Source organism: Triplophysa rosa, linkage group LG13 (genome assembly GCF_024868665.1).
Source record: "Triplophysa rosa linkage group LG13, Trosa_1v2, whole genome shotgun sequence".
In the NCBI taxonomy this organism is placed as follows: Eukaryota; Metazoa; Chordata; class Actinopteri; order Cypriniformes; family Nemacheilidae; genus Triplophysa; species Triplophysa rosa.
The window spans coordinates 20,532,439-20,814,105 of record NC_079902.1 but is presented as its reverse complement, the minus strand read 5'-3'; the positions used below and the strand labels follow the sequence as shown (position 1 = coordinate 20,814,105).

At 38.5% G+C, this 281,667-nt stretch overlaps 18 protein-coding genes and 1 long non-coding RNA gene across 30 annotated transcripts; 9 read left to right on the top strand and 10 right to left on the bottom strand.

Annotated features, from left to right (window-relative positions):
* Positions 1-57,483: 57,483 nt before the first annotated feature.
* Positions 57,484-98,474, bottom strand: LOC130563832 (polycomb group RING finger protein 3). Its single transcript, XM_057349617.1, has 10 exons — positions 98,364-98,474; positions 80,713-80,816; positions 79,633-79,750; positions 78,593-78,689; positions 75,589-75,644; positions 74,804-74,914; positions 68,175-68,260; positions 64,474-64,611; positions 63,159-63,239; positions 57,484-62,338 (listed from the first exon to the last, which is right to left on the bottom strand). Exons 2-10 carry the CDS (start codon positions 80,725-80,727, stop codon positions 62,291-62,293), a joined length of 750 nt encoding a protein of 249 aa, XP_057205600.1. The 5' UTR covers positions 80,728-80,816; positions 98,364-98,474; the 3' UTR covers positions 57,484-62,290.
* A 752-nt stretch (positions 98,475-99,226) lies between these two features.
* On the top strand, positions 99,227-105,937 carry slc49a3 (solute carrier family 49 member 3). Of its 2 annotated transcripts, XM_057349089.1 has the most exons (10): positions 99,227-99,700; positions 101,976-102,134; positions 102,616-102,832; positions 102,911-102,987; positions 103,072-103,209; positions 103,357-103,473; positions 103,940-104,092; positions 104,171-104,328; positions 104,417-104,529; positions 104,927-105,937. In XM_057349089.1, the coding sequence occupies exons 1-10, from the start codon at positions 99,539-99,541 to the stop codon at positions 105,091-105,093; spliced, it is 1,461 nt and encodes a 486-aa protein (XP_057205072.1). In that variant the 5' UTR covers positions 99,227-99,538; the 3' UTR covers positions 105,094-105,937. The 2 variants fall into 2 exon arrangements, with proteins under 2 accessions (XP_057205072.1, XP_057205073.1); XM_057349090.1 differs by lacking the exon at positions 99,227-99,700 and having other exon boundaries at positions 102,109-102,224.
* On the bottom strand, positions 104,956-113,978 carry LOC130563512 (nuclear cap-binding protein subunit 1). 3 transcript variants are annotated; one of them, XM_057349087.1, is made up of 24 exons: positions 113,767-113,977; positions 113,315-113,406; positions 113,128-113,228; positions 112,885-113,041; positions 112,697-112,804; positions 112,506-112,627; positions 112,351-112,420; positions 112,051-112,266; positions 111,801-111,898; positions 111,646-111,709; positions 111,438-111,548; positions 111,032-111,096; positions 110,810-110,872; positions 110,644-110,718; positions 110,430-110,533; positions 109,983-110,105; positions 109,632-109,734; positions 109,320-109,413; positions 108,736-108,839; positions 108,538-108,655; positions 107,044-107,187; positions 106,717-106,830; positions 106,480-106,634; positions 104,956-105,068 (listed from the first exon to the last, which is right to left on the bottom strand). In XM_057349087.1, the coding sequence occupies exons 1-23, from the start codon at positions 113,801-113,803 to the stop codon at positions 106,521-106,523; spliced, it is 2,397 nt and encodes a 798-aa protein (XP_057205070.1). In that variant the 5' UTR covers positions 113,804-113,977; the 3' UTR covers positions 104,956-105,068; positions 106,480-106,520. The 3 variants fall into 3 exon arrangements, with proteins under 3 accessions (XP_057205070.1, XP_057205071.1, XP_057205069.1); XM_057349088.1 differs by lacking the exon at positions 104,956-105,068 and having other exon boundaries at positions 106,061-106,634; positions 107,044-107,184; positions 113,767-113,978; XM_057349086.1 differs by lacking the exon at positions 104,956-105,068 and having other exon boundaries at positions 106,063-106,634.
* A 170-nt stretch (positions 113,979-114,148) lies between these two features.
* LOC130563514 (thiosulfate sulfurtransferase/rhodanese-like domain-containing protein 2) lies at positions 114,149-116,666 on the top strand. Its single transcript, XM_057349091.1, has 9 exons — positions 114,149-114,554; positions 114,714-115,003; positions 115,094-115,202; positions 115,285-115,407; positions 115,498-115,603; positions 115,695-115,810; positions 115,902-116,060; positions 116,145-116,283; positions 116,366-116,666. Exons 1-9 carry the CDS (start codon positions 114,423-114,425, stop codon positions 116,596-116,598), a joined length of 1,407 nt encoding a protein of 468 aa, XP_057205074.1. The 5' UTR covers positions 114,149-114,422; the 3' UTR covers positions 116,599-116,666.
* A 120-nt stretch (positions 116,667-116,786) lies between these two features.
* atp6v0e1 (ATPase H+ transporting V0 subunit e1) lies at positions 116,787-118,560 on the bottom strand. Of its 2 annotated transcripts, XM_057349096.1 has the most exons (4): positions 118,244-118,560; positions 117,770-117,817; positions 117,201-117,333; positions 116,787-117,111 (listed from the first exon to the last, which is right to left on the bottom strand). In XM_057349096.1, the coding sequence occupies exons 1-3, from the start codon at positions 118,345-118,347 to the stop codon at positions 117,240-117,242; spliced, it is 246 nt and encodes an 81-aa protein (XP_057205079.1). In that variant the 5' UTR covers positions 118,348-118,560; the 3' UTR covers positions 116,787-117,111; positions 117,201-117,239. The 2 variants fall into 2 exon arrangements, with proteins under 2 accessions (XP_057205079.1, XP_057205077.1); XM_057349094.1 differs by having other exon boundaries at positions 116,787-117,333.
* A 912-nt stretch (positions 118,561-119,472) lies between these two features.
* rpl26 (ribosomal protein L26) lies at positions 119,473-122,625 on the bottom strand. The gene is made up of 4 exons (XM_057349093.1): positions 122,539-122,625; positions 121,789-121,961; positions 120,445-120,585; positions 119,473-119,643 (listed from the first exon to the last, which is right to left on the bottom strand). Exons 2-4 carry the CDS (start codon positions 121,954-121,956, stop codon positions 119,515-119,517), a joined length of 438 nt encoding a protein of 145 aa, XP_057205076.1. The 5' UTR covers positions 121,957-121,961; positions 122,539-122,625; the 3' UTR covers positions 119,473-119,514.
* A 257-nt stretch (positions 122,626-122,882) lies between these two features.
* Positions 122,883-125,545, top strand: LOC130563516 (interleukin-17B-like). Its single transcript, XM_057349092.1, has 3 exons — positions 122,883-123,960; positions 124,054-124,376; positions 124,746-125,545. The coding sequence occupies exons 1-3, from the start codon at positions 123,937-123,939 to the stop codon at positions 124,999-125,001; spliced, it is 603 nt and encodes a 200-aa protein (XP_057205075.1). The 5' UTR covers positions 122,883-123,936; the 3' UTR covers positions 125,002-125,545.
* Positions 125,546-125,726: 181 nt separating this feature from the next.
* Positions 125,727-173,565, top strand: ppp2r2ba (protein phosphatase 2, regulatory subunit B, beta a). 4 transcript variants are annotated; one of them, XM_057349314.1, is made up of 10 exons: positions 125,727-125,799; positions 125,880-125,954; positions 161,056-161,153; positions 162,296-162,461; positions 162,947-163,059; positions 167,235-167,412; positions 167,545-167,709; positions 170,705-170,874; positions 171,659-171,750; positions 171,847-173,565. In XM_057349314.1, the coding sequence occupies exons 1-10, from the start codon at positions 125,793-125,795 to the stop codon at positions 172,124-172,126; spliced, it is 1,344 nt and encodes a 447-aa protein (XP_057205297.1). In that variant the 5' UTR covers positions 125,727-125,792; the 3' UTR covers positions 172,127-173,565. The 4 variants fall into 4 exon arrangements, with proteins under 4 accessions (XP_057205297.1, XP_057205298.1, XP_057205299.1 ...); XM_057349315.1 differs by lacking the exons at positions 125,727-125,799; positions 125,880-125,954 and adding an exon at positions 127,565-127,868; XM_057349316.1 differs by lacking the exons at positions 125,727-125,799; positions 125,880-125,954 and adding an exon at positions 148,627-149,303.
* On the top strand, positions 127,879-129,284 carry LOC130563634 (uncharacterized). The gene is made up of 3 exons (XR_008964141.1): positions 127,879-128,087; positions 128,370-128,530; positions 129,161-129,284. It is a non-coding gene; the product is annotated as an uncharacterized LOC130563634 (long non-coding RNA).
* Positions 173,566-175,190: 1,625 nt separating the features above from the next.
* Positions 175,191-177,105, top strand: gpr151 (G protein-coupled receptor 151). Its single transcript, XM_057349317.1, has one exon. The coding sequence runs from the start codon at positions 175,295-175,297 to the stop codon at positions 176,558-176,560; it is 1,266 nt and encodes a 421-aa protein (XP_057205300.1). The 5' UTR covers positions 175,191-175,294; the 3' UTR covers positions 176,561-177,105.
* Positions 177,106-177,177: 72 nt separating this feature from the next.
* On the bottom strand, positions 177,178-192,394 carry tcerg1a (transcription elongation regulator 1a (CA150)). Of its 3 annotated transcripts, none has more exons than XM_057349305.1 (21): positions 192,331-192,394; positions 191,505-191,706; positions 191,205-191,357; positions 190,732-191,002; positions 190,405-190,641; positions 189,643-189,705; positions 188,829-189,029; positions 187,669-187,805; positions 187,504-187,592; positions 187,217-187,377; positions 186,847-186,925; positions 184,427-184,559; positions 183,205-183,294; positions 181,438-181,556; positions 181,198-181,348; positions 179,567-179,731; positions 179,080-179,262; positions 178,757-178,936; positions 178,586-178,669; positions 178,365-178,465; positions 177,178-178,219 (listed from the first exon to the last, which is right to left on the bottom strand). In XM_057349305.1, exons 1-21 carry the CDS (start codon positions 192,375-192,377, stop codon positions 178,018-178,020), a joined length of 3,048 nt encoding a protein of 1,015 aa, XP_057205288.1. In that variant the 5' UTR covers positions 192,378-192,394; the 3' UTR covers positions 177,178-178,017. The 3 variants fall into 3 exon arrangements, with proteins under 3 accessions (XP_057205288.1, XP_057205291.1, XP_057205290.1); XM_057349308.1 differs by having other exon boundaries at positions 187,669-187,778; XM_057349307.1 differs by lacking the exon at positions 189,643-189,705 and having other exon boundaries at positions 187,669-187,778.
* Positions 192,395-192,707: 313 nt separating this feature from the next.
* exosc3 (exosome component 3) lies at positions 192,708-194,914 on the top strand. The gene is made up of 4 exons (XM_057349322.1): positions 192,708-192,964; positions 193,267-193,416; positions 193,617-193,768; positions 193,908-194,914. Exons 1-4 carry the CDS (start codon positions 192,737-192,739, stop codon positions 194,113-194,115), a joined length of 738 nt encoding a protein of 245 aa, XP_057205305.1. The 5' UTR covers positions 192,708-192,736; the 3' UTR covers positions 194,116-194,914.
* Positions 194,915-211,158: 16,244 nt separating this feature from the next.
* b4galt1l (DP-Gal:betaGlcNAc beta 1,4- galactosyltransferase, polypeptide 1, like) lies at positions 211,159-224,769 on the bottom strand. Its single transcript, XM_057349320.1, has 6 exons — positions 223,589-224,769; positions 221,709-221,944; positions 217,073-217,260; positions 215,136-215,258; positions 213,630-213,734; positions 211,159-212,985 (listed from the first exon to the last, which is right to left on the bottom strand). Exons 1-6 carry the CDS (start codon positions 223,860-223,862, stop codon positions 212,856-212,858), a joined length of 1,056 nt encoding a protein of 351 aa, XP_057205303.1. The 5' UTR covers positions 223,863-224,769; the 3' UTR covers positions 211,159-212,855.
* A 2,978-nt stretch (positions 224,770-227,747) lies between these two features.
* On the top strand, positions 227,748-233,641 carry rest (RE1-silencing transcription factor). Its single transcript, XM_057349309.1, has 4 exons — positions 227,748-227,888; positions 230,152-231,077; positions 231,282-231,365; positions 231,689-233,641. The coding sequence occupies exons 2-4, from the start codon at positions 230,162-230,164 to the stop codon at positions 233,632-233,634; spliced, it is 2,946 nt and encodes a 981-aa protein (XP_057205292.1). The 5' UTR covers positions 227,748-227,888; positions 230,152-230,161; the 3' UTR covers positions 233,635-233,641.
* A 1,702-nt stretch (positions 233,642-235,343) lies between these two features.
* noa1 (nitric oxide associated 1) lies at positions 235,344-238,363 on the bottom strand. The gene is made up of 7 exons (XM_057349312.1): positions 237,042-238,363; positions 236,754-236,918; positions 236,396-236,607; positions 236,178-236,309; positions 235,985-236,101; positions 235,773-235,890; positions 235,344-235,595 (listed from the first exon to the last, which is right to left on the bottom strand). The coding sequence occupies exons 1-7, from the start codon at positions 238,255-238,257 to the stop codon at positions 235,351-235,353; spliced, it is 2,205 nt and encodes a 734-aa protein (XP_057205295.1). The 5' UTR covers positions 238,258-238,363; the 3' UTR covers positions 235,344-235,350.
* A 224-nt stretch (positions 238,364-238,587) lies between these two features.
* polr2b (RNA polymerase II subunit B) lies at positions 238,588-247,571 on the top strand. The gene is made up of 25 exons (XM_057349304.1): positions 238,588-238,698; positions 239,172-239,244; positions 239,421-239,571; positions 239,660-239,772; positions 239,871-240,090; positions 240,183-240,341; positions 240,452-240,616; positions 240,707-240,903; positions 240,985-241,104; positions 241,228-241,414; positions 241,526-241,669; positions 241,757-241,896; positions 242,080-242,191; positions 242,410-242,564; positions 242,641-242,839; positions 242,928-243,096; positions 243,201-243,297; positions 244,532-244,626; positions 244,963-245,213; positions 245,472-245,561; positions 245,778-245,885; positions 246,213-246,326; positions 246,420-246,580; positions 246,824-247,019; positions 247,256-247,571. Exons 1-25 carry the CDS (start codon positions 238,680-238,682, stop codon positions 247,343-247,345), a joined length of 3,525 nt encoding a protein of 1,174 aa, XP_057205287.1. The 5' UTR covers positions 238,588-238,679; the 3' UTR covers positions 247,346-247,571.
* Positions 247,572-247,651: 80 nt separating this feature from the next.
* On the bottom strand, positions 247,652-254,621 carry igfbp7 (insulin-like growth factor binding protein 7). The gene is made up of 5 exons (XM_057349321.1): positions 254,123-254,621; positions 251,531-251,640; positions 250,206-250,313; positions 249,916-250,042; positions 247,652-248,908 (listed from the first exon to the last, which is right to left on the bottom strand). Exons 1-5 carry the CDS (start codon positions 254,529-254,531, stop codon positions 248,886-248,888), a joined length of 777 nt encoding a protein of 258 aa, XP_057205304.1. The 5' UTR covers positions 254,532-254,621; the 3' UTR covers positions 247,652-248,885.
* A 130-nt stretch (positions 254,622-254,751) lies between these two features.
* Positions 254,752-263,584, bottom strand: LOC130563629 (cytochrome c oxidase assembly protein COX18, mitochondrial). Of its 2 annotated transcripts, none has more exons than XM_057349319.1 (7): positions 263,443-263,584; positions 262,583-263,013; positions 260,323-260,423; positions 256,431-256,597; positions 256,182-256,297; positions 255,642-255,749; positions 254,752-255,157 (listed from the first exon to the last, which is right to left on the bottom strand). In XM_057349319.1, exons 2-7 carry the CDS (start codon positions 262,985-262,987, stop codon positions 254,990-254,992), a joined length of 1,065 nt encoding a protein of 354 aa, XP_057205302.1. In that variant the 5' UTR covers positions 262,988-263,013; positions 263,443-263,584; the 3' UTR covers positions 254,752-254,989. The 2 variants fall into 2 exon arrangements, with proteins under 2 accessions (XP_057205302.1, XP_057205301.1); XM_057349318.1 differs by having other exon boundaries at positions 262,583-262,998.
* A 121-nt stretch (positions 263,585-263,705) lies between these two features.
* On the bottom strand, positions 263,706-275,390 carry cpxm1b (carboxypeptidase X (M14 family), member 1b). 2 transcript variants are annotated; one of them, XM_057349310.1, is made up of 13 exons: positions 274,844-275,390; positions 271,202-271,311; positions 270,906-271,045; positions 270,740-270,824; positions 270,127-270,277; positions 269,930-270,018; positions 269,239-269,362; positions 266,531-266,727; positions 266,147-266,326; positions 265,467-265,761; positions 265,166-265,305; positions 264,918-265,020; positions 263,706-264,778 (listed from the first exon to the last, which is right to left on the bottom strand). In XM_057349310.1, the coding sequence occupies exons 1-13, from the start codon at positions 275,346-275,348 to the stop codon at positions 264,468-264,470; spliced, it is 2,430 nt and encodes an 809-aa protein (XP_057205293.1). In that variant the 5' UTR covers positions 275,349-275,390; the 3' UTR covers positions 263,706-264,467. The 2 variants fall into 2 exon arrangements, with proteins under 2 accessions (XP_057205293.1, XP_057205294.1); XM_057349311.1 differs by lacking the exon at positions 274,844-275,390 and adding an exon at positions 272,999-273,179.
* Between the last annotated feature and the right edge of the window lie 6,277 nt (positions 275,391-281,667).

Below are 281,667 nucleotides of genomic sequence, written 5' to 3'. Positions count from 1 at the left end.
AAAAATACCTGAACAATTTGTAAGTTGATATAAATTTGTACATATAACAGTGGCAAAAAGTGATTTCCAGAAAAAAGAATAAACCTATATGTTAACCTATAAGTGTAGGCTATATGTATGGTACAAAATGGACAAAACAACAAACTTTTAAGGCACTTAAGCATTTGGCAAAAAGGAAAACAGCATTTCAGAGAATATGTTTTCGAATTACCAAAGAAAAATGCATAGAAATTAAAAAGCTCATGAAATAAAGCAAACATCGACAGCGGTTTTATCATTTATTAACATTTTGTATATCCTCTGATGTTTTTGATTTCTCTCGTTTTTTTGCCAAGTGTCCTTAAATTTTTCTCAAAGCTGAGCTTCATTTTACAACTGCACAACACTGAAAAGTTTTGTTTCTAAATTTTTAGGAATTGATTTGAATAAAGAGTGAAGTCGATTTTACAAAATTAAACATCGGACAATACTATATCATTTTAATGAAGTTCCAAGTAATCTAGAAAGAAAAGCATGTTTACATATTGCTGAATATATATAAACAACTGTTTACCACACTCCGTTGACCATTTTTCCTGCTTCTCTCCAACACACAAACTCTACTACAGTATATCTCTGGTAGCTTGCTTCATAATTGGGACCAGCGTTCTAATCTCAAACTCAATTCCCATCCATTTTAGACAGCAAACCAATGTGATTATCACACACACACATACAGTAGGTTATTTGATAGGTGACATTTAGAGATAAAATAAAACCTTATAATGTCTTCAAAAAATAGCTCTGTTCATCTTGTTCCCGAAATACCATCTGTTCTTCCAGTTCTAATGAAAGTAAATGGCTTTGGACACAAAAAGGCTTCTCTGTGGCTTTATAAAGAAATCAAAAATCACACGACTCGAGCTCTAGTCAGAGGTGGGTAGAGTAGCCAAAATCTTTACTCAAGAAGTAGAGAAATTGTTACTCAAGTAAAAGTAAAAGTCACTATTTTAAAAATTACTCGAGTAAGAGTAAAAAGTATGCAATGAAAAAACTACTCAAGTATCTAGTTAGTTACTTTGTATCTGATTATATACTATTCATAAAATTATTATTAATTCCAATATTTTAAGATAATTTCATCAATATTTTTAATTATTATTATTATCATAAGCAGATATCTTTGCAATATACACACAGAGACTAAAGAATATAGACAAACACAGAAGAGACAAGCATTTCTGTTCATTTCATGTAGTCCCGATGTCAACGCATACACAACTTATTTAGAATAACAGACCATGTCAAACTAAAGTGAACCTGCAGAGCTTTGCGTTTACAACGCACTTAATTAAACTCAGAGCATTTCCTAAGATGATCTCTAGAACATTTGCAGTGCCCTCTTATATGAAATACAAACTGATGTTAGACTAAACTCATGTTTTATCTTGTTCTGTCACATGTGTGTGTGTGAAAAGCTCTTACTTGTAAACACACAGTAAACATTGAACCACACGCCCATCAACAAGTTTTCTTCCTTCTGTTCTTCAAATGTATATTTCTGCAAGCACGTCTGTGTCTAACAGGTCGCGCTTATGTTGCTGTGTCTGACGAACAGCTCGCGCGGGCGCGCGCATATGGCGGGCATTTATCATTGCTGGCAAACAATATGACGCATTTGCAGTTTTGGGTTGATAGATATAGATTATTATCCACTTCATTCAACGCTCTTTGTGTCCCGCTAGGATGAGCGAGTAACCCGCCGCTTAACACCGTGTCTAATCCGATTCCGGACGCGGCGCGATGCGACGCGGCACACGGCTTGTTCTGATTGTGGCGCCGCATCGCGCCACGTCCGGTGTGGACAAAATCTTTGGGTTCTAATGCGTTCTATTTTCTCGTCATCCGGTGTAGACACGGTGTTATGCTGCGTTCCCACCAGACGCGAATAAAGCGTTACGCGCGCGTGATTTACATGTTAATTCAATACGAAGATGCGATAGGACATCCTGCGGCTCTATTGACGCGGCGCGAATTGAGCGTTTCAGGCGTTTTCGCGCGTAACGCGTGATTCGCGCTTGTTGAAAAATCTGAACTTTGGCGAAAATTTGCGCCGCGTTAACCAATCAGGAGCTTGCTCTAGTAGTGACGTGATTACGACGTAGCGAGCCGAGGAAGAAATCAGAAACAACAATGGAGGACAGTCATCGTCGCTGTATGTGGATACCCGGAGCTGTACGATACATCTTCTTACTTTTACCGAAACAGGAAGAAAAAGGATCTTGCTTGGAAGAAAGTGAGTGAGGAGGTCGGACAATCTGTAAGTCTCAACAAAATCCATGTCAGCCATTTCGCAACGAGACTGGAGCCGCCTGGCAGAAGCCCCTCCCATGACGCGAATTCGCGTCTGTTGTGAAGTGAATTTCACGCGCGAATGAACAAAATTTTCAAGCGTCCAACTACGCGCGAATAGCGCGATTTACCGCGTCTGGTGTGAACGCCCAGTTATAACGACTCAGATCGTGCTGCTAACTGAACATATAATTTGAATTGATTCGTGAACCTATTCAGACGGTTTTGCCCATTGTTCAATTAACGCTTTCAAAAGAATCACTCACTTGGGAATGCCCCAGAAAAATGAAGGAAATGAAGGAACGAAGGAACGTCACGCAATGTAACGAAGTAAAAGTACAGATTTTCTATTAGAAATATACTCAAGTAAGAGTAAAAGTACCCACTTTTAATTTTACTGTAAAAGTACTATATTTTCCAAAACGTTACTCAAGTAAATGTAACGAAGTAAATGTAGTGCGTTACTACCCACCTCTGGCTCTAATTGCATTGCATAGCATATTCCAGTGTATCCATTTACTTTTCGCATTGAAGCATGCATTTCAACAGCAACATGAGTTATTATGTTGGAGAAAGAAATCAAAACCATTAGCATTTACGCTCAAGGGCGGCCTTTTCATTCTCCACCGTGTTCTTAGTCTCTAAACAGCACTCTGCTGGTAGGAGAACCAGGCTTCAATTGGCATCCTGTGGACACGAAAATCCTGAGTCAATTAAATGGTTTCCCTATGAGCCTGTTTTGGAGACCGTGCTACGTCTTACTGGGACAGCTACACATGAAATGTTTCTGAGGTGGTTTTTTGAGGATCCTACGTGAAGTGAATTCAGCATCCTATCTTACCCAAAACAAGGACAGCAGTATGGGAAGACAGATTTATATTATGTGCAAGAGCAAAGTGAACTGTTACACAGCCTATTGACGGATGTGCTATGCATCCAGTTTTTAACGATTTTATGTATCTGTATGTAATAATTCATTTTAAATTCTAATAGATGCCAACCGTGACAAAGTCATGATAAATAATTGTTTAGAATGTCATCTAAGAAAATAATTAAAAAACATTAAGCATTCAACCACATAACCATAATTATATCCGCGTTCATCTCTTCCATAAATCTGCATGTCAGTCAGGACACATCTATTTGCATTGAATAGATCCTGAGATTAGATGTGTAAACGAGGTTGAAGAGCACAGATTGGGGAAGAGTCATATCTCATATTTATCAAATCGGAATGCCATCAGTCTGTGAGAGATTTTTTGGCCCTGGAATTGAGATTCATCCACTGATATATGCTGAATATTTTTTGGCCTTGGGCCACCGTGATTGACAGCTCCAGCGTTAGGTGAAGAGAGCATGTGCCATGGGATGAAGCAATGGTTGGAGCAAAGGCACCACATCTGGGACCTGTGACTTTTAAAAGGAGATGAAAAGATGTCAGAGTCCCGATCCCACATTCTTATAGACACACACACACACACGCACACACACACACACTCACACACAAGCCCCGCCTTTTACTGACAGGCGCCGACACATATAGTAGAATTACGGGCCATTTCATTTCAAAGGTTACCTCTGGAGGTACTTCTCCATTTCAGCATGTTATAAAGAGAGAGATTGAGGGCTATGGAGATTAGAAAAGCTCCGCTGGAGAGACCCCGTGACCTCAATTAGCAAGTCAGTGTCCTAAACTATTTTAACGATACAGAGCAGCGAAGCATGCTCTCAGACGGAAGCCCAGTATCGATTCTGCAAAAACTGTGTATGTCATCAAGAGACATATAAGCCGTAAACAGGATGAGATACCATACTTGCAAACTAGTCACTTTTTGGCGAAATACGCCTTTTTGAATCAAAAATAAGTAATTTATGTGAATCGTGTAAATCCGAAGAGTTTTTTTCCTTGGGGGCGTCTTAAGCCGCGGTCAGACTTGACTTTGAGCATGCGAAGATCGTTCGTACTGTGTATTTTAGGTGTTTAATTAGGACTTGGAGCATTGGGATCGCGAGACGAGGGCAATGTATTTATGAGGGCAATGTATTTATTTTTTATGAAAATCTCAATTTTTTTTTCCTGTAGCTCAAAATTATTGTCATGTGATTAGCTGCTGCTCCATAGGTGTCATGTGGTGCACTTGAAAAACTTGTGCAGGCCAAAAGACTGAAGAAAATGACATGTGCTATTTTATGTTATGTCACACATTTGCTGGTCACGACATTAAGATATAAAGGAGTTGAGCTGCCCTGCATGCACTTTATAGAGTGCCGATAACAAAGCAATGTAGGCTGAAAACATATTTACACAAATCTAAAGTCTAAATACCACAGACCGTTTCCCCCAAACGAATTCCCTCCTTTACTGCACACTGAATTTCTTTGCATTAAGCTCTGCTGGACTGCAAAATTGAACTGCCAAGCACCTATAGCAACGTGATAACCAAGCCTAACACATAGAGTCTCTGTCTCACTCCAAGAGTAAATGAGCTTTTCATGGTTATTAAAACATGCAAGAAGAGAAAAGACGATTTCAAGAGTTGGTGGAGCGTGGCCACTATTCCAGAGGGACCCTTTGATATCTTATTATCTTACTGATTGATGAAACATCTGGGCCACTTAAGTTCAAGTCTTCATGGCCGACACCACCTCCTACGCACGCGTAGTCCACCAGGCCCCTATCAGAATACCAATTACTTATTGTGGACGAGCTAATTGGTTCACATTGAAGATGCCCAGTCCACAGTCTGGAATCTAGATTGAATTTATGCAAAGGAGACGAGGTAAATGAATAAATGGCCTTGAAATGGAAATTCCAAAGTGTTTATGAAGTTTAATGTTGAGAATAATCTTTATTATTGGTGTGGTCTAAGTTCTACAACAAAACACTGTGGACTCTGTCTTCATACTGTATTCCAAGTCTTCTTCCCATAGCTTTGTGTAAGAAACCTAAAATTCCATTTTTATTCACGACAATGCAGTGCCTCGCATTGCCAAATCATCAATAGGTGTGTAGCATGAGAAGTCTAATAAAATCTAGAAAAATAAATCCTGCACACTACTCATCACAACTACTCTGCACACCAGCGTCATCACAAGAAAATGTTCGCAGCACTTCAGTCAATCAGCCATCCGCAGCCGAATCATTTTTGAAGCTTAAAAGCTCTAGTTCCCATTCATTGTAAAAGCATTAAAAAGATCTGCCAGTACAAATGTACTGTATGCTTTTGTGTTCTATGGAAGGAAGCATGTCATATGAGTTTGGAAGAACAAGAGGGTAAGTAAATAATGAGTTTTGGGTGAAGTTTTCCTTTAAAATGAGTTCCAATTACAATGAAAAGCAAGATGTGCTGAACATTGCCAAGGCTACATAGTTCCACGCCGGGGTTAAAACCCTGTTTGCATAGATTCTTAACCGATTTCAATGGTTTTTGATATATACGTGGAGTACAAAAATGCTTCATGATTGTAAGGCATTGATTTGGCTTATTTTCTTGGTTAATAATTGTGGAGACATCAATAATGTAATATATTTTAATGTGATTTTCATCAACTCCCCAAAAACTTAAACGAACGTTTAATACCAGAAGGGATAAACTCAAATTCATAGCATAGAAATTGCTCATAAAAGGAATAGTTCACCCAAAAATAAAATTCTGTCATTATTTACTTGCCCTATTGTCATTTTAAACCTGTATGACTTTCTTCTGAAGAACACAATATTTGGAAGAAAGTTGATAATGTGAAAAGACAACTAGGCTTTCACATCAGACAAGCAAGACATGAGTGCTTCCAGACCATTTGAACTCTGTTTTAGGGGCAGATAGATTTGGGTGTCATCTGCATAACAATGGAAAGACAGACCATGTTTCCTAAAGATGGAACACAAAGGGAGCATATACAGAGAAAAAAGATTAGGAATAGGAAAAAAGAATAGGAATTGGTAACCAAACAATGGCTGTACCCATTGACTTGAATTGGTTAATGAAATAATCTATCTATTAAAAACTAAAACACGTGTAAAGCTAACAAGAAAAGACTTTGAAACCATTTTAACTGTATTTTTAACAAAACAAACTAAAAAAACTGTACACAGCATTTCAATTTAGAAAATTTCTCATGTTGACTTGTCCGCAGCATTTGTAAAGTAGGTCTTCTTAGAGAGCCATCCAATAATGTAATAGAATCAGATTAAGTGGACTGGCTGTTGCCATAACTCTTTACATCACAGAGGTGAGTGAATCCACACCAACAGACTTCATAAATCATTCTGGACTCACCATTTGATCAATACTGTGTTTTCAATAACCACAGCTCAACAGCACCCTTGAGTTTTATATTGCAAAGAAGAATGGATGCTAAAAATAATAAACTAAACAACAAGATAAGCAAAAATAAGTGTCAAGCACAGTGTGACATTACATAAACCTTACTCGCTTTATGGTTTTATGTCATTTTGGAGTCATCATTACTGCATGTTTCCATGTGCAATGGATTTCTTTCCCCTGCGTTATGTTTGTATTCAACGCTTATATCACACGCAGAGAAAGCTATCTAGCAACGTCTTGAAAACAGGCAGATGTGATAAGCATCTTGGCATCCCTTTAGTTTTGCCGAGCCTCGCGGTTTGTGTTCACTTTGAACCCGGGCACAATAAACCACATCACACCTCAAAAGCAGGAGACCTGGTTTGTTTTTCTGTTATTTATTTATTTACTTATTTTCTAACGTCTCCCGGTAATGCAGTGAGTGAATACCATTTTGTACGAAAGGAGCCGCAGACAATGGAAACACTGCTGGTGTTTGCCTCTTTATCTCCTTCATTTAATTGGATTTCTTTGAAAGTTTAGATGAACCTCATGGGGCTCTCATCTCGTTTTGCACCTTCACACTGCTTTTCTGCCTCTCACTGAAGCTGATTAAATCTCGAGTCCTGCTTTAGGGGCCAATCCATGTGTCTCTTGTCAGAGATGGCTTTGATTGATTTGTTATTTCCACAAACACAGAGCCTTTACTAGAGAACCAAGAACATATATCTGTGCTTCTTGGCTTTGTGTTATGTAAAAATGTGCCATAATACCATGATTTTACAAATATCAAATAAAACCATGTATTCTATACATTTTATAATTTTCCTGTTTCCTATTATTTCTTTTGTCCTTATTTCTGCTTGTACATTTTTACCGTAAAGCTGCTTCGCAACAATGCAAAAATGTGAAAAGCGCTAATGAAATAAATACAAACTGAACTTAAGTGTACAACCCAATACACAACATTAAAATGATTCATAGGTTTAATAAAACTAAATCTTTTCATAATACTGCCTGCTTACGTGCCCCGTTGGAAATAAGAAATACAATATGTTTTTTACTTTATTCTAACATTTCGTTTGAAACAACAGTTAAATGTTGTGCAGATTGTCTGAAAAGGTGAATGCTTTGTATTCTTCACACGCGGGGTGTTTCTGCTAACCTGAAAGACAGTCTTACACTATGAATACATTAGGGAATATGAATATTTGCGCACAGATCAAGGCAATAAAAACACATAATGAAATGTAATATAAGATTTAAATGGGTTAAATTTAAGCTGAAGTATAGTCTTCATACACACAAGTCAAGATGTTTGTAAGACAAAGTTCGCATGGCTGTTAAATATTCAACATCTGTAATTAGCTTCATCATAATTAAGTGTCGCGTTTTCATATTTAATTTAATCCTGTTGGGAATAAGATTCATCATCTTTTAATCTTCCTCTTTTTTCGGAGTTGTAACAACTGCAAAACACCAAAGCTATTCATCTTCCATTGATTAGACATGACTGTCCCAGAGCTACACGATCTTTACAAGTGAACTCTTGAGAAGTCATTCTATGAATCATTCTGTCATCATTAGTTCAGTGCTTCTGTCAATTACTCTTTGATCGCAAACTAAAGCTTGTAAAAAATGTAAAAAGGAGATTTTTTTATTATCTACAAATATGATGCTGTCCATCAATAATGATTGTTTATGTAACAGGGGTCTTCCTATTAAGGGGTCCTTGGTCTGAAAATTGTTGATGACCCCTGATGTAAATGCAAAAGTAACACAACATATAATAGCACAATTGCTCAGAATGGTAGATGTTGATGTTCCTTTCAAACTGTTTCTTGTCAACCCACGGCTCTGATATGAGTTGCTTGCCAACAACACTCCATGCACTCTAATTTTCCCACATTCCATCTGTCACTGACATTTCAACATGCCTGTCACATCGAGCTCACTATCGATAAAAATGAGCTCCTTCTCCCGCCTTCGATACCACCAATCCCTTCACCTCTGTTTAAAGTGTCATTGCATTCTGCTACGTAAGAAGCCTGGAAGATGTCAAAGAATAACTACTGACCTTCACTGATACCATAGTCTTAGAGCTGGACTTGAGTTTCTGGTCCATGTTCCAAGCGGAAGCTTGCAATGCTCAGAGGTTGCTGGCTCATAGGTGTTCCTCGTAAAATTGCTTATGAAAAATCAAATAGAAACAAATGAGACATTTGTTAAAGTACAATGAGAGTATAATGTATTTTAACATTGGTCAAATTCATAAAATTATGGGTAGATTTGATAAGAAATGTTCGCGTTCATATTGAAATCTTCAATAGTTCAAGAGATCTAATTTAAATATGTGCAGACATAAAGGTCACCCAGAAGGCAAAGGTTTGTTTAAAATGCAAATCCTCATATAGCATTCATACGGGACCAGCTTAGGGTCATAGCACCATTGCAACTGTGACCGCTCTCGTGTTGCTTTCCCTTTAGAAAACCCCACGGTGGCCATCAGAGTCAGAACATGGTTGAAGAAGCTCTCTAGGGGGCCGACTGAGAGAGGCAGGAAATCCTCAAACACACTATTGTGACAGAAACTCATTTTAAGGCCATGGCAGCTATCTCTTTGAGAATCACTTAGGAGCCAGCTAAAGAGAGAATGCTGAAGCTTCTCACACATGCCCTGAAAGAATGTTCTTCTCTCTCACATTCTCACTTTCTCTCATTCACAAGTTTACAGATTCACGCAAGCTCTTGGCAAGCACTTTCTTACAAACGCAAACATCCTACAAAAACAACCTCATAGAGCATTTTGAAAAGAAGAAAAATCGATATATATGCATTCTACGAAACCCACTGGACGACGAAGTGAAAGTCAATACTAATTTGCAAAGCCTGTGCACTGTATATTGTTATCAAAGCAACAAGAGCATCTAATTGTGTTTTTTCCAACAATTTTAAGCAAAGTTTTTAAAAAAGAGACCAACTCCTCACATCATCACACAATTTAATATTGTTCAACTGGAGATTTTAACTACACATTCAGCCACAGTGGAGCATAAAGCTTGCACAATTGTGTTGCTGTATCTCATTAATGTTGGAGCATCACGCTCCATCGGCTTCCCAGATTTCATTTCTTCCTCCATGCTGGAATACGACAGCTGCCGGGCTCTCGCAAATCACAGGGTGACGTTCTGCCGCTGCATGGGGGCGGAGTGGTCACAAACTAAACCTAAAATAGAAAATAGAAATGTATACAGGTTTGGAACAACTTAAGGGTGAGTAAATGACTGAATTTTCATTTTTGGGTGGAATATCTCTTTTAAAATGTTATCCATCATAAACGAACAAACTACAAACACTTAAGCTGTGTTTCACCATTTGTGCATGACTCTGAAACCCGATTTTACTGAAACCGGCTAGCAGTGTCAGTTCATGTTATGCTACATCTACTTCTATAATACTTGCAAGCCTGTTTAAAACGTACCTTGGGTAATCTTTCTTTGCTATAAAATAATAAAATCCCTCAAATCAGGCTTTTTAACTGAAATTTAGAATTTCTCAGATTTTGTTTAAAGGGTTGCAAATATTGCATAACTCATATAAAGCACATGTAAAATGAAGTTAATATTTTGTTTATCCTCATCAATTTGACACGTTTTTTACACGTTTCCTGGAAGGTTAAAAAAATCCATTAAACGTCAAATGAAACTGCCAAAGGGAATAGCTTTTATTTAAAGGCTCTCAATTAGATGACTGAATGCAAATATTAACTCATTTACACTGTAGGCATTTGTTAGTCACATAGCAGTGTTTAATAGGCCTCTCATGACACAGAATCCTGTGGTTTATTACTGTAACCACAAACTGATCATTGACCTCAGAAGAGCTACATGGACTTCATATCGCATTACAACTCTCTCGCATTTACTCCTAGTGAATATGATTTACATTACAAACGCCATGTGGGTGTCAAAACAGTCAATAAAAGAAGAGAGAGAAGTTATACAAGTCCTAGCTGGTTGAGAATAACCCAAATGCATCAAAATATAGCAGCTCTAAGGGGTCAAACTCTGTTTATTTCTGGAAGCCTGATTCAAGCCTACATTTTCTGCTGTGAGAAAACTGACTTATTTCTTTGACACCAAGATCAAGGCACCGTGAACCCCATCTGAAAGCGAGTTTTCAGCTATTTCTTTCTACAGTTTAGTTGCCTCGTGTCTGTTGATAGTTTTTATAAAACAAAAAAAATCGTTCAGTGGTTCAAAGGGGGAGAACCTTTTTGAAACATTTGCTTTAGATTTCATTTTGAGACTTGTAGTGTTCTTAACCAAAGACAACTTACAGAACTAACAGAGCACATGGCCGAGAAGACCTTGAGAAATCAATTGTAACTGAGGAACTTTAAAAGGTTAAAAAGGAAAATTGTGTTGAACAAAGTTTTTCAATTTTTTTTAACTTCTCCATTCCACTTCATTACGGATTCACTTTACAAGCAAAAAATATTTCAATTAATTTATTCTTGAACAATTACTATTCGTTTGATGGAGACTAAAGAGAACAATACCATACTTACATGTATACATTTGGCAGACATATTTTAAAGTGATTTGCATTCAAGGTTTTTGGTTCCCCAAAGAACCTTTTACAATTTTTTTTGTAATTTAAAGGACATTTTTCCACTACAGTACCTTCTGTGAAACAAATACGTTCTTTGATTGTTAAAGGTTCTTTATTGAATCATTCAGTCAAAAAACGTTCTTCTATGGCATTGAGAATCAGTGTAGACAGTTTTTGTATTACACTGGGAAACAAATGTGATCTTGTCCAAAAGCAGAGCATCATGCTCTACTAGTTAAACTATAAAGGAAAGCCAATTTCTACTAGTGGACATTGATGAAGGAACGTTCATCATTTATTTAGACCCAACAGAATAATTAAAACGGTGTGAAAATTAATGACAGGAATGGCCTTTGGGTGGGATGTAATAATATCTTCTGATGGAAAACCACTCAAAGCTGCTGGTGGGAGGTGAGAAACTTGGATGAAAGTGAACTGAATAAGCACAGTCAAATTAGTAAAAGTGCTGTTGGTGACTCTCTGTGAAAGCTGAGATGACATTTAACGCCAAGTTCCTTGATAATATCATGTGGATTCTTAAAAGTCAAAAGAAAATCAAAGACACATTACACACCTAAGAGTTATAAGCTAAATAATACTGCTGAAAGTGATAAACATTATTATACGTGTTGTCAGTCCAATGAAAAAGACACAAAAATAAAGGCACATCTTTTTCTAAAGTCTGTTTTTATAAGTGTATTACTCTTAGCCTAAGGGGCCCAGGAACCTGTAGACAATTGTTCTTGATTCCAACAGGTCTCAACAAATAGAGGAAAAAGGATTTTTTTCTCTATCATGTGGTATTCAATTAACTCAAGTGTCCTTTTTTCGTAATTTCCGCCTGAATTTGGCATACCCAATTTTAAACAGACCCCATAACCACATACAGTGATATAAAAAATGGAATATTTTTGTGTAATTTCATAGTAAACCACTCGAAATTGCATGTAACACAGCTGAAAGTGCATGTACTGTAACAAGCCAAACTTGGTGTTGAGTTTGCTCGTGGTGTTTTTGCTCGCCTCCCCTGTTACACATTGCCATATCTCAGCATCTGATTCGCCTATTTGGACAAATGAGGGGTCTACATAGAAGTCAGAGTTGAGCTTCTGTTTAATATGTATCTCATGTGGATAGACAGAGGTTTAGATATTTTACTGAATTTTTAACTATCCAAGCTGACGCAGCACATTGATGGGAGACACTGGAAGCGGATATTTAATTTTAAAACCACAAAAAGAGGTAGGAATGGACTTATTTGGTAGAAAACAACCTAACAAAAAAGATTATGTAGCATTTGTGGCTAAGTGTAATGGTTGGATACAGTTATTAGCTTAGATATTTGATTTACAAATATCAATTTCATACATCATAATTCGTTCGACTTGAATTCAATCTGTGGTAAAATATCAATAAATCCAATACTTTTCTGATGTAATTTTGGACCCGCCTGAGTCAGAGTATGTTAAGCAAATGCACAAATCAAGCTAACTTATACAAGTTTGTACGTTTTATTTTTATTTATATGTACATTAGATTGAAATTTAATAGATGACATGATTTACACATTCACATTTACCAAACATAAATAGATAAATCTTTAAATATACATACTCATAATTAGATATATTTAAAGAAAGTGAACAATATTTAAATAATCACTTGTTTGTGTTGAGTTGGTGATCGCTCTATAGGTTTTGAGTCATTAAAACATTGCTAGTCTTTAACGTTATCTGCATACTAATTTTCAGCCTGTGCAGTACTGCTAATGATCATAAATGTACTGTACTGAGCATCTGATGTCATCCATCATTCAGACTGGGCTGTATCCATTAGAGAGGTCAGTAGTGTACTGTTAGAGAATGATGCTGCGTTTCAGCAGTCCGTCTCCCAGGAGCAAACTCTCTCCTCCTTCTGTTGCTCAGGTGTGATGAGCAAAATTACCAGCCAGGCGTTGAGAGCAGTGGATCATGATGGACAGGAAACATTCCGTTCATTTATCACTGCTCTTCCTCCATACCTGAAGATGTGGTCTAAGAAATGCAAGCAAGACGGGTGTTTACTGTACTTAATTTAGGTCTAAAGTGAGATGTTCCTACCTAAAGTACTGTATGTCTCAGAACATGACCAGAAAGACGAGCCTGCCCTTCTAGTCTCACCATCAGAATATTATAGAAAATGCAATTTTGGATGTCAGTGCAGAAATTCATGTAGACTTAGAAACGTAGATAGTTACCTATCATACTCACATGACTTTCAGCTCTCCCTCACGTTCCACACGAACAGCGTCCAGACACCACCATTCCCATAGGAACTCTCTCCGTTTATAGCGTTAACTAATACAACAGAAAGGTCAGACTTAAACAAGAAGTTAAACTTGGCAATTTGTTGAGCTAATTAAGGTTAATAGATGTGTCATGTAGGCACGAGTCCACGGACAGATCCAGCTCGTCTATGCGATTGTTTCTGACTCAATTATGGCCTTTTCACACTTGATATATTTCCTGATCTTGCCAATAATGGAAAAATGAGCAATTAACCAAATAATGACCGCCTCTCAAGAGTGTTCGGCTATAGCCACAATTATCTACTGTGTTTGAAACAAGGACAAGAGATACATGACATGCCCTAGTGTGTACAAGTGTGTGTGTATCAGGCTTGCTATGGAGAAGTATGAAAAAATGTACCCGCGGAAAATCTTACTAAATAGTGTGCTAACAGAATAAAAAAAAAGTTTGTTTGTATGAAAGATAAAAGGTGAAGGGGTGAAAGATAACCGTTGTAAAAACTCTTAGCTTTACAATGGTCAGTGGTCTTATGTGCTCATCAAGTAAATGTCCATGTATGTATTTTTGGCACCAATGGCCGTGATCTGGTGTGACAATGGCTTCAGATAAACCGTGTTCCTCATTCTTTAATTTTATGCATCAGCAGCCTCTGTGAAATGGGATATGCAGACAGTGACGTCATCGGCTGTGATAGATGCTGACAGCTACACCTCAGAGGTGCTGGAAAAATCCATATCAAATACTGATACATGATTCAGCCATATCACACACAATACTTCGTTCTGACTCAAGCTGTGATAATCACAGCTGACTCCTCATCTGTAACCACTGCCAAAACACATATCTTGACGAAAGATGATGCTTCAAAAACAATAAAACATATGGCATTGTTTACTTTCCTTTATGTTTTCCAAACCATTTTCTTCTTCTGTGGAACACTAAAGGAGAATTGTTGCCTTTATGCCTTAGTTAATGGGTTAATGCTACATTAGATTTTTTATTAAAAATTTTAGTCAGGCAAATTTATTTAGTGTAGGACTTTTGATGGAAGACATAGTAGTCCATGGCATTACTTTCTTAGTATTGCTTTAAAAACAGTTCAAGCACAGTCTATGTTTTACAATTAGTAATGCAAATATACATCTAATGAAAATAAATCAATAACATTATGTATTCTATGTATTTCATACTTTTCCTGTTTTCTATCATTTTCCACTTTATTTATATACTTTTTTATGTCTGTACTGTTTGCTCTCAAATATATGCTCTGTAAAGCTACTATGCAACAATAAAATAGAAATACTGTACATTTGAACTAAAATAAATGTAAACTAATGCATGCATGCCACACAGCTATACACAATAAAATAACTGAGAAGCATTTAAAAAAATCTGTTATAATATTTTGTATTTTAGCATAGCTATAAAGTTGCATTGACCGTATCAGAATACAGGCTCACAACAAAGTGTTTTATAAAATATTTGTCTGATTATAAAAGAAAGCACAAGAAATAAGAAAACAAAAACAGCGCCAGGGTTTATAAAGAGAACAACTACTTTACAACCAACCGAAGTAAACAGCAAAGCTAAGTGGTGGTTCACCTGTGAGAAACGAATTTTTGAGGTCAAAAATCTGCTTGTGAGTCACTGGCCGAAAGCGGCAGCTGCAGAAACGTTTCTCTCTCCCTCTTTGCTGACAGACATCTGACCTTTCGCACGTTGACTTGCAAGAGACATGTCAGTTAAAAAGGGAAGAACTACAGGAATGACGCAGGTCCCTCCATCCCTCTTCCCTCTGCTCCTGTCAACAAAGCCTCAGAGATCCAGGGAAACAGGAGGAGAGCGGACAGGTTCTGACACATGGCTCCCGGAGCTATAAGGCATCTTCTATACGTGTGTAGCGCAGCTCCTGTCTGAATCCGCGCGAGCGTGTGTGTAATCGTGCTTGGCGGGTTTGTGGGTGCTGTCAGAGCCCAGCATATTGTGCAACGAGACACTTTTGTGCCGAAGACAGGGCAGGAGATAACACAAGGTTGGGGGTCTTTTCTCAGCACAGGGGTCTGTTCTCAGGCCTGGGGCTTTATGAGTGTACAAACACAGAGCTGACAGTGGGACCGAAATGACTCAGACTCTGCCAACAAGCCGGCTTTAATGAGCGATCCGGTAGCCCTTCTTAGCACCAACACAAATAGAGAAAACTTTCATTTAGCTCCTGATTAGACCCCCTGATTTCCAACAATGTCACGCTGGGAGACTGCAGATAATTGTGGGTCAATCACAGCGAGGAGACATCTAAAAATATAGCTTCACTGCCAGCTTCTCATACTGACATTCGAGCTGAGAGAGTCGTGAAGCGGCTCAGTCCTGGTGCCAGCCGGCGCAGGGAGGCTATAGGAAGAGCTGTGAGTGCCACGGAGATGTCGGGGGATGATTCTTCCCACCAGCAGACGGGAAACGTTGTCCATCTGCTCCTGAAACAGACAGGAACAGTCCTTATGAGATAATGAGTCTGGATCCATAAGAACAGCTCGACTGTGGTCACAGGTGTAAATGAGACCGGGGCTAATTGTCACGTCTCTTCCCACAAGTGAATATTTCTCAGGTTAGTCATTTAAAAAAACGTCTTGTACAAGTCTGTACAATTTCTGTACATGCAAAATCCAAACAGTATTGTGAAACAAAAAAAAGTTAATTGGAATAAAAAATAACTTGCTCTAAATGAAATAAAAAAATACATCAAATAATACCAACAGAAAAAATATCCAACAGATTGTGTTATTAATAAATAGTGTAAATTTAGAGATTTACAGTAAATATAACAAAATAGGAAAATATGCTTATTTATGAAATATCATTTAAACCATCACTTAGTTTTTTTCTTGATTTGTGAAAAATATCAGAATAGAATAAAACACAATGATGATTGTAATATTTGAGTTTTTAGAGAAACAGTGTTTCCTCAGGAACGGTGCAGTGAATTGTGAAATAAAACCCTTTTGAAAGACTTGATTTTTTTTTCGTTTCTAACAAGCAAAACATATTTCTTAAGAGATTTACCCACCACAAAAAGCTTTTTGTGTCATTTCTAATGATAAATCTGTTGTCCTCGCATGCCTCCCATCCCTGTAGCTGACTGAGACTTTCAAACTCCTTCCATTGTGATGTTGACTGAACATTCAGACTTTAATATCTGTAGCAATTTTAGACAACTTTGCATTTGGTCACGTCTGCCTTTTTGGTTTCATGAAAATAAAGAAAAGCCTCCTTCTGGATTTGCATTGGGCTGTCAGACGGCGTTGATGAATGGCAGAGAGAGTGAAAGGCCAGACGGATTTTTGACGCTTCCTCTTCATCTGTGTTCAGACTTTTCCGAAGCTACCAAACAACTCTGACTTCCCAAGTACACGTCAAGCGTTTCAAAGTACACAGGAGCTGCTGAGGAAGATGTTAAACTGTGAAACACGTTGTGGCCTACTTGAGTGGTACTATGAGTGCGATGACAGATTTAGACCAGGAAAAGGATTTATTTATCTGTACAAGGATAAAGACGTTACATCATGTTTAGGATGTGTCACATTTAAGTAACATCGATTCAAATAAACTTTTTTGTTGATATTGACCGGAGAGCTCCCAAATTTGATTTGCCATCTTGAGAACAAGCACTGAAGGCCAACAGGGAAGCACATTCACCATCTATGCGAGAAAAATGTCATTGTGATCATTTGACTTCCTGTCAGGCAAGGACACAACATTATATCTTTATAACGGTCAGAAAGCCCTATTCAATTCCCCTGACCATGCTCAAACTGCAGTCATGAATGACGCCCCAAATCCAGTGTATTATATATCCACTTATTTCTGAAAGAAATAACATTTTGAGATCTTATGTGGCATTTAAGTATCATCTTTGTCTTATATGTTTGCCTGAAATTAAAACAGACATAAATCAGACAACTGTTGACATAAGACTATAAAGAATCATGTGAATCAATGTGGATAGCAAAGTTCAGATAATTTAGTTTTGGAAGATGAGTTCTCATCAAAATTTCAGACTTTTAACTGAAGTCTTTTTCTCAGGTGGGACATCTGAGAAGCAGGAGACTTAAGCACACCTCTGTCTTGCTCTCTTCTTTAATCTCACTGCTGTCAAGGAGAAAAAGAAAATAGACATTAAAGAGAACTAATTTAGGATTTTGTTTCCCACGGGGTGCGTTAAAACCACGCTTGCTTTTCAAATGACTTTCTCACAAGTCGTGTTTTCTCCCTGTCACGCTTCTCATCAGCAAGATGTAGAATGAAGTCTGAAAGTCGGTTTATTTCACAGTCAGTGCTGAGTGGCACAAAGAGGGCATGTAGACACAGATATGAGAGATTGTTCTAGGGAATACATGGAGAGAAGCGTGTCTGAATAGTAATTCTTGCTCCATCAAAGTAATGACAACGTATTGTTTCTACAACAATAAATCCACCCGGGTGAATGCTTTGAAACGTTGCCTCCTTCGATGCTTTCGAGGGCATGCAATCCCATCCACAAATATTTTACAAACAATCATCTCACTCCATTTCTGAGTCTTGTGCAACCAAACAATATTACAAAGGAATAGTTCACCTTCAAAATGAAAATTCAGCAAAATACAAAAGAAGATTTTTTGAAAAATGTTGGTAACCAAAAACTGTTGGTCCCCATTGACTTCTATTGTATGGACCCAAAACCAATGCAAGTCGATGGGGACCAACGGTTTTCTGTTCCCAACATTTTTCAAAATATCTTCGTTTGTGTTCTGTAGAAGAAAGAAAGTCATGTTTGAAATGACAAGAGGGAGAGTAAATACTGACAGAATTTTCATTTTGAAGAAAAACATAATGCCCACTATACCAATATTCTTGCATTAGATCACTAGTAATGCCAATTCACAGTATCACAATATCCAAGCATGACAAATTCACTGTCAAACTTGAAAAGACAGTGTAAAAGTGAAAAGACACCCAAAAATAAAACTTGTCATCATTTACTCACCCTGCATGCCATTGACTTCCATTGTATGGACAAACCCGCCGGGACATTTCTCAAAATATCTTCTTTTGTGTTCCACTGCAGAAAGAGTCACATATTGATTTTGAATGACACAAAATTAACTAATGATTCCTGAATTGTTAGTTTTAAGTGAACAATACATTGAACTGCCAAAATACAATTATTTGTTTTAAATATACAGTAAACACTTCTGAAATGCAGAAAGTAACCACCAAAAACAACCCCAATACTTCATTCAGAACACCATGGTGCTGTGTTTTGATCGGGAATGTATTCATTTCCATTCATTGCAACCTAGAAATATTACAATGTCACTTTAAGAAAAAGCAATATAGTCCCGATTCTTGCATTAGATTGAATAAGATCCAAAATAGCCCGTACATGTCCAGATGTCGACGGAGCTCTGCACATACTTCACTGAGAGCATAATAAAAGTATTCCCACTTCCATGTCGTTCTTCCAGACAAACGACCCAATTTATGAGGCGCACGTTATAGAGTTTCTATGATTAATCAGAGGCTTATGGTTATGAACACAGTTTAATCTTGGGACTTTGAGAGCCGATGGTGGCAAACATCTATAGAGGGCTGAGAAATGGGGCCAGTGGGAGTTTCCTCTCTTTCCGACAAATCGTGAAAGAAATAAAAATCGAGGAAAACCTCTGAAAGCTCACACTGAGCAGGAGAGAAACCGAAAGGCAATGAGCCAGGAATTATTGTCTTTTACCTGGAATAGAATTTCCAAGAAACCATGTGAGCTCTACAATAGAGCTTGTGGAAGCACGGCCAGAAGGCTGAGATAAAAAAACACTGAAGAATAGTTAGATGTTTAAAAACTGTTACCAGATTGTTTACTCTTTGCTACAGATCTAGATCATCTCTCCATTTCAGCGAGCATCTGTATGTTTCTCCAATGCCAGGTAGGTCAATTGCTTCCAATAGTGGCCAACATCAACTCATTCCACAGAAAGCTGCTCTCTTTTTTAATATCTCAGTTCAAGGGCCCTGGGTTTAAACTGAGGTTCTGTTTTAGACAGCGTCCCTCGACAGTTGAGATAGAAGAGCTTTGATGTGCCAGAGCTGTCAACCCTGCCACTCATCTAAAGGCTTTTAACTGAAGTTCAACGAATTCGAGTCAAAGCCACTCGGTCTGAGAGAAGCCCATGAGTGGTGAATTGAGGACTCGGGAAAGACTAAATCTTTATGATTTATTCTTTAACATGCATCCAGCAGGGTTGCCTTGCAAACAATTGGAGAATAATTTCATGACCTAAATTTTATATGAATATTTCAGGGTTGTGGCGCTGGTTGAAGTATCTCTAACCTGACACTTCACATTCGTCACTTGAAATATTCAGTGTGTGGGGTTGTTATATTTTAGGCTGGTCTACACGGTTGGAGACCATTAGTCAGCTTGACTGGTTCTCGTCTGTAATGCATCTCGATGTGCAATGCTGACATTTCTCATTATTGTCAACTTTGTAAGAAACAAAACATCATACTGTAATGTGAAATAAATGACTGTAATGCAAATTCTTATATTGCATGCAATTTTTAAAGTGTATGCTGTACATAGTATTTGTATTTGTAATGAATGTTATTCACACTGATTATGGCACAGACATTTCCCATATAACCTATTTACTGGTTATCTTAAAATGGTCAAACACTTATATGTGGCACTAATAACAAGCATTGTTATTAACAAACAAAAATGTGAAAATGTTTCTAATCATCACATTGAAAACCATGCTAACAATTTGTGACTCATGCTCGATGGACAAAAGGTGTCATTACATCCATGTCATCAGTTAGCTAAGCACGGCAGCAAAGGCTAAATACACCTTTAAAGGTCTTTACACTAAAGTACTTCCAACAAGAGAGAAATGACATTTAAAGCTCAATAATTATGTCAACCCAACAATATAGCATCACTAAACCATGAATAAATTCCCACTATTCATTTTCATATCATCACGCTATCCATAGCTAATTTTAGTGCCTCAAAGGAGGGTAAAAGTAAAAAAGGCTAAGAAGAGAGAAACGGGAAAATAGGAGCATGCCTCTCGCTTCACTAGTTACCCTCAATGACTTGCGCTCACTGTATTGTGTCTTATTGATGTGCTCTCAGAAATTCAGTCCATTATATCTAAACCCTTCGTCTAAATCTCTCTGCCATTAACCTCCATTAAAACCCTAATTTTAACAATTCTCAGCTGCAATAAAATGATCTTCGAAGGTTTTTAATGATCTACAGACAACATTAGCATGAAATCACGACTTTTTTTCTGACACACTTTATTACCATGTATCAGTGCATTATAGTACAAGTTTGCATTACTGTTCATAGAAATGCCGCTTTTCTGAAACCTTGGTAATTGTTAATGTATTTCATTTCATTTCATTTCGGTTACGTGAAAAGGCTCTTCAAAAGTGTGTTTTTCAGTGCATGGGTCACTGGGTCTGGGTGGGGTTCATGATGAGGAAACCAGCAGCTGGCAGTGCTAAAACATCAAAGAGGAGGCTTCTGTAAATGATTCATGCTGCCCTGAGCAGCCGAGTGTTTATGATATAGCCTGGACTGTTTTAAGGATCAAAATAGTTCAAACGAACTGATGCCTGTATGCATTTATTTGTCATAAATAGCTTACTGAAACAAAAAATACGAAATGTTTTAGAATTTTGTGTGTAAAAACTGTGTACAATGACATTATTAACAGTCTTAAATTGTCTTGTTCTCTCCGATATGTTTTGTGTGAACATCTAACCGAAGACAAACTCCATTTCTATTCTTAGGACAGCTGTGAAAGATATCTGTAACCATAGTGACATTGACCAAAGATGGTGATGACAGAAATGATACAAAATGGTACACATTTGCACCTATCTTTGAATATAAAGCTGTTATTTATGAATACTTCATTTATTGATATTAAACAATGTTAATTTCAGCATGTACTAATGTTTTTTTTATAAAAGGTGCAACTATTAACATTAGTTAATGCACAATGAACTAGTACGAACAATTGTATTGCATTAATTAACATGAAAAAGATGAAAAAATGCTGAAAAATATTGACAATCTAGTGCATGTTAGCAATTATGTTAACAGATACAACCTAGTGTTACCTGTTGCATGAAATACACCTGTTATTTGGATATGTTTTTCCCCATTATATTCTGATTGATACCATCAGGAGATGGTAAATGCCTCTGAAAGAAAGGTTAAAAGCGACAAGAGTTTATTAAAAAGACCAAGTATGTCTGTTCAAAGGATTGTCATGCTGAGAGCTACAACAGAGAAAAGCCTCTGAGACCCTCAACATCGCTGTGTTTATATCGCTCGCTGCCTGACACAGCCTAACATCGGGTGAGTGGGTGATGGCCTATCCCAGAATGCACTGCAACAACATGGTTTCAGCATTCCAAGCGAACACTTTCAATCCAAATAACATCAAACTTTTACACGCATTTGTGCCTCAGATAGTTTGCATCAGTTCGCTCTGTCAAATGTTTATCTATGAATGTTTCATAACCAATAACTCGCAGAGAAAATATCTGGCACAGTTGCAATATAGAGAGTGATGCTGGATATTCTTTGAAATGTCAATACTTATTTCTGCACTGTATATCGGCTAAATTTCCTGGGAGCTAAATAATCTCAGATTTACCTTTACTACTGCAGGTATGTACAAATCTTTTGAATTTCAGCTTTCTGCAAAGTCTTCCCAGATTTTTCTCTTACAAAAATAAATAAAACAATATATTCAGACAGTTCTGAGCTACACAGACACATCTCTCAAAATCAACATATATACTGTACCATGTACTGTACTTGTTTTCTGCAGAAGGAGAGATCCAGAGTGAGATCTGACTATCTATATCTGTCTGTATGCCTTTGCCAGGGGCATCAGCGGACGCACAACTGCACTGAACCGTATAACACACTGTGTGCGGCAAACACACTGTCCCTTTTCAGTTTATAACTAATGCACTTTCACTGCAGTACATATGATGCATACAGAACCAGATTCTATTAGATCCCAAGTACATCAAGATTACAGACACCACAGACAGAGAGAGAGAGAGAGAGAGAGAGAGAGAGAGAGAGAGAGAGAGAGAGAGAGAGAGAGAGAGAGAGAGAGAGAGAGAGAGAGAGAGAGAGAGAGAGAGAGGGAAATATATAAACTGCATTTACAATATACAGTATTATATGAAATGGTCATTTTTGGCATTGCAGAAGAGAGTGTCATCAACACAATAAATAGGTAAATAAATAAATAAATAAATTAGGAAGCAAGCAAATAAATAAAAAAAGATCAACAATATTATTATTGTAATATTATTTTTATTTTATGTGATACTACTACTACTACTAAGCTGTATTTCTTCCATTTTCCTGACATTTACCCAAAGATAAGTCTCCCTCTCTTAACACTGTTCCGTAATCTATTATTAGTTAATGTAAAAATAATGAATGTTTTCATGGCAGGGAACATTCCTAATAACTGTCCTGTCAGGCCATATTTTAGAATTATCAATATGGATAGCATCCATGCTTGTCAAATGACACCCCCAAAACATCCTAAATCATAAAACTCAAGTGGTGAATCAAACCCAAGCTTTCTAAATGACCAATGTGGACCACCGAACTCAATCATCCGATCCCCATTTCCATGATCTGACTGCCCTGCTCTCAGTTTGACATTGCCTGGCACTGCGTAGGCTGATGTTCTTATCATTTACAGTCAGCATTGACCCGTGGGCCACGTCCTCCATCCACTGCCTTTGAATATTAGACATCTGTCAACCATTTACTCCACTCACAATCTTCAGAAAAGCTCTGCAGAAGCTCATATCTCCAGTGCTCTGAGCGACAGGTCTCGGGTATAGTCATGAATTCCTCACATCATTGCCGATCTTGATGGAAGAGCTTTTCTGCAGTTTCCATACCAAAATAGTAACCGACGTGCAGCTGTGGAATAGCAGGAGGCGGAATTGTTTTTGGCGGCAATGAAACGTGAGGCTCCGCTGGGTGTTTTCCTCAGGGAGTCTCAGCCATATGTTTACTGATGGGACTGAACCAATTAGGGTGTCACATAAGATTGTTCATCTAGATTGTCACGGTTCTGAGATGGCCGTTTCACGAACCGGTCCCACCACCTGCTGTGATCGTTAAGAGAAATAATGCACCATGAACGCGGTGATGGTCGGAGAACCTCAAGGTTTTCTCAAGTTTTTACCCTGGTTTCTTTTTGAAGCATTTAACAGCAATGAGCTGAGAATTAAACAGTTGGTAATAGGAAAAGACAACAATTGAAAGCACAAAAACTTCATGATTTAACATGACAGGAGGTAGGATGTAAAAAATATATATTTAAAAAGATTAATTTGTCTTATTTTATATTGCTTGTGGGTCCAAAATAGCAAGTCACTGTTTAAAGTACAATTTCATCTGCTTCTTATCTTGAAAATTTCTGTCATCATTTACCCTGTTGTCATTTCTAACTTGCATGAACTTTCTTTTCCCTGCATAACACAATAGAAGATATTTTGAAGAATGTTGGTATAACTGAACAATGGTGGTCCCATACTTCTATTGGATAGACACAAAACCAATGCAAGTCAATGCAAAATATCTTCTTCTGTGTTCTGCACGACACGGGGGTGAGTAAATGATGACAGAATTTTTATTTTGGGTAAATTATCACATTAAGTGATGTCATGGTAATATATTTATTTATACAAATTGTCTTCTGGGAAATATTTATTTTTTTCAAGTCAATTCTTCAAAGGCAGATAATGTTTATCCGCCCTCAAAAACTTCAAAAATAAGTTTGCTTAACATACCTTGATCACTGAGTTCATGTCGTCACACCATGTGGGGCAAGTTGTCACGGGTTGGGGCAAGTTGTCACTGCCATGCCGTTTCAGTAACATTTAAACAATGCTACGCAAAAGCGACTTTTAGAAATATCAAATAATGTTTTTGGCTCACATTAGTTTTCTCAAATAAGGTCATACAGCAATCGCAATCCTTCCATTTTGAGTTCTCATTAGCAGTGCACCTACAATGCCCCAAAAAGCCATCTACAGTAGATAGATTCTGAGACTCAACCCATATGTGCAGTTCAATACTGACATTTGAAATGAATCATGAACTCATATCCTGACTTCCAACAGACACCAATGGCATTTGGACTATCCTACTCTCTTGGGGGGGGGGGGCATGTCATCCATTTACAGTAATAGAGAAGAATCTATCTATGAAACAAATCACTCTTCCCTGTGAACCATATGAAGCTATCAGATGATACATCACTGTCTAAAAATATTAGGCACTAGAGACACCGGGCATGTCTGCTGTTGTCTTTCTGTCAATGCTGCCAAAGAGTTGTGTATCCAGCATTATATCAGCTGTAGGATTTAATATATATCCCTGACAATATCCTGTACTTGGACAGAATCCACCCTAGGTTGTAACCATATCTATTCCCCGCTATATCACATTTGTTTCACTGGCCAGAGGCGCAGCAGCCAACACGATTGATCAGATATTGGGTTCATGCACATGAGATGAAGGCTGTAAGGCAACATTGTCATAGTGACAAATGCACAATAGTAGTAGTGTTTGATAAAGATTTTTTTCTAATACACCAAAAATAATGTAAAATGTCTAAAGATCAGATCACAAAATAAAATGGTAATGCTATTCATTTCAAATGCCCAACTGCCTTTACCAATTTACATTTATCCATTCGCAAATTTACATTAAACTAATGAGAAACTTACATTTAACCAATCACAAACATTCATTTAACCATTCAGAAATGTGCATTTAACCACACACAAACTTACATTTAATAGTCAGAAACTTATATTTAACCAATCGCAAACTTATATTTAACCAATTATAAATTTACATTTAACCAATTACAAACGTATATTTAACCAATTACAAACATATATTTAACCATTCAGACACTTACATTTAAAACTTACAGTATATTTAATCAATCACAAACTTATATTTAACCACTGATCTACTTTGTATATAAACGACGTCATTACACTGAAGCTACTATATGCTACTATACTAGCTATTCTGAAATCTAAATACAGATACAATACAGGCTGTATACGTTCTTTAAGTCATGAAGCCTTATTTCTAAACATTTACATATGTGCCATTACAAGAGTGCGCAATACACACTCACCTTCTAATACATTGATTTCTATATGTCGCTATTCTGCCGAAAATAAACATAAACGTTGGAAAAAAACATCAGAATGTGAACTAAAAACTTATCGCACGCCTAATAAACTGAAAAACTGGTTGTTTTACATCATCATTTTGACTAAGTCAATGGCGCTCTCTGTCAGTTGGGCAAACCATCATTTATAGAGATCAGTGTTTTTGACCAATTACAAACGTATACTTAACCAATAACAAACTTATATTAACCAATTAGAAACTTACCTTTAAACATTCAGACACTTAAATTTAACCAATCAGAAGCATACCTTTTAACCAATAAAAGTTGCAAACAAATGTATTTACTGCGTCAAGCTTTTATTTCCATAGCGTGGATTATTTCGCCAAGCTAAAGTGAATAGAATAACTTTTTTGGGGCACGGTCTTCAAGTAAACACATATTTGTCAAGCACCCCAAGGGGAGTTATTATTCTCAACCGTCCAGCGAAATAATATAAAAACCCAGTCGCCTGGCTTACAGTACTTCATACGCATGCGATATATAAGAATCTAAGATGCAGTATATTAGTCATGGTGACATCATCTGTCTCGAATTAAAAAGACTGATGGAACGCTGGATGCTGTGCCTATGTGGTCAAGCTCCAGACCAGAAGCTGTGTTTTAGTAAAGGCACAAACATCCTCGTTCGTGTGGATGGAGGAGAAGGGAAGCGTGTAAACATGTCATAAATTGATGGTGATCACCGCTGGATGCTCGGTGTTGGTCGCTGATTGCTTTCCTTCTTAAACTCCTGAATCAAAATGTCAGCCAGCTTGATCACGGCGCCCATGCTGAGTGCAATGATAATTAGGACTGCTCAGCTCTGTCTCTCAAAACAAACACAAGCACACAACCTGGCCATCAACCATGAGCCTTGTGCCATGAGGTTAATAAAATCAGAGAGTATGGAGTCTGTAATGTCACTGTAAATAAAACGCTACCCACAGTAGAAGTGTGCACAATATTATAATATCAAATATCATAAAAACATCAAAATAACAACTGCAAAAATTAAACATAATAAAAGAATGATGGGTGACTTTCTGTATGGCAATTTTACAGTTTTACATACTTTAAGAACTTTGGTCTAATTCACAGGACTATGTAGAATTTCTAGAAATTTGTGACGGTTGTGTTTATGGTTGGGGTTAGCGGTGGACCTCCATGCTTACTTTTTTCTAATATTTGCCCCAAAATACTGCACCAATTCACCAATCTCATTACTTGTGTTTTCCTATTGGAATCGGATGTATGTATTTCTGCACACAGTCCTGTAGCCCTGCACACCCAGAAAGCATTCTTCCCTTCTGTGCTTTCGCCATAGATCACGCCGGATGACAGAAACATGACATCATGTCAGGTATAAACATGAAAGGCTTCCTCCAGCAGCACTGCAACCGAAAAAAACCTGCAGGTGTGAAGCGACTACTCGCGGAGAGCCGGCAATGCAAACCTTTCCCTGCATGCACAAGGTCAACGAACAGGATCATCTGATGCCTCTTTGTGGTCTTCGCACCAGGGAGCCACACACGGTCAGAGACATCATTTCATAGCTCAGCATGACTGACTTAGGAGAACCCTGCAAGAAAATCCAAAGCAGAACAAATCTGAAGTCTGTCTGATGTGTCCAGTGGCGTCTTATCTGTCATCTCAAAGATTCTGGAAGCATTATATCGCAAAACATAACATCAGTATACAGCGCAGAGCTTTAGTAGTCTATCTGACAATCATTTTCATCCATTTAACCATCACGGGTAGCATTTATCAGCCGGGATTGTATACCCTTTATAAATGGCCCTGTTGTGAAATCCAATAATGCAGCTACAGCAGAAGTTTGCATTTTGGTTCTGTGTCTTAAATAAGTGGCATTACTTTTAATGTTAATGCTTTGTGGCCATCGCATTGTTTGTTAACTATCAAAATGGTGAAATATCTTAAATTATTTGTGCATAACACAGTTCATATTCAAAATGTAAGCCTTACTGTATATAGTTTGTTGAACACACCACCTCTAATAGGTTTTGAAGTGCTGCAGATTGTAAACTTGCACGGAGGCTGTGCTGATTGCCGAGTCACTGAACAATTTTCACCAAACGTTCATATTCATTGAAAATTTCCACAACAGTAAAGCCGTGAGAAATGTATGACTTATTATGAGATATTGTTTACTAGAATGATCTTGCTTGTTCTATAAACACCATGCACTGTGCTGTGTTTTACCTTTTTTGTGTTTTTCAGTTTTTCTTATTTTCTCCTGTAAAGCGGCTTTGGAACAATGCACATTGTGAAAAGCGCTATATAAATAAAATTGAATTGAAATGACTTGCTAAGGTTACAATAATTAGCATAAACAACATCCATTATGCTATGCTATTCATGTTAAAATCATTTTTAAGTTTGAGGACAACTGTCCAGCAGAATACAGCATGAACGATTTGTTTTCTTAATTTATCAATGAAAAATGTATAGACCACTTTGCAAAACGTAAACAATGCTGGTCAAACGCTGGTCTGGAAGAACTTCCTGTTTTAGCTTTTTAACACAGCACAAAGGTTTGAACAACCAACCGCATTAAATTTATAATCAAATTAAAATGTTAAACAAATACCATTAAGATCTCATTTTAGATGCAATGAAACCAGAAGGGCACTTCTGGACCAGTGTTTACATCTTCCGAAGTGGTCTATAGCATGAATGCACTGTCAATCATCTTTCAAATACATACATGTATATTTTGTAATTTATTTACACCGTAGGTTCCATTTGCTCGAAAACGTTGAGGTGCTGAATTCAATCAGGCTCCACCCCACTGCGCTTTCAAATGCATCTCACTGTTATCAGCTCCTGGGAGCCGAGCAAATGAAGCTCTAATTCAAGCCCTCCGGTCACTATCTCTGGCCACATAAAAGGCATCAGAGCCATTAGAGCAGAAGGGGACATACTGATGGCCTATGATTGTACGTCTCCACTTGATACTGCTCGAGTCAAGCTAAATTATGTAGTTTTTTTTGTTTTTTTTAAATGGATTCTACCGGGCATGAGAGAAAGAACAATTTCAGTGTGCATTCAGCATACATTACATTACATACACCGTAGACACACCTAACCTAAGATACATCGGGTCTGCATCATGAAGGCTTGAAAATATATTTATTATCAAATCACTCTCAGGAAGATGCATGTTAAGAGTGACTCCTGAAAGTGCACTCATGCTGTTGTCGCTATAGATTTGCATTAAGTCGTTATGTAAATATCAATGCATTACTGTTGTAGCATGTTCAGTATGTAGGATACAGAAAGCTGCAGGAATTGCATTTGCAGTGATGCTGAATGCACTTTAAGGAACAGAGCAAAAAATGGCAAGTCCCTTGAACTGATTTTTCTAAATTAAGAATTAAACTGTAAACCAATTCAAACTACATTTATGCAAAACTTACAGACTCCTGGTCACCCCAGAGAGACTCTATTTACAGTATAATGTTTTTAAAAGTATTTTTAGTTACTGAATAATAAAGTGACCATACCCATAGCCTATATAAGTCCATAAGTGTAGAAAAACAAAAATGTGCTTTATAGCTTGATCTGGGATAACAATAATTATAAGAAGAATATTATTGTTATTATTATTATTGAGAGCAATTGTGATTTTAATTGTATGATAAATATAAAAGTAATACTATTATTTATTACTATTATTCATATTAATAAAATGTTTATTCTATAAATTGAAAAAAAAAACATTATTTTAAAGAAAAACACAAATTACAAGTTTAGTCCATGAAAAATGAATGCAAGAAAACAAATAGTGTTTAAGTTTCAAATGGTTTTGAGAATTGACTTGGCTTTACTCAAAGGTCTTAAGAGCAGAAATGGCTGCACAGGTTAAAAGGTGCATACAGCCCTTATGGGTATGAATTGCTTCATCTAGAATAACACAGATTCATCAAAAAAGTTGATAAATAAGAAACATTAGACATCATGTGATTATGATTGACTCTAATGATAAATTACGGCTTGGCATGAGTGATTTCATATACTGCCAATGATGTAAACATATAAAAACACAAGTTTCTTTCTAACTTCACGGTAAGGGCTCACCATAGCTTCAGTGCGCCATCTGTGCCATTGGACACAGTTTCAATTCTCACGACGGCTGCAACTGAATCATACAGCAAACAGCAATTTCACAAGCCGCCCGCGATTTGGAACACAAGAGGCTGTTTGCATGTACGTCAGTCTAATATATTCTGTATTTTTAGAGCTTCTTTTTATTGGTTTCCCAAACCGGTTCATATAAGAATGAGAGCCTGCCAATGCACATCTCGGAGAGAACCGGATTACCAGCGCTCCTCTGCCATCTGTAACCCACACAACAACATTCGATAGCGAGGGTGAAGTTTAATTAATGGAAACCTCTCATGCATAATAGCAAGTGCATTAATCATCTGTTCTGTATTTAATAGCGTTTTCTCGCTTTCTTAAACGCGGCATGGATGGCACAGACAAATGGCATTTTGCAGATAACCTCAAGAGATGGCAAGCACATGGTAGATTAAATATATTACCATTGTTCCTACTCGATGGCAAATCAGACACTGTAGAAAGATTCACATACACACACACTAGGTGAGCACAGATGTGTGTTCCTCCGGGCTGAGGAGTCTGGCCAGATTCAGAGCAATAGGGGGGCTTCTATTATTCAGATACACCTGAGGTCTGTCCCCTGTCAGTTTCTGGAAGAGAAGGAAAGGATAGGAACAGAGGTGAGGTGGCCCCTAAAATATTTGCACATTTAAAAATGAATTTCACTGTATTCAATAACAAAGTCACTTGCCTTAAAGTGATAGTTCACCCGAAAATGAAAATGATGTCATCATTTACTCGCCGTCTTGTAATGTCAAACCTGTATGACTTTCTTTCTTCCGCAGAACACAAAAAAAGATATTTTGAAAAAATGTTGTGTTTTGTTTCCATAAAATATAAGTGAATGGGGTCCGGCGCTGCTCGGTTACCACCTTTCTTCAAAATATCTTCTTTTGTGTTTTGCAGTAGAAAGAAAGTCATACGGGTTTAAATTGACAAGAGGGTCAATAAAATTTTCATTTTTGGGTGGCTATCCCTTTAAGAGTAACCACAGGATCATCACATCAACAGTATCTATTGTTTAAACATTTAAAACATAATAACAAACTTCTTAATGTAAATTATTTAGCTTGAAAAGTGCATAAATCAATATGTGACATGTGAAACACATGCACAATTTTTGTTTATAATGTATTTATACATTTATAAATTTATTAAGGGATGGTTCACCCAAACATGAAAATTCTGTCAATATTTACAACCCTCAGGTTGTTTCAACCCTGTAAATTTCTTTGTTCTCGGTTGAACACAGAGAAAGATATTTGGAAGAATGTTAGTAATTTTCAGTTCTGGGACATCATTGATTACTAAAAAATTAAAATGGTTGTCAAATGTGCCCCAGAACTGTTTGTTTTCCTAAATTCTTCAAAATATCTCATTCTGTGTTCAACAGAACCAAAAATATAAAAAAAATTCTACTATGGTAGTGGACGATGTCCCAGAACTGAAAACCGATAACATTCTTCCAAATATCTTCCTTTGTGTTCAGCAGAACAAAGATATTTATACAGGTTTGAAACAACCGTGTCACAATATACAGGTATTGACAATAATCATGATATTAACAATCAGGATTATTGATATTGTGTTAATACTAATGTACTCATTTGATAATAAACATTCTCTGTATGATTGGCCAAAAAAGAAAAAACTAAAAAAGAAAAAAAATCGATATCGTAGTAATAAATCACAGCAACATGCTAGACGGTGAACTGTGATATTCTCAAGTGTTGCAAAATCATACTTTAAATATGAAATGCTGCTCCTCTGAGATGCCCCTTCGTATAGAGATGGGAAACCTGTCAGATTCCTTAATAACTTCATATGGAACGCCCACAGGACGCAGCCAGCCGCTCCGCTGACCTAGGTCAGCTTCTGCAGTGGAATCCGCTGTCAGGTAATGATTCTAGCGTCCATTCTTCTGTTGTTAAGCAACTGTAACATCTAATTAGACTCATCAGCGAGAGCGCCTGACAGAACACAGACAGCATTATTTTAAGAGGCGAACACAAATAATTATGCATATACCACGCACAGTTCTAGCGCTCATGTCATGTGCTCACTCGAACATGCAGGTGCACAACTGTAATTATTGCATCTAATATTAAAACACAAAATGTACACCACAATTATCAAAGAAACATCATGTATCACATCACTATAAGGTATAAGGTACTTGGAAAAGTAACTCATTCGATTTGGATCTAAAAGTTTTCTCTTAAAACTTTAAAACATTGATTGGCCATAATGTAAAAAAAGAACATTTTAAAAAAGAACATCACTTTAAAATCCAACCACACAGCAACCCTGTGGCAATCATTTGAGTACATTTGAGTACCCTGTGGCAATCATTTTGTTATAAAAGGCACATTGCCTTTTATAACAAAAAATGTGTAAAACATATTTTTTTAATTTTAAAAAGTATGTTTACGTTTTTTACAAAACTAATAATAATAATTTCATAACAACAACACTTATTATTATTATTATTATTTATTTTTAGCATTATCAAAACAATAACAATGTGTATTTTTTACTGTCTTTTTTTGTGTAGCATTAGGGTATATGAGGGATAAAAAAGTACAAAAAAACATATTTGATATACTGTAAACGTAGTTTTTTATATATAATAACAATTAATATATAGTTTGGTTGCATTGTTGTTTCAAATTGGGTTTGGTTGGGTTATTTAAGTCTATAAATAATTTTTATTGTTTATCTGCACTACCCACTGGTCTTTCTACACGAAAGACTTTTTGCGTGCCAAACATTCCCTTGAGATCGGCCCTTCAGCACTTCCTGAACCTCCAGTGGGATCAGTATTCAAGCTGCATACAGATTCAACAAAAAAAAGCTGGATTTCACTATTGTGAAAATAATTAATGTGTGTGGCTTCTGGACATTAAATGTTATTCACCTAAAGAGCATAAGCATCAATTATCCTTCAAAAAATGATTTACAACCTCAAGACAAAGAGTCTACATCAAGAGCAAAACAGCATCACAATCAGCCTTTATTGTTCCTGCCCTTGACAAAAAAAACAGCATTATAATAATAAAAAACACATCGTCTCAGGAGAAGGAGCAATTTGACAGATGGAAAACATAAAAAATACAGAATGAGTGACATGAGCAATTTAAGCGCTTTCCATGAGACCTTCAGAATGAAACGGAGCTTAGGAGCTTATGCCGCCTCTGTTGATGTAATTTCATATCATGGGCAAGTTAAAACAATAGGTATTTACAGCACATACACAAATTTTGATAACCCTTATACTGTAGGTTACAAGCAAACAATGACTATTAAGCAATGAAGCTCTAAAATTAGAGCAACTTGTGGGATGTTTTTTTAAAACAGACCAAATTGTTATGCACCCTGTAAAACCTCACAGCTGTGAAAAAGTACATACATAGATTTGATCTGAAGTATCTGAAAGTATAACAACTGCTTTAACTGAGACATCAAATCTCAGTTGGTGATATAATGACCACTGCTTGATGTTCTATTCCCACATGTCTATAAACATCAGACTGAAACATCAGACTGAAGCATTACTGCAGAAAAGACATTTAAGAGATGAGATGTTGAGCAGCTGTTCATGGAGCTCATGTGACTCTTCCGAGCAATTAATTCCTTACATTTGTATAGTGTTTTTCTCACAGCGCTTTACAAACAGAGTGGAAGAATCTGCTCAAACACACCTGTGTGCAACATAGCAACTGCAGTTGACAGAACGCCCACCACACACCAGCGATGGTGGAGAGAGCGATGGAGCCGACCCGTGCATATGGGGCTGGTATAGTTTATAGATGCCAATGGCAAAATTTTGCCAGTATGCTGGGTTTACATTTTTACTGTGCTCTTCTCAATAAGAACCCTGAGATTTTTGATGACCAGAGGGTCAGGTCCCTTACACTATACGCTACTAGAGAGCTAATGATAAACTTAGCTCATGGTTCAACAATATTTTTTCAGAATTTTATAAAAAACGAATAAAAACAGCTTTTTTTATAGTACTGTACATACAACGTGCTATACGATGTTTAAGGAAACCTTCTCTATGTAAATGAATAAAAATATGTCTAACTTAACAATTAAGAAAGGATTAAGGAAAGCTAAACCTTAAGGGAGAACTTTTTCAAGCACTAAAAATTAAACATTAAATATTCTATTGAACCAGGCTGTTATATTTGTTGGCAGCTCAACCAATATGATTATTCAAATATCATATAGAAAAAAAACACTTCTGCTGTACAAAACGTACATTTTTTGTATTGTAATAAATATTGTGCCACAATTACAAATACACGAATACAACTCGTATATGTGATGCTAAAGCTTTCTATACCATACCAATAGTGGACCAATAGGACCTCGGTCCTTTCTCCTATCCACATACTGTCCAGGCTCAACCCTCCTTAACTTTGGTGCGAAACCAATTATTCAATTCAACACTAAAATTCACACATTTCACTACAAGCTGTTGTTAGAGGCATACCGAGGTGCTGTTTTTTATGAAGCACACACACACCCAAACACTATTCCTCTGGGATTCACTGATTCAACCTAATTCAGCTCCTGCACCAAAGTCTCTCATTAAACCTAATCATATTCTCCGAGCAGGAGCAACACATCTTGATATTTTATTTATTTTTTTTGCATTGCAACTTTTTGTTATTTGTTTCTTTGCCTTGTTTTCCTGTGGACCTCATTAATAAAGGCAACAGTGGGGCCCAAAACTGATTTCTAAACTGGATTCAGTGGACTCTTGAGAAGACGAAAGACTTTGCTTCAGGGTTATTGAGCCCTGGCATCTTCTCTCATTCAGCCTGTTTAGACAGCTCGGCTGTTGGCTTCTCAGCGGGGAAAGCTGGTGGCTTTTGACTTAATTAGGCAGAGTTAGATTTTAGTGTGCTCCAGGCACAACAGCATTACCCTGAGAGTCTCAGGTGAGACAGGTGCGAGTTTTCACACACATTAATAAACATCCTGCTTAAGGTAAGCTAGTCTTTTATGTTTTCATGTACCATTAAGGGACAGAAAAAAAGATCTATATAGCCTATCTACAGTATATGTATATCTAAAAACAGCGTTAGGCATACCTTCACTTTTTGTTACCAATACACTAAAATCACCCACAATGCTGAAAGGAGCAATTCTCGCTCGTGTTTGTGTTTACATAAACAGACTTATTGGCAACATGTAGAGTCAGTTACCTTCCATTAAGTGCTTGTAAACAAAGAGAACAAGGGTTCTGCCCACTACAAAATAGAAAAGTGTTTCATTTCACACAGTGCAGTGGTTAGAGCAGATATATTAGCTTGTGGTAGAGTTTTAATGAGAAATATAAACATTCCCAGTTCATTTATTGCGCTTGTTTTGTCCAACTTTGCAGTGCCACTTCTGCATCACAAGGGATAGAGCTATACGCAAACTATCCCTAAAAATCTGTTTAAAGTCAACCAGCAGCAGTAGTGCCATTTGCGGATTGAAATTTAAGCTTTTAATTTAAACAGAGAGAGAGAGAGAGAGAGATACGGATACGGAGAGATAAAATATATAGTATAACTGATTCTCTGCCAATCAACAAATCCAACTAAAACCAATCCAAATAAGAGGTGGTGACTAGAAATGTCTTGTTCAATCATTCTATTGGTGATAATATCATATTATTATAATATAATAGTAAGAACCACAGCAATGTCAACAGTTGTCACTATAGAGGCCTATATCATGTACTGTGAACTACACGCATGGAGTGGGATCATGACGGAAAAAGTGAAAGTAATTAGTCATGATGAAAATAGTAATGCCTTGGGGTGAAAGCGCCACAGGTCTTTTCATCACCGCAGCTGTGTATTAATAGACTGAACAATGTGCCCTGCTGTTTCTAATGGGGAAACCAGAGAGATGTATTTTACCCTACAAGCATGTTTCTAAACCTTCCAAGACACGTAACATTAATAATAATTAATTGCTTCAATTCCAGCAAAAGAAATTGTTAAATGTATGAGTCAGTACATTTCCATTTAACTCAAAAGTGGCCATGAACTATAAATATATGTGTGTTTGTACACAGGGGCGTGCACCTATTTTTTTTAAGGGGGCACAATGTGCACAACACACAGAAACATGTCCTGTATGTACAAATACATACTTTGTACATTTAAAGCAATGTTATTGAGAACATGTCTTAAGCGTATTCAAAACATCGCACAAACCATCTGATTGTAAAAAAATGATGTACATTTTAAGGTAAAGTCTGGTGTATTTTGAGAACAAATATCTTGTATGCAATTTTGTGCTAGTAGTAAAAGTGTTATTGTTTGCATACACATGAACATAGAGCACAAAAGTAAAAGCAAAAAAAAATTAAGCAATTAGTTACCCTTTGTTAAACTGCCTTTAATACAAATTGTCGGTTATAAAATTCCTTCTATTATGAAACAAAAATATATAATGCAATATATAATATAATATAATAGTATTATTTAATATATTATTTTAACTAATATACCACTCCATGTATTGATTTTATAAATTATTGATAGTTAATTTAGAGGAAAATATATTTTCTTTAAGAGTATTGTCAGTCTTTGCACCATGAACTTGAAGTGTTGATACTGTAACATAAAGGTTATTCACTTTAAACGATGCTACCTGCATGCCAACTGCCGAGAGGTGTGTTTGAGTGTGCAGACTAAACCAACGAGCCATTTAAAAGCATACGAGGCAGCATGTTCTCACAGTAGTTTCTGACATAGGCCTACACGGATCGGTTTGGGCAGCGCCGCTTTAAGTCAAAAACCCATTTCATGGGTCCAGATCTATCTTGCACCAGCGTTTGGTCGCGGGGTCTAAATGAAAGTGGGTGACAAATGCTTTGCCTAAACGATGGCGCATACTAGCGTAGAACGAGCCTGAAAATCGAATGGTTTCGGGAATGCGGGTGCTCCTGATCGCGCGCAGACGCTGATTAGCATCATTAGCCAGCGCTGTTGCTTCTGTAGCCGGATTGATAAATGTTAAGCTCCTGTACGTCATCAAAACGGCGAAAATGTCCAAAAGATGATGAGGGTGCAGCACATAACTGATACAGTTTCTTTCAATACTCGTCTTTTGGATGTTGCATGCAAAACTGACTGTTCAAAAATCTGAGGAGGCACGTGCCCCCTTTCTTTGAATGGGCATGACGCCTCTGTTTGTACATAAAACAAACAAAAAAACAAGTTTTCACGTGTCTTGTCTTGCTGTCAGTCTTTTCACATTGCTGTTGGATGACTTTATGTCACTCCTGAGGTTTGATTTTGTTTAAATTCAACAGACACTGGACTAGAATGGCCACAGAACATCTAGAAATGCTGATTTGAAATCGAAATTTTGGAGGGAAAACCAACTATATAAACTCTGTGGCCTGTGCCAAAATCATTATTATGGCCCCAGTTTAAAAGAATGCATACAGGAATCAATTAGATGTTCACGTGGTCCACAGAGGTCAGCGGGTACAATGCAGGCTTCGTTAGCTGAACCAATCCCTGTTAATAAACGTAATGGAATAGAAAAACACATAATGTATCCTGCATACTCCTTAACTAGCATCTGGAGGTCAGGAAGTCTGGTGTTGATCATCCCTGCACCTCACTACCCATAATCCTTCCACCGGCGGGATTAATTAGCGGTCAGTGTGAATTAGAGGGGGTTTGTGTCTTCATCAGCAATGGTCTGAACGATGGGCTTGATAAGGTTATTAGCTGAAGTCATGGCTCATTATGCAGGCTTTAACACCCACTGACACGCTGGGGCTTCTGGGTAATACGTGCAAAAATGATTTTTATCTATTTCGTTGTGTATGTATTCCCTGGAGTGTGAGAGTAACCCCATATAGCCATTCATGGGGAGTAGATATGATATAGATGGTAGTGGTGTGTTTCTAAAAAAGTAAAGAGAATTCTGAATGATGCATTGGTTAAAAAATGATGATATTGGTTAAATAAAAGTATTTTATTTCCCTTTCTAAATTAAACGAACGGTTACCTTCTAGCATGAAAGCTCTGCCTTGTTTATTCTTGATGCGCTTAGAAAAGGCACTGGAAAAATATTGACATACCCAAATACTCTTTCTCAATAAAAACAACTGATGGGCTATAATGTTAAGAGCTATTTCATAATCTATGCAAAATGTGATGCATTTAAACGGTTAAAACCAAATTTATGTACTATTTATGCACGTTTAGTATAGGAAATATCTGTTGCATTCTTTTTTTAGGTTTGTTAAAAGTAAAGAACAAAATCGAATCCAAATCTAATTATATTAAATCATAACGGATCAGCTCTTTCTAGATCATTTTTAATGAATCATTTTCACCTGTAAGCCAAAACGTTGATTAACGTTTGATGTCTTCTTGGTGTTGTTTAACACATGTCGATGGCAGCTAATTGTTGTAAAATTGTTTACTGCCAATTTTCTAACAGCTAAGGATGTCGAGTGATGCAACAGATGTACAGGAAGCTGGGAAACACCTTTTCAGATTCATTTCAAAGCCCCACAATATCTCACATTTGTTGATAACAATAATGAGCGGATTTGATTTGATTACTGCATCTCATTTTTAGAGAAACAAATCTCTACAGAGTTTACAACAAAAGTTCAAGTTGAACTAACGTGACGCTCTTACTCGAAATTCTTCAACATTCTCAAGCATAAGGAGATCCTGAGTGAGACTTACCACTGGTTCATTTTGTCTACGGCGTTCCCTCTCTGATCCACACAACAGCTGCGGGTGAAGCTGGCACAAACTGTTCTAAGAGAATATGCAATGACATATTTGCATATTCCTAAACATCTTTAAAAGTGAACTCAGTGGCGGTTGTGAATACACATCAAATAATCTGCATGCATTTTCTATTCCGCCCTCAATGGGGTTATTTGTGGAGACGTTTTGGGGCTGTTTTCGCCTGAACATGTTCTCGTCACTGATTTGCTGCAATTTGTACTTTTCGCAGGTGTGAATTCTGCATGAATATCTTTGCATATTTAACTGTGCATATTCATATGTGACACAATTTTCCTGCTTATCATTAAAAATATTTGGTGATCATGGACTTGAGCGTACTTATGAAAACCTCAGCAAACACCCCCAGAAATCTATTATCACACATATAGATTGACTCGATAGTGGGCTTGCTTGTAGAGGCATACTGTACAATCTGAGAGACATTAGTGATTTCTTCATAAATATCAGCCTAGTCTCTCACATTGCAGCACAAAAAAACCTCTTTTCCTCTGAGGTGAAATGAGCTGCCAACCTCCCCCCGATCTGCTGAGACCACCACAACCGCCAGGAAACCGCTGAACGTGCACCTTGACTAATACATAAACATAAGCATCTGCTATATATCTATATATATATATATATATATATATATATACTGTATCCATAATCTCTCTGCTTCTGTTCTGCTTTGTCTATTAATCTAAACTCAGCATTATGCAACATTTATTGTTGGCTCTTGTGACAAAATTGTATGTAATGTTTCCTCATTTGTACGATAAAAGGCTCTACATGAAAAAATGTCAACTGATGCTGTTCCTCTTGCAATTTCAACAAAACCTCAATTACGGTGGCAGCTAAACCTTTACTATCGCAGGACCTAAAATCACATGTGAGATTACATGATAAAGGAACATTCATTGTAATACCTGTTTCATCCCAAACCCTTATACACGGTATGTTTACTGTGCATATTATGCACATTTTCTAAACGCAAGGGATGCCCAGATGACCTAGTTAATTTGTCAAAATGTGCATTACAAGACAAAGCACGGTGTGATACTATATCCCATAATGTAATGTGCTCAATGTAGGAGGTGTTTGGTGTATACTGCACAACAGGCATTAAGAGATTCAATTCTGAGAATAGCCTTTAAGTAATATTTACAGTCAGATCATGGGATGCATGACAGCACAGAAGTATTAAATGACCGGTATAGCTAAATGAAATAACATTGTTTATGTCATGGTTATGTGAGCCAAGCGGGGAGTCGACGTCATCATGTCGATAAATCTCCACGAGTCATTTTTATCTCGGTCACAAAATGCTTTCTTCGTTCATTTAACTTAATGAGCAAATCTTTGGCTGTGCTTCATAACAGCTCTATTTGTTTCCGCATCCTTAAATGTTATTACAAAAAACATTATGCTTACGAGCAACAACTAAACAATGAAATGATGAAACAACTGCAATATTTTGCTTTTCATACACCGTGGTGTAATTTTTAGGCTTTTTATGTAATTATACAGGCGATGTGAGATCAGGATGAAATATTACAGGATTCCCCCACATAACTAATTTTATCTCCATTATATTCCACTGATTCTGATCTGAACACTGGTCTTTAGGATTAAATGCATTGCTTCATTCCTGCATGTTATTGTAAAGACAAAACAAGGTTTGTCCTTCATTATTGTTTCAAAATGAAATAAACAATCTCTCTCTTTCTAACCACCTGTACAGACGATAATTTTACATTTTAAATGTCCAGTTTGTGAAATTTAGCGGCATCTAGTGGTGAGTTTAGGAATTGCAACCAACGGCACACTCCACCCCTCTCTTTCAAAGCACTACGGCGGCCCTCACAGGACAAAGATGTCGTAATGTTTTCGCTTCTTTGCCGGGGGAGATTTTGCCGCATTTTTAAAATGCGCTCTGTAGAGCAGTTTGTCTGTTTAGGGCTACTGTAGAAACATCATGGCGAATTCCATGTAAGGGGACCCGCGGTGTATGGAGAAAGAAAAAGCTCATTCTAAGATAATAAAAACATAACGCTTCATTATGTAAGGTCTTTATACACCTCTGAAGACATAGTTATGTACATTATATTGCATATTGTCAATTAATATCGCACCTTTAATGACAGTACATCTTACAAAAACTGTATCCTGTTTCAAATGCAAGTTAGATTTATGAATGCTGTTTCAGGTTGACTTTATCATGTTTACCATATAAGTCAGAGGAAGAGGGTTAAAGCTGCCCGTCCGCTTTTGAAGTCCTCCACATCCACCTTCATGCCTCTTCATACACATGCTGCTTTTGATCTGCAGAACCGCCATAGATGGAAAAAGAACAGAGACAAACACATTATATGAAGAGTTTGGTTTCAAAATGAGATAACTCGGTTTTTAAAAATGTTCAAAAAGTTTTTTTAAATGTTCAAAAAGTTTTTTTTATTGTACATTCCAATTAATATCAATCAAACCGCAGTTTGTTTGTTTTGATTTAAGCCATAATTACTCCAAAAATACAGCTAACTTACACAATAAAACACAATAAAAACATGATCACTTAATAAAAAACATGATTTTAGATTTTTTTAAAAACAGAGTTATCTCATCTTGGAACCATACTCTTTATATGTAGTTGAGAAAATAGAACAGCTGAAGGAGCCATCTGCCCTACGAGTGGTTGAGGGACACAGAGCGAGAAAGTGGAATGCTGTGAGAAAAAAATAAAAAGGTTGGAGAGCGTAAGAAATTTCCTCAAGAGTTCGCCAGAGAGAGAGAGCGAGTGAGCGAGTGAGTGAGCGAGTGAGTGAGTGAGTGAGTGAGTGAGTGAGTAGTATAAAACTCTAGCAACCACATAGCAACATGCTAAATGACACTTAGAACACCTTAGCAACAGCACAGCACTGCCCTGGTAACCACCCTAACAACAGCACAGTATTGCACTGGTAACCGGCAGCCATATCAGCCTGTAACCCAAGACTGGTTGTCCCTGGAGTTAAGCAGGGTTGAGACTGGTCAGTACCTGGATGGGAGATCTCCTGGAAAAAACTAGGTTGCTGCTGGAAGAGGTGTAGTGAGGCCAGCAGGGGGTGCTCACCCTGTGGTCTGTGTGGGTCCTAATGCCCCAGTACAGTGACGGGGACACTATACTGTAAAAAAGCACCGTCCTTCGGCTGAGATGTTAAACCGATGTCCTGACTCTCTGCGGTCATTAAAAACCCCAGGATGTCCTTCGAATAATAGCAGGGGTGTAACAGGCATCATGGCCAAATTCTCCCATTTGCCTCTATTCATCATGGCTTCCTAATCATCCCCATATGTACTAATTGGCTTCGTACCTCTGTGTCCTCTCCACCAATAAGCTGGTGTGTGGTGGGCGTTCTGGATCAATGTGGCTGCCGTCGCATCATCCAGGTGGATGCTGCACATTGGTGGCGGTTGAGGAGATTCCCCCTTCGATGTGAAGCGCTTTGAGTAACCAGAAAAGCGCTATATAAATGTAATGAATTATTATTATTATTATTATTATTATAACCACCCTACCATGTGACCTTTACATGAGAATGCATTCCTCAAAAAATCTAATTCATGGTACAATCTCTGAAAGCCATTCCTCTTCTCCGAGCAATTTCTTAAGAACTCTTGAGAAGCTCCACTGCACACAAGCATGAAGGACACTTTATGACACCAGCTTTAAAGGAACAAGTTCATCAAATATTTAGGCAGGAGTTTGTGTGAAAGGCTTGTGAAAAGCCATAGCTGTGCTTTATGGCAATAATGCACTGTGCTGGAAATAATTCATTTTAACGGCCACTCGTTTGTGAGGAATCCTTTGCTTGACCTTTAAGTAAACTTTGAGCTTGACCAACACAGCTGAAGGGAACCCAGAAATGAAAGCAATAAAAACTAAATAAAGAATTTAAAAGATCTTATATTGGCTTGAACGCTGACAAAAATGCCATTTATTTCCTTGCGTGAGATCAAAAGAGCCCAAAACAACACTGTATGACGCTGCATATTAGGAGAATAAAACATAGCCTTCAACCAAATAGTTGAACTTGCTGAGCGTTCAAAAATGTCATTGCATACAAATTTTACTCTTCCACATTTATTAGTAACTCTTGCTGAATCTCTTGTGATGTTGTGTTTGCACTGAGAGAAAAACGCTGAGAGAAGAGAGACGGAGAGTTTGAGCTATAGGTGTGTGGGAGGATTGCTGGAGGTGGAGAAATTCTAGGCTTCGAGATCCAAACATCCCACATAAAAAGAAAGTTCAATTACAAAGCTTCAATTCCATATTAAATGGACACAGCAGTCAATAACTTGAGTCTCTGTATTCTCTGAGCTTAGATGTGCGGGGGAGAGAAATGTTCCTGACCGGTGACCACAGGCGTTTAACCAGTTTAATACTATTATTTAAATTTGCGCAGTATGAATCTGCAGACATGTGAAGCCGACCAACCCTCACACAGGCAGCTAGAAACTTTAATGAAATAAGGAGAGGAAAAAGGCAAGTTGGGACAATATTTACAAAGAAAATATCCTCCAGTAGAAACTTTTTGTCAGTAGACTTTTAACAACTACAGCCATAACCACTCCAAGCAAGCATCAATCTTAAGTATCTCTCATCTGAGAGAGATTCCAGTAGTACCAATAGACCAATTTGGAGTCGACGTCACGGTTACGTCACTGCCAGCTGCGCGAACATACTGGTGGCAGAAAAACTGTGGAAACAAAGCAGCAATGAATGAAACGCAAGAGACAATTCCTTCAAAAATGTGTTTTTGTGTTATTGAATGTCAGAATAGGAATGGCAAAAATTATGGTGTTATTTCCTATGGAATACCGTCGTTGAATATGACATTTTAAGCTAAACAAGCCATTAAATGAACAGGCTGGACTGAGGAAATCATCCGGAATACTCGTTTCTCTGTGTTTATTTTATTTAGGTTTTCTATACTGTTTATCACACACAAATGCAAAATAAATGATGTAACGTTAGTTAAAAACTATAATTTAGATGCTTTCTTCCACCAGTTCGGCTCTGCCCACAGAATCGCATCACACTGTTTGCAAACAAAAAATTTGGTCTATAGAGACATTAAAGGGATAGTTCGCCCAAAAAAAAGAAATTTACTCAGCCTCGGATTGTTCCAAACCTGCGTAAAAAATGTTGTTCTGCTAAACACAAAGGAAGATATTTGGAATAAGGTCAGTAACCAAACAGGTCCCATCCCCCCTTTTACTGCCGTAGTAATGAAAATGAATACTATGGGAGTCAATGGGGGATGAGATCTGTTTGGTTACTGGCGTTCTTCCAAATATCTTCTTTCACTAGAAGCAAACCACACACATGATAGAACACTATCATCAGTCACCCAGGAATCCTTTTGGCTTTTATAAATTCTACAACCATACTGCTCTCTATAACATATTACATCATATTCTTTAAATCATTTCATCAGAACTTTTCATAAGGCTGCAGATGTTTTTGCTTGGAGGTGAGAACAAAACTTCAGATGTTGTATGTGATCTTACAGAGGTCATATGGGAATGTTGGGAACGCTGGTAGAATTTGTATTTTAGCAGCATATGCCTTTCTATCTGCGGTGAGTCAAGGACATCAAAGGAGTGAAGTACCAGCATGACACAACATTTATTGATTTATTTGACCTCCAGCCATTGGGTGTGTCCTTAAATGACAGGTGAAAGACTCAGTGGGAAACAGAGAGTGTTTAGAAATCTTCACAATGCATTATACGTTACGCATTATTCTACTATTCAAAATCTTCTTTTTGGGGCACCTTGCAAGTAAAGATGTGGGAAGAATTTATATGCCAATTAAAATTGGATTTATAAGGAGTTAATTTAAAATGCTATGAAACCTGAAAATAAAACAATATTAATTTCTAAAATATATAAGGGTTTTGCATCCTTGCAGGACAATGGGCATTATGTAATGTCATAATAAATACATTTTTAAAGAATAGTTTACTTTTAAAATGAAAATTCTGTCATTACACGCCCTCTTGTTATTTCAAACTTGTATGACTTTTTCTTCTGCAGAGCACAAAAGAAGATATTTTCTTAAATGTTGGTAACAGAAAACCGTTGGTCCCCATTGACTTGCATTGGTTTTGTGTCCATACAATAGAAGTCAATGGGGACCAACGGTTTTTGGTTATCAACATTCTTCAAAATATCTTTAGTGTTTTGCAAAAGAAAAAAATCACACAGGTTTGAGTAAATGATGACAGAATTTTAATTTTGAAGGTATTCCTTTAATATTAAAACTTTTAAAACATTTATTTAGCAAATGTTAACAATTTCCACATTATGTTTTACATGTTTTACTTTAACTGCATTAAGGAAGAAAGTGTAAAAAAACAGCATAACATTTTTAATAATAAATTGAAAAACAATTATATTAATTAAATAAATAAAAGGTTGACAAATCTTCATCAGCTTTATTCGGCCTCATACTTTAATATTTTGTGTTTTATTGTCTAGTTCAGAGAGAAGAGACAGACTGAAATTAAAAGAAAAATTGTAATGGCAGATGTGGTACCTGTAGAAAAGTCCCACGTTTCAAATGAAAAATCCAATTGTCTTATTGGCATGACCTCAATTTATTAATGTAGAATCTATCTTCATGTCAATAGTTTTTGAGATCTTGGTCTTTCCCCACTTAATATGAGCTGTACTTCCACGATTGGAAATAACTGACAAGAGGTTTTAACTAATGGCCCTTAAGTGTCCTGACAGCCCGACTGCATCAGAGGGATTTTGTCTATATGATAATGTTTCATCGTTGCAGATTAATCAGAATGTCCATGAGGGACTTAGAGTTTTTCTTAGAAAATAATTTCATGTTAAATCAAGCCACTGCTGGGTGCTGCTTTGATATATTTTGCTATAAACCCTCTGTGCCTCTGTGTATGGGTTTAATAAACATGAATTCATGTAGAAGTGAGCACGGCATCTCTTAATGAAATATTTGTGAACACATCAAACAGAGAACCCCTTCTCTTTCAGAGTCCTAAACCACCATATTCTAATGTCAAAACACAATGGAAATCAAGGAAAAATACAAAGACATTTATTAACCTGTTTCTTATTAGCATTGGCCTGCTGGTGCCTCTGATGGTCAACTTCAAAGGGGGATTTTCTCAATATTTTGATTCAAGGAAATCAAGATGCTGAACACTCAATGTGCAGTTTGGTGACGTGTATGCTGTGCTTTCGTTTAAATCAATTCATATTTCTTGAGGTGATCAAGTTTTGCTGACTGCTGCTGTGGTTTTATAACAGGATAACAGAAATCATATAATGAGGTAAAAGTATATCTGTATTTAAATCCACTTTTATCTTAAAGTCTTGCTAATCTCAGTTATTATTGCTCATACTTCAATTCAAAACTCATTCTGCACCATTTGTGCTACATGCATAACTGATACTTCACATTGAGAGGTGTTTGAAAACTTGGTATTTTCACTTGCTGGTTGGGCAAGAAAAATTACCTTTACACCTCCCTCCTCAGTATGCAAGTATTAGAATATAAATTGTGTCTGAATGAAGCTGAACATGACCCAACCTGCAACATTCAGTGAAGACGAATTATATAAGACGTCCCATCATCTATACGTTTTCATCGCTTTATCCTTTGTAGGGTCATGAGGAGTGCTGAAGCCTATCCCATCTTAAGCCATAGGAATTTCCCATAATGCATTGGATTTATTTATGCACTTCTGTCAAATTAATAAATAAATTGATCAATTCTGTGCATCACATTTGTGACCCTATAGACCACAAAACCAGTCTTTATGTAGCACGGGTATATTTATGGACAACAACACATTTTATGGGTCAAAATTATAAATTTCAAACTGTCAAAAAGATACCAAAAATCATTAAGTAAAGCTCATGTTCCATGATGATATTTTGTAAATTTCCTACCATTAATACTTCAAAACTCTATTTTTCTGAGTGGATGCAGCAAAATCGCGAACAAAAATGGTCGGAAGCACGTCTACAAACTTGTAAACTGTTGACTGCTCTTTGGGAATTACCCACTCAAGTTTGATATCTATGTAAAGCTTAAAATTTCAGCTTTCGGGTATATCTACTCTCCACAACGTCATTACAGCTGTAAGCCAATAGGGAGCATTAAAACAAACCTGTTTCTTATTAGCAATGGCCTGCCACAGCGCCTCTGATGGACTTTAAAGGCGACTTTCTCAATATTTTGTTTTTTTAACCCTCAGATTTCAACCTTTCAAATATTGGTATCTTGTCCAAATATCTTCCTATCCTAACAAACCATACATCAATGCAAAGCTTATTTATTCAGCTTTTCAATTTCGAAAAATTGACCCTTATGACTGGTTTGGTTGTCCAGGGTCGCATATGCTTAAGCAATAAGCAGTTTGTCACTATTTCAGACACTCCAAATGTTCTTCTAATAAACTCCGTTAGGCAGTGCCACAGTGATTTATAATCCCCCGAAACATGTAATATCATAATCCCAGTTCCACGTTCCACTCGAATAAGTATGAATGATTAAGGCAACTGCACACATCAGGGCAACCTAGAAACTGCCACACTTACTATCCTTCAAAAAAAAGCATTATCGTTTTGAGAAAGGTCTAACCTTTATGTTCTTTCAACTTCATCGGTTCCTCAAGAATACGTTCAGTAGAAGAAACAAAATATTATATTTCTAATCATACAGGTCCAACATCCAACATTATTATTCGACTTCCCTGTAAATCAGAGATGGATGCTACTTGACTGATGCTCACAAAAAGACAAGAGACGGACAGAGAGAGACAACAACTGCAAACTCAGCGTAACGTCTTCACGCTTGAGCGACCGATTTCAGCCTGTCATAATAACTCACTCTCTCCGCAGAAGCAGCCGACGCCGGTGAACTGTATGGAGCGTGGACGCCTGAACAACATGTCCACCATCAGTCAGATCACAGAGAATGTGCTGTAAATGGCAAATGCTCTGCCATTCCATTTCAGAGCGCCGGAGAACAGAGGACGCCTGCTATTTTGTTTCATCTAATTATGTATACATCTGGCAGACGCTTTCATGGAGGTACACATCGAAGCCGTTTGCTTGTGAAGAAAACCAGTGACCTTGGCATTCAACACTTTACCAGCTGACATGAAAACAGCTAAAAGCATTCATTTGCTTACCAGGTTGTAAGGAGCAAAGCTAAAGAAGAAACTAAAAGAACAGAGTAAAGAAAAGAGATTGAAAATGAGTATGAATCAAACCACATGTACTGTATGTGAAGTTATAGAAAGATCTTAGCTGAACCAAATTTGCACTTTGCAACAGAGATATTAAAAAGGGGATCTTTTGCATCTTCCCTGCACAGCTTTAGGGTACTTTCAAATAGAGGATAAAGATGTTGGTTTGATTCGAAACTCTTTTTGACGTTTTGGAGAGACGTAAAGGTAACCTGAATGACCCAAGCTGCCTCTCAAGCACAAAAAAGAATGCAAGAATGCTCCCTTCACTTCGCATTTAGCTGCAAATATATCAATGACACAGCAAACGCTGTCAAGTACAGATGGTACGCTAGTATTCGCTTTGTGTGAATTTCATCATGAAATCATAAGAAAGGATCAGCGTCTCGCAGCAGAAATCTTTCGCTACCCGTTCTACCCTTGATTTACTGGAAAGAAAATAGGCCAGATGCTTTCTGAGCAATAATCTGATCAGAATCTTAAATTGCTGCGCCACAGGCTAAGGAATACAAGCTAGTCTAAAGCCGCGGAAAATATGAGGCACAGAAAATATCCCAGAGGATGATCCATTATAAGGCTGACTGTTTCAGAACATATGACCTGACATGTCAACAATGGTACTTTGCACGGAGACGCAGTTTTTTAAAGTTAATTAACCTCTAATATGTCTGTGACATTTACAAATTATTTACTTTGTACGAGTGTTTATCTGAATGAGCAACAACGATTTACAACACCGAAAGTATTGAATTACATTCCTTCAAGATATAACAGATGGCTTTCACATTTTGAGAAAAAACGCCAGTGGAATACTTGCTGCCTCAATGAAACTGTGTTTGTTTACTGGCCCAAATTCAACTTCAAAGGTCCAGTGTGTCATTTTTTCAGAGGAATTATTCACAGAAATGCAATATAATATACACAACTATGTCTTCAGAAGTGTATAAAGACCTTACATAATGAAGCGTTATGTTATTACTACCTTAGAGCTATTTCTATATACATACATCGTGGGTCCCTGGAATTCAGCATGTTGTTTCTACAGGAGCCCTAAACAGACAAACTGCCCACAGAGTGCGTTTTGTATGTACGTTATCTCCTTCGGCAAAGAAGCGAAAATGTGACGACATCTTAGTTCTGTGTCAGCCACAGTAGGACTTCGAAAGGGATGGGTGGAGTGAGCCGTTGGTTGCAATTCGCAAACTTACCACTAGATGCTGCTAAATGCACTGGACCTTTAAGGATACCTACATTTTTACCACTAGGGATCCTCTGGGTTCCTGACGTTGACACAACATCAGGTTTCAGGTTGACAGAGAAGCAGCAGGTGCCTTTGAGCAGCAACGTTCATCTTCTCCAACAGAGAAGGATGGAATTTTTCGAGGAGGTACCGCCGAAGTAAATTGCTTTAGATCTAAAAAAACAGGGTCAGCAGATGGGGTCACAAACAGAGATCAATAAAAAGTTGTTGAGATCTGAGAAATCGATAGCAGCAAACAGAGGAACATAGTCTTTGCTGATGTCTTCTTTCACAGAGGTCCCGCTTAAAAGACTGGTCTGGAGAAGATTACAAACTTGAAAGTCAATGAACTTGTGTAGTGCAGTATGAAATGAGTTTTAGGTCCCAAAAGGGATTGATTTGTAAGAACAAAGATATAGTATATCCCTCAAAGCTGTGTTGAATGAGCAGTCAATGTTCAGTTGAGTCAATGATATAGAAATAAAACATCATTTACTGTATGTTTAAACATGTCAAAAAATTAAAGGAATACAAAAATATAAAGTACAAAACAGTAACCTGGCCTTTGAAGTAGTAATAGCGGTTCTTACTAACAGTTCATACTAAAGTGATTTTTTAAATTAATATTATTATTAATTCTGGCTATCGAACAATTAATCGCGATTAATCGCATCCAGAATAAAAGTTTGTGTTTACATATTATATGTCTGTGTACTGTGCCTATTAATTTTGTATTTATGAACACATAGACATAGACATATGTATACAGTACATATTTTTAATTACATGTTTATATTATTACATTTAATATAAATATATATATATATATATATATATATATATATAATTACATTTATTTATATTAGCCATTAATTATATATAAATGTTATATAATGTTTATACATTTTTATATTTTAGTTAAATATACACATGTATGTGTATGTTTTTATAAATACAAATTTAATAATCATAGTTCACAGACATGTATTATATAAACACAAACTTTTATTCCAGATGCAATTACTCATTTAACAGCCCAATTATAAATATGAATTAATATCATTATTAACTCAAGTTTATGTTGATTTTTTCTAGCTTTTTTGTTTGTTTGTTTTGAGAAACCTTTACACAGCAAATAATGACAACATTTTATTTTTCTGTGTACAGTCCGTTTAAATTACACTGCAGCTTGTTCTCTCAATGCTTTATATGGCGAATTGAAACACTATTTCCAGAACGTCGCCCCAAGGACACTTGTTTCAGGATGACTAATCACAGGCGGCTCTGATGTCCACTGAGGTATAGATCTCATCGGAAATCCATCAGTGTTGAGGGGTCTGTTCAATGTGAGCCTGATGCTCGTCTCAGGCAGCGCTGACAAAGTTTCCCGAGGGGCTCATCTAGACTCGTGTGTTGATGCATCAGGAGCTCTGCCGAGCACTGATTGCCCAATTTTTCAGCTGAAGAACTATTTTTCCTATTCATTTCCTCTATAGGCAAATATTTTAAGTTTTAAACCTAACAAACCAGCTCCGATATGCTACAGCACTTAAACCACAGTAAAAAAATATTTATGAAACAATGAATTACCCAATTGCACATTACTCAATAAGTGATCAAATATCTAATTTGTGATTGAAGTCATTGTTTACGAGTTTAAAATGTGATTTATCAGACATGCATAACAAAATATGAAAAAATACAAATATATAAATTAAGCATGGAGATTTTGGTTTGGTTGATTTAATGTCAGTTTACGGTCAATGTAAAGTCAGATTGCCCTGATTCCTGCTACCATGGTAACGGCGCCTAATGGATCTTGCGGTTTATAATTAAACACGTTTTTAACCAAAATTTTTGTCTCAAATTGTTCATCTCTAAAAATTAATGTAAAAATTAGATTTAACTTCCGCACACTTGACTGCCTGTTGCACAAAAAAACCCATCAAAACTCGATGGTGGTCAAACATTTGCAGCAGTGTGGCACATCTGCAAACTCACATTATGATAACGCAGCACTTGCAGGTGTTAGCTGACTAACGCATGCCATTTCTGATGACATAGCTGCAGTTCTGGGTCTAACACGCAAGCACAACGTACTAAAAATAAAGGACAAAAGGCTCTTCGCAGCGATGCCATAGAAGAACCATCGTTGGCTCCCCAAAGAACCTTTCGATCAAAGGTTCTTGCAAGAACTATTCTTCCTTTCCATTTCAATAGTTTAAAGAACCATTTTCCACTTCAAAGAACCTTTATGTTTTTGTTAGGTCTAAAAGGTTCTTTATGTAACCATTCAGCCAAAAATGGTTCTTCTATGGCATCGTGAAGCACCTTTATTTTTAAGAGTGTATTGGATAGATACGAGCAGGGAAGAGAACACTGGATTTATCAAGTTGCTCATGGCAACCGAATGAAGCTTATGGCAAACAAATCTACCGAGGGAGAAAACCACATACTGAGATGCAACACTCCATTGCCTTTAGTAAACATGTCTTATTTACACATGATATGGAACATGCCGCACAATTACTCATGCAGTCAACTGTTGTTTTAAAAGTATGTTAAGGTTTATGCTAGATTTTTAACATTTGTATTGCCATACTTTTATTTACATTTAGTCATTTAGCAGACGCTTTTATCCAAAGTGAGGTAAACAATGGAAGCAATTGGAACAACATAAGGACAACAAAAAGCATAAGTGCAATAAAACTGGTCTCACAAAGCCTACCGCAGTATACAGAGCAGAGTTCGTTTTTTTAGAAAAGAGCTATAAGTCAGAACTGTTTGGTCAGGTGCTGACGGAAGAGATGCGTTTTTAGCCAATTCTTAAAGATTTTATAACACATATTCAATTCAATTTTATTTATATAGCGCTTTTCACAATGTGCATTGTTCCAAAGCAGCTTTACAGGAGCAAATAAGAAAAACACAGAAAGGTCAAACACAGCACAGTGCATGGTGTTTATAGACCAAGCAAGATCATTCTAATAAATAATATCTAATAAATAAATAAATAAATGCAGTCTCCCGGTGAGCAAGCCAACACTGCACTGCTGTGGCGAGGAACACAAACTCCAATGATGAATAAATGGAGAAAAAAGCTTATACTTCAATAAGCTTATGCAGCTATAACTTCAAACTGCTGTCATGTGATGTAAGTTTAGCATTAGATACCAAGTATTGTAAATTTAGCATTAATGTGACAGGTAGTCCGTCTTTGCTCTTGGTTGGGGGTGGAATTGTCTGAGCTGGGCCGGTCAGATGGTCGCTTTTCTCTTGGGTGGTGATGGAATTGCCTTGGATGGAGCTGGGATGGTCAGTCAGTCCGCAGGCTCTCGCAGGAGGATGGCACGGGATTTTCCGATGTAGCTGGCGTAATCTCTAGTTGTGGATGGGCATATGACGTTCATCTGGGCCTGGCGGAATCTCTCCCTACCTCGGGATGGGCATCCCGAGGCGAGGGCAGAAAGAGAATAATTAGCTTAGCTGCTGTTCATTAACTATGTATTAAGTGAATGCTTTGCTGAAAAGATGTGTCTTTAATCTAGATTTAAATTGGGAGAGTGTGTCTGACCCTCGAATAGTATCGGGAAGGCTATTCCAGAGTTTAGGTGCTACGTATGAGAAAGCTCCGCCCCCTTTGGTGGATTTAGTTATTCTAGGTGTTATCAAAAGTCCGGTGTTTTGAGATCTTAGAGAGCGTGATGGGTTGTAGTGTGGTAGAAGCTCTGTTATATAGGTAGGGGCTAAACCGTTTAAGGCTTTATAAGTAATTAAAAGAACTTTAAAGTCAATACGATACTTAATGGGTAACCAGTGAAGGGTTGATAACATTGGGGTTATGTGATCGTATTTTCTGGACCTGGTTAGAACTCTGGCAGCTGCATTCTGAACTAACTGCAGTTTGTTTATTGATGATGCAGGACAACCACTAAGTAGTGCATTACAGTAGTCAAGTCTTGAGGTCACAAATGCATGAATAAGCTTCTCTGCATCAGCCACACATAAAATATTTCGCAATTTGGCAAAATTTCTAAGGTGGAAGAAGGCTGTTTTTGTGACATTTGAGATGTGATTTTTAAATGACAGGTTGCTGTCTAATATAACGCCTAGGTCTTTAACTGTATTTGTTGGAGTAACAGTGCAGCCTTCAATTTGCAGGTCATAATCCGAAATATTCTGCTCCTACGTGCCTTTGGTCTGATAAGTAATATTTCTGCTTTATTAGAATTCAAAAGAAGGAAATTACAAGTCATCCAATGTTTTATATCTTCGATGCACTCTGCCAGTTTGGACAGCTGGAAGGAATCATCTGGTCTTGATGAGATATATAGCTGAGTATCATCTGCATAACAGTGGAAGCTAATTCCATGTTTTCTAATAATGTTTCCAAGGGGCAGCATGTATATGGAGAATAGCAAGGGTCCTAAAACCGATCCCTGAGGCAATCCATAATTTACTTGCGTTAGATTTGATGATCCCCCATTTAAATGGATGTCTGTCAAATTGATGCCTGTCTGATAAGTAAGATCTGAACCATTGTAGTGCATGTCCCTGAATACCGGTATAATTGTGTAAGCGATCTAGAAGTATTTTATGGTCTACAGTATCGAACGCAGCACTAAGGTCAAGCAGGACTAGGAGTGAGATGTTACCTTTAAGCAGGTCGTTTGTAATTTTAACGAGCGCAGTTTCATGCGGTCTAAAGCCTGACTGGAATTTTTCGTGTATGTCATTATTTTGTAAGAAAGAGCACAACTGAGTGGACACTACTTTTTCTAGTATTTTAGACAGGTGAGGGAGATTTGAAATCGGTCTATAGTTTCCCAGTTCATTGGGGTCTAAGTTTGGTTTCTTGATAAGAGGCTTAATGACGGCCAGCTTAAAGGGTCCTGGGACATGGCCTAGATTAATTGACGAGTTGATAATGTTATAAATGGGCTCAATTGCAATGGGTAATAACTCTTTTAATAATTTAGTTGGTATGGGGTCTAATAAGCAAGTTGTAGGTTTAGATGTTGCAATAAGTTTAATTAAATCTTCCTGTTTTATAGGTGAAAAACACTTTAGCCTTTCTTTTGGGGCGATGGTTGGTACTAATTTATAGGACAGACTTGGAGGTTGAGTTTTTACTATTTTGTCTCGTATGTTTTCGATTTTCTCTGTAAAAAATTCATGAATTCATTGCTACCAAGGTGCGGCGGAATAACCAGGTCAGGTGATGTCTGTTTATTTGTTAATTTAGCAACTGTACTAAATAAAAACCTTGGATTGTTTTTGTTAGTTTCTATGAGGTTACGGAGGTGCTCAGTCTTTTCTGCTTTTAGTGCCTTTTTATAACAGTTTGCACTCTCTTTCCATGCAAATTTAAAGACCTCTAATTGGGTTTGTTTCCATTTGCGCTCCAGTTTACGTGTTTCTCTTTTAAGGGCGCGAGTGGTGCTATTGTACCATGATGCTGCGTTTTTCTCACTAATCTTTTTTTACTTCATAGTTGCGACAGCTTCTAATGTATTAAGAGAAAATAGTGCCCAATTTGCTGGTCATGTCATCGAGCGATTCTGTATTTATTGGTATGGTTATTAAAGGAGTCAGATCTGGCAAGCTCTTTGTGAAACTATCTTTAGTAGTCGAGGTAATTGTTCTACCCTGTCGATAACGAGTTAAACGGCTGATTTCTGCAGTGCGCTGTGTACATGTTATAAGATAGTGATCAGTGACATCGTCGCTTTGAGGTATAATATCTATATTGGTTAGATCGGCTCCGTGAGATATAATCAAGTCTAGTGTATGATTAAATCGATGAGTCGGTCCATTGATGTGTTGTGTTACTCCAAAAGTCTGTAAACGCCACTGCTAATGCATCATTAGCACCATCTACGTGGATATTAAAGTCTCCGACAATTAGTACTTTATCAACGTTAACCAATAGGAAGTTCGCAAACTCTTTCAGGAAATCAGTGTAGGGACCAGGGGGTCTATACACAGTATAGCCAATGTAAAAGAAAGCAATGTTTTTTTACTTTCATTTGGAACAATTATGTTCAACGCAAGCGCTTCAAATGATTTAAATTTATGCTCTGTTCTCTGAGTTACAGTAAGAAAGTCTCTAAAGATTGTTGCGAAAGATTTTGGTCGTTTATTACATTGTCTTCAGGTATAATCACGATCAGATTTTTTCTCTGAGTTTTGGCTATTTTGTTATTTTGTAGTATTATATATTGTAGGAGGAACACAGTTATAAAGTTTTGACAAATATCATGGTTAAGATCTACTGTAGGGGGATACTTGTACATTTTTTGGTTACTATGGTTTTTCTACACATACCAGAATTAAACTATGGTTACTAAAGTGAAACGGCTAATTCTCAAAAGGTGAGCTGTGCTAGAAATGCAACTTCTGGGGTGTCATGTTATGTCAGCAGTGTATTATTTTGTCACAGCTGTTACTATTGAGCTTTTTATTTCTCTGCTTGGACAAGCCGCACAGCTTTTTGAATAGATCAATTAGTCCTCCGGCTTTGTCATTTTTTAAATAATCACAAAGGACTAAACTTCTCGAGAACCGGTCAAATATAATTTATCCCAAGGACACACATTTAATGCCGTCAACTTAAATCAAATTTAGTCTCATTCTTATACTAATTTCGTACTGAATATTGTGTAATAAGTTGAACTCATTCCAATTTTCAATCCACACACTCCAGGAAACTGCGGAGGGACTTCGACAGTTATACAATCTCTGTGAATGCATAATCACTCAGACTTTGCGAGTTAATAAAAACATATAGCAGTTGACGCATGCAGTAAAAGCTGTCAGAAATGGCACCTCAAAGTCGTGTTCAACCTCTGCTGTCAGTCCAATGAAGTTCTCTGATGGTGTCCTAGAACAATCTGTACGATCCATGACAGCTCCAGCTTCACTCACTTGAATCAGCCCGTCCTATTAAACTCTAAAGGCACAATGTCTGGGCATCCGAGTGCTTTAGAGATGCCAAGAAGCTTCAATTTGCAAAATAGTCCGTTCTAAAAGTGACCCAAGCATTTTTATAGAGTGCACTGCATGAGATCAAACCTGACATCATTTTAATGAAACAGGACATTTATTGAAAACAAGAATGGAAGCAAGGAGCAAATTATTACAATCTTGTGGAAGATTGCAAAGACAAACATTATTTTCTGCATGGAAAAACATGCAGTAATGATTTAAGTACAGCAAGATCGCAATCAGTATTAATGCGGACTTCATAGTTTTAAGCATTACGTTGTATTTATGCAAGCACAATCCATCACTTTGTACAACGAAATCACAAAAAAGACAGCACTGGACAGGCTGTTCCTTATTTCCATATTCACTAGCAATTTTCATTGGCTGAATTCTAACAATCAATGTGCGGTTTACATTAATGATCCTCATATTTACATATTTAGCACTAAATGTTCACAGCTAAAAGAAAAGTTCATTTAGCACTCAATGTAACTGTCACTTTGCTTCGAATACAAATAAAGCAGGAGAAATCAACATCACCCTCCGTTCCTGGTTCTTCATCAGACTGTGGTTTCTGAAATGGTCAAAAGTGAAATGAGAAGAAATGAGGACATTACAGGCTCATTACCTTTCTCTGTCCCACACCAAATCCTCGATGCTGTCGAGCATTTTTCATCTGGAGGCAGTGAGGTTGGTCTCGCCAGAGTTTCTTTAACACGCTGAAAAGGCCTCAGTTTAAGAACGTTCACTTGGGGATTTACAAACAATGAGAAAAGCAAAGCCATTATATTTGGCTGACCTTTTGAGATTTCTGAATGGTTTCATTGAGCACTGCACTGCACCATAACAGCACTGCACCATAACAAATAAGAGAATATAATCCATTGCATTTAATTGCATTTTGAGTATACAATTAAAGTCGCTTTGGATTTTAAATGAATTACCAAAAATGACACGCACTATATGAATTAAACTTCTGTAAGTGTAAACGTTCGGCATCTTGTTTGATTGTTTAGGAATATAATTATGTCATCATTTACTCACCCTGCAAATCACAAAAAAAGATATTCCGAAGAATGCTGTTGGCTCCTATCCACTTGAATTAGTTTTGTGTCCATACAATGGAAATGAATGGGTACCAATGCTGTCCCGTTAGCAACTTCCTTCAAAATAGCTTTTTTGTGTTTTGCGGAAGAAAATCATACAAGTTTTAAATGACCAGAGGGTGAATAAATGACAGAATTTTCATTTTGGGTGAATTTAATTCTCAATGGTGCACCAACCAGAAATTCACAAATGCACAAACATTTAATATTTAATTTAGTCACATAATTGAATCAGAATACAAGCAGAAAGAGACACGTTTTTATAAGGCATTTATTCATGAAATACACACTTTCAAAATTTCAACAAAAGCTTCCATAAAATTGTAAGAAATTCGAGCCCAGTTCGAACAAAACACCTTGGTGTAACTATGGAAACCATGTGCAATAAATAATCATCATGCCAGAAAACAGACAAGAAAAGGACACCATGTCAATGTTTTACTTCTAAAAGAATAAAAAGGAATTAAAAATAAAGAAAACATAAGGAAACCCATGTGTTATGTATGGAGCGTTAGTGTGAAATGAGCCAAGCAGGCACCCGTACAATCAGAGGGATGAGAACTGTATGGACTCTATTTGTGACCTGAGCACCTAACCAACAGAAATAAATCGAATGAAGCTTCCAGAACCATCTGAGAGACACATATTGCACATTTTTCCTTGGAAACGAAACGATCGCTTTGTTTGCACGACCCGATCCGAATGATTTTTCCCGAAAGCAACCCAACGCTGAAATATCATTTTATACACAAAGCGAGGGAAGGATTATATATGGTGAATGACAGAGGAGAGGGATTTTAATGCTTAACTGATAGATTCTCATCATGTTTATATCAAAGCATGTACAAAGATATCAATAAGGCGACAAATCTCGATATTTCAGATCATGACATACAGGCAATGGCAGAACACAAATCTATACAGTAAAAATAAATAACATTTAAGGGGAACATTAGCGAAGCATGAAGATTTATGGCTCATTGAAGATGCCACTATGAAAGTTGATTCCTTAAAAAGTAAAAACATTGTGTATACAGTAAATATCTGCGGTTGACCAGCTTTTCAAATCTGGTGTCCAATACAATACATTTCTTACAGGGATGTTCCAACTGAGAGCAAACAGAGATATCTGGCAACCATCAGACCCATGATCAATGCGACGCAAAACCGATGATTCATGACATCCCCAAAATCAATTCAACTCACAACTGACCAATCAAAGTAACTCCTCAAACAATTCAGCTCGGAACCGACCAATCAAAACTCCTCAATCAACTGAAACCCGGAAATGTGGGGAAGTGACACGCCTCGCAGACAGAAACCCTATTAGAAAGGACGGAGTTTCTTAGCTCGCAGGCCAAACAGTCTGGTTTTACAGTGTCTCACACAGAGCAGATCAGAGTCACTTTTTAAACACAGAGTCCTAATGAGAATATGATGAATTAGAGGTGAGACAACGACTAACAGTTAGAGAGGACGACTGGAGAAAGATGATAACAGAAAAACAGAAAAGGCGCCTTAAAGGGCCGGTGTATGCTTTTTTTAAAGACAATAAATAAGAAGTGCTTTTCAGCTCAGCTGAAACATCACACGATGATAGACGGTCATCGTTTGGTTGAAAAGTCTAATGCTGTAAAATTCACGAATGGGTAAATCACAGAAACATGTTAGGTCACATTTTACCCCAAAATAAAAATATATTTTTTGTTTTTTTATTAAAAAAATTACGCCCATTCCATTTTTTATTAAAATTTTGTGTGCATTTTTTATATTCTCAATGGCGCGTGATTTACTGTAATAAAGTCATTTTATAGCAATACAGTGGTTTTATTAAAAAACATAAATTAAGAGCGGTACAAATACTACAATAATGTATAAATAATTTACATTTGTAATAAAATATAATTATTCATTACAGTAATCAGAATATACTTTGTTCCTCCCATGACAGGTTTGTCAGAATGCAAATAAAAATCATCAGAATGCAAAAAGAAATCACGCAAGTACAATTTCACATTACTTTCTTTTGATTTTGGGGTAAAATAAGCCCGTGTTTACGACAGCGTTTCTGAGATTTACCCAAGGTTTAGACTGATACCATCTCTACTTGTCTCAGTTTCAAATTTCTAAGTCAGTCATGGGGCACCTTTGTCACAGAACCAAACGCTGCCAAAAATCCAGTAAAGGGAAATGGAGACAAGCCTCCAATCTTGGCAAGTTGAGTCTGGACACAGTCCACAGCTTCTAAAGCAGGTCTCCAGTAAGCTCCTTATAGCCTGCCTGTCAAGTGAAGTAGCGTTGATGTCTCAATGCGCAAGCCTGATAACACGGCCAGAGCACTGATCCGTTCCCAATACTGCATAGCAGTGAATCTACCTCTGAACGCACACCTCTTATGCCCAACGAGGCCCTGGGAGAGTAAAACAGTGATTTAAACAATACCAGAGCGGAAACCCTGTCTTCCATCTCCTGGCTCAGGAAACACAGCTTTTATAACTTACACCAAAAAAAGAACAACCTCAAAGAGATTTGTGATGGAGGTTTAACAAGAAAGAACCCACACTTAAAAGTGATGCAAGACAGACCTCTAACCGCTAGTGTTGTTTAGAAAAGAGGATGAGTCTTATGTGCTGCTACGTTTAGACCGATTTCAAAGTTTCCTGGGACAGCAGTAAACAAAACCCCATGAATCACCAAACCAGCTTCCCTCCCGTTTCTGAGAGACAAACCCAAGAGAGCACCAATTACATCAAATAAGCAAGTTATGACAAATACGGGTATTTTAAGACTCGCTCGCGGTCTGCACCATGTTCCGTTTTATTTTTAAAAGGTACAAAACATTAGCACCATTTATTGGCTCAAATAAAATAAATCGAACACCCTGATCTCCCCGAAAGTAAGACCCTTCCAGCATTAGACATTCACACCAAATGCTGGTTTTTGAGAATACACAACAAGAGAAAGGCATTCAATGAAAACCAGCAAAAGCATGTCTGCTAGCTTGTAGAGAGACGTCTGGTTTGGAAATCTAGCATGTGAATGTTTGCTTGACATGAACTTACAGTATTATTTCGATGCAACTCAAGAAACGGGAATGAAGAGATGATGAAATAAAGCAAAACACTACGCAAAAGAAAAAGTGTGATGCTGGGATGCACACTGAGATCATTCACATTATAAGACACTGAGGAAGGGCAGTCCAAACTAGATGAAACATTTCACCGCTGAGTGTTTCTATGCAAGTATGCAATATTATAGAATATATAAAACATCAGTATTTATGGAATAACTCCGAAGTGAACCAGAAAGATTTGGTCAAGCTGGTTTGGCATTTACCCGTGTAAAAGTTGACCGCTTTAATAACTGTTTTCATTAAACGTTCAGAAATTACAAAATGTCGTCAATTAGCGCTTTAAGAAACTTGAAATAATACATTGTGGTTACATATCAGATAAGAGCCCTTTAAAATTTGATCAACTAGAGTTCGTCCATCATTGAATGAGCAGACGTCCGTAATGGAACAAAAATATTACAAACTTCAATAAGGGCTCACGCAATAAAAGAACTAAAGGACAATCCATTTAACATCCAATTTTCACTAACCTAATCGGATAAATTCCTCCGTATCAAATTAGTTCAGGTCAAACGCTTTTCATAGATGCATTCTGCCATACGTACAGCTTGCCATGCAGAATATAAGTGAATTCGGGGGGATAAAGCCTTTGGCACGAAAGATAGCAATAAAGCAAACAGTTGTACATATTCATGGACGGATACATGTGGGTTACATTCATACCCAAAGGAATGGAGATCTGTCAGGGTTTTATCATGTTTGTCTCAATTAAAAAGTGATACATTGCATATATGACGTTGAGGCGGGATTGATGTACATATATATATATATATATATATATGGGCGGTTGGCTGTTAAACTAAGACATTAACATTAAGGATTCGTCATTACACATCCTCGCAAACTGATTCAGAGGAACGGTGATTCAAAGCCCTTCCGCTTTCCAAACCCCATCCAAATGATATCACTGCCACATTAATAATGACATACTTAAAGTCTTGCTATATTAAAGACAACGTGGCTTTTTGCAACATAAAAAGTCTACGCCACCGATAAAAGATTTGCTGATAAGAAATCTGGCTTGAATTCATATGTCCGTATCCACGCGGCCACGTGAATGCGGCCCAAGATAAAGCACTTCTGGAAAAGCACTCTAAACAGTCTCGGTTTCTTTAACACAATCTTATTCCTTCTCTCTGTTAACAACTTTTATATACAATATTGGTAAATAGAACATAAATACTACACATAAATTTGCCTATTCACAATTCCACTCGTAGCGACGGCGAAAAAAATAAAAGAAACTGCTCTGAGATGACACACAGCTTATATAAACCGCCTTTATATAAGCTTAGAAAGGCTCTGCTGCGCTCCCAAGAAGTGTTGGTTGAGACCTGAGAGAGAACGGTCCGTTTGAAACGCTGCGTCTCCTCTGGTTAGCAGTGTATGACGACACTTCCGCGGAGATTGACAGATCCCGAGCACCAATCATTTTGCCCATAGTTGAGGTGGGAGCGAAGTCAAATGGTAGAAAAACGTTTCACTTTTCTCACAGCTCCCTTTTTTTTGTTGTCTTTTTTGTTTTAATGTGTAAACAGAGCACCAATAGGGTCTTGGTTTCACTTCTCTCGTCTATACAAAAGTATAAATATATGCTTTCTCTCAATCTTTCACATATTTAGGACATAGCGGATGAAAGCAGTTGTTCCCGTAAGCTGCCAGTGTCGCGGTAGCTGTGATGCTTTTGTTGTTTGCTGGCTTGTATCTGTGTCGGGGTTTTTGTTTGGTGTGGGCGTTGACCGTCTCTGCATATATAGTGTGTAGCACAGTCCTGGACCACTGGGCCGGAAACAACCAACCTTTTTTGTCCGACTACAGCAAATCCATTTTGGGTCTGTAATGCAGGAGGAGGGGGGATTTCTGGAACGCGGACAAAACACACACATGCATTCAAATAACTAAAAGTCACTGGAATAAATATGAAAGGCATAGAAATTCAAGGGCATCCTTTTTTTTTTTTGCAAATGCCAGGGAAGCATTAGATATGCAACCTTTCAAAAGAACACCGTATGAAAGGCAAATATTTGCTCTTTGCATCGAAATGTCAATTCCTGGGTTTCTGTTATATGAATATGCTCATGGTGAAAAAGATAAATGTAAAATACACTACATGCATGGCTAACAGTATGTGGACAGCGCCTGTGCGTATATATATTTACAAATATATATTATATTTACAGCCACAGGAAAAAATTAAGAGGTTATTCCAAATGTTCATTTCATCAATGTTCATCAGCATTTCTAGATGTACTGTGGCCATTCTGGTCCAGCGTCTGTTAAATTGCAACAAAATCAACCTCAGGAGTGACAAAAAGTCATCCAACAGCAATGTGAAAGACCAGCATGACAACACACATAAAAATTGAGGTTATCACACAAACTTTTCCTAAATACATATTACATAATAGAAATATTACTGTTATATTGCTTAAAAGTGAACTTAAAAATGAACTTGTTTCTTTGCAGTATTTGAGATCGTTCATTTTCTGGAAATAAATGCAAATAGAAACAATATTTTTATTTAAAATTTAGGAGAAATATTGTCATTTACCTAACCACATACCTGTAAATAGTACATTCAGAAAAACTGAAAATAATTTTGAGTCGGTCTCTTAATTTCTTCCGCGGCAGTATACTGTACATACACATATGTTTTTCATAAAAATAAAAAAATCATTACCTTAAATCTCCATCTTGTTACCACAACAAATTTCAACGTATGGTCCTTGCCCAGGATTTCTTCATTGCATAAGATGTCCAGCTGAAAAATGCCGCAAACAAACACACAATTCTTTTAATGAAAAAACAAAACCCCTTTAACATCTTACAGCACCATTAACCAGGTAAATAAACCCTGACAGGGTGATCAGAAACCCAATAAGACGCATTGCCCCACTTATTACACCAGATGAAATAAAAAAATAAAAAAATTGATTCAAGATAAATTATTTTATAATATGAGCAGAAAGAGAGCAATGAGATATAAATCGAGTTCAGCCATGTAGGAAATCGTCTTTCTGCTATAGCAATCAACAGTACAGTTTAACTGTCATTTGACTGCTACAATTGACCAATCAGAATCAAGGATTACGGAATGCGGCGTAAAACAGCCCTAATAAAACCCGACTGTGTGCAAATGCCTCTGAGGACAGTCCAGATTTTATGGTGCTTTATAAAAGTATAAAAGTCCTTCTTTAGTACCCCAAAACCGTACATCCACCAATTCTTTAACCCAAAACAATAGACACAAAACACTCAATGCACAAGAGCAGCCTCAGCCACCCAGAGGTTTATTTGTATCAGTATGAGAAGAGAAACAGCTCTCCACGGACTACCGCACAACGTTTGTGTGTCTAAGCTCGGTGAGAGATGAACGAAGGCGACACTACCACAGCGCCACCTGCTGGAGACTGAGCTCACTGCACTAAACATCTACAGCATTTCTTCAGATGTGTGAGCCAGTGATTCTCGGAATGATGAAACGTTCAATGCCTATTTGGATTTACTTTCGCTTTTCTTTTGGTAAAAAAGACCATTTAGAAATGAATTTAGGTTGTGGAGCCGTGGCAGCAATAACTCTCCGTATGTGCACAGAACAACAGGCGTCTGACAGCTATATCGTGGGGTTTTTTTTTGACGGATACGCGCGACAGGAAGCCCACGCGTTTTTAACACAAAAGGAGTGTCGGAACACCAATAATTAGTCAAGTTTTGTCTTCAGTCGCAGCGCGAGGCAGCGAGATACATGACACAATGAGAATGATATTACAGGCTATTATTTATCTCTGACAACACGACGCGTCGCGGGGAACCGTGACAGCGCGGAGGAGCTTTGATATCTTCTGCGCCCAGTCACACAAGACTGTTAAAAAGGGAAAGACGGGGAGAAACAGGCAACGTGGAGGCAAAGGTCTCTAACAAGTTAACTTCGGCACAAAAAAAAACTACGGCCTAGGGTCTACGGATCTGTAGGTCTGCCGGGGGGTTGTACACACCTCATTGAAAGACGTCAGGTTGAGCTTCTTCGCGATGAACTTCTTGAGGTGGAGAACCGTGGCCTGAGCCGAACAACGAATCCATTTCCGCTTGAGTCCTCTGAGTTTACTGCTGTTACACTCCAGACATATACTCACCTGAAAACACAAGAGTTAGAGAGTGAAACCTGTGTGATGCCACCGCATCACCAAACACACAAACACAATGCAGCAGCAGATGCCAGCGAGCAGTCCACCATCATTCGACACGGAGCCCAGCGTCAAGTCCAGCGTGGTCGCCTCGGGCTGCCCGGCAGGTGCAGCGGGCTTCAGAGAGTCAAGACACATTACGGATTTCATAACTCTCTCTCTCTCTCTCTCTCTCTCTCTCTCTGTCTGTCCTGGTGCAGATAAGTGACTGAAGAGTTCAGTGTGGCACAGCGGCCCATTTGGACCAGCTCTCTCCCACAACACGGTAATAGAGAAAGATGAAGACGACAGCTGCGCCTGCCGGCTAAACGCAAGCCCATTTCAAGGGCAAACGGTGCCAGGAGAGAAGTCAGTGAGCCCGGGCACTGCCACTGTCCTTACAGAAACAGTGGGCAGTAAATGGAGGAGGTGCTAAGTTACAGGCCAGCTATGAAGAGATGTTACACAAACACGGTTGTGTTGTTTAACACACGAAAGTGGTGTGTATGCGTGTGTGTGTGTGTACTCAACCAATTAGACCTTCATATCCCAGAACAACAAGGTGGTCTTTTGCTTTCCTTCCTGAGATGCCACGAGCTGTTGATTATTGTGATTTAAAACCTAATTTTAGAAGGGCAGATATTCTGGTTTGGGATTACTGCAGGCTCGTATCTATCACAAATCGGCTTTATAATTGCTTTGGTTTAGGACATGAGCGATGTGACCAAATGACTATTGTCCCGTGAGTTTTATTATACGATCTCCATATTGGGTCATTCCACACAACTGTATTCTTTTCCCTTAAGTAAAAGTTGTCTTGCTCCAAAAACAACCATAATTTAGTTTCTGCTTGTTTTTGGAGCAAGAAATCGAGTAACTATTACGGTCGATTGAAACTGCAGTGTGAACATGCAATATAATTAAACTTTTTTTTGTTGCTTTTTGGTAGCTTTCGTTGCTCCTTTACTTTAAAATGAGATGGACTGTTATTATTGGGCAACCTCAATGTTTCAAATTGAACCATCATTCCATTGAATCTCATTTATTAGGGTGGCCTAAATTTTATATTTAAAATGTAAATGCATTGACAACATGTTATGGAATCGGACCATGACTCACTAAATCCAAATCAAATGCAATCCGTAACTTTTGCCTCTATATCGCCATCTTTGTGTGAAACGTTGCAGAAAGGTGTAAGATTTTTTACATACTTTGGGCCAGATTTACTAAACTAGGAAACTCCTACAAATGCATATGCAATAAGGTCAGTAGCAAAAACAGCTGTATTTAGTAAATACAGACAGTAGTTTTTTACACCAAAAGAGGCGTTTGCGCTGTCGTCAACTGTTAGTAAATCTGATTGAAGTTAAAAAATGTCAATGCCATCTCTTGCGAAATCCGCCCCAACAGCTCAAATTATAAATCATTAAAAGCTTGGCGTTGTGAATCGGGGGAAATATAAGGGGACCGTTTTGAACCGGATTATGTATTTGTTCATTTCTAACCAAAAAAGTTAAACTATAGATTTCTTATTACACCATAATGGGAGGTTCAGATTTTCAAAGCCATAACGTTTTAATTGAAGCCAGATTAAGTTAATTTTACCCAGATAATCTCTTGGTAAACATATCTGTGTAGCATATAACGTCATTAATTCACTTCAGTTTCCCGCGTCCTGCACATGCAGTATTTTGGCGTCATCTCTCCACCCAAGGTCACTATGCATGAGTTCCACCAACACACACATTAGCCAAACTGTTTGTCATCCAAGCATAGCCGAGCAAATACTGCTAAAATTTTTATTCAGTTTTTACATTATATATGAGGCCAAAGCGCCTGTCTCAGCTTTGCGACAGCTGGCCACACACACAATCCCTCCTCGTTCCCTTGCAAGCCAATTGATAAGACCACAGGAGATCGCCACACACGCGGTGAAATCTTTATCGATTTGCAACAACACTTACACTTACACACACACACACACACACACACTAATCCTTTTCAAAACTACCATACTTTGTTTTTTATATCTTGAAATATCAATCTCTTTTTCGCTCATGCACGCGCGCTGCCCTGGGGGTGGGCACCGTACAGTATATTTATATTACAGCAAGGATACATTACGTATAGTTATTGTTGCTGAAAATACTACGACAAATGGTACATTTCTGGATAATCCAACAAATGATGTACATTGATTTGATTTACTTCCTTTATATTTGGTGCTCGGACGCAAAGTAAAAAGATTATTCATAAAACATAAGACTGGCAGCATCACTTTGGTTAAAGAGTGCATATTACGAGATCGTGTAAATGACATTTCATGCAGTGTGTAATGTTGCATTGTGTGAATGTAAGCAGTCTACCAAGTTGTAAAGCCGAAGGTGAGTGAATAAAGTTATTGGCTTGGAAAAAAGGGAGTCGACTCTGAATCACGCAAACGAGTCGTGCCCTAGTCCGATTCGCGAACCGTCACGGATTTACGTCCTACGTTTTGCTAGGACTGCCCGCGAAAACTTCACTCTTCTCCCCCAAACACCGTAGCTCGTGAGCCTCATTCGCGGTAGACCAATCACAGCAGACTAGACCATCTGACCAATCAGATCAGAGTAGGCCGGCGGAAAGGAGTGGATTAGACGGATGATTCGCCGAACGAATCATATGAGAGTCAGTCAAGAAGTAAGGTAAGAAAAACTGCCCATTATAACAAAAAATAGTGTTTACATCTTGTATGTACATAAACTTTCCTGTAGCTCAGTGGTAAGAGCATGGCGCTAACAACGCCAAGGTCGTGGGTTCGATCCCAGGGGATTGCACATACTTAGAAACAAAATGTATAGGATAATGCAATGTAAGTCGCTTTGGATAAAAGCATCTGCCAAATGCATAAATGTAAATAAACTTGTTGTTGGACACTACATAAACCAAAATAGGACCTTAAAAACCAAGGAATATTTACTCTTTAAAAATGAAAGACTACAAACAGTGAAACTAACATTATTAAACAAATAATGTATATTATCTCCACAAGGATAACATACAATGCAATAGTACGAAAACTGAATTTTCTATTGTTGTAACCAGCTGCAAAGTTCCTCTGCAACCATAAACAACTAAAGGGACACCAAACAAGTTTCTTTATCTCTCATGTGTAAATAAGACACAACATTTCTACCGGTTAACTAATGTTGCAGCTTATATACGTATCATCATACCGAGCAGCCCAACACTTCACTGGGATCAGATCCTGTTTAATGAAGTGAATCTGTATTCCAAACACACAAGCACTGAAATACTGCAAGACATTACAACAGCCCTACAATCCTCTCTTACATTATTAAGAAGCGTCTAGAGGACGGAAAGAATACAAATTCAACAATATATGAGTCTGTATACTGTATATAAAAGTGCAGGTACACAGGAACAAGCGAGGCATATAGGCATATGTTTGGAATGAAATACTGCCATTCTTCACAGTATAATACCGTATGTACAGTATATTGCAACAATTTTTTTTAAAGAATTCATTTGACCTGCTCATCGCTGCGATGGTAATCATTGTCTTCTTCTGCCTTCTCATCTCCTGCCTCCTTGGACGGATCGTTTGTTTTCAGGTCACCTGGTGAAGCAAAAGAGCAAAAATGTTGAAGAGAATGGATTTTAGGCAACACATCCTACCATTCAAACGTTTAGTGTACTGTACACTTACTCATTCTTTATATTTTTCCACAATTTAGTATGGTAATAGTTAAACTCATCAAAATAAAATAATTATTAATATTAATATTCTGGGCTCTTAGAAGCTGTTTTTTATTATTTCGTCTATACATTCATTTAAAAGTCATATTTAGTTCCTACTGAAGAAAATGAAGAGGTTGGCACAACTATATATTTTATTTAAAACATTTGATCACACACACTTAGATCATGAAATGGGTAGTGTACTAACAACTAACCCAACCTTTAATCAATCTTTAATTATAATTATATTAAGTGTAATTCAGTACTTCTCAGACCTTAAACTACAGCCGCGGACAAAATTAAGAGACCATTTCAAATGTTTTGTTTCAAATCAGCATTTGTAGATGTATTGTGGCCATTCCAGTCCAGTGTCTGTTGAATTTCAATAAAATCAAACCAACAGCAATGTGAAAGACTACAGCATGGCAAGACACACAAAAACTGTGATATCACATGAAAAAATAATATTTGAACTTGGTTTTCTTTGCCGTATTTGAGGTCTGAAAAAATACAGAGCATCCTTTCTGTTAGTTTGACCTGTTTCTCCAGTTTTCATTTTCTGCAAATAAATGCAAATAGAAACAATAATTCTATTCAAAATTTGGTAAAAAAATATTGTTAGTAGTTCACAGAACGAAACAAAAATGATTATTTTACCTAAACACATAATAGTAAATTCAGAAAAACTGAAATGGTGCTTTAAAATGGTCTCTTAATTCTTTCCGCGGCTGTATGTCCCTTGTTACTTTATGGTATATGGGAGACTTTCATTATATACAGTAGTAATCAGAAACATTCATCAAACCTTTCCAAAAAAGTAATTATCTCAACCTGCTTCCCCACACAAACAATCTCACACCTCATGAATAGAACTGGATTCATTTAATTCTCATCCTCTTAATGCGAACACACCACACCTCAGATGAGAAAACCAGGGCTCTCATTACATATTTATACAGGACTAAAAATACTCTACTAATATAAACAGGGATTTACATTGCAATTAGTTTTCAAAGTAAAATTAGATTTTAAAATCCTACAAGGAATATTCTACATTGAATACAGAGTAACCTCTATGGGCAAATCTGTGGGATCCTAGCAAATCTATAAAGCTATCACAACAGCCCCATGCTCACACATGGAGAGATTGAATATGTAATGTACAGTGTTATAAATAATACACAAGCATACTGATTATGCTTTAATAAAAAGGGCAAGAGCTGACTATTTAAAACGATTACTTCTGGTGCTGGACGCCCACCCTCATGGAAGGGATAGTTCACCCAAAAATGAAAATTCTGTCACGAATTACTTATTCTCTAGTTATTCCAACACCGTGTCCTAACCAAACGCGATGTGACGCCGCGACACGCGATAAAAGGTATTTTTCCATGTTAACCAGAGGTTTTGTCCTAACCATGTCATACCTGTATAAACTAAGAAAGATATTTGGAAGAATGTTAGCAATTTTCAATTCTGTGACATCATTGACTGCCATATAGGAAAAATTCAATGGTAGTTAAAGGTGCCCCAGAACTGTTTGTGTTCCTAAATTCTTTAGAATATCTCACTTTGTGTTCAACAGAACAAAAAAAGATCCAATATTTTTTCCTACTATGGTAGTGTATGTCACAGAACTGAAAATTGTTACAATTCTTACAAATATCTTTCTTTGTGTTTAACAGACCAAAGTAATTTATACGGACATGACATGAGGGTGAGCAAATGATGACAGAATTTTCATTTTTGGGTGAACTATCACTTTAAGAATGACAAAACAGTTTTCGGAGTTGTATTAATATCATCTGAGGGTGAGTAACTGATGACAGAATTTTCATTTTTCACTGAACTATCTCTTTAAGCCTTAAGCTTCAGCTGTTATAGAGATTGGCTGTTCCCAGGACCCTCTCAGAACACATCTAACGATAGTTAAAATGTTCCCCGGCTGGAAATAAGTTCACGGAGTCTGAGCTAATCTGAGGCAAGCAGACTGTGAAGGTGAGGAGAAAGTGGGATTTCCAGCTAAATAAGTCTTTCGTTTGGGTGGTTAATGGGCAGAAAGCTGTCCGAGGTCGAGGTGGCAACAGGGACGAGCTCAGGTAGCAATTGTACCATACTTTCCAGATGGCTAACTTCTGTTTTCAGCCTGGAAACAGTCAATGTGATGGGATTTAAGAAGGACGCTCAGGTGTGCTACCATAGCAGATTTAGTTGGGACTAAAGGCCTTTTAAAATGATTGTTTCAGTACAAACTGTTGGTAATACCAGGGCTCTAGAGTGCGACCTTATTTCTCAATGGTGCGACTAAGAAAAATCTGAGGTCGCACCGGTGCGACCAGCCGTTCGAGGGAGAAAAAGTCTCCGCGACTCTGAAAGTCTTCCTGTGATTCAACAACAGACACACATTAGGCCCATATCGTGGTCTAAACCACGTGTGGTTTAGTGAAGGGCGGACCCCCCTCTGATTGGCCGTGGTCCAGATTTTCCTGTATGTGTGTGTACCAGAGGTCGCGTTAAACGAAAATTCTCTGTCATTGACATATTTTTTTTTACCAGTGACGGAAAAATCTGAAGGCCGTCCGTCCGTCATTTTGACGGATTACAATGAGGGCAATTTGTAACTCCCCGTTTCCCTTCATTAGAGCGTACGTGATATGCTCGCGAAGGGACGTGCGTGTTTTCACCCGTCATTGTTACTGACTAGACATAATGATGCGATCTGGGAAAACCCGTCGGATGTCGCGCTGGGACGCCTATCAAAGTAAACCACATAACATGAAGAATGAAGGAGTATCAATGCACATTTCCCGCCAGTCCTGTGTAAACTACGGCATGCAAAGTTTTTTAAACAATGTTTTCGTGAGATGACAAAACTCCCGGTGCTGCAGACGGGGAGCTATCCGATCGCAAAACATACAAGGGATGATCAGAAGTCCAGACACTATGCACATGATAAACAACGTAAAACTTGCTTCACTGCTTATTAGTTGTTATCCGTAATGTTTGCTAGTTTCCTTGTGTAGTGAATGATAATGGCAGAGCTCTCGTTCTTTAAGTGTGCCCTGCACCATTTTCCTTACTTTCGTTTTATTCAAACGGTTTTGTACAGTATTTTTATAGACTTTAACACTGGGAAATGTTTTTTTATTAAATTGTTATTAGAGTAAGTCTTTTACCACTGTAAAGTGACTTTTACTTGTGATACTGGACTGTTGTGCTTTTATTTTCATCACTTAACTTTAAACCCGTTTTCCTCCAAATTCCATTCCTGAAAATCCTAGCGTTTCAGCCGACCTCAGCCATAACTTTTGTTACATACACAAGGTATGAGCAAAATAAAAGCTGATTTGGAAAGGGCTTGAATATGGTATCAAAAACTGTAATATATAAATTTGCACCATGTGTTGGGTTTTCCCAGATCGAATCATATATGAACATAAACATTAAAACATTAAATATATAGATGAATATAAACAACAACGGCTTTATTGGGCATTCAGTTATATTAAAATACAACAAGTTCCGACGCAAGTACAGCGTGATGACGTCACAAACATACTAATTACCACCTAACGCCACCTTGCACCATAGTGATGGGTAAAAATAGATTATGACGGATTTTTTACGAGCCTGTCAGTCACAATGACGGACAATAAAAAAGTCTAGCGCAACCTCTGGTGTGTACGTGTGAAAATGCGTGTGCTGCAGTCAGACAGAGAGGGGAGGAGCCTATAGGCCCGTCAGTTAAACAGAGTGGATGTATGAGAGAAGATGAAAAGAACGATTGACAACTTTTTTGTGAATAATGTTAAGTTAAGGCCTGATCCGTCCGAAAATCATAAGCAATGCTCTGACACGGAGCCATTAACCTCCCAGGTTATGCCAAGCCCTGGTCCATTTATCTTAAGATGTTTTAAGTTTCAGTTCAGTGAAGCACTTTAAGCACCAACACTTTTTCAGTAAGTTACCTTTCTTGTAGAATTGTGCTTCAAATAAAGAACTTTATGTTGACCAGATTGTTAGTTAATCATTTACAATGTCAAGTCAATTTTGCCTTTATGGACAGCGATTTAAAAAAAAGTGAACTGGTAAAACTGCGGTGTTAAATGCGATGCGGTCGAAAATTTGGGTGCACCTAACTTAGGCGCACCAGTGCAACCAGTGCAAAAAGTTAGTCTAGAGCCCTGAATACTCAGACCCATATAGGTATTCCACAAACATAATAACAACATGAATTATAACACAAATGATTCTGTTTAAAATACGCATTATAATGGTTTATATTATTATGTGATGCCTGCTAAAACTGTGCATGGCAACCAAGAACTTTTAGGACCTGGAGGATTTTTGACACAAAGATTTATCGTCCAAAACAACCCAACTACAGTACTATCTAAACTGTTATTGCTCATAGAGGTAACAGACACTATTATGAACCATGTAAACGTTTGCTCAAGATCATTTGTGTACCATTAAAATGACATAAGGTAACTACTGTCTAGTAAAACATGGAAAAATCTTTAGATTTTTAGATCTTTTCTATTTAACTTCATCAAAGCGCTTTTTAAGTAGATTGCATAACTATGATTTGTTATATCCGCCTGTTTCATGCTCTTTTAGATCTATGTAGTACAAGTTATAAATAAAAAGCCATCGTGCTTTGAAGGATACGAAGTCATTAATGGGTTAACTCAGCAAAGGAGAGAGTGACTGACTTGTGATGCGATTGCTTTTCTCTCACACATACGCAATATAAGCATTTAACATGATGTCTATGTAGTTTAACGTGTTTTTTCCAGAAGGTTATGATGACAGTGGGTTTCAGACAGCGTAATGCGAATGTTTTCCACTCCTTCATATGCAATATAAGCATAACATTTAAGATATACTTGTATTATAAATCCTTTAAATGTGCCGTTGTGGTTTTGGCCAAAAAAATCCTCCTGGCAAAAGTGTTTTTGAAAGTCATGGCGACTGTTAAAAACACATTAGACACCACCTACATGGTCTAAAGGTTAAAGTGTTACTTTTTCCTGTCAATCCAGGTGGATTTTGTCCGTAAAGAATATGCACTGTTGCTTTAATTGAGCGTGAGCAGCGCAGCAAAAACAGACTCGGCGGCGAAATGACCGCTGCGCTTCTGCCTACGCGCCGCTTCTGCTCCGCGAGCACGCGCTGCTTACGAGTGCGTTACGAATGCTCTCATCTGTTAACATGAGCGCTGGAAAACATTTGCGCTGCTTACACACTGCTGACGCGTGCTGTGTGAAAGCAGCGTTAGACAGCCGTTGTACACATTTACACCTCCCCGAATTCATTTTCCCACGGTGAACAACAAATCAGTGAGCCACTTATCAAAGGCACCCAGCCTTCACGCAGAAACACAAATGACTGACAGCTCTATTCAAAAGACCAACATGCTGCAGTCCACAGATGCGTTTCTCTGTGTGCGCCCAGAACACCAAACGATCACTTGTCAACCAGTCAGGGTTCAAAATGGATTCTAGAAGCTTTTCTCGAGCCATTTCCTGTCTGCATACGATTACCTGTTTCCAGAGCAATAGAGCACCGCAGAGATGACGCATTTTTGCATGCAAAATCCGGAAGCGAGTTAGCATTTTAACATTTCCGGTTCCATCGCCCCCAAGTCAATGAGTCTTTTGAACGGGTTTTCGGTTAAACGCCTAAACTACTAGTGTAGTCTGTTTATAGCCTCGTGTTGGCTTTTTACTTCTGCAGATTGTATTTAGACTTTAAAAATAGCAATTATTGTCTTTGTTTGTCAAGATTATCTTGATAAACCTTTGTTAATCACAGAGCTTATTTTTTGCGATCTTCCAAAAGTCTATGGGAAAAATGCATGGGCTTTCGTCAGAGGGAACCCTTGTGGCGGGTTGGCCTACAAAAATACATCATCCCTGCATCAGTCTATTAGATTCCTTTGCTTTTAGGGGGTTTTCCTCTCACATTTGCAATCTGCTATTAGTTTTCTGTGTGTCTTGAGATATTACATGCTTCTCTTTCTCCTGTTATTCTTAAAATTTCTCCTGCTTCGGTCTGATGGGTTTGTGATGGGTTTGAGCACTAAGCGGTTTGAACTACAGACTTGCTGATACAAGGAGGTACAATAAAAAAAACAGTGCAAACAATTGCAAAGTACTGCTAACTTGAAAAATTACAGTATTACAAAATTGAGAATTTAAAAGAAGAGATCTTCAGATTATTTAGGAAAGCAAACAGAATGTAAAACATTCAGACATTTCACAAAATGACCACTTTAATGGTCCTAAAACTAAGCTTCACTTTCTTTACGAAAAAAAAAATCGTATATGTTTTTTTATTTTGGGTTGAAATCTTAATTATTTTCCTTTACTGTAATATAACTGGATTTTCCCACATGGTGAAGAAAGTTGAGACATACCATTACGCTGAGTGTCGGGGTGGATTTTTGTGTTGCACAGTTCTCCTTTAATGTCTCCAGGCACCTCCATGCCTAACTTCTGATAGAATTCTCTCTGTTTCTTCATCTCGGCTGCACAGGAGAGAACAATAAGTGTGAAATATGACAGAAACCAATTATATGCTTACAAAATGACATTTTGTCAGATTAAGGGCAATTAAGATTTACCCACAAAAACCAATGTTATAATATGTGACCCTGGAGTCTTAAGTAGCACAGGAACATTTTAGGTAACAGCCAAAAATACATTGTATGGGTCTAAATTATCGATTTTTCTTTTAAGCCAAAAATCATTAGGATATTAAGTAAAAATCATGTTCCATGAAGATATTTTGTAAATAAATATATAAAAACTTTATTTTTGTGAGTGGATGCCCTGCTTTTCTCAATATTTTGATTTTTTCGCACCCTCCGATTCCAGAGTTTTATGGTCATATCCTAACAACCCATACATCAGTAGAAAGCTTAATTATTCAGCTTTCAGACAATGTAAAAATCTCAATTTAAAAAAAATTGACCCATAAGACTGGTTTTGTTGTCCAGGGTCACATATTGTGTTAATTTGCTTAATTGTTTCAATATTATTAACTTAATAAAATCATTTTTAAGAAACAAAATCCATTGCATCTTCAATCATTAATGATTACATCAGAACATTACGCTGACGTGGTTATCTATCTATATGCATATTTTTCTTACTGATGAAGAATATAAAAAGAAGAAAACCACATAAAAAAACCACAAACCTTCCTGGAGGCCCGGCACCAATTTATACACAATATCTTGCATTGTTCGGTCATGTCTGAGGGAGAGAAAGACACAATGCACATGATTACAGCAAGTAACAGCTGAGGGAAAAGTGCCAAAAATATACCAAGAAAATTGTGCTTATCATTTGCATTCAGTATGAATGTTTTCTCATAACTGTGACGGATAATGATCATACAGTGTAGCCGTCTCTATAAGCTGAGACTCTGAATTCTCCCATGACTGACGGCTCTCCCAGACTGTTGATGAGAACTCCGAGGTAAAAACCTATTAAGCGTGTGTTGACATGTTCATCCGAGGCTCCGTTTCCATGCCACAAAACACATAAGTGGAAGCCCGGAGCGGCCAACAGCATCACAGGCACCAGCTCTGAGATTATTAACACATCCTGTTGTGCTAGTTCTACTTTCAAGGACAAGGACAATCAAATCGGAAAGCTAAAAATAGACTCTATAACATTATACAATAAAACGTGTATAACAATTTAAAGATTAATGTCATGCCTCGATTTTTTATCATTTTAATCAGATCACTATATCGAAATTTAGATATCGCAAATGTGCATATCACAATGGCCTGGAATGAACTAATTATTTTAATATTTAAAAACGTTATTAGTAGAGAGACTAACACGCAAATGCCTGTAGATGCACATGTAAAAGATGATCAATGATCAGAAATAATGTAAAATATACAGTACAGCCGTGAAAAAAAATTAAGAGACCCTTCCAAATTTTCATTTCAAATCAGCATTTATAGATGTATCGTGGTCATTCCAGTCCAGCGTTTGTTCAATTTCAACAAAATCAAACCTCAGGAGTGACATAGTCATCCAACAGCAATGTGAAAGACTGACAGCATGAAAAGACACATGAAAACTATGATAAAATCAAGATTACCACATAAAAATAATAACTACGTGTATAAATATTACTATTGTATTGCTTAAAAGTGAATATAAACTTCTTTATTTGCGGTATTTGAGGTCTGAAAAAATACAGAGCATCTATTCTGTAACTTTGACCTGTTTCTCTAGTTTTCATTTTCTGCAAATAAATTCAAATAGAAAAATCGTTGTAGTTGTTCACAGAATGAAACAAAAACAATACCTATGAAGTACATGAAACACATACCTATAAATAGTAAATTCAGAAAAAAAGTTTTTGAATTTTGAAATGGTCTCTTAATTTTTTTCGCAGCTGTATTTACACACACGACTACAGTATACACTGTATATTTGCATTACAATGATAAAAAATGTAAAGACATTGTGCTTAAGGTTAAATATAATCCAGACTGTCTTCAGAACATTTTGCCAAATACACCTATAGTTCACTACAGGTCACATCTTCCTAATAGCTCCTAATGAGAAAGATCAGTATGAAACTGATCTCAGATCTGCACTCGTGCCACTTTGAGAATACAGGCCACGTTCTGTGTCAGAGTCCAGCTCTCTGTTAGTCGATCTGCTCTCTAAGCGCGAGATGATGAGAGAGCTCATGGCCGGAAGGCAGCGCGGCACCTGTGTCCCTGGTGCTTAGCCAGAGCCCCCACCTGTTCCCAAATCCCAGCAGCCCGGCGGGGAAGGTAGAGGTCCAATTAACCGCCAGCGCGCTTCTGCAGAGGGGGCCAGAAGGCCTGGTGGTGACGGGGTAACTGGCATTTAGCTGGATTATCAACAAAACCTCCGTTTCGTTTGTGTGTGGGGTGGGTGTACGATTACGAGACGGATGAAAATCAATGATCTGCCACTATAACACAGATGAATCCGTTTTTTTATTCACAATCAATCGTAAATTCCACCGTGTTAAACTAAGGTCAGATGAATCATGCAGGGAGGGAGTCGCGACAGTCTGACCCCCGAACCTTTATGATGTGCGATCCTCTCGTACCCCACACCCCGCGAGGCTATCATCTCTCCGCACGGCCGGAGCGTCTCTTTTTCTGCACTGTTGAAAATGAGGGGAAGCGCAGGGACCGTGGTGAATATTTAATGCCTTCGGAAATTGTTTCTCATCAGTGCGCAACTTCAAGCTTCTATGCGGTTAAATGACAATTATGAAAGAGTTGGCATCCGGCCCAGAGCACCAGTAAATCCATCAGACACAGAAGTAGGGATACTCCAGGGCCAGATGGACGGCCAACCCCGATGTTTACACTCACCTACACACTGAGCACATCTGTGTGCGTTTCTTTTTAGCGCACATTTACTAGCAAATAAAAATAAAAGAGCAAATATTAATATTCTTTACTTTTCTCCACAATTCTCTAAGTTCAAGTAGGTTTTCAGATTTCATATTTGACCCAAACATGGGTTAAAACAATCAATAGTTCACCCCAAAATGAAAATTCTGTCATCATTTACTTCTTGTCATTTCAAACCTGTATGACTTTCTTCTGCAAAACACAAAAGAAGATATTTTGAAGAATGTCGGTAACCAAAAACCATTGGTCCCCATTCACTTCTATTGTATGGACACAAAACCAATGCAAGTCAACATTCTTCAAAATATTTTCTTTTGCGTTCTGCAGAATAAGAAAGTAATGCAGGTTTGAAATGATAGGAGTATGAGTAAATGCTGAAAACATTTTTATTTTGGGGTGAAATATCTCTTTAAGCCCTCCTTGGCACTCTACCCCGTCTCATGGTCCACTGTAAAACTCTCTTATTCACCAACTGCTTATCACAGAAAACAGACATTGTCCATCATAAGATAACATCAAGATGCAGAACCAGGGCTGCAGAGAACTCATCGGGTCCCATCAGTAGATGTTTAAGTAGGCTGAGGAACAATCCACCCTGGACATCAATAATTCACCCATAAACAAAGAGAGAAGGAGGAAGCCAATCCGCCCTCAAATACCCAAAGGGATGCACAACATGCTATAAACACACACAGACACACGTACAGCAGTCAGAGATATTACGACTCATGAATGTGCGCTGGTACTCGCATCGATTGTGACCTGTGTGTGTCTTACCCGATGTACTGCAGTGGATGACTCTGATGAATAACAATCCGACACGTGGGACATGTGTTGTTCTCCTCCAGGTATTTCACCAGACAGCTCCTGCAAACTGCACACACAGAGAAATGTGAATACGCTTTACATTAGATTCAATTTGATATGTATGAGATCAAAAGAACAACGGTGATTAATTCATGACATGTGATATTGTAATAATACGTCGACTCGAAACTAGAGGCTAAATAAAAGTGAAATGACATCAAATGTTTCCAAAAAGGAATTTTATCAAAGCACTTAAGCCAAAAGTGAGACAAGGCTGCCATCTAGTGTTCACTTCAGTCACTGCAACTTTGATTCTGTTTCACTGTAGGAACTGCGTTACAAAAGCTTTTGGAAAAAAGGGCTTTCTTAAAAACGTCATACAGGACCGGCACTGTTACTACGATTCTGGCACAATTATTTCCAACACCTAAAACAGTCGGGACTCAACAAACAAATCTTGATATATGTTGTAATCTCGAACAGTAGTCTGGTTTCTGCTCTCTCAGTGGTTGCTTCTCACATAATAATTCAACTCAAATTAATATTTCATGTCCCTTCATTTATTTATTTAGTAAGAAGCGGCTGGATAATGTACGGACAGCTGGTCATTATCGCACATGAAAGCCCTTTCAGGGTGAAACAAAACTGTATCCTGAGGACTTCATAATGACTGGCTGACTGTACATTAATGCTTATATCGCTGCTGTCCTTCTGAAAGCTTCTGAATGTCCAAATTCGCTGTTTTTCAGGAAATGGAAAAAACACTGTACTTTTGAAATGATTAAATACTGTGTTGTAAAAGTTGACAAGCACTTTTAAATACCTTTTATGGGTTAGATATTTGCCAAACCAAGTGACAAACATAAAGGGTGACTAATAATAAGGATGATTTATGGCAAAAATAAGAATCACGAAATATGGAGATGCAAGGTTTTAGAAGGACAGCAGCGATATACACGGTAGTCTTAAAAAGGAAATAATTTAGTCAATGCTGGTTTAAAGACACTTACAGGTGTGTAAGCACTCGGTGACCGTTGTGGCGTCGATCAGGTACCCCTCACACAGACGGCAGGTAATGTGGGCGTTGATGTCCCACAGTTTTATCTTTCTGGTTAACATATCGGGGTTCTGGATGAGAAAAAAGATAGAGAGAGATTAAGATGCTTTTATTCATTTAACTTCATGGAAAACCAAGCTGGAGCAAAATAGGTTACATATTCTCATGATAATAGAGGGATTTCTCATACAGGCATCTTCTTCGAAGAATAAAAACTACCATTTTACACAATTCATTTAAAAGTAAAATTTACATTTATGCATTATTTTCTCAGTATGCGTGTACCCTAGGAATCAAACCAATGACCTTCATGCTAAAGCAACGCTCTTACAACTGAACTACAGAATTTTGCAACTCGGCCATAAGGAAGGAACTTGAACTCAAGTATGTCAGCGAGATAATGTTAAAGAAACGTTGAAAAAAAACGTTGTTTGAAATTAAAGAACAAGAGGATGTTTACTTAATCTTAGCTTTGTGTTAAAGTTAATAACATGTCAACAAGACATTGTTTTGTTTGACTAGCACCACGTCTCTGTTTGTCTAAAGACTAGGAGTGTTGTTTATTTTGGGATACACCCATGTGAAGCAGCCAGACTGTATTGACCAGACAGTTTTATCCATCACAACACAAACCATGTCAGGACACAAGCACGTTCAATACCGATGAAACCGATTATTCACAACACTCCAGCAGGCTACAACTGAGAGAAAAAAATTACATCTACACAGATTCAATATTTGTGTTTAGGTGTTGAAATTTTTTTATTTTTTGGGGGATTTATAGAAAGCACTTCTGTTCTGTTATTGGTGAACCAAGTTAATCTAAATATAGAGGTATGGAGAAATAGATTGAGATACAGCTCACTTTTCCTTAATACATTGTGTCAACATTTTTGTATACATGCGATTTAAAATTGTTTGCAGAATGGGAGATGCTAAAATATTTTATATCCGCAATATTTGTTTTAAACACAGAATATAGTCATTGATACAGAATATAGTCAATTACACAGACCGGACGTGATGCGCTTACCCCTATTGCCGCCATGTGTCTACTGCTGAGGGTCTGGCAGCCAGGCTTCTTTTGGGAGACACGGGGTGGCGTTAACTCTGCATCCTGTGCTCCACTTTACACAGCTGTAAGAAACACAGACATTTATTTATACACAGTCAAGTACATTTATACACAAAATATGTACAGGGATGAGAATATTTCCCTCACTCTCTTTCTGTAAATATTTTCCATTCCAAGCCAAAAAGACAAACAGTGTTTCTGAGATAATTGCGTGCTGAGCAAATTATTCACATGCATTCATACTCAAAAGAAAAAAGTTTCAACAACAATAATTTCAATCAATCAATATTGATATCGGCAATTCCATGCAAATGTCAACCTTAAGATAAAAATCAAGTTTTTACCATAAGGTTTTCAGCATTCAGTATTTGGTGGTTTAAATACACATGTGAGGTCTCCGTGTTTTTAAAGCACTTTTTTGTTTCGTCTGTCACATCCATAACTATTATGCGCTCTATGAAGAGCTATCCCTTCTCCATGTGTTGGGTATTATTGCTTCTGGTTTGTGCATTTTGATTCACAGAAATCCTAAAAAGTTTGTTGTCTTTCAGAAAAGTGCATCCTTTTTCACTTGAGCATTTTTCTGCCGATGAACGAAAATATTTTGACAACCAATTAAACGCCATTTCAATATAAAAGTGTCTGCATTTAAAATGTGAAATATACAAAAGACGTAATATATTGTTATCTGATGTTAATGCGAATAAAGTTATCCTGGGTTATCATTTGGGATGCACGATATAAAAAATTGAACCGATACCGATAACCGATTATTAAGTCCTTCTAATGGCCAATTCCGATACAGATAGCAATAACCAATAAGTTAATATCTTTATATCATCATTTTCATATTTTCTGCAGTTTGTGCACCCAGTAGAATAGAATTTCCAAGATGTACTGATGAAAAAAGTGCATGCTGAACAAAAGTAAAGTGCATCCTCAAAAGCACATAGGTAGGGCCCTGTGAAATCAGTTAAATTTTTTCCCAAATTCTGTTTTTTTCCATTTTTATTTATCTGGATTCTGTGTTTTCTGTCTTTTACTATACAATAGTAATATATTTGCCCACATGACAAAATGGTTCAGTATATTGCCTAGTATTCACTTCTAAACTATATTATAAAACCTATAATAGAAAAAGTAGATACTTTGAACCATACAGGGAAAAAATCCATAAAAATATGGTATGATGTACAACTAAGTTAATAAACCAGTATTTTACCAGTACATTTTCTTTTTTTCTTTTGTTTTTAGGTCTACTTAAATTTAAGCACTATTTTTAGTAAAGTAACATTTTTTAAGTATAAGTACTATTTTTTTTTTTCGAGCACATTTACTTCAATTAACTAAAGTAAATAATATACACAGAGGTAGATTTTTTTTTTAAAAAGGGGGGATGGTGTGGTAAAATGTGGGTGTGTTATAACTTTTTAAAGTTAACCAGACTTCTATTTTGACAGGTCGCCACAAAGGGTGTTTGACTGTAGCTTTTTTCAAATGAAACACTGTGCGTACCAAACGGGATATATCGCCCTCCAAAGGGCCCTTCGGAAAGGGGACACCACATAAAACATCGCTCCAAATAAAAAGAAAATGACGTTGTTTTTATTGCTCATTTTGCAAAGTGAATTTTAAACTGACACGTTAAGAGATACGATTGCGTTTTTTCCCGGTAGAGTTTACACATCAAGAGCTTCACACTTCGAAGGGAGTAGGGCATAGGGCTGTCACGATTATGACATTTAGCTGACGATTAATTGTCTATTAAATAATTGTGATTATGGCGATTAATTGTTTGTTTAAAGGCTTTGACAATTATCGATTAATTACAATTAATTTAGTCACTGCATAAAATATAGATACATTAAGAAATGTGAAAATTCTGTAAATAACTACTAACATTCCCTATAGAGTGAACTTAACAGTAAAGAAAAAAAACTGACTGCGAAATAGAATGCAGGGACAGTGAAATACTGATGCAGTTCATGTGTTCATGTCCTCATATCGTGAGCTCCCCGAGCATCACGTGTTCATTACACGGAACCACGCCACTCTTTCACTCACAGACAGGCAAAACACTGTAACAAGCAGGTTATCTGATTTAATTTATTTATCGGAGCAATAAAAATGACGTCATTATTACTCATATCGGGCAATAATTTATCTGTCCGATAAAAATCGTGCATCCCTAGTTATCATTCTTGATGTGAGCAAGTTTTAAAAAGCCTCAACACTACAGCGCGAGACCGTGAGAAAAATACAGTGAAATGCATTGAAATAGCCAAAAACATCTGTCTGGTTCTGCACAATTTAAAAGAAACAGCACAGATAGGACAGCTCTGCACCCAAAACATGATTTATCTGTCATTACATTTACAAAATGACCAAGATGCCCATCCCTACCTCAACACAAAAGTGGCAGCGGCCTTAACTTTAATTGGCGGGCACCTCTGCATATGCCTACACATGCGTGTCTAGCCCGCTTGAGTCCAGACAGAGAGACGACTATGGGCAGCATGGGAGTTTCTGTCTGTTCACTAGCCTGTGAAATTAGTACACATACAGACACTTCTTCTCCACAGAGACCAATGTAGGTCATGTAAGGATAAGTGTGCCATATGAATAACAGCAGTCGGTCTAACAGGTAAACATTAACTAGGTAACTGGACTTGTTGAATGGCACATGAAATTCATTTGCATTTCTGGTTGGCAATTAGGTTGCAAAAAGTTCTTAATCTACCATGATTTCATTCATTCCCGTTCACGCTTATAGCAAAGGTAAAGACACAAAACAAAATGAGGCAGGAATGAAATAAAGACGGCTAGATGCCCATATGTGCATCAAGGTATAGTAGTAGGTTGTAACAGTACATGATATAATCAATCCAAGATTCAGTTTTTTTATATCCTGCTTAACTCAGAAAGTACCATTTTAGGAAAATAAAATGGGTTGCAAATCCTGTTTTATGTTAACATATGGCACAAAAATGCTGCTGAATGTTTTCGCATACACTCCAGACACACATTCCTTTAGCGTACATAAAACACTTCAGTTCACAAACTAATCTGCTTAAACAAATCAACAATTTAATCTACCATTGTAAAGGCGACGACTTCCCCTCTTTCTGTGGTATTTTAGTGGTATAAGATAGGGCTGTGACGAGATCCGACTGGTCTCGCGAGAAAACAATTTCTTTACGCAATTGGCATGATGGAGTGCTGGGCTCGAAAATTGCGACCATTTTGGTCGCATATGCTCCCTATATTTATCCTGTGCGACCTCAAAATATAATTGGGAGCATTTGTGTGAGTGCACATTTTGTTGCGGTACGCCTTGTTTTCATTACTGTACAGAACTCACTAAAAACTGCACAAAGTATGTGCGTGCTGTGAGCTACAGTGACCAGCCGGTCATAAACAACGTGATTTTCCATCCCACGGTGCTACTTTCCCACCGTTTTCAATGTAAACACGCGCTAGAGGGACGGGTTTCAACGTTCATGTGCGTCTGCAGCGCCTAGTGCATATTGCACTAGTGTTTATGGTAGGGTTGTTCCGATACCGATACTAGTATCAGAAATTCCACCGATACCACATAAAATTCTGGTATCGGTATCGGCGAGTACTTGAATCCATGTACCGATCCGATACCAATTTCTTAAACAGGACCTAGTTATGCCCGCTAGCTTTGCTTAACGCTGCAAATGGCAAGGCTTCTTCGCTGCTCAGAATGCAAACACAGAAAGTTGTGCTGTGAAGAAGAAATTAAAACGTGCTAGGGACATGCACGAATATTTGATACGCAATAATTATTAGAAAATGAAAATGCTATTAGAATATGTTTATTTTTCATTTTAAAAAAACTGCATCACCACAGGTTTAGAATTGTCTTGTCTTATTTAACGCTTCTTCACTTCATCTGTAATGACTTTATAATGTACAGAAAATAAAAAAAATAATTTGCATGTGTCCTAAATCTTTCTACAGTCAGATCGCAAGCTAGTTATTTTTATTTTAAGTTCACACAGCGCGGCCTGACGGATCGCGTGTTATGCTCAGCTCACATCGCATCACCAAAAATGTTTTAAAAACTGGTGAGCCACAGAATTCGTTAACATTACATTACTTACATATAAGTTGGTATAAAAATACCAACGTAATATTAAATGATTCGATGATTAATTTATTTATTACCATAACTTGTTCGGAGCGGTTGTTTGTTCGTTAGAAATATGTTGGGCTAACTAATGCTGATTTCAATAACTTTAAACATTAAAATGTACATTTCACTGCAACTAATGTTAATAAATTTGGCCTTAGCATAAAGACTAGTACCTTTCTCCATACCTAAAACCTGCATTTTCCTCCTAAGAACTTCAGGGTCGTCGCCTTCAAGTTATAGCCTGTAAATAAATTTGCACGGGTGTTTGTTTTAAAACGCGTTGAAATTCTTTAGTTAGGCTTAGTTGAATTTACTTATTGATGTAAATTAGGGCTGAAACGATTCCTCGAGTAACTCGAGTTATTCGAATATAAAAAATCATCGAGGCAATTTTTGTTGCCTCGAAGCCTCGTTTAATCCATTTAACTACAGTACACACGGAGCACTGCGTTTCCCCACGGACCGTTATTACTGACGCACAGCCCGCTAAACTCTGTTCATGTTACAGGGCTCTCAAGTCTCATGCAAATGCATTCACCGTGAGACACGCGCGTTTTAGTATGTTCACACGCTCACACGTATTTCTCATGCTGATAAATAACTGATAGCTTATAGGGCTGTGACGGTTGCCGTTAGGGCTGAACGATTAATCGAAATCGAATCGCAATCGCGATGTGAGACGTTGCGATTTGCTAATCGCAAGAGGCTGCGATGTGGAAGCGATGTGAAAAATAGGAAACGCGTCTGTTCCAAGCCTGCTTTGAGTGGCATTCTTGCTAACCAACTGAGTGAGCGCATCTCCTTTATGTCTAATCAGCACTGCCCCAGCCAACTGCATAAACGTCCGTCATTAAAAAAACAAACATACAGAAGGCAGGAGAGAGACAGTGTGTGTTATTATGGCATCTGCAGAGTCAGATCGATCATATTAGGCAAATAAATACTAAAGAACCGTCCAATTCAGAAGACCGCACACACAACCTGTGTCATACTCGCGCGACTCTTCCCCGCGTTGTGCGTCTCGCGGACGAGCCGTTTAAACTTGACGCGCACACACAGCCTGTCATACTCGCGCTTCTCTGCCCCGCGTTGCGCGGACGAGCCGTTTAAACTTGACGCGCATACACAGCCTGTTTCGTAATGACGTTTATAGTAGCCTACTTGAGTCCGGCTCGGGCATCTGGCAATATGGACGAGGCTTGACGCACGCGCGCACCCTGTGTAAACTCACGCCTAGCTCCGCGTTTCAAACAAATGTAAATTCTATCTAACTGTTTTGCTAATTTCACTTGGATGAAATTAAACATTCAGCACATTTTTTACTTGTTTTAAAAAATCCCACATACTTAAAAAATAATAAATCAGCCTATGTAAACTATGAACTATTTTAATAATTCACTAACACAATAGAAAATGTTATGGATTTAAGGGTTACAATGGGAGTTGTATTTGTTTTAATGGAAACTATAATAGTGTACACTGGTATGTGGATTCTATTGGTGTGATGTAATCTGGAAGTTGGGAACCAATTGAACAACAGTAAGCCCTATTTGAATAATGCCCAAAGCACACTACAAAAATTAATTTTGTAATGGTTTTAATGGAAACAATTAAATGTTTTTTTTTGCTGTTTTCTTTCAGGGTAACTATACCCATACTGTGCTCCACACAACAATATTGAATTGAAGCTTGAATTAGAAAAGTTAAAATCGCAAATCAAATCGCAATCGCAATGTCTGTCAAAAATATCGCAATTAGATATTTTCCCCAAATCGCACAGCCCTAGTTGCCATAACAACCGCACCACCGCGATGGTAAAGTGCCATGACGGTGGTGAACTGCCACCGGCGGTAGTGCACGTCACTCTGACAGTTGCGACAACGATTGCTAGTTGTAGCCTTTCAGTTGTGGATGGTTTTATTTAAAAGATTTTACATTAACAGAAATTATTGGCATACGTTTCCGTTGGTGCGTTCGAGCGCGGGCCTGCACGGCAAAACCCAGGTTATTCTGCGGGTTTTGCAATGGCTCTTGTTGTGAAATGAACAGATACGTAAAATCAAAACTGGCTATGACCCGCTTGCTTAGTGTCGGAGCGCGCGCAGGTTTTGCCGCGGTTGCGGAGAGACATCTCTTCATTTGCGCTCCTGTGCACATCTTCTGAACGCGCATTTAGTGCAGCTGTACACATTTTAATCTGGACAATGTCAACAAGTAAGTTTCACATCAACGAGTCGGAAAAAGTAAAGTTTTTATGCAATCTGAATAGGAAAGCCAATGTAGGTTTAAACAGTTTGTTTCAAATGGAATTGTTAAGGACTGTAAGGGTTAATACGCCACTGACTGAAGTTACTGCAACAAGAGCTTTTTTATTTAGTATTTAGCTTTCTTATATCATTTAAGTTTTCATTATTTACTGATGTTTATTTAAATGTTTTATATGCTGTAGTGTGCGTTTCACTGATGGATTTGCGCGTTAAACATTGACGGATGTTTCATCCTCATTTATTTCAGATATCATATTTCAATTATTTAACAATTTCAAGTATTTAAATAAGGTCTATATTTCTCTTCCACTCGTCATGTGGTTGCTACACGCAAATATAATAATATAAATATTATTTATATAAATAATATATATTTCTCAACCACCGCACCACGCGGTCGATTTGTCTATTACCACCGTGGTGGTAAAAAAACTGCCACCGTCACAGCCCTAATAGCTTATTGAAATGGTGAACTGATATTTTACTTAGTTTTAGTCTATTTTACGAGTGAAACTTGTTTTCCGGCTGCATTGAGTCCATCAAACTAGATGCGGACTAGTGGACACCGAATCCTGTTAGTTACACATTTCATCTGTCTGGTCTGCGTGTCTGAGTGAATGAACTGCACAGTTTAACGTGCTACACGCGTGATGCTCATGAATTTGTCTGCGTCTGCGCTGAATGAGGACATGAACTTCACCTCCAGAGTTGCGCTGAGAGTTTATTTCACAAACATGTTATTGTTTGAGTGAAGAAACAGACATACTAAAAAATAAGCATCTGACAACCTGCAAAAATAAAAGTCATAGGCTATTGTTTGAAATTATTATTTCCATTTTTATTCATGTTTCTTATTTATATATTTGTATTATATTGCATTTTGAATTTAATATGGCAATGGAATGTACTAAATGGGTTTAGTTTTCACAGATATTTACACTGCGTTCCAAATTATTATGCAAATTGGATTTAAGTGTCGTAAACATTTAATTTTATATTGTTCAATTAAACTTATGGATGGTATTGTGTCTCAGTGCTCTTTGGATCACTGAAATCAATCTCAGACACCTGTGATAAGTAGTTTGCCAGGTGAGCCCAATTAAAGGAAAACTACTTAAGAAGGACGTTCCACATTATTAAGCAGGCCACAGGTTTCAAGCAATATGGGAAAGAAAAAGGATCTGTCTGCTGCCGAAAAGCGTCAAATAGTGCAATGTCTTGGACAAGGTATGAAAACATTAGATATTTCACGAAAACTTAAGCGAGATCATCGTACTGTGAAGAGATTTGTGGCTGATTCAGAGCACAGAAGGGTTCGTGCAGATAAAGGCAGAATGAGGAAGGTTTCTTCCAGACAAATTCATCGGATTAAGAGAGCAGCTGCAAAAATGCCATTGCAAAGCAGCAAACAGGTATTTGAAGCTGCTGGTGCCTCGGGAGTCCCGAAAACCTCAAGGTGTAGGATCCTCCAGATGCTTGCAGTTGTGCATAAACCTACTATTCGGCCACCCCTAACCAATGCTCACAAGCAGAAACGGTTGCAGTGGGCCCACACATACATGAAGACTAATTTTCAAACAGTCTTGTTTACTGATGAGTGCCGTGCAACCCTGGATGGTCCAGATGGATGGAGTAGTGGATGGTTGGTGGATGGCCACCATGTCCCAACAAGGCTGCGACGTCAGCAAGGAGGTGGCGGAGTCATGTTTTGGGCTGGAATCATGGGGAGACAGCTGGTGGGCCCCTTTAGGGTCCCTGAAGGTGTGAAAATGAACTCTGCAAGGTATGTAGAGTTTCTGACTGAGCACTTTCTTCCATGGTACAAAAAGAAGAACCATGCCTTCCGTAGCAAAATCATCTTCATGCATGACAATGCACCATCTCATGCTGCAAAGAATACCTCTGTGTCATTGGCTGCTATGGGCATAAAAGGAGAGAAACTCATGGTGTGGCCACCATCCTCCCCTGACCTCAACCCTATTGAGAACCTTTGGAGCATCCTCAAGCGAAAGATCTATGATGGTGGGAGGCAGTTAGCATCAAAACAGCAGCTCTGGGAGGCTATTCTGACATCCTGCAAAGAAATTCAATCAGAAACTATCCAAAAACTCACAAGTTCAATGGATGCAAGAATTGTGAAGGTGATATCAAAGAAGGGGTCCTATGTTAACATGTAACTTGCCCTGTTAGGATGTTTTTGATTGAAATAGCTTTTGATTTCAGTAAATATGACCTCCTAATGCTAGAATAGATGTAAAATGTGTTTCATAAAGTACAAGTTGATTTTATAATGCATACATTTTTGTATTTCGTGTTAAGGCGAATAAAATACTATTTTTCCCTATATATTTCAACATTGAGGATTTCTTTAAAAAAAAGTCCAAAAATCTGGTCTCGTTCTCGTGAACCCAGTCTCGTGTCTCGTCTCGTGGGATAAGTGTCTTGTCACACCCCTATGAGAGCAGACCGAAATCTCTTGACAATACAGGAAACCTATCTCCACCCGCAATGGAGCAGAGCAGTGTCTCAGAGGGTTATAAAATAACACACCACCAATATTCAGACGGTTACCACACAGACAAGAGGGTTTTTTGTTTCCCTGTACTAACATTCGATTTCTCCATGAAACTGATATGAACACTAATTGAATTTGGTTTTATGTTCGTTTGAAGCAGAAACAGCTGGGGAGTTTGTAAAGAAATGTGAGGTCAATGGGGCACCATGTTGCTAGGACATTCTTCAAAATATCTTCTTTTGTGTTCTGCAGAAGTAAAAAAGTCATACATGACCAGCTAGTGCAATGCTACCAGCTGAGCTAGAGGAACTTCTCGAACACATCTGTGTATGAAATTCAAGGTCTTCAAAAAAAAAGTCAAAGAATCAAAGATTTCACTCCAAGCATTCCTTCAGCTTTTTGAGAAACCAAAAACCTTGTCCAGCAAAAACACAGGGTGGTGTGACAACAGAAATACCCTCCACATTTTAAGGCCAGACAGAGGCTAGAGGTCACAGACAATGTCCTCTTCACTGACCTCAAGAAAAGGCGTCTCATCCTGCTGAGGTGAATGTAGTTTTATAACAGAAATACCATAGAGGAACTCCTACAGTAATACCTCCCGGCCTGTTTCTCACACATTTGGTGCTACAAAGGACCTGCTGTTATTCGCCAGCGCCTATATTGAAGTGCTCTGGTAGACTGCCGTGCACACAGACACGAGCAGCTGTATGAAGCTCTCTGTGAGGAGCTAATGAGAGGCTGCAGTATAACAGATTTACTAAGCTGAGCAGTTTTGTCTCAGTAAAAATGGGTTTGTGTGCGACCGCAACGCTTAAATGAACACAGCCCGGCAATCCGCCAAAAATAGTGGTTTACACTTGTAACAAATGGTCCTTTATGGTTTGGCACACAAAAACAGCATCAGTTGAAGGGAAGAAAGGTCTATTTGAGAAGCTGCGAGTGACTACGGCAGCAGCTACAACGCTGGACTGTGGTTGAACAATTGAGATTTACTGATGTCATTCAGCAACCTGATAATACTGCTTACTGCTTTTCAAGAGCACCCGGCCCAATGAATTATTAAACGACAGATTCAATAAAACTTTACAGAAAAAGTATCATGGTACCACAGTTGGACTACCAAATGCTACCATAATCATACAGGAGGCATATATTTACATCTATGATGTGACGCTATAAAGAATACCATGCTATTACCATGATACAAAAAATCTGAAAATATATTAAAAAAAACTTTGTTAAAAAAGTACAAGCACTAAGCATCTAGTTTAAGCCTAATTCAACACTGTCCTCTACAAAAATGTCACCCTACAATCTATGAGAAACGGCTTCTGAAATTAGAAAAAAAGTAGGGCGGGGCTTTATTTTGCCCCTCCCTTTTTGAGTGGTTTGTTGTAAGTGGGGCCTGGAGGGGAGGGCTAAAAATGCCTGGCCATTGGACAGTCAGTATAGTCCTACCTCTTTTTTGTTGCTGACGTCATGTGGTGAAGAGTTGTTGTTGAGAGGGGGAGAGGAGCTTAATGTTTTTGATTAAAGATTACAAGTGCAAATTAATAAAAAATAATAATGGTGAGCACGGATAAATCATTTATAATAATCACTGCAACACTGTGTAAAACACTTAGAATTTTTTGCATTTGCAGTTTGATTGCATTGTGACTTTAAGTGCAAGATGATGCACAAGAAAACTCGCTTGCTCCGAAGCGTGCACAAGGAAAGCTGAGTCTCAGACATGGCGCAAATATTGAGTTGTCTTTGAAGCGCTTAAACGGACAAATTCACACACGAAGTAGGTCAACATGCCCCTCTTGTCGAGTATCTTAACAAACATAGTAGGTTATTACCGTAAGTAATTTGAACCGTTACACCCCTAGTGCATATGATATAAAACAATTCTTTGAAGTAATGTAAACTAAGTCTTGAAGAAGTCTTGTAACGGTACTGTTTAGCGCATTGACAAAATGTTTATATGCTCTCCTACTTGTAAGTCGCTTTGGATAAAAGCATCTGCCAAATGAATAAATGTAAATGTAATGTCTTGCATCATAAATCCCTGCTTTTCAACCACTAGACTACTCTGGTCTTCAACGGGCACGTTTTCACAAACCAATACATTCAGGTGGACTAAATCGAATCATACTTCTCTTGTGAAACTATGTTTCACTTAACAGGGCTCTAGACTAACTTTTTGCACTGGTTGCACAGGTGTGCCTAACTTTTTTCTTAGGTGCACCAGCACAAAAGTTAGGTGCACCCAAATTTTCGACCGCATCACATTTAACACCGCAGTTTTACCAGTTCACTTTTTTTTTTCAAGTTTAAAAGGCAAAATTGACTTGACATTGAAAATGATTAACTAACAATCTGGTCAACATAAAGTTCTTTATTTGAAGCACAATTCTACAATAAAGGTAACTTACTGAAAAAGTGTTGGTGCTTAAAGTGCTTCAGTGAACTGAAATTCAAACTTAAAACATCTTAAGATAAATGGACCAGGGCTTGACATAACCTGGGAGGTTAATGGCTCCGTGTCAGAGCATTGCTTATGATTTTTGGACGGATCAGGCCTTAATTTAACATTATTCACGAAAAAGTTGTCAATCGTTCTTTTCATCTTCTCTCATACATCCACTCTGTTTAACTGACGGGCCTATAGGCTCCTCCCCTCTCTGTCTGACTGCAGCACACGCATTTTCATACTTACACACCAGAGGTTGCGCTAGACTTTTTTATTGTCCGTCATTGTGACTGACAGGCTCGTAAAAAATCCGTCATAATCTATTTTTACCCGTCACTATGGTGCAAGGTGGCGTTAGGTGGTAATTAATATGTTCGTGACGTCATCACGCTGTACTTGCGTCGGAACTTGATGTATTTTAATATAACTGAATGCCCAATAAAGCCGTTGTTGTTTATATTCATCTATATATTTAATGTTTTAATGTTTCTGTTCATATATGATTCGATCTGGGAAAACCCAACACATGGTGCAAATTTATATATTACAGTTTTTGATACCATATTCAAGCCCTTTCCAAATCAGCTTTTATTTTGCTCATACCTTGTGTATGTAACAAAAGTTATGGCTGAGGTCGGCTGAAGCGCTAGGATTTTCAGGAATGGAATTTGGAGGAAAACGGGTTTAAAGTTAAGTGATGAAAATAAAAGCACAACAGTCCAGTATCACAAGTAAAAGTCACTTTACAGTGGTAAAAGATTTACTCTAATAACAATTTAATAAAAAAACATTTCCCAGTGTTGAAGTCTATAAAAATACTGTACAAAACCGTTTGAATAAAACGAAAGTAAGGAAAATGGTGCGGGCACACTTAAAGAACGAGAGCTCTGCCATTATCATTCACTACACAAGGAAACTAGCAAACATTACGGACAACAACTAATAAGCAGTGAAGCAAGTTTTACGTTGTTTATCATGTGCATAGTGTCTGGACTTCTGATCATCCCTTGTATGTTTTGCGATCGGATAACTCCGGTGCTGCAGACGGGGAGCTCTGTCATCTCACGAAAACATTGTATAAAAAACTTTGCATGCCGTAGTTTACACAGGACTGGCGGGAAATGTGCATTGATACTCCTTCATTCTTCATGTTATGTGGTTTACTTTGATAGGCGTCCCAGCGCGACATCCGACGGGTTTTCCCAGATCGCATCATTATGTCTAGTCAGTAACAATGACGGGTGAAAACACGCACGTCCCTTCGCGAGCATATCACGTACGCTCTAATGAAGGGAAACGGGGAGTTACAAATTGCCCTCATTGTAATCCGTCAAAATGACGGACGGACGGCCTTCAGATTTTTCCGTCACTGGTAAAAAAATCTGTCAATGACAGAGAATTTTCGTTTAACGCGACCTCTGGTACACACACATACAGGAAAATCTGGACCACGGCCAATCAGAGGGGGGTCCGCCCTTCACTATCTCTGATTGGTTTAGACCACGACATGGGCCTAATGTGTGTCTGTTGTTGAATCACAGGAAGACTTTCAGAGTCGCGGAGACTTTTTTCTCCCTCGAACGGCTGGTCGCACCGGTGCGACCTCAGATTTTTCTTAGTCGCACCATTGAGAAATAAGGTCGCACTCTAGAGCCCTGACTTAAACAGGACATTTATTTAATACGCTATGCACAATTACAGTATGTAGCTAAAAGGGGTGCATTGTAAATGGTGCTGTGGGCCAGGTTTCAACTTTTTATATCCATTTTAGAGCAGAACGTTTGTTAATAATGATGATTCACACACAAAGCATCATTAAATGAATGATTCTTATTGGCTGATCAATATAGTTAATAGATCATTTTTAAAAACAGCACAGCAGTTAAGTAGTTCTAGGTTTGTTAACATAAATACAGTCAGTCATGTTTTTTGAAAACTTTCATCTAGAACTTTAAGTGACATTTGGCTTATCAAATAAGAAGCAGACAAAAGCCACTGGTCAAAAAATGATAAACTTTTAATTGAAATTACTAATATCTATAAAAAAAACAACTGAATGACAATTCTGGAAATGAACGTACAGTATGTGAACACCTGCTTCCCATTGTGATTGCATTACCACCATGAGGTGTGAAGTAATTGTTTTGTCAATTATTCCTTACTTAGCAGATACTTTCCCACCCAAGGTTATCTGATCTTGCTGCACAGTTACTTCAGGGTGACCTTTGGCTGACTGACTAAGATCTTTAATCACAACAATACCATCACCCTAAAATTAATAGGTTGATCAGGCGAGAAGTCATGACTTTATTAGAAACCTCCAATCAATTCTAGCTGTTAAAAAGGCATACACTGTTGACATGTCCAAGACCCTTGCCTGTCTTTTGGCTACAATAGTTAAATTTGTGGATCTGCAATCATAACAGACACGCAGTCACTCTTTGTCTGAAGGTTGTCTTCTTGAGATAACATAGACAAAAACGATCCTAGTGAGGTGATGACTCCTGTGTCATTCAGACTACAGCCTTTATCCTGAATGACCGAAAACATCATATACTGAACTTTGAGCCAATATTATAAGTCATGTCCTCTAACTACTAGAGTGAAGTTTTGTAAACAGCAAGACATAAGAGCTAGGAAGACTCAAGATTGTGCTTTTCACAAATAAAGTAAGACTTGGAATATAGAAAAAAAAGATGAGAATGGGGCGGTTTCCCGGACAAGAATTATCTTAAACCAGGACTAGGCCTTGGTTAAATTAGGATATTTAAGTCATTTTTAAAAACATACTTTACCAAAAAAAACATTACTGTGTGCATCTCGAGACAAAACAATCACACTGATATATTTTAAGATATGTCAGTATAAATTGTTTTCGATCAAGAGACACCTCTTACATTTAAGTTAGTCTGGAACTAGTCTTAAAGGAGTATTTCACTATAAAATTAAAATTTCATGATAATTCAATCATATTTATGTTTAAAAACTATATAATTTTTTTGTTTTCTTGGAAAATGACTAATCGTTTCACTAGATAACACATTCATCGGCTGGTGTCGTGTAGTGCCTTTTGAAGCTGTGATGAAACTGAAATTTGGACCTTAACCAACAGCCCCCCGTTGAAGTCCATATACGATGCATCACTATTGCTTTGTTAGAGATGTGTAACCTAACGTTACGTCTCTAACCAAATTCACAGAAGGCTCCAACTAAGTTTACTACGCAAACTGCTATCCAATCAAAGCAGTGGGCGTTTACAAGTCTTCAATGCGGCATGCCCATTGAGCCGGCCTCATAACCCGGGTAGAAAATACTTTTACATTGATGCATTTGGCAGACGCTTTTATCCAAAGCGACTTACATTGCATAATAGTATACATTTTGTTTCTAAGTATGTGCAATCCCCTGGGATCGAACCCACGACCTTGGCGTTGCTATAGTGCCATGCTCTCACTGGGCTACAGGAAAATAGCCTATTACTTATTGATTTTGATGTTTTTTAATGTAAAAACCACGCAAGCATCACAAGTAGACCTCAGACAACAATATAAAACAATAAAAAGGCCTGTTCATGACACCTTTAAGCCCTGTCCGGGAAACTGCACCAATAAAATTACTTGTATGTATTTGGTTACTTTTGGAACTTTGAATCTATCACCGTTGAACATCCAAACTTTTTTTTTGCTCTCCACTGAAGAAAGGTTTGAAATCACACACACAAGTAATTTACTAAAAAAAGAACACCAAAGGGCCTCTGATTACTAAAGTATATCTTTTTTTAAAGAAAATCTAAACCATAAGGAAATCCGTCAAAACATCCCAGCTCTCTGAAAACTGTAAATAGCACACACATCACAAATTCTGACTTGACCCAAATATACACAAGTGGCTCTCAAAGTGTACAAGTACAAACTCATTCACTAAAACCCTGCATGCTTACATAAAAGGAACAGAAACCGCAGAACACAACTACAAATCTTAACACAATCAGACACATATTGTATAAACCAGTGTGGCATTTCTCAACACTATTAACAATTATTATTGTTAAAAAAGATTTTGTTATGAAATCATACCGATTGAGTAAATAAATTAGGGTTATCCAAAACACTTAAATAAGCACATGGTCATCTTAAACTGGCCTAAAAACACCTACATTCTTTGTTAGAAACGTATCCACATATCAAATGAGTGTTGATCCCTTACATTATAAAGAATTAAGCCTCTTAAGAGTCAGGTGATTAAAGTAGCATGAAATTTGACAAATTTGACAGAAAAACCTTCATCTACTCTACCCTAAAACATCTCTTCCATCTCGGGCCTTTTAGATTCACACTTCAACATAATTCGAAGCGTAAAACCTGATCCTCTGGAAAACCTGCTCACATTTCATGGGCTCAATTTTAAATGAATTTGTTTAATGTGAAATCACTTTCCATCAACTGGAATAACTGCCTGCATAGCTTAATGCCATGCCACAGGTTTGACCTGTTTTACGACTCGCATTTCTGGGTTTGCACTAAAAACACGGACGAAAGCATTGTTTTCACTGAAAACCATTTGACTGCTGCTGGGGCGTTAGCAGGACTGCGCAATCGCCACAGGCCACATGTTCAAGCCAGTGTAACAAAAGACATATTAAAGTTTTATAAACTGCAAATAAACACGCCGAAGACCAGACGTGTCATGACGACATGCACAGACTTCACACAGTTCTGACAAAAGGCATGACACTGACTAAGAGATTAATCATGTTTTAATGAAATACCATCTGAATGTTTGACTCACGAGTTATGCATACTATGATTACACCAAGTGTATAATACTAATAAATACTAAGACAAAAACTGGTCAAGAACTTTTATCAAGTCACATTTTAGTCAAAAACCAAGACTTCAAATTTAGTTATGACCACTTTTTGCCATTGTGACAATTTGTTATAACATTAAAGCACATTGCTTCCTAATTTCTCATTAATTCACTTCTGTTGGAATTCCCATAATACAGTAGAACAGAAATTTTCTGTTTTATTACAAGACATGTGCCGTTTACTTTTATGTTGGCCCTTTACTGTTCGATGTATTTGTCAACATTCATTCAATAGTGTAAACATTAACCTACATCATGAAGATGGTGTCATTACAATACCACCATTAGAACAAATTGTATAAATAAAAAAATATAATAAACCACTGCACAGAAAAGCTGAAGACGTGTCATCCGTCAACACAGTTTATAGAATGCCGGGCCATGCAATGCTGCTGCAACTTCACCGATTATTTTCGTGAATTCCTGGGGCATATTTTGGCATAGACCAGATCAATGTGCATGCCAAACAATGTCCAGACCTGACAACTCAATATGCACATCATGTAGCGGCAGCAGTCCCAATGGGAGACAAGGGGGACACATCCCCCCTCAACTTCAAATGATCAAACATCACAACATTCTAATCAATAAAGTTAAGAAAATCTCCTGTTGGTCCCCACATGTTAATATTTGGGACCCGGCTATCACACCTTCAAACACTCATTTTAGCATTTGGCACATGCTTTTATCCAAAGTGACTTACAATACAGACGGAAAGAATCTATAGGCTAAATAACTGTCTCATGAACCAATAACTGCATTAAAATCTAATGAATGTTTCTATGCAGGACTTGTTGGCTCCTCTTGCTCCAGAAGTGTGGGGTGCAGGTTTGCACATGCTTACAGACACCCAATAACCCTCTGGGCTTTAACTTTTTCTCTGGCCCTGGTTTCATTTTAGACTGCATGCAAACCTTTCAGCCAATCTAACTTTAACTTTGAAAACCCAGATGAGCTGAGGATGATGATGACGGACAGGAAGCCTTCATGAACCTTCCAAGCAGGATGAACCGAGCTGACCCACACAGACACAAGCGTGCATGCTTATAAACTCAAGCTACACCAAATTACACTTTTTGTCTTCTTGGTACAAATATGACTCGGGTTAGGAGCTGCAGGGCCCTGCATCGACATACACACACACTTCTATACGCATACACACATACAGCACGACCGCGCATATAACAGCACGTATAGCCATGCAGAGCTGCCATCAAGCGGAAAAAAACACATCGAAAATAAATGAAAACTCCCCGCTCGCCGCCCGAAATAAAGGTCGGAAGACGTATACATGCAATGTTGTGCTGAAAAGGGTTGAAGTTTAAATGAACAAACCTGTTTGTGGCCACAGCGGTCCGCTGGATATTGGGTTGAATCCGAGTTAAATCCACTATCAGTAAAACAAAGAGGCGAAAATGTCCGGCTAGTGCCGAAACAGGCCGAAACATCAGAGTGAAGCAGCTGCTGCGCATGCGCAGATCGTATGGCTGGGAGGAGGGGTGAATGGGAGTGGAGATTAGAGAAGCATAGCGAGTTTATTTGATGTGTTTCGTTCGTATCCTCACGTTGTACAGTTTAAAATGTTATCAATAAACAACGGTTATTGACCGTTATTCAACGTGAAAACGTTCCAAAAGTTACAGCGAGCATGTGTGCATAAACAGTTTATTCTGATCGGGTTAAAAATAAAAGCTGCAATCGAAATCCGAATAAATAAAATATTTTCAATGGACTTTTGAATTTGTTAAAATGTTCTCTTTTTGTTATAGCGGTCATTGCATTTATTCTGTAGATGAGTAACGTTAGAGATACAATCATATTTAATGCTAGTTATAAGCCTATTGATATCAAATGTATTTCATTGCAAAAAATAGATTTAACTAGATTTTCGTTATGCTTTCGCATTATTCCTGATATCTGGCTATTAATAAAAAAAGTTGAGGCTTCTACCAGATAGCTGTTAAAAGTTATATTGTCAATATTGCGTCACATGTAGACATACAGGTCAGATACAGAGTCGTATAGTCCTGCAACGGATCAATAGTCTGACTGACCTGAAGACAATGATGTAATTGAATGTTATTTTCGACATAGAAAAGGACGGATTTCAGTGAAAGCCTTTACCTGATGCCTCCCACAGAGGTCGAGTTTGACGACTGGCGCTATGACACTTCAGTCACGGGTTTAGGGGCGTGGCTATTTGATCCTGGAATGGATGAATGTTTTTGACCCAGCCAGCATAAAAACTTCACCGGCAAACGCGGAACTAAAACCAAAACCATGTTTCTTATAAGCAAACCAGCTGTTGAATTTATAAACGCTCACTTCTTCGGAAACTTTTGACACTAGAAAAGGGAAAGTTATTTGTGTGGAAGTGGCTTGGCGGGATTGTTTTTCAACAACCAATGGATACAAATTTCAAAACTATCCTAAGATTTCATAAGGATTTTAAAACTCGTTTATAATGCGATCTTGTGCCGCTCGTCTGGTTGTGTTTGGGTTTTGGCATCATGGATGATGGATCGTCGGAGACCGAAGCTCTCATCGGGAGCAGGACTGAAGGTGTTCGGTCTCACCTGAACGGTGGAATCATTGCTGCTGATTTAAAAGTTTATAAAAGGAGATGGTTCATCTTATTTGTACTCTGCCTACTAAATTGCTCCAATGCTGTGGTATGTTATCACTCAATTTTTTTTTTTAAGTTTTATTTATCCAAAACGTTGAGAACGTGAATGAAATGTCACACACCAAAAAACAATAAAAACCACCACAGACAGAAATTCTAATGGATTTTATGTTTATAATGGGAATTGTTTTTAATTCTTTCATTGTTTCAGAAGGTCCAAACACACTATGTAAAGAAATTTTGTAATCATTTTAATAGTAAACATCTAATGGTTCATGATGTATTTGTAATAGAAACCATCTCACGACAACTAGGAACTGTTTGTCCTTCCAGTAGGGATGAAAGCACTCTTTTAGCCAATCAAAAACAAGGAGGCGTGTCTCAGCCAATGGCGTGATATTAAGGCGGGACTTGACGGGTGTTTTGGAAATTTTATAAAAAAGGTTTTTTTTTAAAAAAAGGTGTAACTAAACTAACTTATAACCTTAACACATTTCAAACAGAAATCCACAGCTATATAAGTTTAGAATAAGAGAAATGTGGTAATGGAAAATAAAAAATTGATTCCCAGAACACACAAATGAAGAGAAAATAAATATACATAAAAATATAACGTACGAGCACTATAAGTCACTTTAAAGCCTTTGACAAATTCAAAATATAAACAGGTAAAATGCTGTACGAGTCAACAACCGAGTTTGCATTAATTTAACCATTTTGGTATTTCAAGTATATTTATATTTTCTTTTAAATTTACAGTTTAATTACCCTAAAAAGAGATATTAGTGATATATTTATAAATATATTATATTTATATATTTTTTGATCAATTATATTTCTACTGTAGTCTTTCTTCTTGCCCCATTTATCATATGTTAAATTGAAATTACACAGGAAATGGTCACACTTGCTATGATGATTTTTGGTCCACTAGGACCATCCGCCCCCCGGGTTATACCGGGGTCGTCTTAATAGCCCAGCTGTAGTAGGCCATGGATACATCCCCCTGAGGCTATTATCTCTGTAGAAGGCGTGTGCCATAAAGGGGCATGTCAATCTTAATTACACCCGGTGACTCCCAAGGGACATGTCACTTCCACAGACACCATTGTATGAGTGTTACACAGCCAAGACGTCCAAAGCTGTTCATCTGAAATTCGAGATTTGTACATCGTGTCTTGGCACACTTTGGTAAAGCTCAGCAGATGGTGTAATTTAAGGCAGCAATTTGGATCTTATTTAAAGATTACAATCTTGAGGAAGTCTGATAACGGCCTCAACATACAGATGTGATTTGAATAAAGTTTTTCTACTCTTTAAAAATAATTTTTCTAAAGTACAGTCGGTATTGACCGTACTTTAGTACTTTGTGCAGGATTTTAGCTTTTGCCCACAAAACCATCTGATGTTACACAAAGGATTTTTGCACAGACGGGATCTATGCAATTGAATTAATGCTATTCCATGTGCCAGTAACTCATGCGGCATGAAATGATTGTATTGTGTTCCAGGATCAGCTGACTGTCTTCTGCCACACTCCTGCACATCAACGTTCAAACAAATAAATGCGTTTATACAGCACTATGAATGAACAATCAGATTTACTCTGTTATTCATTGTCATCTTTAAAGCCAAAATGTTCCTCTATTCTTGTTCTTGTAACTATAAGTAATCAAAGTACGGTTGGATTGCATAAAATTGTGAACACTGGCTTTGTGGTGCTATGAAAACATTGGCCTCTTTGTTTTAGCATCCATATCACCACTAACAAACAATGCCAATGGCTCAACCAGTGTGCTTTGGACAACACATTTTGACACTTTGAAATGGCACTTATTTGGCAAATCACACAAGTCAGATAGTTTGACTTTCATTGAGTGAAATTATGACATCCATTCTTGAAGTGATAGTTTACCCAAACATTCATCGTTTTCTTCATGTCGTTTCAAACCTGTATGACTTTCTTTCTTCTGCAGAACACAAAAGATATTTTTAAGAACGTTCGTGACCAAATAACATTGGCCCCCATTGATTTCCATTGTATGGACTCAAAACCACTGAGACATTTCTCAAAATATCTTCTTTTGTGTTCCACAGAAGAAAGAGTCATATGCAGATTTTGAATGACATGCGAGTGAATACATGATGACTGAATTTGTTTTTAGCTCATGTGAGGGACTCATCTGACATGTGGTTTAGTTCAACAGCTAAATTTAAGGAACTGAGACTTTGACCTTCTTGTCACATGAACAATCTGCTTCGCTGTCATGCACTTTTTCTTTTTTTGAAGACTGATATTGATTTGTCTGATGTGTCCACAGCTCTGGCTGACCTTCGCACCTGTGGCCGACCAGTCAGCACAATACCTGAGGGTCTCCTTGGATCTGGTCAACTGGCTGTCTCTCGTCTATATGGTGGTGGCCATTTTCTTCAGCTTCATCACAACATGGATGTTAGACACACTCGGCCTGCGCTTCTCGGTACACAGAGATGGATCAATGTCTACAATGAGACACTGAAGCTGACCTAAACTCTAAATGCTGTTTACCATCTCTTCTAGAAATGAAAGTGTAATACGTTTTTATATTAAAGGGATAGTTCTCTCACAAATTAAACTTCTTACATCATTTTCTCATCTCATGTCATTCCAAACCTGTAGGATTTTCTAGGATTTTTTTTGAAGAATGTCGGTAACCAAACGTCACAGACCCTCATTGACTAACATCGTATGAAAACAAAACTAGTTAACCACTGAGACATTTCTCAAAATATTTTTTGTGTTACAGGTTTTGAATGACATGATGAGGGAATTTTACTTTTTGGTTGACATATCCCTTAAGAGTATGACTTACATTACACTACAAATGCCATTTCCCCACTTTTGATCAAGAAGTCAGAGAGGACAACCAGTCAAAACCAAGAAGCCAAAAATGTATGTGCTCTCTCCCTCTTCTCAAACAGCTTATCCTGGGCTCTTGGCTTAACATGTTGGGCAGTATCCTGCGTGTTGTTGGTATCCTGAGTGGGATCCCGCAATGGGCCGTGTTCCCTATGGTGATGGGGGGCCAGACGCTATGTGCGCTCGCCCAGACTCTCATTATCTTCTCCCCCACCAAACTGGCAGCACTGTGGTTTCCAGATGATCAGAGGGCCACGGCAAACATGATCGCCTCAATGGGTAACATATTTACAAACAGCTCATATTTTATTGTAGTGTGCACAGATCACACAAATATTCCTCTCCTTTGTTTTCCAGCAAATCCTCTTGGGCTGCTTTTTGCGAATATCTTCTCTCCCATGATAATTCATTACACCAATAATCTTCTTATGCTGGTAAGACAGTTGTTCTCGAAAGAATTTCAGTTCTGGCACGAGCTACATCTAACTGTTGTGTCGTCTCTCTCTCTCTGTGTGTAGCTTATTATATATGCTATACCTGCCACCATAGCCTGTTTCCTAGCAACAGTGGGAATTCGTGAACGCGTCCCCCCGACACCCCCCTCTGCCAGCGTGGTGACCTCCAGCACTGAACCTTTTCTACAGGGCATAAAACTGGTGCCAGATATATATTTGAGAAACTTTTGAAACACTTAAAGCACTTTGGGTTATTGTTGTCTGTCATTGTTTTTTTACTGCTGTCTGTTAGGCTTTGGTTTCATTCTTTCTCTGTTTCACTGCCGTCTGTCACTCATTCATCTACAGCTACTGAAAAACAAAGCATACATGATCCTGCTGGTGTGTTTCGGGTCAGGAATAGGAATATTCACGTGTTTTTCTACGCTGCTGGAGCAGATACTTTGTGTAAAGGGCTACTCGAATGTAAGAACCCAACACAAGGGCACAGAATTATTTCAGACACAAACCTACGTTTTCTTTCAAATGAATCCCGTCTTTTTTTGAATGCCAAACGTGAATGACAAATTTTGACAAGCCTTGTCTGGAAGTTTTTACTTTTAAAAAGTCTCAGTTCTATTGTATATAGTTCACTTAAAAATATAAATTCTGTCACGATTTATTCACCCCCATGTTATTCAAAACCAGTACATGACTCTTTTTTTCTTTGGAACACAAAAGAAGATATTTTGAGAAATGTCTAAGTGGATTTGTGAACTCAATGGGGGTTTGGTTATCAAAATGTCTTCATTTGTGTTCTGTAGAAGAAAAAAAGTCATTCAGATTTACAATTACATCAGGGTGAGTTAATCATGAAAGGATTTTCATTTTTAGGTGAACTATCCCTCGATGAATGGATGCTTTATTTCCATATTTATTTTTAATATGACAGGACTTCGCAGGACTATGTGGTGCTTGTTCTATTGTATTTGGCATTGCGGGTGCTGGCATTCTGGGCCTGTATGTGGACAAGACAAAACAGTTTACAGAAGTCACTAAAATCAACATGTGCTTGACGTCGCTGGGCTGCTCCGCTTTCGCTGTGGTGAGTGAATGAACGTGATTTTATTTCTCTCTATTTGAGATCTGCTCCAGAAGTCATGGAGTTGTTTTTGTCCCTCAGGTTTCCCAGCTCAAGGACATGAAGGTCGCCATCGGTGCTGCGTGTGCGTGGTTCGGCCTGTTCGGGTTCTCCGTGTATCCCGTCGCCATGGAGCTGGGAGTCGAGTGTTCGTACCCTGTGGGTGAAGCAACATCCTCTGGATTGATCTTCATATCTGGGTAACTTTAAAGACTTAAAGATATTCATTTTTCTTATTGCATATGTTGCACAACTTTGTTAATAGACGTATTGTCAATGTTTATTTAGACAGATTCAGTCCGTCATCTATATGGTGCTTCTTCAAGCTCTGACCAAACCATTGGCAGATTCTACAGCATCTGTATGTGTTACTGGAGGAGAGGCCGATCTGAGCTGGACAGGTGAGTGTTGCATCAAACCTTCTCGAATGAACTATTGAGGTCACATGACTAAATTAATCTTCGAATTATTGTTCATGCTTAGTTTTATATTTCTAAAAGAGCACTACACATACTACATAGAATGCCCGTATTCCAGCATAGGTAAATTTGCTCCATTTATCATTTTTTAACATATTTTGCATCATCTGTATGGTAAATGAATCTTGTGTGGGTAGGGAACGTGTCAAATAACACCTCCAAATGAATCCAACCTTCCTGCTTTTCCTGGATGTCTGTTATAAGACGTGCCTCGATGAGTTAATGATAGAGCCGGGCTGAGCTCCAGGCATTCATTGTCTCGCTCTCTCTCTCTCTATTCCATCCCCATCTTGTGCTTTCTACTGAAACACATTCGTAGTGCCAGTACTGGTGATGGCAGGCCTGTGTGCTGTGGGCACCTGCTGCTTTGTGCTCTTTTTCCACACGGATTACCGGAGACTGAGAGCAGAAGCCGCGGCCTCACCACAGAATGTGACGGACCAGACAAGAGGAGACGACACCTGGGCAAATAGCACAGGCGCTTAGAGATTCACCAGGAAGCAAAACCAAGCATTACATTGTTTACATAAATGATTAACTAGAACTTTACCTCTTTTTTTTGGCATTGAAAATATGTGCCTTTAATGCAATTAAGTTTATTCATGCTTTGTGGTTTAACCTCAAAAGCATTACTACCATGATGCCATGAGATTAATAACATTGTTACTTAAAGGTGAATTTTGACTATTGTCAATTGCACACATTTAAAACAAGTTTCTGACATTACAGTTAAGAGGTACATTATGATGTGTAGTTTACCATTTCACACCAAATGGTACAAAGTTCTTTCATTAGTTTTATGGCATTTAAATTTAGTATTTCATTGCTTTTTTTTTTAGAAATGAAGTGGTTGTAGTTTTGGTACCCGTTTCTTACATTTTATTTATAGTACAGTTGATTTTATGAAACTAATGATAGAGAATGGGGTTCAAAAGTGCATCAAATTTAAACTAAGTTTTAGTATTTTAAATTTAAAATGAAGTCATAGCATGAATGAAAAATTTATACAATTTTATATTATTTTTGGTGGTGCCATTTGCTAAAAAAGACAAATTTACTAGCTTCTTTAGAAAGCTCTCAAATGGATTCGGGGTCTATGAACCCCACTGTATTGAAATGCAATAAAATACTACCATGCTGCTTTAGAAATAGAAAAATGGGTTACAAACATCAGCTGCGTAGGGGTTGTATTTTCTTGCAAATGCTCAAACACTGGCCATTAGAAATGAAATCAGCTGAGAATCACACTAAGCCAGAATGTATGATCACACTTCTGACCTTTCTGTTCACATTAGAGCCGAGAGCCAAATCTCACTCAGTAAACTTGGCTTTTGTAAAATTTTCCTAGTTTGTAATTATTATACCATAAAATATACGAAGTATATTTTACGGTCCACATGACCTGCATAACATGATGGAGGTGTTTTAAAACAAGAGACAAACAATGTTTTGGTTGGTTGTTTTTTTAAAAGAGGAAGACATTTCATCATCCAAAACTTGGTATTACAGTGGCATAAGAGCTTAATGTTCTCTACAGAGGCACACCATCCAAATTACAGACTCATTATCATTGTAACACAATCTGATTTAATCACTTCTCCTTCAAAATGACAAAATGCATAAAACTTCTACAGAGGAGTTTTATATCAAGGGTGCTGAAGTAAAATAAAGCTCTTCCGTACTGTTTTCTAAACATCGGGCGTTTTAAAAGACTGATACTTTCCACAAGAAATGGCCAATGACAATGATTTAAAAAAGAAAAAAAGACACTACACATACATATTACATGCCCTAAAAAGGTGTGATATCATTCAATATACAACTATTAGAGGAAAAAGGCCATCTCCAAAATTCCTGGTGGACGCTGCTAACCTTGAAAGAGTACATGAACCACAGTGATGCATTGTGGGAGCTCAGAGTTGCAGAGCGCAAAACTGCTGGTACACAGCCAGGATGTGATGGTCAAGCTCAGCCGTGAAAAGCAGGTTCTCCAAGGTGCCCACGTACTGCTGGATGATCACGTGATGCTGCGAAAAACAATGAAAGACATGAACAAAAAGCTTATATGGGACCACAACGCACACAAACAGGCATGCGGATGAGAGATACCATGAGGAAGATCTGCTGTAGCCTCTCGATGCAGTTCTTGTACCAGGGGGTGTTGATGTCGATGCTGCTGGTCTCGCAGCGAACCAGGTGTTCCGTCAGTAACATAATAAAGCGCTGATGGAGAGAGACGGAGAGATAAAAACGGCTCTTTTGTGCTATGAGCTCCAGGCACTTTGTGCGTGTGCTCAAATATTATAATGGAACGGAGACGTTTGAAAAGCATGTTTATTGTCTTCTGACAAACAGGAACTAGTTGAACAAGAAGTGATGACACAAAAATACTAACAAGCATTTATGTCAGCTAGATGTGAAATGAAGCGCACGCACCTGGAAAATAACAAGGAAGAGGTTCTTCTGTTCACTCTGGGCCGACTCCACTTTCTCCTGGAGCTTCTCGATCTGCTCCTCTAACTGACCTTCCTCATCCTCACTGTTCTTCTCCATGTCCTCTTCATCGCCACTGTCCCGCTGCTGGGAAGAGAAAAAGACTTCATATTAATCTTTATATCAGTCACCCAGCAAAGCTTTTGAAGAGACAACATTCACTCTAATAGAAATTAGAAAACATTTTAAACCAGCTGAGCACATGCTACTGAGATGAATGGGAATGCTTAAAGGGACCGTTTACCCAAAAATGGAAATTCTGTCTTCATTTACTAATCCTAAATGAAGCCACCATTGACTACCATAGTAGGGAAAATTCTTTGTTCTGTTGAACACAAAAGAAGATATTTTGAAGAATGTAGGAAAGCAAACAGTTTTGGGGCACTTTTGACTACCATTGTAATTTTTCCTACTATGGTAGTCAATGGTGACCATCAACTGTTTGGTTACAAGCATTCTTCCAAATATCATTCTCTGTGTTCATCAGAGCAAAAACATTTTTTATAGATTTGAAACAACTCGACGGTGAGTAAATGACAGAATGTACATTTTTGGGTGAACGATTCCTTCTCAGGCATGTGATCAGCCAAGGACAAAAAAGGAAGACCGCACGCACCCTCGCCCAACCCCAATCCCCCCCAAAATAGTCTTTAATGTTACTAATTAAATGTTACGTGATTAGAAACAGGAAACTGTTTGGCAAAAATATATATTTTTTACTTAGCAACACAAAAACAAACTATTATAATTTTCCAATTCCATCTATTCTTGACTGCTTCCCCCTGTCAATAAGGCGTGGGAAATGTCCTATTGGGTACTTCAACTGTGCTGAAATAGTTGGATTATAACACCTAGTCCTATTAAGCGAATCAAATGTTTATTAGTTTAACAGTCACCTAAACAATATTTAATAAAATAGGTTGATGGTTTGTGCAAATATCTTGCTAATGTCAAATATGATATATGACAATAAGATGGCATTTACAAATGGCCCTTGAGTAGTTCATACTAGGCCTACTTTAAATTTTATTGTAATTAACAATAATTGGACAAAAAGTAAAGAATATTGTGGCCTCAAGAGACTTCCATAAAAATGACACCACACACATTTTTGAGTACCAAAACAGCCGTTTGGCTTCTATTAGTCTGTTTGGACTCTCTGGAAATAAAGATAACTCCCAAAATGATGTTCTTCTGAATGAAGCGGTCGCTCAGCATTTATAACAAGCGTGTGCATGACGTAGAGAGCGTAGAAAGGATCCTGTTGGCCAGCTGTATGAATCCAATCCCGCCACGAATTAAAATAAATCGAATGTATGCAATTTACGCGGGTGATCCCAGCGAGGTCAAAAAATACGGAAATCCGTATTTATACGAAAAAAAATCACATCCCTGATTCTGCGTGAACAGAGCACACAAGATCAGTTCCTCTTTTACCTTTTTGTTTTGTTGCTTTTCCAGCTTCTCTTTCGCCTCGTCTAACTCTTTCTGGATCTTCTGCACATGCTTGTTCATCTTCCGGATGGTTGAATGAAGAATCTCCCACACGTAAAACCTGCACAGCCCCGACAAACAAGACTCAATACAGCTGATGTCATCTCACCAGTGCAGTCAATAGTGTGCGAGTGCGTTTACCTGGTGAAATCCTGAGCCATATCAGTAGAGAAGATCCAATTGGCCACGGTCGCACAGTCCACGATCTGAGTCCGAATCAACTTGTCCACCAGCACAGCGGTCATCTTAGCACAAAGAGAAAGTTTAAAGCAACATGTTAGAAAAAGCATGATTTTAAAAAATCTAAATTCAATATTCTACCAACAGAAATAATAAAAGGACTTAAAAAATTAAAAAAACATTTTCAAAATGAAAATTCTGTCATTTACTCAATCTCAAGTTGTTGTTTTGCTGAACACAAAGATATTTAGAATGTTTGTAATCAAATAGTTCTGGGGCAGTATTGACCATCACAGTAGGGAAAAAAATACTATGGGAGTCAATAGTGCCCCAGCACTGTTTGGTTACAAACATTTTTCAAAATATCTTCTTTTGTTTTCAACAGAACAAAGACATTTATACAGGTTTGGAACTGGAGTGTGATTAAATGATGACAGAATTTTCATTTTTGGGTGAACTATCCCTTTACATGAGCCAAAACATACCCACTAGAATACTTAAAAACAACAGTATTAGTGTTGTACGATGAGCATGAATGAGATCACCTGAGGATGGTTTTTCCAGAAGTCATACAGGACCCTGAGGATGTGCAGTTTCCCCTCATCGCTCTCCGTAAGGTTCTTCAGGACCTCATGGAACCTGAGAAAGAGACAAAGAACAGAGTTACATTTATCACTGCTCACCATTTTAAAAAACGCCAAAGCACCTGTGCCATAAACAAGTACGAACTAGACTTTAATGTTTTCTTCAGTGATGTGCGATCTAAACACAAGAATCACTTTTAGTAGCAGAGACCGTTTATGGGCTGAGAGGAGGCTGCTGGCAGGTCTGTGTGGGCTTTGGCTGGTGATACTCACTTGGCCAGAGCACTGAAGGAATGACTGAAGGACTTGGCGGCCAAATGAAGCAATGTCTGCAGGAAAACCTCAATCTTCAGAGGGTTGAAACTCTCGCCCTCATCTGGACAGAGAGAAGAACTGCACTTAGATATGGCTGTCATACCTTAGGATCTGTTACAATATCTCTGTTAAAAATATTCGCTTGAATGCCATAGTATATTTATGTATTGATTTATTTGCTGTCTATGGCATTGATACAAGGTACCGAAAGCTGGTATTAATCTAAAAAATGTATTCAATTGTGGATATTGATCCAACACTATGTTACAAGACTGTGGTTTGAAAATAACTATCTCCAGGCTGACTCACCATCATCATCTTCCTGGTTGGGATTGGGCACATCTTTTAATATGGTAAGAATCTCCTCATTTGACGCTCGGTTTTTGATAGCGTTACCCACTGTTGTTGACTCTGCAAATCCTGGCAATGAACCTGTCAAAGACATTATAAAAGAAATGATATTAACACTTTATATTTAATATCAACATTAGTCCGTTTACACCAATAATATCACAGCCTCAAGGGATAGCTTACAGGTAGTCAAATACAGATTTCGAATGACATGACGATAAATAAATGTTGAGAATTGAAATGTCAATTTCTTATGTTGAGGTGAACCGTTCCTTTAACCCTTTTTCTTTTGGATAATTTTATGTGTTGATGTCTGATGTCAATTCCTAGAGTGAAGCTTGAGTTTGAACGCTTGCAAGTCATATCTTCAAATGCACTTAGATGTGTACAGGTGTTAGAACATACCGCTGGTCTCATCTCCATATTTATAATGACACAAGGGCTCGGCGGGGATCAGAGCGGAGAAACCAGAAGGAACAATGTCCACTATCCGCTGATGGTAAGACAACCTGCAGATTTATAATTGAGGAATAACACATTAGCACAAAAAGCATATCGGCAGCTTTCCTGAAAACCTAACAGATAAACAGATTTTAAATGCAATGTGCATGATATGTACCTCATACACTTCTCCAAAACCTCTTTAACAAACTTGGGTTTGGGCTTTTCAAGGTCCTGAGTCAAGCAGTCCGCCCTGAAAACAGTTCAATACTTTAATGCAACAGATATCCTAACAGAGTTTACGTGTCCGCAACACTCAAGATCATCATAAATGACTGTCTTACCAGTCATCCCAGCTCCATCTGAACTGGAAGTTACTTAAATGATGCGAGAACCAGTTGATGAGTCTGAAACGCAGAAAAATTCACTACATAAGAAACATTCAAATGGGTCATAAAACTTTAAATACTCTCAGGGATTTTAAAGACAACTTTAGCCGAGAATGTTCATTTTTAATGTAACATACAAATGTGTACATTTTATGTGTAAACTGACCGATCACTCACCGGTCTATACAAACAGTGTTCATTGTGTCTAGTCTCATATACATCATTTCTGTGGCTTGAGCGAGCTGAAAAAACACAGATTTAAGAAAAACTACAAGAGCAGGAGACACTCATTGCATGAGGGAATATTCCACTAAAATCGATAATACGAAGACAAAGCATTTGCATACATCACTATAGGACCTCCTTTTATTACATTTAGCAGAAGGACGGCACTTCATGAATCTCCCTAATAAAATAACCAAAAAAACCTTCTAAACGCAATGTCTTATTTTCCTTAACCTGTAGTTAATATCAGTCTTATACTACTACTAAAACATATATGGCCACCATTATTTCACAAAAGCACCGTAAAACAGAATCGCACACAAATGCATTTGTCGCTTTCTCTCGGTGTAAAGGATACGACTTGCGGTAAAGAGCCCGGCTGCAGTTTACAGAGCTCGATGAGTAATGCGGTGTACATGACGTCGATGTGAGGCGGAGCAGGCAGCTGGAATAACTCGCCAAATATCACCTACACAAATATACAACATTACACCAGCAAATAACTTTAGTAAACGTATTCGTGCACTACAAGGCAGTTTCTACCTCAGCAATGCATCGTTACTTACCTCCACAATGTGGTAGTTAAGAGGTATCTTGTTTTTGCCAGGGTAACTGAGCAACTGGGCAGCACTTTAAAGAGAACAAGAACTTGTTGAAAATAGAGGCGACAAAACCAGAGGCATCAAAACAACGATGTTTTCAGCATGTGCAGAGGACTGACCAGGTCTTCCTCTCTCTCCAGTGAGAGTTGATAATACAGTGCAGATTCTCCTCAATGACAAAGCGCTCGACCGAATGACTGCCTGGCATAACCGGCCCCTAAATCACACAGACACAACTATCAGTAACAAAACCACCGTGTTCTACATTGTTTTCATCTAAATATTTTGTTACACATGCAAACACACGTCACAGCATCCTTGTAACGTTACATTACACCAGCCCTCAAATATCAAGAGCTAGCCCCGTACCTCTGGGGCATCCGTGTAATCGAACATGCGAAAGACGACGCGGGGCATGGGGTAAACGGCATCATCCGAGTGGGCCGGAGGGGTGAAGGGGGGCAGGTTGTGCTGCAGGGCTTCACACAGCACGCTGTCAAATGCGATATATGGCCGCAGGATGTGACGCTCCTGCCAGCGGTCCTTCTTTAGCTTCTGCACCTGAGCCCAGATACAGTCTAGATACTAGAGAAGAAAAAAATAAGAATGAATCAAATCTAAGTTAAATAGTAGACGATCTTGATTATAGTTCCTGGGTGTGATTCTCACCTCTTCCTGAGGGTGGGGCTTTTCTGCAGTCCACACCTGCAGCATGGGAACATGAATCTTTTGTCGCCGCCTGTAATAAAATGTATATCATTATTCTTCTAAACTACCAGCTTCATTTGATTTGTCAAACTACGTCTACTTGAATCGGAACCTACTTCAGGTATCCCTCGATTTGGTTGAGCAAGCGATCCATTTCTACGTCCTTTTTCTCGTACAGCTCCTTGCCAACCCAAGGAAGGTTGGACAGCACAGCGTATACATACCAGTCAGACCGCACCTGTACAGACACATTCTTTAGCTTCACATTATCTATAAAAAAGTGGGTGGGCCAAGGGGGCAAGCATACCTGTGGAATGTCCTCTTCCTGTGTAACACTGACAAAGTTCTCGAACATAGCAACCATTGAGGGAGCTGCAATGACGTGACAGTTTACCAGGTCGCTTAGGAAACGCACCTGAAGACATATAAAAGATGAACATTTAAAATAAGTGGAAATAATGTACATACACGCACTAAATGCAAAATAACACATACCAGGTAAACAGCCTCAGTGTACAGGTTTGACTTTAGTGTCTCTTTAAGCTGTCGAATCATGGCCTCCACAAACTCGCCTCCAAAGTTGTAGTTGCGAGCGTTAAGAAGACCCACCAGCGTGGTGTACACCGACAACTTCTCAGGCAAAAGCCTTGCACTGTTGTACAAAAACAAAATGTGTCAGATATGCTACTGGTCCTTAATGCCTACCCATGAAAGCAGCAGGGAATATTGTTTGCTTACACAGAACATAAGATGCGCAAGATTTTGCTTTTATAATTTGGGAGATCAGCTTCCAGGACACCAGCAAGACCTTCCAGATTACTCTCTAAGGAGGATGTACTCTGGAAACAGACACATAAAAATGCTCAGTTACATCTGAAATTAGTTCCAAATATTTTATAAAAGATGGAGGGGCATGAGATCATACCTTTTCTCCCACACGGCATATCAGAGACTCCAGACGGTCCTCAATCTCAATCGGTTCTGATGTTCTCCTCCGTTTGTGAGGCTGGGAACCTTCTGTAGTGAAAAGTCAAGAATAAGAATTATAAGTGAACTACGTAGTAAAGTAGTGCGCAGACAGGGAATGTAATGTGATATTTAAAGTTTTCAGCCTAGATACAACATAAACAGTTCAACTGGCATCAAACTGGTAAACATAAATGCATTATGTAGATTTAAATGCAGAAGCAGAGTTTGTAGTGAACATACATACATGATGCTGCAATATTACACAGTTATATATTTTGCAGTGCAAAAAATAAACAAAACAAGACGACATCGTACATTGAGCTATCGTATAAAAATCGTGCACAAAAATAACCAAATGGCATAAACACATCTCTGACAGCGTGCATGCTAACACGCTAACACACTCACCATCATTATTATCATCGCTGTGCCTTCGCCTAGACATTTCTGGAATGCGCAACACAAACTCTTAAATTAGTCAAGAAAACTCTCAATATATATACACTTTAATTGAATTGTTTCGATCCACGGAATAGCTTTCAGTAAAGCACAAAGCTTTGAATGGCAACAGCAACTAGCCACACTAGAAAAATAAAAGCGGTTGATTTAAGGAGAACACTTCCGGCGTAACTGTTGCGTCACCGGAAACGAGTGCTCCTGCGTCTCATTTGTATTCGACTTCACTTGGCGCTGCGCAGATTGATCGGCGTATGACACCAAAGTATCGCGAGAGAGATTTTAATGGGCCATGTTTCCGACTCGCTCTCGCGATATTTTAAGGCATTCGCTGATCGGTCTGCGCAGCGCTGCATACAAGCCAAGACGCGTTTATCTTCCGCGACCGCGAGCATGGGTACTTGTTTAATTCCCTTTAGTAACGCGTGTGTTCAGTTTTATATTATTAGGCGTACTTATTGATTATAAGTCACGCGTTCGTCGAGGTAAATTGCGCGGAAAGAGGGCTTTACGTGATACATTTTAGCCTGAATGCTTGTTTTTACATTGTGTAGTTTCGTCTGATAGACAGTTGTCGGAAATCAATGTGATCATTTATTTTGATTATAATGGCTTGTGACAGCTTCAGAGAAAGCGTGCTTGTTCATTTAGATGTCGAGTGTTTTGCTCCAGAGGTCCATAAGGAACACAAACCAGACTTTTCAACAACAAGGAAACTGTATTCCTATATCAAGAAGAGGGTGAGTATCAACAATAGAAATTCTAATGGATAAGGTTGGTATGGGAATTTACTGGTTTTAGTTGAAACTGGGGTTACAATGACTATAATATCTATGCCAGTTACAATTTGTTTTAGTGATGTGATACACATTGATTAGTGTATTTCCCCTGACGTGTAGACATTTGCAACATTTGTGGCATCCAAGAAGGTCACAGCATCTTGTGAAAACACCTCGGCGCTCCTTTGGCACTGCTGTGGGGAGTCATTTGAAGAATATTCAGCAATACACAAGCATGTTGCCAATGATCATGCCAGTGAAATTTACCAGCTTACCGTAGAGACCCTGGACATGATGCTTCACCAGACTGGTAGCGATGTCTCTGTGCAAGAATCTGTTAGAGATGAAACAACAGATGTGTCATCCTGGATCCCTGATACAAGCAACATCTCAGAGGATGATCTTATCAAGTAGGTGCATTGCATGAAGCTGTAAGAATGCAAAAGTAATGGTTTGCTTATATGAAGATGGGGGTTTTTAATGAAGTTGATTTGTTTTAGGGGCCCAGGTGAAGTTCTGCTGTATTACTGCTACTGTGACGTAAAAGATCCCAAACTTATTTGCCAGTGGCAGAAAGAGCTTTGCTCAAAACTTCACCTGACAGGCAAGGTAGCTTACTTCAAATCCTTAACAAAGCGAACAAATATTCTAATAATATTCTTAATATAATGACTTGAGCTCTTTCTTCCAGATTCGAGTGGCTACTGAGGGCATCAATGGAACTGTTGGCGGTACCAAAACAGCCACTGAACTTTATGCCAAGGCAACGCTGTCACATCCAAACTTTAAAATAATGCAAGCACAGGATTTTAAGGTAACCACTGATCTACACTGTTCAACGTGACGCTTACTGTTTGTGTGCAAAAAAAGTCTAAACTAATGTGAACGTTTCCTTTTTCCTTAGAAAAGTGATGGAGGTTCAGAGTGCTTTTCCGATCTCAGGGTTGGTGTCTACAAAGAAATTGTTCCTATGGGTGTGGATCCAGATATCATCTCGTACAGATTAGCTGGTAAGAATCTTACACATTCCATCTATAGTACAAACGTGGTTGTTTATATATTTAGATGAGAAGTATTTTATGCACATTTTGTACTTTAAAGGAACACATTTGGACCCGGGACAATTTCATAAAGAAGTGAAGGCCCTCTTGGAAAACAGATCCTCGTGTAGTGACACAGTACTGCTAGACTGTAGAAACTTCTACGAGAGCAAAATTGTAAGTGTCTCTGTTTGAAGTTTTGCAAGTTAAACAAATACAATGAGTCAGTACTGTAATACTGTGAATCTCATAACGTGTCTGTTCTCAGGGTCAGTTCAGTCACTGTTTGGCCCCTGACATCAGGAAATTCAGCTACTTCCCAGACTACGTAGATGAGAATTTAGATCTTTTTAGGGACAAAAAGGTTCTGATGTACTGTACAGGGGGCATCCGCTGTGAGCGAGGGTCTGCTTATCTCAGATCAAAAGTAAGTCTGAATGAAAATCTTTGCACGTGTAAAGGCTTAAAAACTCAATGCCACTCTCAAAAATTGTTTTCTTCAAATCCCCAGAATGTATGTAAGGAGGTGTACCAGCTGAAGGGAGGCATTCACAAATACCTTGAGCACTTCCCTGACGGTTTCTACCATGGAAAACTCTTTGTTTTTGATGAACGTTATGCAATCGCTTTTAACCAGGATGTCATCTCCGGTGTGTACTGCAAGCTTCTTGTAGTAATACATAATTCAAAACCATAATTCTCAAACGTAGTATGCATGTCTCCATTCCCCAGAGTGCAGATATTGTGGTTGCCCATGGGATCAATATCAGCTGTGCTCCACAGTCTTCTGCTGCCAGCTGGTGCTCTCTTGCACCACCTGCAGAGAAAGCGGTTTGACGGCCTGTTGCCCTGCGTGCCAAGCCAAAGAGCAAAAACACAGCATTGACTCCCCTGATGGATCTCCTCATAAAGAGGAATGTGAATGCACGATTGCACGACTCAGAATCCCCAAAGACACGTTATGACGAATTCAAACTCAATAGGATGATCAGATCATGATTTGAAATTTTTTTCAAATGGCCTAAGGTTGGCGTTTTTAAGAAATGTGTGAAATTCGGCCTTAATGTTTACCATTTGAATCCAAATAACTTTGACTATGAAAGTGCTTTTAGAAATGTGTACAAGTGTTGCCAAAATATGATGCAAAAATACATTTGCTCCCTTTTTAATGATTTTATTGGACATCATACATGGACAAAATAACTACTACTTTCTTTTGTATAACATAATCAGGTTATTTAACAAACTATACACAACACAAAAGCAATGTATAATACAAACAAAACAAAGGCAACGTTTTATTGCATATTGTTTCCATTAAAAATAAATCAAATAAATATATAAACACAGATCTTATTACACAACAATCGTCATTCTTAGATTAAGAGAACAGCATGTAAAGCTTCAACTGAAAGGATCTTTCACAAAAGGCATTGGTGAGATGTTTTCTGTTTTGGCAATGTACATGCTTCCAGCATCTATTCGGGGTCAACAACAAAAAAAATGAATTAACAAAACGTTGTGTGTAGGTACGATGTATATGTGGTATAAGCCATGATCCATTTACATGGTTTATGACGTTTGCAAAGTATTCCAATGATGGATCTTATGGCCAGTGATGGTAAAGGTACCAGATGGTATCATTATTCAGTGATGGTCCAAGCAGTGGATTGAGCTGTGCAAGAATGGCAATCAGCCAGCTACAACACAACCAAGAACAAAAAGTGAAAAACAATCACAAGCAAGTGCTGTAGAGTCTTCAATAGATAAAGTGGTCAAATAAAAGGCTGTTTGCTGTCCCCTAGTGGCGGGTCGAGAACATAACTATCACATTTCTTCAAAATACTAAATAATTCACATCAAAGTGGGACAACAGTACAATCTATTTGTAAGGTCTAACACGTCATAGAAATATAAAAGTAAAAAATGTAATGTAGTGTAAAAGCTCAGGGGAACATGAACTAAAATAACTGGGATCAGTGTTGGTTTTATTTCTAATCAATAATGTTGGAGTTGCCCAAAGGCAATGTCTGACTTTCAGCTGTTACAGAACAGAACATTTGATATGTTTTACCACATTCAAATAGTTTTTTTCACAATATAGCTATAATTGAGACAATTTAAATGTGTACTTACAATAGGTAGCAACACACAGCAGTTAATACCAGCATGGTCACAATGACTCTGAAAGACATAAACCATAAGGTTAACATCTAATATTTATTTTACACTTGAACTAATTGAAAATAAGTAAAACGATTTTTTTTACAAAACGTAACATAACTAGTACGATAGGCCACTTAGCACAGACTATCACATGACCCTGTCATCGAGATCACATTGCGATAGAAATATATATGAGAACGTAATTAATAAGTGAAATAATAGGCTAACGTAAATTTGTTCTCTATTAGCATGCAAGTCACATCTCAAAACTTTGATCAAACTGTTTACTTCCTCAAAGTCTCGACGAAAAAAAATATGGCGAATGTCCATTAAAAACTTGACTATCTAAAAATGTTATAATACTTAAAATCCCAAAACTTTCATTAGTCAACCGTGTTCAATGCCGTTCATGAAACTTTTAAGGAAATGCTAATGTTTACTCACCCTCGATTCGGTCCTTTGGGAATAAACCACGGAATAACTCCACCAACAAGACCCCAAAACACAGTCATGACCGATACGGCGATCACAAAAGTTGTGCTCGCCATGATATATCTATATTTATTGTGTTATTAAACCTATTTTCCTTAAAACTACCAGACTTCTGACTGCTCTCGCGCTCTCAACTGGTGTGGTGTGGAGACTTATCACGTGACCCAGCTGGCACATGACTGATGTCTCACTACTTCCTCCGCTTGAAAAGATATGAACAAACCAGACTATACTTCTTAAATAATCTTCTTTTGATAATACAGACCCTACTGGTTTCAAGGTCTTGATCATATTTAATCTACAGTGGAGTCACATGAGACCTTTCCCCAACATTAATGAATTAAAATGTCACCCTGCGTTAGTAAAAACCAATTAGAGCAGCTTTGTATCAATTGTTTAGCGGCTGCTGTTTTACCTCAACATATAAACAAAGATAAATACATTAGTTTAATGATCGGCCATGCGGAATAGTTTTGAACTTTGAAAAGTTCCCTTAACGAGCCTTCTTTAAGCAAGGTATTGCTTAAACTGTGATTTTCACTTATGTGCAATCAGGATATTTGAAGACACGGAAAACATTGCTTTCTTTTGCATTAGAGGTAATGCAAGAAATAGTCAAAGACAGACAGTACAAAGAGCACATCAAAGTAGGGGATAAACAATTGCTTCTGCCTTTGTAAGGTAACCTGTGGTTAAAAACAAATACACTTGGTTACCCACTATAATCAACTCACATGGGGAGAATAGCATCCCATGTTTGGCAAAATTAAAAACAGGGTAATTAATGAACAGCCGATAAATAGATTGATGGTCTCTAGGAAATAGTCACCCTACATTTACTGTATTCTACTGTATTGTTACCCAATCAAGGCAATATGGGACCCTGTTTGTGAAATCCAGGATAAAGTCTCAAACTAAATGTGAAGCATCAAAGTTTCAAACATTAATTTCACTATATCAATATCTGACATCTTTGACATGGACTTGATCATTAAAGACATCAATGTTATTTTTACATAATGTTCTTGACATTATGTAGGTCCGTTTTATGTAGAAAACAGTAAATCACAAAAAATCGACTTCAGCTGGGTTTTACAGGAAGGGTCACGCATGTATAACTGGCTGCACAACTGAGCTTAGATCCAGAATCCAAAGTCAAAACACAAACACAAACAAAAATGTCAGGTTTTATACAGTCTTTTATTGTTAGCAAAAGAATCATTTCACTCCTGCATTTTCTCAATAGTCTCCTCCTTGTATTTGCCCTTCTCCTTGCCGTCCTGTCGGGACTTGGCCTTGCGCTCAAGGATCCTCTTGCGATCCTTGTCGAGCTTTAGTCTGGTGATCACCACCTAGAGAAAATAAGATTTTGATTTAATACAACGCAGAAGGCACAACATACTCTAATGTACATGAACCACTATAGGAAAAGTCATACGTTCATAAAACATTAAATAAAACAAAAGTAATTTTCTGTTAAACCACAAGCTATTAAAAAGGCCTAAGGTGATCTTCATATTAGCTTTGACAATACCAAACAGTCAGGATGCAAATGTTTCAATAGAATACAGGCAAACTTTTCTATAGGACCAGGGAACACAGTTTCTAATATAAATTGTTGTGTCAAAGATTATGAACATAAAATAATGGCCCTTTAAGCCTTGCATTTGCAAACAGCCTGACAATTTCTCCAAAATCACAATACAAAAACTGTAACAGCACATTTAGATTACGTGATTTAACAATATTACCAGTAGAAATTTAGTAACGTTAGTTACCTGAATTACACTGAACAAAAATTGTTACCAGGAGCCTGAGTATGCAGCCTAATGTCACTTAAATTGAAAAACGTGTAGTATTTGCTAAAACCTATCCATTTATCAAGGTAGGTACAAAACTCAGCTCAGCAAATAATACGCATATTAACATTTTCACAATAGTGTAATTAGTAAAATTAAAATATTCTGGTGCCTTTTCCTAAAAAATTGAATCAATAGTGTCAATCTCGTATCATTAAACTAGTTGGAAGATCAACCAGATCACTGCTCTCTAAATAACTAGTTCCACCACTATTCAAAACCTTAGTGAGCCATTCTTCAAAAATCATATTAGCGCAAGTTTTGGAACTAAGGAAAACATCAGAGATGTCGTACCTTGCTGGGGTGGAGGCCAACATGGACTGTGGTGCCATTAGCCTTCTCACGCTGTACACGCTCGATGTAGATCACATACTTCTTCCTATAGACCTGCACAACTTTGCCAATCTGCTGGCCTTTGTAGTGTCCCCGGACAACCTGGCAGAGAAAGCAAAAGCAAGAGAAATTACAAAATGAATCTGTGATGTAAAAACGTTAAGTTCAACTTTAAAGATCAAAATATGCTGTAAGATTGCTCAACACGCGTTAACATGCAAAATCAATGATACTTATCTACACAATGTCAGTTTTGCAAGTTGTTCCTTCTTTCTGAGATTTTTTACATCTTTGTAAGCATGTACACGGCTCAAACAAATTAAGGGAACACTTAGTCATCACAAAGTCAGTTAACCTTCAGGAATATCAATCAACCCGGTAAGGAAGCATAAGTGATTGTGAACCATTTTTACTTTTTTGGTGCAAATAAAAGTGACAACAGGTACACTGGAGAGGCAACAGCAAGGGTGGTCTGGGGAGGACCATCCACAGGGGCTCCAGTTGCTATGAAGTATCGGGATGAAATCATCAGAACTATTGTCAGAACTCATGTTGGTGCAGTCCAGAGCCCTACTGGTGCATGATAATGCCCGACCTCATGTGGCCGGAGTCTGAAGGCAGTTTCTGGACGATGAAGGCATTGATGCCATTGACTGGCCCTCACGTTCCCCACACCTAAATCCAGTTGAGAACCTCTGGGATCTCACGTACCCGAAGCCATCAAGTAGCACCATAGACTGTCCAGAATCTCACTTATGCTTTGATCCAGGTCTAGAAGGAGATCCCCAGGACACCATGTGCCATCTCATCAGGAGTATGCCCAGACATTGCTGGGAGTTCATACGGCACGTGGGGCCATGCACATTACTGACTAACATTATGAGTTACTGTGGTGAAATTCAAACAAGTTGAATGAGCCAGTATTATCAATCGTTTAAAGTGATTTTACTGAAATTCCTGCCCTGAAAGCATTTGTGATTTTGGCTTTCAATGACCATCGTCACATTATTTTGTTCTCACAACATTACGCAAAGTATTCAAGTGAAGAGTTTTAACCTGGATATTTCGTTCATTGAGATCTAATATAGTGTGATTTAAGTGTTCCCTTAATTTGTGCAGTGTATATTTTGAATCAACCAAGAACGTTTTTCTCACCATAATGGTAAATATGACCAAAGGCTTTTGTCAAAGGTTCACATGTACAAACACTTCATGACAGGTAGACAACCAGTTATATTAAACAGCTCAGTAGAAATGTGAATGACAATCATGAGTATGTACAACTTGAGTTGGGAATGTCCTTACCTGGACTTCGTCGTCCTTACGGATGGGCATTGATCTCACGTTGTACTTCTGTCGGAGCTCTTTGGACAGAGGGGAGGACATGATTTTCCTGCGGATGTGTGATGGGGCATTGAAGTGCCTCTTGCGGTTCTTGCGACGGGAGGACGTCACTAGCTTGTTGAGCTTCATAATGGCTGCGAGTTAAATGAAAGCGAGCATGTTAGTTATGCCCATCTTGTCATGCCTTGCAGTAATGCCAAAAACTTCGTGTACTTGTCAGATGGTAAACTCTTCACTTCAGCTCAAACAAAAATTTAGATTTTTAACTATGACATGTAGTGTGTTGATTTAAGTAATACAACGTCTGTCATACTAATGATCTCAAACGCCACACGTTTTGTATTGCGCTCCACGTTCAATGTTATTCCCGCACAGCCGTCTTCATAATAAACCTTTCAATGCGACAAGCAACACAATAATTGAACCTACTAGTTTTAAAACTACTCCGTTTTATTTCTCGAAACCAATGTGCTTGGGTGAAAACAGAAGTAAGGATATTTACACGGGGCAGAGAAGCGCTCCTGAGGCAGCCACCGGCTAAATTTATGCTACTAAATCTGTCCATTTGTTGGCTTGTGAAGACAAAATAACACACCTAAATGGATTATAGTGATATTGTATAACGATAATGGGCGTTTTAAACTTTGCAGACGTGAAAACCGAAAGGATGGAAACGGATAGATGTAAAACGCTTTAGCAATCTTGGCTTACCCTGCCGACTTGTCGTTATGGCCGCCGGAAAAGAGACTCGAGAACTACTTCCGCCAAAATTAGTTCAAGACCAACTCTCGCGAGATCTACAGACAAGTGGGATTTCATAGTGCCCGCGTTGACCTACTGCTGCACGAGTTGGTCATGAAACTAAAAAACCACGTTGTAAAATATATGAAAAGCATATAACATGCAATAAACTTGATCCGAGTGTTTTGCAGATATGGTTGAAAAATGTGCACTCGCTTAAAGTATTTAATTAGAGTTAATGCTGACTTTTATTTATTTCCAAAAATAAAAGTATATTGTAAAAAATTTGAAATGTAAAGACCGCTTATATGTATTATAGCCTATATTATACCTATTTTGGATACCCTCTTAAAAATAAGTTTCACAGGTGCTTTGGCGAAAATAAAAATACATGAGACTTCTTTTTTCGAAAGGTGAAACAAAACAAGAGAGAAGGCAACTCTGAGGTCAATTCACTTTATTGGTCTTACATAATTGTCTGTAAATTGAAAAAACTGTTTTTATCCAACACAATATTCAGCATCCATTTTTGGCGTTTATCCAACCGGCCTTTAAAATAGCTAAACATAGTTTGCCACAACTGTTCTCTTTGAAAATCAAGGTCTATTAAACTGCCCTGACATGTCACAGCGGCAGGTGTTCATTTGCACAACTCAATGGCATCTATTGTGAAAATGAATATGGCATTGAATGAGCCACATCAGGGGGAAAAAACATGGATTGACCAAATCTCTAGCAGCAGACACTGTTCTTTTGGGTTGCAGTTCCAAAGAGTGTTCTTTGCTTCACAGAATGGTTCTAAGGCGCATAAAGCTCTGTCTGGTCGTTTGTTCTCTCTCTCTCTCTCTTTGAGACTGAAGAATAAAGGGTCTTTTCACTTAATACCACTGAATGGGCATGCATAAAAATAACAAAGGTACAAAGCTCCAAACAGAAATATTTCTCAGGACTTGAGAGTTCGGCGAAATTTCCTGAAATTCTGTTGAAAACATCTCATGCACCTGTAAATTTGTAACATTATACACTGGCTCCTAACTAATGCTTGTTCAGACAGCAGCATTTGAACTTAAAACTATAGTTGTCAGATGATGAAGCTGAAGATCTCTCTCTCTCTCTCTCTCTCTCTCTCTCTCTCTCTCTCTCTATCTATCTATCGGACATGAAAGAGAGTTACAAATGAATAGACTTACATATATATTGTTCTGTATGGCCCCACCTTGAACTGTTCGGTTCAGGTGTGTCCCTGTAGGCTACTGTGTCAGTGTGAGGCGTGACACTGCAGCATGACTAATCTCATGCTCAAACGCTTTCAGTACAAACTTATGGCAAGAAGACCACTGTGACAGCTTATTGCGTTCTCACTGAAACATGGGAAACATGTGGAAACATAAGGTGAGCTCTGAAGAAAAATGCATGCTTCCTTCCTTGGGCAGTCTATTTTATTTTAAGAAATAACATTAACTTCATGTTGCTCATGCTTTACAGGTAGTCATGGTGCTGATGGTGGGGAACATGTTAGTGTCTGTGGAAACGGAACAGACCAGAAAAGAAGCGAAGTCTCGCAGACGCAAACTAGAATCGCATCCTCGACGGATAGCCTCATCTGTCAAAATTTCCCCGGATCCACTGATGACAGGTGCAGAATCAGGGGTGGGGATACCCAGGGCTGTTGAAATGGACTTTGACAAGAGCATCGAAGACATGGTGTCCCAAGTCAGAAACAATCCAAACTGGTCCATAAACACGTGCGTGGTGGATCGCAAACTTTGGATGTCCAACAGTCGCAGCCTCTCACCATGGTCTTACAGGTGAGTGAACCATGCACCTGCGTAGGCAATTGCACTAAATCTATGTATCTGATCATTTTAATGCTTTTCATTGAACTCTTACATTATATAAGGAGACCCTGTGCCAGTTTAAATACTTATTACAAATATCATTGATTAACTATTCATTTTAATGGATTTTTAAGACATATTTATAAAGTCATCCATAGAAGTGACGATGCTTATGCACGCTAGTATTGTGAAAGATTATACACATCGTAAGATTTGACGTCTTCACGCATGCAAAACCTGGTAAAGTTGGTTAAAGGTAACATAATGCGCGCTCTTGTGTTGTGCGCGCGCGTTTAGATGACTCTCTTACCTCACACGCTGATGGCTTTCTTGTTACAGAATAAATCACGACGAGAAGCGTAAACCCGTGGACATCCCCGAGGCCGTGTGCTCGTGCGTGGGATGCATCAACCCTTTCACCATGCAAGAGGATCGCACCATGACCAGCGCTCTCATTTACACCAAAATCCCTGTGCGCAGAATGCTGTGCCACCGGCCGGCCAGGAAACCGAATAATAAGAAGAAGAAATGCACGCCCCGGTACAGGACGGTCGTGGAGAGCATCGCTGTGGGGTGCACGTGCATCGTTGGGTAGCTGAGTGGGACGCTGAATCTGTTTTTAATCTGCAATGGGTTTATACTTTGTATTAATGCTGCAAAAGAATGGTGATGCTTATTGTGAATATATTTTTATTTGACAAACCCTGCTGAAAAAATAGATAGAACAATTACAGACATTATAACGGATGTAGTGGTTATTATGGCAATTGTATTGGTTTTGAATGAAACTATGGTCTCTTGGTTTGATTGGTGGGATGTTATCTGGCGGATGGGAACCAATAACACCATTAAACACGTTGTTGTAATGGTTTTATTTGTTAACAGCTCATAATGGTATTTAGAAGAGAATTTCCACTGTTGTTGTATTTTTCAGCAGGGTAAATGCATTGGTATAGCTAGCTTTGTGAAAACAAATGTTTCATTTTTTTTTAGAAGCAATAATGTCCTTTATGCAGTGCTGTATATATTTCATGATTTAAATGATTACGAAATTGCTTTTTTATCTTGATATTATTATGGCCTAAGAGCGTGCGTAATTTGTTTTGTAATATCACAAGATTGAATAAAATATTTTTTCATTGATCAAACAACATTGCTTACGATCATCCTTTTAAACAAACATCACGTATTCATTTAGTTACGATTTTGCATGTTGGTCTCTTGGCGCCACCAGCTGGACAATAACAGCTGGTAAACACGAACGGGTGAAACTTTCTCTCGTTGACACTGCTCACGGTGAGTGATGAAGAGGAAGTCAAACCCCAGTCTCTCAACCAGTAACCGAATCATACTGGTACAGCACAGAGGCACGGTTAACTGCGCATCATGCCCGGTATGTTAACCTTTGCATATGAGATAAATATTCGTCAGCTGAAAGGTTACCATTCTAACCATTAAATCTTGTTTGGAAAGGACGAGGTGTCCCACATGAACGAAACTGGTGTTTTGTCCAGGTGAAGGGTCCAGCCGGGGTGAACTCAACAGAAGGTAGGAGCTGACATACTTTCAGATGCACACATGCCAAAATATAACCTCGATTTTTTTCAATATATTTATACTGTCAGTAGGATAAGATTTCTCTCATTCATATTGTCGACTCCTAATATATTAATACTACCGGTGGCCACTTTTTGATCTTTCAAACAGTATAATAAAAATAATAAGAGAAAATGCTTTTTGACAAGCATTTTATCTGAAGGTAAAGCAGAAACAGGCAACTCATAATCTATCATCATCTTGAGCATTAAATATAATTATAATTAGCCATAAAATGTTTCAACAGTGTCCATCCAGTAACGTTTCTGTGTAGGTGTTTGTTGGTGCATCAGTGTGTACTAATACACAATTATAGAGTGTTAAACTTTTAATTCAACTATTCATTCATATAACACTGGTTAACTGTTGATACATACTGTTGACACATTAAGTATTAATGCCGCAACATAAAAAATACTGGAAAATCTGTAGAGCTGCAGGCGACCTCCATTTCAGCGTGTCTTCTTCAATATATCCAGGTCTGTTCATCTATATTTAGAAGCTCATAAATATTCATTGAGGTTTTAGTGCTTTCTTAAAAAAAGAAGCCAGCGTGATATCCCTCCCAACAGTGAGTCAGACAGTGTGTGTCAGAAAGTGTAGGAGGAGAGAGAGAGAGATGCTGGGTGAGAATGAACTCTTTGATATTTTGATACCCTGGGGACCAGCACAGATGGCACCTGTACTGAGAGGCGGCGGTCACTCTTGCTGACATATCAGCATGTGACTTCCTTCACAAAATATCAAACTTGATGCTTCCAGTCTGAGTTGCATTTGTAAAAAAGTGACATTTGTTTCTTAAGGTCAGACAGAGAGAAATTATAGAGATTATAGAAGAGTAAACATTCATTTGGGAATCATTTAGGGAAGCAAGAGTTGTAATGAATTTTAATAAAAAGGAAAATGAAACTACACATATGTGGTTTAAGTTTGACATGATACGCCCAAGAACAGCTGTAGTTTGAGGTGGGGTTTGGTGCTAAATCAACAAGTCTTCAACAAAGTTGTCTTGCTCAGAGTCAGCACAGGCATTACGACACTATTTTCTGTAAACCTGCATGAAACAATATGTAGGCTGAAATTACTTTTTATTGCACTATTTTATTGCACTGATGTAGAATGCTTCAGCCTTACATCAAGCATTTCAATGTATGTACAAATTGCGCATAAGACAAACTTGAAACTATGCTTGTACACATGACAACCACAAGATGGCGCCATTAGGTAACTTTCAATTTAGCAGCAAAAAAGTTTGGTCACTTTGCTAAGCAAGAATGTGATTTTTATGTCATAGCCTACATCGCGCACATCTAAACAAATCTCTGTGGTCATCTTATAGATCTTTACGCAGTTTTTCCTTGACTAATCCTCAAACTATGACAAAAAAATGTATACTAGGAAAATATTATAATGTAAAAATTAAAACGTAGGCTAATTAAAATGCACACGTAATAACCCAGAAATGATCAAAACACTTCAAAATTAGGCCAAACGGGATAAAAATGTAATGGTGTAACTGCCCCCATCGCTGTACTTTCCCATTTTTCGCTGCCCCTCCCAACCGATGCTCGAGAACACAGCTCAACCCTCCGTCCTTCTGGGAGAAAAACATGATAAACTGTGAGGATGCACAGCACGTCGTTTTGGCAGATGTATGAAAACTGTTTAGGATGCTGCCCTGACTCCAAAAACATCCAGGGACCACCCTTTTTCGGTCCCGATCTGCTGTGATCTCCAGCGCGGATGGTTGGAAAGGAGCCTCCCAGAGGAACACAGACGGAAGAAAGATGAAATGTTTTTCCCGGTACCTGCCTTACCTCTTCCGACCTCCGAGCACCCTCCTCTCCTCGAGCTGTCACACGGAAGGTAGGACTGACAGTCAAACAAACAGCTTGATAAGGATTGGTCTTGTGGGCTGGGGATCACAGTGATGCTGTGTAATGACAACTTTGGAAGTGATGGGGAATCTACCCAGCTGGCACACGACCGACCTTCAACGTTGATATTTGGTTGAAATTATGTACGTTCATGGTTCAACGTTTATCCAACATTGAAACAATGTTTAATGCTAAATGGTTGTAAAAGGTCAGTAAAATACTTATAAATCAACGTTGAAAATTCAGCAAGGTCTGCACCAATAATCAACATAATATGTTTAACATACAAAAATGAATTTGTCCAGTATGAATGTTTTCTGTGATAATTTTACATGAATGTGGATACTTAAAACACTTAACATTTAAATCATTAAGTTAAATTTAAAAAAATAACTGACTTTTTTATACTGTTTTTTTTGGGGGGGGGCGGAGTTGCCCATCCAAAATCATGAATATTTTTATAGCATATTTTTATCATGATACAAGTTAGATGCACTCTCTCACACAACAACTGGATTAAAGAAAAGGGATAATCTCGCGAGATTCCAGACTGGACTGCAGAGTCAACTCGTCTCGTGCTAGGGCTCTGGTTTCGCGCGGGTAGTCAGAAGCATGAACGGTCTCAGCGGAAAGAAAACACACATTTCTAAGGTAAGCAAAACTTACTGGTCTTGATGTGTAGGCTAGCTATTGGTCTACTATTTGTATTACTTCGTTATGTTTTTTTTTTTCATTTTTTGAGTGTAATTTCGATCCTTTATTTGCCGTGCTATTGTAATACGAGTGTGTCTCGAGCTTCCCGCCGAAATTCAAATTGTACTAGCCACTGTGTTGCTAACGTAAGGACTTCAGGGGTTGTTTTATTGACTTTCACTTTAAAATATTTTTGCTTAAATGATTATTGGTGAACCAATATATACCTGCAGTTTTTTTTTTGCCACCAACCATTCTCACTATACCAATGTGTAATTTACATGTTTGAAAAATAGCATTTCAATAATCGCGTTACTTACAGGGTTTAGTCTGTCATGTATGTAAGATGCAATGCAAATATGAAAGGAAACAAAGTTTCGCATCGACAATAGGAGGAGAGTGCTGTACACACTGCCCTACTGTTGATCTGGCATTAATCAGGAAATGTTGTGGTTTTTAAATTATGACTAATAAAATGAATAATAAAGGCTTGGAAAATAATTGGCAGTAATAACACAGGATTCATATGTGGGCTCAAATGTACAGCATTTATGACGATGACTTAACTTCTGATTTTTTTTCCTTTAGATGCTGTCATCAACACTCACAACACAACCCAATCAAATATTCAAGGAGTTATATCCAGATATTTGAAATATGCACCAGAAAGGATGGGTGGTGGTGGCCGTAAGAAAGCAATAAAAAATGTTTAACAAGTTATTGCAACAATTGTTTAAGTTTTTCTTTATACAGCATAAAATGTTCTAAAAAAATTTGATTTGTTTTTCTATTCCATTTTGGCATCTTAAAAAAGGGTTTTCATGTATTCTTGGAACATCCAGTGTCTTTCCTGCCATTTTGAAACTATACTGTTTGAAAGATTTTTTTAATAGAAAGATCAAATAGCTGCTTTTCCTTTGTTTGTTAAGAATCATGCCATAAAGTTTTTCTCATTCATATTCAGATTACCCTTTGAGGTCATTTTATATTGTAATTATGCTCAACAAGTTGAATGCTAACAATTGCATTGATAATACTTTTCAGTAATTCACTCAGTATTCCAGTTTACCATATTTTTGTGCACAAGTTGTAATAATAGCATTCAGAATGGTTATACTATTCGTATATGTTGATCCAGTTGCGACCTAGAAAATAATGTATATCTGTAGTTGATTTAAGGTTTAAAGGAAGACGTTAAAACAATGTTGCGATTTCAACGTTGATTCAATTTTCAAAATCGACACTTAACTCAACGTTAATTAAACGTTAATGGTTTATACCTAAATTCACCCATGTTGAAACCTGAGACGTTTAAACAACGTCAGGATTTCAACGTTGTTTCAATTTTCAAAATCAAAACAAAATCCAACGGTCATTCAACGTTGACCCATGACGTTGATTCAACAGTAACTCAACGTTGAAATGCCAGCTGGGTAGAGATGAGCTACACAGGTCACTTTGGGTGTTCTGAAGTCCTAGTCATATATGGTCAAGCACTAGGTGCAAGACAGTGGCATATATTTTTGTCCTTTTATATATACAGTAGTATACATATTTTTACATCTAAATCTAAAATGTATGATATTTAGATATTAAAGATAAAAAAAAAAAAAGTGTTTAAAGTTGTTTTAATAATACAAATCATTGATGAATTGAGTGAAAAAATACTTAGCATTTACTAAATTTAGCATTTTAACATATTGTTCTTCTGTTGTAATGACATCATGCACTTGAGCTGGCATGAACTTCACAAGTTTGTGCAAAACCTGATGATGCATGCTTTCCCAGCATGACCTGAAAACGCTCCAAAGGGCGTCTTGAGTAAATTAGTGGAAACAAGAAAAACTTGACCTTTTGTATTAAAAATGTAACTTATTGTACAATGGGAAAAACATGATCAATATCACAAATTTGTTTACATTTAATAAGTGTCAGGATAGCGTAGAACTTTTTTTTAAATGTTCAAAATTAAAATAATGAAAATGTAATATGGTCTTTATTTTGGACTATTTTGTGTAAACAGATGTACATGTAGGCCTATAAAATCTTGTTGTTGTTTTTTTGGAGTTAAATACTCTTTATAGTTAAAGGATCTTCTGGATAATGGTGTAATGACCATTGTTGAATCTCTATAAAAGAAACATATGAATTGATGCTATCCTAAGCTCCCCCTTATGCTTTTATGGCTGTACAGAACTGCTGTAGATTTAAAGGGGTCGTATGACACGGCTAAAATGAATATTATGGTTTGTTTTAGATGTAATGCAATGTGTATACACGATTTAAGGTTCAAAAACGCTGTATTTTCCACACACCGTGCATGTTTGTATCTCCTCTTTGCCCCGCCTCTCTGAAACGCACAGATTTTTTACAAAGCTCATGGCTCTGAAAAGCGAGGTGTGCTATGATTGGCCAGTTAACCAGTGCGTAGTGATTGGTGGAATACTGCAAGCGTGTGACGGAACTGTAACGCCTCTTATCATATTTGGAACATCAGGTTCCTCTTCAATTGTACTGACAGGTACGCCCACCTTACTTGCGTATACATTTGGGCGGTCTTAGTCAAATCATACCACGAACTGACGTAGATTTGTGGGGGTGTGGTTACACGAGGCGTTTCAGGCAGGTCTGGGTGAGCATTCGCTTTTAGATAGAATGCATTTTTTGTTTCGACACTTTCATTTTTGAAATTTTACGTGTCTAATACATGCATGGGCAACTTATAACACACCAAAGACACAGATAAACACGTATTCGCGCCATATGACCCCTTTAATATTGTGGGGTTTTGCAATGTCAAACAGAAAAATAAAACATCCTGCATTCATTTGTCTAGCAGAAGTTGTGTTTGGTCCAAGAAACATTCTCATGAGCAATTGTAAGTGTGTGAGTTTTATGTACCGGTCAGAGTGCCCTACATCTTCTTTATAACACTGTCGAAAAGCACAGCTTGTCGACCATAAAAGTGTGCTTTATTTAAGCTTGTCCTCTGCTGTTTACTATTCTTCTTGAAAATGTGACCCTCTATGCTTATAAAAAACATTATTCATGGATTATCTCCATCAATAAACATGTTTTTATTGATTTGTTCTGTGAGAGAATAACAAGAGACCCAGAGTCAGTGTGAATCAACACAAGCCCATCCTGAAATGGTAAATTATTGAGTATTTGTATTTTGTGGAGATCACAGTCACATAAGGGTAGGAAATCAAAATGGTTCTCAGCTTTGCAGTTGTACTTTTACATTTATGCATTTGGCAGACGCTTTTATCCAAAGCGACTTACATTGCATTCTATTATACATTTTTATCTGAGTATGTGCAATCCCTGGGATCGAACCCATGACATTGGCGTTGCTAGCACCACTGAGCTACAGGAACACGACACTGATAAATGTGATACTGTATTGGCCTTATCCAAAGAACAATTTGGTTTTATGTACATGTTCAGGTCTCCCACCCTGATATAAAGATTAAAAGTTGTCTGTGTCGTCAGAGATGTGGCATATTGGGTAGTGCATGTGCTCATGACACATAAGAAGCCATTGTGCATCTGCCCTGCGTCATGTCCCATTCTGCCTCTGTCCCAGCTTTCCTGTTTCTTCTGTATTTTTATACACAATAGTAGGCAAAAAAACATAACAAAAAGATGTAGGAACCTGCTGTGTCCAAGGTCACAAAAATGCTGGCATGTTCATTGTAGTAGATGATGCAAAAAAATGAAAATATCTCAATTAAAACAGTTTGGATGTGAAACATACTCATATTCTGGTAACACTGCGATAAGATCGTATTTGTAAACATTAGTTAATGAATTAGCTAACTTGGTTTTAAGTAGCACATACTTAGAAATGAATGTACAGTATAATATAATGCAATGTAAGTAGCTTTGGATAAAAGCGTATGCCAAATGCATAAAATGTAAATGTAAACATGACGTAACAATGCACGAGCATTTATAAATGTTTGTTAATGCCAAAACAATTGTTTGTTTTAGCTCATGGTGCATTGACCAGTGTTAACAGATCAAACTTTTAATAAAAAAAGATTTAGTAAATCCTGAAATTAACATAAACTAAGATTAATAAATGCTGTGTGATGTATTATGCATGTTAACAAATACAACCTTATTGTAAAGTGTTACCCATATTCTGATCAAATGCACAAAATAAAAGTTGAATGACAAGTCGATCGTGAGTAAGCTGGCTATCAGATATCTTTGTTTAGAGTGGTGATCATGAACAAATTTATAGGAAAGCTTTACTGTTACACCAGCACATGAATTATTCATTGCTGGCTCACTTTGTTGGCTGTCTGGTCCAAGCGTCTGATGTAGAAGGCCTTTCCCTCCTGGTCATTTAAAACAGTCATAATAACAAAGACAGTCGTTATTGTCCCGACACGAGCAATGACGCGACTGGACAGCTGACACAGTTTGAAAGATGCTGATCGGCATCAAAGCTCAGCTGTTGCCATCAGCAACCGTGCGGGAAACAGAGCACACGGGTCTGAGTTGGTGCAGTAGAGGTCAATGATGGTCATTTTGAGCATCAAGGTGATGCAGAGATGTTATGGGTCTCGAAACAGGCTATTGAATCTCATCAGGTTAATGAAGTGCCATTAGGCTCTTTGAACATACAGTGAATGGCGAGAATGAAAGCTGAATTAAGCTGACAGGTACAGTACACCCAGCTTGTGTTTTTAGCATTCAATATCCCATCGTTGATTTTCGTGGTTTAGAGTTTGTTTAGACAAATGGATGGTTTGTCACTGTATGTAGTGTTTCATGGTGTGTTATAGTGTGTGTTTGGGGGAGGTATGGATCAAAAAACGGATGGATTAACTGTAAAATACTGATGATTTACAATTTGTCCTTTGCTTGTGGCAGGAGAAAACACACGCTCGCACACACACACACACACAAGCACACACACACAAGCACAAACACACACTTCTTATCTTAGTGGGACTTCCAGTTTATTTCTTTTCTTTTTGTACTGAGCTTTTAATGCTTTCCTTCCCCTAAAACTATTGCTCAAAAAAACGTGTTGGCTTATTACTTTTCATTTTCTTTTATACATTATTTATTATGTTTATTAAATAGTTTTCCTTGCAGAGATATTTAGTCCCAACAAAACCACACTCACAGAGTTTAAAAACACTGTTTGTAAGCCACTGTTGTTGAAAATTATAGACCAGCTGTGTGTGTGTGTGTGTGTGTGTGTGTGTGTGTGTGCGCGCGTGAGTGTGTGCTGGTAATAATCACTGTGTGGGGACCTAGGGGACATTTTTTTAGTGTTTTAGGTCCCCATGAGGGAAAACAGCTTATAAATCATACAGAATGATATTTATTGAAAATTAAAAACTGCAGAAAGGTTTGTGTGATTATTAGGTTTAGGTGTTGGGTTAGGGGATCGAATATATCATAAGTCTGATATAAAATCAATGGAAGTCCCCATAAAACATTGAAACCAGCGTGTGTGTGCATTTGTGGTGAGAGCTATAAAGTAGATGTAAGAGCCGTGATAGGTTAACTGGAGGGATGAGAGACACCAGACAGACAGACATATTAGACTCTAGACACATTACATAGTGAACAGAAAGATGAGCTTGATTTCTTAAAGTGCCTACGTAACCTCTTACTGAACAGATTGTCAGATAGAGAGGCAGTGTGCGTGTATGCCCAGAAGAAAATGTTATTACTCGGAAGTTGCTCTTCTATAATTGAGGAGACCTAATGGAGTTCTTAGTTATTTGCATTTATCTATCAACTCTGAGATGTTTCTTCTTTTCGTTGTTTGAATATTTACGATCATGCCATTTGTTCATTCGGTCATCTTTTTGTTGTTGTTCGTTCTTTTGCTCGTACGTAAATATTTACGTGAGTAAATAAAGAAGCACGTTCAACAGCATATTAGCTTTGCTGTGGAGTCGAAGTTGGTATTCAGAATTTCACACAAAAACAAATGTTGATACTGTACAAACCCTACAGTGAGAGTATAGAGTTATGAAATGAATATGAAGAGCCCATCAGCACATCTTGGATAAATTGGCGTGAAATGTTTGAGGTCATATTTAAATGTGACTTTGGTGGCAGACTTTGGTATATTTGGTAAATCTGAGCACAGGTTGAGACATTGTTGCAATCTCTTTTTACGTAAACTCTTAAAATGACACATACAAGATTACCGGGGTCTTCTCTCAAGAGAACCATGTGTAAATCAAAGCAAATTTAGCAAAATGTCAATTTGCTCCTAATTTAATCCCATTGCTGCTAGAAGAAATCATTACGATTATGACTATAAGATTATAGCAGGATCTTATTTGTGATTTTACTTTCCTATGGGTGAATGTCATTGACAAATATGAGAGAGGTACTAACCAGACACCCCAGGGAGATTCTGACTGACCCATGGCCTCATGGGAAATGTGGTAAATTTGAGCTATGAGTCCCATGAGAACAGACTGATCTATTCCACAGATCTCTTTAGCTTTTGTTCATGCCTTTTGCTATCTCTTTTTGTCTCTCGTTTCTTGTATTTGCCTCCTGTCTGTATACAATGGCCCCAAAGTAGTTTGACACTTTAAAACATCTTGAAAATCTAGCATTATTCCATCAGATTATCACAAAAAGAAGAGTTTCACAAAAAAAAAACATTTGTTTGGATTTAAATGATAATACTGTTTAAAATTAGAGCACATATGTCGCAAAAAATCTGTTCATCAGATAATAATGGAACATGTCCAAAGTTAATTGTACATTACATAACCATTGAAGTGCCTTTGATACCAGCTGACTAAAATCCAAAGAAAGGTGAAGTTAAAATTCAGAGGAAAGTTCTAATATCATCATTTCTTTGATAATGCCACTTTATCCGATATGTTGTTATGTAATGCAATAACATTCGTTTTTATTTTTAAGTGCGCTTTAGATGTCCAAATATGTTCTGGGAAAACTGAATCATGTTCACAATTTTTGGCAAAGAGGTTAAAAGCACCAGGTGTTTCTGCATACACACATAACATACATTCACACTTTGTCTAAATCCTGCATCAGTTTCTCATCTAAAGCACTGGATGCATTAGTCTTTCCGTCCACTCATTCAGTGAGAGACGAGAAATCACAGCGGCACAAATCCTGCTTTGTGTTCCCAGACTCAGAGCAAGTCAGCTGATTCAAATCTGTGCAGAGAGTCCAGACAGAGAGAGCGAGAGCGAGAGAGAGAGAGAGAGAGAGAGAGAGGAGCTCAATGCATATCACATATATCTATGTTCAACCCTCAGACATTTTTGGGCACTGTAGCTGTGCAGCATTCAGTGATAAGAACTTCTATTGTGTTTGTGATATTCTGCACATTCAGGAAAGTCAGCAGAGGGGAAGTGCAGCTTTAAAAGGAAACCTGCTGGATCAATTACCTTTTTTCTCCTCTGGCACATGACTAAGCAGACACAGAAACATGGGCCAAATGAATCAGCAGTCTTTCTATACACTTCCTCCTCACATGCTCTTCTTCCCTCTGTGCGTTGGATTCACACATGCCTGCAGTCCTTTACGTGCACGCATTTCTCCTGCTCTTTATATTTAGTTTCGAGGGAAAGAGGGAGCCAGCGGTACAGACGCCAGCATTTGCTTTAATTATTGATGTAAGATGAGAGTGCATGTGTAAATTGTGTCTTGGCAAAAGGCTGTGTGTGCATCTGTGCAAGTAGGCCATCTATAAGTGTGTTATGAAAATAAACACACTCCCTCCTCCATAAAAGTATTTATACTCAGAATGACCTTACAGAAATACCTTTTGCTAAAAGTTCAATGCAAGTTCTCGGCGAGGCACCAGACCCATCGCCTCTGATCACCAGGCAGTTCGTGGAAAGTAGCGTTTTCTAAACTCCCACGTTGTATGGAGTGACAGACTTATATTTTAGAGAAATCTCTCACACGCGCCTTGGCTCGTGTAAAGGTATTTTCTATACTTTTAGTCAAGGTTTCTTGCACTAGAGACAATTGCAATTTCAAATTTCATGTCATTTTCACGTTCATGTCGCTACTCTGCCTTTAAAGTGAACGTTCACCCAAAAATGAAAATTCTGTCATCATTTACTCATCCTCTTGTCATTGCAAACCCGTATGACTTTCTTTCTTCTGCAGAACCTAGAAGAAGATATTTTGAAGAATGCGTTTAACCGGCACCCATTCACTTACATTGGTTTTGTGTCCATACAGTATTTACATTCAATCATTTAGCAGACGCTTTTATCCAAAGCCATTTACAAAGTAGGGGAAAACAATAGAAGCAATTTGTGCAACAAAAGAACAACAATGTATAGGTGCAGTAAAACTGGTCTCAGTTAGCCTAGCCAGTAGAAGTGAAAGGGTGCCGGCACTGTTCGGCCTTCAGAATATCTACAAAATAACATCAACGCATTGATCAAAGCTGTGCATTCAAGGCATTACAGTGGGTCAGGCTTGTCCAAACAGATGTTATAGCATGAACAAATGTGTTGCATGTTTGAAATGTCGTACATTCAGAGAGTTGTTCCGACATCTGCTCTTTCATGTCCAATTAATTGGACTAATTGAGCGATAAAATGCGAAACCCATCGACCTCCATCAGCTCTTTTTATCTAACAAATTTGATGCTAATGACCTCTGGACTGAAGAGCCCTGAATAGATCACATGGGTGTTGATGAGAGACTCTTTGGTTCTTTCTCTGCTCGAGGTGTGTGAGTCATAGCTGGGCTGCGAGCCTAACACACAGGAGCACACTCCAGGGACGGAAACGCATGCAGTAACAAATGATTGACAGGCGCATGCAGAAAGTCAGAAAAGGAGGTTTGGTTGCAGTTTCTGCTTCTTGAGAAAAAATGGCTCCGGAAAAGGAGGAAACCAAGCTTTTATAAATAGCGCTACTGTAGTACGAGTGGTGGAGGATGGGGCTATTAATGATCATAGGATCATTCGAGTCCTGAGGAACACATTCAACTGATAAAAATATATTTCACGCAAGAATTTGACTAATGTTGTAAGCTGGGATGTAAAATAAATGCCATAAAAGTATAGAATTTATTCTCTTTAAAAGGGTGATATAATGACTTTGAGAACTAAAAGTTTATTATAAAACTGAAAAATTAAGATCTCGTTATTATCTCAATCATTTTTTCTTAGACATCAATGAGATTAAATGGAGAGCAAATGTACACTTTTGTCCTTTTGTTTTGAGAAAAACATCCAGAAATCTCACAAATGTCTCCATTAGAGTTTCAGAATGTCATCAATGTCACAAACTGAGCTCAGATTTGTCAAGTGAAAATCTTAATGTGAAACGTTTTCCATCAAATGTTCCCAAATCCTTTACTTCTCCCATCTACATTCATTTTACACCTCCATAATATTCATGTATTGCAACAGTTGCCTCATTTGTTTCTATTTTTATTTTTGTTGGAAACGCTACAAAATCATTGATTATGACCCATAAAAATGTATTTCCCTCCTGTGAATGAATGACAAAATGAAGGTTGTTTGTTTGGACTGACGGTACACACACGTGACCACCAGACTGCTTTGATTTTGAACCCGTTTCTCGGCTCACGTCATTTCACTCGTATTAATCGGTTTCAGGAATGCATCATCACGTTTATGAGGTCACGTTTGTCCTTTTAAAGATTATACCCGGAAAAAGTCAATGTTTGTGTTTGGATAGGGGAATCTGGATTTGAGAAGACCCAGAACAGAGGTGACAAACTCTATCGCTGTGACTTTCTTCCAGCAACTTGGATTAGGAATTTGAGGATTGCCTCAAGTGATCTATGGGATTAGAAAGAAATGCACGTCTGGGTCACGCACATTGAGTTCAAAAAGCATAAAATATTAACACATTTGCAGATGTATCTGAGCAGAATTAGTGACGTTATTTGTCTAATCGACTACTGCTGTTTCCATGAAGGTGCTGTCATTTTGTGACAGGAATATGTTCAATAATAGAAGTAAACAATATGATGAGGATTGCATTTTTTATTATGTTTTTAAAAGCAAAGAGGTTTAGAAAAGGGAAAGTAATAAATGTATGCCCAAAGCTCTTTCCATAAGGTATTTATTCTCTATACGCTTCTGTGGTTTCCTTTGGCACATTTTATAATAATGTTACAAAAGTTTGACTAAAAACTAAAACTCGAGTATATAAGAAATATTTTATTAGTCTGCAGTGGCAGTCTGTGATGAGGATGCCAGAAGGAAATGTGTGTTTAAACTCAAAAGCAACTTAAAACAGCATTCACGTGCCATTTTATTTGCTGCGTTGTTAAGATTTTAGCTAGCAGAAGCCTAAAATAATATCTAAATAGCATTTAACATTAACCAATGTCAGATGAACAGCCGCTTTATAGGACAAGCAAGTTATCACCCTCTGATAAAAGACAATAATGTTTTTCTTTGGAATAACACACAACGATAAATCTCACACAAAAGACTAGAAACACGCATTAAGATTGTAAATCAAGTCTATTTGGATTTCAGGTTGACTTTAAGAGGTGAGACTATTTCTGTCCACACACACAAAGTCACAGCTAATGGGCACTTTACCTCTTGTAAGCTCAACAACACGACATATCCGCTGTAGCCTGCGCTTTTTCCTCAGATTAATACCCCAGATCTTTAAAACAGTACTGGAGCACTTCTTCTGTCATGATATCTGTTGAAGGTATCTCATTTTCAGGTAATTACCTTTCGCATTCGGTTTCAGTTCAGACAGGTAATTGGACTGAAGTATCTGAGCTCGAGGACAAAAAAGCCTTTTAGAGTTCAGTTCTTTTTCAAAGAGCCAATGTCAGCCTCAAAGCCGAAGATAGTTTCAGAATGTGTGCAGGAAGTCTGTATGGCTAATGTATGGAAATTGTAAATGAATTATTTGAACTTTTATTCATTACAGTCAAAACCACCATTAAGAAAATGGCAACTAGGCATTTAAAGAGAATCTAGAAATCCAGAATCAATACATGCAGCTTTTTAAAGGACAAAAGAATAACTGTTGCCATAAAATTATTTCTTCTTCTTACAAAACCTGGAAACAGACAATAAATTGAAGAACTGAATACTCCCTCTCTAATGCAAAAAGGTACCTATTGAAAATGAGAACTTGATATGAGACACATTAACTCATGGCTGCCCACATATGACATTTATTATTCAAAAGCTTTAAATAAAAGCCATTTCTCACTTCGCACGTGAAACGGAAGCTTACATAAAAGTCTTAAAGGCACGAAAACTAGATTATAATTGCTTCATAAGTCATAAATTACGAGCCATCGGTGTAGTCTTATGATCTGAAGGTGTGATGAGTCAAGAGGGGGAACCTGCAGGACTTGTTTTCAGGAGAATTTCCAAGGGGAAACGTTATAGACTTTTATCAATAAAACAGGATGTCTCATTGTTTCCTCTTAAGTTCGCAGGGCATCTCCAGCACAGACAGAGTTTTTTGATGTCGTAACTTGGCCTTGTTGAAGTTTAACGTGGAACAGTTGGACCCTCGGGGCTGCAAACAGTCCCAAAGCAGAGCATTGATCCGGCCCCGTTTCCTCTGGAAAGCTCCGGGCAGAGATGGGTGAAATGGGGGCACTGTCATTGGATTTAAAATGATTTATAACGGATGAATTACAGTCCAGCATGCTTATGCTTGTCTGTGAATACGTGCATATGTATATGTGGGAACGTGTGTGTTCCACGGGAGAAAGAAAGAGAGAGAGAAGGACGATTTGTGTGGGCTCGGGGGTTGTTGGACAGCGAGACAATGAGCGTGTCGGTTTGTTTTTGCAAGAAAAACATTTGCACAAGCAGGAAGGAAGGATATGACCGTCTATGGGCGTGTGACGGGTGTTATGAACCTCTCTCTCTCCCCATGGAAAATCACAGACGAGATCTCTTTGATATCATTTTTTCTCCTAGACAACAATGAGGTTACATGCCGAACAAATTGAGACTTTTACTCTCCGAGATACCAAAGGCTGCAGTTCAAAGATTTCAGACAACCCTCGAAAAATCAAATTGTGGCATGAAGGATTTTTAAAAGTATCTGAGTATCTATGATAATGCTTCAATGTCCTGAGCTATGGATAAAAAACTCGAAATCTTCAAGGCATGTCTTCCTCTGTGTGTTTACATTTACATTTAGTCATTTAGCAGACGCTTTTATCCAAAGCGACTTACAAATGAGGTAAACACTGTGGAGATGCCTTAATAAACAAAATGTTTTAAAAAAATCTAACATCTAAAAATCTATAAGGGTTATGGTTGTGTTTACATTTAAAGTTAGGACATAGAAAATTTCACTCTCTGCATAATACAATAGACATCAATGGAAAGTCCCCACCAGAGAACATGTTTGCTTGTAACTCACGTGTAGGCCGGTAGATTGACCTTTGACTCAAATGGTGTAAGACTAACAGCAGGCCATGGAGTAAATATAGAAACACACTTTAAACTCCATATGTCTGCACTTTCAATGAAGTGAGTCCTAATGTATTCTGTGTTCTAGCGCTCTCTGTTGGACAATTTAGAGCACTGCTTACATTTCTATTTCCAATGACACAGAATGTAGCTGCTCTACAAAAATCTACCACGGTACTACCATTTTAATTACCATGATAATACCATATCTTTTTGAATATATGCCATGACATTTGTTTGGACACGTATGGTTATCCCATGGTATTTGTAAAGCATTAAAACTTAAAGGAATACTTTGAATTTTCCTTTTTGGGTGAAGTATCCCTTTAAACATAGTGAATACCATTGTACATAAATACACTTCATTTTAATACTATGTTATATAGTAAGTGACATGGTATTACAATCTGTTGGAATCATTGTAGCGCTACATTACGTTGTTGTAATTCTCAAGCCAGCAGATGGCGCTGTGGCATTATATAACTTATCTAAATCTGGTTGAAATCATTTCTCAAATCGTTTTAAAGGTCATACCTTTTTCCTATTTTAAATTTGAATTGTATTTTATCTCATGTGTGCTTCCCTATTTATTTTATTTTCACTGTTTTTCATCTCTCCCTCATACTGAAAGTTAACAAAGTATTTATTCATTTACAATATTGCCAAAGTCTACTTACAGTATATGACACACAGAATAAAAAAGTATATTTTTAAATTTCTGACCCAGTCTGTGAAATATACTGTTTTCTACATAAAATCATCTTACATAATGTAAAGAACTTTCTGTGAAAATATAACCTTGATATCTGTAATTATGAGTAAAAACCACACGGCGTCAAAGAATGAAATCAGAGTAAAATAAATGACTGAAATCAAATGTTATTGCTCTTTATTACTTGAGCCTGGTTTTACCAAATAAAATGTGAGTAAAACTTGTAGTCACAATACTGTATTGTTCTGGGTTGTTGCCAGGGTGTTGCTATCCGATTTCTAAGATGTTCTGAGGGGATAACGTGCATTGACACGTAGTTGCTAGGGTGTCTTTAATAAAAAAATCAAAGATTTTAATATACACTCTTAAAAATAAAGCAATGCTTCACGATGCCATAAAAGAACGTTTTTTGTCTAAAACCTTTGACTGAATGGTTCTTTGTGGAACCAAAAATGGTTCTTCTATGGCATCGCTGTCAAGAAGCTTTTAAGCACCTTTATTTTTCAGTGTAAACTCATATTTAAAAGAAATCGAAACAAATGTTTTCTCTCAGACGCACCTCAGACAGGACTGTCACTGTACAAGTGTCTATGATTGCCACATGGCTATGACCATATGTCAGCAGCCCATCCTCTCAGCCAGACTTGCTTCCACTGGAGCACTTATATCCGCTTCATGCTCTGCTGTCACAGGAACCTTAATGTCACAACTATAATGAATTACCCATCAAAACCATACAGCCATATAACACAGAGCAGACGATTGGGTCATTGTACTGATGCAACCTTTACATTAATCAATAATTCAATAATGCTTGCCTTGATGAAAGGACACATAAAGTTATTGTAATTATAATTTAAACAGTCATTTCATCATGAAAGAGCAAATATACTGTATGTGTATGCAATATAATATTGATGTAAAAATATATAACCCTATATTCATGTGACTAGCCTTGATCTTGCCTTGGAATAGTTTACCCCAAAATAATTTTTTAGCAAACCTGTATGACGTTCTTTCTTTTGCAGAACACAAAAGAAGATATTTTGAGGAACGTTGGTAACCAAACAACACCGACCTCCATTGACTTCCGTTGTATGGACGCAAAACCTCTGAGACATTCTTCAGAATATCTTCTTTTGTGTTTCACACAAAAAGAGACATACAGGTGAACCCACATGAGGGTAGATAAATGATGAGAGAATTTATATTTTTGGATGAACTATTGCTTTTCTGCTACATTTCCTAAACTCTGTCACCGTTATAGATATCCTTTTATACCACAACCGTATTGAGCTTAGCTGTCAGTGCTCTCCAGGTTTAATGGTTCTGTCATCACAATATAAAAGGTTAACCCCAGATCCATCCCAGAGTGCAGTAAAAAACGAGTAAGACGTGGGTCTCACACCGCCCCTGGGCACCGGAGCGTGATGGGGGAAGGGGGTGTGAAAGCGAGAGAGTACGAGATTCAAAGAAACACTGCGAAAGAGAAAACAGAGTGATCGGAGAAGACAGGCAGAGGAAAAACAGAGCTGGTGGCCTGTGTTGGGTCCTCCGTGGACAGCTTGGCATCCCCGCGGGGTAAGACTGTGATCGGCCCTGGCAGCTGCTCAGCCAAATGGGATTGTCCTGTGGATTAAGGGTCTGTGTTGGGGCAGAGGAGAGGGGAGGGGCCAGGAAGAGAGGGGAGGGGCTCCGGGGTTAGGTTAGGTTGTGTAAAAAACACCTTTTACTCTAGTGGGGCTTGTTAGGGCTCTGGCTGAGCATCATTGTAGAGCCAGACTCAAGAGATCTACATCCCAGACTCTCTCCCTCTCTGCTAAAATATTCATCATTGGAGTAGAGTTATTCCAGTCATGCCAGACAGAAAACCCTAGAGAGCGACTGGAAACATGAAGAGATGCTTTTTATACCGTAATTGGCTGAGCGTAAAATGCTTCTCGTTGGTATAGAATAGAGGCGCTGGGTGATTGTGCAGCTATTGTGGATAATTACTACAAGCCACAACTGAATGATTGTATATAATTACTATAATGGTACAAATTAGCCATCATGCCGGCATGTAAAAGAAATATCTGACCTACTCAAAGCTTGAAATTTTTGCTTTTGTATTTATTTTCCAGCGACACAAACTGGCCTGTTTTAATGGTCACTACGGACCAATTAAAAGTCTAGATGACAGTAGGGTAGACAGGTGACAGGTGAATCTGACTCCTGAAATGAGAAGCAAGGATGCTTGTATCGGCCTGTAGCTGTGTTACAATATTCTCGTTTTAAACCAGCTTCTGAAAGTACATTTGCTAGTACACATCGTCTCATGTGATCTGGGTGATCCTTTTTTCAATATAATTACAAACCACTATGTGAACACTGCTCCAGGTAGACTCTTTTCAACATTCATTCTTGCCTGAGCAATTAACCTTTATGTTAGGAATAACGCGAGCCGTGCTAGAACTGAATTAAAACAGCTATGGTTCAAATAATGACGTTTAGGATTTTTAATGATCCAATTATACTGACAGCTGTTAGCTGCATAGCTATGTTTTGTTCTATAAGCAGTTTCCTAGCAACCGTTATGATGGTAAAGGATTGAACAGCTACGCTTTTTTCCGCACAATCAAAACTGGGAGCGCTTTGAAAGGCAGACTGAATGTATTTGATGGATTCTTACTGTAATTCACAGTAATACACTGCCTTGGAAATGAGGTGAAGTGTGTGTGTGTGTTACTGGGACACGGAGACGCAGAATATTTGCACATCTTTTGAGATCAGCACACACTCACACACACACTTGTTTGTATTTGCTCTTTCTCATTTCTCACCAGCGTGGTCTCCCTTTCTCTTTTGTTAAAGGGATAGCTCGCGATTTTTCCATCGTTTACTCACCCTAATGTCATACCAAACACGTATATGACTTTCTTTCTCTTGCAGAATAGGTATTTTAAAGAATGCTGGTTACCAAACAAATTGACCCCCATTGACTTCCACTCTATAATCACAAAACCACAGAGACGTTTCACAAAAAAGAAAATCACAGAAAAAAGAGGACCAATAAAATATGACATAAATGCAATTTTTGAGCCAACTATCCCTTTAATTCATACATTTATTTTTTCATTCTTTCTCTCACTGTTTATATATTACCAATATTACTATTGCCTATTTCAACAAACCACTGAAAGATTATACAGTATATAAATAAACTCCGGATCAATTCATTAGCATATAAACGTGTTTTTGCTTTTGTTTTTATCAGCATAATCTGTACTTATTACCAAAAGTGCTTACAAAAAGTGACAGTTTCGTGAATTTAGAGTTTGGAATGAATGCCAAATAAGTTTTTTTTAAATTCAGCACATTTGATTTGCTATAAAAAATGGCAAATTATAATAGAACACTTTTTTTATTATAAATTGGCAGCTAATACAAGCTTACAGGTGGGTATTTTTAGCCAGTTAGCAACCCCCTAACAATACCTTAGCAACCCCATAGCAATGTGCTAAAAATCATTCAACGCACCCTAGAAACCTTACGAGAAAGCATTATTGGAAAGCACTGATCACATTTTCTTCATCAAACATAAATCTTGTCTTTTTCCTTCTACTCAATTAATTATAATGTATTTATGTATAAGAGTATTGATGAATTCACCGTAATGATCTAGACAGCATGCATGCACGTCTTTGCATCGGTGTGTTTTACGCAGTGATGGAGTGAGATCTTCAATCTTTTAATTGGAATGACTTCACATTTAAACTGGCTCGACTAAGGAGCTTGCCTCTGGGCTGAGTTTGAAGCGCTCAGCCAAAACTATGCATCCATCTGCCTGTCTCTCCCAACCCCCCTTCTCTCGCTCGCTCGCTCTCTCACCCTACCTCCTCCACTTTCCATCTAGATATAATCAGATGATATAACTGTTTCAAATGAAGAAAATTACGACACTCTGTGTAAAAAAATTGGTTCATACTTCACATATGGTATGCTCATGAATTGCTCTATTGAAAGTAGCACACTTTGGATACGAAGGTCTTATCGAGTCAGCTGCTCTTAAAAGGATTTCTCCTCCCAGTAATTATTGGTAAGTCACTATCAGTAGGCCATCAACAGACAGACGTATTAAATAAATCATTAACAATAAAACGTCAGACCAAGTGTTTTTTATCAATTAACAGAAAAGTCATTTGATTTCGGGCGAACTATTGATTCGGTACAAATAATCATAGCACACTAAAAATCATTTCTCCAGGGCACATCATTGAGGATTAGGGATCAATAGTGATGTATTGATTAACCATTGTGAAATTACCACGGCTTTGCTCTGTTAAGGCTTTAGTGACCGGTCTGAAGTGATATAGGCAGTCAGTGACTGGCGTCCTCAGGCCAACACAATTACTGCACAACACAATGAGTAATTGACCATGAATATATCACAGCATTGTAATTATCTTCATGTTTTGTGTTAGCCTTGATGCACACCACTGAATGGGCTAAACTGCAAGAGAAATGCCCTGTTTTAAATAGGTATTCATACATATAACGCTACAGGTTTTTCAAAGGGTCAGTGGTTTTGGTATTTCTTGAGCTTACCATATTTGATGATTTGATTTGTTGTGGTACGTAGGGACAAATTGTGTTCTTGCTTACAGAGTGCATGGTAGGAGAGATAAATATGAACGGTCTCAGATGGCCCTACAGAGACGTGAACAGACAAGCCGGTATCAGAGCTCTTATTTAAAGAGACAGTCCCCCCAAAAATGACAATATTTCAATCTTTTTTTCAGTTGAAGACAACAGGAGGAATCTGCTAAAACATTTACACTGCTTTCTTTATTTACATTTATTCATTTAGCAGACACTTTTACTGTATTTTTTATTGATTTGACATCTTCATAAAATATAGTTGACCTAAATGCATGTATTGTATATTCTAACAATAATAAAACTGTGGCGCTATATGATTAGACCGTGTAAGCAAATATTTGTGAGGGAGCGGCACTGGTTTTCGTCATGATTGTTTCTAGTAAATAATAATTTATTCATCAGCTGTAAATCTCAGGGTAAGATGTAAATATACTGTCAAAGATACTACTATACAATGATTTTTATCGATTGAAGTGTCTAATCCATAACAGTGACTGTAAAATGTGCATTTTAGGTATGAGGGTGGCGTATTTTGAGTTGTGGTGCTAACATAGGATAAAATAGAAAAATAGAATATGGATTTGTAATGACATGTGATAAATAATGGCACTAATGTCATTTTGTGGGTTAACATCCTCTGTGCGTGTGTACTATAGAAGGATGGAGAGGCACAGAAGCAGGACTTTAATTAAAGCACCACCATTGATCTTAAAGCAGACTGCTGATGTAGCTGGCAGTGTTTAGCTTTCACTTTAATTATTCTGTGAAAACAGTCTGCCTCTCTCTTCTTCTGTTCTCTTCTGAAGCTGTCTCCCTCCCTCTCAATCTCTTTTTTTATTAATGCCCCTCTGCATCTTCTCTCGCCCTCTCTCACTTCAAGACTGACAGACAGCTTCTCTCCCTGTTGATCTTTAAAAGATGCCAACTGGAATTTGTCATAACCCCATCCTCCCCCTCCCATGACAGAAAATCATTGATTTTGTCACCCTGTTGGAATAATGATAAGGATTGTTGTCAGGGGAGAGGACCGGCATGCAGGGTTGAGCTTAGATGCTTTGGATACATTCAGCGGGGTGGAAAGGTTTGAAAATCTCATGGAAACAGGTGCAGTGCAATATGCCCGATTACAGCTTGCCCAGAGATGATGCACATATGCAATCTAATGGAAACTAATGGGCAATTAGGTGGAAAATGGCATGTGATGGTGGACTGTATTTGTGAAATTGTATGAAAAGGCCTATAGGCAAATAGATTTAATCTCTAAATTGGCTTTTGGAATTAATTGCCTGATGCATTTAAAGGAGCTGCACATTATATTTATCCTCCTACTATTTAAGTTTTGAATTTCAAAGCAGTATTAGAAACTTGCTTCAGAGAGATTAAAGCAGAAACATATGCTGAAGATATGAGAGAATGGGAATGGCAGGGGAAAGTCCCCGCAGAGTTTGATATTAAAATCAGCATGTAAATCAAATTTATCCAAAACGAACGCGCCAAAGGCAAGCCTCTAATCGAGTTTATCATCGTCTGGTCTGCGATTTACCAGCACGCTTAAGGAAGAGAGTCCCCTGGAGAGATCTGACTTCAATTCAGCCTGACAGATCCCCTGTACACACTTATCACTTATCCAAATTAAGTGTATTGTTTTCACATTTCAGAATGAGCAAAATTAGCATTTTCTGATGGAAAGAGCAGTTTTTGTAACATTTTAGCCTCTGCGTAAATACAATGCGCCATGAGAGCAGCGTATCTGTCATGACACTTACAGTAGCTTATGTCCTGTTTGTGTTCATGAAAATCAATGCGTAAAACAGGACGTGTGTAAAAGAAACTATATATTGCAAAATATACCATACAATACAATACAAATTGTAAACGAACTAAATTCTTAACAATTCAAGTCAAGTAGAGAATGTCATTCCAAAAGTTTAAAACCATTGAGTTTATCTAAATAGCACACCCAAAAATAAAATGAACCATACAACAAAGCATTAATGAGTAATAATTAAACTCGAACGTGCAGTCTTCATTACAATTATTCATTTGGCAGAATAAATGTAATGAAGACTGCACGTTCGAGTTTAATTATTTAAATGAAAGCGAGATGATTGTCTTGCATACAAACCCAAGTTGTCAACGTGCTACCAATAAAACAGTATGCATATGGCGTAAAACGAGTGCCAAGTGCCAACTATCGTCTTTCATGTCATTTGTTCCATAGTGGTCAGATTGATATGCTTCGTGTTGGAGCGCGTTGTCATTTCAGCACTGGACAGCGTCGTTGTGAACGCGAGGTGTGCGCGCTCACACAGCACAGCGGGACTCTACTCTCTTACTAGAACTTTCAGAACACTGTAATCCTATGCAAATGTGGTTTTAGTAAGGAACCAGACGGCATCTCTTTAGCAGCATACCGAAATCGAGCGAGAAGCTTGGAGAGGCTCTTGACGCATAACCCCGCCCCCTCGGCTCAGAAGGTGGAAATCCCTGCCCTAGTTTTAAATCCTCACTTTACCACATTCAGCGCACCTCGTTTACCAGGGCCCATCTACACGGGACAATTTTACACATTTAAACCGTCCGTTCTGCATTCAACCGCTCCAAAAAGGACATCTTTTCAGCGCGTTGACCAGTGCACCTGTTAGCGTCCCCACGCGTAAAATACGACTTGGTGAGACATCTCTATCGTCGCTTTGCATCCATAAGTCTGAGGTGAACGGACGCGATCCGCCGGTAAGCATCACATTATCAGTCACGTACACGAGAGGAGCGACCGGTGTCATGATGGACCCGCGAGCCGCCTGCTGATGTTCGGGGTCCAGGATGGATTCATGCGTGTCTACTTTAAGATTCTCATACAACGGTATCATAAATGGAGGAGGAGAGTGACTGTCGCAAAATTAACAACAGCTTCCTGCGAGACCACAACTATGCAACTGAAGGTATGTGGAGAAATGAAATTGAATTCGATTCTCTGTGATATGAATGACGGTGGGGGTGGGTGATACGCGAAGTGGGTTTCTGTTGCAGACCCCTCCTGTAGCCTATATTAACGTGATGTATAGGGACTGTGCGTTAGTGGATGTTGGTTTACTGCTAATTCGCATTAATAGGTCTTGGATTTATTTTATGTAGTGTCTACAGTATATTAGTTTTTCTTTCCTTTTTTATGTTTCCAACATAGCTTGGACTAAAATATGTTTTATGGGCAATTTATGACTATATATAGAGCTTCATTTCTCTCTGCTCTGTTTTAAGGTGTTACTATGGGGCTGTGGCCATTGATGAATGACGTGTAAGATGACTCAGATATGACTGGCATAACAGAACACAGCAGAATTGAGCTGTTTAACAGCACTGCAAGAGGGTTGTTGCAGTGGAGGGTGTGTCTGAGAAAGGCTTTATAAATAATATAATCTACATCTGACACTTTAAAACTGTCAGTATGAGCTGGAATGAAAGCAGTGACTTACAGATAGGCTTTCTGTTTGACATCATCATCGAAAGTTAAAGATACAAGGAAGTTTTAATAAGGTATCCTTGCAATGTATAACTTAAAAATGTGCACCTATAATATGACTGATAAATTAATGCAGTGCCAGTTTCAGGTCAGTCACCCTCTGTCATGTTTAGAGCATAAGGCTGCATCAGAAGCTGGGTCTCGGATCATCCCCCAGCGCTGGGCATCTTCATGGGCAGTGATTAATGGTTGTGGGAGGTTTTGCAAAACAGATTCGATGAGTGAAATCAATTCCGAATGCCCCGGGTTTTTCTGCTTTATGATCTGTCTTGCCCACCCGGTTTCTTTGTAAATCAGACACACAGTAGCGCTGGAGCGTTTCCTCACACAGACACACACTCAGTAACCCACGCAGCTTCTTTTACTGGCAAACTTATTGGCACTCTCTCTCAGCTAAGCAAATTAATGGCACATGTGTGGTCTCAAAGGAGAGGTAAAGGAGACTATTAGACACAGATTTTGCATTATGAATGTTTGCTCTCAATATGTTTAATTATTTTTATTAATATTGGTATGATCTAGAGATGCGCCGATAGTAAATTTCTCCACCGATACCGATCATTCAGAGTGATATCTGCCGATACTGATAGTTTGGTGGTTAAAATAGCTCGCATGAACTAAATTCTGAAAATTAAATTAATATTTCTTAGCTTTCTGAATGTTATTCATTCATATAATGACTATTAATTTTGAACATCAAATTCATAACATTTTCCTGTTCTCTTTTGATTGACAGGATATATCGGCCCTGATCATCGGCTGTTTTTATATACAGTATATATCGGTGCATCTCTAGTATAGACGGTTTCATCTTAACAACATAAACAAACGTTACTGCACATACATGCGCACTTTTGTGACCCCAACTTAACTTCCGGTACACATTCACAAACAATAGAGTGCCTGTAGATTATTTCTGATAACAATCAAAAGAAACCGAGTTACTTGGCTAAATTTGTCTCTCCAATATTTTGAATTTAGACTCCGATACCAAGCTCAACCGCTAGATGTCAATATACCATGCGGTTAGTTTAAATGTGACCAAACTACAGGACCCAACAAATTGTTTATTTAATAAAATGAACAGACCACAAATCGTTTATTTAATACAACTATTATACAGTAAAATAATAATACGAATTAATATGAACATAAATTAGATACAATTTAAATAGTTATACTATTAGACACTAGCCAAACACAAACCGGAAGTGGGGTCAGGAATGCGCACGTCCGATGAAACGGTCTATAATCTGTATAAATTTGCCTTCATGGCTGATGTTCAAGCGAGCTGAAATATAATATATGGCCCAATTACACAGATTCGAAGATGAAGCTTTAGAATTTAGAAGTATAGGTTCAAACAAGGATGTAACCAAATATCCTTTTGACTGGGAGGTGGAGGGGCAAAAACAACCTTTCGATCACATTGCTTTATATTTCTACCACAAAGAGAGTCTGTTTTCTCAAAGTGCTGCACACTTATCTGAGTGCTACAATCTTGAGTGCCTTAGATTCTAGAATAAATGGATGTGTCAATCGCCCCGCCCCCTCGCCGCTCTGCGCATACCCATACTGGCTTGGTCATGTGATGCCACAGATGATGTTGGTATTTCCCCCACTGCAGACATGTTTAAAGGTGTAATTGAGGTCCAGGGTTACTCTCTTTCTCTCTCTCTCTCTCTCTCTCTCTCCTTCCCTCAGGCTGTATAGGCTGCACACATAGACCGAGTTTAATAACACATCACTATAACCCTCCTGTGTGTTTCTTTCTATAGACACACACAGAAATCGAGCGTGCTAGTAATTCTCCACTGGGATTACTTACACTACAGTGTAATATGTGTTGATGCACATGCGTTTGTATACGCACAGGTAATTGCTGTTTTATGGAGCATTCCAGGCAGTTTGATTTTGATAATTGTGAACAGTCTTTTCTGTAACAACCCGTGCTATCTGCCCTATGACCCGGGAACGTGACCCACCAGAAGACCTCTTCTCTCCCCCAATTTGTCTAATTCACTAAAGTGGCATTGCCTTTGTAATTGGATTTTCCTGGGTAACGCTGTAGTCCCAGTAGTGGTTTGTTGGGTCCCAAACCTAATAAAGCATTGACAGAAAGGGTGAGAGAAGGGCGATATTGAACACCCCGTTCGCTCTTCTCTACGGTAAAGAGGAATATCGAATTATGCTATTGGGGGTTCATAAAGACCTTTTAGGTATAGAGTTAATATTTCATAAATGCAATGTAAATGCTGGGATTTATGCTTAGCTGACTCGGATATTAGTTTTTTAATAGCTGCTCGGTATATTACGTATTTCGAAACGATATCCAGGGGAGTCGTGCTCGCTCACACTCGGGGAACATTCGGAGCGTAATTCTACTGGATTTCATTTGCGTGGGGAATCCTTGCTTTCCGCATCTCTCGTGTGGCAAAACACATGCAACGTTTCTTTTAAATGGAACAACTGCGTAGAAATAAATGAAATTGTGTTTCATCAGCAGGGTGACAGCATAAATAGCTGAAGGATGGATGCGGCCATGCTGGGATGGGAAAAAGAGATTTTGCTTTTGCCTTCATTTGGGTTGCATGGGTTTAATTGAGCAGAACGCTCCCCCTGCATGCTTGCGCATGAGTCCGATCCAGCACCCACGCTACACAACACACTAATGAACGAGAATACATCCTGAAACACTGACAACATCATCAATCGCTCCAGGCTCGCAGAGTAGCTGAAACTCGCAGTAAAAGAGAAGGAGCGAGAGAGAAAATATAGCCTGGCAGAGAGAAGCCTATGCAGTATTGCGGTCTGCACTGCAGGGACCGAAGCCAACAGAACTTATTCTGGATGGACAGTAATGGCCTCACGGTTCTGCACAGGCAGCTGGCCCAGACACAGTTACATTACTGCTTATGTAGGCACTATACAGCAGGATACTGCGGAATATCCTCAAACTAATGTACCTCAAACTAAAATTGAAAAGTGTCATCTTTTACTTGCCTCTTATGTTCTGTAGAACACAAGGGATAATTTACTGCTGCGTTTTTTCTTTTTGATAAACGTGCAATGAAAGTGATTAGTGACTGACACTGCTTTTTGTGTTTTATGGAAGAAAGCCAGATTTGACACAACGTGTGTCAATGAGTAAATTAATTATAAAAGAACCATCCCTTTAAGGTTACCTCATTCTTGAGCAATCTTGTCTCAGCTTAATGTAGTCTAACCTCACCACAATCTTACCTCACTCTTACCTCACTACAATAAAATCTGACCTCATACAATATTATTCATAAAATTGTACAATATTTCATCAACTAGGGATGTAAAAGGGAGAATGCTTGTAACCAAACGGTTCTTGGCCACCATTGACTACCATAGCAGGAAAATTGCTTTTTAAATGTCTTTGTTCTGTTGAACTCAAAAAGATATTTTGAAGACTATTTCCTACTATGGTAGTCAATGGTGACCAAGAACTGTTTGGTTACAAGCATTCGTCCAAATACCTTTATCTGTGTTTATCAGAACAAAGACAATTATACAGATTTGGAACGACTCGAGGGTGAGTAAATGGAGACAGAATTTTTATCTGTGGGTGAACTGTCCCTTTAAGAAGTAATAATAATGACTTTTTGTCCCTCCTGACCCATTCCTAACCTTAAAACAGTCTTACCACATTACAATAATGAATACAATTGTGGTGGAAATCAGTATTGTGGACTCAGTATACATCTGCCCTTCCTCACAAGCATCAAGGGAATAAAATGCCATTTACAGAATAAAAACATGGTCATTCTTAAATAAACAGGGGAAAGAAGCCTATTTTCTTTTAGATGGGTAACCATATCTTCATCTTGACATTGTACCATACTTTCCCAAGCTATATACCTCTCTGCGGTTAGCATGTAATGGTTTTGTTTAAAAGAGCTCTGGCGTTTCTCAGAGTAGCCCAGCGGGGATGACCCTGCAACACTCACCCGAGCAACACAATTTACACCCCCATGCGCTGACATCGGGGATAATGACATGCGCTGCCCCGCATGGGCCTGATGGTCTTATTCAGTAGAGAAAGAGGGTGACAGACAGACAGAGAGACAGACAGACTGCATCAGCAGAGACTGCCAACACAAACGGCCCCAGGCTACATTTTAAGACTTTAATCATAAAGAGAAATATCTCTGAAACCCAAAGGGCCCCATTTATAATTCAGAGGGAAACAGTGAGGCACTAATGTTGATCCCCAGCGTCAGACTGAGTGCAAGAGCGGGACAAACAGAGAGGGGCCGGTTTAAACATTTAACTGCTGTCAAACTCCGATTGAGGTTTTTATTGAGCGATGTAGTCAGTGACACACGAGCGCAAATGTAAACAAAAAATGACTTATTTTAAGCCTTGGAAAGGTTCAGATCAGGCTATTCCACAGTAGGAACATTACTGTAGCTCCAAAACGTAGTTTTTCCTAAATAGGCAGCTATCTTATAAGGCAATATTCTAACTGAAAGGAATCTCATAAGGAACTGATTTCAAATGCTCTACCACACAAATACCTCTCTTTAGTTAACACGTACAGCAGGTTCTACTCCAATTGATTCCTGTTGCTGATTTCATGAAGTGGTACACTGAAAAATATACAAAGAGAACACAGAAATATTGGGTCAGAACGTATTGATCAATGTAATGATCATTTGGACAAAATAGACATTTCTTTACTATCTAAAGGTTAAAAGAATGTGTGATGCTGAATATTTATCCAAAGTGGATCATCATAAAGGCAACAAAAGGACGTTCCTTCTTTTTGCATTATTACATTCAGTATCAATATTAGACGACACCATCTGTAAATGAGTTAAAGGAATAGTTCACTCGTCATTATTTACACGCCCTCCTGTCATTTCAAACCTGTATGACTTTCTTTCTTCTTTAGAACACGAAAGAAGATGTTTCAAAAAATGTCGGTAACAGAAAACCGTTGGTCCTCATTGACTTGCATTGTTTTGTGGCCATACAATAGAAGTCAATGGGGACCAACGCTTTTTGGTTACAAACATTTTCCAAAGTATCTTCTCTTTTTTTCAGAAGAAAGAAAATCACACAGGTTCAAAATGACAACAGGGTGAGTAAACGATGACAGAATTGTCATTTTGAAGATATTCCTTTAATATACCCACACGCTGTATTTCACTTTACTTGTGTTCTCTGTGGCGTCCCACTTCAGTTCACCACATCTGTTGTTAAATTATGTATCTGTTAATGACGTATGAAATTCAACCCCGTTTCAGAAGTTCAGCCCCCTACATGCGTACCCCCTTCCGGTTCTCTCTCAAACACACACACAACCAACACAGACTCGCCCTCCCCGTCCGTCCCCCAGAGACCCGCACCACCTCTCCCTTCCATTTCCACGGGGCATTTTTCCAAGAAATAAGGTTAATTAGCTTTTTTTGGTCTCCGTCTCTCTCTCTCTGCTGTGGCGGGTGGAGGCACTGTTCTGAATGTGTAAAGGAGAGTCACGGGCGTTGTTGTCGATCAGCAGGTGGTCAAGCTTATTATAACCAGCTCAAATCAAGCCCGTGTCTGGTGAAATTGGTCCCGACTTTTCTCATTATGTAGCTGGCTGAAGGCAAGCCGTTATTCCATTGCCATTGAAACAGCCAGACATCGACAAGTCGATGGAGTCATCAGTCGATACAATCCAGGCACGTTAACAAAATGCGGTGTGCTGCATGTGGTTATGTTTGCTGTCCTAGCTGTAAAGTATAGATTCGACGATCGATACGATTTGATTTTCATGGTCAAGGAATGAAAAAGAAAAGACAGAACATCACGAACTTACTGAGTTGGCTTTGACATTAATTCGGCATTGGTAAATCTACGCCAAACTGGTTGCACAAGACAGTTTGTACAGAATAACGTATAGTTGAAGCATTCTTGCTTTTGGCCAGCAATTAGATTTAAATAACTAAGTGCATGGAGAGTGAATATGGGGAATTATCTTGACAAAGATCCATAGAAATTTAATTATAAAGACAGATCTGTGCGCACTTGACTAGTTTTTCGATTTATTTTGTGGGAAAAATCTACTTAATAAATTAGTGTGCATACATTACAAGGACAGTTAACCCAAAAAGCAAAATTCTGTCTTTATTTGCTCAGCGTCATGTCACTCCAAACCTTTCATAAACCTATACAATATATACCACAAACTATAATATATCCATTCGTTAACTTATACAATTTTGCATTGCGTTTTGCATCTAACATCTTCTGTATAAAGTAAGTCATATGGGTTTGGAAGAACACAGGGATAACCAAATTACATATTTTTGGGGTGAGTTCACCCCTTAAATCCATTTTATACAACTTGACTGTTGACCACAGTTTGGTTACGTTTAAGGGTGACCTACGCAAACACGCATTCTGAACAGCCGTTTACGAGCAAAGAATAGAGACGCTAAGGCAGCTGTAATCTTCTTTTCACGCTGATCCTTTGAGTCGCTGAGCTCAGCAAAAGAGCTTTAATCTCCAACAGCAGTGAACGTGTAACAGTGCATTGCAACACAGTCCTCAATCAGGTCCTGTGATAATGGCAGATTTGATGCAGACTAAGGCTTCGACTCATTTCATTTTGCCTTAATTTAAATATTGATTTTTTTTCGGTTTTGAAAATGATTAGATGTTCTTTAGCTTCGATAGACTCAGACTGACCTACTTTTGCCTGAACCAGCCGCTTTTGTGTGTGGCAGACAGCTGTGCTATGCAGAAACCTTAGCTAGATCTTTATTTTAGGGGGTTGGCAGTAGATTTAAAACCAATTTAAATCAAGCAAATCTGAGTATGACACTGTGTTACAGTTGGAGATAACAGTAGTACATTACAGAATGGAATACTTGCATAGTGTATCGCCTACTATGTCTGTAAAAGCATGAAACAGTATGCATTATGCATATGAGGTCTACTTATGACGTTCGCGTGGTTTTTACGTTCAAAACCATCCAAATAAATAAGTAATAGGTTATTTTCTACCCCGGTTTTGAGGCCAGCTCGAAAACGATCGGTTTGAATGGGCGTTCCGCCATGAAGGCTTGGAAGTAAACGCCCACTGCTTTGATTGGATAGCAGTTTGCGTAGTAAACTTAGTTGGAGCCTACTGTGAATTTGGTTAGAGACGTAACGTTAGGTTACACATTAGCACCATTCGCAGTTTCGCACGGTATTAGTATTATCTGGAGACCTCCTGTGATTTATAAATTACCTCCCCACATCTGTATTTCATGTGACGCATTCGCACGGGATAAGTGAAGCCTCTGATTTACTCAAATTTACTGACTTATTTCCCGGATGTGATGGCAAGGCTTTGCGTATAGTTTGTATGGCTTAGGTTACACATTCGCCCTATTCGCACAGGATTAGTATTATCTTAGTATTTGCTCGGGTTAAAATTGTGCTTGTTAAGTCATATTACGTGACTACAGAAATTGCACATGTGCATCATATAGACACAGCATACAGCAAAAATAATATGACTAGTATGGAAGCTGATATTTTTGGTATTTCCCATGATGCCTCACTGTTGGGGAAGCCATGATCATACATGTTGAAGAGCTGTCGGGACTGCTGGGATTAGACAAGGTTGGCACGGTAACCCACTTTATGGTGTGTGAGTAATGAGAGCGGCTGCAAATTACAGCTCGAGAGGAGTCGGTTCTTTCCCAGCAGCACTCTGCTATATAAGACCCTGACCTTTGACCCTGCTGTTGCAGACATGGCTGCCCGCAGGATTTATTGACTGCACAATGTAATACACTGCTGACATTATTTGTCATAGGCAGCTAAGCATAAAGACATTCAAAACAACCGTCAACCCCATCAGACATTACAAATTAAAAATGTGTCTAGGTCAAACTTTACACTACAAACAAAATGTATAGGGCTTAAAATGTATGTATAAGTAAACATGTACTGTAGGGTTTCTTTCCTCATAAAATAGCCACCTATTACTCCTTACCATTTTTAAAGAGTATTAAAAGAATAATTCACGCCAAAATAAAATTTGTGGCATCATTTAAAACCTGTGCATGACACAAAAATAAGAAATTTCGAGAAATGTCTCCGTGGTTTTGTGTCTGTCCATACAATAGAAGTCAATGAGGGCCAACGTTGTTTGCTTACCAACATTCCTTAAATGACCTTTTTTTGCATTCTGCAGAAGAAGAAAGTCATACAGGCATGACATGAGGGTGAGTAAATGATCAAGGAATCTATCAATCCCTTTGATGACCCGTGCCATGTGTTTTTGAGGTGAATTGTGACATGTTAAACAGGAATTTCAATTTTAAACTACGTAGTCTTTTCCTGGATGCTTCCTTGTCAAACAGTAACACACAAAAGCACACTGGTTTACAGGGCCTTGAGTCAAAGGATGCTTTAATTGTGGGGCACCCCTCTCTCTCTTCGTCCTCTCTTTCTCTGCTTTGCTATTTATTCTAAGCGCAAGATGAAGAATAACATGTCTGTAATTGAGCAAACTCATTAAACCATTGCCATCAGTTTTCTTCATGTCGCGACTGCAGCGTGCTAATGTGTTTATAATGAGATAGGCTCGTGTTATTGTTGAGCGTTGTCATGCGTTATCATACGCAAGTATTTTGGTGCATCCAAGGGCCGCTGTGCAAACCTGTCTCATCACCTTATTACAAGATTCGATGAATGCTTTATTGAATCTTTATGGCCTGCTTACTGTTCAGAATGATTACAATTTTACTTTGTGTGTGGCTGTAATTGTCTTAACATCAAGTCCCCACCTCCCTTAAAAATTGTCTGACTGGAGGTTTCTCTCTTCCTGTGCACATTTCAGACAAGAATCACTCCGATCAGTGGAAGCTAAGAGAATCTGTGCTTTTTATAGGGAGGGCATGACAGATCTTCATGCCATCTATTGACTAGGGTAATGCATCAGATATCTAGCAGCGCCCCGTGCAAGCCTGCAAGAACCACCCCCCCCCCCTCCGTGTCCTAATCCTCTCATTTGGACTCCTCCATCATCATCATTTAGAGGAGGGCGTGATTTTTCTTGCGCCTCACCCAACTCCAACCCTCCACAACCATTCTGTTGTTACTACAGAATGATTTTTTTTAAGTAAAAGGATCATTTTAGGTTTTAATATTCAATTAGGTATACATTAAATATGAAATAATAATAACAAATTACATATAAGGACCCTATGTATACATGTATATATGTCTAAGATACAATAGTACAAAGGTGATGAAAGCACATGAGCCCATATTAGCCCATAACTTTTTATATCGTAATATTTTTCATAGATTCATTGTCTCTCCTGTGACCATATTTCAGTATTCTGTGCTCATGTTAAAAATAGATGCCATGCGAGCTCTCCCTCCTCTCTCGCTCTCAGTGTGCCATTGACTGGCGTCAGACGGTGTAGACCATGCATTCAGGCTGTTGAACACAGCCAGCAAGGTCTTTCAGTCAAATGTAGCACAACAGCAATGGAAAGGGTTTCCATGGTAACCACTTCCTCCCGTTTTCAATTCAGCCAAGCAAAAATCCATTGAGAGCGTGTGGGTTCTTAAAAAAAAAGAAACGCTCCTTCCTACTTGTTACATCTCTGCCCCTCCATCTTTCATAAGCAGACGCTAGAGACGGTGAAAGCATGCTTCCAATTTTCTTTTGTGTTTGTAAACGTCTCTGTTTTTCAATGACCTACAAAATGCCTTTTTGATGATAGTGCTCCTGATTCGCCCGAGCAAATTACGTAGAAAGCTTCGCCCTGTGAATCAAATGCATCTTTTTGAGGAAGATAAAAGGAGATTTCTTAAAGGTAGGAGATCCTCCTACAGTCAGAACTCAATGAGATGAGATTTTGTGATTTCAGTGTTGATGGCTGTTGCTCATTTTATATGCCAAGAGGAATAGACAATTCTTTGAGAATTGCTGTGCATGCCTTTTCTGTACACAACACAAGAAACAATCTTTCTGGAGCATAATTTATTAGATGTCTCCTCCTAATCCTCCCGTACGTAAATTGTGTGTCAGTTTCTGTCTTCAGCAGGGAATTTAGGGTTGAACATGAAGGATGTTTGTGTATTTTTGTCTCGGTTTATAATAAATGGAGGACCAGCATTGTCTTGTCAGATGAGGGGAGCGATTGCTCTCTCTAGAGGAAGAATTCTGAACAGTTTATGCTTCAGGAACGACGATGTTCATTTTATCTGCTGAATTACTCAGAACAATAAGTACAAAAAAGATGTGCACAATTCTTTACTTTGAGCCAGTACAAGAGTTTATCATTGCATAAAATATTTCATCTTTCAATACATAAAGTTATCCCCCAAAATCATTCCTTGATGCATTTGTAAGAACAAAACTACAGTCCTTTCTCTGTATTGTTTCACAAATGGGAGGAACTGAAGCGTTGCACCTTTCATCTGCTTTCATTTCTGGTAGTTTATATGCATTCAGAGAAGCATTCACTAATGCTAATCGCTGTAGATAATAGCCTTAGTTTGAATACTGTTGCAAATAATATAATTGATGTAGCTTAGTTTTGTAGCGTACGCTTCTGTACTTATTCCACACCATATTCTTGTGGATTGTTATTAATATTAGACTAATATTAGACCTAAAATAACAAACAAAACTTTCTTAAGAGTGTTCAACTTCAATTTTAAGTGCATGTACAGCATGCAATGTCATTTTGGACTTTCAGATGATCAACTTGTGATGGCGTTGTTGTATACTTTTTTATATACATTGATCTGATGCACTTTCTGGGGTACTTGATTCTGATTGGTCAATTGCATTATTCTGTGATGATCAATCATTCCTGCATACAAACTACTAAATAATATAATTCACATTTGTCCCCAGGCACCTGACTTCCTAGTTGTGCAAGTTTCATGTTTTACTTTGCAGTCTATTCTTTGTCATATAATAAAGTTAAATCGACTTCAATCAATATTTCATATCCTTATTTATTTAATAAGTAGCTTTGAAAAAGCAGGATGATGTAAATCATTCATCTCAAAATAAACCCTTTTGGGTGTGATACAAGACCCTGTCATGGTTTAGTTTGCGATAATGACAGCTAATAGTACATTATCCCTAACATGCAGTGTTAATCTTTGTAACGCTTTTCTTGTTTTGTGTGCAGCTGATATCATCTCTACTGTGGAGTTCAACTCGACAGGAGAGCTCCTGGCCACTGGAGACAAAGGAGGAAGAGTGGTGGTTTTCCAAAGGGAACAAGAGGTAGGAAGACGATCATGAAACGTTTCCTAAACGCTCATTCATGTAGACAGCATGTTGACAGCAAGTCAATAGAATCTGTACTGCCTTTACCATGTGATCAAAAACACCGCAAAAGCCTCACCCTGTAATTTAACTTCCTGTGGCTTTTAACAAGATTCAATGGGCACACAACCATAATACAGGTGAGGCCGTAGAAGAAACAGGCACCTGATATACCCCAAGTTTAATATCATGCACATGCTCAAACATGAAGCTTCTTTAGCTGATAAAACAGATCCAGTTGCACACGGGCACGCCTGCTTTCTTACAATACCCACACTGAGGGATGTCCTCTCTTATCCCTCTGTTTACTTTAATTTAACTGCTCGAACGCTTTTCATAATTATATATTTTAATGGTTCCCACCGTGAGCACTTCCTTATTTTATGCTGCCATTGATTACAAATGCATTCATGTAACAGACCAACTGTGACCAGCAAAATCTAGATCCTTAAAGGTCCAGTGTGTCATTTTTTGGAGGATCTATTGGCAGAAATGCAATATAATATTCATAACTATGTCTTCAGAGGTAAAGACCTTATACAATGAAGTGTTATGTTTTTGTTACCTCACGTAGAATGAGCTAATTCTATCTACATAGAATTTGCCATATTGGTTCTACTGTAGCCCTAAATGGACAAACAGAGCGCGTTGCATAAATACATATTAATATTAATAATATAAAATAATACATTATTAAAGTAGAAGTTCACCTTCCAAATGAAAATTCTGTCGTCACGACTTTCTTCTGCAGAACACAAAAGAAGATATTTTGAAGAATGTTGTTAATAGCCCCCCATTCACTTGCATTGGTTACAATTGAAGTGAATGGGGGGTTGTGCTGTTCTGTTAGCGACATTTTTCAAAATATCTTCTTTTGTGTTGTGCAGAAGAAAGAAAGTCATACAGGTTTGAAATGACAAGAGGGCGTGTAAATGATGACAGTATTACTACTCCTTTAACAGTTTGTTTTCTAAATGTTTGCTGTGTCACACCATGGGACACATGTAAGGTATCTGTCAACTACCCATATACTGGTAACTAGCTGTGTATGCCGGAATATACAATTTAGATTTGACAGATTTCTCTTCTTCCTTCCACAGAGCAAGAACCAGCCTCACAGACGTGGTGAATACAATGTTTACAGCACGTTTCAGAGCCACGAGCCAGAGTTTGACTACCTGAAGAGCTTAGAAATCGAAGAGAAGATCAATAAGATACGCTGGCTGCCTCAGCAGAACGCTGCGTACTTTTTGCTTTCCACAAATGGTAAGTACATGCTTGAGCGCTCGGTGTAAAAAGCGTATAATTAATAATGTTTTAGGGTCAGCTGCTTGTGCATGTATTCTTTGTTATCTGCAGTCAAATACGGTAACCTCACCCTTTTTGCACCGATATACCTTTCCAAAAAGGCTTCAAGGCCAACAAAACATATCAGACCACAATATTGAGCTGTATCATTACGACTAGCACCTCAATGATATCTAGAAATTAATATACAAAAGGCGCTTTCTATTTAAAAACCGAAGAACTGTGAAGTCTGTTTTCTTTATGACATCATACATCTTTACATGTTCAGATGGTATGGCAGTGGTTTACATTCTCTGTCGGTGCTGGATCTTTTCCAACGGTGTGCCAGATTGTGTGCCACAGATTGCAAAATCTCCCACTGCCTATCTTTTTCTTTTCTATTATCGCTCTCAAATTCTTTTTATGTCTCTGGTTTGTTAAGTTTGATGTGTTTTTGTTTGCAGATAAAACTGTTAAACTGTGGAAGATCAGCGAAAGGGACAAGAGACCTGAAGGATATAATCTGAAAGATGAAGACGGGAGAATCAGAGACCCAGGCACCATCACCACATTACGGGTCAGTGCCCTTCTCTCTATCAAAATCTAATTTACATCAGTCATGTACAACGAAAATGAGCAAAATGTTTAATGTGAATGTTATACTAAAAATAAACATATACTGATCCTCTGTTTAACATGTTTGGTACTCTAAAGACCAACAAATTTCCAGAATCAAAAGAACGAAACTAAATACAGTATATCTTGCAATAATTGACCAAATGTAAATTAAACCTATAAAGTCCCGAAATGTTTTTACAATGTTGCATCCAGTGTTGGATAAATTACTCTGAAAAAGGAATTAATTACTAGTTACTAATTACATATTCAACAGTGTATTTAGATTACTGTACAAATTACTCTCTCCAAAAAGTATTTAATTACTTATTACTAATTACTTTCTATATCCTACATCAACCTTGATTAGAATTGATTCAAGGATAGACGTGAAACGGCTTATTTAATTCATTCAAATAAATAATAGATAACGACATAAATTATTCTTATTAACCAACGAAAGTATTCAAATGTGAGAAGGATACATTACAGCATACATTTTAAAGTTAGACTTATAATTTTGATGTCATTTCCACTATTGAATATATTACACAGTATTTAGTTTAATTACATCAGAAGTAACTGTAATTAAATTACAGAAAAAACAAGAGTAATCCCTTACTTTACATTTTCAAGGGGGAAGTAATTAAATTACAGTAACTAATTACTTAGTAACTAGTTACACCCAAAACTGGTTGCATCTTATTCTTGGTTAGGTGAGCTTTCATTATGCGAGTCACTTGAGTAAACTGGTCACAGTGCACATGACGTTATGGTCGTTCATTCAGCGCACATTTACCTGAACAGATTCGATATACTACATAGCTGTCGTTATATTCATTTATCATTTGAGCTGTTAAGTTTTTACCCGGAGAACCTTCCAAGAAGGCAAATTTTAATTTTTAATCTGGCCGAGAGCACATCGTTCATGTTAGGTGATTGTCGTGTTCATAAGAACCGAACTAACGTTAGCTTACAAACAGTGCAGTGCTAGTGTCATATACAATAACGGTCAAGTCAATACATGTTTTATGGGCAAGCGTAAACGTGCATCATACGTTTGGTTTTTACAAATAATTGGATTCACATTGCATTCACATGGCAGTCGTGGCCTAATGGTTAGAGAGTTGGACTCGTGACCAGAAGGTTGCCGATTCGATTCTCAGGGCCGGCGGGTAACGACTGAGGTGCCCTTGAGCAAGGCACCTTACCCTTACCTGCTCCCCGGGCGCTGCAGTGATAGCTGCCCACTGCTCTGGATGTATGTGTGTTCATGACTTGCTGTGCGTGTGTTCACTACTCTCTGGATGGGTTAAATGCAGAGGTCACATTTTGGGTATGGGTCACCATACCTGACAAATAGGTCACTTTCACTTTTTCATTCTCTGTCACTCCTGCACGGCTACACCACACTAAAAACCGTAGAGACTTCCCGTACGTTTCCACAGCAGCACAAGAAATACGCCCATCACTGCTCACAACGCCAGAGCGCTAACTTTGCCTCTGCACATGCGCAACGCAGTCATTTAAAAATGCACGTCAACAAGCGGCCCTATGAAGATAAACTCGCAAACTAAGTATCCAACGCTGGCAAATCGCACTGTATTGCCAATACATAATTTTGGCAAGTACGTACTTTTGTTCTCCTTACTAGCATTTACATTAAATAGCCTACAGACAGACTGTGTGTAAAATTGACCTAAACACTGTCTAATACCAAACCAAATATTGTAACCCTTGCGATTTTTTTGTATTAAAGGGGTCATATGGCACGAATATGTGTTTTTCTGTGTCTTTGGTATTGCCCATGCATGTATTAGACATGTAAAATTGCAAAAATGAAAGTGTCAGAACAAAAGATGCATTCTATCTAAAAACAAATGCTCACCCAGACCTGCCTGAAACGCCTCGTGTAACCACACCCCCACAAAACTACGTCAGTTCGTGGTATGATTTGACTAAGACCGCCCAAATGTATACGCAAGTAAGGTGGGCGTACCTGTCAGTACAATTGCTTTGGGACCTGATGTTCCAAATATGTTAAGAGGCGTTACATTTCTGTCACACACTTGCAGTATTCGACCAATCACTACGCACTGGTTAACTGGCCAATCATAGCACACCTCGCTTTTCAGAGCCATGAGCTTTGTAAAAAATCTGCACGTTTCAGAGAGGCGGGGCAAAGAGGAGATACAAACATGCATATGGTATGTGGAAAATACAGCGTTTTTTAACCTTAAATCATGTATTTACACTGCATTACATCTAAAACAAATGATAATATTCATTTTAGCCGTGTCATATGACCCCTTTAAAAAAAATGTTTTGTGTGTGTGTGCATTGATCGCTACTGTAGCCTATGGTTATTGACGCAAAACCATGATTTGTGTATTTGTGGTTACAATGATTTAACTGTAGTAACCATTCTATTATTTTGTGACATTACACCTTTAAAGTGTTATTTTCTACAAAGTGATTTAATGATTTTAATATTAATTTCCTATTAGGGAAATAAACCACGAGACGTTCCTGCTGCTGGCTCACATTCTCACACAAAAATCTCATTCACCATGTTCAGCACCAGCGCAGTCAAACGGCGAGCTGTCAGCGACCAAAAAGCATTTGTTCATAATCAAACAACAAAGACAAAGAGAGATGATAATGTGATGTGAAGGGGCTCCATCATTCCTCCCTCTCGTCTCTCTCGTTCTCCACTCGTCTCCCCAAATTGAATACAGATACAAAGAGGGCGCGACTCCGAGTATCCATTAACGTGTGGTGCGATGTCTGTTTTATGCTTCACGGCCTAATGGATTAAAGCACTCCACTCCTCCACCATTGTCTGTCCGGGCAGAAGATTAGCCTGACACCGGGGTGATGGTAGGGAGCGGGCGGCAATCCCATTTGGACCGTGAAATGTATGTGCGTTGGAGATGCGGAGACAGATTTATCACAGATCTCCAGTTGAGGAGGGAGGAGGGGGATGAACAGGGATGATACACGCATGTCAGGTGTTCTGGCAGTGGTCTTTGCCAGCACTGTGATCTTAGTCTTGTCTCAGTATGTGATCGTACCCCTAAGGTCTGTGGCGGACTGGTTTCTGCTGCCCGTGTCCTGACATGATGCTTCTGTAGATGCGACCACTGTGCCATTTAAAGCAAGCAGATACCTGACCTTTTATAACAATACACTTCATCAAAATGTATTCCTGACCTACTAAAGCTGTCTGGTCAAATAGCACAGAAAGAAAGAAAAGAAAGGTCTTGCCAGATTTCACTGTTGTTTTAGAGCTGTGCCGAGCTGAGGATGATTTGAATGCATCTCGCATGAGGCAGAGGTGCTTCTGTCATGTGGTAATGACCGACTTTCTTTTGGAAGCACATGCTGCTTCTAAACATCAGCGTTAGGTCAGAGTTAAACGGGTACAGCGTCTGCACTGCAATTAGGACCTGCAGCTGCTCAGCGGGATGTGCGGTACAGTGAATTCGCTGGATGGTCCAGTTCATAAAATGCCAAACCCACATCAAGCGGTTTCATAATGGTCATTAGCCCCGGATGGGATGTTGGTGCCAAATATAGAGCATTAAAAAGGTTTTTTAACAATTTTTAATTTGTTATGGCAATTAGCAGGACCCTGAATGGTTTAACAGTTTTCTTCGATTTTTTATCAAAGGTGAATTAAAGGAGCAGTGTGCAATTTTTTGGAGGAACTATTGACAGAAATGCAATTTAATATACATAGCTGTGTCTTGTGAGGTGTATAAAGACCTTACATAATGAAGCGTTACGTTTTTATTACCTTAGAATGAGTTTTTTATCTGCATACAGCACGAGTCCCCTTACATGGAATTCACCATGGTGTTTCTAAAGTAGCCCTAAACGGACAAACTGCCCTACAGAGCGCGTTTTCGTAAATACGTTCCCTCACTTCAAAAACGTGACGACAGCTTAGTGTCAGCGACTGCAGTGCTTCGAAAAGGAGTGGGGAGGGGTGGAGAGAGCCTTTGGTTGCAATTCGCAACCTCACCGCTAGATGCCGCTAAATTTCATACACTGGACCTTTAAGGCAGTGTTTTTTTTGTATTTATCTTTTGAGGCTGTTTCAGCTCATTTGGACTATTTTTCATCTTCTCTCAGGTGCCAGTATTGCGGCCCATGGACCTCATGGTTGAGGCAACACCTAGAAGAGTGTTTTCAAACGCACACACGTACCACATCAACTCCATTTCTGTGAACAGCGACTATGAAACCTTCATGTCTACAGATGACCTAAGGATCAACCTGTGGAACCTGGAGATCACCAACAGAAGCTTCAGTATCCTTTGACCACATCATAGACCAACTCAAGGACAGTCTAAAGTCAATGATTCTTGGCTATTATTTATGATCCCTTGATTGTGATACGACTAAACTGGTTAAGGAGGTTTCCTTAGCTGTTTCTCCTCAGATATTGTAGATATAAAGCCAACAAACATGGAGGAGCTGACGGAGGTGATCACAGCAGCGGAGTTTCACCCTCACCAGTGTAACACGTTTGTCTACAGTAGCAGTAAAGGATCTATACGTCTGTGTGACATGAGGGCCTCTGCACTTTGCGACAACCATTCAAAATGTAAGATAAAATAATGTCTGCATTAAAAGTGGCTCTTTTTTAGCTCAGGAAATACAATGGCGGTATTCTGAAGTTACAGTATGTTTTATGTTCTTATAATTATGTTATATTGGGGTATCGCCTTTGTCTCAGATGCACAGTAAGTCTACAAATAGAAGAAACAAATATGAGATTAATAGGTTTTTCCTGAAAAGCGGAATACATAAGCAAAAGTCTCAATTTGCTATCCATTAAATTTCATGTTAAGAGAAAGAGTATGAAAGATATCTCATCTATACTCTTTTCGCAAGGTTGTAAAAGGGTATATTTTCATATACAGCTGTGGAAAAAAATATCTTTAGTTTTTCTAAATTGACTATTTATAGGTAAAATTTTGTTTCATTCTGTGAAATACTAACAATATTTCTCACAAATCCAAAAAAGATATATATCGTTTCTATTTGCATTTATTTGCAGAAAATGAAAACTGGAGAAACAGGTGAAAATAACAGAAAAGATGCTCTGTATTTCATTCAGACCTCAAATACTGCAAAGAAAACAAGTTCCTATTCACTTTTAAGCAACACAACAGTACTATTTATACATGTATTTAGGAAAAGCTCATCTCTATTTTTATCACAGTTTTCACGTGTCTTGTCATGCTGTCAGTCTTTCTCATTGCTGTTGGATGACTTTATGTCACTCCTGAGGTTGGATTTTGTTGAAATTCAACAGACACTGGACTGGAATGGCCACAATACATCTAGAAATGCTGCTTAAATGAAAATGTGGAATGGTCTCTTAATGTTTACATTCATTTCGTCCCATAGGAAACGAATCACAAATATCTCAATTGTTTCACAGCAATGAGATTAAATGAAAAGCAAAAAACTGTGCTCCAATTTGCCGAGTTTAAAAAGGTCATAGGAATATATGAAAGTTTTTATAAGAGAAAACAAATCAAAGACAACTAAAGCAACCGAAGTCTGCTGTTTATCTGACATAATCGTTATACTTAGAGTGCATATCGCATCACACCAACATCATATCTAAAAACATTTCATATTTAAGAGACAGTCGAGCAGAACTCCATTGTCCCCAGAGAACGCAAGCTCCACGTACCGCATGACAGGGATTAGCCTCTTTTCCACCTAGGGCGAGGGCGGTGGAGGTGAGGATTATGCAAATGTTTAATATGATTGCGTCTCCTAGGGCTTAACTGGCTAATTTCATTTGAGGATTGGACTCAATGTTGGCTGATGAACCTGTACTGTCTGTACACAGTCGCAGACCTCTTGGCTGCACACGGCTGAACTGATAACCACAAACTGACACATTTCCATTTCCAAAGTAGTAGCAACTCGGTTCTCCTCTGCGGTCCATTAAAGATGAGAGTCGTCCATGTGCATTTCATGATCAGACTGCATGCATTGACATTTAAGCTCGGCATAAAAATCAATGCTTGAGGGCGGATATCGTTTTCTCACCGCTGCAGGAATTCTGTCATTTCCTTAGTTTTATTGAACGTGTTCGCTGGTCCGTGCATTTGCATCCTGTTGAATCCAGCATTTACATTTTGCTGCTGAATTTTAAACACGGGCAGATTTGCTAGAGGGGTGTCTTTGAGAGCTACGGCTTTAGCTGTCTTGGTTTGTATTTCCAGCCACATGCTGTCGGAAGTTATACACACATCTGTCCGGTTTTTTTCTTGTACGCGAGGCCACAGCAGGCAGATATGCCAGTTTGCCTCAGGAAAGACGACTTGTGTGTCTTCCCTATGTGTGTGTGTCGGATTGGGTGCAGATGTGGGTTTTCTTCTTTCCACCCCTACTAATAAATCTCCTGGCATCCCTGAGAATATTCCTAAAAATCAATCTATGATGTAAGACGGGGGAGGCTTACCAAGCTCAGCAGGGCTCTGAGCAGCACTGGGCCGTGGCGGAGTGAGTGGCTTCTCATATGGCTCCCCGACGGACTCATTAGCCCTCAGTGAATGACACACAGCAAGACTGCAGGTGGACAGGCTCACGATGACATGACAAACACCTGCAGTCCAACAGTGCCCAAACAACCCGCTTGCATTGATCCGTCACCTTTCCCTCTGCTTACATTCTTGCTGCAGAGATGCCTGCGGACACATCACAGGCTAATCCGCAACTGAATCAACAACAACAGGGAATAACCGATAACGGATCATAAATATCTGTTTCTCTGCCCTGACAGGTGTATTATTTCCCTGGTGTGTTGGGTTCATTTGTTACGTACTGGGCGGTGAATACTAAAACTGATTCGGAAAAACTTTCTCCGGAAGTTTGTCGGCTCAACATCAAGATCAACATGACCATTTAAACAGAATTTTTAACAAAAAAGGTGCTTGCTGTGTAAGGTTTGAAGAGTTTTGCCCAGCAGGAAAATCTCAGAGGTTGTTCTTTCACGGCTCAGGAGATTTGTTGGAGTTCTCGGTTGTGTTTTATTTACGTTTCAACTTGGTGTCATAACGTTTCTCATAAAACTGCTTAGGAGTAAGAAAAACATACGAGACATGTGGGATGTGATCTGGATTTGGGTAAATTTGATGAGAAATGTTTCATATTAAAATCTTCAATAATATTGAATATTGACAAATCTTAGTTCAGTTTGATATATTTTTGAGATCTCTTCTGAAACTTATGGAGACATTTCAAAGATTTCTGGGTCTTTTTCAGTACAAACATCTGAGACACAGGAGACTTTTAATGAAAGATTAAAGTTCCATTTCATAGACATATTAATGTCTATGAAAAATAATTGAGATATTACAGAGATGATGCGATTATCTTTATTATGGGTGGTGACATTAGCCAAAACGCAAAGTAATTTCAAGAGACAAAGCAACATTTTTGTTTATTTGGAGCAACATACATGCACTGAATTATTGATATGGTCAATTTTGATTTATTTAATGAGCAATCATTTAAAAAAAGGCTATGAATCTAACATCTCTTTCTAAAATGGATTTCTCTTTATGCACGTATAGTTTTTGAGGAGCCAGAAGATCCAAGCAATCGCTCCTTTTTCTCTGAAATCATCTCTTCCATCTCTGACGTGAAGTTCAGCCACAGCGGGCGCTACCTGATGACACGTGACTACCTGACAGTGAAGGTCTGGGATCTCAACATGGAGAGCAAACCATTAGAGACCTATCAGGTAAAACATTTGGCGATTTAAAAAAAACCCTACATTTCACAAACGCAACACTGCAAAAAATGACTTTCTTACTTAGTCTTTTTTTCCAGTAAAAATGTCTACAAATTCTTAAAATCAAGATGCATTTACTTGATGAGCAAAATGACCTAAGAAAATAAGTCTTTTTTATTAAAAAAAATGAAATTTCAGTGAATTTGTGCTTAAAACAAGCAAAAAAAATCTGCCAATGGGGTAAGAAAAATAATCTTGAATTAAGGTTTACCTTTTTCTTAGTCACTCAATTCAAGATTATTTTTCTTACCCCACTGGCAGATTTTTTGCTTGTTTTAAGCACAAATTCACTGAAATTTCATTTTTTTAAATAAAAACAAGACTTATTTTCTTAGGTCAGTTTGCTCATCAAGAAAATCCTTCTCGATTCAAGAATGTTTAGACATTTTTACCGGAAAACAAGAAAAAAAGATTTAGTAAGAAAGTAATTTTTTGCAGTGAAAGCATTATAACTAAGCCAGATTTTTGTTGTCTTTTGTTTGTTTTAGTCCATGTCTGTTTGCTTTAAAGACATCTACAGTATATGCTATTGTAAAAGTTAATATTAAGGTATTATTGAATTAGGGTGAGGGGTTACTGTAGGATTCGTGCCTTGGCAGACTGAAGGGCACCTTTCACCTGTAGGCCAAAAAAAATGAAAATATGCTTGTCAAGGTCTGAAAATAACAAGTAAATTATTAAATTCATCTAAATTAATTCATTCACCTAATCTTGTCACTATTTTATCCACCAGGTGCACGACTATTTAAGAAGTAAGCTCTGCTCGCTGTATGAAAACGATTGCATCTTCGACAAATTCGAATGCGTTTGGAACGGATCTGACAGGTCAGTTTTACACACCTACAATATTAACTATTAACCGATGCTGTAGATATCTGTTGCGATATTAAATATTACGCATATTTCATCTTCTCTGTCCAGTGTGATCATGACCGGTTCCTACAACAATTTCTTCCGAATGTTCGACCGTAATACAAAGCGCGACGTGACGCTGGAGGCGTCTCGGGAGAACAGCAAACCTCGGGCCATCCTGAAACCCCGCAAGGTGTGTGTGGGAGGAAAGCGCCGCAAAGACGAGATCAGTGTGGACAGCCTGGACTTCAGCAAGAAAATTCTCCACACCGCCTGGCATCCCTACGAGAACATCATCGCCGTAGCAGCCACCAATAACCTTTATATATTCCAGGATAAGGTCAACTAGGCCGTCTCGTCTGTCCCACCTTCAGATGTGCATCAAGATGTGCAGCGCTGCTGTATATCGAAGAGTATGCCAGTGTTGGTTTTGTAGGCAAATGAGAGGAAGGAAGACATTTATGATGTAGGGTGACAAATATGCTGAGTAAAACGGCAAACGTTGTGCACAGGTGCTGCCAGATTTTCATGAACAAGAGCCGCCATGCCCTGCACAATCCCTCTTGCTATTACGTATTAGAATTTCCTCGAATTCTTCCTGACACCTTTGTTTATTTATTGTATTTATTCATTTCTGTGCTAAAAGGAAATGCTTGACTGAGTACAGATGTGCATCGAGGCAAATGATGTGAACTTTAGCTTCTTTTATAAGGCAGGAAAATAGAAACGTGAGCAGTGGACGAGACATACCTTCACTGACTTTTCTTCCGTTTATTTCACAGACTCTTTCACGGACATCCTGGCATCTGAAACAGAGAGGTGCCTTTATTTCAAACATGTTGGGTGTTCATTTATTGCTTAACTCAAAGCCCTTCTGATTTCTGCCAAAATGGCAATGATGGACTGATCTTTATTTGACTAGGACTATGTCTCTGCGTCGATCAAAACACAAACAATCTACGGATGGAATCACAGCGACTTGATTGGTCCTCTTGAATGGAGCGCTTAAGTAAAAGTCAATTTCATTGGTCAAAAAAGTCACGTTTAGTCATTTTATGTTGTCGTCTTGTTTTGATGTAAACATTAATAAGCTGTGGTGCCTTCTTTTCGTATGTGGGTACTGAGGGGCGGTCGGGTGGGTTTTGGAAGGGTGGCATTTGGGTCGTGAAGTGTGAATGTTTTTACAAGAAATGTGAAGAACAGCTTTGTGTAAGCCGGGAAAAGAATTGCGACGTGGTGTTTGAGTACGCAGAAATGAAGTACTTGAATTTTTCATGATATTCTCTATACGTTATCTCAGTATGCTCATGACTTTACAGTATACCATTGTTTTGAATTCTTCAGTGCTGTGCCGGGTGAAAAGTATTATTGCATGCAACATGACATCAACAGTGAGCCAATGAATGAAGAAAGCTGTTCTGTACCTACAAACAAACATGTATACAGTAACATCAGATACCATCATTTTTATTCAAACAAACCGGTTTTCTTTTTGTCTGAGACTGTTAGGACGTTGTCCTCATTCAGCTGTGTCATTTTGGCCTGAGGATGACTGGAATACCGGTATCATGATGTAGCCTATACATGACAAACGTGAAGGTTAAATGATATCAGGGAATTTTATGTACAAATGAACCAGTAATATTCTCCTCTGAAGAAAAAAACACTTCAGTTGAATTCTTAATGAATCAAAGTTTTATAGCTCAGAATGTATCTACATGCAATTATTTGCCATGCAGTCTTTATGCTTAATGGAATTCGTTGAAATAAAAAGAAGACGAAAATGAAGTTGAGATTGAAACTTGGTCTATTTTTTCGTACATTTTTCTTCAGTTTACCAGTCAGAGCGGGAGTTAAGCAATGGCGCCCTCTTGTGGCGGTTTCACCGACAGACTAGCTGGGTTGACGTTCAAGTATCGCGAGAGAGAAAGCGCTGCTCTTGCATCGCTCTCGCGGGACTTTGATGTCATTATGCGATCAGTCTGCAAGCGCCGCAAGAAGTCGTTGCAGTTTTTGGTATGCAAACCTGTTTATTGTTGGTATTTCAATAACATTGATTTAGATTTAGGGGTTAAACGTTTTATAGATAGTTAACATTTTTTCTAGGAGGTTAGACACTATTTCTTTTTATGTTTTTTGCTCTTTTAAAGAAATTTATTCCAGCAGAGTGACAAATTACTTTTTCGTTTTGTCGCCCAGTTAATATGAAATAATAATATATGCATTCATAATAGGAAAATTAAACAATGATTAGAATAATGATGCTTAAGCATCAGCTTGAATCTTCATAATTACCCTCATCAAAACCTTAAGAAAGAGAACAATTTGTCTGTATTGTGATTACAAAATGAATTCAATAATGCGGAATAAATAGCTGGATTATTTAAGTAGGCTACATGAAAGGTTTGGGCTGAAAACATTGTTTGGATGTCGTTATGGAGTATTATAACAGGGACTATGAGCCGTGGAACGTCACAATAGCTAACCAAAAGATCAATATGATTTCTGGGAAGACAACTTTATTAAATCTAAACAATTTAGTTTGAACGCTCGGAATGATTGTAATAAATCCTCAGTCAATATAAGATACAACATCTTTTTATATTGCATGGTATGCTAGTTGAAATAGTAGACAGGATATAATTTCAGGAAATTGAGGTCTTGCAGTGTGACATGCGATGTCTTAAACTATTTTAAACATTCTTTATAATTTTGTATGACGTCATATTACTTTTCACCAATGTTTATTTGTCACACTGCAGAATCATTCAAACGTATTTAAATACATATACATATGAAATAAATGAACATGTTTAATGCCCAAGCAAGTTGTGCATGTCTCCTGAAGTCTTTCCCTTTTTTAATAAATAAACAAATAAATAATAAAACCTAAAGGAAGTTAAAAGAGTATCTCGTGCGTTTCCGTGGGTGCGATATCCACCCTATGTCCCTATATATTCATATACATTTGAACCATTTTGATGTCAATTAAATTGCTACATGAACTATTAATCTGTTACGGTAGGCTATATATTGCGAAATAATGCGAGTAATTTAAAAAATATGAAATCTGTTATAAAGCGTCTCTCACTTCGAGAAACAATGTGTTGTGGAGCCAAATTAAATCCCTCATCAAAATTCATAAACCTTCTCCATATTTCCATTTGCAATCATCTCTCCTTTGTCTCAGACAGGAAATAAAGAAATCCATCATTTCCAGGACAATAGAGGAAATAAGTTTTCCTCTACTGGAGTCCACAGTGTAGCAGTCGGAGCTTATTACCCGAATTCATTTTAATTGGCCTCGGGAGTATGAAATTAAACTGTGTGTCAGCTGGAGACGGCCCCTGTCAATCAAAGCATCCTTTATAACGCGCTCCGCTTACGCGCTTTGGCATTTTGGAGAGCCGCGCGGTCGAGAGCGCACGGACTGATTCATCCCAGATTGCGCGGAAGTTTATTTCAATTATTCTTGAGAAAGTATCTTCTTCCGCACATACTGCTGAGTTCCGTGGAAATGGATAAATTACCGAGTACGAACATAAGCGCCGGGAACAGCACCGTGGATAGGCGCTCGTTTCTGGAGCGCAGTGGATATCAGCACCTTGATCAAGAAGACCTGAGGGTTTTGATTCCGGTCGTGCTGGGAATCATTTGCGTCCTTGGTTTTACCGGGAATGTAACGGCTATAGGAGTCCTGATAACCAACGCGCGTAAAGGGAAGCTGTCTATAGTAAATGCGCTTATCCTCAACCTGATGCTGGCTGATGGTTTGGTCCTGGCGTTTGCCGTTCCTTTCAAAGCTGCCGCATATTCTCGTGCCACCTGGACGCTGGGTTTGTTTGTCTGCAAGACCTGTGACTGGTTCCTGCACTCCTGCATGGCTGCAAAGAGCTTCACCGTTGCCATCATGGCCAAAGCTTGCTACAGGTATGTCAGTAACCCCACCAAGCAGGTATCAATCAGGTTGAAGACCATCTTGGTTGTGCTGCTCTTCGCTTGGCTTCTAGCGTGTGTGGTTCCCATACCCCAGTGGCTCTTTGCAACCCTTCAAAGAGAAGCAGGTGGAGTGATTTGTCTGCAGTCTGTGCCATCTGACGCCCATGATTTTATGTCAGTGTACGTGAAGGCGTACCCCCTTGTGGCCTATTGCACACCATTGAGCTTCGCCTTACTTTACTTCTGGAAGGCTTACGGACGGTGCCAACGCAGGTCAAGTAAGACCCAGAACCTGCGGACGCAGATCAGATCTCGCAAACTGACCCTCATGCTGTTCAGCCTCACCGTAGCCATGGCCATCTTGTGGCTCCCTCAGTGGGTGTCCTGGGTGTGGATGCGGCACGCATTTGAGACTGATGGCATTTTTCCTCCGGTCATCTTCACTCTGTCCGCACAGCTTCTCATGTTCTCCATCTCCCTGGTCAATCCTCTAATCGTTTTGGCCCTTTCCGAGGAGTTCAGAGAGGGTTACATAGATCTGTGGCGTAGGCTTACCCTCCGCAAGCAACCGGCAAAACACAAGCCAGGACCACACACCCCATCCGCCCCAAAATCACCCACCCCGAGACCTGAGAGATCAGCCCACCTGCCTCCCCATCGGTCTGAGCAAACACCCGAGAAAGAAACAAACCAGAGTGCAGGAGAAGAAAGTCCAAGCAACAAGGATGGAATAGTTCTCCAAGATGTGGAGCAGTTTTGGCACGAGAGGGAATCTGGCTCCCAGTCGCACGAAAATGACCCTGTGCCCTGGGAACACCAAGACCCCAGAGAAGGAAAACAGTAAAAGACTCCTGTCCATGGCACTACAACGGTTATAATCCTCTTTTTTTCAACACAAAGAGAAAAAAAATCTGACCTCACTTGAATTGAACACCTTACAAAATCATAAATGAGTTATGGTTTGCATTGTTTGGTTTTCTATTGTGATTTGTATGTTTCTGTGTTTATCTCTTCTCCAAAAGAGAAAACTGGTTTGGTATCATTTATTAAATGGTTTGGTAGCATTTATTACAAGTGCTTATATATAGAAATGACTTCGTATTATTTGTATTGTATGATGTTGCTTGAAAATTCAATTGTATGTATTATATATTACTATGGGTAGAGATACTAGTAAAAAACAGTGTTGACATCTTGTGTACAGGTTCAACATGACAAATGCCAAAAATCTGTGTATATCCATCACCTGCCTATAGTGTTTTTTCTTTATGTTTGAAGGCCTGTTTCGAGCAAATTCAGAATGTAAGATCAATGTCTTTGGAATTAAAACACATTCTAAGAATAAATATTTAGAAAGTGGATTTGTGTAAAATAATAAATTTTAATACATTACTGACAGTAGAGTTGTGTTTTTTTGTCATCTCTTTTAAATTCAACAAAAGAAATACTGGCACAGAAGTGTAAAAAATGGGTTGCTTTTATTCAAGTTCAGCTGTACATAAAGCAAGTCCAAAAAACACGATTTTTTTTAAGAAACATCTGAACAGTTAAATTAAACTGTCTGGCCAGGTGACATGGTCCCCTGCCAGTGCGGTCGTAACACATTGTAAACAAGCTAATGAATACATCCGTACATATTCAGCATCTAGAAACATTGTACAATCCGTTAAAATAACAAATGCACAGAGAGGCTTTCATCCTTCTTTCATCCTCCCTGTGGGTGACCAAATAAATCTTCAAGAAACCGGGAGGATCCCCCAATTTCAACAAATCACAGTTTCTAAAAACAGGAAATAGATCTTGTGATGGGTAAACAAAAACACTGTCAGGTGAGGACCAGGCTGACAGGAGGGAAAACAAACGGGAGGTCAGACCTTTCAGGACATCACCAGGCTCTTCCATCATCTAATGCTGCCCAACCCTTCCGACTGGACGGATGAAATGTGTTCTTAATACTCTGTGGCCACAAACCTTTCAAGTTGATAAAAAAAATACTTACTTGGTATCTTATGTTCACCATGTTTGGTTATTCCACATGTCTGAGTTAGGTGTGTTACAGATGAAACGGATGTCATCTGGGCCAGGAGTGTATGAATAGTGAACGAAACAAGTCTAAGTAGTGATTTCAGGATCAGTTTATCCCATCCAAACCATCGCTCTGAGGTATACAGCCCTGCTTGCTCTAGAGTCCTTCTGGACTGTAGCGATCAATCCTGCGGTTTCTGGGAGTCCATAATGTGATTTGTGGATTTGGGGGGTGCAGAGGAATGAAGAAATGATCTGGGAGGAGTGCGCACGTTATCACTTGGTGGAGCGTCGGGCAGGTTCAAAGGCGGTGGGAGGGGGAGGCGGTCCCCTGCGGTCCAGCTCTTCCACATATGACATCATGAGTTTGTGCCTTTCTTCTGGCACGCACTCCAGAATCAGATACCTTTTATCCTTCTGCAGGATCTTCTCAATGTCCGACAAGTGCTGATCTGACTCCTGCATCAACTTACGTGATCTACAAACAACAAAAAGGACACTGAAATTAGTCATACATAATGGACCCCCCCTCCATAATAATGGTTTACTAATGTGTACAATACATTTGTATAGACCATAAATATAATGATTTCTGAAAAGACTGGTGATGTAAAGAGTCTCACTTGTAGGTGATAAACCTGGTCTCCTTCAGCAGTGTTCTGAAGTCTGCTTTGGCCGTGATATACTTGTCTTTGATATAGTCATCAAACTCTCTCTGGCGTTTCTATAGTGACGGCAAAGAGGTGAACATTAGGAACAAATCCTAATTATAACAGAAACATTAGCCTTCTACAATAGAGAGAGTGACACGTCTTTTTGAATAAACAGGCAAAGCGTTCTTTACCCTGTCACTGCCGGAGAACTTAATGCATCTTGGATCTTCTTTAATGAGCTTCTTCACTTCTTTCCATGTCGACATTAAGGAGATCTAACGTCGAGAAAAGATTTAAAGTCAGTTACGTCGGAGATACATTAAGAAACGTGACTCATGTAACAGTATAAAACTCCTGCGTACCGATGTCGTCTCGTCCAAAAGTTGGCGAAAATGCTCCTTTTTCTTTTTGGCGAGAGCCTCGATGTGCTCATTGAAGAGCCTCTCTTTTTCATCTCGCTCTAAGAGAGAGGAAGACTCCCAGCGATGGTCCTTCCTCAGGACCCGACGCGTCTCCGACCAGTTGGCGTCTGATGATTTCACCTGTCACATTCACAATACAACAAACTCAATAATCACACATTAAATGATGAATAAACCATAAATATTTCATAAATAATAGATCTCGCATATTTAGCATTGCGGTGAGAGTAAACGAGCAATAACAGGTCTGTGTGTTTGTTTACCATATCAGACAAGAGTGCTTTAAAATGCTGGATGGCCTCCTCTCTCTTGTGCTGCTCTCGCTCCCGATCGATCTCTTTGGTCTGTTCTGAGCGAAACCTCTGCACCGCCCGCTCTCTCTCCCTCAGGCTGGCCTCGATCCGGGCCTGCTTCTCCAGTTCCTTCTCTTTCTCCGAGTTTGGGTTCTGCAGGGTATCAAGACTGAACTTTAGAAACAACTGATCACAGACAACCACATATTCAACTGGTAAAGACAACACCAATGCAAAGGGTTCGATTACTAGGCAATATACAACCCTGTAAAATATATACCATATGTATACATGTAAAAGGAAGTCTACCATTTTTACTGTCCCTGCTACAAATGATAAATTACCATTGCAAGTCACTTCAAAAAAGTGTCTGCCAAATGCATTGATGATTTCTACACATTCCTCTGGGGTTTGTCTATAAACATCACTGGATTGGTGTTGAGAAGCTTGTTTTAACCTTCGCAAGCCGCTCTACGTAGTTCTTGAAGAGCTCCTCTCGGACTGCTGAAGTCTCCACAGCTTTATAGCGAGGGTCGGTTTCCATCTTTTCCTTTACTTTGCTCCAGCGCTGCTGACCATCCACATGATAATCTGACAGAAGTTCATAGAAGTCCTGCTTGACCTAAGCAAATGCGAAAAAACACAGCAACATTAAATTTCAGGTGCCATAGAGAATCTGATAGAAGATCTGAACTGGCAACTAAAGGTGCGAACCGAAAAACCATCGTGAGCCAGGCAGTTAAAACCAGGTGAGTTAAAGTCCCTGTGAACCGGAAGTTGCGATCGTTTTTACTTCCGTATTCTGACACATTTCCGAGTGAAAAGGAATTTCAAAGATGAAAATTAGTGGGCGTGGCTTGCGTTTTCCCTGTGAATTGATTGGATGTGTAAAAACAGCCGTTGCATTTTGAAATGAAAGGGGAGGACAGTTGAAGGGGAGGAGATAACGGATGCTCCACCTAAGCCGTCTAGTTTACGTCATTTGAGATGGATAGTCATTACAGGGTAAAAGTGCATTTTCAGATTTTAACGGAAGATTATGAGGGTACATCAATTTTAACAAGAAAATGACCCACATTGATAAACTATTTATTATAAACGCTGTAATATTTCATGACAAAATAAGAATTGTCATTTTTTATTTCATTGGGACTTTAAGGCTATTTTTTCCAAATCAAATAGTTGAAATTCTTCTATTTTTCCAAATTAAATTCTTATAAATGAATTTAATCATAAAGGTTTAACTAATTAACTGCTATATTGCTATAGTTATTTAAAAACTAGTCAGTGTTAACACTGGCCATTGCAAAGCTCAAAAAAAGCAACACCTGATCAGTGTTAATTAATACATTTTGATAACTATAGAATGAGACAGGTATCCTCCGGCATACCCCACCTGGTGAACACTCCCTCTTAACCTATGCCCCCCCCGCACAGGTGACATTTCACTGGCATTAATGTTTGATGGCTGACCTTTAGCTGCCAAAGGCAATCAGCCCCGACTCTCTACACTTAACCCCAGCCACCGAGACAGTGAATGTTTGGACCAAACTCCAGGACACATTACAGCTCATCAATTTACACACAGACAGTCTCTCTCTCTCTCTCTCTCTCTCTCTCTCTCTCCTGTTTGTGTATTTGACTGTGCAGATATGCATTGCATGAAAATAAATCTGCAAAATATTGTGAGAATGACCAAAAGATATTGTCTAATGATGAATGGGTGGTCTTAAGTTTTGTGTGTGTTCCTACGGAGCATTTTGTGTTTTTACCGTCTCAAATGCCAGGTAAAAAAAATGGTTCAAGATTGACAGCTCAGCTAAAGGTGGAATAAGATGTTTGCAAGTGGTTGAATGACCCAGAACAAATACAAAGGGGGCAGTGCTGTGGTGTTATCTTTTATGTCTTAAATCTACCAATAATCAATGTGGTAGATAAAAGATAAAGTAAAAAAAAAACACTTTTTTTCTGTAATGTAGCAAATACTGTCGTTTTGAATTCTGCCAAGTTAAATAAGGCAAGTTCAACTCTTTTCTGATACAGATTTTTGGTTTGGGGTTTCAGTATTTACCGTAAATGAGCTCTCACCTTGTCTCCCCGGTTCTTTGAGTTCTCCTTTTCCTTCTTTCTGAGGGTCGTCATAAACTCGATAAAAATGGCTTCTCTGTCTTTCATCTTCTCGACTCCCTTAAAGCGTGAATCCCTTGCGTGTTTGGAAGCAAACTCACTAAATGTTGTTCTGAAAGGTAACAAAGTGATTTAAGCAAAGATCTGTTTTACACACGACAAATAAAACTGTTGATTGTATTAAAATGAGATCCATCTCACCTGGCGCTGAGTTTAGCTTCCTCCATCATTTTCCTGAAGTCGTCTTTCACCTGCATGATTTTATTCTTCTTCTCCTTTCGTTCCTCCTCAGCACGAGTCTTCACATACTGATCAAACACCTGCAGAGGGGACAGCAAGACACGTGATTAAATGAGACAGGACCGTGAGATGAGTGGGTTACAGTACATACAGTAAATATGAAGATCAATCCCAGGCTCTGTCTTAAACTATAGTATGCAAACTACTTAGACATTTTAGGCACACTTCTTAACCTTGCTGGCAAAGATAAACTCTTTAAATGCTTTGCACTGAGCTTAAGAAAAAACCAAGATGGCAAGTCAGTAATTAAATGGTACTGACAAGCATCAATAAAAACATTGACAATTAAAATATTTTACGAAAAATTTGTGCACACCATGTACTTTTTGCATAAATAATTATTAATTATTCTCTTTATTAGCCAATAAATCACACTTAAAATACCCTAAACTACCATATTCGTGGCCATTAGAGTAAAACAACAGTATGAAAGGGCGCTGTATTTACAATCTTATATGTGTAGTACTAACATTTTTTTTTTTCATTTTGACACATCTAATTTGAATATTGCGCTGCATCAGACGTTATTTTGGATTCCATCACCTGTAAAACAACACATTTCTAGAACTTTATTCATGATTTTCCAGCGTTTTACACTGGATTTTAAATGCATTTCAAATGATCTTGTGTGAATCTCTATATTGGGTCATTCTCACAAAACCACTGAAACATCATGGGAGTAAAGATTTTAATTATAAAACATACAATTCGGTAACACAAAAAATATCATAATAAAGATAATTGCGTTCTCTACCTTGGACAAAACACAATTTTGACATAGGAATTCATTATTTATGTATTTTATTGCTTTTCCTGCTGAAATTCTCATAAGCGTAACGCGTCCCGATTTGTCTGAGTGCATTATACTAAATTAAATTAATATTAAAACATTCTGAAGAAAACAATTGGATGTTTTACTAGATGTTCTTAAATGACAAAAAATAACAACAAAAAGATGATTGACAGAAAATTCATGTATAATAAAAATGAAGAAATAGTGTCCATGACTGATATTCTCATCCTCTGTAACATTTTTAAACACACAAATATATTTACATTATGTATGTAATGTAATGATTTTATTGTAAGGAAACATCCACCAGAACCTTTCAAATGGCTAACAAGTTAACAGATTACTTTATATTTTTATAGTTTAAAAAAATCCAAAATATTCTCTTGTCACCCTGTGTACATTCTCATTACCAATACAGGTAGTTTTCAGCATTAAAAATGTATAATTTTCTATTAAAATAATTAATTAATGTCTTATGTACGATTAATAAAAACTTGCTCAGGCATCATGGATTAGAACTTTCAAATGGTTATGGTAATTAGAACTTTAAAGGACTTTTGTCCAACCAAATGTTTAAAATTGTGTTAACAGTCAGTAAAAGTTTTGAAATGTATGCCTTTAAACACGTCATACCTTGTTTTAAATGAATATAAAAGGAAATTTGTTGATACAAGTGCTTTTAAGAAAATCATGTTTGACATCTTGAAACCAAGATTTTATAAGAATCACCCATTTGTGTGACCACTTATGGAGTTTTACATGGTGCCCCATGTACAGTGTCTAAGGGCCCTTCACTCACTCAAATGACATTGAAACAAACAGGACAGCTAAATAATCATATACGTATATAGACAGCTAAATAAATACACATGTACCTGTTTCCTCTCTTTGGGATTCAGCAGCAGATATCGAGGATCAAAAACAATCTTATGGAGCTCCTTTTCCCAGGTAGAGAACGCCGATACCTTGGTAAAAAAAACAGAGACACAGAGGTGAAAAAATGAGTCGTGGAATCATATCAACCCCCCCTCTATTAATTAGGGCCATTATAATGAGGAGAGTGTTCGATAGGTGAGCCCCTCTGAGCGTGTTCCCCTCCTGCGGCGCTAGAGTCTTTTCATCCTGCATCCCACCATCCCTAATGAATGACACACACTCGACAGGTGGTCCACAGCTTCCTTCTCCCTGCCTCCAACCCTCTTTCTTTTCCCACAACGCTAATTGGCGCAACAAGAGGGGTGTAATTATATGGGGGGCGATCGGCAGCTCTTCTGCGATGGCTGTATGTGCAGCTGTACGACGAAGATGAGGAGGAGGGAAAAGGATCTCGCCTTGATGATGAGACCCTTTGACTGTAAACGTGCCTTTCATCTTTGGCACAGGACGATGAAGCAAAGGGCAAATACCTCTTGAAGAGATCTCTGTCACATACGCGACACGTGCCATTATTTATATTTCATAGTAGAAACATCAAATCTGTTGCCAAGGGGAGGTGGAAGATGTCTCTGATCACCTGAAAATGTCAGGTGAGTATTTTAATGAGGACCGAAGCTTAAAAACAAACGACGGGTTTAACCTTTCAGACCAGAAAATAAATAAATATCTCGCCCCGCAGGAATCACGCCCAGCCAAATCGCTTGGTAGTTGTCCGCTGTTTGGTTAATGAAGATGTGGCCGTACAAACACATAGATTGAACGCACATCTTACATTTAAGAAGAGGAATAGAGTATGGAAATTAAGTAGTGAAAAAAATATTTTTTAAAGTACCCATCATTACACCTCTGCACGTTATTGGCGTTCTCTTAAGTTTACGAGGTGCATTCTGGGATACTTTTTAAACTGTATTGGAGTTGACATGTACTTGCTATGCTGGGCAATTCACTATCTGGTCTAGATTATTAAATAAAAAAATAGGGGTATTGTATGTGTTGGAAATTGACAATTTATATTTGTCTACAGAACTTCAAGAATTTAAGCCTTCAGATCAAACTATTTTTAAGATCAACATAACCGTATAAATGAGCAGAAATGTCCCCATTCGAGTCATCTGCTTCTGTTTGTATGTAATATATATACAGTACGTATTTGTGTTTTACCCCTCGTTCAAGCAGCATGTCTTTAAACTGATTCATCCGGGCCTCCTGAGGAACCACGGCTCTCTCTCGTGCTGCCTTTAGCTCCGCCTCCATCGCCGCCTCCTTCTCTGTGTCAACATCCTTCTCCTCTATTCTGATGCAAACAAACAAACACAAACAACCAATCAGCAGGAGGTATGAGATAAGGTCACTTCACTTCACGCTTTTAAGTGCCGCTTCTTTTTACATGAATACTCAAGATCAATCAGATGTCAAAATTAACATGAACTCATCAACATACACATCTGGTCTTATTGTAGATGATTAATCACTGCACATTATTTAAAATGACAAAAATGGCTTGTCTTTGTAAAAGACCCCCCCAAAATTCTGTCATTTACTCACCCTCGAGTCGTTCCAAATCTGTATAAATGTCTTTGTTCTGACGAACACAGAGAAAGATATTTGTAAGAATGCTTGTAACCAAAAAATTCTAGGCCACCACTGACTACCATATAGTAGGAAAAATGACAATGGTAGTGAAAAGTTCCCTAGAGCTGTTTACTTTAGTACATTCATCAAAATATCTTCTTTTGTGTGATAGAACAAAGAATTTTATAAAGCAAATTTTCCAACTATGGTAGTCAATGGTGGCCAATAACTGTTTGGTTACAAGCATTACTCCAAATATCTTTCTCTGTGTTCATCAGAACAAAGAAATTTATACAGATTTGGAACAACTTGAGGGTGAGTAAATGATGACAGAATTTTCATTTTTGGGCAAACTGTTACTTTAACCAATAGTCATATAGTGATTTAGGTATAGACCATTTCATCTGACATGCGCGCGCCTGACCCCCAGTTAACTTCCGGTTTGTGTTTGGCTATATAACTATTTATATTTTGTGTCATTTATGTTCATATTAATTTGTATTATTATTTTACTGTATAAAAATTGTATTAAATAAACAATTTGTTAAAATTTGTTGTATGTTCATTTTATTAAAGGTGTCATTCCCAGCGATCCCATTTTTCAACCTTTAGTTAGTGTGTAATGTTGCTACTAAGCGCATAAATAATACCTGCAAAAGTATAAAGCTCAAAGTTCAATGCCAAGCGAGATATTGTCTCGCTTGGCAGAATTCACTTTTCAAGTACTACAGAGAACGGCTGGAATCGGACTACATGATGTCACTATTCCGAGTGTTTTTAGTAACCTCCACACAAGAGAATACGCCAAAAAAGGGGTGAGGCCTTCCTTGGAGTAGTGTTCGATCAGAGATTGTAAACATTTGACTGAGCTGCGCAATTAATGACTTTCACTTTCATCACAGTCCTACAGCTGGTAATAAGAAATCAACTACGCACATTCTAAGATAACCAACCAACGGTCAAATAACAGCTTCCATGACTTTAACATCGGCTGTGAAAGCTGTTCTGTGTAATACACTGATATTGTGTGTGTGTGCGCATACCTCTAAAACACTTCTAAGAAACGTCCTTTGAAGTTCTGCTTGCAAATGTCTCCTAGTCAATCTGCTTGTTTTATAATCCAACTCGGGTCCAATATAAAAATGCAAAACTAATGCTTCTGTTATTAGTGTTAATTAATATAACCGGTCTGACCCAATCGGTCCGGTGTCATTTCCCTCGCCATAGTAGGAAAAAAATTGCGATCTCTAACAAAGATTGACGTTTGCACATGCACTAGCAGACCTCCGTTACACTTCGATCGATCCACATGTGTTTAACTGATGAAGTGAAGTTGATGCCATTGTTACTGTTTATTGCTAAAAGCCAAAGCTTATGAATACACGTGCACTGAGAGGGGGACCGACCAATCACAACAGCCTGAGAAGCGGAAGCTCGCTGATATGGTATGGGTGGGACATCTTCACACACACGCTCTAAGCGGGGAACCAATCACGACAGACCTGGACAGCTTTACCAATCAGAGCGTTTCGGAAGGAGGGACTTTATATAGACCGGAAGAAATCCAGTCGTTTTGTGAGAAGAGGGACAGCGGTGAACAATAGTGAAATATAAAACGTTTTTTTGAAATTAGAAACATGAACATCCATTGTTAAACACCCCAAAAACATAATCAAAGCCTCAAAAACAGCAAAAGAATGCCTCCTTTAAATAAAGAATTTGTTAAATGGGTCCTGTAGTTCGGTCGCATTTAAACAAACCGTACGGTACATTGACATGTAGCGGTTGAGCTTGGTATCGCAGTCTAAATTAAAAATACTAGAAAGGCAAGTTTAGCCAAGTAACGGTTCTTTTCGGTTTATTTTGATTGTTATTAGGAATAATCTACAGGCACTCTATTGTTTGTGAATGTGTAGTTGGGTTCACAAAAGTGCGCATGCGCAGTAACGTTTGTTTATGTTGTTAAGATGAAACTGTCTTTTGTAATTAAATATTGGTAAAATTCTCACTTTCTTCTCTTGGTCTTGCTGGGTTCATCATCTATTATGTCTTCAGCTAAAGTTGATTCAGGCTCCTCCTTAGCCAGCACTGTGTCCCAGGAAACACACAAACATGCGAAAGAAGGTTTAGACGGATTGTTGAAATAAATTTGACATGAACAGAAAACGGTTCATGCTCACAGCTGACACACGGGTCAACCAAACTGAGATTTCTGCCATTTAGACTGCAGCACAATACAACAGAGACAGATTTCAAAATCCATCCTATAAAACCACCAGTTATTTTCAGTAGAACTTTATAACATTAAACAGTGTAATGCAAGACCTAAGCAAGGTCACAGGAGATAAAGCAACATACTTCTATGGAGATGACCTTTACCCGGTTTGTGGCTGTTGTCCAGGCCTCTTTTGTGTGGTGGTTCCTGAATGGCTTTATCGACATCGGCACGACCCACCAGCTCCTCCGGCCGCTCCCACATGGACAGACGTGAGGTGGGGTTATAGTAAAAGACCCGCTCGTCGCCTGTCCACACCACACACCTATAACACACAAACAAATTCAAAACACGTGAAAGGTTACAGTACATGCGTGAGTCCATTATCTGCACTCTGGGGAAAAACTGTGTGAAGTCATTAGGTTACGAAAATAAACGACTAGTTGCCTACCATGGTGTGCCAGGGATGGGTGTTGTAGCCACAGGTTTTGCTTTTACCGCTGCTTTCTGTTGATCTGTCATCTCGACCTCTTTCAGCTCCTAAGAATAAGACACAGATGAGGTCTGAGCTTTCTTTTCAATTTCAAAAATTCTAAAATCTAAGCATGTTTCTAACCTCTCTTTGTTCTTTTGGAGGGTCGATTTTTGAGCTTCCATCCTCCATGTCCATGAGTTCAGCCTCGATCATATCCACAGTTAGGTTCTTGATCTTCTCACTTTCTTTTTCTGTTACGGAAACATGGAGATGAACGTCTGTAAGATTTGACAAAAGATTTTTTTGTTCATTGTTTAAATACATAGGTTCATGCATCGTCATCGTCATTGTTAAATTTCATTTCATTTCATTTCATTATTTATTTCTAAAGCACATTTAAAAACAACCAGGGTTGGCCAAAGTGCTGTACAGATCAGGAAGCTCAAATAAAAAAGAAAATCCTTAACAATCTATAAGATAACATAAATGAAAGAAGATAAATAAGTAAATAATACAATACAATAATTATGATACAATACAATAATTAGACTAATACATTAAAGACCCACATTAAGAAAATGGGTTTTCAGTTTCGATTTAAAAGAGGAGAGTGATGACACCAATCGGATCGATATCGGGAGGCTGTTCCAGAGTTTGGGGCCCGCTATTGCGAAAGCGCGGTCCCCACGATGTTTTAACCTCGATCTATCAACAGAAAGCACTCTAAGATTGCCGGATCTAAGTGCCCTGGATGGATTATGACAACGTATAAGGTCATAATTCATAAGGTAAATTTACAGCTTATACATGGTGTAGACTTATATCATGTATCACCCGAAATCATGTATTCATTTTTAAGTTATTATCAAAATTGCATTAATCATATTAAAGCAGCACTGTAGAACTTTTGCTCATGGGTTCCCCCATGTGGATGATAACTGCAATTGTCTGTTACAAGTGTCGTAAATAATGTCGCTGTATAAGCTTCCCTGTGGGCAGCGCAATACACTTGAATTTGTTTACTAAGCTGATGGAACCGGCGAATGCAGAAATGTGGTTTGGAAACCATATCGCACACGAGACTGTATGTAACGACCCGAACACAAAACTTACAGTGTGTTTTTAGCCGCTAGGAGGCTGCTCAGGTAGCTGTTCTACCATTGAAATAATTTTTGAGATATTTTATTTCATGGTCGAAAAAACTACAAATTGTTGCTTTAATTCAATTGGAACATGCGAGCCTTATCTATAATTGCAGGGGACAACCTCACAACTCCAGTCCTCACAAGGATATCTCTAACCTGTCTTTTTGAGCTCCTCAGGTTTGTCCCAGGTGGTCTCCTGCGTGTGTCTGTTAAAATAGTAGAACTTTCCCTCCGGCGTTCTGAACTCAACCCAGTCCGATGTACCCATACCTCCAGGCAATCCTGAGGGTCTGGCTGCCATCGCCATATGAGGGGGCATCATGGGAACTAAGGGTGGTGCCATGCCAGGGAGCATACCTTGATATTACACACACAAAATCAGAATCTGTTCAAAACATGTCACTTTTCTTAGCCACAATCAGAACCCAAGAAAAATATCTGCAGTGTAGATAAATATAACTAAAAAGAAATATGTGATGTCAGAGTTGCTACTTATACAAACAGTTTAGTACAGGTTTAGTACAGCAAAATGGTCAACTTTAATAAAGGATTACAAAAAAAAGGTCAAGACATGTATTAAATGTGAAAATAGTACGACGTCACATGCAAATGAGAGTACCACAATATCACAGGAAAGAGACACAAGGGATGAATACAATCGAACAACAAACCACGACAACACTAGTGTTATCTGAATTTCTACAGCTGTTTTTAATCTAGGTTGCTGCCTAGAACTCCACTGTAAATGTTTTTGACAGCCTCAAATGTTTTGCTTGCTCTAACGTTATTCATCAAAACTGTTTAGTCAAAACGCGACATGATGCTGTTAAAAGACACAGTTAACATCATATTAAACTTTAATTTGTATGGTGAAAACAGAGGGGCGTCTAATTTTAAGTGATTGATTGTAGTTAAAAAAGCATAAAGATGCACAACAGTTACTAACATGCCATAATGGGGAGGGAATTACCGTTTTTGGTAGGAGAGATAGTCTTTACATAGGGACAGCTTACTATCTGCATCATTGCTACACCTGAAAGAGCGTACAAGCAAGCACAGAGTGTTGGAAAAGAGACAAAGCCACTTTCACACATGAAACCTGTTAAACGGCAGTAAAATTGATGAAGTCCTTTTAGCATCCGTCCAATTTGACGACCTTTCTTTCCACAACGTAGATCAGCAACCCACATTTCAGATGCAGTGGAGTACCTCTGAATGTAAAACCACATGATGTTAAATAAACAGAAAAGGATGCATGTGTGAAAGTGTCGACTACTGCATCTGGGTGTAATACATGATGAAAATGCAAGTTTAGGAATATTCTACACTGCTAACTGATCTAAGAACCCTTTGTGTTTGATTTAATAATATCTGCCTTTGTTGCTTGGCAACAAGTGCACATGAAAATGGCAGATCACTGCCATCTATAGAACACGGAACGTCACTTAGTCTGAATTCATAATTACTTTTAACATAATAAAGCCTTCTCTTTCGAACCTCCTGCCAATTGATGATTTCAAGAGGTTAGTTCACAGTCATTCAAAGAACAGAAAGGGAAAAAAATATATCTTTCGAGTCTCTTGTCAAACTACACACATGCTCTGACCGAGGAAAAAGACAAAAAGACAAGGATTTATAACCAGACCAGGGAACAGAGGCGTGAAAGGCAGTGGCATTCAAAGACCGCTAGCAGAGCAGAAGAACGTGTAACGGGTTCGTAGGTCAAACCTACCGGGAAGTGGAATAGGCATGCCGGGCAAAGGCACTCTGAAGGGGGGCACCATGACAGGAGGGAATCCCGGCATTGGAGCTGCTTGCTGTGGCACAGTGTGGGGCAATGCCATAGGCAGGGGCGGCGGTCCTGTCGTCATGGCGACCGTAACCGTTGGGGGATTGACAGCTGCTAATTGGGCTGGCAGGGCAGTGGGGGTTGTGGTCACAACAGCCGACATTTCCACGACCTCTGGGACTTTGGGGCAAACAATTGGGTGAGACATAAAAATTAGGACAAATTTTCACCCATTGAAGACTGAAAAATTCAATGATATTCGGAACGTACCTGATCCAGGTGTCGGGAGGAGGGGCAAGGCTGCAGTGATGCTGGGGGAAGGGGCGGAGCTTATGGGGGTGTGAGAGCTATGCGAGGTTGTGGTGCTGCTGAGAGAAGCTGGGATGCCGGGAGATGGGCCGGGCCCGGTGTTAGCAGCGCCAGCTGCGGCTGCAGCCACCTGACTCAGCATTAGCGGACCCAGCTCGGCCTGCTGGATCACCTTCACACCTTCAGGCTTCGTCCAGGCTGACTCCCGTGTACGTGCGTTATAATAATACACCTGAAAGAAGAATTTATAAGGTATCACCTAACCCGCACTAAAAATGGGAGTGTATGATAAAATGCGTAAAAATGCTCTAACATGTTAATTTAATAACAATAATAACGTGCACTGATTAAAGATTTCAATAAATCATTGAGATAATCAATGTATTACATAATCATTGTAAGATGCCTTGACTGAACGATTCCTTCTGCCATACCTTTCCTTCTGGACTCTTGTTCTCCACCCAGATCTCCTCTGTCGAGGTCAGGGAAGGTGGAGCAGGAGAGGCTGCAGGAGGAATTCCTGGTGGGAAAATCATGCCAGGCGGAGGTGGCATGGATGCTCCTGGCGGGGGCATGAATGGTGCTCTCTTTCAAAACAAACAAGAAAGATTATAATGAAAATACAACCAAACACCATTACGGCAGGAATGTTTCATCATTGTTTTTCAATTTGCACAAAGTTGTGAAATTTTGCATTTACATGTTAAACATTCAAAACAAATGGCTATCCATACCTGTAAAGGTGGGGCACCCATGGGTGGGGGAACACTGGGATCAAAAGGAATTCGTCCAAAGGGAGGTTGGGCTGGGGGTGGAGGACCCCTCATCATGGCAAAAGGAGGCACGGGGGTGCTCAGTAACGGTTGTCTGCGGGAGGCGGGGTTAGCAGGAGGAGGAGCAGCGGTTGGGAACCGTAGTGCTGGCTGCTGAGCCATGCTGTTGGGTAAACAAATATTTATTTACCAAACAATATCTGTACACCATAGCTGCAGCACAAAACACATCCTGCTAAAAAGCTACAAATTCTAATTATAAACCGCGAGCTGTTTGCCATTAAAACCATGCTAAAGTTCCTTCGTGTCGTTTTTTATTCCATAAGAATTTAATAGCGTCCCATTGGTTCCCACCACCCGGATAACGTTCCATCAATAGAACACATTACCATTAGAGATCATTATGTTTTCCATTAAAACCAATACAATTCCTGTTTTTCCTATTGTTTTTAGCAGCGCAGCTCGTTTTACTCCTTTCCACTAAACTCCCATAAAATCGTGCGATTTCATAAAGGCTTACATACAGAAATACGTGCATTTATTTCCCAAGCTAATTTCTAGCAGCTGTACTGATTGAAATAAAAATATCTACAAAAAGAACCATTCAGTCATATGCTGTTATTGTGCCTATGTTGTCAACGAACTAACCGACCAGACCAGGCTTAAAAACGCGGAAACCAGTGAACTGGTAAAAGCGTCCCAGTGCATTATTAAAGAAACCCCAAAGTGCACATATAACTGCTCGTTGGTTTTACCCGAAATGCGAAATATAGCGTAAAATCAGTACCTGTTAGCGGCAAGGCCAATGCTTTCTGTATCTGTGTGCTCCGCCATCACTGAAAAACAATAAAAGTCCTACTTCCGGTCTAGGGATGTTCAAATTTCTCCTTCTACCAGGAATTCTGCTTAAAATAAGCTTATATTCCCCAATATTTAACATTAAAAATATTATGAATACTGTTTTGTTCTTTTAACGTAAAAATGCAATAAAATATTAGGTAATGTGTATGTAAAATATAATATATTTTATATAGAATATAAATGTATATTTAGTATTACACTTGACTTTATTCGCATCTTTTTTTAAAAGATATTTCATTGTTTATGTTTAGCCTCTATTTTGGATAAAATAACTTCCTTTTTTTGATACCGGAAGTACACAAACACGCAAGGCGCTCACGTTGGATTTTGTCATGGACACCGTACATGCTCGTTTCAAAGATAAAATCGGCGAGGTGCTTTTACCTGGCGATGTGTTCTCATTAAGTGTTCCAGAAGGTGGAGACTGTATTATCAAACGTGAAAAAATAATATGCGGTCCGGGGCTTCGGAGAAATGGCGAGGAAGTTCAAGTGTGTAAAAGTGGAATTCTTCGCCATAAACAAGCAAACCTGTACTGGATAGACTCTCAACAGAGACGGGTGAGAGACTACAGCAAATCTCCCTCTTCATCCGCTCTTGCACAGTTAATGTTTCAGACATGTTCATGGTTTATCTGGAATTACCAGAGAACTTCAGTACAACTTTGTGTATACAAACTATGTAATATGTCAGTTAATTATTTATTCACATTGCGCTGCCTCTATTTATTGTCAACTTTTCAAAACATTTTGTGTGTCACCCCCTAGCATCTATAAATACATACATGGCATCTATAAATGTCGATTTTAACATGTAAGTAATGAAGCTTATTCTGTTATTTCCAATACAATTCTTCGCACAGTACATTCCAACAAAGGGTGAAAGTGTCATTGGTATTGTGACGGCAAAGTCTGGAGATATCTACAAAGTGGATGTTGGAGGAAGTGAGCAGGCATCCCTTTCGTATTTGGCATTTGAGGGAGCTACAAAGAGAAACAGACCTAATGTGCAGGTACTTTCGACAGCTTTATCAAGCCCCATAGCTTAAATGTATTTTATAGATACTTTCAAAGTTGTTACATTTACCCAAACCATTCTGTTTGTGTCTCTGTATCTCGTTTATTCCTTCTTCTTCAATGTTTTCCCACATTCTATTTGTGCTATTTTGTGTTTACAAAACAAAAAATAATTAAACTGTATATTTGAATTTAGGTGGGGGATTTGGTGTATGGCCAGTTCACAATTGCAAACAAAGATATGGAGCCTGAGTTGGTGTGTATAGACAGCTGTGGCAGAGCCAATGGGATGGGGGTGTTTGGAGCTGATGGGCTGCTTTTTAAAGTCTCATTGGGTTTAGTGCGCAGGTTTGTGTCCACAGCCCAACATATCATAGAATCATGTAATACAGAGTTTAACATTTGCAAGCATATTTAAACATCTATACTTTCTCTAGCTTTTAAAATAGCTTCACAGCTAAAATGCACACGTTCTCTTATTCCTCAGACTTCTGGCTCCTCAGAGTGAAATCGTGAAGGATCTGGAAAAGATTTTCCCCCTTGAGACGGTTGTTGGGCTGAATGGAAGAGTGTGGGTGAAAGCAAAGACTGTTCAGCAAACGCTGATAGTGGCCAATCTTCTGGAGACCTGTGAGAACATGACCTCCCAACAGAGACAGACACTATTCAAGAAAGTGGCAGAAGGCTCCTTCTAGTGGACACATCAAATACCAACCAGTGCAACCAGACCTGATAAAAAGGACATCATCAAATGTGCATGTACATTTTTTTTTCTTTGGAGTCTGAGCAAGAAACTTGGAATTGTTTGTTTGGGCTGATGCACCATTGAAGTGGCCCCTTGGTCTTGTACTAAAAAATTGTACATGGAATATGTTGCCTTTGTTTTTAACAGCACATGTTTTGTATTCCTGAAAAGTAAATTCAGTTCCTCTGAATTTGTTTGTTATATAAATCTGTTCTGACACTTCACTGTTTACTTAAACATCATCCATATAATGCACTAAATGTGGATAAAATGTAAATGTTTGCTAAACATTAGACAGATTTGAAGTGGTTTTATATTCTGTATCCAAAAGGGGGCGTCTTTTCCCTAATTGTTTCAGCGTTCTTGCTGTTTTGTAGACGTCGTTCTATTACTGTTAGTTGCAGGAAATGACGTATGATATTTGGATAAGGGAATGCCGTGATTTAAATCAGCACATTTTATATCCTCTTTCTGGGAAATACTTAATTCTCACGTGATGAACATTGTTCTTTAGCAAGACAACCGTGTCAATTCAGTCATAAATTGTGAAAAGGTCAAACTGGTAAAACTCAATTCAATTTTATTTATATAGCGCTTTTCACAATGTGCATTGTTCCAAAGCAGCTTTACAGGAGCAAATAAGAAAAACACAGAAAGGTCAAACACAGCACAGTGCATGGTGTTTATAGACCAAGCAAGATCATTCTAATAAATAATATCTAATAAATAAACTATCCTAAACTGGTTTTGCTGGGATTATTTAGGATTAGCAACCTGGTGAGGCTATTCTGTTTGCCGGATTCCCAGTCTGTTGTTTTTTCAGATGGTTAGATTAGGAGCACCAGTATTGGCATGTTTGGAGAGCAGTCAGGGAGTTTTCTATAGATACGCTGACTCCACCAGAATGAGGAGGGGGAGTATTCATCTTTGCCCTGTCATGTTATAACAAAGGTCTTTGGTACACGGGTAGCCAGAGCTAAAGAAATATCCCACCTCTGTCACTGCTTATCCAGTAATTTACAGGCTTTCCTCACTGGATCAAATGACTTGGTTTCCTTGCTGGCTTTCGGGAGCTGTTAGACACAGTTGAAATTATTTAAGTGTATTATTATGATTTAATTATATATAATCAAATTAAATTAGAACTACTTAACAGTTATTTATCCTTTGCAGAGTTATACCGTAAATTAAGTTTGGGCCACATAATGTTTGTTTATGTTGTTGCTGCTGAAACAGTCCATACCACTTCGAAGGAGAAAAATCCTTATTGGGGTCCTTATCACCTTGTCTAGATTTATTTTGTGAGATTAAACATCTGCATTGTCATACAAGTGGCAGAATCAAGGATTTCAGAATGCCACTTATAAATTTTGATGAGTTTGCATTTACATTTTGATTTACTGGACCGAATGCAAACCCTTAGTATACATTGCCATATGCAGTGATTCTCTGTCCAAGTGAGCAGTTTGTTATACTGAAAAAAAAATGAAATCACTGATTGGTATGCAAACAAGCTAGCAAAGCAATACTAGAGGCATGGGAGACATGAGCTAATCAAAAAAGTGTGTTTGAGATCTAATAAAATCTGCCTTACGTGAAACTACGAAGCCAGCACTAATATAAAAGCAAACAGCCTGAAGATCTTGTATTAGTATAATTAGCCGGTTACAGCAATTAGTTTAGATATCCTATGCCACAAGCACCTTGAAAGCAGAACAAGTTTAACAGCTTCCTTGCGAGGCTGTGCAGGCCAGCAGCTAAACCTTGATTTTAAAAGTGGGTCCAAGATGGATGATCTCCAACCTGTTTGGACAAGCGTTCTTTTCAAAGAATAAACGAGCATGTTCTCACATCTCCACTGAGAAACACATACCTTCCATGCTGCTACACGTGTGGCTGTAGGCTGATGGGCAGAAAGTACAATGAAAGGAAACATGCCAAACAAGAAAGTTAAATAGTACCTTCTGCTTCGCCTTGGGTGAAAGTAAAACCTTTCGAAACGCTTGGTGTGTGGTTTTCGCTGTAATTCATTTATTATTGCGACAGGTGAAATAAAATTTGTGTCAATGAAACCCAGAGACAAACATTTAAATAAAGAACTAAATTGTAGTTTAGTTTATTCTGTCAGTCATTGCATGATTTCAACACTGACATTCACTTCCACCTTCAAGTGGAAAATTCTGTCATTATTTACATGCCCTCTTGTCATTTCAAACCTTTATATTTTACTTTCTTCTGCAGAACACAAAAGAAGATATTTAGAAAAATCTTGGTAACAGAAAACCATTGGTCCCAATTGACTTGGGGGTATGGTTTTGTGTCCATACAATAGAAGTCAATGGGGACCAACGTTTTTTGGTTACTAACATTGTTCAAAATATCATCTTTTGTGTTTTGCAGAAGAAAGAAAATCACGCAAGTTTAAATTGACAACATGGTGAGTAAATGATGACAGAATTTTTAGTTTGAAGGTAAACTTTCGTTTATTTGCATCAACATAACATTTTAATAATAAGTGCCACATGAGACTTCTGTTAGTAAAATGAGACAGTTGAGTCAATGCATTGAATCACAACTTAAAATGATTAACATAAATAAAAAAACTTTTAGATATATCAACATCTTTTAAGAAGTTGCTCAGCCCTCACTGGTATATAACACAATACATATGGAATACTCTTCACGTTCATTGTATGTAAAGTAGCAGCTTGGCTAATCATTTTAATGCTCCACGGAAAAGAAACATCATGGTTTTGAATTGCACAATATTAAGCGATGACATAATTCTTATTTTACCCTATTCAAAATCTGCTCCCATTCTGGCACATTGAATAGTAAATGGCACATATAATATTCTAGGGGAAAAGTTACGTGAAAGACTGCAAACATTTTCACATCTCCTCCAGCTGCCTGCCACCGTCTCCTGCGTCTGCATATTCTATGAATGTGCATTTAATGTTTCTCCAGGGTCTTGAGTCCATGAGCGGCAATGAATCACTGACTGTGCGTCCAGTGCCAGAAAAAATAATCCCTGCCGAGAAGAGAGTCTTAGTGGACCGCTGTCGCACAAGCTGAGAAAACTCTGCTAAAGCTTTGATAACAAACACAGGCTTGACACCGATGACTCTGTTGTTTTAGTGGATACAACGGCTTCATTCCTGTCCATAACATATAAATTAGATGCACTGTCGTGTTCTGAATATTTGCCCACTTCGTCTTTATCTTCTTTATGAAACCACCGTATGAAAACATTCATATGCATTCGTTCATTTTAGGCAACTTTATCTGTTAAAAGTGACTTACATTGCATTCAAGGTTATCAGTTTTTGTGTTCACCGAGAATCAAACCCATGTCCTTGAAGCTGGTGGCACAACTTTATTTTCTATTGAAATGTTTCCCTGATAACAGCAGCAAATGTCATACGGTTAAAGGGATAATTCACCCAAAAATAAAAATTCTTCTATCATTTATTCATCCTCATGTCATTTCAAACCTATGACTTTCTTTCTTTTGTAAAACAGATAGGAAGATATTTTCAAAGATGTTGGTAACCGAACAACATTAGCACCCACTGACTTCCATATGGGCACAAAACCACTGAAACATTTCTCAAAATATCTTCTTTTGTGTTTCATCTACAGGTTTTTAACGACATGAGGGGGAAAATGATGTCAGATTTTTTGGAGTGAACTATCCCTTTGAGATTACTGTGGCAATATTGAAACCTCAAATATTGCCACATGAAAACCATTAAGGCCAACCAATGGTTTTAAAATTGCATGCGATCTGACTTCTTAAAGTAAAAATTGGACTCCTTGAATGCATCAGAATGATTATTGCATGTATAGTAATGGAAGGGTCCAATATGAAATGATTAAGTTGCTTACAACCCTTCAAGTAGCCTCCAATTCCTCCAAGGGTGCAAAACTGCCGTTGGGAATTCATCACAGCGTGTGTGTTTCTCAATACGGTCTATTAAAGCCAGAAGACTGTTGTCACTGTCTCAACATCCTCTCTCTGCTCTCCTGAGCTGATGTCATGTTCTGTACTAGTCCTGGACGTTTGCCTGCACAGACCTGCAGCTGTCCGGCCTCTGTTCTATACCCAATACTTCTACACACAGATCTTTCTTCTTCTCGTCCTCCTCGCCTCCCCGCTTGCCAGAGTCTTCCACGTTCATCTGTAAAGCTCCCCTAAAACACAAGCAGATGTTTCTCAACAAGCTGGATGCATCTCTGCTTCTCATTAGTCTTATAAGCTTGGCTGGATCACCGTGTGTTTGGCCTCTAATTTTACAGCTTTGCCAAACACTGGAGATGGAAACGTGTCCATGGGAAACACAGGCTGATGTGGAGTGTTTGCTTGATAACAGTAATCACAACCCCTAGAGTTCTTATTTCAGTACGGTGGCATATTATTACCTGGAGCCTGTGGTTATGTCCTTAAATGACGAAGGAGAAACTGACTTATCTTACAACAGACCAGAAGTTCTGGTTTGTTTTCCCATTCTGGAAAAAACACCGTCTGAGCTAAGCAGCTTTGGTTGGTCTGCCAGGAAACTTTACCAGCTTACCGAGCATTTGCCAGTAACTGACAACTAAATTTACTGAATTTTGGGATAAAATATTCGGGTCTCCTTTCACTATGTTCCATAAGATGAAAGTACATTTATGAACATACAATGAAAATTAATAGATACAAAGTCATATTTTTTTCATTATTTTGAATATTTTTTTTACATTTCCTACAGTATGTTGAGTGTATGATGATGTTTTTAGGTAGTTCTAAAAAATGAAATGTAGACCTAGGAACTAAACCAGTTTCATTAATTTCTTAGAAATTCTATTTTTATGCCACTTCCTCAAAGGTCTGTATTGTGCACTGGTCCAAACCAGTTTTATTTTCATCAGGGTTTAAAAAGGATAAAAATATAATTTGAAGAGGCTATAAATATATATATTTAAAAATATTTTTTTTTCTTTCTTCTTAAGGTACATCTGACCTAAGACTTTGTGAATGATCCATCAATGCACTCTAAACTGAGCCATACTGAACCAGTCCTTAAGATCAAGCACTACATCTTTTCCTGATCAATACAATATATAGTAAAAATAAATGCACTTATACCGAGTTTATCGACGAGATTGCGGTATTGGTTTGGGTTTTATCCTTCCTGTTCTCTTAGTAGGTGGTATATAGACTTCCTGTGTCAGCAGCTGCAGTCTTCCCGCTCCAGAGCTTTGATTCGTGCAGTGAGGATACTACGACCCTCCAACGGAAAGACAGCTCTCTTTTCTGCTTCTACCTGTAAAACAAAACGGAGAGCTAAAATCACAGCCGCCAGGAAAGTTTCTAAACTCATTAGCCAGAGATTGTGGGTTAGAAACCAAACCCGTCTTCTCAGGGCCGGATTATCCAATGGGCATTATGGGCACACGCCCAGGGGCCCATGCGCGCTTGGGGCCCAGGCAAGAGAAAACATTTTCACATAACAGCGTTTACGCCATATTCATTCTGCCGTGCGCTTCTCTCTCCCGCGCACACGGAGGTGCACACACAAAACAGTGTTTCTAAATTAGGAAGTCTGTCTTTTGATTTAATCGGATTTTGTTTAGAAGAAGCGCATAGCGACAAATCTAGCGACTTCTTGGATAAACCTTAGCTTTCATTCAGTGGGAAAATATCGCCAGTGCTGCCCCGCGAGCGCAAGGTCTCCCTTTCCCGGCAGGAAGAAGCAGCACCATACGACAGGTAACTCGTCAATAAAATGAGTACAAAACAGCATTTCCAACAACCTGTCACTAGCCGGGTTTCCATCCAAAGTTGCCAATTTAGCTTATGCGCAAAATTGGAATATCGCATAAAACATTTGCGAATAAGCACCGTTTCCATCCAACTAGTCACTTCCTAATAAACTGGCACTAAATATCAGTAAGAAAAGTAAGAGAAGCCACTGAATATAATAGTTTTCATATATAATAATACTTGCGCAAACAGACGATTAGAAAACACAATAAATGCGGTGCTTTTGTGGATGTCTGCTGTTCGGGAAACACAGTCGTGACAGTTCTAAGAGGCAATTACAGAATACTTTGACGACTTTGCTCAGGCGTTTAAGAATGACCATCACAACATTTCTGATGCTGTGTAACAAGATCAGTACTCTGGTTAGTCAGGTTACACCGGCCGTCTCATAGTGCAGTTACGTGACTTTTTGGAGGAATTTATTCGGCAAATGCGTTTCCATCTCCTATTATTCGCATTAACAATTTTTCGCAAAAATGAAAAACCACCTCAAGCGATCTTAAAAACTTTTTTGCGAATTAAGGGTTTTTAATTCGAAATTTGGCGTTTCCATCACTCGTGTCTGATGCGAAACTTCAAAATACGAATAAAACCAGAGTGATGGAAACCCGCTTACTGTTATCGACTGTTTGGATATATAAATATGAACAAAGTTCGTCGGTAAATATGCACATGGTTACTATGAGGCTGTGTGAAAGAACAAATAGTCGAAATCACCGCTTTTTATTCTAAGTTGTTAGATGATGTCGCGTCATGAACTGACAACAGAAACTGAAAATATGTCAATGAGAATGATTTTATTGTTGTAAATATAATGAGTTGATATACCCTCGTGGCTGTCTTAAATCTTAAAAGATTAGAGGTTTTTTTACATTTGGTGGTGTTTCCTTGCCAATTGTGAATTATTTTATATTGATATAATGTTGATCAGTAACTGCCTTTATCTAATAATGAAGGCTAAATATTGGTAATCCACAGTGCTTTTACATACATCGCAAAATTTTTTTTAAAAAAATATTTTTTATTATATATATGCTAAATAATACTTATAATACTTGTTAATGTCGTTTACTGTAACACATTACACGCTTACATAACGTGAGTCGAGAGGTGCTTGTTACACAAATAAAGTTTAACAAATGGACAAATTACTCTTGTAGTATAATCATTGACAAAGACTGCCCTGCCCGTTTAGTCTTTGAAAAAATGAAGATGGAAATATTTTAGAATTGCATTTAAGAATATTTTTAAAAACTTTCTGTAATTTATCTGAAGAAAGTTCTTATATTTTCTCTTAAGAACAGTTTTGTGAATCTGGCATGTTTCTGTTGAATTATGGAAGAATCTGATAGAACTGAATTAAAAGGTTGAGGTGGTAGTGTGTGCTTGAATATGCCAGTGAGTTACAGTATGCAGGGAAAGGTCTTAATATTGTTGTTGCTGGTCCAGGAAAGCCTTGTTGCAATCTTGTTGTAAATCCTGTATGATGGGGGATGTGTACAGGTGTTGATATTGTCCTTCAGGTTGTGATCATAGTTTGTAACTTGTCAATGTAATCCTGTAATCCTGAAACATAGAGGTGTTTCATACGCATAGTACCCTAGGCTAATTTAAAACTTTATTGTGCGCATGTGCGTGTATGGGGGGGTCCATAACACACTTGTGCCCAGGGGCCTCTGAGTTCTTAATCCGGGCCTGGTCTTTCTTCTTGACATAATCCACAAAATCAGTCTTTGGTTTTCTTGTCGCCTCTAAATTATGAAAACAAAGAAATTTGAGCCTTGAAAATGGCTGTGGTTACCATTCACTTACTAACGCTATATTTTTATGTTATAAAATGACTTCTCATTTTCAGGTGAACTGAACACAGAAGTGTTCGCACATAAAGTGATGTAAAATGTACATCATTGTTTGGATTATGGAAATGGCTCAATTTGTGACAGGTTAAGAGGATGGGTAAACAATCAGAGGGCTTCGGTAGTAAAACCAAAGGTGAAAGCCACATCTAAAAAGCAGTGGTGGAAAGTAACGAATTACAAATACTCAAATTACTGTAATTGACTAGTTTTTTTCAGGAATTGCACTTTTTTAAGTAGTTTAAAAACCGTGTACTTTTACTTTTACTTGAGTACATTTTTAGTGCTGTATCGGTACTTTTACTGCGCTATTTTTCCTCACATTGTCGTCGCTACTTTATGTTTAATTTTCATGTGTTGTCTAAGGAGAATAATCAGCCCCGTCATGTGACCCCGTCCACTCAAATCGCGCATAGAAATCTTGCGTCACACAGATTTCAAGACATCTGCCGCCAATTTAGTTTAATCATGGAAGAGGACGAACGTGTGCGGCAGGCAGGGCGCGTATTAAACGGCGGTTTTGCGCAATTGAAAGTCACTGCGGGAAAGCGACACAATACGAAGGCTCGTCCGACATATGGAGAAATATTGAGTTCCTGTATCACTCCGTTCGCCAAGTTTAATCCAAACGGCTTTATCATGAGGTAAAATTGTCCATCGCTCTCCAAAGTCTCTACATCAAGTGCTCTCCCTTACAAGTGAGCAGAGTCGGTGTTCTGCCAATTTATGCTACCCTATCAAATTTTGCTACCTCCATACAAAACAGGACTAACCCCTCCCCCAACCCAATCACAACACGAGGGTAGCACAAATTTATGGGTAGCATAAATTGGCAGAACATCGGCGCCAGACCACGACTAACGGGGGGCAAGTGGCTGCCAGTGGGAGGGCACACAATCAGCATCATTAATACAAAAAAGTAAAAACTAAGTTACCACATTTGTGCAAGGGCACACTTGCAACTCGTGTAGGTAGGATGCTATTTTCCGTACAAGTGAACAAGAATAACACAAATTAAACTATATTAGCACACACAGTCACAGCAAAAACAACAGGTTGACAAATCTAACCTATGCTGTAATATAATGCTCCTTCGCACCAAGGCTTGCTAAAAGTAATGAAACACGTAAGTTACCTTTTAAAAAAGCTGAAGGCGCCAAGTGCGAACATTAAACCTCCTTAAAACTGTGTCCTTCCATTCGGTTGTAAATTTTCCTTTTCCAAAGCTGAACTAACTGAGCCTTCCGTTTGTGAAGCATCGAGCGACTGTAACTTTGCTAATTGCTAGCGGCTTCCCTCCACACCTATACAGTACATACATTAATACGCTGCGTAATGACGCATCATCACAACAACCAGACTAGATTAATCTTTACAAAGTAAACACGTAGGCTAGGCTACCGTTTTCATTTCCACTTTGTTTAAAGTTCTTTAAACGTTAAAACTTTTTATTAATTATTTTCAGTATGTATTACATGAATTTAAAACTGTGTCGTGGGGGGTGGGGGGGTCATGGCCCGCGAGTGCCTCCCCTTGGCGCCGGCCCTGTAAGTGAGTAGGGAACATATGCGATTGGAACGCATGCAAAGCAGTTTCGCAAACTGCATTACCAGTGGCGGTTCTAGACTACTGTAACTGGGGGAGCCAGGCAGGGGCCACTTATGCTTTTAGGGGGCACACTAACACATCATGATTAATTTTCAGTCATTTTTCACTGTCATGTATTACTGTTTTCTCTAAGTAAACTAATAAGCTAATAAAACAAGTTCAGCTCAAATTAATGTTCCATGGTCATTTATTTCACAACACATTGTAAAAATAACAATGACAACAATAATAATATTTAGGCACTTTTCTGCATCTTAAATGTACATGCATAAATGAAAAACTACCCACAACAAGATATCCAAAAATCGACTTAAGCAGTCATCTTCTTAACATGAGTCACATTATCAGGTATTTCCTTTACACAAAGAAAAAAAACATGAATTTCAAAATTTTCACATGTGATATATGTGGTTTTGGCACACTTTCATGTGAATGCCATGTTAACTAAATACTCATGTAAAAACTCATGTTTTTGTGCATTGTCAGTTGTGCATTGTTTTATTGTCGTATACCTTATGCCCCTGAAGCAACCTACTGAACACACAGAGTAGCTCACAGTATCAGTGGTATAAAGGAGTAGTTCACTTCAAAATTTGCCCCCATTGACTTTCCATAGTAATTTTTATTCCTACTATGGAAAGTCAATGGGGGCAAATTTTGCAGTGAGCAACTCCTTTAAGAGCTTTATATGTTTAGCACATGTATGTTTAGTTTAGATATAATCCTGTATGATCATTTAGCCTAATTATCCTCATTAGCCCCCTAGGCCTATATGTATTTATGAGCAGTGTTCTTTTATTTTGTATATTCCCTTTACCAGTTTTAGCAGCAATTTACCAGTAAATAGTAAGGTTCTTGTAAATAGTCAAGTGTAGAACCCATGTTTTTGTTGGATTTATTACCATTTTTATTACCATAATTTAACTACAAACATAAACTATAGCTAGTATAATGAGACTATGGTATTTTTAGTTGCAGTGGTCTTACTAAAGATTATTAATTGGAGTATGGTTCCTATATATAGAAAATGGTAAATTTGTGGATACTGTGGTTTTACTGCAAATACCATCCCTGCTGAAAAAAACAATGAATTTTTGAATTAGAATGAGATTTTTAAATTAAATTCCTCTTTGTAGTGTGTTTTGGGTTTTATTCCAATAGGATTTACCATCCCACCAATAGAATCCATCACGTACAAGTAGACAAGTATCCATAGTACAATTCCCATTATAACCATTAAATCCATTACATTTTATGTTGTATTTTGGGCAGGGTTCTATAGTTTTTATTTCAACAGGAATACTTAAACTATAGTTACTTCAGTAAAAACATCATTCATTTTCCAAATCGCTTTAAATGATATAGCAGCAGATCAGAAGTTAACACGCACGTGTAGCTCAAGGTGTATGCGATGCTTATTTACCGTTTAGCCGTTATGCCGATCATTTTCATGACAATGTTTCAACGATCTTTGACTGATCGTAACCCACAGATGATTACACCACACTTTAACATGTGCCTTTTTCGTCTTTTATTGTTCTATTTGCCTTTTTAGAGCGCTATCAACAATGTAGCAGCGCCTACGTTTACATTAGTTTAGCGGGGAAGATCCCAGAGTTGCCAGATTTGCGTAAAAAAATCTGCCAAATGGCCATTCAAAGCTTGCCGGAAAACCGCGAGCTTAGAAAAACTGAAATACTTGGCAACAGTAAAAGGTCCTGGCAGATCGCAAGCCAGATAAATTGCGCACACAGGAAACCCCGCTGCATAGAAACCATTTTCTACTTTTGGACCTTTTTATAAATGTAGTGGAGTAAAAAGTATGTTATTTGTCTTTCAAATGTAGTGAAGTTAAAGTACAAGTACTCAGAAAAAATAATACTCAAGTAAAGTACAGATACTCAAAAAGTGTACAGTACTTAGGTCAATTTACTTCGTTACTGTCCACCTCTGCTGCTCTGCTAATTCCTTGGGAATGACAGACCATTTATTTTAATTATAAGGCAAAAGTGCATTTTATCAAACATTCACCCCAATAAATGTAAGTTGCATTTGATCTCATTTCATTAACAAATCAAATTTCTTTAGTGTGTTACACATTCTCTGGCAGCAGCTGATTCTTTGTATAGGCACGAGTCACGACTGCTTTATATGTAGATTTAACATGCGCAACACCGGAAAATATAGGTCAGTATTTTAATATGATGTGTAATGATATGCATTTTCGTTATATTTTTACAAAATATTTCCATTACCTGTATGATGTAGACGTAATCTTGCTGAAGGCGCACAGACTCGACATTGTTTGCATCTTGCTTGCGTAATCTTCCTTTTGGCACACAAGCATCGTTACTCGCAGGACAAACTGTGCATTGCACCAGAAATTGCTCGGTTGTGGTAAAAATTCCAGAAACGATTCCAGATTTAGGGGGCCTCCTCTGCCCCCCCTACAACCGTCCCTGTGCATTACCAGTTATAATGTTGTAAATAACGTTCAGTTTCTTGCACAGTTCGATTCGCTTAAATAAGACGTCATTAATACATCGAAAGAAACTCCAGGAATTACTTTTATGTTGCCTCTATCTGTATTTTGAACTTTTAAAGACATGAACCATGAAAAACCATGGACCACAACTCCAGGTAAAAATATTTATTGTTCTATCTAAGAAATAATGTCACATACATCTTGGATGGCTTGAGGTTGAGTAATTGATCAGCCAGCTCCTCTACAGATATGACTGTTAATGCTAATCCAATGCAGTATAGGTTACAAATGTTTAGCATTTTTTGCATGCAGTATTTGGGGCTCTTATTTATTAATTTCTGCATTGTGGGGCCTAGTACACATGATTGAAGTGTTGGAAGTGCATAAAGGGTTTTAACTGGAAATCTGAGCTCATGATAGACAGACAGACGGACAGACAGAACAACACATTGAATGTTTTTTTTGTCTGAGTTGTATCCATTATATGTTATATGCTTTATCAGTAAGGTAAAGATGTGTTTTGTTAAAGTAGCTATTTTCTATATAAATCTTCAAATTTGATTATTAATAATTATTCTTAATTCATTAAATAACACCACCTAAAAAGTAACGAGTAACTAGTACTCAGAGTAGTTTTTGAGAAGAGTAATTTTTACTTTTACTCAATTTTTTAACACCAGTACTTTTACTTGTAATTGTGTACAATTTCAGCAATGTAACAGTACTTATACTTAAGTACAAATTTCCAGTACTCTTTTTTACCCCTGCTGAAAAGGTCGTGGTAGGAGGCTATCACATGCATGAAAGATCATTAATGCAAATGTTTATCCTCAAAATAAACTGCACCACAGAACCATTTACAAGTTATTTATGTAAATAGGTTTCTATTTCTATAGAGAAACAAGGGTTTTCTTCTTTTCAACATTTCATTGGTTAATGGAAGGAATACGACAATGCTCAGAAAACCTTTAACCCTAAAGACTCAATATTATTATATCCACTGTGACTTTAAGTGCTTTATTTGTACTGTAGTTAAAGGTGCCTATGAAGTTGGAAAAAATCTTATATACAGAAATGACGTGTGACGGAAATGAACGCCTCTTACCATATTTGGAACATCAGGTCCCAAAGCAATTGTACTGACAGGTACGCCCATCTTACTTGCGTATACATTTGGGCGGTCTTAGTCATATCATACCACGAACTGATGTAGATTTGTGGGGGTGTGGTTACACGAGGCGTTTCAGGCAGGTCTGGGTGAGCATTTACTTTTAGATAGAATGCATCTTTTGTTCCGACAAATTCATTTTTGCAATTTTACGTGTCTAATACATGCATGGGCAACTTATAACACTCCAAAGACACAGAAAAACACGTATTCGTGCCATATGACCCCTTTAAACTAAAATAAATATAAAAGTAATTATTTTTAAGAATAAGTATTATTTTAGCCTGTTCTTATGTATTCCTCAGTAAAACGAAATTGTACACTAGTTGTGCACTCCAAGTTTAATACTATTACACTTAAAAGTATACTTAAAATTAAACTAAAAAGAAGGCCAGTGTAGTGGGTCAGGTTATGTGTAGGAAATACTTACAAGTAAACTATACTTACTACATTAAAGTACAGTTAAAATATTTGCACTTGAACACTTGAAGTGTTTTTAGTTTTTGAAAAGCAATGTTGACATTACCTGACTGATTTTCCTACGGCTCAAACATCCTTGTTAAACCTGTTTTTTTGGAACAGATTTCATAGAGGACATGTGGGTCTCAGTGGCCTTTGTATTTTAAAGGTGCCGTGAATTAAAATCACAATTTTAACGTGAGCTTTTGTTATATAAGAGGGAATCGTAATCACGCGAACATCATGTCAGAACTGAACACGCCTTTGTTACGGAGATTGCATCTGTTATTGACACCAGGCCCAGCGAACGCCAGGTTCTGGAATGCACCATATCTATGACGACATTGATAGGTTGAACCCCACCTCCAAAAGATAAATATCAACCACTACTTCTATAGCCCCGCCCACTGGTTCGCGCATGACAGAACCAGTGGCGCGGAACCATATAGAGCCAGCAATCAATAAACAAACATGTCGTTAAAGATAGCTAAATATTGTGCCATGGTTATGGAAGAACACAGTCGCTGCATAACCTTCCTTCGGATTCCGATATTAGGAATGCGGGGTTAAAGTTTATTTTTAAAGACGTTCCAGCTTACGTGGGAAAACATGGAGCGTTTGTTCAAGGCACAGATCGAATTAAAAAGCAGTGCTGTCAGTGCCGTCAATATTGGATCCGATAGGAATGGCGCAGCAATCTTATGTGAGTAAAACATATTTGTCACTATTGCTTTGTTAGAGATCGCTTGATATGCACTGATAGCCAGTGTTGGGTAAGTTACTCTGAAAAAGTAATTAGTTACTAGTTACTAATTACATATTCAATAGTGTAATTAGATTACAGTACAAATTACTCTCTCCAACAAGTATTTAGTTACTTATTACTAATTACTTTCTATGTCCTATATCAACATTGATTAGTTAAGTGATTCAAGGATAGACATGAAACGGCTTATTTAATTCATTCAAATAAATCATATAAACTACATAAAGTACTCTTATTAACTGACCAAAATATTACAAATGTGAGAATTCTACATTAAAGCGTGGATTCTATAGTTAGACTTTGAATTTTGATGTTAATTCCACTATTGCACACACATACAGTATATTACACAAAGTATTTAGTTTAATTACATCAGAAGTAACTGTAATTACAGAAAAAATAAGAGTAATCCCTTACTTTACTTTTTCAAGGGGAAATTAAACTACAGTAACTAATTACACCCAATTCCACCCAACACTGCTGATAGCATTACCTGGGGACCTCTAGTCATTTGTAATAATTGTCGGCATCTCTGTGATTTGGTGGGCTCATATCATTTTTCAAGGTTTTATCCACCGTTTGCGAATAATGGAGGCTGTTTTGAAGTGTTTTGGTATTATTTCGGGTGCTGGGTGATATCCACAAGTTACCGGGAGTCTCAAGTTTGTTTATTTATCATGGAAACTCTCATGAGCGGCCATTTATCATTAAACACAATACAACTATAGGCTATACAAACTATACGCAAAGCATCACATCCGGGAAATAAGTCAGTAAATTTGAGTAAAATCATCCTGTGCGAATGCGTCACATGAAATACTGATGTGGGGAAGTAATTTATATATCACACATAATGCTAATCTCGTGCTAATGTGTAACCTAACGTTACGTCTCTAACCAAATTCACAGAAGGCTCCAATTAAGTTTACTACGCAAACTGCTATCCAATCATAGCAGTGGGCGTTTACTTCCAAGCCTTCATTGCGGAACGCCCATTCAAACCGAGCATTTGCAGATCTGGCCTCAAAACCCGGGTAGAAAATAGCCTATTACTTATTGATTTTGATGATTTTTAATGTAAAAACCACGCGAACGTCATAAGTAGACCTCGTACAACAGTATAAAACAATAAACAACACCACGTCATCGCACCTTTAATATATGACAGCTGTGTTTCCTGCAACAGGGATTCAAGGTCACAGGAAAAAGAAATTCTTGCTCACGGTCTGTTTACATCAGCATTAATGCAGATCATGTTAACACATTGCCAGCTAGAGTATATTATATGACATGAACTTGATTCTTACATTTTAAACTATTGCTTAAAAAGAAAAAATAATGCAAAATGCAGGCTATAAGTACTTTTTACTTAATGTTATGAATCTGTCTGTCATAAATTATGGTGTAACTTTAGACACACTACCAGTCTACAGATTGCATAAACTTAAAGGAATAGTTAACGTTCAAATTAAAATTTCATAATTCAGTTCTGGAAATGTCATGTTCATCATCTGTACAGTCGTGTAGAGCCTTTTGAAGCTGCGATGAAACTGAAATTTGGACCTTAACCAACAGCTCCAAGTGTACTAGGAGGTGAACCCTAGAAAGCTTTACTCATAAGCCTCAATCTGTTTTGGACAGAAGAAATAAAGACACGGACGGCTTGTAAGACGTGTGGGTGAGTGAATTATCATGAAAATGTAATTTTAAAGTGAATTATTCCTTTAAGTGAATTAACATTTCTCATATACATGTTTTATCGTATTAAAGGGAGAGTTCATCCAAAAATAAAAATCATTTACTCACCTCACAAACGACTCATGTCATTGCAAACCTTTATGGCTTTCTTTGCATAACACAAAAGAAGATATTTTAAAGAATGTTGGTAACCAAACACCTTGTCTTCCATTGTATGGACATAAAAAACAAAAAGTCATCTCAAAATCTTTTGTGTTACACATATACAGATGATGAACATGACATTTCCAGAATAGTTTGTTTAGGATTAAACATTCAGTCTTTTTCAAATACTGATCTTTTTCAAAGCCAGTCATTTATGACCAATGTTTGAGCTACGTGTCATCAGTATACGTCATGTATTCAAACATTGGGTGAATTCACCATTGTACAGCTCCGATTACAAATAACTTGGTATTTATTTCACAAAAGCTATCATATCAATCATATGTTTACAGTCATCAACATACAATCACACCTCATCTGTGCCTCTCTATATGGAGAAGTGTTGCGTTTTTCATAGAAATGACATTCTACATAAGCAAACAGATGCATGTGAAACAAAAGGGGACAGCGTTATTTTTCTCGAGTTTCATGAGGAAGCAGCAGGTTTGTAAAGCAAGGTGAACTCTTGACAAATATTTTAACCAAGCAAGATGTGTTCCCGAAAAATGCTGTCAAAAACACATTCCTACCTTTGTAAGAGTGTACAAGCTCCTCACTGAGCCCAACCCTCAAATCTTTTTCTAATACGGATGTTTATTCACGATCATATCTCATCTAGTCTTCAATGACTACGCTCTTACAGTATTTCCACTCCCTTCTTATAACATGACATGCAAAGCAGCGTGTAATTCATCTACATCATTTAAACAGGAATGGTATCCCATGGATACACTCCACCACCAATAATCCTCGCACGACGTCCCATCACAGAGTAAACATTAATGCCAGCAGCAGTAAATGACATTCTCATTGATAACAGATCACGTTCACATGTAACAAAAGCAAAAAATATGTGATCTAATTCAAGGGCAGAAAGTACAGATAACACTAGGTTTACGTCAGATAAAAAAAAACCTATAAACTATAAATAGGAATGAAAAACTAAGGTCTGATCACGTTTATTAGGTAAGGGTTAACTTGGTTTGCGTGCATGGAAAATTACAAAGACCTGAGCAGGTCTTCAGTTTCGGTTAACAGGCCGTAGAATATGATGTCTGAGCTCGGGTGACCATCTCATATTTCACAACACAGTTAAGAGCCAAAGCAAATCAAACACAATTGAATTCATTCTGATTGGGTTCATCACATTACATTTACGTAACATAGGAACAAAAGTGTCAAAATTGGAAGAAAAAAAACCAGAAGACGAAAGAGACGATAAAGAAATGAATGGAGACCAATACAACAAAACGTATGTTGACCAATAAAAATATTAAACTTAAAAAACGTAGTTATGTGCTGGCTCTAAAACAAAGACCATTGTCCAAAGAGATTTAAACCTCGCTTTAACTGACCTATAAGAAAAAGCAGAAAAGGCCAAAAACTACTTGTCTAAGCATTTTGGTTTGACTTGAGCCGCTAATCTCTTCTGTCTGCAAGGTTGTGCCGTATGGAGAGGTAGTTTTCTTTCCTAGTGCAAGAGTTTTTATAAGGCATGAGAGAGCTTAAGCTGGAAAGAAAATCTATGGGCCTTTTGGGGTGGTCCGCACGGAGGGGAAAAAATCCCTCACATTTGGCTGTACGACTTAAACATTCAGTACGTTGCGTACGGATGAGCCGCCGTCTAGAAAAGCGCTTGAGCAAACAGCTGACATTCACTTGCTTCAAGCCCAATGCATTTTTGGTTGCAGGTTTGAAAAACAAACATTATACACGAAAGGAAAAAAATACATAATCAACAAAGGCACCCAAAGTTGTCAATGGCTTCATTTCGACAGTACAGTAGACAGCTTGTATATATTTGTGTCCTTATGCAACCCCTGAAGGTTTCATTGTGCAATAAAGGACTGAAATCAAAAACATTTGATTTGATTTCCCTCCAAAAACCCAAATGTAACACCTCAATATTAAGAGCATAAACAGAAGAGAAAAATCGACTTATTTAAGATGTATGGCTGCCACTTTAGAGCTCCAGCAGAGAGGATTATTGACCCATTATGCATCAAGCACACGGAGGAAGAAAAACCCAAAACCAGTACATTCAGACATCTCATCTCTAACAAAACAGACGTCATTTAAAAGGCTCCGTAAGTCCCAAATACTTGGTACAGCAATGGAAAAAATCTATAATATCAAAAAGAACAGAAGTCCGGATGCCAGTTGGTATGCTGTATGCCTAGACCATCCACAGCTCGAAGTTTTATTGCATTGCTTACCTTTCAGATCAACATAATCAATTGATCAAATATTCTCACCTAGCATGATTTCAGAACAACAAACAATATCACACACAGCATCTCACAATCTTCACTTGTCCCGAAACGGGAACATTTTCATCACTTTGCTTAAAATCAAGTGGCTCAAGAGGTCTTTTCTTTCAACAGACGTGTCTTAACAAGTTCGATCCATCAGTTAAACCTTAAAGTCTCTATTTTTCTGCTGAACATTTTTGACACTCTGGGTAAAAAAGGTTTAGATCCCCGTTTTCACCATCACATGTGCAAAGATGGCAAAACAATTCAAAGCACTGAAGTCTTAAGAAAACTAGAATCCACTTTGAAACTCGTCTCTGATAAGGCACATTAGGTTTTCTACAGCCAGTGTTGCTGCTTTGCGCAGTGTTAGGTCTAAATGCAGAAATCACAGTTTCCCAACATCCACTGTGATTTTGGTGAACAGCTGGTCCTTTTCCACTTTAACAACTTCATATGTTAATGAATTGATCCCGTCTTTTGCCATTGTATCCCTTGTGTGAGCTATCCGGTCAAACCTGCGACAGAAAACAACTAAATTACCAGAGGGTCTACAAATAACCTCTTAAAAATAACATTTATTAACGTTGTTTAAGGAACAGTTTACCCGAAAATACAAATTCTATCTTCATTTACTCACCCTCAAGTTGTTCCAAATCTGTATACATTTCTTTGCTTTGACAGAGAAAGATATTTGGAAGAATGCTTGTTACCAAACAGTTCTTGGCCACCATTGACTACCATACAGTAGTTGGAAAAACTGCTTTGTAAATGTTCTGTTGAATACAAAAGAAGATATTTTGAAGAATGCAAAGCAAACAGTTCTGGGGCACTTTTGACTACCACTGTAATTCCTATGGTAGTCAATGGTGGCCAAGAACTGTTTGGTTACAATCATTCTTTTAAATATTCTTTTCTCTGTTCATCAGAACAAAAATAAATTTACACAGATTTGGCATAACTAGAGGCTGACTTGTCCCTTTAACCATTATAACGAAGCAGGGACTTCGTTTTTCATCATTTAAAATGAACAGATGTAACACAAAGTTCTGTCTTTCTATAAATCACACAATTCTATGGCTGCAATGTGGAAACTGTGATGTAACTTGCCCTTGGAGCTTATCGGAGCGCTTAAACATTTACTAAAAGCTCTGAACTGTACCTCTGAGGATTGGGGTCGTTTTGTTTGTCTCTCTCATGACGGATCATTCTGCACCTGCCAATCATGCCGTCAGGTCTTGATATCGACATCCCTTTAGAGCTGATCCTGTTAAAACAGAGTTCATTTCAGATCCAGTTTACATGTACGTAAAGCAAACACAAATGACACATGTGATTTAAAGGTCACATGCTCAGCAGGATGGCAGTTGGAGGGCAGGAAGTGCCTCTTCCTGTACAGTACAATGCTGGTGGTGTTATTACTAAAAAGGGAAGCACTGTACCCTTCTTAACAAGCAGATTTCATATTTTTTAGAAGAAATTGCGTGTGCCTATAAATTAAGTTACTCATAAATATGGTCTGTTCAAATCCCTAACCCTATGCTTTCTTTCGGAAGCATCACTAATAAATACACACAGTCTTTCATCATTTACTCATCATAATGTCCTTTCAAACCTGTATGACTTTCTTTCTTCTGCAAAACACAAAATGTTTTAAAGAACGTTGGTAACCAAACAACATTGACCCCCATTGACCTCCAATGTACAGACACAACACCCTCAAGGCATGTCTCAAACTCTCTACTTTTGTATTTTACAGAAGAACGAGGCATATACAGGTTTTGAATGCTATGAGGGGTGAATAAATGATGATAGAATGAATATTTTTAGGTAACCAATCCCTTTAACATATGTGCATACTAAGCCTTGGTGCATACAGATTCACTGTCGGGCTCTTCTGTACCCTTCTCCAACTAAAACTGGCAATGGCCAGAAATAAACTAGAATTAGAAGTGAAACATGTAAAACAAGATTCAAAGAAGAACGTTTTCTTCTTTCAATGTTGCACATTAGCAACAACATGCATTAAAAAGCTACCAACTCCTGTCTGAGGGCATTGGGCAACCACCCTTCTCCTAATGTTTATGCTAATGATAAGGTTTATCTGCCCTCTCTGCTGGTGACAGAATGCTTTTTATCACTCTGCTGTCAGGAACACAAAAACCAGATAGGAAAAACAAACACTGTTCCTGAAACCAGAAATTGTGCTGGCTACTTCAGTAATCATTTCAAACGGATAGTTCACCCGAACATGAAAATTCTGTCATCATTTACTCATTCCAAACCTGTATGACTTTCTTTCTTCTGCAGAACACAACAGAAGATATTTTGAAGAACGTTGGTAAGCAAAACAGCACTGACCCACATGGACTTCCATTGTATGAACAAAAAACCACTGAGAAATATCACAAAATATCTTCTTACAGAAGAGTCACACACAGCTTTTAAATGTCATGACGGTGACTACAGGACGAGAGACTTTATTTTCATGTAACCTATGCCTTTAAGCATGTACTACGAAGCTATATGTCATGCTTCTCATTGTGCAATGCTATGCTGACACCACAGCAACAGGATGTGTGACTCGGGTCCCTCAGCATTTTTTACATTTCCGGCTTATTGGGCCAGAGTTTTCCTGGCTCGACTTGAAGCTAAAAAGGGTTTAAACCTGTTAAAAATGTCGTCATCTTCTCCTCCCCATCCCCAGTAGTTGTTTGGAAAGCCGTTGATCTTAAGATACTGGTCTTTGCTGAGAGACGACACACCACCGAAGTACTGCGTGTACGGTAACCTGTCGAGGACAGAAAGAGAGATTCAAGACTCAGGGGTACTGTTGCGCATTGCGAGACGGTTGCTATAGTCGCTGTTGATGCAAATGCAGCTCGATGTTACTCTGCGGGGAAACGGCTGTGTTTCAGTGATGAGAATTGGCAGGGACGTGATTGTGAATCTACAAACATCTGCTGCCTCAGAGTTTGAGGTTGATGCCCTGCGTAGTGTAATATACTTACAACCTAAGAGATATCAATGACAAAGGACTTGCATTTTGTATGTCTGGGTGAAATTTTGAGATGAGTGTTTTTAAATGTTACAACGTTGATGTGCATTCAGATTAATGCAAACCAACGGCGTGAGAAGAAAACAACAGATGTTGAATTCAAGTCCAGGAGGACGACTACGCAAAACAGCATGCAAAAATCACACTCCTCGCATACTCCGATTCAACCAAAGACCTTTCTGATACATTTCGCCATTTTTCACATACAGTATATTTTACATATTTGACCATGATTCACATATTGTTTCCTTCTTTTCCTACAGATTTGCTTTTACATAACCACCTGTAAAGAAATGCTGTCTCTGTTAGAAATGAATGAGTAAACGGAGTATTCTGCATCAGGTTCCGGTTTTCCTTGACTTTCATCCGCACAGTGAAATGACAAAATATACAAAATGACTTCCAGATGCTTTCAAAGTTCTCTGGGAAAAAACAGCCGCTCAGCTACAGCAGGCCACGCTAACAGCGCTGAATATTGTTACGGCCTTATAAAAGACTGCCAACATGTGTTACAAAAGAACAACTGCTTCAGTGTGTGGTGCTTTACAATCATTTCCTCATTACACACCGTAAATCCAAAAGCGAACATGCATCATGCTTCAAAGCGCTGTTTAACCAGGACTGCGTGCGCATGCTCGTGGCAGCGTTTGAAGCATGTGCTGGAGGCATGAGGTCTTACAAGCTACAGTTTCACTCCAGACCACTGTGGTTTCAACGGGCTCTAATCTGACACACGTGTCATTAAAATGTTCCAATGTAAAACTAACTACTGTAATAATTCGTCAGTTAGTGCCCTTCTTTCCAATGGACTTACATTCTTATTACAGGGAAATATATAGAATTATAAAAAATATTGTCCATGTCGAAAGCACTGCAGTTTACATTTTTTGGGGGGCTACAAATGGCTGACTAATAGATGTTATTAGATACGATTCTTAACTTTTGCCTCAATCACCACATCTGTTTGAAACTTAAAATCACACGTTGCTTTATGCCTTATGTAACTTGTGTCGTTATATAAGGGGAAAGGAGACATATTCTGAAAAATTCACTTTTATAAGGTGTTTGAACACTAATATGTGCCCTAGCCTAGGAAAGTAAAAATCCACTCGGTGAAACTGAAGCCATTCTTAGTGTTTATTGCTAAGAGCTAAAGCTAAAGGTATGGGAAGGTGGGACATTCTCCACTGAAGTTCTGAGCGCTTGACAAATCACAACAGATTGGGTCAGCTTGACCAATCAGAGCGTGTTGGAAGGAGGGACTTGATAGAAACCGGAAAAAATCTGGTCGTTTTGTGAGAGACTGCGGTGAAGAATAAAGGTAAAATATGTTAAAAATAAAGCGTTTTTTCACAAACTAGGAGTGAACTCATGTACACTGCAACACAATAAAGATCTCGAAACACCGTGAATTATGTCACCTTTAAATTACATCAAACTCATGATCTTACATCTCTCAAAATCTTACCCGAGAGCTCAGTTTATAAACAACCATTATGGGGCGGTGGCTCATTAGACGAGACACAAGTAAAAAATAAATGAAATACCTGAAGCTGAACTTGTCCATCGACACAGACAGATGCCTGGGTTGATTGAAGCACTTGTAGATGTTGCGGTCATCCATGGGAATAAGGTCAACATCGCTGAAGACAAAACAGTCATAGTCATACTCTTTCATGGCCTCCTTGTAACCAATGTTGAGGAGTTTGGCACGGTTGAACGCCGCATCACCATCCTGCCAATAAGAAGAGAGGAGAACTTGAATAAAAGGTCAGCAGAAGACACTCAGCTGCAAATTCTGCATGTTATGATTGCAAAAAATATATGCAAAGGGTTAATAATTCACAAAAAATAAATTATGCTCTGAAATAAGATAAGATATCAGAGCATAGTTTATTTTTTGGTGAATCATTAACCCTCATAAAGTTTCTGAATTACAAACATTTTTACAGTTAAGGCCTGTTCACACTTCATTCCTACAATAATTCTTAAGTTACTGTCTTAAAAAAATGCATTCTTCATATTTTATTTTGGTGTGTTTTCTTTTAGAACGTAAAGCTGCTTTGAACTTTAAAAAAATTAATTGAAGGGAAAAAGTACACAAAATAATGAGGAAAAACATGACAATTCTTACAGTCTCACACAGTTTGAAGAAAATCCCATAGGAAATATTAATTTTACTGTAGTATCAATAACAGGCTACTCTGGTATTTAGTTAGTAACTTTTGAAGATTTTTTGTGTTCAGCAGAACACAAACAAAGTTTCACATTTCAAAGCGACGCATCTCAGACAGTCATCCATATCTTAACGCTGGATCTGGGACTTTGGCTCATGGTTAATAGATGTTGTTCCTGTCTGAGGCCCACCTGTCCCTAATCTAAAGAGCATTACTGCAGCACTTGAGCTTGTGCAATGAAATTTAATGACAGCGGAACCTCAGGGGGGCCGAGCAATCTGTTAACCCCCCGCACACCCCACAGACAGTAGCCATGCAGTGCTTTATAACACAGGAAACCCCAACAAACTGAGGTGTGCTTGTTCTAGCAGAGTGGAGGACATCCACGATTGATGTGGAAGATGTGGCCTTACAGCGGGGTTAAAAGAACCAGATCATTTGTTCTCCAGCGAGCTTTTCAGTGGACATAATGTGCTGGTTTCACATGTCAACGCCAAGATCTGATCATCAAACTGTTGGGTCTCGCCGGAGGATTCCAAAGACTGAAGAAGAGATTTTGACTCTTGAGGAATCAAAACACAAAGACGTGAAAGTGAAAAGCTTCATTGTTCAGATAGGGTTGATTTACGTGGCAGAAACAGATGCACGTTTTTGAAAGGCTAGGGCCTGTTTTTTTTCCAGAAAAAAAAAAATACACAGCTAGTTTGCAAAATAAACAATCAATCAATTAAAAATTAAAATTATATAAAGAAGGAAATAAACTCAAAACTTTAGTCACAAGTTTAGATTAGATAAAGTCCTCAAATAATACTTTTGCAACAGGAAATGTAGCTATTTTTGGCACCGGAGTTGCCATCCATGGGAAAATAATACAAGAGAGTGAGAAAACTAAAGAAGGAAATGACAGACCAAACAGATAATCCAACGTTACCATTTGTCAGATGCAGCCAGCGAAGCGGACCATGATTGGCCAGAAAAAGAGCAAGCAGACGTCTCACCTTTTCCCAAGAGCAAGGCCCTCTGACGTGCATAAAAGGGGTTCGGTTTGGACAGGGTGAGGGAAAGGAATGTAAGATGAAAGGGAGGAAAAAATAAATGCAAGGTGCAAAGAAAAGAAGAGGGTGACAGAGAGAAAAACCAAGAGAAAAATTAGAAAGAACAATTAGGCAACACTTTAGAAAACAATCAGGTCCTCAAGAGCCTCCTGATGACCACATGAGGATGTTTTTCATCCAAACTCACACATAATGATACACAATAGTCTTGTCTTTCGTTTAAACGATTCACAAAGCACTGAAATAGATCAAGCAGAACTGTCTCTCCGTCTCACCTCTATCATGGGAGGTTACTGAATTACTACAGTAAACCTCCCACATTGTCATAAAGAATTCTTCGTTCTTTTCTAAGAGAACGCCCAACAGCATACAGCTGCTTTCTTTACAACAGTCAGGGGAACTACTGTGTAATGTTTAACGTATCCTGGTTTCTAACTGCATTTAGGTGAGAAACAATTTAATAACAGCTTGAGCTGTGCGGTATATAGCTGTATATAGCCTACTTGTGAAACACTGGCAAAAAGTAGTAAAGCAGCAAGAAAAAACACAATACTGCGGTAAATTTGGCTCATTCATTAAAATGTACGATTTCTAAAATGATTGTTCATTTAAATCAGAAAGCTAAAGAAGACTGCATTAGATATCCTGTGACAAGATAATATGAGCCCACAGGTAAATGAGGTCAGTAAATAATAAATGAGATGAAACAAATGTCATAAAACTTTAGTGTTCCAGGGAAATACTGCAGAACACTTCACACCAACTATTTCAAGTTTTGTGTATTTGAGTTCCCTGTTGTTGTATCATTAATAAACTTAATCAGTCAATTAAACCCAACTCTCAACTAATTGATCAACAGGAACAAGGCAAACAAAGATGGAATCTTATAAAAAATATTGGAAAAGTTTCTGGAAATTTTAAATATGTTAGAAGAGGTTTTGTCAGCCTTTTTAATGTTATAGTCGTGAAAAGGCTCCAGTTACCAAACACCTCATCACACCAGTTTTACACTTGAGAGAACAAAAGAAGTACGCAATGTAAACTAAAGAAGCGCTGATTGTTCCAATTGACCGCTTGAAAGGGAACCATTCATTACATTTCGCAAACACAACAAGCATTTATATTTGCCCACAGGTTAGGTGTATCTTTGGGCATGGTGTGAAAGACCAACAGGATAGGCCAGAGTTTATACTTGCATTCAATCAGTCTTCTTCAATCTCTCTAGTGGAAAACGTATGCCTATTAAAGGATTGCTTTACCCAAAAACTGAAAGACATGTCTCATTTACTCGTTATTGTAATTTCAAACACTCTACGACTAATGCACCGGTCACTCTTTGTCCACAATTACAACGGCAAATGGACTTTCGGACTTTCAAACTTTAAGCTGCAAAAGCACCAAATAAGCATGATATACAATAACAGTCTATATGACTTGTGCACCATATTTTAATCTTTAGGGAAATTAAATGCATCGAGTCATTATTTACTGTAAATCTGTTGACGTGTGTTCCTCACAAGTACCATTCGAGCTTACATGACTCGAAGTACAATGGACAAAACGTGTCGAGCACTTTTAGGATACATTTATAGTGCTTTTGTCATTTTAGACCAGCTCTAGTCTTTATATCCTTTCATGATATAGAAAAGACTGGACAGGATCTTCTGTTTCACAGGAGTAAGCCATATAAAAAAAAGACATGAGAGTAGTGTTGTCAAAAGTACCGGTACTTCGGGTCCAAGTCGGTACCTAAAAATAAAAAAGTTGTCGGTACCTAATGTTCACAAGACCCGGTAGTACCGACGTACCGGGTCAACCGGGTACTGATGCTCTGTCTGACAGGTTGTCAGTCGGAAACTTTTCATAGACGCAACAAGACGTGATGAGCGGATAAGCGCGGCTCCGATCCACAAGAGATGCGCACAGAAATACTTCAGATTAGTCATATCACGAAGAAAACAAACAGAGTTTTGTGGTGAAACGAGGAAGCATCCGGATTTAAGTTAACAAGATCAAGCGGTAAGTTTCAAATTATGTTCGCGTTTGCATTATGAATGTTGTAGCATATGTTAAGTTAAAGGTTACGTCAAAATAAACATCCCTGTTTGCGTGTTAATTTGTTAGCGCCAATGCTAATCCAGTCAAGTGTCCTTATTAACCATTTAATGCTTTTATAACTGTAATGGAGTAAAATAAATGGGAGGACAGGATGGGGTTTACAGTACCTATTTTATTTAGGCCTATCATACTAACTGTATGACTAGCAATGTGTATGTCTTGGATGGATAACTCTATTAGGTTTAAAAAGCCACATTTAAACTAAAGAAAAATATATCTGTTGCATTTATTATTTTAATATACAGTTACCTTAATGTAAGTAATCTTGTGTAAATGCAGTATTAAAAACTGAGGTTTGTTGTAATATTGCATATGCATGTTTGTTCAGTCAGTTGACTTACTGAAGTTTATTCTATTTGTCTTCTACAGCAGCAGACTGAGGAGGATGTTCATCAGCATGAGAGACCCCAGTGAGCACACAACAGTTTCAGCAACAATGAACTTATACTTCATGTATACAAAATCGCATTGCTTTCTATACATTTATATTAACAATGAGCTTTATTAATAAAATTGTGTTTCAATTAGCATGTACTGGTGTTTAGCTTTGGTACCGAAATTGGTACCGAGAACCGTGGAATTTTACTGGTATTGGTACCGACTACTGAAATTTTGGTACCGTGACAACACTACATGAGAGTAAATTATTTCAAAACTTTTCAATTTTGGGTGGCCTGCTGTTTCTTTGAAATGCTCAAACAAACCTCTGACTCACAGACATCATTCTGCACCGGAGGCCTTTGGACCTGTGTAATGGCAAGTCAAGCATTTGACAGCTTCAAAGGGTCAAAGACCGCTACAATCCGTTTTACTGCGCTAGTGGAAATACCAACCTGATTGATGATATAAACGCCGTAATCTAGTTGCTGGCGCTGTAGGATGGGGTGCAGGTAATAAAGCCAGAACTTTAGGTGCTCGTCCCGGTTTCTGAAGGGGATGATCATGGCCACTTTCTGCTGGGCGATGCAGTCTTTGGGTTTGAACCGCCCGCCCGGCTGCAGCACTTGATTCTCACTTCTCACGAGATCCAAGGTGACAGGGTCAGAAAACTCAATCCGGAGCGGACCCACTATTAAGACAAAAACACAATGGATGTACTTTAGAAACATGGAGATAAGCGTCAACAAATATACATTCTGTGTGTCTCTGTTTTAATGACATAAACGCTTATTAACCAGTATTTTGTCAATTAGAGATTTTTAGCATCAGTGGATGAAGTTTCCCATAAGGAACAATCTGAGATGATTTTTGTTTGATATCTTGGGTTTGATTCTTCTAGACATCAATGAGATTGAATGAAGAAGATATCTCAACAATGTCATAGATTTGCCAAGTCTGAACTAATGTCAATATTATTTAATTTTTTTTATTTGAACTCAAACATTTCTCAACAAATTTACCCAAATCCAGATTATTATACCCGTTTTAAAAGTTCCATACTAGTATTTTACAACAGTCTCGTTTGTTTCTGTTTTAGAGTATTTCTCCTAAACAATTTGGATAAAAATCTGAGACCCAGTTGATACTTTAATGAAACAACTGAGAACTCAAATCTCCTGAGCTATGAAGGAACAACTTCTGAGCAATAACATCTCCCTTTAGGTTCCCCAGTGTTTGTTCCCAAAGCTAACAACAACCTTGTCAATGAATAACATCTATGAGTTTTACATGCCAATGTGCATTCTAATGTGTTTGTTTAATTTTGTGTGCAGTGCACCACTGAAAACCTCACAATGCTCTTAACCTCAAATATATCAATTTACCCATCTCATTATTATTCATCACGCCTGAGAAGTCTGTATCTAATTACATTATCACACTACAACAGCAGCAGTATAACACCAACTGACAGAAGAGAATAATGGCGGGACGGAATGAGTGTGTAACGCAACACTTCAAGACCGTTTGCAAAACAGGGGTCTAAAGATTCGGACACGTCAACAATAAATCACCAACAGCAGATAAAGTGAATTCGACAAAGGCACTTACGCAAGGGATCAGCCGAACTGTCAACAAATGTTACACAGAGGGGTAAACGTTAACACGCACAGCTGCACAAACATGCCTTTGTTTTTGGAATATGGTTAGAGAAAACACAAAGTGACAGGTCACATCATTTATTTCTTCGGAAACACAACGCTGTGCTCAAGATGTAAAATGTTGACGTATTAAAATGAGCCAGTTTTATTTACATGTATTCAAAGCACTTTACAATGCATTTTCGTGTGTTCCTGGCAAACAAACTCATAATTTATGTGTTGCTAATGCAATGCAATACCAATGAAGCTACAGGAACATTTCCCACAGAAATGAAAGTTTGGTCAACATTTACTCACAGTCATGTTACAAACCCAAATGACTTTTTATCTTTTGTAAGACAAAATGGTGGGTTGACAGCTTCAGTCCCCATTCACTTTCATTGTATAGAAAAATGAGGTGTCAAAATTCTTTAGTGTTCACATTTTCATTTAGGGGTTACTATCACTTTAAGCATAATGTGCCACTAACAAAAAAGTCCCATTTACTTTTATTGTATAAAAAAAGAGAAGTATCCAAATTTTGCAATATTCAAAACAGAGTTTTACATTTTGTGGAACTATCATTTACAGCATGATTTGTTAATGCAAGTTATTATGAAGACAGCATTACAGCTCAATACCAATCATCTTAAATTTGACCTTGAGCTTTTTAAACAGGTTTCCAATGTTCTTACCCAGTCGAGGTGGATTGTCAGGACATGTTACCAGCTTCTTCTCAGTCTCTGTCACATTAGAAACAGATGGTGGTGTGGGCTCCTCTGTGGAGACCCTCTGCTCGGTCAGTTTTCTGTGGATCCGTGGGGTTTGCTGGTTTTGCACGAAGGTTTGACTTGAATCTGAGTTTCTAACGTAATAGATCACAGTGACAAAAATGTGCAGGAAACAAAGAAGCACCACCAGAGAACAAGTCCTGTGTAGAAGACTAAAATTCAAAGATGAATCGCGCATTGTGTTTAGTGAAACTCTGTAACGTTATTAAAGAAACAAAGTCGCATTAAGTGTTACAACATGAATCAGCCAATTCCTGTGCCATATGTCATAGGCTTTCTGGTAACATCTTAACAACGACCTCACTTAATAACAAGGCGAGACCCTGTCATGTGTTGATTTTAACTGTTAATACGTTTAGTATGAACTCGTTTAGATTTTATGTCAACATTAACATCTCAAATGAGGTCATAACAGTTTAAATTATTCATCAGCTTCACTTAGTTCCCGAGTAGTTAACTTGCATGTGATCCGCTATATTTGTTTCATTTTTCCGTGAGCTAAAACCTTTGTAAAACTAAAACTATGCAAAAAAAATCGTTTATACGCTAACGTTACTACGAAGTTCTGGATCACGATGAACGTTTCAACGTGTAGTACGCGGAAAAGCAAATCCGTTATAAAGTTTACTACAGCAGCCTCGTAACGACACAAAAGCAATACTTTCAAATCCAAATCAACTTTCAAAAAAAAAAATATATAGCCACAAATCTCTGATTTTGTGTAGATCGTTTCGTAATGATCCGAGATAGTTTATCGGAGTTGTCGATAAGTTTCCAGTTTATCGGAGGTGTCGATAAGTTTCCGGGTAACGTTAGCTTCCCGTCAGCCGAGAAGCCAGTCCTCAATGATCAGCGCTGGAGAGAGGGCTCTCACTAAATCCTTGGTGTTTCGAGTCAGATCCGTGGGCGTGGCTTGTTGGTTTTGACTAAATCTTTGGTAACCCACACCCTAACCTTACTCTAACCATCTAAACTACCTATGATTGTTAAAATTGACGAAAAAACACATTTGCGTGATGACGTCAGACTCAAAACACCAAGGATTTAGCGACAGCTGTCGGTACACGATCCGGATGCCTGCACGATCCGTTCTGCGCATGCGCATAATGACGTAGTAAAACCGTCACGGTTTCCCTACACTATTGGTATCAAGCATACGATGAAACACTTGACGGCTAGACGGCACAACTGGCGGCATATTTTTGTAGGCTACATTGTGTTTTTCATTTAACAGTTCACGACGGGTCTATTTTGATGTTTTAAAATGTAGCTTACGCTATGCATTACGATGTGTTTACGTGGTTGCCAATCCAAAATAATAAAGGAGTTGTTACATGAACATACACGATTTTGGTTACATGTGGAATAAAGTCTGAGTCTTGAGAGTCTGTCACTGCAAACCTTCAGTTTCCTCCATACTCCCCTTTGCGACTCATTGCTGCATGGCATTAGGCCTACTTAACTTGCTGTGTTTCGATCTGAGGTCAGTAGTATTGTCAAAGACGGTTTTTATTAAAAGCTGCTAATATTAGTTAACTTTAAATCGACTCATTTTGTATTAGTATGGGTCTATATATATAGGCTAATATATCTATCTATATAATCTAAATGAGGAATAATCCCTTCAATGGTGTTTACAGAACACAATAAGGAACATAATATGCATTTCTGCCTAGACTATCTGCACTTACATGAAGAAAGAACTACAAACAAGTCTGGGGAAACGTTACAGAGTATTTCAACGCATAGTGTGCACACAGAAGTGACATGAGACCAGAGGTGGACAGTAGTGAAAGTCGCGGTACAAAGGTGCTCAAGCGTGGAACAGATCGTGCAGTGTCGTCGCGAAACAGAATTATCTACTACGTCATTATGCGCATGCGCGGACGGATCGTGCAGGCATCCCGGAGAGAGTCGAGCCTCGAGCGCCGACTGTGTGTGCGCGCAAGTCGCTGATCTGTATAAACTCTGCACGCCGATCACGCAACGATTATGATTTGCGGATCAGTGATAACCCCTCCCCCAACCCAAACACAACACGAGGGTAGCGCAAATTTATGGGTAGCATAAATTGGCAGAACACCGGCGTCATCATAGGAAACCAGCCACAGTGAGAAGAAATTAAAGTATTGCAAAATAATATAGTACAGTTAAACACGAATGGCCAAAACAAATTATTTATGGATTTCAAAGTTATATAGACATGTCTTTTAATTAATTTATTTATTTGGAAGACGCTTTATCCAATGGATATTTTTGAAATAAATATGCGTTTGGATATAAATAAAGTAATAAAGTAATTAATTAAAATAGGTTTTAAATTATTTTGAGTGTCAGAGAGACTATGGCCGTGAAAAGTAACTATAGCCCATTTCGTATTTCATAACAGAGACGAATTGAAATAGAGAGAGAAAAGAAACGTGTGGTCACATTTCCAAGGCGAGTGGTACATGGTTTTTCTGTAGATCTTGAGCGCGGCCTTTTGGTTACAAAGAAATTTTCCTAGAACAAATTATGTTCTACAAAGTAAATACACTAAACTGTTGCCCCCCAGTGGACCGTAGCGGTATTGCAGTAATTCGTCACCTAAACCAAATACAAATGTTATGCTGAATGTTATAGCAATAGATTCGTGAACTGACTATGTAACGTCTCATACACACATTTATATATACATAGTATGCAGTGATATAGATTTACAAAATATATAACATATTTGTATATCATCTTACTTTTATCAGAATGTAATTTGCAAATGTTATATATAGAACAGATAATTAATAAGAAATCCCTTCTAATTGTTTATAAATAATAATGAATTTCTGTAAGGACCATCTACTTCATAATATATTTATTTGCATTCTATTATGTTATTTTTACTACCTAGACAAATTAAAAAACAAACAAACTAAATAAGGAGGCCATATGGGACATTTGGTATGTTTTTGGGGGCCTTACCTTTTTGAAGTTTAAGAAGCTTGATGTTACTTTTAGAAACAAAGAGCAGAATACTTAACGATCATTAATTTTTCAGGCCTTAGCATGTATTTTCCTCAGTGCAAAGCAGGAAGTCCATAATGACTCCAGCATGAATGACCATAGTAAAGGTTCTCTGTAAAGGGTTACGGACATCAATTACCGTTGGTGCTGTTTCATCTTTAGGAGAGGTATTATCTTTAACTACAAGACAGACAGACATCTGCCTGATTGCATCTAAACTCTTTATATCTTAATATAAAAAGGCCTTCAAACAAATTTAACAGTTAAAATGATGAAATCTACTTTTTAGGCAATTCATACGTTTCTGTGGTTTGTGAAAACATAAAAACTATGAAAACATCTGTTAAATAATTAATTTTTAAAGTTAAAATGAACTTAATAGTTCAAGCGACACATATTTAAAACATCCAAATTATTTAATTCACTTGCCCAAGTTAGTCAAAGAAGCTTTGCTTAGTATGCAGGAAGTTTGCAGAATATGTGTCTGCCCAGCACTTGTGTTGGTTCTTTTAGATCAGCTATCTAATATCTTTCTGTGGAAATGTTGTTTCTTTAGGGTAAATACCCATAGACCCAAGTTGTTTATAATTTGCGTTGTTGTTTTTCAAATATATGAAAATGCCACCAAGTAGGCCTATTTAACCTACTGAAAACCATAAGAGTGTCGCAATTTGACTTATAAATAATGTTATTGTATTTTATTTCTAAGATTGTATTCCTTTTTTATTGAACAAGTTTTTGCAATAAAAATGTAAAAATATGAAGTCAATATATTTAAAGGAAGAGTTTAACATTTAATGTTTCCAATTTGGCAGGCGTGGTTTCAGAAATCAACAAAAATTTAGCACGTTGGCCCACGCTGCTGCTTGTAAACTACGTATTGTTTAGCCACATTCAGAATGTCGACACGACATCTAGCAGTCCGTGTTATATTTGATTCGTGTATTTGTTACATTATTAAGCACAAGAGCGCTCTTCACACTTAAATGGTCGACGTAAACACACAATAGTAAACTTTGAGAGCGCGAGAACAAGAACGAGCCTTGCGCTGACGTCACTCCTCCCCCGCGAGCGCTGCGCGAGAGCGATGTGTTGGAATGCGTGACTCTCGCACACTTCGTCGATCGACTTGAGAGTTTGGAAATAACTTTGCCCGAACCTTATTTTCACAACAAAATCGCCAAACTGCGGGTGAACACGAACGGTAAGTTCACGGGCTTGATTCCGTCGGGTTTCGGCGTGATCGGGGTGTGGTTTTGTGTTGTGTTTTTGGTGTGCATGGGCCCATCTAAGTTTGAGTGGAGTGAAAATGGAGGGTTGCATTGAAAGGGAGAGGCGCTGTCCAGGGCTGATCTGTGCTTGTGCATTTCAGCATGGAGTGAGATCAGATCAGATCAGGACCACGGCTAACTCACACGCTAAGCAAAGAATCACTTCAGGCAAAAAGTGGACATAAAACAAAAGAAAAGAAAAAAGCACGACGTTTTTAAATCAATTATGTTGCTTAAAAAGTGAAACTTTGTTATGTTGTCGTGTGGTTTGTGTTGTTGCGTGCAGTTTCCGGAAAGCAGTTTTACACATTGGTAGAAGCTTCGAAATTGTACTTTTTAGGGCAGATTTGACTAGAAAATAGTTTTTTATGTCACATAGTGTGGCCGAACATTTCATTTTAAATGCGAACGATGTCGTATTTGTGTGTTTTACTTAAGATTTTGTCAGATTGGAAATCACCTAACTTTTTGTGAGGTGACTTACACGCCTTCTCTTGATTTTCTACACGTTTAACTCGATGTAGTTTTCAAAACTGTGTTTTGATATGTTTTTAATAATACGCATGTAGCGAGATAAACTCGCTCTTGGTCTGCTTCAGATGACTCGTGTTTGGAGCTGTCCAACAAGGTCAAAGTTGTTCACTTCTTTCGGCAACTTTGAAATAATCAAGCGGTGTCGTTAAATCACACAAAGTTTGTTTGTGCTTTTGGCACACATGTTTGGGGCTTTGTGGATGAAAATGCATTAATCTCAACAAACTCTAGTGCTGAACAGCTTCAGTTCTCTGCTAGTTTTCTTCTTCCTCCACTCACTGGCTGAAGTTGGTGCTGTTTTAAAATGGCCGAACATACATTTCTGAGCTTGCAAAACTGAGTCCATGCTCTGCTTTTTTGTGGGCAGACATACTTATTTTATTAGAACAGATGAATTTAAACTGTGTTTTAAGAGTTTTTATGCAAACAAAATACACTTTTTATTTGGATCGTAAAATGTTTATATACGGATGTTGCTGTATATTTTTACATATGTTTATGTTTAATTTATCATAAAAAATAAAAATAGAATTTGAAACAATGTTTAGTAAAAAGTTTCACCATTATTTTATTGATTAGTGTTGTTTTTCTTTAATGGACAAATTGTCATTTTGTTTAACTTATTTTATGTTAACTTTTACTCAATTCTCTGTAAATACTAGTCTATACAGAAATATAAACTATGCTTTTTGAAAAGAATGTCTTGAAAATAATGAAATAATTAAAATAATGTCTTGGCATTTTGTCAACATGTTTAATGTTAGTTCACGTGTAGTTAGTTAGACTGCATCTTCATGCCTGCAAAATTGAATCATGGTTTGAGTAACATTGCGTTTTATACAAGCACATATCATTTATTTGATGTAAAAAGATTGGCTTAGATTTTAGTGTTTGGAAGTATAAAACTGAATCGACACTTTTCCTAAAGATATGTAGAAAAAGCAAGAATTGATCACAGAACAACTCAGTTCAAACACTTGTAAAATGATGTTTGATTAGATCAGTCAACCAAATACAAGTCACATGACAGAGCAGCCATGTGTGACCCTGCCTGTAAAACACAGCTAAAGTCATATTTTTGTGATTTACTGTTTTCTGCATAAAATCAGCCTACAAGATCATTCTGTGAAAATATAACATTGATATCTTTAATATTGACTAAGTAAAGCCATGTCAAAGAATGAAATCATAGTAAAATCAATGGTTGAAATCAAACTTTGATGCTTGTTTTCTCAAAATTAGATTATGAGACTTTAGCCTGATTTCACAGGCAATATCGAATAAATTCTGTTTAATTTATTTTATCAGATATTATAAACAAAAAGTCATAACTTTTTTACTAGGGGTGTGAAGAGATGCTTATCCCACGAGACGAGACACGAGACTGGGTTCACGAGAATGAGACGAGATTTTTAGACTTTTTAAAATAAGTCCTCAATGATGAAATATATAGGGAAACTATTCACGTTTTATTCCATGACATAAAACACACCAATTATAACCCGCTTGTGATTTTTTTAAAGACTTATTGTCTTTTTTAAAGACTTATTGTCCAGTCGGATCTCGCGAGACCTCGTGCCACCCCTAACATTTACACTTTAAATTGCAGTTTACACTTTTAAGATGAACTTTATTAATATAACGTTTCTGTTTAATTTTCAGCTGGTTGAGCATGTCTGCTCAAACAGTCTATCCCTCTACAGCTGTTATGTTCATGCCTGGTGTTGGCATTCCTCTGCCAGAGGTGAGCCATGACCTTCCCGAGCTTTCTCAGAACGAAGTGGCCGCCCCTCAGCTAGTGATGCTGGCTAATGTGGTGATATCGTCTGAAACATCTCCCTCAGACTGCAATGCAGAAGAGAAGCAAATGTTTGAACTCAAGACTGTTGGCAGCAGCAACTACTCTGACAGCGACGAAGAGGGTGTCGTCAGATACAGCCTTGACAATGAGATGTCCGAGGCCAGTTACCCGGAACAGGCCACCCGAGTTGAGCCAGAGGTGACGGAAAGAGCGCCGGATTGTGATGAGATGGAAATAGCGGAGGACCTCTCTGAAAAAACCTCATCAGAATCCCCTACAGCAGAAAAACGTAAGCGCAACCCGGTCGTCGTCTTCGAATCCAGCAAAAAGAAGAAACCCTTCTTTTGTAAACCCTGTCAATACCAGGCCGAGAACGAAGAGGACTTCATTCACCACATTGGCATTCACAGTGCCAAGAAAATTATTGCAGTAAACAGGGCGGCTGATTCAGACGATGACCTGGGCAGCGAATCCGGACAACCTCAGACACCCAACGCGGAGAACAGTGAAAGTCTAAGTAACTCCAAAGGTGTGATACGCTGCGAGCGCTGCGGATACAACACCAACCGCTACGATCACTATATGGCTCATCTTAAACATCATACCAAAGAGGGAGAAGATCAGAGAGTTTTCAAGTGCACCATTTGCGCTTACACCACCATCAGTCAATACCACTGGAAAAAACATCTGAGGAATCACTTTCCCAGCAAGCTTTTCACGTGCAACCAATGCTCTTATTTTTCGGATCGCAAAAATAACTACATACAACACATCCGGACCCACACTGGTATGTTTGAAATAAAATTGTACAATTTATTTACGTTGTTAGTCCAAAAATGCAAAATCTTTCTTGATGTACATCCTTATTATGTATTATGAACCGATGATTTTCTTTCTCTTCAGTTTTTTTGGACAAATAATCAATCGAAAGCTTTTTTGTGTTTTTCTCACTTTTCATAGCTAATATGAATGTTTGCTTTTTATTTTCCAGGTGAGCGTCCATTTCAGTGCATATACTGTGAATATTCGAGTTCACAAAAAACTCACCTTACTAGACACATGAGAACCCATTCAGGTAAGTTTATTCAGTCTTTCTTTTTAATTTAGTGAAATTTGTACAGCATGGTTCGATTTGATGTTAGCTTACAACTCTCTTTTCATCTTGTCAATGATGTTTCTCTTTTCTTTGCACTCCATGGAGCCAGATGGCTCCGGATAAAATGGTACATGGTTTGTGGTATACAGAGTGAATTACAATGTGATTCTGTATTGTGATGCGTCCGCTCGTATTTTATCTGTCTCCCCGCATGAGATTTGCATCTGTGTTCCTTTTAAAATGTCAATATAAAAAGTTGATTGTTCAGCCTTGACCTTCTCCTTTTGCTCTTTTTACAATAGGTGAGAGGCCTTTCAAATGTGACAGCTGCAGTTACCTGGCAGCCAACCAGCATGAAGTGACCCGCCATGCCAGACAGGTCCACAATGGACCCAAACCCCTGAGCTGCCCTTACTGCCAGTATAAGACAGCAGACCGTAGCAACTTTAAAAAGCACGTCGAGCTTCACGTCAACCCTCGCCAGTTTCTTTGCCCGGTGTGCAAGTACGCCGCATCCAAGAAGTGCAACCTGCAGTACCACATCAAGTCAAGACACCCAGGATATTCTGATATTTCATTGGATGTGTCAAAGGTGAGGCTGCGTGTCAAAAGAACAGACGGCGATGACCTGCCCACAAACACCGACGACAAGGTTGCAGATGAGATTGGAGAAGGAGGAAATGATGGAGAACAAGCAGGAGAATTGGATGACATTGAATCAGGCCCTATCAACCTCTCCATTAAGAAACCAAGTAAGTCTACATCTGCTCCAGAGAATGAACTGATGGAGCGGACTAGAACGAAAAACACTGATATCAGTGGTAAAGAAAAACCTGGAAAGCCAATCCAACAACCCAACGAGAAAACAGAAGAGAAAAAGTCAGCGCCGAAAAGAGATGGAAAGGAGAAAAACAAGAAGGACAAACGAAAGACTTCTGGAAAAGTTACAGACGTCACAACCACACAACCAGAGGTATGCATGAACAAAAAAGAGAAAGCGATAAAAAAGATTGAGAAGAAATCCAAATCTTTGGCGAAGGTTGCAAAGGGTCGTCCTAAGAAAGAGAAACCTTTAAAGGAGGCAGCGAAAGAAGCAACTGCAAAACATCAAACTTCTGTTGCAGAGTTGCAAAGATTGTATTTGGACAAAGAAAGAGTCGAAAAAGACCTAGATAAAAAACAAAAAGAAAAGGAGGAAAGAAAGAGGCTAGAGAAGGAAAACAACTCGCAGAACGAGACTGTAAATGAGATGGTAAAGGAGAACGAGAGTGCAAAGAATTGCAGGAAACCTCAAAGCAAGAAGCCATGCAAGAAGCAAACAAAATTAGCAAAGGTAAACACTGTTAAAGACACGCAGAGTACAGAGGCGATCCAAGACGTCAGGACTAAACCAGCAAAAAGAAAAGCAGAGGCCATGGATGTATTAGAGGCTTCAGTACAGAACTGTCCTTCCAAGCAGGTCAAGAGCAAGAAGAAAGATACAACCAAGCCATCGCCATCATCCAGTACTCCAGTGACAAATCGCACCATACCTGAGATTCTTAAGGACATGATGAGCAAAAGCAAGAACAAGAGTCCAGACAAACCTGAGATGCATGTCTTGGAGCCCAAAAATACTTGTGACAGTAATGAGGAACCAGAGAAGTCAAGCACCCCACAAACTGAAAAGACATCTATGACTGAACCGCTCAAAGTACTTGATGGACCAGACCAGCAAACGCCAACAAAGGTGACCTGCCAAGAAGAGGTAGTTGACATGACCAATTCTGTTAAGAACCAACCCACACATCAAACTCCAGAAGGCAAGACCTTATCCAATGACATTTCAGAGGTGGACAGCGGAAATGAGATGCCATCGCCTACTGACAGCGAGACTTGCCCAGGGTTCAGCCAACAGCAAGCTGTTGTCACGCCAACCCTTGAACTTCCAGGTCCACCCGGACACAAATCCACTTATGCGGAGGACGATGAGGGTATCCATAGTAACGACGGGGGAAGTGACATCAGTGACAGTGCCTCTGAAGGAAGCTACGACTCTGGTCTCAACGGATTAGCGGCCGCCACAGAAGGTGGAGACAAACTTCCAGAGACTCCTACGGAGGAGCTTCCTTCTCCCAGCAAACTGCTCAGTCACACATGTATCTTCTGTGACCGTACCTTCTCCATGGAGGTGGACTACCGTCGCCACCTGAACCGCCATCTTGTGAATGTGTATTACTTGGAGGGGACGGCTCAGGGTGACAAGTAAAGGGGTGCTTTCATTTGGACATCTCTTGTGTCAGTTTATGAGCAGACTTTTTCAATGCCTTCTATGGATGATTTTTAGTGTTTAGCTTGACATGACTTGATTTCATACCACAGTATTCATTCATTTAGCGTATGAAGTCTTTTGTAAACATGGTAGATCACATTCTGCTTTTTTACCTAAAACTATACGCATTGTCTTTTGGATCACATACAGCGGAATCTGATGTATTTTATGACGAAATAAGCATCTACGTTTTTTCCCGCATTTATTGTCACACTACTTGGAAGCAACCAAACGGAGAAAGGCAGTACACGTTTACCCGCCATCCCTGCAAAGATATGCGCTCAGACAGACCCAGGTGGTCCAGCCATGAATAGGCCGGATGATAAAAGGGCTTTCACAGTCTTTGTGTTGTTCCACTCAAGTGGAGCAGCTCCATCACTGGTCAGAAAGACAAAGTGTGTGTTTAAAGCTGGCTTATGTCATTGCATTCTCTGTTTCTTTGTTCCCTTTTACAGATTTAAGAGCACTTGACAACTAACCATAAATGCACCTTTGAGATTTCATTTCAACAAAGTTTTGTAAAGTGTTTGTCATGCTTGTAAGAGTAGCAGGGTTTTCCTTTTTCACTGTATATTTGCTTTCAAAGACTTTTGTTTGCGGTTCGCCTGTAAGACGAACTGTATCATCATCTGAGTTTGTAGGGTTTTTTTCTTTTAAATTTCATGCTAAATCCAAAGATTTTGTTGCCTTGTATATATTTTTTCCTTCTTTTTTTTGGGCTCTCCACAGCCTCAGACAATCACATTTTTTTGTATTATTTTGTTTCTGAAATGTAGATCTCATTTATTTTACTCCAGATAGAAAAAGTAGTTTCCCTCCTGTCCAGACCATATAACATTCCCTTAAACCTATTAAATGATTATATGCATCAAAATGTTATCGGTCCAAAGTTTATCAGATCAGACCTTTTTTTTTGTGTGTGTGTGTGTGTGTGAATGTGTGCTGTTTCCCTCATGTCTGTCAATGTCCCCCATGTTATTCTCTGTAAAAAAAGATATTTAAAAAAATTAAACACTGTAAGAGAGAACTTAGAATAATTTGCCTTTAGTGCATTCAGTGCAATATTGGATTTTGTGTGTTACCAAAGCAAGATGTAGTTACAGATCTGTAGGAGCAGAATCATAGGCCTCGCAAGTGCCCCTAAAAACTGCACTTGAACGGTTTGATACTTTATCACTGTAACAGGTGTCTTTTCACTTTTTGTTTTTCATTATTTTCCACTTTTTTGTAGAGTAGGTTTTCATCACAACTCAAATTTTGAGTCATTTACATGTCACCGTATTCAACTGTCATATTAATTTCTTGTTGAAAGTAGTCAAATTATATTAGATAAAATGAATAATATCATCCCCTTGATTTGACCGGGTAATGATTAAATTTGGCTTTTTATAGAAATTTATTATGACCTGTCATGTGTTAAGCAGAAAATAAAAAGGAAAACTCTTGCCACAAGTTTGTGTTTGTTACCTTTTTAATGAAATAATATATAAAATATGCATACCCATTGAATTTTATAATCAATATACACGTTTTAAGTGTTGCAGTATAAAAAATTAGATTACTACAACTGTGTAGTACACAAGTATTGATACATTTCTCATGTTGTCATTGTTTCCTTTCAAGACCTCAATACTAAAAATATTACAAATGTATTTAAGTTTTATTGTTAGATTTTTTTGTTCTAACTTTCAGTCTCTCAGCTGCTTTTGCAGAAAGGCCGGCATCCACCAGCACTTGTGGCTGTTTGGTCTTATAGCCAGGAGTCTTTTTGATTCGTTCTCCTTTCAGATTGACAATGTGGGGCAGTAAAGGCGGGGTGCGCAGACACAGTCCTGCCCCCTCTGGGGCGTGAGTTCTCAGCAACAGTTGTCCTTCAGCTGCAGTCACGGCAACCCAGCCTGAAAGACATAACAGAATTTAAACTAAGTCTCGCATTAAAACATTCATTAGTGTAGAAATTTCATTATGGCAGATGAGTGGCCAAAAGACTCATTTGGTCTAGACCCGTGGTCTCCAAAATAGCCTAAATTTAAATGTTTACTTTTCTAATTTAATTTTTTTCATTAATTTTTTACCCGCAGATGAAAGTTTGATGTCAGTAATAGCTGTGTCACATCCCTGCCCCAGGAGTTCAAAGTCTTGAGGAATAAGTGGTGGAAATTCTTTCATGCGCTCCTCACCACCTGATGGGACCTGGTCAAAAAACACTGTAGCATCAAAACTTGATCTATGACCACTGATGTGTTTTCAGGGTATATAGTCTTGACAGTGTGATGTTTGAACATACTGCAAGAAGGACATTCCCAGCATGTTTCTTGTAGATTGCGTCAGCCTTTTCCAAACTGGTGATGTGAACTGGAACACGAGATGATGCCACAACTGTTAACCAGCATGAGTTTTCCCCCTAATAAGAATAACATTAAAATCTCACCTGGAGCAGATATACAGTAAACATTCTCATAAATCAAACTGTATCTCACCTCCAAATAATCGATGCGTACCAAAGCTCCCAAAAATAAGACCATACCGGGCTTCATTACAAACGTTCTTGGTGTAATGGCCTGAGTAGGTACCACCAACTTCACTTCCTGCTCGTTCAACAGGCTGAGAATCTGTACATAACGTGTCGTGTTTGTAAAGCATGATTAACATTTCATTTAAATAGAAATAGGTTCAAATGTTTAATAAGGATTCTCACGTCACATTCTTTCATTATGCCTGGGGTGTCATAGAACCAATGAGCATCTTTAATTTCATTGTAGGTGAGTTCTGTGTCTGTGGTGGCATCTTGGGACACATTCTGTATGTTGTCTTCCTCTGGATCTTCTCCAAAGCTCAGGCTGTCAGGATCAAACTCGACAAGGGTTTTCTTGTGAGACTGATCTGTTCTGAACGTCCTCCCAATGTGACCTAAAACAAACCAATTTGAACCAAAGTGTCCCATTTAAAAGCATGCATATTCTAGAGCTTAGGGCACATGCACATTGTCATTTTCTGTTCTCTTTTCAATTATTTTTTTATAAAAGTGTCATAAAAAATAAATCTTGCAAACTCGCCGACCAAGTATCCCCGCTTGCTAAACTGTTTGATTCTCTTCAGTTCCTGTGGGCTCATGTCTGCCTCTGTCAGAAGAGACGCCTGTTTAAGTCTCTCTGCCCTTCTGTGCATACGGTAGCGGGTTGGGTTGATGATGGGAAACTTCAGGAGGTTTAACGTTGTTCCTAGAGTTAAAGGAAGAATGGGTGTTTTTTGTCGACCAGTGAAGTTATACATTTGAAGAGGTCAGTCATTCAAGAATGCAGAATATTTAGTAGGACATTTTTGTTGAACGCAATATATCTCACCAGGCCATGGAGATATGGTAGCTTTATGGATCACATCTGAAGCTCTGGATTTGCAATAATCAGACTCCAACAGCGTATTAAACAGTGTGGATTTCCCAGCATTAGCAGTCCCAACTAAATACACATCACCCTTGTACCTCCAGGTGGACTGCAGTCTCGAAATCAGGGTTTCTATCCCATAACCTGTTTTGGCACTAATAAGGTGGATGTCTTTAGGATCTTTGATAGAAATGCCCATGCTGGCACAGTAGGCCCCCAGCTGTCGTCTGATGCGCTGCATGTAATTCTCTGCATCTCCAGGCAGCAGGTCTATTTTATTTCCTAAAATCATAATGCGTTTGTTAGTCCCAACCAGCTCGGGAAGGTCCGGGATTATGGAGTCCGGAACATCAAGAAGATCCACAATCAACACCACCAAAGCCTTTTCAGATTTAATCCTCCCTACAACCGCTCTGTACTCCTCTTTGGACATGGTGATGTTTAAAGCCTTCTGGTGGTGGTTGATCAAGAAGCAGCGCTGGCAAATGGCCTTCTTCAGTTTATCTTCCTCCGTAAGGGCTTTGAACTTCTCGCTTGGCAGGTAACCTGGCATGTCAGGGTCAGCGCAGTGCATGAGAGCACCACATCCAGAGCAACATGTGTCACTGACGGGCATCTCCACATCAGGGGTACCATAAATCTTCTGATGCTTTTTGATTCTCTTTGATTTAGTATGTACCTCCAGAGGGAATCCTTCATCGTGAAACTCAATACACGAGTCTTCCTCCACTTTGGACTCTTTTAAACGGTTCAGTTGTATTTCCACTCCTCTACGGTTTATGTCTGGTTTAGTCGTCTTATGAATTTTTAGTTTAGCAGTTGGCTCAGGTAATTGTAGATGATCAGGCAGGTCATCATCTTTATTGTCCACTGGTTCAACAAAGTCCAGAAACACAAAATCCTCTTCTCTATGTGGTTCCACGAATGTGTACAGATCTGAGTTGATCTTATTCTGAGGATGACCTGCTGCTGTCATCCGAGGTCCCTTTTCAGTGCTGTAACATCTTGGATTTGAAACCACACTTCTGGATAATCTGCACTTCAGATCTGCTGACCACGGTCGTGGTAACATCTCCATCTCTTGACATCTTGACAGCTGCAGTCTCGAGACTGAAGCATGATTTAAGCACGTACGAGAGTAGAATTTAAAGATCGATGATCCCCAAAACTTGTACATTGTTACAGCAATTACAATTTGTGCTCCAAAACGCGTTACATCCCTACATACACTACAACCTTGAAAAACAACGAACCCACGTGAGAAAGAAAACAGCGGCGCTCGCCATACTATCAAAACGTCACCGGAAGTCGATCTTCATTCTGTTTAAATGAACTTTCGTGAAACACATCTTTACTTTATAAACAATTTTAAACACACATTTGTTCATTGAATAATGATATCGTAGAAGCATTTGAGTCATAAATGCATAGATAAATGTATATAAAATAAAATTATGTGGCTGGCCCGGAAGTGACGCAGAACTCTGACGCCGCTGTGTCTTTCTAAGCGGTTCAGACATAAAGCGCCGTTCAGCGGGGCGCACGGCACAAATAATACTCTGTTTAATCAGAAAAAAAGGATATTAATCTATAAACAACATGTATGACCAAGACGAGGGTATGTGTGCAGAATTGTACGTCAAGGGTTGTTTGGGTCTGTTGGTGTTTGTTTAATACAACGTGCGTTTTTAGAATAGATCTGTTACCATCGTTAACACTGCGTATTTCGCTAAAAGGCGGTTAGCTTTGTTGCTATTTAGCAAGCTGTGCACAACAATTCAACTTTTGTTGTTATTGTTTATGAATTGTATTGCCATTCTTTTCAGGTTGGTAGTGAAAACTTTAATGTTTGCAATATATGTTCGGACGTGTAAGCAGTATTGTTTCAGCATACTTTTACTGGCCAACTGTACAATTGTTGTGATCCAAAGTCTTTGTAATGTGATCTTATTTTGGTTAAATGCTTTAAAGACTAAATAACAGACATAAGGTATTATATGCATACTCGCAATTTTTGTGTTGATTTCTTTTGGTTGAGAATCTATATTCTCAGATAAATCTAATTCATATCTGTGATATGTTCTGCTGTAGATATCCAGTATGATGAAGATGATGATGAAATCACCCCCGATCTGTGGCAGGAGGCCTGTTGGATTGTTATCAGGTAATGTAAACAAGGATTGGATATAAAGTGTATAAAAATATATATCTGACCATTGTATTGGTGCTGAAGTTGACACGAGTTCAGATGCTTCCCTCAGTCAGTAAATATCAAATCAACGTGATGAAACTAACTTACCTTGCTTTGCTTGTTTCTTGCTGGCATGCTTCTCCTTCCAGCTCATATTTTGATGAGAAAGGTTTGGTGCGACAGCAGCTGGACTCATTCGATGAGTTCATCCAGATGTCTGTGCAGAGGATCGTTGAAGATGCTCCGCCCATCGATCTGCAGGCTGAGGCCCAGCACACAACTGGAGAGGTGGAGGAGCCGGTGAGTGTCTTCAGACGCTTAATTCATGTGCTTGTGAATGATCACTTCTAAAGCAATTTGTTTAATCCGGTTGCATTCACATTTGTAGCCCCGATACCTGCTGAAGTTTGAGCAGATCTACTTGTCCAAACCCACTCACTGGGAAAGAGATGGTGCTCCCTCACCTATGATGCCAAATGAGGCCAGACTGCGTAATCTTACGTGAGTTGATGCTCTTCAATGAACGGGATCCCAATTTTCTTCATGTCATAACCACTTTGTTGTCATGTGAATCTTTACACTTATTCTGTGGACTGCAGGTATTCCGCTCCCCTGTATGTGGACATCACAAAAACAATCATAAAGGACGGAGAAGAGCAACAACAGACACAACATCAGAAAACCTTTATTGGCAAAATTCCCATCATGCTCCGTTCTACATACTGTCTGCTGAGCGGCCTGACAGATCGAGATCTCTGTGAGTTGAATGAGTGCCCACTGGACCCAGGAGGCTACTTCATCATCAACGGTTCAGAGAAGGTCCGCTTTTTTTCAAAACTCAAAAAAATGTCATCCATGCAACTACTTTCCTGGTTAGGACTTTTTTAAAGATTTTTTTTGTCTATGTCTAGGTCCTGATCGCACAAGAAAAAATGGCCACTAACACAGTGTATGTGTTTGCTAAGAAAGACTCCAAGTATGCTTATACTGGAGAGTGCAGGTCGTGTCTGGAGAACTCATCCAGACCCACCAGCACCATCTGGGTTAGCATGATGGCCCGTGGAGGACAGGTCAGTTCCTAAGCATTCGAATCGGTCATAATGCATGCACACTTGCATTCACAAACGCTGTTTCTCAGTTTAATGAATCTTACAATAATATCTCATTCTACTGTTTCCAGGGAGTAAAGAAAAGTGCCATTGGCCAAAGGATTGTCTCCACTTTGCCGTATATCCGGCAAGAAGTGCCCATCATCATCGTGTTCCGAGCTTTGGGCTTTGTGTCTGATAGAGACATTCTGGAACACATCATCTATGACTTTGATGACCCCGAGATGATGGAGATGGTATTGAAGGCTCTATTTGTTTAGTGTCCAAAACTGACATTAAGGCCATAACATTTCTATGCTAATTCAAACACGTGATTCTCCTCGCAGGTAAAACCATCTTTAGACGAGGCCTTTGTGATTCAGGAACAAAACGTAGCTCTGAACTTTATTGGCTCCAGAGGTGCCAAACCTGGTGTCACCAAAGAGAGAAGAATCAAATATGCTAAAGAGGTTTTGCAGAAAGAGGTGCTGCCACACGTTGGTGTCTCAGATTTCTGCGAGACCAAAAAGGCATATTTCCTAGGGTAAATGATGTTTGTTTATACATCTGTATATTTAGTGTTCTTTGTAACAAGCAAATACTGATATTTTCTCTCTTTTTTCAGTTACATGGTTCACAGACTGCTATTGGCTGCTCTGGGCAGGCGAGAGCTGGATGACCGAGATCACTATGGCAACAAGAGGCTTGATCTTGCTGGTCCTCTGCTCGCGTTTCTTTTCAGAGGGTAAGACCACTAAAATGAATGGCTACAAATGCCTGAATCAGATATTGGTCGGGACCTGTTGATGCTTTAAAATGACATCATCTCTCGAAAGCCTCATTAAATTTGCACGTCTCTTTTTCTCAGGATGTTCAAGAACTTACTGAAGGAGATCAGGATATACGCACAGAAGTTTATTGATCGGGGGAAGGACTTTAATCTTGAGCTGGCCATTAAGACTCGCATCATTTCTGATGGCCTTAAGTACTCGCTTGCCACAGGCAACTGGGGGGATGTGAAGAAAGCCCATCAGGCCAGAGCAGGTGTATCTCAGGTGATAACTCCATGTACATGGATTGGGCCTTTACATTCTTAAACATGTTCACAATCCAGATTTCTTACATGATCGCACAACTAAACATGGTAATGTAATGTTGTTTTACAGGTGTTGAATAGGTTGACATTTGCATCCACTTTATCTCACCTGCGTCGTGTAAACTCCCCTATCGGACGAGACGGCAAGCTGGCCAAACCCAGACAGCTCCACAACACACTGTGGGGTATGGTGTGCCCTGCTGAGACCCCAGAGGTAGGACCACTATAAATCTGAACTAGGATACACAAAACTTAGAATTTGACCAGAAGTGCTTGAAGTGTTACTTGTGTTTTGTTTCAGGGTCATGCTGTAGGTTTGGTAAAGAATCTAGCGCTCATGGCCTACATCTCTGTGGGATCTCAACCCTCTCCTATCCTGGAGTTCTTGGAGGAGTGGAGTATGGAGAACCTGGAGGAGATCTCGCCCGCTGCTATTGCAGAGTGAGTATCGTGGGGGCTCTGTAGGGGGCACCACCACACCAGAAATCAACTTTTGCAATCAAAAATGTTTTTGTTTACAAAGTGCACTTTGTGCTCTATTTGAATTGATCTATTTGAAGTCATTGTGATTTGTTCTTAAAAACCAACAACTTATACAGTGCAAATGTATGTTAATTCTCTCAGTGCAACTAAGATCTTTGTGAACGGCTGTTGGGTGGGCATTCATAAAGACCCCGAGCAACTGATGAACACTCTACGAAAACTGAGGAGACAGATGGACATCATTGTGTCCGAGGTGTGACATCACATATCCCTTCAGAAGTAAAAATATACTTGTATGAATGGGATAGTTGAGGATTGAAAAATCTCAATTTTAATACGTTAATGTCTCCCAATTAAATTGTTACATCTTTGCTCTTATGGAATGGTGGCACTATACCTTTATATTACGCTATTATTCAGTGGTACTTTTAACTCTGTGCTGGTTGTAATTGTGCTGTTGTTGTGCTCTAGGTGTCCATGATCAGAGATATCCGTGAAAGAGAGATCAGGATCTACACCGACGCTGGTAGGATCTGCCGTCCGCTTCTTATTGTGGAGAAACAGAAACTGCTTCTGAAGAGGCGACACATTGACCAGCTCAAGGAGAGAGAATATAATAACTACAGGTACAGATGTGTGACTATTTTTTCAGACTTCATACAGTATTTTAGAGTTCCATCATAATAACGGATCTTTGCACAGTTGGCAGGACCTGGTTGCCAGCGGTGTGGTGGAATATATCGACACCCTGGAGGAGGAGACTGTGATGTTGGCCATGACCCCTGATGACCTTCAGGAGAAGGGCGTGGCTTATTGCTCCACCTACACACATTGTGAGATCCACCCGTCCATGATTCTGGGAGTCTGTGCGTCCATCATTCCCTTCCCTGATCACAACCAGGTACCAGCCCACATGACATGAACGTGACATCTTTTTTGTTTGGTCTGGAGTTTATGGTTGCTTATTCATCTCCTATCAACTTTGTCAGTCTCCCAGAAACACGTACCAGTCTGCTATGGGTAAACAAGCCATGGGAGTGTACATCACCAACTTTCACGTGCGTATGGACACCCTGGCCCACGTGCTGTACTACCCCCAGAAACCTCTGGTCACCACACGGTCCATGGAGTATCTGCGCTTCAGAGAGCTGCCGGCAGGTCTGACATCACACTGATACTCACACTTTACACAAACCAAGTTACAACATGCATTGTGGGCTATAAATACTTGGGAAACAGTGATGTGAATGTTTTCTTTAAAGGCATCAATTCGATTGTGGCTATTGCTTCATATACTGGATACAACCAGGAAGATTCTGTCATCATGAACCGTTCTGCCGTGGATCGTGGATTCTTTAGGTATCTGCTCTTCTGCATAGACATTTATTCACAGACAGTGTTGCAAATGTTTAAGGGCTGTGCGCGATTGATCGCGATGACCAATAAATCATGCTGAAATCGAGCTGGCTCGATTATGCAAGGCATCGATATTTTTTTATGCGTAGCTTGTCCGTGAAGCGCGGCTCTGGGATCAGTAGGAAATGCTGCTCGATATAAAAGCAGTGCGAGTTTGAGTCGCTTATAACGTGCATTTGAAAAAGCAACAACGTCAAACATGATCATTATAAATATACTTTATTATCATGAAAATACCTGAGGAGGCTTGAGGATCAGTGATAAAAAACATGTCCATAGGCCTTTCCTAGAACTACGGCTGCGTCCGAAATCGCCTACTTCCTTCCATACTATATCATGGAGTCATGAATAGTATGTCCGAAACCTCAGTATGCAAAAAACAGTAGGCGTGAAATACCCGGATGGTCTACTACTTCCGCCGAGATTCGTGAGTGTGGATCGGATGGACACTTCTCTATCCCATGATGCCACGGGAGCTGAGCAACGGTCAAATTTCAAAAGTAGATCAAATAAATATAGCGGAAAACTTTTAAGGCAGACGTCCGTTACTAATGTAAGTGTCAATAAATTAATTTCTCGTGACTAAATTATGTTTTTATCAACTCTCACGTGTAGGTTGTTGTTAATATGTCATAGGTCAAAGAGCATACGGGTCACATGACCATAAAACACGGCGGACGCAGTATGTCCGAAATGTATTCATATTACTCATACTATATAGAACATTTGTACTGTTTTGACGGCCGATATGTATTTACTTATTCAAATTCAGTACGTAGTGTCACAGTATGCGATTTCGGACGCAGCCTACGTGTGTTATGGTCTTCTTCTGCAGTGCGTATTTGGAGTTTCTGCACGAGAGCGCCCTCTGGCTTTTGGGTGCAGCAGCATTTTCCCGTACTTCACTCACAAGCCGTGCATAAATCACGTGATATATATTTCGGTTAATCGTGCACAGCCCTATTAAAGACTATAATAAAACATTTGATCATTTTCATGTTTTCATATATGCATATACTTGTATTTCTATATTATTTTGTTGTTTCTTTGTCAATATGTTTCATGTACAGCTGCTTTGCAACCATGCAAATAAAAAAAAGTGCTATAGAAATAAACTTCACATTCCTGTTGGATTTTAATCTGAATAATGTTTTGAATAAACCGTCTCTGATTTCAGGTCTGTGTTCTACCGCTCTTATAAAGAACAGGAATCGAAGAAAGGCTTTGACCAGGAAGAGATCTTTGAGAAGCCCACCAGAGAGACCTGTCAAGGTGACACATTGTCCTAACTAACCAAACGTGACGTTTTTGTCATCCACTGAAACTAAAATACCGCTGGAATTACAAATCACAGCCAAGCAGTACGTATGTGATGTTTAAAATACATCTACTGTATGTGGAGCACAATAGGAACCGAGCAAGCAGCAAATGTTCTTGCTGTGTGGTAAGATGACTCTCACGGCTTGTTAGAACCAAGTCAGATCGACATTGAAGAATGAAGCTTTGTTGTGTTTATCGTGCTCAGCTAGCGTTCCGTTGAAATCTTTTATGAAAAAGTGCATTGTGAGGTTTATCAGTCAGGTTAGGTTCATCTCTCCTGTTTTTCAGGCATGCGACACGCCATCTATGAGAAGCTGGATGACGATGGTTTGATCGCTCCCGGCGTACGTGTATCCGGCGAGGACGTCATCATCGGCAAAACCGTGACTCTTCCTGAGAACGACGACGAGCTGGACAGCACCAACCGCCGCTACACTAAGAGAGACTGCAGCACTTTCCTGCGCACCAGTGAGACCGGCATCGTCGACCAAGTCATGGTCACTCTAAACCAGGAGGGCTACAAGTTCTGCAAAATCAGAGTGGGTAGTGATTTGGTTATGAATAAGGTTTAATTTGAATTTCTTAATGTGGTTTTATTGTACGGCTACGGGAAGCATGAGATTTTGATCGGTCAGTCGCAACATTCTGAGATCTGGTTTACACTTAAACTCACTCGCAAGCGAATCTTCACGTAGCTTTAACTTTGTTTACATCCTTCGAGGTCATGAATGTTAACAAGCGCTGATGGAGTTGTTTATAAATACTGTACGCAAAAGCATTTGTGTTATTTTCAACAGGTGCGTTCGGTCCGTATTCCGCAAATCGGAGACAAGTTTGCCAGTCGTCACGGTCAGAAGGGTACCTGTGGTATCCAATACAGACAAGAGGTAAGAAACATAATTCTAAAACCTATTTCAAGAGTCTGTCTTCACTCGTGAGTGTGTAGGCTAGCTTTGTTTAGACTAGCGTGCGGTTGAAGGTCTCCACACAGGATGTGTCTCCAAAACATCTGACAGCTGTGAGACCCGCAGTGCAGGGACTGTAAACAGTTTCCATCAAACCCAAGTGCCGATGTCTGACCTGAACCGTAAATGTGTTCTTAGGACATGCCCTTCACATGTGAAGGAATCACTCCTGACATCATCATCAATCCTCACGCCATCCCGTCCAGAATGACAGTCGGCCATTTGATCGAGTGTCTGCAGGGGAAGGTAATTCGGTTTTCTGATCCTTATACTGTGTATTGTGCTCGTCTTTCTGTTTTGTTGTTTGTTTGTGACTGTTGTATACTTTTGGGACATCTGTTAATGCTATAAAAAAAGAGGATGCAAAACGTTTCCAGCTGAGTCACGTTGACATGTTTGGACACGTTGACATCAAAAGGTCATGCTAGTTTAGATATATTTGTAAACGCATCTTTTTCACCACATTTTGGCCTTGCGTCCTTTAATGTTTTTGTGAAGTGAAACCTGAGCACGTTTTGGAAAACATGGAAACCACGAGTGTCAGAGTGCTGAACTCTTCTCTGTTTTGCGCAGGTTTCTGCTAACAAAGGAGAGATTGGTGATGCCACGCCGTTCAACGATGCTGTGAACGTACAAAAAGTCTCTAACCTGTTGTCAGAATACGGCTACCATCTGAGAGGAAATGAGGTGAAGAATTTGTCTTCTGTATTCTACAAAAATGACATGGCCTGGGTGAACTAGTCTCGCAATATGAAGTGTGTCGGCTCTTGTTTCTCGTAGGTTTTGTATAACGGTTTCACTGGTCGTAAGCTCACCTCTCAGATCTTCATTGGGCCCACATACTACCAGCGTCTGAAGCACATGGTGGACGATAAGATCCACTCAAGAGCCCGTGGGCCGGTCCAGATTCTCAACAGACAGCCCATGGAGGGAAGATCACGGTGAGATGGGGCCTTTCCAGGGTTTGTCTAAAATACCAGACAAAGCAGGATCTCATGGCCACATAATATCAAAATGTTATATTATAAGCATTTAGGTTGACACTACAAATCTCGTACAAAGTAGTTCTAAGATCAAATGAAATGCTTACAAATTAATAAAGAAAAAGAAATTAAAATGAGGTCACTTCTCATCTTGTGATCACTGCCATCTTTAAACCCATGTGTTTGATTGTTTTTATGCAGTGACGGTGGGCTGCGTTTTGGAGAGATGGAACGTGATTGTCAGATCGCTCACGGTGCAGCTCAGTTTTTGAAGGAAAGGCTTTTTGAGGCATCTGACCCGTACCAGGTCCACGTCTGCAACCTGTGCGGCATCATGGCCATCGCCAACACTCGCACACACACCTATGAGTGCAGGGGCTGTCGCAATAAAACACAGGTGAGCAGCTGCTGATAGATGTGACATCGGGCATAATTTAAAAGTGAATTCCTGCTGGATGTAGGCATGTGACAAGCCAGTTTTATGCAATACAAAGGATGGTTTGACATATCTTTTAGAAAGTACAAAACATCCTTGTATTTAAACTGTACGTGCACAACATCTTGACTCTCTGAGTGCCTTTTTAAACGATACTTGAGTCAGGAAGTGACCTGTTTTCTGCTCTGCTCTTTCAGATTTCTCTGGTCAGGATGCCGTATGCCTGTAAGCTCTTGTTCCAGGAGCTGATGTCCATGAGCATTGCCCCACGAATGATGACTAGCTAAACGCCCACACACATGAATCATGGGAAACAGGAAATCGGAGGCATAAGGCATATCGTAAGGAAAATGATTTTGAATGGAACCCTACAGCACTTCCTGTTTGCTGGGCTTGTGTATTTTTTATATTTTGTTGACTCTCCATGTTATTGTTCTGGAAAAGCGATGTTTTGCTTTTTCTCGAAATAAAATAAAGCTTTTTTAAAAAAAGTTAAAAGTGGTTTTCCTGTATGTGAAAGGTTGTTACTTTTGTTTTCATCTGCACAAAAGAAGCAAAGCTCTTAACAAAATTGTAGGCAACAAAGACTACACTACTCTCAAAGTATGTTTTATTCATTAATGATACACAAATCAGAAATGTATAAACAAATGCATTAGATGCTCAGACTTTTATAGGACGTTTACTACAACCATAATGGTTAAAGAGCTGTAAGTGCACTGGCAAAATACAATCCATATTCTGTTAACTATTTGTAATGTGAATGTGTCATTGCATTACATTTTTACAGCTGAAACATCATCTTGAATAAATCCGCTGTATATCGTTTGTATGTTTTACATGACGATTCCTTGACATTCAGATTAAGTAGATTAAGGCATTTTGTTTTGACTGAGCTCTGGGGGAAATTCTTAAACATTGTTCACAAAAACAGTCAACGCTCAAAATGTTTTCCATTTAGCACCATAGATGCCAACTGCAATAAAGTACAAAGGAATGACTACAATATTTGTATCAAACACAAAAACACTTATCTTGGAAATGACTGCAGAAGAGAAGCAAAACGTGCATGTGATAAGTGGTGATGAGATACCCGAGTACCTCAAACGCAGCATGAACGAATTTGTGTTGCCTGAATGTTTGTATGGCGATATGTGCTCACGTGCATCTGTGTGTGCATCTCTGAAGTGACTTTGATGGTGCTCTTGATTGGCGCTTTACAGTATAGAAGTTGTTCTGTGGGCAGACAGACTGCAGCGGTAAAAAATATGAATGAAGACGGTGAAATGTCAGGGTCTGGTTTTTGTGTGCCTGAACAACTTCTATAGAATAAAGTGCCCATGTGTGATTTAGTGTGTGTGTGTGTGTGTGTTCATGTTTGTATATCCCGGTGGGGACCTAAACCTGAATACACACAAACACATGGGGACTCGTGTCACTGTGGGGACCAAAATTGAGGTCCCCAGGGGCAAAAAAGCTAATAAATTGTACAGAACAATATTTTTTACAAATCTAAAAATGCAAAAAGTGTTCTATGATCTTTAGGTTTAGGGATAGGGTTAGGGATAGGGGATAGAATATACAGTTTGTACAGTATAAAAAACATTACGCCTATGGACTGTCCCCACGGGGATAGTCAACCAAAGCCTGTGTGTGTGTGTGTGTGTGCGTGTGTGTGTGTGTGTGTGTGTGTGTTTGTGTGTTCAGTGCTTAAAATGGTATGTGCTTGTCTGCATGCTTATTGTGTAGGTAAACAACAGCGAGTTGCAGTTTTCCGATCTCCTGATACAGCCGAACTCCCACCAGAAGCCATGAAACCGAGACCCCTTACAGTTCCTCATCTTTCACCACTGCAAACAAACACAGGAGGCACCAATGACAATGATGTCTTACGTTCTATCTGTTACACAGAAATAAGGTTCAGAAATAAAAACTGTATATAAAACAAAGGAGACATACACCAGTGTTTTCTTTTATTTTCTCTTACACTATTTACTAATGTTTATCTATGAATTTTATTGCACATATTAGCCTGTTATGTCTGTATTGTCTGCACAAGTACAGACAAAAGAATGGTTCAATCTCAAGATTTTAGATCTAAACTCTTAATCTGTAGGATCTAACATTTTTGGCATATTTATAGTTGGATCCATACTTGGCGTAGTCGGCGGGATATATCCTGCTGATCTAAAAAAAAAAAAAGACTGGTTGTTTTGGTATCTCTGGTGTTCCAGGTAAAAAGATAATTGGGTTCGAAGCCTTTGGAATTCTAACATTTTTAATCTGTTTCTTTTAGGTGATAAATTGGATAAACGTTTACAAACAGTGTCATGTTAAGACTTCTGTAGAAATGTAGTTTTCTTTGGCACGGTCATATGGGAGGAGGGCAGGAAGCAACTGGAAATATCAAGGTTCTGTCTTTGTTTGGTGCAGGCACATTTTTTTAGACATAGGGTTCTTAAAGGGATCGTTAACCCGAAAATGAATAAACGATGACTGAATTTGTTTTTTTTTTGGTGAACTATTGCTTTATTACTCCAATTGATAATATTTTGGAATTTTTTGTATGCCAACAAACTTGGACACGTTCCTTTTCAAGATGTTTTAATGTTGCCATATTTATTATAGAAATGCTTGTCACTGCATCTCACAAGGTCCTGACAGCCGATATGTGCTAAACAAACATTGCACAGCATGCTGGGACATGATCTATAGAGCCATGTGCTGCAAACAAAAGTCCTTTACAAATACACTAACTTTTCAACTGATGCATGTCTTTACAACTCCTGAGGTATGATGTTGGTATAACTGGAGTGATATATTGTAGTTCACTCATGCATGATTTAACATCACTCACCCTTCTTAGCAGGAATGTCATTGATGGAATCCACCACATGAATGGTGCCTACAGCCGAGGCTTCACCTTTAATATTACTGGCATGACACTCGTAGGAACCGGCTTCATCCTTGGTAAGAGGAGATATCTGCAACAGATGCAATAGTATCAGTTTCACCCATCTGTTATAAGTGCTAAGCAGATTTGACTTGCAGTGAAGAAATATGTATCATTTGTATTTTGTTCTATTATTAGGATTACTGATAGAAACATAAAAAAGAAAATGTTTATTTTAAAGTGAATAAACGTACCAGCACCCAGCCAGTGACTTCATGCTTTTCCGGGCCCCCTCGGGTTTGAACTGCCATGTTTTCTTTGTCTCCAGGAAGTGGCACAATTTTTTCTTTGCCATCAGATACCTGTGAAAATCATAACGGTCAAACTGACTTAATGAATGAGTCCAAATACAAACAAGATTAAGGTGTTAAGTTTTTTATTAATAATTTTGGTTTGGAAGAATTGTTAAACAGATTTGCAAAAGAAGTTATTGAAAAATGTGCTGAAAAGATTTAATGTACATTTTAATGTTCAAACTATATTGCAGCATAACAAAACACATTTAAAGGGAATTTAAAAAAGCATTAATATACGGTAAAAACGATTCTGTGTAGTAGATGTAATAAAACGAATTGAGTAAACTAAATAGAACGTGTTCTTGTTTTTGAACCAAAATTCGAGCTGAAATTATGGAAAAAAATCTCTATACTAAATAAACAAATTATTGAGTGAATTTAACTTTTAAAAAATATATATTCCTACTTGATTTATTTAAGTTCATCGTGTGATGTGTGTTTAATTCAATTAGATAATTTTACTCGATATATTCATGGAATATTCCCATACAAATACGCTTTACAAGCACGTAAATTATTATGTGTAATACTCTCACCAAACTTATAGTAAATATCACATTTTACATTGTGTTTATTATTATATATAATTCTAGTAAATCAGCTAAGCAATTTATGAGCAAACTTTTCTTTTTTATCAGGTACTCTTTTCACCCTTTCTCATTACTAGATAAAACCTATTATTAACCCGTTTTAAACTTCCCAGAGCTTTAGATATAACTATTGAGAGGCTACTGTGAAGTTGTTTACCAGGAAATGATCATCAGTCAGTTGTACATCCGGCCCTTCAAAGTTTTTTTAAATTTGTGACTTATATTCTAAATACTCTGCAATGCATTTCTCAAGGGATATTACATTTCTATGATTAGAGAGACTCTGAATCCTGTTAGCTCTACAATGGAAAACTGTGATACTGATGGCATGTTTGATAAAGCTTTTCCTGTCCTGAACCCTCCCTTGTTAGTAATGCTATTGTTTCAGTGAACCGTTATTCATAGAGCTGGACATCCTTTGACATAGCTGGAGCTGTACAGTATTCACAAACACATCCTTGGGAATGTATTTCCCTCCTTCCTTTTTCCATTTAAGATTTTGCCCTGAGCTACAGCATATATCATTATAAATAGCTTAACATACATCACTGAAAATGACAAGTCACTTGACACAGATCTTCTTTTTTTGTTGAGCAGAGAAGTGATTTTTAAAAAGCGACACATGTTCTGTACCTTTCTCCAGGTGAGCACCGGGGTGGGGATCCCAGTGGCTTCGCAGCTCAGGAAGACTTGAGATCCAGTCACGTTCCAGGCCTCACCTGGAGCTGTCACAATAACAGGTGCTGTGCAGGACATACAAACATGATTCAGAGCTTGCTTTCGACTTATGATTATGTTATTATGCCACGCAAATGTTATCAGCTTGTGGGCTTCATGCTTGAAAGAGTGGAGAATCCAGGGAGAGAGTTTGCACAACGGAGTGATTGACAGGTTATAATGAGGATGACACAAGGCCGTTATCTGGAATGCGTCGCTTAAGTTAAAAATAATGTTTAGCCTCATCAAAATCATCAAAAGTAGAACACTCGACCATAAGAACGATAGATCACAGATGAGATCTCTTTAGTATTTAAACTGTGCTTCCTAGACATCAAGATTAAATGGAGAGCAAATGGAAACATGCTAAACCTCCAGCGTCTCAACTATTTCTCTTAAGAAAAAAACCCTGAAATCTCACAAATGTCTCCATTAGAGTTTAAGAGGAGATCTCAACAATGTCACAAACTGAGCTCAGATGTGCCAAGTCTGCAATCAAAAGTCAATATTATTGAAGATCTCAATATGAACTCAAACATTTCTCATCACATTTACCCAAATCCAGATTATTTTACCTCCACACTCTTCATGTATTTTAACAATTGTCTCATTTGTTTCTGTTTTTATTTCTCCTAAGCAATTTCATGAGCTAGGAAAGAGCAATTTAACCTACTTTTTGTCCCGCTGAGGTCTGTGACATTGTAAAATGTCGCCCTGCTGCTCATGGGTCGAATAAAGCTCTCATAGAAATCTCTGCCAGAGACACTTTTTCATGAATTAAATCTTCGTTCTTTTCATCTCACGCCAGAATGCTGTTATAATAAATATACACGAAAGTTCGCTGATTCAAACAGTCTGAATTGGCTCTAAAGCAACAATCTGCTTTAGTGTTTATCTAACCAAGGCAGAGCTATTTGATCAGAGCAGATCTCCCTTTCCACGTTTGAATATTCACCCGAGAGGCTGGAATTTCAGACATGTCTGTCTAGGGATAACGAAACGTTTCCACCCTGTATGAAAACAATGTCCTCTGGCCCAATTCAGTTGTTTGTTCAACACACACTGACAATATATCTGTGTGTGTAAATTCATTTCGTCCTGATCAAATGGCAGATTGCTGTATCAGTGCTCCATGGGAATACAGAAACACAAACCCCGTGACCACTGAATCATGTGAGTGAACACCGGATCTAGATTATGTTAATACCCAAGAAAAACAAAGGGAAGTTTAAAAGTAGTTTTCGACACAGCTGTGCACAAATGTTAACATTTTATTTCTCTGTGTGTATACTTTGAGGCCACAGGGTCACATTTTACACGGGAGACTCTGAGATATAAGCAGTGCAATACTGAAAAGCCTTACTGAAAGCCATTATAATCACATGAGCAACACTTCGTAATACATGATTAGTCATGAATTGCTTTTGTAGTTTTTGTACATTATGACAGATTTGATGGAATTATACGGAAAGAGAGGAATAATATATTTACACACCATGTTTTTTTAATTTTCGGTCACGTTAAAGAACACAATAAAATGACCATGCACGCCCAAAAATGTATAAATAAATAACTACAAAACCTATAGAATTTAAAATAAGGTTTAGCATATACATTTCAGTAGGCCTGCACTACAACTACAAAAGTGCCAAAATATAAGAAAATGTTTGGTTCCCCAAAGAACGTTTGAACGTTTCATAAAATAATTATGTCTTTCCTACAGTTTTATAATCTGTATTACATTTTTCTCTACAAGAATCCTTTTCATGGATGTCAAAGGTTCTTTGTGGCACCACATGGGTCCACAAAGATACTTTTAGGGACCTTTATTTTAGAGACTGTTCCCTAGAATGTATAGACATATTATAATATATTGTATCAGTGACCATAAATGAAGGTTAACGTAAATCTTTAACATTTTGTGAAATTTGAACATTTATATCGTTAATAATATTGTTAATATTGTTCCAACACGGAATATACAGTAGCCTATAAATGAAAGTTATATAAAATGACATTAATACAGAAAAGACACATGAATTTCACATGTTTTTCGCATGTGATCACATGTATACAACATGTGTTTAACATGTGCAAAAAAACACGTGTGATCACATGTGAAATGTGTGTTTTTGGAAAATTTTGGTGTGAATTCCCACGTGAAACCCATGGGATAACATATAAAAACCCATGGGATGACATGTGCAACATGTGGTGACGTGAAGAACATGTGATCACATGTGGAGACATGTCGCATATGTTATCCCATGGGTTTTTACATGTTATCCCATGGGTTTCACGTGGGAATTCACATGGAATTCACACCAAAATGTTCCAAAAACACACATTTCACATGTGATCACATGTGTTTTTTGCACATGTGAATTTCGTGTGTCTTTTCTGTAAGGGTTATACCTGAATGTATATCATATATGAGTTAATATGATATAACATCAATATAATAGGCAATTTATATTTTTTATAATATCAAGTGAACACAAATCTCACCTTGAGCGCATTTGCCCTTGTTCTGGATCTTAATCTCGGGTTTTTTCTCCCTCACAGCTCTCACGCTCGCTGCTTTTAAATCACAGCCGGTTTTATAGTTCACCCCGTCGGATCCGCACACGGGATAGTCGCTCTTACACACGCACACGCCTGATTTACTCTTCTTGTCGCTCTTGACGCACTCGAGTCCAGATGCGCAGCGCTTTGCTCCGGCTCCGCGTCCCCCGCACGGCTCTCCAACTCCAGACGCGCAGGACGCGCAGCAGCCGCACGCGTCAACGAGCGTCTCGGACGCGCAGCCCTCGGCCGGCAGCGGCTCGCACAGACTCGGGTCGCAGGTGCCGCAGTTGCGAGGTACCCGGCTGGCCGACGCCACGATGGTCAGTGTTAACAGGAGAAAGAAGATCATGGTGATGTGTGAAGGGTCTCGAACTGCTTCAGCGTTTGGTGGTTTTCTGTTTGGGTTTGAGAGCTAGACCCCGCCCAGGATAAACTTCATCCTCTGGGCTTATAATAACAGGAGCAAACCTGTCCTCCCTTCAGTTTGGAGATGGTGATGTTGCAATACACACATTAGGATAAGTCTTGCTGATAAATGTATTAAATTGACTCAATGCTCAACCTCGAATAGTGATGCCAAACATACAGGAAGAGCACAAGACTTTTCCAGTTTTTATTTTCACTGTCATCATAAAACCGTACTATACATTGGAGTCCCTTTAAATATAATTATCAATTAAGAATCTGCAGTTTTTGTATCACTGTTTTCTTCTGGTTCAGTGCCATGATCCATATACAAATATCCACGTGTTCTGGTCACATTAAACATTTTTCAGGGATTGATGCTTGTGTAACTCCTTTACTCATCTATTTAATGTACTTGGCCACAAAGGCAGCTGCAATGTCCTTGTATGGAGATTCAGAGTCCGAGCGTGTCGGAGGGATTCGACAGACACTCCGGAAACGAGGAGACCTCAAGAGCAGGTTATGTGCCAATCCAACACAACTCGAGATGAGCCAGTACAGAGACATGGACTAGAAAGAGAGAAAGAAAATACAATAATGTTCATCATTCATTTGAAAAGAACGGATAGAATTTCAATTGGATTTAATATTTTGTTTTATAAAGACTTCTCATGTTCAACGTACTAAGAGATGTCTCATTTGCTCTTACATAAGACAAGCAGACACAACAGAAATGCAAAGCTAGACAAGCACGAGACATCAATTTGTACATCTGCTGGATATATCAGAGGACATCTTTTTATTTTGTATCCAGACTCAGAAACAAAACCCTTCATATTTCCCTTTTGTGATGTGATCAAAAGCATCAAAACAAGAGGCACATGTAGGGGTATATCTGTGTCAGACCCAGATAACACGTGCTGCTGTCTATTCTTCAAAACGTGAGAGAGTTTTATGTCATACATGCCGGAGCATGATCCAAACACTTTAAGTTACTGTAGACAGATAGATGAGATAGTGACTGAACGGGGTAGCGGAGGGGTTGGTCACTTACAGACGGGACTGTGGCGGCTACAGGAATCATCACCAGAGATATTCCTCGGATGAAGTTGGTTACGTACTTCTGGAACTTTGAAGGCTCTAGTTGTCTCAGGGCGAATATCTGGAAACAAAAAACAACTAGAGAGTAAACAAACAAAACATGGTATGACAAGAATGCTGCTTTGAGCAGGTGAATTGTACAAAGCCAGTCAAGAGCATTCAACACATCTCGGTAAATGAAATATTTCTTGAACATATTTGTTAAAGGAACTTTTATCCGGCTTAAACATTAAGGCCCGTGCATATCGGCAAGCAGAAACAAGTACAGAAGTGTCTTTGCTGTTGAACTATTCAGAAGTGTTATAAAAAAATCGTTCAGCATCCACCACTCCCTGCGCACCAAACATGAGCCCGTCGGCGTTCCCTCTTGGTAACATCTTATAAATGAAGGGTGGATGATAATTCATCACATACACAATGAACCTAAGTGGTATTAAAGTTCAAAATGACTATGTTAAAACCTTGCAAGTTCAAACGTGAACATCTGCCTCACCTCTGTGATAAATAGGTTGATGAGGCCAAGAGAAACAGGTATTATCCAGGTGGAGTCGGGAAGAGTGAGGTCTTGGAACCACAGGGTGCCTCCTGTCGCCAGCGCCGCGTCAGATGCTGAGAAATGTGAGAAAATATACGTTAGGCGTCTCACCGATGTGGATTATGGTCCTGTTAAATCTAATGAGCTTATAGAGACATCTGTAGAGACGTCTAAAGAGTATCTGGAAACCTAATGGATTCAATTTACCGAGAGGAACATGTCCTATTCCCAGACTGAGATTTCGCAGGGCCAAAGACAGACACACCCACATGGGCAGCTGTACCCAAATCAGCAAACTGGCCTTGAATGGGTGGCAGTTATCACGGATGTAAAGCTCAGACACGATTCGCCTCAGATTCTTCTTAAAGTGAAACCTATAGTGTAACAGGGAAAATAAATAGGTTGCGTTAAAGTACGACAGTAGCAAGATTTCTCATTAAAAAGAAAAACATCCAAACATCCTAGATCTACAATAACACTTGTTTTCAGAGACTATATTTTGAATAAAATTAATTTTTCACCCGACTGGCATTTTAAAGGAACAGTTCATGTCATACGTCGGGTCAGAGGTCTGCCGTAACTCGACTCACTCGTGAACACGCATACTTGCCCGAAGCCATAAATTAATAATTAAGCCAAGCCATGATAATTATTGAAATATAAATGTTTATTTTTACAAAAACCCCTCGTTTCGCTTCAGAAGACTTATGTTAACTCCCGGAGTCGTGTGGACTATTTTTATGACGAATATATGCGCTTTTTAGGGCTTTAAAAACATCCACTACCGTTACCAAGATGGGAAGAGTCAGGGTATTATTCAATATAACTGCGATTGTGGTCCGCTTAAAGGTCATATACACCTGGGACGGCTTGAGGGTGAGTAAAATATAGGCTAATTTTATTTCTGGAATGAACTGTTCCTTTAAGCATGTGCCGAACAAAAAAAGTGTTTTATGATTAAAAAAGAAAATATGAGATGAGAAAATAAGGATTTTCAGAAAATAGTAATTAATATCCTAAACAATTGTGTCTCAAGTAAATCAATTTAGTTTTAGTATTGTATAGTTTTAGTATAGCATAGCAGTAATTCAAGAAATGAAGATTTTTTTTGCAAAAACAGACAACTCTGTTTTGTTGTTTTATCATGTCTTTATTGTGTTAGGGGGTGATCACATAGAACGTGCTTTTCATGATCATCTTTTGCTTGACTCTTTGGGTGCGTTTACACTTGGCATTAACATGCGACCTGTATCTGGATGTTGTCCACATACACATTGAAAAGACAAGTGTAAACGCGCTTCTGATCGGAATGTCATCCGATCAGCGTGTCCTGATCCAGAGGTAGTCGAGGACGCATTGTGATCGGATCTCAGTGTAATGTAAACGCAATCCAGACAGCTTATCTACATTTACTGGTACAACTTCACAGAAAACCCCGCCTGCTATCATTATTCTCTCGTCTGTCCGAAACCTGTCAGACTGCGGAGCAGCTGACAAATACAGAGGAAAGTTTACTCTTGCTCACGTACTCTTGCACAGTCGTTCGTTTTCCCACGAAATTATCATGGATACTTTAACCTACAGAGGATTTATGTCAAATCACACGAGATGTTTTACTTGACCACTTCAGCTGTATCATCGCTGTATTTGTGACTGCCATGAATGGCGTTGACTCACACACACAGCGCCAGCTTAAAACGCATCATTTGTTTATTTTCGTGTCACAGACACGAATGGCAACACTATACCAGCTTGTTTCTAACATACGTTTGTGTATTTACTGTAGCCTATACGGCGTAATCAACTCCGGTTCCCCGAGGGCTGCTGCCGCTTGTGTCTCGTACGGCTCTCACTAAATCCTTGGTGTTTCGAGCCTGACGGCATCACCCAAACGTGTTTTTTCATCTTTTTTAACAATCATAGGTAGTTTAGATGGTTAGAGTAAGGTTAGGGTGTGGGTTAGGGAAGGTTTCGTAAGACTTGAAACACCAAAGATTTAGTCAAAACCAACAAGCCACGCCCACGGATCTGACTCGAAAGTACCGTCCCCGGAAGACAGATTAAGCGGCAGACGGGCAGCTTGAAACGGAGCTCTGAATACACCGTATATCATTTACACACAGAAACAAGATTGTATAGTGTTGCTAAGTGCTCATGTCAGTAATCACGCTATTTAGGGCGCAGACCAAAGAAACGACGCGCTGTCACTTTCAGCCGAACCAACCCAAATACACGAGAACGATGTAAGTGCTCGCTTTTGATCATAGGAACTTCGGCCTACTTATGTGATTATTTTATGTGTCTGTGACATGAATAAACAAATGATGTGTTTAAAAACACCGTTAGAGTCTGTGTGTGTGTGCGCACTAGTGAAACCCGCCACAGCTCAAGTACAAAAGCTGTTGTTTGTCATTTTACAAACGTCCTCTGCTTGTACTTTCACATATAGATAATCGCTTTAACCGCGGTTTACTTCCCACCGCTGCCTCGAGTTCAACATGGCTGCGTATCAAATGTGTAACATGCTCATTCTCCCCGTTATACGTGTTGTGTGAAATCTCCCCGCACTGGGGCTATTTTTAAATGGCAGGCTTATTAAAATAATGGGCGGGAAACTATAGAGATCCGATCACATTATACAGATGTGGAAGCCACTGGATGACAAGTGTAAACGCGCTGTGTCCTGATTGTCTGAAGATCCGATCTGCTTGTTCGGATCACCGAAATCGCATGTTAATGCAAAGTATAAACGCACCCTTAGAAAAGAGCAGCGCGCAGCGGTTTTTTTATGTTGCTAGGTAACCACCGAAACAGCTGTCCTGTCAAGTCAAGGATTATAGCGCGAGCGCTCTAGAAACTTTAAGGTACAAGCAGAGGGCGCTTGCTCTGACCTTGCTCGGTTAACCCGCGTCAGCCAACACAAGTTTCTCCTTCATCATTGCAGTCTCTGGACGTTTCAAGCAACTGTAAAGTTCCGTCACCACATCGGAAGGCCCGCCTCTCCTTTCACTCGATTGGACAATGGGAAAAAAGGCGCATGACATCAAGCGCTTTTCTGCTCAGAGTTGAGTATTTTTTTCAACTTTAGGCCCGATTCACATTTTGCGTCTAAAACCGTGCGGAAAATGCGAGCTGCACTGCGTTCTCCTTTTTTTCCAAAGCGCCTGGACTTTGCGCTCTCCTGGCATCTTTCGTCGCTAAGCAACCATGGGCCACGATAGCCGTTGAGACGAGGAGGTATAAACAAAGGATATATGGATTATATGCACTGAAAATACCTCGCAATAACTCTGCTACTAGATTTAGTTATGCTGTGATCATCTGTGTCTCCATTTTCATTGAGCTTGTCTATATTGGCTGGTTGGTTCTTGTCACGTGACCTGCGGTGCGTTTGCGGCTTTCTGAAAATTTGAGATTTTTTCATCTCCATGCGGCGCCGACGCGCCTTAAAAAAAGAGCGTGTCGCACCGCATGCGCGTCACCCCCTATTTCCGCAATATGCGCGCGGAAAAGACTCGAAATGTGAACCGGGCCTTAGGCGCTCAGAGCGCTCCGACAAAAACGTGAGGCGCATGAGGCCCGATTCCCATTTCGCGTCTTTTCCGTTATTTTAAATGATGGAGACACAGATGATCACAGCATAACTAAATCTAGTAGAAGAGTTATTGCGAGGTATTTTCAGTGCATATAATCCATATATCCTTTAAGCCCATGGTTGCTTAGCGACGACAGACGCCAGGAGAGCGCAAAGTCCAGGCGCTTTGGAAAAAAGGGAGAACGCAGTGCAGCTCGCGTTTTCCGCGGGGTTTTAGACGCGAAATATGAATCGGGCCTAAGCAGTGCCCAAAACGCTCCCTGCCAACTAAAAACAATTCAAAAGAGGCGCGTCTAACAGCAAAAACGTGTTCTGACTGATCGGCCCCTTAGTTAGCTGTATTTTATTTAGTTATTATTACTTTATCCAAACAACCTAACTGCAGTTGATCGCCATTACTTGAAATGCACAATAAAAAATGTGATTTTTGAAAATCTGTTTTTGCAAATAAACTCTTCAAATATACCCTTTAAACCCGCAAGACACACAAAAGTCATGTCATACTTGCATGTTCTCTCTGACCAGCCCTTCTCTTTAGCTTTCACAGAGATCTCAAAACGTAACTGGTGGGCTAACACAGCAATCTCCTTCTGAAGAGCTTCAACCTAGCTGAGGCACAAGGGCACATGGTTAGTCTCTGGTCTTAAGTAAAAAAAAGTTTTAAAAATCGTAAAAACATGAAAGTACTCGAAACTGGACAAGAGTGTAAAAACCAAACTTGGTCAAGCGGGATCAGTGCTTTCATTAATAGAAATGAAAAACAAAACCATTTCCTGCCTGTGTTTCTAAATAAAAATGGTTAAATTCCCACACAAATTTCCATGACTGCAAAATAGCTTTGATCAACAGGGAAAGCTCATTGAAACGGACAACTGATCCGGTTGAGTCTCTGTTAGTGTTTAACTATTAAACATATCAGTTTAAAGAGATACTACAGTTCATCAGAAGGGGAGGAAAAGGAGGGGGACGCATTCTTTCTGTTGAAACCATTGTACTTGGAAGGAGAAACATCCCACAGCTGGGAGAGATTCTTAATAAAGAACATGGCCTCTGATGTTTACTTTGTAATATCTGCTGACCTCTAAGATGTGCCTCCTGCACTTTACCAAGTACATATAAACAAACAAATCCACATGGGCAGCAGTGTTGGATGTAAATAGTTACTAAGTAATTAGTTACTGTAATTTAATCACTTTTCCCTTGAAAAAGTAAAGTAGGGCATTACTCTTATTTTTTCTGTAATTTAATTACAGTTACTTCTGATGTAATTAAACTAAATACTTTGTGTAATATATGCGTGTGCAATAGTGGAATTGACATCAAAATTCAAAGTCTAACTTTAAAATCTGTGCTTTAATGTATAATTCTCACATTTGTAATACTTTGGTCAGTTAATAAGAGAACTTTATGTAGTTTAATATTATTTATTTGAATGAAGTAAATAAGCCGTTTCATGTCTGTCCTTGAATCACTTAACTAATCAAGGCGGATATAGGATATAGAAAGTAATTAGTAATAAGTAACTAAATACTTTTTGGAGAGAGTAATTTGTACAGTAATCTAATTACACTATTGAATATGTAATTAGTAACTAGTAATTAACTAGTAATAGTAACTTACCCAAAACTGATGGGCAGGAACCAGCGCTTGTGTTCAATTCATCACACAGGCTTATTAAATACGACATGGCAAACAAGATTTTCTTTGCTTTCTTTTTCAAATAAGAGTTTTGTGTAGTGTGAAGACATACAGAACAATCCAAAAGTCTGAGAACATTAGCTTCTGTTTCTAATTTAATGTAAAATGTGTCAATGTAAATTATATTATCATCAGAAAAGAAGTTGAACTGAAAGAAGTGTAATAATTTTAAAATTTCATAGTATTTGGTATTTTTAAGTTATTATAATTAAGTATATATTACGAATATTTTTATTTTATATTAAAGTTACTTTTTTAATTATTTCTGAAAATCTTTCATTTTCAATCTTTTCTCAAGACTTCAAAATTCTGATTTAGTTATTTAGATTATGTCCGTGGAGTAAACCCTGACTAACACTGAAAATAGACATCAATGAAAAAACTACAATTGTACGGTATTGAAAATGTGTAGAACGATAAAAACATAGCCCGTTTAAAGGGGTCATATGACACGGTTAAAATGAATATTATAGTTTGTTTTAGATATAATGCAATGTGTATACACGATTGAAGGTTCAAAAACGCTGTATTTTCCACACACCGTGCATGTTTATATCTCCTCTTTGCCCTGCCTCTCTGAAACGCGCAGATTTTTTACAAAGCGAGGTGTGCTATGATTGGCCAGTTAACCAGTGCGTAGTGATTGGTCGAATACTGCAAGCGTGTGAAGGAAATGTAACGCCTCTTACCATATTTGGAACATCAGGTCCCAAAGCAATTGTACTGGCAGGTACGCCCACCTTACTTGCGTATACATTTGGGCGGTCTTAGTCAAATCATACCACGAACTGACGTAGATTTGTGGGGGTGTGGTTACATGAGGCGTTTCAGGCAGGTCTGGGTGAGCATTCGCTTTTAGACAGAATGCATCTTTTTTTTTAAAACACTTTCATTTTTGCAATTTTACGTGTCTAATACATGCACGGGCAACTTATAACACACCAAAGAAAAACACAAAATCGCGCCATATGACCCCTTTAAAAAATGTTTTGCTTTTTCCTTAGACCATGCTGCTCATTCTCTTTTTAAATACAACAACTTAAATGACAGAAGCTCGTGACACAACCTTTGCGATGATGATCGTCTGGTAGATGCCCAGAGGAAGCGTGACAGCAGTACGCAGAGCCAGCGTAGTGCACATGATGCTGGCCCACCACGGCAGTCCAGTTATCTGCTGAGTGGACACCAGGAGCTGCTCCGTCAGGCACACAGGGGTGGATTCTGCTATGCTTGCATACCAGCCTGGTCGATCTGTGGTCACAGTTCTTCTGTGCTGAAGCCTCAGGGCAAGTATGTAGGAGGGATGGCCGGTTAAGAGGAGAGACCTGGGGCAAAAAGGCTGGTTGGTTTGAACTCTGATGTCCAGGTTGAAGGAGCCTTTAGATACACTTCTGATGTACGGACTTGCCATCACTAGGTTGTCGTGGCGACATATCCACCTGGTTGACCTGGCAAGCTTCAGCCACATCATGTTGAGTACACCTTTAAAAAACAAAACTGATAAAGGAGGAATATCTGTAAAATGCATGGTGTTGCAATGGTATTGGTGATAGTGTTACTATAATATTAATGATAGTTGTTATGCATGTTGCTGTTGGCTTGTCAATAATAAAGACATTTTAATATGACTAGGAATCAATTTAAAACAATCCATTAAATGACAAAATCAATGAACGACGTCTATTTAACTTTCTATTCAGTTTCTCTGTGTCACACTCTTTACATGTTTCTTTATTACCAATATTACTACCTTTCAGGAACATGCCATCTGTGTCAAGTAAACCAATTGTGTAGACACAGAAACGTAAACAGGCTGATTTTAAATGACACTAAAATACCAAAAATGCTTTACCTATTAATAACTATTTATCAAGAAATGGCTACTTGCTGGTCAACTAACGTTAGATCAAATAAATAAATTCTTACCTATGCAGTTTTAGACTTCACATAAGCAAGTCGAATATCACATCTTTTAAATATTAATTTGAATGTTTACAAAAGATAATTAATTTCCTGCTGTATGTAACTGTACACATTTCATTCGCAATGTAACTAATGTCAAAATGGGCATGAGACGTCGCTTAAATGTGACGTCATGTGCGCCTCACAACACGCCTGCCAATATATTTATGTAACTTTTGCATTGGCTAACAAAATTTGAAATACTCACAGATATTGTAAAATCCGTTCAAAATATGTTTTTATTTTTTTACAACAAACAATAAACAGTTCACAGTTAAAATACGCACCATCAGTTTGAAAAAGCACCAGCGCGCCATCTGCTGGCAGTCACAGGTCTTACATAATATTGTACAGTTCTTGAAAAAGGACGTGCTGTTCATTTCATGTTCAGTTCAAGAGCAATTACAACAATTTATTTACAAATGATGGTTCTCCTGATTCGAAGCGCCTCATAAACTAAAAAACAACAGACTGTAAAATTAAAAATCAGTTCCAGACTGAAACTTTTTAATGTAAGCAGACATCAAAATGGCTAGCAAGTATACAAAACATCTCCATTATATTTGTATGGACAATTTATCATTTTATAGAAAAAGCATAAAGACAGTTTTCGAATGTATTTTAGTGTGAAATGTACATGGCATAATGTATCATCTTCAATCCTTCAATGTATACCACAGTAAAGGGCAACCTACTGTAGTTCTCCTTAAAAATAGTCATGGTGTTATCATAGCAAAAATTTGGTAATGTTTTTTTGGTGAATTTTTTACCATTTGTATTGCCATCGTTTTACTACAAATATCGTGGTTAAACTATAGATACTGTGGTGAGATAATGGTACATTTGGGGTTACCATAGTCAAAATATGGCAACTGTAGTACAACTATTATTAAAGGGTTAAAGGCCCTCTCAATGACATTTGCCTATGACATTAATACAGTTTAATCCTCTACTTGGCCGGTAAAACATGTCAGAGGTTAAAGGTCAGTTTAGCGGCGGGTCCCCCTTGCCCTGCGTTGTTGTGACGCCCTGCGTCGATTAATAAGTTTAGTGCTGGCACGCAGTTTCCGTATGCGCAGCTGTCGCAGTCTGAGCTGAAGGTCTTTAGGGATCTTGCCGCCCTTGGCCAGGATTTCTCTCAGACGCTGTTTTGGTGTCTTGGTGAGTTGGAAGTCACAAATGGTGGGGTAGTGATCGTATTCGACCCTGCAGTTTCGGGAGGCTGGTATGTATCCCTCTGCAGTCACTGTTATGTGATATTCACCCGGATTTAACAGACGCCAATAATCCCCTTCAAAAGCTGAAATCGTGAATTGAAGAAAACACAATTTATGTCAATTAATGCATTAAAAAAAACAGAGATTCAATGGCTAAAAAAAGAATCAGAGATATCAATAATCAAAGTTATGACTAAATGTTTAGATTCTAAATAACACTACCTGATCTGATATGGTGGTCGATGTCGTCTACTTTAATGATGGCATCAGCAATCCCAGCTTCAGTGTCTTTGTCCCTTACCACTCCTTTAATTCCTCTGTGTATCTGTCACAAAGACAACCTTGTATTATTTCTCGGATACATCAGCACATTCTGACACATTCAGCATGTTTAGACAGCCAAGTGCAGGTGTTTGCAGTCTGGGAATGTTTAGTAAACTTTACAGGCACATGTGCTATATATGTTGTACCTGCTCCATGTAGATTAGCAGAGATTCCTTATTATTTTCCCATTCTATGGGCAGCTCACTGGCATGAGGGAACTTATCACAGGACAGCTCGACCGTCACCTCAAAACAGTTGGTGTGCAGGTAGCTGAAGTCATTCATACCTATAAATAAAAAAACAGGTCACATGCATCCCTTCTATACTGTGATGCATTTTCCCAATAGTACAGGATTTAGAATATGATTCCTCTCATGATGACCCTATTAAACAATATACATAATCTGCATTTCTGCATCAGTTGATGATGATGTCAGTAGTACTCACTGCCCGGTACAGTGTGCCAACTGGCTCCGTTTATAATGTTATTGTGACGGAGGAAGTCCTCATTGTGGCACGGCCTTCGATCCGGGTTGGACATCACATGGTTTGTGCTGGCGTAAACGGTGGCCAGCCAGCGGAAGAAACTCTCGTCTGCAGTGGGAGTGTCCTCCTTTGGAGCCCAATCTCTGGTCATGTCGAAGGGGTAAGTGACCACCAGCTCTCCTCCGTGGAGGTTAGCGCTGAGTACAAACGGGATATTCTGCATCCAGCTGATGACTGCTCTCGTTTCTGGAGCCACCTTGACAAAAGACAAGAATTGTATCACGCAATCTATTTAAAGCATAAAGCAAAACTACATTTAAGGTCATCAAACAGAAAGTACTGTATGAGGTGGTTTTTAGGATGTGATGTATCAACACTGAAATGTATGTTTCTCGTGGTCGTTTCATCTAAATCCTCCTTCTTTGATGCTTAAAAGTGCCTATATGAATTTTTACACAAAATTAAAAGTGAAGAAAAAGCATACCTGGGAACTTCTTCAATACAGTTTGAAAAGCATCCCAGCATGCACCTCATGAAAAAGTGTGTAGTGTGTAATCTATGCGGCTAGTGTGAGGAATATAGTTTTTATTTTACATTTGGGTCACTGCATAATTCCCATACGTCCATTTGTTTTACTTTACCAAAGCTTCTTCTGAAGTGTAGTACTCCGGAATGGGAAAATAGTGGTTGATAAGTTTCGATTTATCCGTTTCCAGCTCAATGGCGTCCCACATCACTGTGTTCAGGTCTGCAAAATTGTGATTCATGTCAATGCCCTCATAACTATTGCGACCAAATGCCCATCCGGCAAGCTCTGAACCCTAAAAGAAAAAGCACGTTTACCAAAAACATAAAATATATGTATAGTTTCTAGTTATTGACTATAAATGGGCTTGACTGTGCTTGAATACAGAATTCAAAGATCAAGCCTTAAAGTTTTACGTATGCCATGAATAATGTTTCAAATGTTATGAATTTTGATTGGCAGATGGGATCTTAGAAAAGATCAGAATATTCTGCTTTACCTTCTTGTAAGCCATTTCGTAGCCATCGGGGTTCATAGAAGGCAGCAGATGGATGCGTGTCTCTTTCACCAGATGTACTATTCTCTGATTTCCTCGTTTGTACTCCTGGCACATGTACTCCATCAGATTCAACAGCAGCTCCCTACCCAGCACCTCATTTCCATGCATACCGGCCACATAGCGAAACTCTGGTTCACCTGCAGAGGGAGCAAACACGCTTTTAGACCACAAGACGCCACAAAAAAAGCTGTACAGCTATTAGATATATTATGGTAGGCGGACAGCTGTGTGGCTCTGTTTTGGAAAGCAAAGCACCCTTCCATGCTTTGACCAGATGCCTCTCCACCTCCATGTCTAGCAGCTCAGAAGGATGTATAACACAGTGGTCAACCTATTTTATCAGTGCAGTGCAATATTAAATGCTAGCTTTTGTGGTTATAAAGTTGACCCCTAACAGGCACAAAATAATTGAAGTCAAAGTAATATAGAGTTGAGATAGACCTGGAATTTTAATGATAATATCATCATGAAATTAAATGTACATCCATCATAGGGAAAAATGAACTTTTACAAAATCTGCACAGACGGGAAATACGTGCAACTGAGATGCATTCACGCACATCTAACTAAGCCTGGACGATTTATTTTCACAGTTATTGATTAGTTTGCATTCTTTGTCAGCCAATGGGAGCACAAGACGCGTCTGTTGTGACTCTGTAACTGTAGCTGCTTGACTGCTGTGGAAAGGGTTAAATCCCCCCATCTAACAGTTGATCCATTGACTCCAAGCAATGTCTCTGTCGTTAGCCTCACTAAGAAAACACCGTACATTCCTGCCAAAGAGGAGGGATTTCCAGTCGAGTGAGGGAATCCGAGTAACAACTGAACTTTGACCCCTCTATTCCGAACACAGCTTGATATGCTTGAGATTAATGCAGAAAGGAAACTTGTCTTAAAAACACAAAACCAATGCATCTTATTAAAGGAGTAGTCATCATTTACTTCTATTCTATTCTACTATTCATTTACTTTATTCTGCAGAACACAAAAGAAGATGTTTTGAAAAATGTTTTGAAAAATGCCCCCGTTCACTTTTACTGTAACCAATGCAAGTGAACAACATTCTTCAAAATATCTTCTTTTGAGAAAGAAAGTCATACAGATTTGAAATGACAAGAGGGCGTGTAAATGATGACGGAAATTTCATTTTGAAGGTGAACTACAAGTACAACCACAAAAGATAATGCACACATCAGGCCTATAAATACGGAGAACATCTGTATTTCTGAATTGTTTTCTATGTCAAACAAAATAAAAAAGGTTATTTTTTTGTGGAGATTGAGTACAAATGCACAACACAATGCAGACTACTGGTTGTGTTATGAGATCTCAGACGTAAAACATCTAAAAATTCCCAACATTTCTAGATTTTCTGTGAGCTTGGGAGCCCTTGTCCTTTCATAGTCATCTCACAAACACAACTAGATAAAGTGATCTATATTAGGAGATGCCATAATTAAATGTGGAGTCTTGTAGACTGGCATTTTTCCACAGTGCCCGGAGGAGAATGTAGAATAATTGGGTCAAATTTCCTCTTAAGAAGAATTGCTACATGATCCACTTATTAGGTGATTTCTTCCCACTTTCCTTCTCTAGAAATGTTCATTTGAGGTCTGCTGCCCCCACGCTCAGCGATGGCATCCCGGGCCACTATATTATGAGCGCTGGCATGAGACAACGAAACCACTGCCAGCGCTGGCAAGCTCTTTCACTGAGAAACCAATCTGTAGCCCACAGGCCAATGCAAACACACGAGCTGCCCAGTGTAAATGGACAGAGTGAATCAAAGTGAATGAGAGAGAGAGAGAGAGAGAGATTTGGGCTTTATTCCAATTGCTCTCCTTCTATTATTAAGTACTGATATCTAGTCCAAAACTGATTCTGCCCCCACTGAACTCAAAAAAAAATTGAACTTCACATTAACACTGGATTAAAGTTTTAATCCACAGAGATGTTACCTAATTCTTCAGATTGTAAATATTCTTTAGATTATAAATATAGATCACTCTGATGTTTCCAGTTAACAACACTGTGCTTTAAAATATCATTGCATTCACTTTAAGACACTATTAATGGCACTGTAAATGAAAGGAATTGGAATTCTGTCATTATTCTATCACCCTCGAGTTGTTCCAAATATGTATAAATTTCTTTGTTGATTGTTCTGATGAACACAGAGAGAGATATTTAGAAGAATGCTTGTAACCAAACAGTTCTTGGCCACCATTGACTACCATAGTAGGAAAAATGTATGATAGTCAAAAGTGCCCAAGAATCGTTTGCTTTCCTACATTCTTCAAAATATCTTATTTTGTGTTCAACAGAACAAATACATTTATAAACTAGGGCTGTCAAAAGATTAATCGAGATTAACCTTTTGAGAGCCCTATTATAAACCAATTTTACCTATGGTAGTCAATGGTGTCCAAGAACTGTTTGGTTACTGACATTCTTCCAAATATCTCATCAGAACAAAGAAATATATACATATTTGATACAACTTAAGGGTGAGTAAATGATGACAAAATTTTCATTTTTGGGTGAACTGTCCCTTTAACATTTTATTTTCAGCTATAGTTTGCAAGGAATATAGAGGATTGTGCAGACTCAGTTAAACACAGTAATCAATCTGTTATGACTCAACTTACCCAGCTCATGCTTTCCTGGATTGTCTGAGATTTCCATCACATACAGTTTAAGGCCCATGTAGCTTTTGCCGATGCTGTAAATGCGGGTGATGTCGGGGCACATCTCGGTCACAGACTTCATGAGCTGAAAGATCAGACGCTTCTGTATGGATCTTACACGGTTTATGACAAAGCAAATGTAACCATTCAGTCCAGTTTATATGAATGCTTTCCAAACCAAATAATAATATACATTCTAAAACGAATCTACGAATGGATAATACACTATGTGTATACAAGTGTGGTTTTTCTTACCTGCCCTCAAAAGTGGGTTAATGTAGACGCAGTTGCATAATAGTGGTCAGACTGACCACAAGTGATCAACAAGGCAGCGTTCACATACCAATGTGAAAAAACCTGGAAAAATGTGCTAGCCGAGGGATGGTTTTTTTAGAACTGTGTTCTTCAATGTGTGTTAGTGTATATAGTTAGAATATATGTTAAAATAATAAGTCTCAATTTTGTATGTGCTTTTCATGATCCAATCAATTATATCAAATAAATTATATCAAGAATAAAAACAAGCCCTGCCCTACATTTGATATTTTCTTGTAGAATAGCCTGTTTCAGTCTAAAATACAGCATGGTTTTCAAAACGAGTTTCATGTTGATTTCAAGCATCAAAGATCAGAACCACAAAGCTCTTCCTCACCTTCCTCATCTCTTTGTAGTTGTGGTGTCTGAAGTCCAGTTTATCTTTGGTGCCCTCCTCAGCTTGCCACGGGTAGATATTGTTTGGATCTATAACATAAACACAATATTATTATCTGATTCACAGTAGTATTTAATGAATTTGTTTATACAAGACGTTCATGTGCGAGATCAACGTATGATTTGTGTTTAGCATACCTGGCAGCTCACAGCCCATGATCTCAGCTCTCAGGCAGATGGATCCATTCTTAAACCAGGTCTGGGGGTTAATACGAATGTAGCGTGCCATCGCCGGCTCGGGTAAAACCGCCAAGACTGGCGTTTCGCTGTCCTGATTTCCCTCAAACACCTGTTAGCATACAACATCACTTCTTGTGAGTGATCCTATTGATAGGATCCAAATGACATTTGCCAGTGGCAGCTGGCACGGCTCCTTGTGCATGTCTACGCCCAAGATGGGCACACGAGAGGCTGGCGCAGCAGAGCACGCAGTGGGCAGGCTATTCTTTTGAAAAGAGCCGATTAACCCTGCCAAGTGCTGCCAGAGACTGCCTCCAACCTCTGTTAGTGCAGAGCACCATGTGCCAACTGGAAACTCTGAATGGATCTAATGATGTCACAAAGACATTGAAGTTAATATCAACCAGCAGCAATGAATGGCAGAACCTGCTGACTGGAAAAAAAGGACTGTAGACCCAGAAATACCAACTGCATATGACCAAGGCCATGAGGGGGAGTCCATGTACGATGATGTTGTCATGCAATATTTCTGATGACACTTTTAAAGCTTATAATAAACAGACCAACGTACCGCCTCTTCGGTCCCGTTCATGCACGGCTTCCATTTAATGGTGTCATTGCTGACCTGCACCTTAAAGGTTTCCACAAAGTCCAAGCTACAGAGGAATAGTGGCATTTTTAATTCTTACAGTTGACTATTTATTATGACATTACGGTAGAGAAATATTATGAAGTACCTCCATATGGAGCTGCGGCCCTGTAGCATAACTGCTGTGAACCGTGTGAGCTTCATGGCATCTACCTGTAGCCACTGGTTCTTGTCTTTGTGTTGGGCACACCAGGCTCCATCATAGATATCCCCATCCTCAATACCAGACTACAATACCAAACGACACGAAACATTGTGGATTATATGCGAATAACAGGAAACAAAGACACAAAGATACTGCTGCTGACGATATACAGTATATTTGAATTTGAAAGTATAATAGAGAGAGAAAGAGTGTTAAAGTTTTATATTACTGAGAGCCACCTGTATGTTAAGTCGGGCCCTGTGTGGCCCCAGGCCTCTGCGTTTGTAAGAGGAGGATAGAAGCTGAGAGTCTTTCACTTTCAGAGACTCAAGACCCAAAGGTGGGCATTCTGAAACAGATAAAAGACATGAATTGATGGAAAAAGGAATTAAAGAGTAATAGACTGTCAAGATATTCTCATTTCGAAAGAGACCTGACACGAAAAAAGAAAGATACCTAAAACTAAAAATATCATTCCGTACTGACCACCTCATAGATCTTATTATCACCAAATACGTTGATAAATACACTATTTATTATTTTACTGGTGTTTTACAAACATTATTTACTACTAAATGGATTAGTAATTCATTGGAATGTAACAATATTATCGATATCGTGTTATCGCAATAGCAAAATGGTCTCAATATTATCGTGGTCACATGATTGTATGAAACGATAAAATAATAGATGTTACCTTTGGCCAATCAATCAAAGGTCCATCTGGTGCAGTTATTTTATTTTATAAAATCATTTTTTAGGTCATTTGACCCATCTCATACTACTCATACCTCTACGCAATTGTTATGATTAAAGGATAAAGAAAAGAGGATGCTTATGGCAAGTCATCGCTTGTCGCAAGATCTGTTTGGTAACAAGCATTCTTCCAAATATCTTTCTCTCCGTTCATCATAACAAAGAAATGTACAGATTTGGAACAACTCGAAGGTGAGTAAATGATGACAGAATTTTCATTTTTAGGTGAACTGTTCCTTTAAGGTAAAAGCTTTTAACAGCTAAAAAGCGAAAGCCTTGATCGTGGGTTTTAATTACGTTACGTGACGTTCCAAAAACTCATTGGCTGATAGACGTTAAGCGTGCACTTATCAGCCGGCGAATTAAGTAATTCCAGGAATGCTTTGCTCATGAATATTAAGTTGCTTTGACTGGATTCTGTCTGAACGTTACCAAACAACGCATGTAAGTAATGCTTACTCACTATATTACACGATACAAAATCATAACGCGGGGTTTCGAGATACATTATATGGGTTTGTTTGTTTGAAGCCGCCGTCTCAAAAACGCCGCGCTATTGAAGCGAGACGCTAAACAAATGACGAGACTTTCAAGAACGCGGCTTGTGTCAACACCTTCCAGGGGCGCGAACGTTAGTGTGCTTGTTTTATTTACATGCGACAAAGACCAATGAAAGGGATTGTGAAACCGTATTGCATATAACGCTACATTAAGAAGCTTTGAGGTGCGTTACATTTTACCAAGTTAAAAGCGTACGGGGCGGTAAAGTCTCGCGACACATTGATGTCACGTACTAATCTGTCTGCGCAGCGCTGCATGAAGTTGAACAACTTTTTATTTGTATTAGTCGGGTGTCAGTTGTTCGCAGTTGGATTATATGGACAACAGCAAAGGTCTCTTCCTTCTGTTGGGATACTTGCCTTGCCCTTCACGAGTTCGCATTAACGTGTAATCAGGTTAGATAAATCATATTTGGCGTGCTGTCCGAGGGGAGGGCTTCGAGCTCGGAAATTTGGCCCGAACCCAGAGTACCCCCCCACCTTCAAACTGGGATGGATACCAATAGAGAGTGAGGTGATGGGGTGGAGGAAGAATGCTGCAAACTGTCATGATAGTACAGAGGTGAGATGCCTTTATATAGCGTCTACTCTGCGCTGATTGGTTGGATTATTTAATGCTCCTCCCGAATTTAGTTAATTAAACACCATTTAAAATAGTCTATGGCTGCGTCCGAAATCGCATACTGTGACACTACGTACTGAATTTGAATAAGTACCTACCTATCGGCCGTCAAAACAGTACGTTCTATGTAGTATGAGTGGGAGTAGTATGAATACATTTCGGACATACTGCGTCCGCCATGTTTTATGGTCATGTGACCCGTATGCTCTTTGACCTATGACGTATTAACAACAACCTACACGTGAGAGTTGATAAAAACATAATTTAGTCACGAGAAATTAATTTATTGACACTTACATTAGTAACGGACGTCTGCCTTAAAGTTTCCCGCTATATTTATTTGATCTACTTTTGAAATTTGACCGTTGCTCAGCTCCCGTGGCATCATGGGATAGAGAAGTGTCCATCCGATCCACACTCACGAATCCCGGCGGAAGTAGTAGACCATCCGGGTATTTCTCGCCTACTGTTTTTTTGCATACTGAGGTTTCGGACATACTATTCATGACTCATACTCATTTTCGCCTACTATAGTATATAGTATGGAAGTAGGCGATTTCGAACGCAGCCTATGTGTTTCGTTTGAAGCGTGCAGGATCTATGCTGGACTGGTCATTGCAATGATTGATTGATTCAGATTAAGGAACTGATTCATTATTTTAACTCTTATGGATATTTTAACAGTTATATTAACAGCGTAAAGAAGTCAGAATGCATGACATAGCATGATAGCCGATCTTTAGATACAAGCCTAATGCACAGATAAGAAAATATTTGGGTTGAACAGTGTATTGTATTTGCCTGTTTAAAAAGTGCATGTAACTTTAAGAGTGTTGAGAGAATGTATTGAACTGTGTCACAGGTAATACAAATCATCCCGAGTATACAGAATTTAGCTAGTGTATTGCCACATGTACAAGAAATTGGACTCATTTGAAAAGAAAAGCACATCTGGCTCTTGTGATTCAGTTTGATGGTTTGCTGAGTCAGGAATTGTCCCATCCTGTTCTTATGAAACTAAGGAGGTTTCCTGGCACTGCTAGTGACCCAATTACTTTGACCCGGACTATTCTCCTACTGCCCATTAAATTGTTGAAGGCTTTAAGAACTGGTTTTGTCTTGTGTACCTCCGATGAATCGCATCCGCACTGTTTGAGTTTAATGTGATGCCGCCGGGATAATATTTAAGAGGTTTTTTTGGAGAAGTCTGGATGCAGTTTAAACGACTTCTTTTAACAAATCAGCTAAAACTGTAATTCTGATGTTTGTTTCTGCATCCCATGATGGTTTAACTGCAAATCTGAAAAGAAAACGAGCTGTTTGAAACAAGTTATTTGATAGTATTATGTCCGTTCTTGTGATTGAACAGCATGGTAATGAAGACATGAGCTGTAGTTTAATAATCCCAGCAGATGTTGTGCACAAACCCACATTTTTACTTCTGCTCATGCCAAGTTTACATCGGTCAAATTGGTGTTACATGATAAAAACAAGATGTTCCCATCATTCTGAGCATATAATTCCTGCAGTTAGATATGATTTGTGGAAAATTGTGCATTTCAGCTCTGTGGTTTGTCAAGATTGTGGAGAAACAGTTCATTGAATGATTGACTCAACTGGCTTTGGAAACGGGAAGAGGTGCATTAGTGCAGTTTGTCTGACATGAATTATGTAACAGGTCTTGGACATTTATTGGCGAATGTTTGCATGCATATAATCTAATGTGCATGGATGGTATAACACATAACCACAACGTAGACATAATGTGTGTTTACTTGCATACATATGTAAAATATACATGTAATGTTTATTTACAGTATGATCTAGCATCTTTTTAATGATAAAACCTCTATACAGAATTATATTTTGCAATATTTGTTAGTCCAAATTATATGAAATCCATGCAGTTCTAATGGTTTATTTTTAATGCATTAATTTCTTACCAAATACCGGCGGTTCCTCACTATTTTTTGGGTTCCACACTCTCCTCTCCACACTCTTGTCAATGTCTTCATTCAGGTCCTCTGTTTGGAAACTCAATGGAGTGGTCTTTGGAGTGGTCTTTTTGGTCTTGGCTGTTGGATTTACGGTCGTTGTTTTTAAAGTTTTCGTGATCACCTCCGTTGGCTTTGATGGTTTTGTCGTGGGCTTCGGAGCTATGGTTCTTCCCTCCGTAGGTTTAAATGTCATGGGTTTCAGACCCCTGGTGGTCTCCTGAGTGGCTTCCACGGTTTCGGAGAATTTGCTTAGCTTTGTAGGTGAGATTTTTGCGGAGGTGTTGGTGGTCCTGCGTTTAACACCGGCTCTCACGCTTCTCGTTGACAATGATGTCTGGATGTAAGTGACATTATATGACACTGTTGTAGTTGATGTTTTAAGAGAAGGCAAACTAGTTACTCCCCCAACTAAAACTGTTAAGAAAGATAAAAATATAACAGTTGGCGTCATGGTTTCCTTGGACCCTGCTGTAAAATGTAATGCCGAGAGATGCCGCTTGGTTTAAATTGAAATGCATAAAACCCCGTAATGTTGCAAAATTACCCGCCACTCTTTTTGCAATCCATATAACGTTAACTGAGAGGAAAGGAGGCAGGCAAAGAAACACTTACTTTCCAAAGCTCTTATTAGATGCATCTTTATTTTACTTGAACTAATAGCATATTTGTTGGGTTTTCGCCTCTGTAATATAAGACGCATTTACCGGCATTTAGTGGAATTTATACTTGACTAGAGTTCAAATATTTTGCTTGATAAATTGGTTTATTGCGCCATCTAGCGCTCGTCACAGGACAAACATTCTTTAAATCACACATTAAACCTGCATGTGCTAGAATTGAATTCAAGATCTTTTTTGTCAGATGAACTTTGGTAATAAAAGAAGATTAGGTAAGATTAAGATGAGATTAATGGGCAATAAACAATAATGAATATAAAAATATAAAAATAAAGGACACCCCAGGAATAATAAACAATAACATCACACACTGAACATGTCACATACACTATAAATAAGAATAAAAACAATATACAAAGTATAATAAATCATTGTGTGGTGCAGTTAATAATAAAATCAATGTGAACACAAATTCAATAGTCAATTGGCTTACATACAATCTATTATCCATAGTTTAAGGTACGAACACAATTGTCAGAAATAAGAACCGTTCCGTTTTTGTCCCCAATATCTAAATTTTTATTTTCCCCAAAAACAACGTCATTAATTAATTAATGAAAATATTGTATGTAAAAAAATATATATAGTCAAAACATATCACTATTTGTAAGAAAAGAAAAATACCAAAGACATTCCACCAGATGGCGACAAAACACCATGTATCATGAGATGTGTCGTGACAAACGTTCAAACGTGCAAGTTTAACACACGGCTAAATTACTAGAGACGTGTTTGCATTTTCCGTACAAACAAAGTAAAAACGACCAGACAGCCCTGATTAATTAAAATTGAAGGTGTGTTGGATACCCTGTAAATCACACAGTTTTGTCTGTCTTTCATGGTGAATTTGAGCATGCAATGAGCTGTTCGAGGTAAGAAAACGTGTCGACATCAATTATCGATTCGCAATGAGCTTCAATAAACTTAAAATCCTTTCAGCGATGTCTTGCTTTTGTAAAAAGGAGAAAATAAAATGCTAAAAGTGCTCTGTTAAATACTGGTTTATGTTTTATCAATTTTTGTAAATGTAGGCCTACCTTAATATGTTGCACCGAGGGTTCATGAATCTGCAGGTTATCTCGAGATTTATATACTTTATTGATTTTCATGCATATACAAAGCTCTAAGTGTTTGCATTACCCTTTAACATGTCCATTGTATTTTAATTAAATGCATTTACTGCTGTCAGAATAATATGAACAAAAAAAAGAATCTATAGCTTGAGGCATTCCTTTCCTGAAAAATAAATCAGTTTTGTTTCCTATGAAATTCCATTTAAATTTATTCATCTCTCTACCCCCATATGTGTGTTCAACACATGCACACACACAGCCGGCGTGAGAAAACATGGAGTTTTCATGCATGGAAATTCCTTTCCTCAACCTGTCAGCTTTACCCAGTGCCGCTCAATGTGAAGAGTGAAATGTCAACGCTTAATAGGAAATTTAACACCGCAACATATTCATAACCTGCCCTGCTCCTTAAATATATGGGTGTTACAGACCTATAGTTTGTTGCGTTGTAATGTTGCTGAATAGGGTGTTAAAACAACCTCACTGGCTGCCATCTGAGATCATCCTGCAGTTTTCAGCTTCTTTACATAGAGAATTTTATATAAACTAAGATGAAATGAAGCAACAAATAACTTAAAACAGTGATATTTTTGGTGCTTGGCTGATCACCTGGTGTATGAAAAAAAAGATTTAGTACAAGCACAATAAAGCTGTAAGAAAACAGAATTATTGCTCCCCATAGCTAGGTTGAACATAATAGTTATTTTGAAAACAGCACCATAAATAAAACGACTAATTAGAATAAGTTTTTATTGATAAATACATTACAAGGTTTTTTTTTATAATACATTGTGAACATGTTTAGTGCGCTGAACAATTCAAATAAAAACAGGCATGCGTATCTTACATTTATTTTGCAGAAGAAACTTTTATTAAAGGTATCGAGGTATTTAGTTTATGTTTCTATTGCCATATCTATCAATCTGTTTTAACACCGTGTGCTTATGTCTGTCTGTCTATTTGTCTGTCTTTCAGCTGGTCTGGTGATGTTTTTCAAGGTCTGAACTTGAAGTCATGGGAATGCAGTCTTTTCCCTTCATTAGAGGCACGTCTGAGCAGAACTGAGAGAGAGAAAGTGTTCTGTACAGTGACCCAGCAGCAGCGGTGTGAGAGTTAGCAGCATGCCGCTCCTTTAATGACCTATGAGAGCTGTGGACCCAGGCCATACACAGGGAACCTGAGAACCTGCTGAGCAACTTCTGTTGATCTAAACCAGGTGAGGGGCCCACACTCCAGTCTCTGTGTGTGTGTATGGGGAGGTTTATGACAAGATTGTTGTTTGAATTATTAATAGCTTTGCTATACTCTGATCAGTTCTTGTACATTTTATGGTTCACTATATGTGTATTTGTTATGTTGAGATGCTAGATTACTTTTTGCTTTTGTTAAGAATGTCTCTACATGTTGCAAGTCAGTGTTCTGTTTATTGAAAATACACAAAGCTGACATCTTTTTATTTGATGGAAGTGCATTCTTGACATGAATTGAAAAGAGACTTCTAATGTACAGTAACACCACCTAACTCATTCTCATCGTATAACGCACCTTTTTTCTCATACAGCAGGTGAGCTACATCAATTCACAGGAGTCTTTTATAAAAACCACCACATTTGGAGAAATTTAACCTTGCGATGAAAACCGCAGAGCCTTGACCCAAAACCAGAGATGTGAGCCGCAAGTTAAACGGCGAAACAGGCCAAATTAGTCCGTAAGTAAACTACATTCAGATGTTTGTGGTACAGGTGAGGTAATATTGAAACGTTAGCTTGGTATTTTTTCCTCCTTTAGTTTTGCTCTGTGTGTCATCTCATTACTTCCGTGTACCACCACAACGCTACAGGACTTCAGAACGATAAATATTCATTCTTCCTCTCCACCGGAGAATCTAACAGCACGATATACCTCGCTGCTCAATTATTGATTTCTGACAGATTTATAAATATATAGAAACTATGGGTTGTGCAGAAGACTGGTAAGTAAATGGAGTGTAGTTTTAACAGGATCATGATTCCCGTGAACAACGCCAAACGTCTTTTTTTTTGTGGCCATTAACAAATCACTCGTCCTTGGTTCATTCATTCATATTTTTCTATAGGGTGACGCGTTCTTCTTTTTATGCCATTTATTGATATTTCCCAGCTTGTTTGTTGTACTGTGGACTTATAAATAATACAAATACCAAATTATCATAACTCCCACGTAAGCTATCTGAAATAATAGGTTTACATCGCGTAATTTTCTCTGAGGTTTAACGTGGAAATACATCTGTTGTGTTTCAGTGAAATGGAAACTGTGATCAGCAGGTGGCAAAAGCTGCAGATTCCCCAGACGTCACTTTATAGCATCAACATACCGTAGCTCGGAGTTAGGGAATTAAGAAGTTGTAATCTTATATCTAGCAGAGGTTTTCTGCCATCTTTTAAATGTCAGCTTTATCAGTCATGTATAAGATCCGCAGAAAAAAGGTTGAATCCCATCATAAAACTTTCTTCTCGACTTCCACGGATTCATCCGAAAAGACTAACACCCCCGAGACGTTCCCCTTCCATGAACAATACATGTGGAAGTGTCATGTAATATTGATGGGCTCAGCTGATGATCTCCTGATGACCTCAGTTTGGTCCCTCTCATGTTCTATAAAATATTCAGGATCCTTATCCCCTTCCTGCCCCCACCCCTCGGCATCCCATAATGCATGCGCTGGGCCCTCTGCACAAAAACACACCTGGCTGCAGGAGAAAAGGATGATGGGAAAGTCAGCACAATCCCCGTGGTGAAGACTGAAGTTTGAAACTCGCTTCGAATTTTGCCAACGTAAGAGAAAACAAAAATACAGGTTTTCCACCTTAATTCAGCATCTGATTGTAAAATGCACACCTGAGGTTGGACCCCCCGCCCCTCCACGGCTATCATTAGCGCTCCCCCCAACCTTTTTATCTCTTTGAACTCCTCCCTTTTTCCCTAATCTCCCTCTACCTGTTCACCTACATCTGTTCTTTTGTCATTTTCTATTCTTCTTCTCCCCAGCATTACTCGCTCCATCTTTCTCATTAACACCTCAGCCCTGATAGATGTATAGAGGGGTGGCCTACGGCTCCTCAAGAGCCTCTCCTGGGTCACCCTTGCAGTCCTGACACCCTGTGTTTCGCCCTTTAGACCCGGGCCTGTGCCATCTGGCACTGCTGGGCACTGGGAGTCAGCGTGTGTATGATGCACATCTCTTCTCGCGCAGTTTGTGTGAGTTAAACTTGGTGAAAGTTAAACTTTTTCTTACATTTTGTCTAGTTTTTTTTTTTCATGCATTTTCATTTTTTGTCACGAGTACACATTATGCAAAACCTTTTAGTTTGAAGGACCAGTTTGTAATTTCTTGGAGGATCTATTGGCAGAGATGCAATATAATATAACAATAAGAAGATTTTGTCAGCTTCCCCAGCACTCCCCTTACCTGCCATTGGGTAGATAAACGGATGATACCGCCCCTAACTCATGCTATTTGTTGAGGCTATGTTACTTTGATGTACGTCACATAATATTTGAATGTTCACTCATTTCAATGTTCACTGTAACAGGCTAAGATAAGAAAAAATGGTTTAGCAGCTAAAAAAAAAACGAAATTATAAATGGGTTGTAAAACAATTGCTGTTGTGATACAAAGAATATTTGTTTTTGTTAGCAAATCGAACAAAAAAGTGAGCTTTACTTTGAATGTTCGTCTGGCATGGAAAATGTAATTAACAAACCCTGTTTGTGCCAACTTGAGCAGGCAATATGCTGTTTACCTAAACCACTATCTGAGCAGAGAAAACAAATATTTCTAGTCGAGCGAGGCGTTGAAAGTCCCGCGGGGAGCGGAGCTGCGTTCTCTCCAGCACAATACTTCTACCTACCTCTATTCGAGAGCGCTGGCAAACGCAATCCCGAAGAAGGCGGGATACTTTTCCATGCGGATGCAAGTAGAATGCGCTTTACCTGCCAGTGACTGTCGCACAGCCAAAAGAGGAAAGCAGCTGCAATAGGACACAGCGTACACGCATACAACCAAACGCTAACACGTACCCGTGTCCACCCAGCTTTAAGCTTTCCCTGCTTGCTGGCTGAGCCTAATTCAATGTCATGTTCAGGGCTGTGGGGAAACCCAGATTGTGAACTAGCTCGGTGTGTTATTTATTGGGTGGCCAGTGAGTGGTTGTCTCCTTATTTACACCAGATTGCTTCTCCAGATGTTTTTTTTTTGGGAAGAAATCCCCAAACCCCCCGCCTCTCTTTGTCCAGATGGAAATGATTCTTTCTTTTTTGTGAAGCTCTAATCCTTTTCTTTTCAGGGCTATTTTCCACCGCATTGTGATAGGAAACTTACGATGAGTCAAAGAGAACAACGCAGGGTTAGGGCCAGGCCTTGTCAACGGGAAGCGATCCCTTCCTCTGGTTGTTAAATAAAACCTACGCTCATTTTTTTCCCTACTCGATGTGCGACCCCGCAAAAGCAGTTGTTCGGCCCGGCGTAGAGGTATAATGAGCTTTTGTGCTGGATGGTTCTGCCTCACGTCCGCATTAGTTCCTCTCGGCCAGTGTTGTGGAGAGCGCGGGGAAATGGACTGTGAGAACTTTAACCAGATGGCTTAGATCCCAAAACCTCAGGGGAGGGACGCATAGTTCCGGACTTAAGCTAAATCAGTGTACCTAGACTTAAACTGCAGATACGCATGATGGAGAAAGCGTCGAGCAGGATAATAAGGGCACTTGAAGGTTTAAGAAAATGTGTTGGGATTAGTCGGGTAATGTTTGAAATGAAGGTGAACTGTTTTCAAGGCCTCACCTGCATCGTTGCCTGGAAAGAGGGAAAGAAAACCACAGGATAGAAAACACACAAATAGGATCTGTTTTATTGTTTTAAAACCGCTTCGGTGACAGATGTCAGAGTTTTTAATAACGATTTTAACGACATTTTTAAATGTTTTATTAACGTTTTAGTAACGTTTTAAACATTTTGTTAACGTTTTAGTAAAGTTTTAATAAG

Bases quoted from the DNA above. Each gene is read 5' to 3' on its own strand.
- rpl26 (XM_057349093.1), bottom strand. From the start codon at position 121,956: ATGAAGCTCAACAAGCTAGTGACGTCCTCCCGTCGCAAGAACCGCAAG. The intron at 120,586-121,788 runs GTAAGGACATTC...TTTCTCTGCCAG, and splicing joins GTAAGGACGACGAAGTCCAG to GTTGTCCGGGGACACTACAA. The intron at 119,644-120,444 runs GTACGACATCTC...TATTTTCTCTAG, and splicing joins TTGGCCTCCACCCCAGCAAG to GTGGTGATCACCAGACTAAA.
- LOC130563516 (XM_057349092.1), top strand. From the start codon at position 123,937: ATGGGAAACATGTGGAAACATAAG. The intron at 123,961-124,053 runs GTGAGCTCTGAA...CATGCTTTACAG, and splicing joins GAAACATGTGGAAACATAAG to GTAGTCATGGTGCTGATGGT. The intron at 124,377-124,745 runs GTGAGTGAACCA...TTCTTGTTACAG, and splicing joins CTCTCACCATGGTCTTACAG to AATAAATCACGACGAGAAGC.
- b4galt1l (XM_057349320.1), bottom strand. From the start codon at position 223,862: ATGCGCGATTCATCTTTGAATTTTAGTCTTCTACACAGGACTTGTTCT. The intron at 221,945-223,588 runs GTAAGAACATTG...TTGTCTTAATAG, and splicing joins TGACAATCCACCTCGACTGG to TGGGTCCGCTCCGGATTGAG. The intron at 212,986-213,629 runs GTACAGTTCAGA...TTTCTGTCGCAG, and splicing joins AACGACCCCAATCCTCAGAG to GTTTGACCGGATAGCTCACA.
- polr2b (XM_057349304.1), top strand. The intron at 241,415-241,525 runs GTGATAACTCCA...GTTGTTTTACAG, and splicing joins CCAGAGCAGGTGTATCTCAG to GTGTTGAATAGGTTGACATT. The intron at 242,565-242,640 runs GTACAGATGTGT...ATCTTTGCACAG, and splicing joins AGAGAATATAATAACTACAG to TTGGCAGGACCTGGTTGCCA.
- tcerg1a (XM_057349305.1), bottom strand. From the start codon at position 192,377: ATGGCGGAGCACACAGATACAGAAAGCATTGGCCTTGCCGCTAACAG. The intron at 187,378-187,503 runs GTAGGCAACTAG...TGTGTGTTATAG, and splicing joins CCCATCCCTGGCACACCATG to GTGTGTGGTGTGGACAGGCG. The intron at 178,670-178,756 runs GTACGCAGGAGT...TCTCGACGTTAG, and splicing joins TTTTGGACGAGACGACATCG to ATCTCCTTAATGTCGACATG.
- gpr151 (XM_057349317.1), top strand. From the start codon at position 175,295: ATGGATAAATTACCGAGTACGAACATAAGCGCCGGGAACAGCACCGTG.
- atp6v0e1 (XM_057349094.1), bottom strand. From the start codon at position 118,347: ATGGCGAGCACAACTTTTGTGATCGCCGTATCGGTCATGACTGTGTTT. The intron at 117,818-118,243 runs GTGAGTAAACAT...TATGTCTTTCAG, and splicing joins CCCAAAGGACCGAATCGAGG to AGTCATTGTGACCATGCTGG. The intron at 117,334-117,769 runs GTAAGTACACAT...GTTGTGTTGTAG, and splicing joins GCTGTGTGTTGCTACCTATT to CTGGCTGATTGCCATTCTTG.
- rest (XM_057349309.1), top strand. From the start codon at position 230,162: ATGTCTGCTCAAACAGTCTATCCCTCTACAGCTGTTATGTTCATGCCT. The intron at 231,078-231,281 runs GTATGTTTGAAA...TTTATTTTCCAG, and splicing joins ACACATCCGGACCCACACTG to GTGAGCGTCCATTTCAGTGC. The intron at 231,366-231,688 runs GTAAGTTTATTC...TTTTTACAATAG, and splicing joins ACACATGAGAACCCATTCAG to GTGAGAGGCCTTTCAAATGT.
- slc49a3 (XM_057349089.1), top strand. From the start codon at position 99,539: ATGGATGATGGATCGTCGGAGACCGAAGCTCTCATCGGGAGCAGGACT. The intron at 99,701-101,975 runs GTATGTTATCAC...ATGTGTCCACAG, and splicing joins TAAATTGCTCCAATGCTGTG to CTCTGGCTGACCTTCGCACC. The intron at 103,210-103,356 runs GTGCCAGATATA...ATTCATCTACAG, and splicing joins TTCTACAGGGCATAAAACTG to CTACTGAAAAACAAAGCATA.
- cpxm1b (XM_057349310.1), bottom strand. From the start codon at position 275,348: ATGACGCCAACTGTTATATTTTTATCTTTCTTAACAGTTTTAGTTGGG. The intron at 271,046-271,201 runs GTGGCTCTCAGT...TTGGTATTGTAG, and splicing joins GGGCCCGACTTAACATACAG to TCTGGTATTGAGGATGGGGA. The intron at 266,327-266,530 runs GTAAAGCAGAAT...TTTTTCTTTTAG, and splicing joins ACGAAATGGCTTACAAGAAG to GGTTCAGAGCTTGCCGGATG.
- noa1 (XM_057349312.1), bottom strand. From the start codon at position 238,257: ATGTACAAGTTTTGGGGATCATCGATCTTTAAATTCTACTCTCGTACG. The intron at 236,310-236,395 runs GTGAGAATCCTT...CGTTATGTACAG, and splicing joins GCATAATGAAAGAATGTGAC to ATTCTCAGCCTGTTGAACGA. The intron at 235,891-235,984 runs GTATGTTCAAAC...TTTTTTGACCAG, and splicing joins CTGGGAATGTCCTTCTTGCA to GTCCCATCAGGTGGTGAGGA.
- igfbp7 (XM_057349321.1), bottom strand. From the start codon at position 254,531: ATGATCTTCTTTCTCCTGTTAACACTGACCATCGTGGCGTCGGCCAGC. The intron at 250,314-251,530 runs GTACAGAACATG...TGATTTTCACAG, and splicing joins CGGTGCTCACCTGGAGAAAG to GTATCTGATGGCAAAGAAAA. The intron at 248,909-249,915 runs GTGAGTGATGTT...GTTTGTTTGCAG, and splicing joins TGACATTCCTGCTAAGAAGG to TGGTGAAAGATGAGGAACTG.
- LOC130563512 (XM_057349087.1), bottom strand. From the start codon at position 113,803: ATGTCTAGGCGAAGGCACAGCGATGATAATAATGATG. The intron at 109,414-109,631 runs GTGAGTATCACC...TCTCTTTCTCAG, and splicing joins TCCTTCAGTGCTCTGGCCAA to GTTCCATGAGGTCCTGAAGA. The intron at 106,831-107,043 runs GTGCGTGCGCTT...TCTCTCCATCAG, and splicing joins TCTTCCTTGTTATTTTCCAG to CGCTTTATTATGTTACTGAC.
- LOC130563832 (XM_057349617.1), bottom strand. The intron at 78,690-79,632 runs GTAAGTGTCTTT...CTGTGTGTGCAG, and splicing joins CACCGAGTGCTTACACACCT to TTTGCAGGAGCTGTCTGGTG. The intron at 64,612-68,174 runs GTCAAATGAATT...TTGTGTTTTCAG, and splicing joins ACCATCGCAGCGATGAGCAG to GTGAGTATATGTCTGGAGTG.
- LOC130563629 (XM_057349319.1), bottom strand. From the start codon at position 262,987: ATGATGTGGCTGAAGCTTGCCAGGTCAACCAGGTGGATATGTCGCCAC. The intron at 256,598-260,322 runs GTATGACATGAC...GTTACACTATAG, and splicing joins TGGTCAGAGAGAACATGCAA to GTTTCACTTTAAGAAGAATC. The intron at 255,158-255,641 runs GTAAGTGACCAA...CTCTCTTTCTAG, and splicing joins TAGCCGCCACAGTCCCGTCT to TCCATGTCTCTGTACTGGCT.
- LOC130563514 (XM_057349091.1), top strand. From the start codon at position 114,423: ATGGCTTGTGACAGCTTCAGAGAAAGCGTGCTTGTTCATTTAGATGTC. The intron at 115,604-115,694 runs GTAAGAATCTTA...TGTACTTTAAAG, and splicing joins CATCTCGTACAGATTAGCTG to GAACACATTTGGACCCGGGA. The intron at 116,061-116,144 runs GTAAGTCTGAAT...TCAAATCCCCAG, and splicing joins CTGCTTATCTCAGATCAAAA to AATGTATGTAAGGAGGTGTA.
- ppp2r2ba (XM_057349313.1), top strand. From the start codon at position 159,624: ATGATAGTGCTCCTGATTCGCCCGAGCAAATTACGTAGAAAGCTTCGC. The intron at 162,462-162,946 runs GTAAGTACATGC...TTTTGTTTGCAG, and splicing joins CTTTTTGCTTTCCACAAATG to ATAAAACTGTTAAACTGTGG. The intron at 170,875-171,658 runs GTAAAACATTTG...TTTATCCACCAG, and splicing joins AACCATTAGAGACCTATCAG to GTGCACGACTATTTAAGAAG.
- exosc3 (XM_057349322.1), top strand. From the start codon at position 192,737: ATGGACACCGTACATGCTCGTTTCAAAGATAAAATCGGCGAGGTGCTT. The intron at 192,965-193,266 runs GTGAGAGACTAC...TTCTTCGCACAG, and splicing joins TAGACTCTCAACAGAGACGG to TACATTCCAACAAAGGGTGA. The intron at 193,769-193,907 runs GTTTGTGTCCAC...CTTATTCCTCAG, and splicing joins TCATTGGGTTTAGTGCGCAG to ACTTCTGGCTCCTCAGAGTG.